At 47.7% G+C, this 207304-nt stretch overlaps 3 protein-coding genes across 3 annotated transcripts; 1 reads left to right on the forward strand and 2 right to left on the reverse strand.

Annotated features, from left to right (window-relative positions):
• Positions 1 to 38868: 38868 nt before the first annotated feature.
• On the reverse strand, positions 38869 to 63656 carry LOC144275199 (uncharacterized). The gene is made up of 5 exons (XM_077834360.1): positions 63588 to 63656; positions 61241 to 61353; positions 54770 to 54844; positions 54308 to 54541; positions 38869 to 44111 (listed from the first exon to the last, which is right to left on the reverse strand). Exons 2-5 carry the CDS (start codon positions 61272 to 61274, stop codon positions 41929 to 41931), a joined length of 2526 nt encoding a protein of 841 aa, XP_077690486.1. The 5' UTR covers positions 61275 to 61353; positions 63588 to 63656; the 3' UTR covers positions 38869 to 41928.
• Positions 63657 to 65118: 1462 nt separating this feature from the next.
• Positions 65119 to 173571, forward strand: LOC144273973 (uncharacterized). Its single transcript, XM_077832701.1, is given in 13 exon segments — positions 65119 to 65139; positions 72906 to 72924; positions 73168 to 73593; positions 73596 to 73964; positions 74163 to 74438; positions 74626 to 74900; positions 75125 to 75223; positions 76736 to 76742; positions 105188 to 105998; positions 112617 to 112702; positions 142975 to 143448; positions 171832 to 171970; positions 172121 to 173571. Coding segments are annotated over 13 exon segments (3642 nt in total). The 3' UTR covers positions 172761 to 173571.
• Positions 173572 to 183902: 10331 nt separating this feature from the next.
• On the reverse strand, positions 183903 to 185995 carry LOC144275200 (uncharacterized). The gene has a single exon (XM_077834361.1). It carries the CDS (start codon positions 185993 to 185995, stop codon positions 184076 to 184078), a length of 1920 nt encoding a protein of 639 aa, XP_077690487.1. The 3' UTR covers positions 183903 to 184075.
• Between the last annotated feature and the right edge of the window lie 21309 nt (positions 185996 to 207304).

Consider the following 207304-nt stretch of genomic DNA (forward strand, 5'->3'; position numbering starts at 1 on the left):
GGCTGCTCAAAATCGGACCCTAGGTGATTTGCCTCAACCTCCCACCCCACCATAAATGTCTCCCCCTTACTCTCACAGATATTATGGAGCACACAGCATGCAGCAATGACAATGGAAATGCTGGTTGCGCTGAGGTCTGACCTAGTCAACAAATAGCGCCAGCGAGCTTTTAAACATCCAAATGCACATTCTACCACCATTCTGCACTTGCTCAGCCTATAGTTGAACTGCTCCTTACTACTGTCCAGGCCGCCTGTGTACGACTTCATGAGCCATGGGACCAAGGGGTAGGCTGGGTCCCCAAGGATAACTATTGGCATTTCAACATTCCCAATGGTAATTTTCTGGTCTGGGAAGTAAGTCCGTTCCTGCAGCTGCTCGAACAGCCCAGAGTTCCTAAAGATGTGAGCGTCATGCACCTTTCCCGGCTATCCCACGTTGATGTCGGTGAAACGTCCCTTGTGATCCACCAGTGCTTGCAGCACGGTTAAGAAGTACCCCTTGCAGTTTACGTACTGGTTGGCATGGTGGTCTGGTGCCAAGATAGGGATATGCATTCCATCTATCACCTCACCACAGTTAGGGAAACCCATTGCAGCAAAGCCATCCACTATGACCTGCACATTTCCCAAAGTCATTACCCTTGATAACAGAATATCAATGATTGCATTGGCTACTTGGATCACAGCAGCCCCCACAGTAGATTTGCCCACTCCAAACGGATTCCCGACTGACCGGTAGCTGTCTGGCATTGCAAGCTTCCACAGGGCTATCGCCACTCGCTTCTCAGCTGTCAGGGCAGCTCTCATCTTGGTATTCCTGCACTTCAGGGTGGGGGAAAGCAACTCATAGAGTCCAGAAAAGTGGTCTTATGCATGCAAAAGTTTCGCAGCCACTGTGAATCATCCCATACCTGCAACACTATGCAGTCTCACCAGTCTGTGCTTGTTTGCTGGGCCCAGAATCAGTATTCCACTCCATCAATCAGCCCCATTGCCACCATGATGTCCCCATTGCCACAACCCAGGCTTTCAGGAACGTCTGTGTCCATGTCCTCATCAAAATCGTCCTTGTGCTGGCATCTCTTAGCCCGGTTCTGCATATACTCCAGGATAATGCGTGAGATGTTTACAATGCTCACAACAGCAGTGGTGAGCTGAGCAGGCTCCATGCTTGCCTTGGTATTATGGCATCAGCAGGAGAGCAGAGTTGCAGCGGAAGTGGTGGATGACGACAACATGGAGAAATTTGCTATTGAGACTGAGCTCATTTACAAGAGCAGGAGAGCAGAGTTGCAGCGGAAACGGTGGATGATGACGGTTAACAGTCGTACCGCACCATCTGCTGACAGCAGCACCCAGGACACAACAGCAGTGGTGATGGTGAGCTAAGCTCAGCGGGCTCCATGCTTGCTGTGGTATGGGGTCTGCATGGAAAAAAGGCGTGAAATGATTGTCTGCCATTGCTTTCACGGAGGGAGGGGCGACTGACGACATGTACCCAAAACCACCAGTGACAATGTTTTTGCCCCATCAGGCATTGGGAGCTTAACCCAGAATTCCAATAACTACCCACAGTGCACTGCTCCGTAAATCGATGCTAGCCATGGTAGTGAGGACGCACTCCACCGACTTAATGCGCTTAGTGTGGATGTACGCAATCGACTGTATAAAATCGATTTCTAAAAATTGACTTCTATAAAATTGACCTAATTTTGTAGTTTAGACATACCCTAGGTGTGTCCATTGCAAGTCCAGTCTGCTCCTGGCGTCTCTCCTTCCAGGGCTTCACTAGATGTCAGGGGAGAGCTCATCCTGACCCTGAGTGGGTTTGCTTTCAGATTTAGAATAATCCCCAGCACTAGATCTGAATGGGGAATGGTATGTTTCAAGAGAATCCCTTATGCCACAAAATCTAGTTCTTCATTTGATGAAGGAAGATGTTCCGAAGCTATGCGGGTTGGCATCGAAGTGCTGTCGAAGTTACCAGCAGAGGTTATAAACCTGGATTCTAAAGTGAATCCAGATTAAAGGCTCGTGCTCCTGTAATTCCTTTCTAGAATGGCTCTACGGGATATTTCACTCCAGTTTAGGGTGATCAGGTGTCCGGTTTTGGACCTGAACACCTGGTCAAAAAGGGATCCTGGCAACTCCAGTCAGCACTGTTAACTGTCCGGTTGGCGGCTCCGCCGCGCAGTGGGGCTGGCAGGCTCCCTGCTAGCTGCTTCGCTGCACGGCTGCCAGGTCGGGAAGCAGCTAGCATATCTGGCACAGCTCCCATTGGCTGAGCCAGGCCAGGGGAGGAACTAGTGCAAGCACGATTCGAGCGCTCAGCAGGCGGCTGTTGAGGGGTCACACTTCTCCCACTGCTGCCTGGCCCTATTCTCCTCGTGCGCCTCGTGTGGCTGAGCTCGAGCTGTGGCGCATGCCCTACAGCGAACCATGGTCTGTCTCTCGCCCCATTGCCAGCACCCAGGAGTTCGAGGTATGTGTATTCCCATCTCCGAGTGCTGGAAATGGGGCTGCACCCCGCACCCGCTCCCTGCATCCCTCCCCGTCCCACCCCTGCCCCATCATCCCCCTCACTGCATCCATCCCATCCTGTCCTGCCCCCCACATCTCCCCATCCCAGCCCTGTACCCCTTACAGTGCTCTCCCACCCATCCTCTCCACCTCCCAGAACTGCCACCCCCATGTCCCTCATCCCTCACAGCCCTGCACCCCATTCACCTCCATACACTGCTGAACTCCCATTATTGGCTGAATGGGGCTGATTGGCTGGTAGCCTGCAGGGGGCGGGCACTGGGGCTGTCTGTTTGTTTGTTTCAGGGGAGCCTGGCTGTTTAAAAATAGCCAGAGCTTCGCGAACCAGCTGAGCAGTGGGGGACAGCAGAGCAGCACACAGCAGGAGTTTGCCTGGGAGTTCGCCTGGAGCGAGCCCAGTGAGGCTTACATCTTGCCAACTTCTCTGAGGAAGCTCATAGTAAGAAGGTGGTATGGAAGGGAGGGGTTCAGCTATTGTGACCTGCACTGGATGTGCCATGTTTGTCTTTCTTCCACAGGACAGAAGCGACTTTGTGTGTACAAAGTGCAAGCTGGTCTCCATACTGGAAGAGAAGATTGAAGGTCTGGAGCAACAGATAACGACCCTGCGTTGCATACGAGAAACGGAGGATTTTCTGGACAAAAGTCAGGATATGCTTCTACGGGCACAAATCTCTAAAGATTTAGAGCAGGTTGCACAGCGGAGCCAAGAGGCTAGTGAAGAAGCTTGGCAACATGTGACCTCCAGAAGAAGAAGGGGGAATGTCTGGGTTCCAGCAACGCGGACACAGGTAACTAACCGCTTTCATGTTCTCTCCACAGGTACCGTTGCGGAGAGTGGACCAGATGATACGTCTTGGGGGAGAAAGCAGAAGGAGACTCCGCTGGTTGGAAGGCATGAGATGCGCTGTCCTGAGATGGGGGTTCCACGACCACCACTCCCAAGAGAAGGAGGCGGGTGGTGGTGGTTGGGGACTCTCTACTCCGGGGGACTGAGTCATCTATCTGCCGCCCTGACCGGGAAAACCGAGAAGTCTGCTGCTTGCCGGGGGCTAAGATTCACGATGTGACGGAGAGACTGCCGAGACTCATCAAGCCCTCGGATCGCTACCCCTTCCTGCTTCTCCACGTGGGCACCAATGATACTGCCAAGAATGACCTTGAGCGGATCACTGCGGACTACGTGGCTCTGGGAAGAAGGATAAAGGAGTTTGAGGCGCAGGTGGGGTTCTCATCCATCCTCCCCGTGGAAGGAAAAGGCCTGGGTAGGGACCGTCGAATAATGGAAGTCAACGAATGGCTACGCAGGTGGTGTCGGAGAGAAGGCTTTGGATTCTTTGACCATGGGATGGTGTTCCATGAAGGAGAAGTGCTGGGCAGAGACGGGCTCCACCTTACGAAGAGAGGGAAGAGCATCTTTGCGAGCAGGCTGGCTAACCTAGTGAGGAGGGCTTTAAACTAGGTTCACCGGGGGAAGGAGACCAAAGCCCTGAGGTAAGTGGGAAAGCAGGATACCGGGAGGAAGCAGAGGCAGGAATGTCTGTGAGGGGAGGGGTCCTGCCTCATACTGAGAATGAGGGGCGATCAGCAGGTTATCTCAAGTGCTTATATACGAATGCACAAAGCCTTGGAAACAAGTAGGGAGAACTGGAGGTCCTGGTGATGTCAAGGAATTATGACGTGATTGGAATAACAGAGACTTGGTGGGATAACTCACATGACTGGAGTACTGTCATGGATGGTTATAAACTGTTCAGGAAGGACAGGCAGGGCAGAAAAGGTGGGGGAGTAGCACTGTATGTAAGGGAGCAGTATGACTGCTCAGAGCTCCGGTACGATACTGCAGAAAAACCTGAGTGTCTCTGGATTAAGTTTAGAAGTGTGAGCAACAAGGGTGATGTCGTGGTGGGAGTCTGCTATAGACCACCGGACCAGGGGGATGAGGTGGATGAGGCTTTCTTCCGGCAGCTTGCGGAAGCTACTAGATCGCATGCCCTGGTTCTCATGTGTGACTTTAATTTTCCTGATATCTGCTGGGAGAGCAGTACAGCGGTGCATAGACAATCCAGGAAGTTTTTGGAAAGCGTAGGGGACAATTTCCTGGTGCAAATGCTAGACGAGCCAACTAGGGGGGGAGCTTTTCTTGACCTGCTGCTCACAAACCGGGAAGAATTAGTAGGGGAAGCAAAAGTGGATGGGAATCTGGGAGGCAGTGACCATGAGTTGGTTGAGTTCAGGATCCTGACACAGGGAAGAAAGGTAAGCAACAGGATTCGGACCCTGGACTTCAGGAAAGCAGACTTCGACTCCTTCAGGGAACGGATGGATAGGATCCCCTGGGGGACTAACATGAAGGGGAAAGGAGTCCAGGAGAGCTGGCTGTATTTCAAGGAATCCCTGTTGAGGTTGCAGGGACAGACCATCCCGATGTGTCGAAAGAATAGTAAGTATGGCAGGCAACCAGCTTGGCTTAACGGTGAAATCCTAGCAGATCTTAAGCATAAAAAAGAAACTTACAAGAAGTGGAAGGTTGGACATATGACCAGGGAAGAGTATAAAAATATTGCTCGGGCATGTAGGAAAGAAATTAGGAGGGCCAAATCGCACCTGGAGCTGCAGCTAGCGAGAGATGTTAAGAGTAACAAGAAGGGTTTCTTCAGGTATGTTGGCAACAAGAAGAAAGCCAAGGAAAGTGTGGGCCCCTTAATGAATGAGGGAGGCAACCTAGTGACGGAGGATGTGGAAAAAGCTAATGTACTCAATGCTTTTTTTGCCTCTGTCTTCACGAACAAGGTCAGCTCCCAGACTGCTGCGCTGGGCATCACAACATGGGGAATAGATGGCCAGCCCTCTGTGGAGAAAGAGGTGGTTAGGGACTATTTAGAAAAACTGGACGTGCACAAGTCCATGGGGCCAGACGAGTTGCATCCGAGAGTGCTAAAGGAACTGGCGGCTGTGATTGCAAAGCCATTGGCCATTATCTTTGAAAACTCGTGGCGAACGGGGGAAGTCCCGGATGACTGGAAAAAGGCTAATGTAGTGCCAATCTTTAAAAAAGGGAAGAAGAAGGATCCTGGGAACTACAGGCCAGTCAGCCTCACTTCAGTCCCCGGAAAAATCATGGAGCAGGTCCTCAAAGAATCAATCCTGAAGCACTTACATGAGAGGAAAGTGATCAGGAACAGTCAGCATGGATTCACCAAGGGAAGGTCATGCCTGACTAATCTAATTGCCTTCTATGATGAGATTACTGGTTCTGTGGATGAAGGGAAAGCAGTGGATGTATTGTATCTTGACTTTAGCAAAGCTTTTGACACGGTCTCCCACAGTATCCTTGTCAGCAAGTTAAGGAAGTATGGGCTGGATGAATGCACTGTAAGGTGGGTAGAAAGTTGGCTAGATTGTCGGGCTCAACGGGTAGTGATCAATGGCTCCATGTCTAGTTGGCAGCCGGTGTCAAGTGGAGTGCCCCAAGGGTCGGTCCTGGGGCCGGTTTTGTTCAATATCTTCATAAATGATCTGGAGGATGGTGTGGATTGCACTCTCAGCAAATTTGCGGATGATACTAAACTGGGAGGAGTGGTAGATACGCTGGAGGGCAGGGATAGGATACAGAGGGACCTAGACAAATTGGAGGATTGGGCCAAAAGAAATCTGATGAGGTTCAATAAGGATAAGTGCAGGGTCCTGCACTTAGGACGGAAGAACCCAATGCACAGCTACAGACTAGGGACCGAGTGGCTAGGCAGCAGTTCTGCGGAAAAGGACCTAGGGGTGACAGTGGACAAGAAGCTGGATATGAGCCAGCAGTGTGCCCTTGTTGCCAAGAAGGCCAATGGCATTTTGGGATGTATAAGTAGGGGCATAGCGAGCAGATCGAGGGACGTGATCGTCCCCCTCTATTCGACATTGGTGAGGCCTCATCTGGAGTACTGTGTCCAGTTTTGGGCCCCACACTACAAGAAGGATGTGGATAAATTGGAGAGAGTCCAGCGAAGGGCAACAAGAATGATTAGGGGTCTGGAACACATGAGTTATGAGGAGAGGCTGAGGGAACTGGGATTGTTTAGTCTGCAGAAGAGAAGAATGAGGGGGGATTTGATAGCTGCTTTCAACTACCTGAGAGGTAGTTCCAGAGAGGATGGTTCTAGACTATTCTCAGTGGTGGAAGAGGACAGGACAAGGAGTAATGTTCTCAAGTTGCAGTGGGGGAGATTTAGGTTGGATATTAGGAAAAACTTTTTCACTAGGAGGGTGGTGAAACACTGGAATGCTTTGCCTAGGGAGGTGGTGGAATCTCCTTCCTTAGAAGTTTTTAAGGTCAGGCTTGACAAAGCCGTGGCTGGGATGATTTAATTGGGTATGGGTCCTGCTTTTGAGCAGGGGGTTGGACTAGATGACCTCCTGAGGTCCCTTCCAACCCTGATATTCTATGATTCTATGATTCTATGTCCCTATACACCCCTGTGCCCCCCATATCCTCATGCACCTGTGACCTTCTGCCTCCCCCTACATCCCCATCCAACCCACATGCCCCCCACACCCCTCCTCTCTCCTTCACTGTCCCCTCTCACCCCATCCTGCTTTCATCCTTGGCCTGTTTCCCTCCTCATCCTCTCTCCTCCACCCCCAACCCCCAACTTTTCCCCTCCAGCCCACCCTCCTCCATTCCTGGCTGGGTGATTTAGGCAGCCCCTGGAAAAGTGTATGAAAAAGTGTCTGCATGCATGCATTGTATGTGTGTAAGAGACTGTTTGTCTTGGTGTAGGGAGGTGTGTGTATTGCCACATGTGTGTATACCTGTGTGAATAACATTTGCAGCCTAACTCTTTGACTTTTATTCCTTTTGCTGGCTTGTGCACAAAAAAGCTGATGACATAAAATATGTGTGTATTCATTTCATAACAAGTTTTTAAAAGAGAAGGGAACTCTAAGAGAAATGTATTATTTCTTAAAAAGTGAATGTTGGTGACTAGTAATTGCAGCAGAGCCAATGTATCATACATTCTCCCCATCTTTGTCTAGCTACATTATAAACTGTTGCCGACTCTCTCTTTTTATGTGTATGTTCAGCACCCTGAAGTCCTGATCTTAGTTGGGGTCTCTAGGCACTAAAGAACAATTGTAATAATAAATCATGTGGAAGTATATGTATTAGTGCATGCTAGATGTGAACACATGAATACATGTGTGTATCTGCATGTAGGTGTGGGAGTCAGTTTCTACAGATTTATTTATATAGGTATCTGGACAGGTGTGCATTTCAGTGGTTGTGCTCCATGAATTTGTATTTGGGCTTTGGGAGTGGGCCTTTAACAAACCCACTGCAGGTGTGATAATGTGTGGTCCTAATTCCACACATAAAATTACAATCACTTTAGTGAACAAAAAACATAGAGCTGGTTACAAAAAAATGCGAAGAGGGGAGGGAAAGAATCATGAAAACCTTTGTGAAATTTCATTTTTTAAAAAATTACTAGGGCTGTCGATTAATCACAGTTAACTCACACGATTAATTAAAAAAAATTAACTGCAATTGAAAAATATAAATGCAATTAATCGCACTGTTCAACAATAGAATACCAATTTAAATTTATTAAATATTTTTGGATGTTTTCTACATTTTAAAATATATTGATTTCTATTACAACACAGAATACAAAGTATACAGTGCTCACTTTATATTATAATTTTTATTACAAATATTTGCACTGTAAAAATGATAAACAAAAGAAATAATATTTTTCAGTTCACCTCATACAAGTACTGGAGTGCAGTATGGTACACTTTATGGTGAAAGTGTAACTTACAAATGTAGATTTTTTTTGCACTCAAAAACAAAACAATGTAAAACTTTAGAGCCTATAAGTCCACTCAGTCCTACTTCTTATTCAGCCAATTCCTAAGACAAACAAGTTTTTTTACATTTACAGGAGATACTGCTGACTGCTTCTTATTTACAATGTCACCTGAAAGTGAGAACAGGCATTTGCATGGCACTTTTGTAGCCGGCGTTACGAGGTATTTACATGCCATATATGCTAAACATTCATTTGCCCCTTCATGCTTCGGCCACCATTCCAGAGGACATGCTTCCATGCTGATGATACTCATTAAAAAAATAATGCAATTAAATTAAATTTGTGACTGAACTCCTTAGAAGAGAATTATATGTCTCCTGTTCTGTTTTACCCGCATTCTGCCATATATTTCGTGTCATAGCAGTCTCGGATGATGACCCAGCACATATTCGTTTTAAGAACACTTTCACAGCAGATTTGACAAAATGCAAAGAAGGTTGGTATGTGCGATTCCAAGGATAGATTCAGCTCTCGACCCAAGGTTTAAGAATCTGAAGTGCCTTCCAAAATCTGAGAGGGATGAGGTGTGGAGAATGCTTTCAGAAGTCTTAAAAGAGCAACACTCCAAGGCAGAAACTACGGAACTTGAACCACTAAAAAAGAAAATCAAACTTCTGCTGGTGGCATCTGACACAAATGATTAAAATGAACATGCGTCGGTCTGCTCTGCTTTGGATTGTTATCGAGAAGAACCCGTCATCAGCATGGACACATGTCCTATATAATGGTGGTTGAAGCACGAAGGGACATGAATCTTTAGCGCATCTGGCACGTAAATATCTTGAGATGCCGGCTATAACAGTGCCATGTTAACGCATTTTCTCACTTTCATATGACATTGTAAACAAGATGTGGGCAGCTTTATCTCCTGAAAATTGTAACCAAATGTGTTCGTCTGAGCGATTGGCTGAAGTAGGACTGAGTGGAGTTGTAGGTTCTAAAGTTTTACATTGTTTTATTTTTGAATGTAGTTTTTTTTTTGTACATAATTCTCCATTTTTAAGTTCAACTTTCATTATAAAGAGATTGCACGACAGTACTTGTATTAGGTGAATTGAAATATACTATTTCTTTTGTTTTTTGCAGTGCAAATATTTGTATTAAAAATAAATATAAAGTTAGCACAGTACACTTCGTATTCTGTGTTGTAATTGAAATCAATATATTTGAAAATGTAGAAAACATCCAAAATATATAAATAAATGGTATTCTATTATTGTTTTAACAGTGTGATTAATCGCATGATTAATCGCTATTAACTTTTGTAATCACTTAATAGCCCTAAAAATTACCCTTTTAAACTATTTTGCTGCCAGCTCAAGCATCTTGTAACAAATAAAACCTGAACTTAGAATAATACATCACTCAAAACAATAAATATGCATATTTGGGTCTTGCAGTGAAAATGAGCAGGTGAGAGAGGGTGAGGGATGGAGTGAGCGGGGGGCGGGGCCTTGGGAAAGGGTGGGGCCTCAGGGAAGGGGCGGGGCAGTGGGCAGAGCATGGGTGTTCAGTTTTCTGGAATTAGAAAGTTGGCAACCCTACTCCAGTTCCCCTTCCTCCTGGGGCTGAATTTGGAAGTATTTTACCCACACGCCTATTTTAATCCACTTTGAAATCACCCTGCAGAAAGAGGGAATAATTATTTATTTTTATACAGTTTCTCACCCCCTCATCCTCCCAGGATTTGTGGCCTTTTGATCTTCCTATTCAAGAGCCCAAAGAAAATCCCCTCAATTTCTCTTCCTGAATCACATTTAGAAATGTTGACAGGATGTTGCCGGGTCAAATTGGATCCCAGGCTTTTTTATTTATTTACTTCAAAACAAGCCTTCAGCCTGCTCCGTTATTTGAAACACTTCAACTGAAATTGAACGACAGCTGCTCTAGCTCAGCCAGATGTTACTGGTCTGGATGGAGAAACCGGTTTGGTGTAATTCTCCGGCCTGCGCTATACAAGAGGTCACACGGAGGGTCTTTCTAGCCTGGGAAGTTCTGAAAGGCTTTGCAGAGGAATGGAGGCTGCCTCAGAACTGAACTGTGGCAGAAAAATGGAGACGACCACCAGCTGCCTTCTGAAGACCCCCTCCCATGTCCTGGGCATGGTGGGGGGTGGGGCTGAGGGTTTGAGCGGCATATTGTGGGCATCCTGGCTGATATGAGCAGGGGGGAGCTGGCCTCCAGATCGAGCGGCCCATAGTCAGGAGGCACAAGGATGGCTTAAAGCCACCTTAGAGACTCCCCTCCCCATGACAGGTGTGGTGGAAGCTTCCTAACAGTGGGAGGGGGCCACCGACGCCCAAACCGTGGCCCCGCCCCCTGTACTGCCCCTTCCCCCTGAGCCTCTGCCCCTGCACTGCCCGTTCTCCTAAAGGCCCACCCTCATGCTACGCCTTCCCCCGAGGCCCCGCCCCTCACCGCCTCTTCCCCTGAGGCCCCACCCCTCACCCCACAGTGCGCCCCTTCTCCCCAAGTCCCTGCCCTTGTGCTGCCCCTTCCCCCTCAGGCCCTGCTCCCTCACCGCCTCTTCCCGCCAAAGCCACCCTCCCCCCATCTCTCACCCTTATGGCCGGCAAAAGGTGGGAGGACCATAGTGCCCCCCCCCCCGTTCTGGGACTCCTGGGTGCACCACAGAACTAGATTTGAAGGCCATAAGTGACCATAATGACCAGCACACACCCTCCCCCAGGGTTTTCTGCCCCCAGCCCAGAACATCTGGCTGAGCTAGAGCAGATCTCTTAGAAACAGATGGGCAACCTTGATTTAAAAGAATCCACATGACTGATGGAGAATTCACCATTTCTCTGGGACAGCTGTGCCATGGGCTAATTCCCCTAATCACTGTCAAAAATCTGCACCTTATCTCCAGTCTGAACTTATGTAGCTCCAGCTTCCAGCTGTTGGATCTCATCCTACCTTTGTCTGCTAGTTTAAAGAGCTCTCTGCTACCAGACATCTCTTCCTACTGACTGGGATCAAATCACACATCAATGTCAACGTTCTCCTGGATAATCTAAATCAACTGGGTTACTTTAGTATCTCACTGTCAGGCAGGTTTTCCAGATCTTGACTCATTCTTGTGGCTCTTTGAACTTTTCCCAATTAGTCCACACATTTCTGAAGTGCAGACATTCCAACTGGACAACAGCCCATCACAGCAGTGATGTTACAGGCCAAAAAAAATTCACCACCATGGTAAATAGAGAGTGGGAAAATGGTAATGGAAATATTTGTGATGGCTTTTTGTGGGAAATGATTTTTTTCTGCCCCACTGAAGGAAAGTGAAAAATATGTTTTTATAACAATTGAAAGGACAACAGATCTCAATCGGAATGATGTTTGTAGATGAAGAACAAAAACCTCCAACAACATTTCAAATGAACTTGGGCCTGGTGATATAGAAATTACAGCCCTGTCTCTGCATTCGGAGCCTGGCTCTTGCACCAATCAGGCTGCATGGTTGGTGCCTTAGAGCTGAGGACCTGGGGGGGCGGGATAGCTCAGTGGTTTGAGCATTGGCCCCCTAAATCCAGGGTTGTGAGTTCAATCCTTGAGGGGGCCATTTAGGGATCTGGGGGGAAAAATTGGGGATTGGTCCTGCTTTGAGCAGGGGGTTGGACTAGACGACCTCCTGAGGCCCTTTCCAAACCTGGTATTCTATGATCTGAAACTGACTACGAAATGAGACCTCCAAAGCAGCCTCTTTTAGGAATGTCAAGGATTTTTACTGGGCTATCTGCCCAGGGGCACAAACTGGACTCTATGCATAATGTCCCAGAATAATGTCCCAGACACAGCTGGCACCAGGGGACCACATTGCCCTTCACCTCCTCAATAGTCTGGGAGAAGATCAGTGTTACCAATAATTCCTCCCGCACCATCCCTTCATCTACACATGTCCAACAGAGAGATTTAGAAAAGCTGATGTCTTAGGGATCAGAGCCAAATCTTCAGGACATTTCGCCATCAGCTTCATTGGTACAAGGCCATTATTTTTTTCACTTATTTCCTCAGTTCCCAGAATTTTATCTTGTCACTTCCCTGGTTCTGATGGCAGATCTTCTAGAGAAAAGAAAGAGTGAAAGATGTGACATCCCATTGTATTTTTGTTATCAGTCCTAGGGTTTTGTTAATAAGAACATGAGAACGGCCCTACTGGGTCAGACCAATGCTCCATCTAGCCCAGTATCCTGTCTTCTGACAGTGGCCAAGGCCAGGTGCCCCAGAGGGACTGAGCAGAACAGGCGATCCTCCAGTGATCCAGCCCCTGTCGTCCACTGCCAGCTTCTGGCAAATAGAAGCTAGGGACACCCAGAGCATGGGGTTGCATCCCTGCCTATCCTGGCTAATAACCTTTGATGGACCTATCCTCCATGAACTGATCTAATTCTTTTTTAACCCTGTTATAGTCTTAGCCTTCACACCATCCCCTGGCAATGAATTCCACAGGTTGACAGTGTGTTGGGTGAAGAAATACTTACCACCAAACTAATACTGGTTACTGGGGAAGAGCTGTTTGGACGCGTCCTTCCCCCCAAAATACTTCCCAAAACCTTGCACCCCACTTCCTGGACAAGGTTTGGTAAAAAGCCTCACCAATTTGCCTAGGTGACTACAGACCCAGACCCTTGGATCTTAAGAACAATGAACAATCCTCCCAACACTTGCACCCCCCCTTTTCTGGGAAATGTTGGATAAAAAGCCTCACCAATTTGCATAGGTGACTACAGACCCAAACCCTTGGATCTGAGAACAATGAAAAAGCATTCAGTTTTTTACAAGAAGACTTTTAATAAAAAATAGAAGTAAATAGAAATAAAGAAATCCCCCCTGTAAAATCAGGATGGTAGATATCTTACAGGGTAATTAGATTCAAAAACATAGAGAACCCCTCTAGGCAAAACCTTAAGTTACAAAAAAGATACACAGACAGAAATAGTTATTCTATTCAGCACAATTCTTTTCTCAGCCATTTAAAGAAATCATAATCTAACACATACCTAGCTAGATTACTTACTAAAAGTTCTAAGACTCCATTTCTGGTCTCTCCCCGGCCAAGAAGACTACAGACAGACACAGACCCTTTGTTTCTCTCCCTCCTCCCAGCTTTTGAAAGTATCTTGTCTCCTCATTGGTCATTTTGGTCAGGTGCCAGCGAGGTTACCTTTAGCTTCTTAACCCTTTACAGGTGAGAGGAGCTTTCCCCTGGCCAGGAGGGATTTCAAAGGGGTTTACCCTTCCCTTTATATTTATGACACGCCCCCCAAATCTCAGCTAGGGTGAAACACTGGCTGGGATTTCTTCCTGGAGCTGTAGGAAAACAGAGTTAATAAGACACATGCATCTCTAAATATACTACCAAGTACATAAAGACTAACAATATTTTCCACATCTCAAGGACGATTTTAACCAGTTGATTCTGGGAAACTTTCACGGGAGAGTGCATCAGCCACTTTGTTAGAAGCTCCTGAGATGTGTTGGATGTCGAAATCAAAATCTTGGAGAGCTAAACTCCACCGAAGAAGTTTTTTGTTAGTTTCCTTGACGGTGTGAAGCCACTTCAGTGCAGCATGGTCGGTTTGCAGGTGGAAACGCCGTCCCCAAACATATGGGCGTAGCTTTTCCAGAGCATAGACAATGGCGTAACATTCTTTTTCAGTGACTGACCAGTTGCTTTCCCTCTCAGACAGTTTTTTGCTGAGAAACACTACAGGGTGGAATTCTTGATCAGGTCCTTTCTGCATTAAAACTGCTCCCACACCACACTCGGACGCATCTGTGGTTACTAGAAACGGTTTGTCAAAGTCTGGGGCCCTTAGTACAGGGTCAGACATGAGTGTCGCTTTAAGCTTGTTAAAGGCCTTCTGACACTTTCCGGTCCACTGAACAGCATTTGGCTGTTTCTTTTTGGTTAGGTCTGTCAGTGGGGCAGCGATTTGGCTGTAGTGCGGTACAAATCGTCTGTAATAACTGGCCAAGCCTAAGAAGGATTGAACCTGTTTCTTTGACTTTGGGACAGGCCACTTTTGGATAGCATCCACTTTGGCCTGTAGGGGGCTGATAGTTCCTTGACCCACCTGGTGTCCAAGGTAAGTCACTCTGTTTAGGCCTATTTGACACTTCTTAGCCTTAACAGTTAGTCCTGCCTCCCTTATGCGCTCAAGGACTTTTTGTAGATGTTCCAGGTGGTCTGCCCAGGAATCCGAAAATATGGCCACGTCGTCAAGGTAGGCGACTGCATATTCTCCTAATCCCGCTAGGAGACCATCTACAAGTCTTTGGAAAGTGGCGGGTGCATTTCGCAGCCCGAAAGGGAGTACATTAAATTCATACAGCCCGAGATGTGTGATGAAGGCTGACTTTTCCTTGGCAGATTCATCTAGCGGTACCTGCCAGTACCCCTTGGTTAAGTCCAAGGTAGAGATGAACTGGGCCCATCCCAGTTTCTCTAATAGTTCATCTGTGCGTGGCATTGGATAGTTGTCCGGGCGAGTTACAGCATTTAGCTTACGGTAGTCCACGCAAAAACGTATTTCCCCATCTGGTTTGGGAACTAGAACCACTGGAGATGCCCATGCACTTTCAGAGGGGCGGATTACACCCATCTGTAACATATCCTGGATCTCCCGTTCTATAGCAGTTTTAGCTTGAGGAGACACCCGGTAAGGTTGGACCCTAATTGGGTGAGCATTACCTGTGTCAATGGAGTGGTATGCCCGTTCAGTCAGTCCTGGGGTGGCTGAGAACGTTGGCGCGTAGCTAGTGCACAGCTCCTGGATCTGCTGTCGCTGCATACGCCCAAGGGTCATGGAGAGGTTCACCTCTTCCACACCACCAGCACTTTTCCCTTCGTAGTAGACACCTTCAGGCCACTCAGCGTCGTCTCCTCCCTGGGCTGTAAACTGACAAACCTTTAATTCTCTGGAATAAAAGGGCTTTAGAGAATTAATATGGTACACCTTAGGCTTTCGGTTGGAGGTGGGGAATGCTATGAGATAATTAACAGCTCCCAGGCGCTCCTGGACCGTGAATGGCCCTTCCCACGATGCTTCCATTTTATGGGCCTGGAGCGCCCTTAAAACCATGACCTGGTCTCCTACTTTGAAGGAACGCTCTCTGGCATGTTTATCATACCAGGCTTTTTGCTCTTTTGGAGCATCCTGTAAGTTTTCTCTAGCAAGGGCTAAAGAGGTTCGAAGGGTGTTTTGTAGGTTGGTTACAAAGTCCAGAATGTTAGTTCCTGGAGAAGGTGTAAATCCCTCCCATTGCTGCTTCACCAACTGCAATGGCCCCTTAACCTCACGGCCATATACAAGTTCAAATGGGGAAAACCCTAAACTGGGATGTGGTACAGCTCTGTAGGCAAAGAGCAACTGCTGCAACACTAGGTCCCAATCATTGGAGTGCTCATTTACGAATTTACGTCTCATGGCCCCCAAAGTTCCATTAAACTTCTCCACCATGCCATTTGTTTGATGGTGGTAAGGAGTGGCAACCAAGTGATTTACCCCATGAGCTTCCCAAAGGTTTTTCATAGTTCCTGCCAGGAAATTAGTCCCTGCATCGGTGAGGATGTCGGAGGGCCAACCTACCCTGGCAAAAATGTCTGCTAGTACCTGGCACACACTTTTAGCCCTGGTGTTGCTTAGAGCTACTGCTTCCGGCCATCGGGTGGCAAAATCCATGAAAGTCAGTATGTACTGCTTTCCTCTGGGTGTCTTTTTCGGAAAAGGACCCAGAATATCCACAGCTAGTTGCTGAAATGGAACTTCAATGATGGGGAGTGGCTGGAGAGGGGCTTTGACCTGGTCTTGGGGTTTTCCCACTCTTTGGCACACCTCACAAGACTGGACATAGGTAGAAACATCCTTGCCCATTCCCTCCCAGTGGAATGACCCCCCCAAACGGTCTTTGGTCCTGTTCACCCCAGCATGGCCACTAGGGTGATCGTGGGCTAAGCTCAAGAGCTTGGCCCGGTATTTAGTTGGAACTACCAACTGTCTCTGAGGATGCCAGTCTTCCTGGTGTCCACCAGAAAGAGTTTCCTTGTATAAAAGTCCTCTTTCTACAACAAACCTGGATCGATTAGAAGAGCTGAGAGGCGGTGGGTTGCTCCGTGCCGCCGTCCAAGCTCTCTGGAGGCTTTCGTCTGCTTCCTGTTCGGTCTGGAACTGTTCCCTTGATGCTGGAGACATCAGTCCCTCATTGGATTGTGGACCTAGGCTTGGTCCCTCTGGAAGCGATACAGGGGATGGAGCTGTTTCTGTTGACTGTGAACCGCTCTCCGCTGGTGCACTATGTTGGGATTCAGGCTCCGGCTGAGCCTCTTGTGTAGGGTTATCGGCTGCTGCCAGTTCAGGTTCGGTGGGGCCCTCTGGTGTTGAGGTTGCAAGTACTGGATTCAGTGCTGACACGGGGTCTGGTGTTGGTTGTTCGGCTGGTTCTGGTTCTGGGACTGGTTCCGTCTGGGTCTCTGGGACTGGATCCACTACTGCTGTTGCAGACATTGGCCTGAGGTCCGGGTCCATCACCTCTGACTGGGTCCTGATAGAAGTTTCCGGAACAGAACTAGGCCTCATGGCTTGTTTAGCCTGGCTGCGGGTGACCGTTCCCACCCTCTTGGCCTGCTTCACATGATTGGCCAAGTCTTCCCCCAACAGCATGGGGATGGGATAATCATCATAGACTGCAAAAGTCCATGTTCCTGACCAGCCCTTGTACTGGACAGGCAACTTGGCTGTAGGCAAATTGAAAGAGTTGGACTTGAAGGGTTGAATCGTCACTTGGACCTCTGGGTTGATTAAATTGGGGTCCACTAAGGAAGCATGGATAGCTGACATTTGTGCTCCGGTGTCCCTCCACGCGGTGACCTTCTTCCCGCCCACACTCACAGTTTCCCTCCGCTCCAAGGGTATCTGGGAGGTATCTGGGCCTGTGGACCTCTGGTGTGATTCCGGTGCAATGAACTGTAATCTGTTGGGGTTCTTGGGGCAGTTGGCCTTTACATGCCCCAGCTCGTTACATTTAAAACATCGTCCAGCTGACGGGTCACTGGGGCGAGGAGGGTTGCTGGAGAACGGGGTGGTAGGACGATAAGGGGTCTGGAGGGTTCTTTGGGAGGTAGGTGGGGCTTTGGGCGGCCCCCGGTAATAGGGTGTGGTCTGGGGTGGTCCCTTCTGGTCTCCGCTCCAACTGCGACCAGTTTTCTTCTTCTCTGCCACCTCCACCCATCTGGCTCCAATCTCTCCTGCCTCGATTACAGTTTTGGGTTTCCCATCTAGGATGTATCTTTCTATTTCCTCAGGAACACCCTCTAAGAATTGTTCCATTTGCATTAGGAAGGGCAAATTTACTGGAGATTCAACACTTGCTCCTGATATCCAGGCATCCCAATGTTTCACAATGTGGTAGGCATGTCGGGTAAATGACATGTCTGGTTTCCACCTTAGGGCTCTGAACCTCCGACGAGACTGCTCGGGTGTTATCCCCATTCTGACTCTCGCCTTGGATTTAAACAGTTCATACTTGTTCATGTGTTCTTTAGGCATTTCAGCTGCCACCTCAGCTAAGGGTCCACTGAGCTGCGGCCTCAGCTCTACCATGTATTGGTCAGTAGAGATGTTGTACCCAAGGCAGGCCCTTTCGAAGTTTTCTAAGAAGGCCTCAGTATCATCACCTGCCTTGTAGGTGGGGAACTTTCTGGGATGGGAAGTGGTACCTGGAGAAGGATTGCTAGGGTTTGTTGGTATATTCTGCTGGGCCTTTATCCTCTCCACCTCCTCCACATGCTTCCTCTCTTTTTCCTTCTCCTCCTCCACATGCTTCCTTGCCTCCATTTCCCTCTTGTGGGCAGCCTCCTGTGCCTCCTTCTCCAGCCGCATGAGTTCTATCTGTCTTTCATGTTCCCTTTGTTTTTCCTCAGCCTGAAATTTGGCTAATTCCAGCTGTAGTCGAGCTGAGGATTTGGTCATTCTAACCTCTCTGGTTTTAACTAACTTTACACCCGAGGTTTAGAAATAAACAAACAAAACTTGGCTGTAAAATTTTGCTGTGCTGGAATAGAATATCTATTCTCTGATAGTGATTGTCAGCCTACAGAAAAAGACAATTCCCTTGTCTCTGCTCTGGGCCCAAATTAAAGCAAAAAACCTCCAACTACTTGGAAACCTGCTTACCCAGCCCAAAGAAAAAGCAAATGGGTAGAACACACACCCCCTATTTACTTTTAGGAAGAAAAGAAAAAAAAACTCTGGGTTGGAAGACTGTGAATTTCCCTGCAGGAGTTAAGTACCCTGCCTCCAGGCAAAGAAAACCTGCAATTCACAAAGATAATCCCCTTTTGTCTCTGCTTGGCCACAGTTTCAGCTGCTTTCTGGACTTCCTTTCCAAAGCAAAAAAAAATTTCCTTTTTAAAATCTGTATTTTTAGTTCAAAAAATCTCAACTGGATCTCAAAATGATTTCAGGTTAATCCCACCACTATGCCACCATGTCAAGGTTCCTCCCCCACTCTGAACTCTAGGGTACAGATGTGGGGACCTGCATGAAAAACCTCATAAGCTTATCTTTACCAGCTTAGGTCAAAACTTCCCCAAGATACAAAATATTCCACCCGTTGTCCTTGGACTGGCCGCTACCACCACCAAACTAATACTGGTTACTGGGGAAGAGCTGTTTGGACGCGTCCTTCCCCCCCAAAATACTTCCCAAAACCTTGCACCCCACTTCCTGGACAAGGTTTGGTAAAAAGCCTCACCAATTTGCCTAGGTGACTACAGACCCAGACCCTTGGATCTTAAGAACAATGAACAATCCTCCCAACACTTGCACCGCCCCTTTCCTGGGAAATGTTGGATAAAAAGCCTCACCAATTTGCATAGGTGACCACAGACCCAAACCCTTGGATCTGAGAACAATGAAAAAGCATTCAGTTTTTTACAAGAAGACTTTTAATAAAAAATAGAAGTAAATAGAAATAAAGAAATCCCCCCTGTAAAATCAGGATGTTAGATATCTTACAGGGTAATTAGATTCAAAAACATAGAGAACCCCTCTAGGCAAAACCTTAAGTTACAAAAAAGATACACAGACAGAAATAGTTATTCTATTCAGCACAATTCTTTTCTCAGCCATTTAAAGAAATCATAATCTAACACATACCTAGCTAGATTACTTACTAAAAGTTCTAAGACTCCATTCCTGGTCTCTCCCCGGCCAAGAAGACTACAGACAGACACAGACCCTTTGTTTCTCTCCCTCCTCCCAGCTTCTGAAAGTATCTTGTCTCCTCATTGGTCATTTTGGTCAGGTGCCAGCGAGGTTACCTTTAGCTTCTTAACCCTTTACAGGTGAGAGGAGCTTTCCCCTGGCCAGGAGGGATTTCAAAGGGGTTTACCCTTCCCTTTATATTTATGACACCTGTCTTCTGACAGTGGCCAAGGCTAGGTGCCCCAGAGGGACTGAGCAGAACAGAAAGAAAAGGAGTACTTGTGGCACCTTAGAGACTAACGAATTTATTTGAGCATGAGCTTTCGTGAGCTACAGCTCACTTCATCAGATGCATACCGTGGAAACTGCAGCAGACTCTATATATACACAGAGAATATGAAACAATACCTCCTCCCACCCCACTGTCCTGCTGGTAATAGCTTATCTAAAAGCCATTTCCAGCACAAATCCAGGTTTTCTCACCCTCCACCCCCCCACACAAATTCACTCTCCTGCTGGTGATAGCCCATCCAAAGTGACAACTCTTTACACAATGTGCATGATAATGAAGTTAGGCCATTTCCTGCACAAATCCAGGTTCTCTCACTCCCTCACCCCCCTCCAAAAACCCACCCCCATACACACACAAACTCACTCTCCTGCTGGTAATAGCTCATCCAAACTGGCCACTCTCCAAGTTTAAATCCAAGTTAAACCAGAACATCGGGGGGGGGGTAGGAAAAAACAAGAGGAAATAGGCTACCTTGCATAATGACTTAGCCACTCCCAGTCTCTATTTAAGCCTAAATTAATAGTATCCAATTTGCAAATGAATTCCAATTCAGCAGTTTCTCGCTGGAGTCTGGATTTGAAGTTTTTTTGTTTTAAGATAGCGACCTTCATGTCTGTGATTGCGTGACCAGAGAGATTGAAGTGTTCTCCGACTGGTTTATGAATGTTATAATTCTTGACATCTGATTTGTGTCCATTTATTCTTTTACGTAGAGACTGTCCAGTTTGACCAATGTACATGGCAGAGGGGCATTGCTGGCACATGATGGCATAAATCACATTGGTGGATGTGCAGGTGAACGAGCCTCTGATAGTGTGGCTGATGTTATTAGGCCCTGTGATGGTGTCCCCTGAATAGATATGTGGGCACAATTGGCAACGGGCTTTGTTGCAAGGATAAGTTCCTGGGTTAGTGGTTCTGTTGTGTGGTATGTGGTTGTTGGTGAGTATTTGCTTCAGGTTGCGGGGCTGTCTGTAGGCAAGGACTGGCCTGTCTCCCAAGATTTGTGAGAGTGTTGGGTCATCCTTTAGGATAGGTTGTAGATCCTTAATAATGCGTTGGAGGGGTTTTAGTTGGGGGCTGAAGGTGACGGCTAGTGGCGTTCTGTTATTTTCTTTGTTAGGCCTGTCCTGTAGTAGGTAACTTCTGGGAACTCTTCTGGCTCTATCAATCTGTTTCTTTACTTCCGCAGGTGGGTATTGTAGTTGTAAGAAAGCTTGACAGAGATCTTGTAGGTGTTTGTCTCTGTCTGAGGGGTTGGAGCAAATGCGGTTGTATCGCAGAGCTTGGCTGTAGACGATGGATCGTGTGGTGTGGTCAGGGTGAAAGCTGGAGGCATGCAGGTAGGAATAGCGGTCAGTAGGTTTCCGGTATAGGGTGGTGTTTATGTGACCATTGTTTATTAGCACTGTAGTGTCCAGGAAGTGTATCTCTTGTGTGGACTGGACCAGGCTGAGGTTGGTGGTGGGATGGAAATTGTTGAAATCATGGTGGAATTCCTCAAGGGCTTCTTTTCCATGGGTCCAGATGATGAAGATGTCATCAATATAGCGCAAGTAGAGTAGGGGCTTTAGGGGACGAGAGCTGAGGAAGCGTTGTTCTAAATCAGCCATAAAAATGTTGGCATACTGTGGGGCCATGCGGGTACCCATAGCAGTGCCGCTGATCTGAAGGTATACATTGTCCCCAAATGTGAAATAGTTATGGGTAAGGACAAAGTCACAAAGTTCAGCCACCAGGTTAGCCGTGACATTATCGGGGATAGTGTTCCTGACGGCTTGTAGTCCATCTTTGTGTGGAATGTTGGTGTAGAGGGCTTCTACATCCATAGTGGCCAGGATGGTGTTATCAGGAAGATCACCGATGGATTGAAGTTTCCTCAGGAAGTCAGTGGTGTCTCGAAGGTAGCTGGGAGTGCTGGTAGCGTAGGGCCTGAGGAGGGAGTCTACATAGCCAGACAATCCTGCTGTCAGGGTGCCAATGCCTGAGATGATGGGGCGCCCAGGAGTTCCAGGTTTATGGATCTTGGGTAGTAGATAGAATATCCCAGGTCGGGGTTCCAGGGGTGTGTCTGTGCGGATTTGATCCTGTGCTTTTTCAGGAAGTTTCTTGAGCAAATGCTGTAGTTGCTTGTGGTAACTCTCAGTGGGATCAGAGGGTAATGGCTTGTAGAAACTCGTGTTGGAGAGCTGCCGAGCAGCCTCTTGTTCATATTCCGACCTATTCATGATGACAACAGCACCTCCTTTGTCAGCCTTTTTGATTATGATGTCAGAGTTGTTTCTGAGGCTGTAGATGGCATTGCGTTCCGCATGGCTGAGATTATGGGGCAAGTGATGCTGCTTTTCCACAATTTCAGCCCGTGCACGTCGGCGGAAGCACTCTATGTAGAAGTCCAGTCTGCTGTTTCGACCTTCAGGAGGAGTCCACCTAGAATCCTTCTTTCTGTAGTGTTGGTAGGGAGACCTCTGTGGATTAGTATGTTGTTCAGAGGTATTTTGGAAATATTCCTTGAGTCGGAGACGTCGAAAATAGGATTCTAGGTCACCACAGAACTGTATCATGTTCGTAGGGGTGGAGGGGCAGAAGGAGAGGCCCCGGGATAGAACAGCTGCTTCTGCTGGGCTGAGAGTATAGTTGGATAGGTTAACAATATTGCTAGGTGGGTTGAGGGAACCATTGCTGTGGCCCCTTGTAGCATGTAGTAGTTTAGAAAGTTTAGTGTCCTTTTTCTTTTGTAGAGAAGCAAAGTGTGCGTTGTAAATGGCTTGTCTAGTTTTAGTAAAATCCAGCCACGAGGAAGTTTGTGTGGAAGGTTGGTTTTTTATGAGAGTATCCATTTTTGAGAGCTCATTCTTAATCTGTCCCTGTTTGCTGTAGAGGATGTTGATCAGGTGATTCCGCAGTTTCTTTGAGAGCGTGTGGCACAAGCTGTCAGCATAGTCTGTGTGGTATGTAGATTGCAACGCACACTTTGCTTCTCTACAAAAGAAAAAGGACACTAAACTTTCTAAACTACTACATGCTACAAGGGGCCACAGCAATGGTTCCCTCAACCCACCTAGCAATATTGTTAACCTATCCAACTATACTCTCAGCCCAGCAGAAGCAGCTGTTCTATCCCGGGGCCTCTCCTTCTGCCCCTCCACCCCTACGAACATGATACAGTTCTGTGGTGACCTAGAATCCTATTTTCGACGTCTCCGACTCAAGGAATATTTCCAAAATACCTCTGAACAACATACTAATCCACAGAGGTCTCCCTACCAACACTACAGAAAGAAGGATTCTAGGTGGACTCCTCCTGAAGGTCGAAACAGCAGACTGGACTTCTACATAGAGTGCTTCCGCCGACGTGCACGGGCTGAAATTGTGGAAAAGCAGCATCACTTGCCCCATAATCTCAGCCATGCGGAACGCAATGCCATCCACAGCCTCAGAAACAACTCTGACATCATAATCAAAAAGGCTGACAAAGGAGGTGCTGTTGTCATCATGAATAGGTCGGAATATGAACAAGAGGCTGCTCGGCAGCTCTCCAACACGAGTTTCTACAAGCCATTACCCTCTGATCCCACTGAGAGTTACCACAAGCAACTACAGCATTTGCTCAAGAAACTTCCTGAAAAAGCACAGGATCAAATCCGCACAGACACACCCCTGGAACCCCGACCTGGGATATTCTATCTACTACCCAAGATCCATAAACCTGGAACTCCTGGGCGCCCCATCATCTCAGGCATTGGCACCCTGACAGCAGGATTGTCTGGCTATGTAGACTCCCTCCTCAGGCCCTACGCTACCAGCACTCCCAGCTACCTTCGAGACACCACTGACTTCCTGAGGAAACTTCAATCCATCGGTGATCTTCCTGATAACACCATCCTGGCCACTATGGATGTAGAAGCCCTCTACACCAACATTCCACACAAAGATGGACTACAAGCCGTCAGGAACACTATCCCCGATAATGTCACGGCTAACCTGGTGGCTGAACTTTGTGACTTTGTCCTTACCCATAACTATTTCACATTTGGGGACAATGTATACCTTCAGATCAGCGGCACTGCTATGGGTACCCGCATGGCCCCACAGTATGCCAACATTTTTATGGCTGATTTAGAACAACGCTTCCTCAGCTCTCGTCCCCTAAAGCCCCTACTCTACTTGCGCTATATTGATGACATCTTCATCATCTGGACCCATGGAAAAGAAGCCCTTGAGGAATTCCACCATGATTTCAACAATTTCCATCCCATCACCAACCTCAGCCTGGTCCAGTCCACACAAGAGATACACTTCCTGGACACTACAGTGCTAATAAACAATGGTCACATAAACACCACCCTATACCGGAAACCTACTGACCGCTATTCCTACCTGCATGCCTCCAGCTTTCACCCTGACCACACCACACGATCCATCGTCTACAGCCAAGCTCTGCGATACAACCGCATTTGCTCCAACCCCTCAGACAGAGACAAACACCTACAAGATCTCTGTCAAGCTTTCTTACAACTACAATACCCACCTGCGGAAGTAAAGAAACAGATTGATAGAGCCAGAAGAGTTCCCAGAAGTTACCTACTACAGGACAGGCCTAACAAAGAAAATAACAGAACGCCACTAGCCGTCACCTTCAGCCCCCAACTAAAACCCCTCCAACGCATTATTAAGGATCTACAACCTATCCTAAAGGATGACCCAACACTCTCACAAATCTTGGGAGACAGGCCAGTCCTTGCCTACAGACAGCCCCGCAACCTGAAGCAAATACTCACCAACAACCACATACCACACAACAGAACCACTAACCCAGGAACTTATCCTTGCAACAAAGCCCGTTGCCAATTGTGCCCACATATCTATTCAGGGGACACCATCACAGGGCCTAATAACATCAGCCACACTATCAGAGGCTCGTTCACCTGCACATCCACCAATGTGATTTATGCCATCATGTGCCAGCAATGCCCCTCTGCCATGTACATTGGTCAAACTGGACAGTCTCTACGTAAAAGAATAAATGGACACAAATCAGATGTCAAGAATTATAACATTCATAAACCAGTCGGAGAACACTTCAATCTCTCTGGTCACGCAATCACAGACATGAAGGTCGCTATCTTAAAACAAAAAAACTTCAAATCCAGACTCCAGCGAGAAACTGCTGAATTGGAATTCATTTGCAAATTGGATACTATTAATTTAGGCTTAAATAGAGACTGGGAGTGGCTAAGTCATTATGCAAGGTAGCCTATTTCCTCTTGTTTTTTCCTACCCCCCCCCCCGATGTTCTGGTTTAACTTGGATTTAAACTTGGAGAGTGGCCAGTTTGGATGAGCTATTACCAGCAGGAGAGTGAGTTTGTGTGTGTATGGGGGTGGGTTTTTGGAGGGGGGTGAGGGAGTGAGAGAACCTGGATTTGTGCAGGAAATGGCCTAACTTCATTATCATGCACATTGTGTAAAGAGTTGTCACTTTGGATGGGCTATCACCAGCAGGAGAGTGAATTTGTGTGGGGGGGTGGAGGGTGAGAAAACCTGGATTTGTGCTGGAAATGGCTTTTAGATAAGCTATTACCAGCAGGACAGTGGGGTGGGAGGAGGTATTGTTTCATATTCTCTGTGTATATATAGAGTCTGCTGCAGTTTCCACGGTATGCATCTGATGAAGTGAGCTGTAGCTCACGAAAGCTCATGCTCAAATAAATTCGTTAGTCTCTAAGGTGCCACAAGTACTCCTTTTCTTTCTGCGAATACAGACTAACACGGCTGTTACTCTGAAACCTGAGCAGAACAGGCGATCCTCCAGTGATCCAGCCCCTGTCGTCCACTGCCAGCTTCTGGCAAATAGAAGCTAGGGACACCCAGAGCATGGGGTTGCATCCCTGCCTATCCTGGCTAATAAGCTTTGATGGACCTATCCTCCATGAACTGATCTAATTCTTTTTTAACCCTGTTATAGTCTTGGCCTTCACACCATCCCCTGGCAATGAATTCCACAGGTTGACAGTGTGTTGGGTGAAGAAATACTTCCTTTTGTTAGTTTTAAATCTGCTGCCTAGTAATTCCATCAGGTGAGGCCCTGGTTCTTGTGTTATTGGAAGGAGTAAATAACACTTATTTACTTTCTCCACATCATTCATGATTTTATAGACCTCTATTATATCCCCCTTCATCGTCTCTTTTCCAAGCTGAAAAGTCCCAGTCTTTTTAATCTCGCCTCATACGGAAGCTGCTCCATACCCCGAATCATTTTTGTTGCCCTTCTCTGCACCTTTTCTATTCCAATATATCTTCTTTGGGATGGGGCGAACACAACTATGCACAGTAGTCAAGGTGTGGGCATGCCATTATGATATTTACTGTCTTATTATCTATCCCTTTCCTAAAGGTTCCTGACATCCTGTTAGCTTTTTTGACTGCCACTGCACATTGAGTGGATGTTTTCAGAGAACTATCCACAATGACTCCAAGATCTCTCTCTTGAGTGGTAGCAGATAATTTAGACCCCATCATTGTATATGTATAGTTGGGATTATGTTTTCCAATGTGCATTACTCTGCATTTATCAACACTGAATTTCATCTGCCATTTTGTTGCCCAGTCACCCAGTTTTGTTAGGTCCCTTTGCAGTTCTTTGCAGTCTGCTGTGGACTTAACTATCTTGAGTAGTTTTGTATTGTGTGCAAATTTTGCCACATCACTGTTTAATTCTTTTTCCAGATCATTTATGAATATGATGAACAGTACTGGTCCCAGTACAGACCCCTAGTACAGACTACTTACCTCTGAAAACTGACCATTTAGTCTTACCCATTGTTTCCTGTGTTTTAACCAGTTGCTGATCCAGGAGAGGATCTTCCCTCTTACCCCATGACAGTTTACTTTGCTTAAGAGCCTTTGGGGAGGGACCTTGTCAAAGGCTTTCTGAAAGTCTAAGTACGCTATATCTGCTGGATCACCCTTGTCCACATGCTTGTTGACCCACTCAAAGAATTCTAGTAGACTGATGAGGCAGGATTTCCCTTGACAAAAATCATGTGGTCTCTTCCCCAACAAATTGTGTTCATCTATGTATCTGATAATTCTGTTCTTCACTAGAGTTTTAACAAATGTGCCTGGTACTGAGGTTAGGCTTCCTGGCCTGTAATTGCCAGGATCGCCTCTGGAGCCTTTTTTTAAAAATTTGTGTTAATAAGCTATCCTTTATTCATCTGGTACAGAAGCAGATTTAAATGATAGGTTACATACCACAGTTAGCAGTTCTGCAATTTCACATTTGCGTTCCTTCAGAACTCTTGGGTGAATACCATCTGGTCCTGGTGACTTATCACTGTTTAATTTATCAATTAAATATAATAAATAATAATAAATAACAATAATAATAATAATAACAATATCTCTTTCCCCTTCATTGCTGAGAAAGAAACGACTGAGTTTTATAGACTGATAGAGTCCCAGGCCAAAAGGCACCATTGTGATCATTTAGTCTAATCTCCTGTATAACACGGTCATAGAAACTTAACAAGTGAGTCCTTACCTAGCCCATAGCTTGTGATTGAGCTAGAGCATATATTTTGGAAAGAGACCTCCAATGTCGATTCATGCTGGGATTTTAAAAATGTGCCCAGCTTCCTTTGAAATCCCAGGCTTCAAATGAATCCAAATTGGATGTCTTTGACAGTGGACGAGAAGCTGGATATGAGTCAACAGTGTGCCCTTGTTGCCAAGAAGGCCAATGGCATTTTGGGATGTATAAGTAGGGGCATTGCCAGCCGATCGAGGGACGTGATCGTTCCCCTCTATTCAACATTGGTGAGGTCTCATCTGGAGTACTGTGTCCAGTTTTGGGCCCCACACTACAAGAAGGATGCAGAAAAATTGGAAAACGTCCAGCGGAGGGCAACAAAAATGATTAGGGGACTGGAACACATGACTTATGAGGAGAGGCTGAGGGAACTGGGATTGTTTAGTCTGTGGAAGAGAAGAATGAGGGGGGATTTGATAGCTGCTTTCAACTACCTGAAAGGGGGTTCCAAAGAGGATGGATCTAGACTGTTCTCAGTGGTAGCTGATGACAGAACAAGGAGTAATGGTCTCAAGTTGCAGTGGGGGAGGTTTAGGTTGGATATTAGGAAAAACTTTTTCACTAGGAGAGTGGTGAAACACTGGAATGCGTTACCTAGGGAGGTGGTGGAATCTCCTTCCTTAGATATTTTTAAGGTCAGGCTTGACAAAGCCCTGGCTGAGATGATTTATTTGGGGATTGGTCCTGCTTTGAGCAGGGGGTTGGACTAGATGACCTCCTGAGGTCCCTTCCAACTCTGATATTCTATGATTCTATGACCTTGTCTACACACAAATATTGTACTACCTAAACTACACCCACATAGTGAAAGTGACACAACACTCCCCTACTGTGGAAACAGTTAAATCAATAGTTTATTCTTGTATTTGACAAGGATAAAGCAGTACTTATCTAACTGTGTCTACATTAGGGGTTGAGCTGATATAACTAGAAAAATCATACTCCTAACTAAAATAGTTAAACCCATACAAAAACTGTGTGACCAGACATAAAAAATACAATAAAGAGAGTCAGAGTCAGATCTTTCTAAAGTGTCAAGTTTGCAGCAGGTAAGTTTCCAGAGCTTGGCAAAGATTATTAGTTCGGTGTCACCTTTAACCATCAATTTTTTTCTGCTGACTGGGAAAAACCTGTATGGAGAGACTGCAGCTCTCCATTGGTTGCAGTTTGTTTGAGGTATTGTTTGACTCATTAAAAAGCATCATTCTGGGTGATTTAGGTTGGGTGGTTGGAGTAGATTGGAGAGCAAGAACACATGCCGTGTTGCTGGTGTGTTTCATTGTTCCTTATGTAGGAAAAAAGTAAATTTGTTAGAACAAGCAAAAATGTATTTATAAGTGGCAGGGGATGGATCACTTGATAATTACCTGTTCTGTTCATTCCCTCTGGGGCATCTGGCATTGGCTATTGTCGGAAGACAGGATACTGGGCTAGGTGGACCTTTGGGCTGACCCAGTATGGCCGTTCTTATGTTCTTAAGCATGAAAACTTTAAAAAATTTCAAACGTCTTCTGTTTCCAAAGCAGATTCATTTTTTCCCTGAAGTTTTCTGCAGATTTTGGTTTCGCTCAAGTGTTGTTCTTTTCCAACATTGGTCAGTCACAGAAACGGAAAATATTTCCATTTTGGGAATAACCTAACAAACCCTACCTTGTGACTGAGCTACCAATCAAAACTGGAAATCTGAAAACAAGAAATGGCTGTGGATAGCCAAAAAATAGCCAGAGTTATGACAGCTGGTGCTACCAGCTGTTTTTGGAAGGGATATTGAACCTCTTGCTCCAGAGTTTGGGCCAATCTTTAGCTATTAGAGACTAGGATGAGATCTAATCTGGGGGGAAATTATCCCACGTCTACCACTGTGGAGTTCTTAAACTTTCCTCTGAAACAGCTGCCGCTGGTCATTATCATAGGTGGGATATGGGGCTAAATGGGTTGCAGTTCTGATCCAGTCTGCTGACTGTTTCCTATGTTTCTATGCCAAACAAATCCTCCACCCACGCAGAAGGGCAGGAGGGGGAAGTCAAGGAAATCTTAGTGGGTTTTGCCAAAAAATAATTCCATTTGGAGGGGGGAAATGCAGCCTTTTTTCCCAAAATTTTTGAATATGAACTTTCAACCATCTTGGTCTTGCCAATTTTTCTCACAAGTCCCATGACACTTGGTGTTTTCTTAAGCCCCTTTCCCATTCACCTCCTCCCTAAACTCCAGGTGTCAGGTGAGAATCTTTAGGAAAGTAGTAAGTTTCATGCTGTGCAGGGGCAGAAAAAAGTTTCACAGCACATTATAGGCTCACAAACCGGAAGGTAAATAAACAGAACCCAACATTAATTATTTTGAAATTTTCTTGATCTCTAAGCCAATGTCATGATTTTTGGGGGAGCTGGCTCATGACTTTTGAATGTTTGGGCTTAGCAGTACTGCAGCTCTGATACTGATATGTACATAGGCTAGGCTCGCCCCTTCCAGTGGAAATCACAATAAGAGCAGGTGGACAACTCCTTGCGGCTCTCCTTGCAGAGTTGTCCTCTGAGCATTCTGTCGGAGGACACAGCCAAGAACTCTCCAATGGCACCAATCTTCAAGGAGGTTCCATGTGGACACAAGAGTAAGTTTTTCAGAGTGGTAGCCATGTTAGTCTGTATCAGCAAAAACAATGAGTCCTCCTTGTGGCACCTTAGAGACTAACACATTTATTTGGGCATAAGCTTTCATGGGCTAAAACCCACTTCATCAGATGGATGGAGTGGAAAATACAGTAGGGAGGTATAAATACACAGAATCTGAAAAGAGGGGAGTTGCCTTACCAAGTGGGGGGTCAGTGCTAACAAGCCAATTCAATTAAGATGGAAGTGGGCTATTCTCAACAGTTGACAAGAAGGGGGGGAAATCACTTTTGCAGTGCTAATGAGGCCAATTTAATCAAGGTGGCCCTTTTCAAACAGTTGACAAGAAGGTGTGAGTATCAGCAAGGGGAAATTAGTTTTTGTAGTGACCCATCCACTCCCAGTCTTTATTCAGGCCTTTTTTGATGGTGTCCAGTTTGCAAATTAATTCCAGTTCTGCAGTTTCTCATTGGAGTCTGTTTTTGAAGTTTTTTTGTTGAAGAATTGCTACTTTGAAGTCTGTTATTGAGTGTCCAAGGAGATTGAAGTGTTCTCCTACTGGTTTTTGAATGTTATAATTCTTGATGTCTGATTTGTGTCCATTTATTCTTTTGCATAGACTGTCCAGTTTAGCCAATGTACATGGCAATGGGGCATCGCTGGCACATGATGTCACATTGGTAGATGTGCAGGTGAACGAGCCCCTGATGGTGTGGCTGATTTGGTTAAGTCCTATCATCAGCCACACCATCAGGGGCTTGTTCACCTGCACATTTATCAATGTGATATATGCCATCATGTGCCTGCAATGCCCCATTGCCATGTACATTGGACAAACTGGACAGTCTCTACGCAAAAGAATAAATGGACACAAATGTTGATGCGCCCCCTAGAAGACCTCTGCATACTCCCAGAGGTACACATAACCCTGGCTGAGAACCAGGCCCCTGTTGCAGTGAGATACAGTCAGTCATGTCTCCTTGATGGGGCTCAGCAGCTCAGAAACAGGACTTCCCACCTCAGGGAGCGAAGGGCTTACCTCCCTGCTCCCAGCCCTGGAGATGGGAAAAGGAAATAAGGACGGTGTGTTTGAAAAGCAAAGGGTCCCCCCTTGTTCATCTGAGCACGGGGCAGGGGAGACAAGAGCTTCCCAGCACTGGGACACCCAAGGACGGATGTTTGGGTAGTTGCCTTAAGAACAGCAAACATGGGTGGGATGAGCACTGCTTGGGTAACTTGCTGTGTAGGGACGCAGTGTGGTTAAGAGACAACCATGCCCCCTTGGGAACCAGGGCTCTAGTCCCCAGTCTGGGAGGGGAGTGGGGTCTAGTGAATAAAGCAGGGGAGCCACGACTCCTGGGTTCTATCCCTTGCTTGGAGAGAGGAGTGGGTCTAGTGGGTTAGAGGTAGGGAGTTGGGAGCCAGGACTCCTGGCCTCTATCACTGGGATGGGGCGGTGGGGGGGGGGGGAGGAATGTGAGATAGTTAATGGGGGGGGGGGAATGAGATGAAGAAGCCTAGGTTTCTCTGTCACTGATTATCACTTAGACCCATATTTTCAAGAGACAGAGAGCAGTTCTCATTGCACCAGCGAGCTCCCCAGTGCATTGCTATAGTCACACCAGTGCAAATTCCCCTAGTGTAGCCAACCCCGAATAGACCAGGCACTGGCTTAGCTTCTCCAGGGCTCAAGGATGTCTCCTTTAGCTCTGCTCTCTTCTTCAGCACGTGGCAACAAGGAGTTCCAATAAAGCAGCCTCCACAAGGTTGGGGACAAACAGATAAAAAGGTTGAGTTTATTTATTTACAGGCTCTAACGCTACTGCCTGGGCTATTTACAGAGGGTACAAAAGCATAGCAAAATGAAAACAGGCTCAGAAAACAAACAGCAACACTCATAAAAACACTCCGAAGCGCCGACACACAAGTATATAATACAGGACTATCAAAATGAAACTTGTTTGCATCTATAACCATCAACCAGCTCCGCATCTAGGATCCTCGTCCCGGAGATTGGATGTTCCCATCATCCCCCACCCAGGCAAATACGCAGCCTGTCCTGCCTCCGCTGTCCAGGAGGGACATGTGAAAGCATTTAGGGCAGGTACTGAAGACTTGTCAACATGGGAGAGATTTCCTGACATGGCTATTCCACTCCAGTCTAGTTTAGCTATTCCATCCTAACTCCCCCAGGTGGACACTCTTGTCCAAAATAAAGGTGTTTTTATTTCGGAATAATTACATGGAGTGCTGACTCCAGAGTAAAGTCACTTTTTATTTCCTAATAGTGTGTCCATACTGGAGTGTTACTCTAGAAGAGCTATTGTACAATAGTTATTGTGCTAAAGCTACGCTAGTCATATCTCCTCCCCCTCAGACAAACTCTACGCTGGGCCAGTCCTTCGGCCTTCAGCAAAGATGCTGAACCACCAAGTGCAGTATTGCTCACAAGAGCAGCTTTTCAGGGAGCAAGGATGGCCCAGTGGTTAGATCACTGGCTTGGGACTCCCCAGCTCTTGGTTCAAGTACCTTCTCTACCACCGCCTTTCTGCATGACCTTGAGAAAATCACTTAGGCCAGGTCTATGCTACCAAGGGCTTGTCTACACGATGCAGCTTTTAGCAATAAGCCTGTGTCGACACAGCTTTATTGCTAAAAGTCAGCGTGTGTGAACACTCTGTATCGGTATTTTGCTAGCACTTTTGTCAACAAAACACTTTTGCGGGGGGGCTTTTTAAAGTACCCATGAAAGACAAAAGTTTTGTTGACAACGTCGCAGTGTAGACAAGCCCCATATTTTTCCAGCAAAGCTTTGTCAGATGGGAGTGAGACAAAATTGTGTCCTCAGAGCTGTGCCGGCAAAACCCCCACCTAGCCACAGCTTACCCTGGCCAGCGAGCCCTTTTGCTGGCATACTTTATGTCGTTCGAGGAGGTGGTTTAACTATACTGGGAAAACAGGGAGGTGGGGACTCAGCCGGGATCGCTAGAGTGATGTATGTAGTGTGGTCTGCCCCATAGCATCTCTGTGCCTCCATTCCCCATCTGTAACATGGGCATGTTAGTCTTTGCCTACCTCATAGTGGTGTGTGAGATGCTACAATGAGAAAAGGATTAGATAGAGTTTAAATTTGCCTCTTCTTCCTGCATCAACCTATTCCCCATGTATGTCTTTTCTGGAGCAAGTGAATAAGTTTTCCCTACTTTATACTCCGGATAACATGACTCAGAAGGGATATAGCGAATTACAGGCTCAAAGTGCAGGGCAGATGTTACACAATTCACCCTCACAGTGCCAATGCAAGGTGTGTGGGAAGCACTGTTATCCCCCTGCCCTCCCTATTTTACAGATGGAGAAACTGAGGCAGAAGGCAGCAACAATGACTAACCCCACCCCAGACAGAGATCTCTGGCAGAGTGAGGATTGGAACTCAGGGCTTCCCCAGCCCAGCCCTGTGCTCAGTCCCCTCCAGACCAGACCAGACCAGACCATCCCTCTCCCTGGCTTCGCATCTGGCTCGTGCATCATCTCCAGAGCTAAGTCCAGTTGCAGACTAAGTGTCAGTGTTGACGATACAGAAAGAGCTCAGCTCCCAGGCTGAGTTTGAGGGGCTTGCATTTAAAAGCAGGATCTTTCGACTTCTCCACTGAGGAGTCACTGAGAGATGATAAACCTGATACAATTTTGCAGTCACTTTCCCAAGTTAGAACTGCACTTCAGCTGCCTCTTTATTCCCAACAAGAGAACACGTAGAGTGCATTTCTTTGGCAGTGCATGTGGCTAAAAATCTCTGTCACCTGCCCATCCATTTGCATCCCTCCCTTTTTCTTTCCATGACCTGGCTTAGATTTCCTATGGCCCCAGGACACATTTACAGCACTGCCAATCCCAAGATGTTAAAAAATTCAAGAGTCAAGCTCCAAATATCATCAGTCTGATGTAAAAAATCAAGAGGTTCTTTTTAAAAAAAAAATCAATTTAGGGATTTTTATTCGCTTTCCTGTTTCGGAGGAACAGGTTCATACTCAGGGCCCATTTTCAAGTTTTTCTCTTCAACCACGAAGGCTAGAAAGTGTTTTAAATTAAAGGTCAGATTCACCCCTTGCCTCCAGGAGCTGGGGCTTAAAGGAAAACACCAAATGTCACGAGACTCATGCTAAAATTGTGAGAGTCGGCAACCCTATGTTTAGCATCATTCGGCCCCATTTTCAGGGCAACTCATTGGTGTGCAAAGTCATTGTATTATCTTGGAATAGCAATGCTACAAGGACCCTGACACTAGGTCTGCTGAAAAGGTTTAACTAGGGAACAGGAGTTTTTTGGTCTGGACATAGTATTCCAGTAATGCTGCCTACAGAGGTGTCACAATCTCTACCATTCACTTTAGTGAGTTAAAACCTGCTCCTGCCCTCGGAATGGAGGAATTGTTACACTGGATTAGGGCTCCACGTAGCCCCGTATCCTGTCTCTCACAGCCGCCAGCGTCAGCTGCTTTAGACAAAGGTGCATTTATACAATTCCCTGCCCCGGGGGAATTTTGTTCCTCACCTCCATCAGCCAGTGACTGGCTCATGCCCAGGAGCAGGAGCGTTTATATCATGCCCGCATTTTTCGCTTTGGTCATGGAATGGCAGAGCTCATTACCTGCAGCAGGCCTACTTTTTCTGAAGTGACTATTGATTTTGGTTGCCTCCATTTTTGGAAGCATGACTTGAGACCCTTTCCGGGGACTGCTTTTCAGAGAGTGGGGACTCAGCACCTTTCTGAAAACCAGGCCACTTTCAAAGGCGTCTTAAGCCACTTTGGAAAATGTAGCCCATTCATGACTAAAGTTTTTATGAAACACTTATTGCTGTGGCAATGGGCAGAGTAGTATCTAGCGGGAATGAGTTCCACAGGTTAATTACACATTGGGTATAACTACTTTTTTCTTTTATCATCTTTAAATAGGTGCTTTTTCAATTCCACCATGTGCCCCCTATGGTGGTTGTGTTATGGGAATTGCATGAAGGGGAGCACCCCGCTGAACCGTTCATTTCCTCCATCATTCTACCTCACCTCTACACTAAGTCCTGACCTTTATAAATCTATCCAAGACCCTGATATTTTTCTTTGCTCTTCCGCATCACGTCTCTATTTCTGCCATATCCTTTCTCCTATGTGTGGAAGACAGTTGGCCGCAGTATCCAAGCTGAGGGCGGGGGGGTGGGGGTTGACCCTTTAGGACGTGGCCTTAGGGCCTGGGATTTTCAAAGGCAAGTGGCGTTGGACCGAGCTGCCTAGTTTTGCCATTGATTTCAGCGAGAGCAGACTCAGGGAATCATTTCAGAAAACACCCTCATTACGTTTCCAGTGACATTCTCAATACAGCCTTCTGTCTCCTTCGGCTGGATGTGGTTCAGCACATGCTGTTCTGTGTATGGTGCTCCCAATGGTACTGCAGCAGTAACCCCCCTGCTCCCAAAAAACCTTCTTCATAGTGGGCCAGTCTTCATAGTGGGCCAGTCCCCACTCTAGCAGGCTCACCACTTTAGCACCCCAGCAACAGGTCTGCTGCTGTCGGTAGTGGCCTCGTAGACAGAGTTGGTCCATGGCTTGGGTACACCTCATACCTCTAGCTGCAGACAAATGTATTCCCATTCAGCCCTGGTGCCTCTTTGTTGGCCATCCTTTGAAACGCCGCTGGATCATTTAGCGTTCCAAAGGGAAGCACCAGCAGGCAAACTGGCTGGTGTTTCCAAGGACTGACAGTGCCATGGAGCCCTTGGCAGACACGGTACTGATCTACCAGTCCATCGGGCTTTCTGACTGGGTTCAGCTTTCAGATCCCTGTAACATGCCCTCAAACTGTCCACAAAGAGATACGTTTCAGTTTTTCTAGGGAGACACCTCTGACGGCCTCTCAAAGTCACTGGCACGGAAACCCTGCATACAATTTGTACCAGCCCCTTTACTGAGCAGGCAGAAGCATCTGCACTATGCTTCCATCACCAGCAGAACAGCTTTCATTTTTTAGCACAAGAGCTCGTTCTAGCATCAGCCTTATGTGCTTCCCCAGAAACAGCAGTGACAGGTGAAAAACTCCTGTTTCTTCTTTCAATTTGCACCATTCACAAACTTTCTTGAAGGCACATAACAAACCCACCCCAGATCAGGCATCCCTCAGCAGTGTGTTTACAGAATAACTGTTTAAAGCTGTGGAGGTTATTCTTCATCTGTCACCATCACCCTCAGGTGAAAGACCAACAGCTGCTGGAACAGTCTCTCTGCTCATGACTGTGACAGTCCTGTGGCTCTTCCTGACAATGCCATCCCTCGAGATCTCGCTCCTTGTCAATGTACTGTTCCTCCTGGCATTGATACTTCTGTGGTTGTCAAGGGTTCCACTCCATGTGTAACACTTCCAGTTCCAGCTGCAATACCACACACTGGTCTCCCACCAAAAAACACCCCATCCTTATTGATTAACAAGATCACGAGTCTGAATCTTTTGGTCTTCTAGGTCACACAGGAGGTTGAGTCTCAGGTTGCACAAAAGCCTCTGTTATGTAAGCTATACCTCTCCTGATGCAGTTCTTTCTTGATATCCCGTGTCTTTCCACCTGTCTTTCTATTTAATAGGCCTATCTAAGTGTCTGTCTTCAAAGCATCCTGTCATTGTGGCACCTAAGATGCTAGCACAAAATTAAAGGCTGTAAATAATTTAACATCTAAGTTTAATGTTTGTCACTTAATCAGGTCAATTGATTTTATGGTTCCTCACCATATACATGAAATCAAACTTCAAACCAAAAATGACAAAAGTTTTCTTCTGTCACTTCAGGTGTCTGTTTCTTTAAGAACAAGGAACTTCCTGGACCAAGTAGTTCTAAATATTCTAACAGAACTCTGGATCAGCTGGCACTTGCATTCTGGTTGGAAGTTTCCCATTCTGATGATGCAAAACCCATTCATAGACTCCGTGGGAGGACTGTTTTTTTCACTGGGCTGTGGGGTGTTTGTACACTGAAGCACCAAACCCCACTCTGTCAGAAACAGACGCTCAAGCCAAAACCCAAATTTGAAAGTGCTTGGGGATTCCAAATCTCATTTTCCTTCTCTTTCATGACCCACAAAAAAGCTAGGATCATCCCAAAACAACACAAGAGTCCAAATGAAGCCTGGTTCTTTAGTCAGCTGTACAATACAATTTTCTGGGTCTTTTTATGGGAGGTTTAAAAACATATTTAGGCCCAAATTCTTAGACCTCGGTGCCTAAACTGTTAGATATTAGACAGATGTTTCATGCACTACTGAAAGGCACTCAGATGCTATTGTGATGAACGTGATATAAAAACCACTAGAGTAGAATAGTAGCAGGGGGTAACCGCGTTAGTCTGTATCCACAAAAACAATGAGGAGTACAGTGGCACCTTAAAGATTAACAGATTTATTTGGGCATAAGCTTTCGTGGGTAAAAAAACACTTCTTTACTAGAATAGAATAGAATAGAATAGAATAGAATTCTCAGTTGGAGTTTTTCACTGCCTTCAGGTCAATGACAACACTAATGTACACCAGCTGAGGATCTGGCCCCTATAGCCATATGAAGGCATCTAAATGAAAGCTGCCTGGTTCTCAGGGGCACTGGGCAGCCATAAAGACTATCAATGTCAAGGAGAAGCAGCAGTATTTCATTTATTACTATCATGGGTGTAATGCTTGGGGCCCCAGTCATGGGCCAGGAGCACAGCACCTCTGAAAAATTAGGCCACTCATTTAGGCTGGAGTTTTCCAAAGATGTGATGATGTATGCAGTGTTGTTGTAGCCGCATTGGTCCCAGGATGTTAGAAAGACAAGGTGGGTGAGGTAATACCTTTTATTGGACAAACTTCTGCTGGGGAGAGAGACACGCTCTCGAGCCCCAGGGAGCTCTCCTTCAGATCTGGAAAAGGTACTCAGGGGAAGTCTACACTTAAAACTCTGCATCGGCGCAGCTGTAGTGCTTCAATGAAAACACTCTGTGCTGACAAGAGAGCTCTCCCCGTGGAATAGTTAACCAGTGACAGCTATCCTGCCAACATAGCACTGTCTACACTGGCATTTAGGCCAGGACAACACCACCCCTGAGTGATGCAGTTATGCCAAGGTAATTCTGCGGTGCAGACCAGGGCTCAGAGCGTCACAGCGAAGTACGAGCTCGAACAGCTAGTTCAGCATAAGTCGTTAGCCACTATTCTAAGGGACCATTCAAGGCAAAATGTGACTAACACCGTTGAGGTCACAGAACAAGAAGGGGGTTAGCGGGTTACATAAATAGAACAAGCCATGAATCCAGTGTCTTTATCAAGACCATGACTTTAGGTGTCTAGCACAGTGATGAATTTAAACGCCCAGGCTCATGTTTTGAAGGTGTTCAGCAGGCTCCTTTGAGGATGAGGCCTGAGAGGTCAGCTACGGGGGGATCACTTTGTGGCAAGTGTTCACTGGTGATAGAGGTTTTGTCCTTTATCATTTTTCTGTGTGAGCTCATTCGAGAGTGTAGTGATTGTCTGGCCAGTATAACTATGTCGCTGAGGGGTGTGGATCATTCACACCCCTGCGTGATGTAGTTATATCAAGTAATTCTGCAGCGTAGACCAGGGCTAAGTTTCCCAGATCTGAAGAAGAGCTCTCTGTAGCTTATAAGCGTGTCTCTCTCACCAATGGATGTTGGTCCAATAAAAGATATTACCTCACCCACCTTGGTTCTCTAATGATTTAATGAGTTAATCTGCATGCTTGCAACCACTCTGCACGTCATCATTAACTGCAGCTTCTGGCAAACAGAATGTTGGGAATCATTAAGACAGGGATTGATAATAAGACAGAAAATATCATATTGCCTCTTTATAAATCCATGATATGCCCACATCTTGAATACTGCATGCAGATGTGGTCGCCTCATCTCAAAAAAGATATACTGGAATTGGAAAAGGTTCAGAAAAGGGCAACAAAAATGAACAGGGGTATGGAACGGCTGTCATACAAGGAGAGATAAGACTGGGACTTTTCAGCTTGGAAAAAAGACAACTAAGAGGAGATATGATTGAGGTCTATAAAATCATGACTGGTGTGAAGAAAGTAAATAAGAAAGTGTTATTTACTCCTTCTCATAACACAAGAACTAGGGGTCACCAAATGAAATTAATAGGTAGCAGGTTTAAAACAAACAAAAGGAAGTATTTTTTCACACAATGCACAGTCAACCTGTGGAACTCTTTGCCAGAGGATGTTGTGAAGGCCAAGACTATAGCAGGGTTCAAAAAAGAACTAAACAAATTCATGGAGGATAGGTCCATCAATGGCTATTAGCCAGGATTGTGTCCCTAGCCTCTGTTTGCCAGGAGCTGGGAATGGGCAACAGGGGATGGATCACTTGATGATTGCCTGTTCATTCCCTCTGGGGCACCTGGCATTGGCCACTGTTGGAAGACAGGATACTGGGCTACATGGACCTTTGGTCTGACCCAATACGGCCGTTCTTATGTTATCTTCTAACACTGCGGTGCCCCCAGCAATGATGGGGCAGGACATGAGGCTGCACAAACCTTGGCAAGCTGCAGGGAGTAGGGTGGGTTGTTGAGTGCTGGAGAGAGTGTCTCGGTCCTGTCTGAAGGGTGCTGAAAATGCTGGGGGGGATGGATCCTGAAGTATCAGGGCTGCTGTCTGGGAGGCAGCCAGGGGATCATGTGGCTTGTACTGAATCCCCTCATATTCCATCCTTGCCAGCTGGGCCCTCTGCTGCTGCCTTCTGCTTTTCCCATGCGTTCCTTCCCTGCTGGGATCCAGCGCCAGGGGATAGCGAAAGGCAAGCCAGGGAGGCGCCTTGCCTGCTCACGTGTGGCAGAAAGAGGGAGCTGAAGGCAAACACTTGGGGGTGGGGGGGCGCATGAAATTCCAGCTGGGATGTGGGAATACGTGACAGCAGTTGCAAAATGCAAGGGTGATTTGGGATATGCTGGACACTTGGTGGTTGGATACACCAGCCTAAATATGGATTTAAGTAGTCTAAAGTATTTGATGCTACCACACTGACTCTTTAGTCTCTTAAATGGTCCAGGGCTGAAGGGGAATCTCTCTTTGGGTATCAAGTAGTGTGCTCGGAGGGTGGCTAAGTCCAGATCAGTCCTCCCTTCTTCATTACAGTACAGCAGGTGTTTAAAACACAGCATTCTCCTCTACGAGTAACAGGAAAATAGATTTTTAAAAAATATTTACACAGTCTAAAACTATCACTGGGCTATTTACAAGGTTACAAAAATTTTAAAAAAGGAAAATTGAAACAGACTTGGAAAACAGAGTCGCAAGAGCAGTCAGAGATAGTAATTGATCCAACATGGCAGCAGAAATATGGGACAAGCCAAATGAAATTAGTTTGAGTGATAACTGTTACCTAGCTTTTCAGTGATGATCCTAACTAGAGGCAGTCAAAAAACAGGGTGGAAGGGGAGGGGAAGCAAAAAAATAATAAAAATTAAAATTTCAGGTCCAGTTTTCAAAATTTCATTCTAAAATTTGCACAGAAGTTTTGAAATTCCAGACAATGTTGGCCATGCTCTAGAGATGTTCAAAAAGAAAAAAAAAAAGGAGGGGGGAGGAATTCACAATCAATGTTGGAAAATTAATTTCTTCTCTTTTCTTTTTAATCAAAATTCAAAAGGTCAACATAATTTTTCATCAAAATATGACAAATGTTGACCAGCTCTAACCTTAACCTTCCCCTGCCAACCTATGCTTAGTCTACAAGTATGGAGATGCCAGCACTCCAGTAGCCCATGCAGTCAACGGCTCGGCTTGCTAGGCTGTTGTGTCTCTGGACACTTGAACCTCTGCAGGGTAGGGATTGAATTGTTCATTCCACTCACCGGAGGAGCATGGGACTTTGCTGCTGCTCTCAGCACAGGATGCTTCCAGTCTCAGCCTATCTGCCTTTCCATTCTGGCCTGGGCCTCCTAAGAGTCCTTTTACGACAGCACCATGATCCCTGTGGGGATCTCACGGAGTGAAGATAGAGAGGATCAGAGATGGAGAGGGCTCAGCAACTGCCTTGTCCAGAGAGGGGCCAAAGCTGGTGATGAGCCAGGGAGGGGATCTGGTCCAGCGCTGCAGGGCTGAATGAGGATGTCGTCCAGCAGAATCGGAGGGGTCAGTGGTACAGGCATTGAGGACATGGGAAGGGAGAAGGGGAGAAGCCAGTCCAGGGGAAAGGTCAAAGGGATGGTAAGGGGAGAGGAGGTGGATGGCGTGAATGCTGAAGGAAGAGAAGGACTGGAGAAAGGAGAAAGACAAGACCAGCTTCATAGCCATGGCCCCATTGCAGTATCACCAGCCCCACATCTTCAAAAAGCAGGAGCCAGGCCCCAAAACAATCAGGAAGTTGGCTTAAAAATACTAAATTCAGCGTTGAGATTATTTGCCTTCTGGTGTCCGAGCCGCCAGGGATCATGTTTTCCTGCTTTTCTCTGCAACCAGGAGGACGAGAAATTTTCTAAGCTGAAATTCTCATGAAAATCCCCTGCTCTAGGAGCTGGGGCTTTAGGGAAAATGCCAAATATCACGAGACTCACCATGAAACTGCAAGAGAGTTGGCAGTGGTGGTGGGGATGGGGGAGGGAACAGGAGTGGGGACAATGGGGGAGTTGGAGAGAACGCGAGATTCATGGGGTACCAGGAGAGGGAGAGTTGAGATTACGGGGTGCCAGGTGGGAGATTGGAGGGGGAGAGGCAAGATTCATGGGGAGTAAGGAGGGAGGCAGGCAAGAATTAGGGGGAGCGAGGGGGAAGAGAGAGGCTGCGGGGAGCGGTTAGTTTATCAGTGACGAGGCTGGGGCCCCAGACGGAGCAGGCGAGGGGAAGGAAGGGTGGGGGAAGGCGCGGGATGGGAAGGACAGGGCCCAGGGCAGATCCAGCGGGTTGTTGGAGAGGGCAGGGATGGAGATAGGCGAGGGGGAGGAAGGGAAAGAGGGCAGGGAGGGGAGGGGGGTGGAGGAAGTGCCCAGTGGGGATGAGAAGGAGGCAGAGGAGAAGGCGGAGGAGGCCTGCAGGGGGTTGCTGGCAGCGGCAGAGTTCTTGGAGGCGAAGAGCAGTGAGGGCTTGTCGCCGGCATGGGTGCGCTGGTGCCGGTTGAGGTGGGAGCTGCGGCTGAAGCACTTCCCACACTCGGGGCACTTGTAGGGCTTCTCGCCGGTGTGCACGCGCTGGTGGATGGTGAGCTCTGAGCGCTGGATGAAGCTCTTGCCGCACTCGGAGCACTGGTAGGGCTTCTCGCCCAGGTGGGTGCGCTGGTGGGTGATGAGGTTGGAGCTGACGCTGAAGCACTTCCCGCACTCGGGGCAGCGGTAGGGCTTCTCCCCGGTGTGCATGCGCCGGTGAATGGTCAGGTCCGACTTCTGGATGAAGCCCTTCCCGCAGTCGGGGCAGGCATAGGGCTTCTCGCCCGTGTGGATCCGCTGGTGTTTCACCAGGGCCGAGCGCTGCCCAAAGCCCTTCCCGCAGTCCGTGCACTTGAATGGCTTCTCTGCCGGTGGTGGCGGGGGCTTCCCCGCCGCCAGGCTCTTCCCGCAGTCCATGCACTGCTGGGCGCGCAGCCTTGGGTGCAGCACGGGAGGCGAGATGCCACCCAAGCTTTTCCCGCAGTCAGTGCATTTGTGGGGCTTCCCTCCGGCCGCCACCTGGCCCTTGGGACTGGCACCGCTGGCCACATAGCTCTTCCCGCAGTCCATGCACTGGTGGGGCCTGTCGCCAGCATGCACCCGCTGGTGCTTGATCAGCGCCGCGCTCTGGCCAAAACAGCGCCCGCAGTCGGAGCACTTGAAGAGTTTGCCATGCTGGTGAGCAGCCAGGAAGCCCTTGAGGTGCTCGGGGCAACGGTAGGAGGCCTGCTCGGCAGCATGGATCTTCTGGTGCCGGTCCAGGTGGGAGCTGACGCTGAAACTCTTGCCGCAGTCGGGGCAGGTGTAGGGCCGCTCGCCGGTGTGGACGCGCTGGTGCCGCTCCAGGTCGGAGCGCTGGATGAAGCGCTTACCGCAGTCACCGCACTGGAAGGGGCGCTCGCCGGTGTGGATGCGCTGATGCTGAGTCAGGTTGGAGCTGCGGCTGAAGCGCTTGCCGCAGTCACCGCACTGGTAGGGCCGCTCGCCACTGTGGGTCTTGCGGTGCTTGGAGAGTGAGGCCCGCTGGGCAAAGCACTTCCCACACTCGGGACACTGGTGGGCAGCCACTGCCGCCTCCTCCTCCTCTTCCTCCTCGGCCTGGCAGGCCCGGTGACGGGCCGCTGGGCTGCCGCTGCAGCCCTTGCCTCCTCCGCAGGCATGGTGGCGGCGCTGTTCCCCCAGGTGGGTGCGCCGGTGCCGGTCCAGGTGGGAGCTGACACTGAAGCACTTGCCGCACTGGCCACACTGGTAAGGGCGCTCGCCGGTGTGGACACGCTGGTGCCGCTCCAGGTCCGACTTCTGGATGAAGCTCTTGCCACAGTCACCACAGTGGAAGGGGCGCTCACCGGTGTGGATACGCTGGTGCTGTGTCAGGTTGGAGCCGCGGCTAAAGCACTTGCCACAGTCATCGCAGCGGTAGGGCTTCTCTCCCGTGTGGATCTTCTGGTGCTTGGCCAGAATGGAGCGCTGGCGGAAGCAGCGCCCGCACTCCCCACACTGGTGCGGCTTCTCCGGCGTCTGCACCCGCTGTGCTGCCCGCCCGCAACCGTAGTCCTTCCCGCACTCAGTGCAGACGCCTGCCCCCCGCTGCTGCGACAGTGGGGGCTCTTTCCCCTTCTTGAGGCCAGCACGGCGAGTGGCTTTGCCCTCTTGCTTCCTCGGTGCAGGGCTCTTCTGCTGCGGTGGCTGCCCTTCTGACCGGCACTGGCTCCCGCTGGCTTTACCCTGATCGGGGCCCTCGGTTTTCCCTGGCAAGGCCTCGGGTGACTCTGCCTTCTCAGAGCCTTCCTGAGGGGGGGTCTCCTCCTCGTTGTCACTTGGCGCCCCGTCACCTGCTGGAGAACCCAGACACAAGTCAGTCCCTGCGCTGAGGGGGAAGGGAGATTGGCCACGGTAGGGATTAGCCCAGAGAGCTGCTGGGGAGATTGAAAAATCAGGAGCTGAATCCGCCCCACCCCTAGCCCTTCTGAGCTCTCAGTGGGAGGGGACTATTCCCGGGTGTTGTGGGAAACCATGAGTGATGGCTGCCAGGAGGATCCAACAGCTGCTGGGGACAATCCTGACCTGGGTGACATGTGGTAGGATGGGGAAGAGGAGGCAATGGGGGAACTACCATTCTGCTTTCATTTATTCTGCACCTCAATTGTCTACAGCAGCCTGCTCACTCTCACTTAAAGCCATCTCTCTTTGCCTTGAGCTGGGACGGTGCCCACCCACTTCTCTGTCCTGTATCCAATCCCTACTCACCTTCTCCTGGCCTGCAGGACTGCCCAACCCAGCCCCTGCCCTCATCTCGCTTCATACCACCCCAATCCCCTAGTCAGAGCTGCACGGAGCACCAAACCTTCCACTTTCCACAATGGTTTAAAGCAAAGGTGGAGATTCCAGGCTAAGTAGCCTTGAAGTCGTGGTGAGAAAAGGCGCTGTGATGCGACGATGGGGGGGGGGGGGGAGGGGGGACACACGACACAGTTAAGGATGGTTGCGACAAGGTTTTGATTTAAAACTAATCATCAAACCCTCTGAAATCCAGACTAACAGTGAGATCAGCTTGAAAACTGGCATACCAGCTATAGTTGCCACCTTTCTAATTGCTGGTAACCAGACCCCTGAGGCCCCTGCCCCGCCCCTTCCCCACAAGGCCCCACTCTTGCTCTACCTCTTCCTTCGTGGCCCCACTCCCTTCTCTGCCTCGTCCCCCAAGGCCCTGCCCCTATCTGTTCCTCCTCTCCCTTGTTGCTTGCTGGATTGTCGCCACCTCCCTCCCCCCCCACCCGAGCTGGGCTCCCTCTGTTTTGGGGCTGGGACAGCAGCTGCTGCAGCCTGACAGGGAGCTTGCCTGCAGGTAGGAGGCAGTCCCAGCTGAGCAGGAGTTGGCACAGGTTAATGACCCAGCGCCACCCCCCCGCCCCATGGTAACCAGACTGTTGGTGCCCGGTCAGTACATCTGACCAGACACTGCCAAGATTCCTTTTCTTGACTGGACTTTCCTGACAACCCTAATATGGGGTGAGGGTAGAAGTGTGACCAATTTGGAGTCATTTGGTCCAGTGGATCCTGAGAGAGAGAGCATCCCCGGAACTCCCTGTTTGTCAAACATCACCTTTCTCAGCACAGGCAAAACAGAAATGTGGCACAAAGAACAAGCCGCCAAAACCAGCTGCTACAAAGCTCTTAGCCATGCTTCCAGGAGGGGTGGAATGAACCACTGGAGATCTCACAGAGAGAGAAGATACTTTACAGAGGAGCCTAAGGGGCGGAGTCACAAGCTAAGAGCCGGAAGTCTAGGAGGTCAAGTCTCCATTGGTCTCATTACAGTGACAACACGCATTTTTTCATGTTCTCTGTGTATATATATCTTCGTACTGTATTTTCCACTGCATGCATCTGATGAAGTGGGTTTTAGCTCATGAAAGCTTATGACCAAATAAATTTGTTAGTCTCTAAGGTGCCACAAGTACTCCTTGGTTTTTGTTGCTGATACAGACTAACACGGCTACCACTCTGAAACTTGTTAATATTTCGGTGTGCTTCACAGCTCTTATTGACCAAGGGCTCACAACCTTAATCAGAGATGGCAGAAGCTTCCTAACAATGGAGGGAGTTGCCCCTTCCCCCGCACTACTTCTTCCCCCCAAAACCCCTCCCCCTCCCTGCATTCTTACGACCAGTAAAAAGTGGGAGGGCTATTAAAAGGGCTTTTAAAAGTGGTGGCGGGGGCACATAACCACCACCCCCATTCCGGTGCCCCTGAACTTAACCTGAGGGGAGATAATTGTTCCCCTCATTTTACAGCTATGATTGCTGAGTTTGCACAAGGTCACTTCTAGCAGAGATGGGAAAAGAACCTAGGTTTCTAATACAGCAGCTCCCCCGACTTGGGGCCTGTCTACACCGCGCTGCAGTGCAGACTATGGGGATGTGAACTGTAGAGCACATCCAAATTTTGCATTCTAACTGCCCCATGTAGACCCTGCTGGTGCAAACTAAGAAGTGCCCAGCATGCACTGATGTAATCCTGTTTCAGAATGGACAACGTTAACGTAGACTAGGCACCTTTTAGCTCACACCAGCATACGGCAGAGTGCAACATTTTGGTGACCTCTGCAATTTGCACCCCTGTAATCCAGACTGTGGCCCATGTAGACCGGCCCTCAGTCACACTGTCTTTTAGAATGGATTGGCCAAACCTATGTGCTGCATTATTCTCTCTGTAGCCACTTCTCTCCCCACTAGTTCACACTTCCCTCCCTGTGCCAGAGCTCCTGACTCCCAGCCCTGCAGCGCTGCCTGACACGCACCCAGTAAGCCTGTCAGGACATCTGGAGATGCCACGCACATTATATATTTAACTGATTTGAATATTTGATTAGTGTACTTGAATCTTATCACCATCAGCCCTATGCTTCTACTGCCTCTGAAATGTCCATTTCTTCCCAGCTCTAAATACATAAATTGTATCAATAAGATAATTCCTCCTCAGTTCAGAAAGCTCTCAGACACCCCTCCCTGGCCTCACTGACCCCCCCGTCACAACTCTCCTCAAATCCCCCCTTGCTCCCCTGCCCCTCCCATTATACCCCCTGAAATCTCCTCAAATCCCTCCTTGTTCCCCTTCCCCTCCCCTCATGCCTACCAAATCTGCTTAAATCCCCCCTTGTTCCCCTGCCGCTCCCCTCATATCCCCCAAATCTCCTCAAATCCCCATTCTCCTGCCCCACCTTCATACCCCCCAAATCTCCTCAAATCTTCCCTTGTTCCCCTGCCCCTCCCCTCGCATCCCCCAAATCTCCTCAAATCCCCCCTTGTTTGCCCCTCCCATCCCCCAAATCTCCTCAAATCCCCCCTTGTTCCCCTGCCCCTCCCATCCCCCAAATCTCCTCAAATCCCCCCTTGTTCCCCTGCCCCTCCCCTGATACCCCCCCACATCTCCTCAAATCCCCCCTTTCCCTGTGGCCCCTCCCACCCAAATCCTCAACCCCCCTTCTCCCTCTGGCTTCCTCCCCAAATTTCCTCAAATGCCCTCTCCCCCCCCAAATCCCCCCTTCACCTGTAGCCCCTCCCCCCAAACCCCCCTCTCCTTCTGGACCCTTCTCCCCCAAATCTCCTCAAACTCCCCACTCCCTCCAGCCCCTGCCCCCTCGAGTTTCTCATAATCGCCCTCCCGACTCCTTAAATTGCCCCACACCCAATTCATCTCTTATCCATAACTGGCGGGGCTCCTCCTGGCTGGGAAATCCAGATCACACCCATGCCCTGCTGCACCATCCACTCCTTCACTCCTGGTGGGAACAGTGGTGTCAGGTCAGATCCCTGTCTCTCACTCCCAGCCCTTCTGGCTCCTTCTCTGCCTAGATGACCCCTTGTCCTTCCTCCTTTTCCTCACACTTGCTGGTTTGCGGCACTCGACCCTTGTGATCTCAGTGTCCTACCTGATCCATCTACCCCACATGGCTGTAACAGATCCATGTTTAACACGCATACTGACAAGGTTCGGTGGCCAGCTGCAAACTAGGGGCGAGAAAGTTCCACTGATTTAACTTAAGGTGCAAATTTAAACCAATTTAGTTAAACCAGCGCAAACCTCTTGGTTGGACCAGTGGAGCTTTCATTGATTCAGAATCAGTTTAAATTAAACCAAAACGAGCCCCTCTCAATCCAAAATAAGGGCTTGTCTACCACTGAAAGTTAATTTGGATTAAGGTAAAATGTGGTGTACCAACATGGGGACCAACTATTTGACAATTGGCTCTTCAATCTAGCAGAGAAAGGCACAACATGATCCAATGGCTGGAAGATGAAGCTAGAGAAACTCAGACAGGGAATCAGGTGTAAATTTTTAACAGTGAGGGTAATTAACCATTGGAACTACTTGCCAAGGGGTCGTGGCGGATTCTCCATTACTGACTATTTTAAAATCAAGACTGGGTGTTTTTCTAAAAGCTCTGCTTGAAGAATTGTTTTGGGCCTGTGTTATCCAAGAAGTCACACTAGATGATCCTGTTACAATCTGCAGGGCTGGAACAAGGACCATGGGGGCTCTGGGACACTGATGTCTCCGCATTGCCATGGGAGGCTTAGGCTGGGCTCCCATGGGAGGAGCCTGTGAGGCTGGGCTCAGCAGGACTACTGCCCAGCACGATGGGAGTGGTGGCCTCTCACAGCTCCCTGACTGGCTGATACCAGTACTTAAACCAGGAAGCCATGCAGGGGAGCTGTCTGAGCTACAGCATAGATCACCCGATTGCCTCTGCTCCAGACCCAGCCTGCAATAGTCCAGAGACTGCAGCTTCTGACTCTGATGTGTCCTCAACTTCGCTATTGGATGGCTGATGCCTGACCCCGATCTCCTGGTAACCTGGCCCTGCCTGCCTCCTGACGCCTGACTCTCGGTTCGCTCTGTGGCCTGTCTCGGACTCTGACTTTCCAGTAGCTGATTTGGCCTGACTACTGCTCTGTCCAGTAGGCCTGACTGCCCTCGTCCCTGTCATGACAGTATGCTCAGACTATCTTTGCCTCTTCCCCCCATCCATCCAACCCCTCCACAGACAATGAAAGGGGCTGGCCACCCTCCAACCAGCCGCTCCCCCCAGTGGCCTGGGACCTGAGGATCAAGACACCCCTCTGCAGGCGGAGAACCTCGCACTACAGACCCACGCTGAGAGGCATGCACTCAATGCACAGACCCTAAGCGAGCAGCTAGCACACTCACGGGGAGAAGCAGTGACGCTCTGTGCCCGAACAAACCACCCATCACCTGAACCAGACCCCACAGTACCACTGCCCGAATGGTTCGATAGGGATCGTCAGAAATTCTGGGATTTTCTGGACCAATGCAGGCTGCTCTTCCTGTTCTGCCCCGAGCGTACCCACAGACCAGACTAAGGTGAGGCTAGTCATCAGCCTGCTCTTTGGCAAAGCGCTCCATTGGGCTTCCCCGCTGTTGGTGTGGAACAGCTCTGCACTCTTCGACTGGGACGCCTTCCTGCAAGCCTTCGTGACCCTCTTTGATGACCGGCACTGCATCTGCACAGCAGAGTCTGCCCTCCAGAAGTTTTGCCAGGGGCAAGAGCCGGCCACCTCCTACATCTCCCATTTCCGACGGGTCGTGGCTGATGTTGAATGGAAGAAGTTCAGTTCCACTGGGGACTCAATGACGGGGTCAAGACTAACTAGCCTGCGTTGAAAACTGATCCACCTAGGCACCTTTATTGACCCTTGCCCTGTGCATTGACTCTCAGCTGCATGAACGGAAGGAGGAAAGGAGGGCTGGCCCGACACCCCACACCTGCCCTCCATACCGAGGCCGGCAGAACTGAGCCTTGAACCTGTGTAGGTTGACCGAGGTCGCCGACATCTGATCCCAGAGGAGAGAGTGCATCGACAACAGCTGAACCTCTGTTTTTACGCAGGTGGAGGGGTGGAACCAGGACACACCTTTGCCTCCTGCCCAGATCGGAGTAACTTGGGAAATGCACCAGCCCAGGCCTGGCGGAGGTGTGTGTGAACTCCATGATCCAGAACGACCCCCATCCTCTAGTAGAGCCCCACCTGGGAACCATGGTGCCTCTCCGCATTTCCAGTTGCTACTGAGATTGCAGGTCTTGGGGCAGGCACAGTAGATCTCCCTATAGCTAGCGATGATAGACTCCGGGACTGCTGCCAACTTTATAGATGCTGAAGCAGCCAAAACCCTCTAGGTCTGGCCAAAACCCACACCGGATCATGTGGAGATGATTGATAGGTCACCTTGATTGTTGGGACCAATGATTCAAGAGACCATCCGTAGTGGAAGGGCACCGAGAAACAATGTGATCTTTGATGTGATCTGTTCCCCATTCTTCTTGATAATTCTTGGCATTCCTTGGTTGGAGTAGTATGACCCATGTACCTCCTGATGGTGGAGGAGCATTAGCTTCTCCTTCGAATATCGTCAGAAAGCATGTCTCCAATGACGCAACCAACCCCAAAATGACCTGCACCTAGGCCCCAGGATGGAAGGAGACTCTCAGAAGCAGAACACTGGATGGCAGGGTCTACCCAGATGTGAGTGGCAACAGGTCAGAACCTCAGCTTCCCTGACAAATACCGTGACTACCTGGATGTGTTCGAAAAGAAAAATGCAGACTCACTACCCCAACACAGAGACTTTTGCCTGATAGACCTACATGCCAAGCAAAGATGCCCTACCGGCAGATATACTCCACATCTGAACCACAGCTGGAGTCGCTATGTGTGTATATCCAGGAAAACTTCACCAACAGCTTCATTTGGCGATCCAGCTCTCCAGTGAGGGCACCAGTCCTCTTTGTGAAGAAGGATGGGTCACTAAACCTCTGCGTAGACTATTGCGCACTGAACCAAGTGACTATTCATAACCGGTACCCCTTGCCCCTTATTCTGGAATTGCTGGACTGCCTGAGGATAACCAGGATCTTCAAAAAACTAGACCTTGGAGGAGGGAGCATACAATCTAGAGCACATAAGACCTGGAGCCAAATGGAAGACCACTTTTTGTACCCAATATGGTCACTTTGAATACTTGGTGATGCTGTTTGGCTTAACCAGTGCTCCTAGAACATTTCAGCATTTTGTGAACAATGTGTTCAGGGATCTCCTAGACCAGTACGTGATTATCTACCTCGCCCATAAACTGGTATTTCCTGAGAACCTGGAGCAGAACTGTCACCAATGTCCTGGGGAGACTATAGAAGTATGGTTTTATGCCAAACGGGAAAAGTGCACCTTTAACCAAACCACCATTTGATTTTTGCAATGCTTCATCTTCCCAGAGGGAATTAGGATGGATCCACAGAAGGTGGAAGCCACTTGCAACTGGGCAGCACCCTGAACCCTTCAGGAACTTCAGTGGCTTTGCAAATTTTTATAGAAGATTCATCACTAACGTCTCTTCTCACTTAACTTCCCTCCACCGCAAAGCTGCGTGATTCGCTTGGTCACCCAAAGCCCAGCTCGCTTTTGACCAGCTAAAAGCTGCCTTCACCACGGCCCCAATCCCAGCACACCTTGACCCAATTTGTCCATCAGTAGTGGAAACAGGTGCATCCAACATGGTGCATGGAGTGGCACTCTCGCAGCAACTCAGACCCCCGTCAGTTCTGCACCGTTGTGCAATCTATTCCTGAAAATTTACCCCTGCCGAGACAAAGTATGGACAAACAGCTGCTCACCATAAAAACTTTATTTGAAGAATGGCATCACCACCTGGAGGAAGCTCAGCACCCAGTACAGATCTTCACCAACCATAAGAACCTCGAGCACCTTCCCAAGGCCTGAATGTTGAACCGGAGGCAGCTAAGTTGGGTCTTGTTCTTTTCTTGGTTTGAATTTACCATCACATACCACCGGGAAAGCAAAATGGGAAAGCTGATGCTCTGTCACAGAAGGGGGAATTCTACCGGGGAAATGAAGAACTGACTTCTGAGCCTCCCTACCTCCTCAAGCCCGGTAACTTTGCTAATGCCACAATTCAGCAAGACCTGCTCTCCCTCATTCAACCCTCCCCGAAAGAAGACCTGCTTGCCCAAGGGACACAGCCCATGCCACCGTGGCTAAGGTGCACCATGCGGGATGAGATAACATACTTCGACGAGCACATATATGTGCTTGTCAGAACACCCCTGACTGAAGCTGTAATGGCTGCGCCATGACATTCCAATGGCAGCTCACTTTGGCCACCGGAAGACCTCCGCATGGTTGCCCGTTTTTTCTGGTAGCCCCACACGTGGATTGAGGTCCAAGCAAATGTGGACTCCTGTGAGTGCTGTCCACGTACCAAGATACCCTGAACCAGAGCCCTTGGCGCCTTAGTACCCCTGGAGACTGCAGCTAGTCTTTGGTCCACCATCAGCCTAGATTTTATCATGGAGTTCCCCCTGTCAGATGGCACACCATAGTCTTAATGGTTGTGGACTGCCTGACCAAAATGGCCCACTTCATCTCCTGCAACCAGCTGCCCTCTGCTGAGGCTACGGCCCAACTCCTACTGCATGATGTGGTCCGGCTACAGGGACTCCAAGCCACATAGTTTCCAATAGACAGCCACAGCTCCGCTCTCACTTCTGGTGTGAAGCGTTCAGCCTATTGGACATCCGCACATCCACCGCCAATGCATACCACCCCCAAATAAAAGGGCAAACTGAACAGGTGAACCAAATACTGGAGCAGTACTTGAGATGCTTTGTAAATTATCATCAAGATAATTGGTCCATACTCCTGCCTTATGCAGAGCGTTCTTACAACAATGCTGACAATGCCTCCACAGGTTGGAACCCCTTCTTCGCTAATTACAGATTCCATCCCGGCATTACCAGCAGCCTCCCCGACCCCAGCCACCACCAAGTGGATCCAACAGATCCATCTCATTTAGGAAGAACTCAAGAACCACCTAGAAGTGGCGAAGGCGGCCTACAAGAGGCATGCAGACCATCAGTGACAAGAAGCTCCAGTATTTACAGCAGGCCAGAAGGTATGGCTTGCCACCATACACCTCCAGACCAGGCAACCCACTTGCAAATTGGACCACCAGCTCCTTGGACCCTTCCCAACATGCCAGCAGATTAACCCCAGTTATCTTCAAACTCCAGCTTCCCCAGTCTCTCAAAATACACCCAGTTTTCCATGTCTCCCTTCTGAAGCCCTACACTGAGCTTGAACCACACCACTGCCTTCACCAGTTGATATCCAGAGTCATGAGGAATGTGAAGTGAATGCCGTCCTCAATTCCCGATGGACACCCGTATTATCTGGAATGGCTATCGCCCTGAAGAATGCATTTGGGAGCCTGCCTTCCACGTCTACTGCCCCCATGTGGTAGAAGAAATCCACAATGCTCACCCAGACAAGCCTGGGCCGGCACCACCCCAAAGGGCTGGAATCTGGGCCCAGGGGGTTCTGGGCCACTGACACCTCTGTCACCACAGGAGACTTGGGCAGGTTTCCCATGGGAGGACCGTGTGAGGCTGCGTTCGGCAGGACAGGAGTGGGGGCCCCTCACAACTCCCTCACTGGCTGATAACCAGTACTTAGAGCAGGAAGCCATGAGCGGGAGCTATCTGAGCAACAACACAGACTGCCTGTCTGTCTCTGCTTCAGACCATGCCTGCGACAGACCCTAGACTCTGGTTTCTGACCCTGGCTTGTCCTTGACTTCGCTACTCAATGGCTGTCTGTAACCAGGTGCCTGACCCCAAACTCCTGGTAACCTGACCAGGCCTGCCTCCTGACACCTGATTCTCGGTTCACAATCTATCCCGTCTCAGACTCTGACCGCCTGACTCTTGCTCTGACCACTAGGTCTGACTGCCCTCTTTCAAGTCATGACAAGTCCCTTCTGGCCTTGCACTCTATGAATTTAAAGCTATTCCAGAATAACTCCATTTACACACAAGCCCAGAGTGTGTCTGCATAATGGTTCACATTGGTTTAATTAAACCCATTTAAAAACCAATTTAGTGCAACTTTGCTGTTTAGACATGGCTTAATTTTTGCCACGTGGGCTAATTTTAGAGCACTGGATCTCAGAAATCCCTTGATCAATTGCCTTCAAATTTTCCCCACTCACCCAACAATTTTCAAGCTCATCTAACTTTATTTGTATGGAGATTTTACAGAGACACACAAAACTCTGGCCAGATCCTCAGCGGGTATAAATCAGAGTAGGCCCATTTCAGTCAAGAGAGGTATGCCAGCTGGGGATCTGTTCTTAAAACAGGGACTTAGCTACAGGTTAAATATTTAATAACCACACACACCTCAATGCTGGAGGAACAGGGTCATGAACCCAGATCATTCTGCTCCACAAACACAGGCCTTGCCCATGTGAGCTAAAGGAGAACTCCCACAAGCTGTAGCAGTAGTAGGTCTCTTATTTTCTCTGTCGGCCCAGTCACTAGAATATAACACCACTCAGGTACAAATGCACATACACAGCACCTTGCTGCTCTCCATGCCCCAGGCACCTCCTCCCTCCTCTCCATTAATGCCCCCTGCCCTCCCATCTACCACTGACCGTCCTTGGCACTCCTTGTGGCTTTCTTGCGGGCCTTGCGTTTGCCTTCCTGGCTCTGCTCCCTCACCAGCTCCCGCAGCATCTTCTCCACCTGGCTCCGGCCGGCCGTCTGCAAGATGAGACCCAGCTGCCGACGCAAGTCAGGGGTCATCCCTCCTTCGCTGGGGCCAGCTGCGGCTGAGTTCTGCACCTGGGCTGGCTCCAGCTGGCCCTGCTCTGACTCCATGTCTATACCTGAAAGGGAGCCGGGCTGTCAGCAAGCTGCTCTGAGGTGAGGGAAAGTGAAGGTAGCCTAGAGGGGTCTGTGTATAAATTAGGAGTAATGCACTTGGATTGCTGAGGCTGATTCCCTGTGTGAATGAGGAGTGTTCTCCATGGACCACCCCTTGATTTACCCTGAGGAGCACTTCTGTAGCGTGAAGAATGCACAGGTGTGTTTCAACCCCACCCAGAACAACTTACCTGACACCAATCCTCTCCTCCTGTGGGACTCGGCGAAAGCGGTTATCCGGGGCCAGCTGATCGCAATCTCCTCCGCTAAGGGAAACACGGATTGGACTGGCATTAGAGGGACAGCACAGACATTAGAAGTGCTTAGATACAAGGGTGAAAACCCAAACCCAGATCAATAAATGACACAGGTAAAGGAGACAGAGACAGGTGATTAGATGAGATTTTCATGATTTTAAGGCCAGATCACACCTCTATGACCATCTAGTCTGACCTCCTATATCACACCGGACAGAGAACCTCTCCCAGCCCATATCTTGTGGTTGAGCTAGCACAACTTTAGAAAGAGATCTAAGGTACTTACACAGCCCCCATTATCAGAACATCTGAGCACCCCATAGCCTTCGCTGCTCTCATCCTCACAACACCCCTGTGAGGTAACACAGTGCTATTATCCCCATGTTACAAATGGGAAACTAAGGCACAGAGAGACTAAGTCCCTAGGAAAAAAATCTGTAGGAGAGCAGAGAACTGAATATGGGTCTTCAGAGTCCCAGGCTAACACCCTGACTGCTGGACTATCAACAGACAGCCACAGTTCATTCACCGAGCCCAAGTAAAGACTTCACCACAGGCCTATGTCAGTGTTCCAATGGTTAATTCCCTTCTCTGTTGAAAGCATGCCCCTTATTTTCCATTCGGACTTATCTAGCCTCAGTTTCCAGCTGCTGGATCTCCGCCTGCCTTTGTCTGCTAGATCAAGGAGCCCATCTGCTATCAGAAATCTCCTTCTCAGATCGGTACTGGTAAACCATGATCAAGTGACCCTCTTTACTTTGGTTATCAGCTACACAGAGGGAGCTCTAGACAGCTAAGTAGGGAGCTCAGCATGGCAGGATCTCAGCTTGATCCTGTGCTCTTTGAATTCGATGGAAAAATCTCCACTGATGCAGGAACAGACCTCTAGAAAATACGAGTCTGAAGAACTTAGCCCAGCTACGTGGATTCCAACATGGCTTCCTACCAGCCATGCTAATGGAGGAAGCTGACGTAGCGCCCTTTTTCCAGAAGCAGAAAAATCAAGAGGCTCCCTTTTGGCCCAGGAATCTGTGAATCTAGGATGAATGGGCTGGTTACAGGCTGATCACATCCCTTAGCCTTGGTTTTATCATGTAGGCCAGGACAGATGCTCCTAGTGACTAATAAGCAGTGTGGCTGCCTCATGGATGGTCCACTGGACTGGGACTCAGAAGACCTGGGTTCTATGCACAACTCCAGCCGACTGGGTGACCTTGAGCAAGTCACTGCCTTCTTCCATGCCTCAGTTTCCCCAGTTGTAAAATGGGGATAAAAATAGTGACCTCCTTTGGCAAGTGCTTTGAGAACTCCCGTTGAAAAGCGTGCAGTATTGAGAGACACTGATACTCCCTGCTCTCTCTGGTCACTTGGTGGCTCTTGCACAACATCCTCTGCAATGCTGAACAGTCATTGGATCAGGTGGAGTAGCCATGCCCAGAGCTATGCAGCACAGGCACCTTGGACGCAGCAATCCCCTTTTTCTTATTTAATTTGGCTCCTGAGCAGTTAACCCAAATGGTCCATTCCGCCTCCCGCCACCACGGCTGTCAAAATAGCCAACAACCCCCACGCAGTGTGTGATGTCAGTGGGCCATCCCAGACTTGAGAGCTATCGGGGCAGCTGAAGAAACCGGCTCTAGCTTTTAGGACCCAGGTCAGCAAGGCACTTAAGTAGGTGCCAAACTTTAAGCGCATGAGTAGGACTCCAATGGGAATACTCATGTTCTGAGAACCATGCACATGCTTAAACACCTGGCTTTACTTAGGTGCTTGAACAAGGATTTAGGGGCTGAATTTTAACCCGGTGATTTTAAAGAGGTGGCGGGTGTTATCTCCTATCTTCAGATACTAAAATGTAATGGGAGGCTAACATCATTCCCAAAATACACAGCCTCAGATCTGGACCCACGGCTCAGTATGTTAAACGGTTTGCTAGGACATATGACCACCTCTGAGTCAGGCTTCATTCCCTAGCTGCCTTTACTTATCCCTCCTTCTGTAGGGTACAGAATTTGGGTGATATCCCTTTAAATTGCTTGTGAGCACTCACAAACACGAAACTGGATTAATCACACACATGTGGCTATTTCATGGTGTTGCTAAAGGGCAGAGTTAAGGTTGTTTGAGTGACTTAGCTGTGCATTTCTGTACCTCAATGTGTGTGCTGGATTTCTTTTTAAGTTTAACCTTAACTGAACCTCCTAGAATTATAATGCTTGGTTTTTCAGATAACATCCTTGTAATGTATCTTATCCTCAATTACTGATATGTACTATTATCAACCGTAACTTCATCTGGATGTAGTTTTTAATCACACCTTGCCACAGAATTGTGGTTCAGAATCTCAGTGTTCATTTAGATAAAAATAAGTGTTGAAATAAGTTCCTAATGGTTGCAGAGAGCCCGAAGCAAATGAGCTCTCAGCTACTTCACTTATTTGGATGAGGGACAGGTGGACTCCTTCCTTCCGTGGCTGTGAATATGGTACTTTCTCCAAGACAGCACAGAGTTCAGCATCTGGCTGCAGCTGGATACTGTTTTTTGTTTCCTTCCCCTGCCGGGACCTGTCTGCAGCTGCCTCTTGCTCTCTAGTTTTCACCGCAAAGGACAGTGAATTGGGTTACAGCACAAGGGACTAGGAACCGGAGCTGGAGTCCTTCTTGCAGCCATGAAGAGGAGGAGGAGTAAAAATTGCAGGCTGGTAAGTGAGGCAGCTGGGAGAGATATGCTTCTGAAGCTGTTGGCTTCTTCCCTGGCACAGGTGGGGAAGAAGGGTCTTTTAATTGCATTATCTAGATAACATCATGGGAGCGGAGCTGGGCTGCTTGGAGAGCACAGCAAAGAAATCCATCCTTGGAAATTACTGTCAAAAATAACCACTGGTCTCACTGACTTTAGTCTCCCCTCAGTTGCTGGGTTGAGTGTACGGGTGCCGGAGGATGCTGGCAGCCTGTGATATACAGGAGCTCAAACTATGATCTGATAGTCCCATTTGGCCTTAAACTCTGTGACTCTAAAGGGATATCACCCAATTCCTAGCCACTTCCCCTTCTGACTGAATAGCCCCATGATTTTTTGTTACGGTTGAAGGAAAGTGAATGATTTTATAAGGCAGACAAGGAGAGGCAGGCTAGCCTTATGTTTAAAGGCGTTTGCCTGCAATTCAGGAGAGCAGGGTTTCATTCCCAGCTCTGCCTCTGACCCCTTCTATAAACTGCCTTACCGCTTGGTGCCTCAATTTCCCCACTTGATCATCTTTCTTGTCTATTTAGCTCTTCAGGGAGGGGCTACCTCTTACTGTGTGTCTGTGCAGCGCCCAGCGCGACGGGGCCCTGACCTCGGTCACCGTGTGTGTGTGCAGCACCCAGCACGACAGGGCGCTGATTATTTCAAATCCTACCTAAGGCTTTTTATACCCACATCATTATTTTTTATACTGCAGAGGCTCATAAACACCTCTGCTGGCTCACACCCGCATAAAACTACAGCTGCCAAACATGGAGAGGTTAAAATCTGCAGCTTGAGAAAGGGCTGTTGATATGCAGGGTAAGGTCACGGAAAGCCACAGTCTTCCTGGAGGCCCCTAGCTCTCAGCCCCTGTTGAGAACTAAGGTTTAATGAAAAGCAGCTGAGCCTGGAATCTGGCTAGAAGGCTGAGCTGCCCTTTTGTCTTGATCTACATTTCGGCCTCTTCAGAAGTGTCATGCTGCTCCTATGCAGGTTGGAGAGCTCCAGGCTGCTCTCCGGGGCTACACAGATGGAACTTCAAGAAGCCAGATCCCCAGCTGGTGTGACTTAAAACAGCTCCACTGAAGTCAAAGGCCTGATGCTGATTTATACCTGAGGAGTATCCGGCTTCAGTGGCTTACTCCTAATTTACCCCAGGGTGAGCAAGAGGGGAATGAAGCCCAGTGGGAATTTTCTGTAATATTTTTATGAAGCCTCAGTATGCTTCAGTGTCCCTCTGTACATTGCATCTCTCCCCAATGGGTCCCAAAGGGTTAATGCTGCTCCTGGAGCACCGCAGGAGGCATGTGCATGTCACCACCTGGTCTGGGGGGGAAATGGTCATTAAAGAACAGGCTGAAACTGACCCAAATCAGAGGATCCAGCAAGACCAAGAGATGCCCCAACCACTGAACAATGAACAGCAGGAAAACCCAGCCCAACGGAGCTGGAGAACATGGTGTCAGGTGACTGAAAGCAGGCGGCTTTTTGGGGGGACTCAGGAGCCTGGACTGGGGGACAGGAGAAGGATGGGTCCACCACAGCTTGGCTGGCCCATCATGGACACAGCTCTTTGGGCTGCCCTAAGGACTTCCACATTCTGTAGCCAGGGGACTAATAAATGGTACCTTGCTTTCCAAAGGCTGCCTGTGTCACTACCAATATTCACTAAGCATTGCATCCTGAAGGGGCACTGCACAGGCCTCCTCCAGGCGTTTGTCTGGGCTGGATTCACTGCAGGGAGCCCTGGAGAGAGAAAGGGAGCACTGGTGCCAGTGCCCCAGGCTGGGAGTCTTGGAGGACCCAGTGGAGCCGTGCAGGACCTTGGGGCCCAGCCCACTAATGGGGTCATTCCCAGGGGACTGGTGAGAGGCTGGGGCATAGACCAGACCGTGTGCTGCTGTGACATGATAGTGGGGCACATGATGGTGGGAGGGATAGCTCAGTGGTTTGAGCATTGGCCTGCTCAACCCAGGGTTGTGAGTTCAATCCTTGAGGGGGCCATTTAGGGGTCTGGGTCCTGCTTTGAGCAGGGGGTTGGACTAGATGACCTCCTGAGGTCCCTTCCAACCCTGATATTCTATGATTCTATGGTGGTCATTGACATGGGGGGAAGTGATAGCGGACTTCAAATACTTGAAAGGTTGCCCTAAAAAGATGGAGGAAAAGATGTTCTCTCTTGCCACAGAGGACAGGACAAGAGGCAATGGGTTCAAACTGCAGCATAGCAGATTTACATTAAATCTCCTGACAAACTTCCTCACTGTAAGAACAGGAGGACAATGGAACAGATGCCTGGGGAGGTCGTGGAAGCTCCTTCACTGGAGGTTCAAAAGGAGGCTGGATAGCCCTCTGTCTTGAATGGTTTAGATGCAACAAATCCTACATCTTGGCAAGGGGTTAGACAGGATGCCCCTTGTGGTCCCTTGTAACCCTATAGCTCTATGATTCTATGACACCAAGTGACTCCAATGCAGGTACCCCAGGGTGTGGGAGAGGCTCACGAGATGATCAGACATTCTTTTCTGCCGTCATCTGCACAGAACGCACCGTTCTTTGGTTGTCACCGTACAGACTGGCTGCACTGTGTTTGGCGAAGGGCCTGAATCTGTTGACACTCTTCACACTGGCTGCCTGTTTGCAGCTACGGACGTTCGTCTGCTTTAGTACATGCAATGACATGCTTTTTCCAACTTGGGAGCCTAACACCAGGCTCCTAAATCCCTATTTCGGGTCCTAAATGGGCAGCCTGATTGTCACTCACTTCTCTTTCTCTTGCACTTGCACTTCAGTCGCAGGAGCTGAGCCCATCCCCAAATCCAGCGAGGTGCATTTAGAGTCCACCTGGATTTAGAAGCCTCGCTTTATGTCTCCGGGTTTCAACATTAAGGCTAAAGTGCTAGTTCTTTGCTGCTCTTACTCCGTGTGGGCCAGCTCCCCAGCTGGGGTCAATGGGCCGGAGCTCCACTCGAGTCAATGGGGCCAGATCCCCAACTGGTGTAAATCAGTAATGCCCCATTGACTTGAATGGATTATGCTGATTTACACAAGCCGTGTGTATTGGGCATCTGCGGTACTGTGTCCCCTATAGGAGAATAAGGGATTTACACCCCAGAGACAAGACAATAGCTAAGGCAGAGAACAAATAATAAGCCACTAGCCTATTGATTGTTAGTGTGTTCTAGTACATCGTTGATTCCCCAGGGCCACATCGTGCAGAGTACTGCCTAGACAGAGACACACAGTGAGACACAGTCCCTGCCCTGAAGAGTGGATCCTTTAATTAGGGGAGATGAAGGATGGGAGAGGAAACAGAATCACGGAGAAGGAATGGGATGTGCCCAGGGTCCCACACACAGCAGGGCCCAGAAAAGAACCCAGGTGTCCTGAATCCCAGCCTGTCTCCTCTGGGCCCAGGTCCTCTCTGAAGAGGCAGCTTGTTCTGGGAAGATTTGTATAAAAACGAACCTGGAAATGCAGCTCTGCTGCCCCATTGAAGGCCCTGGGCACGTAGAGCTCAGCATCGCTGCTGTGGAAGGACATGCAGAGCGTACCACCTCCCCTACACAGGTTCTGGAGACGACTGGGCTGACCAAGGGACCAGGGAAGGGCCCTGAGCAGAAGCCGAGCCGGGCGCTTCCCATGCCTCCTGGAAAGCAGCATGAGTGGGATCCTTACCCAACGAGATCACGTTCTCGTAGTTCTCCTGCATGGCGTCCCTGCAGGGGGCTCTGCGGTGAGACGTGCTCCTTGGTGAAATACACAGCCGCCTCCTCAAAGCTCACCAGCTCCTGAAACAGTCAGAGACACCCTGAGTCAGAACCTGCTGCCCCAGCCACGACCCCGCCCCCCCCAGGTCTGTCACAGCTCCCCGCGACGATCCTCACTGCACAGTGATGTGGCGGCACGACCACATCCATTCCTCTGCTAAGCCACTGCCTCATCCGTGTCCCCTGGTCTGCTCCTTTGCGTTGTGTTTCCCCAACCCGGGGGCGAACCGGCCCCAGCCGCTACACTGGGATGCAGCGAAAGAGAAAGGCATACACAGACTGACAGCGAAGAAGTGGGAACGTTTTGCAAGATTTTCATGACTCAGTTTCCCTCAGTACTTTGCATTGCTTCCCAGTGGTGGGCAAGGGATGACATTTGCTCTCAGAGCAGGACTAAGACTTGGGTGTTCATATGAGTCATTGTGGACTGCATGGGTTATTAAAAGGCCGACCCAGTGCAATGGAAAACACAAGAAGACAATGGAAAACCTCAGTGGGCCGCACATCAATACCTTGGAACAAGCCACCCAGAGAAAGGAACTGGACTGAGCCTCGCAGCAGGACTGGAAGGTGACCAGCAGGGCATGGAACGGGGTGTTGTGGGAGAAGCTATTTTTGCTTCTCCATGCTAACTTCAGGACTTCCAGGGCTGTGTTCAGGGGACTAACCAACCCTGCTCCGGTTTGAAAATACTGCTTGGGTGTCACTGCAAATCCTGGCTGAGGTGCATTGGGCTCTGCAGAGTGGACAGAGACAAAGCCCTGGCTGGGATGATTTAGCTGGGGATTGGTCCTGCTTTGAATCATAGAATCATAGAATATCAGGGCTGAAAGGGACCTCAGGAGGTCATCTAGTCCAACCCCCTGCTCAAAGCAGGACCAATCCCCAATTTTTGCCCCAGATCCCCTAAATGGCCCCCTCAAGGACTGAACTCACAACCCTGGGTTTAGCAGGCCAATGCTCAAACCACTGAGCTATCCCTCCTCCCAAAGCAGGGGGTTGGACTAGATGCCCTCCTGAGGTCCCTTCCAACCCTTATATTCTATGATTCTATGACAGGTCTCTGCCCAGGAGCCTGGCTCAGCTGGACTCGGGCATGCAGCAGGGAGGCTGGAGCCCAGAGGCTCAGCCTGGGAGGAAGTGAGGCCCTGAAGAATGAGTGGGATCCCGAGGGGTCTGGCCACTGAAGTGGATCCTACAAGGGACTGTTAAAAAGCTCAGGCGTAGCACCGGTCCCATGGATCTGTGACACTGAGTACAGCAGCTAAGGCACTGGGGCGTATGGCAGGGCCGAGGGGTGGCGCTCAGGATGCAGCAAAGGGAAGCTTTGGAGGCAGCCAGCTGCAATTGTAGGTGAAAGAGGAGGCTCATAAGAGGCAAGGGCTGCCCTACAGAGCTGCCCCCGGCGAGGCAGACAGCTGGCTCCCAATAGCAGCTACAAATGTGAATTCCCCCACTGGCTGCAGTTCAGCTCTGTTCAGTTAAGCTGGATGCAAATTCAGATCTGGCGCACCTCCAGGAAGCATGGGGAAGAAGGGGGATGGAGCAGGTTCCAGGAAGGACTTTGGTCCATTTCGCAGCCCTGTTCCCCCAGGTCCTTTCCCCACAGACAAACGCTAGACTCTGTAATGCTGGGAAAACCCCAGGTTACTTTATTCCTGGGCAGACCCGGCCCCTCCCACCAGGACCAAACCCACCTAGACATTGGTTACCCCCCCCCCCAGAGCACAGAGTCTCTGAACCAAACCCCAGAAAGAAGCAGAATCAAAGGAGCCGCTCTGGGGGATCCCACTGACAGGGTCCCCAGGGCAGCGCATCCCCCCAGCAGCGCGGGGACCAGGCAGAGGCAGGAACTGGCTTTTCCTCTCCCTGCGCCTCCCCTTGTCCCAGGGAAGTCAATCTGCCCGGGGTGCTGCAGGGAACGGGGCTGGGCAGGGCTGGGAGCCGGGAACCTCCCTCCCCACTGATTGCTCCTGCTGCCCCTGCCAGTCTCTGCCCCTGTCTCCCTCCTGCCCCCTCTCCCCTCGGGCTGGGAGACTCGGTCCCTGGCCCGGCCGGGCCGTTCGCTCTCCCGGCGCTGGCTCGGCTCCTGCAGGCGCTCGGGGGGCAGAGCCGGGGGGGGTCAGGGGGGGCAGCAGCTCCGGGACTCGCAGACCCCCGCCCCCCCGGGAGCAGAGCTGGGGCGAGGAGGGGCCGTTGGTGCAGAGTCACTTTCCTGCCCGGCCCCGGCCCTTTCCCCGGGTCTCTCCCCTCACCTGCAGGCTCCGGCTCAGGGGCTGGTGTCGGCAGAGCCCGGGGCTGCCTCAGGGGCTGGTTCCAGCCCCCGCGGAAAGCCCCCACCCCCCGCTGGGCACAGAGGGGCGCTAGGGAAGGGCTCTCCCCGCACAGACCTTGCTGGGGAGCAGCAGCGGCGGCTCAGCCCGGGCTCCCGGCTCACTATGGATGCAGCAGCCACCGTGCGCCCTGGGAAGTGCAACCCCGGATACAATGAGCAGAAAGAGAGGCAGAGAACAGCTTCCCCTCCCTGCGCCACATCCAGAGCCCTCTAGTGGCAACAGCTGTTGAAATCCAGCCCCCCTCCTGCCTTTCCCGAGGAAGAAATTGGGCACAAGAAGAAAGACACTTTTAAAAAGTGTAGCAGCGCGGGGTTGTGGGGGGAGCTAGGCAGAACTCTTACAAGGAGGCAGTGAGAGTCGCTGTGGGGCTAATGCTGCTCCTCTTACTATACCAAAGCCCCTGGTTCAGTGTTAGACGAAAGCCTTTCCTAGCACTCTCTGGCCTGGTCGCAGGACAGGACAAGAATCTGTGACATCCTAATACAGCTAGTCTGACCCAGTAGCAAGTGTGAAAAATCAGGACCCTTTTTTTTTTTTGCAGGAGTTGGGGTGGATATAGTTGCATATATAAGACAAAGCCCCTAATATCGAGTAGATCCCGGTAATTACAGCCCTGCACGGTTACACAATCTGTATCCATATCCGATCTGCAAACACCGTCCAGGATATAAAGCGGATAGCCCCAGAATTGCAGGGCTCTACTGATACTATCAGGATTATCAGCCTGTGGCTAAAGGAGAGTTTGACTATTCCTGGAGGTTCCATGGCATGACACAATCTTTCATTCAAGATGAATCTTTAATTCCTGGAGATGCCAGGACAATCCTGGAGGCTGGCAACGCCTAAAACCTCTGCAGATGGTGTCAGCGAGACTGTTACTGGAGACTGAGCCCAGCTCTGGTGTCCTCACTTCAAAGAGGATGTTGGAAAATTGGGCAGGGCTCAGAAAAGAGTTACCAGAATGACTGGAAGCCTGGAAAACCCACCTTACTGCCAGAGACTTGAGCAGTTCTATCTATTTAGCTCAGTGGTTTTCAACCTTTTTTCTTTGCAGACCCCTACAAAATTTCAAATGGAGATGTGGACCCCTTTGGAAATTTTAGACACAGTCTGTGGGTCCCCAGGAGTCCCCAGACCACAGGTTGAAAACCACTGATTTAGCTTATTGAAGAGAAGGTTAAGAGATGACTCGATCACAGGCTGTAGGTGCCTGTGTGGGGAAAAGATTTCTGGTACCAGTGGGGAGAGGGGTCAGGGCACGGTCCAGTGATTGGGAGCTGAAGCTAGAGAAATTCGGACTAAGGTACAAATTTTTCACAGTGAGGAGAATTCCCTGTATTACATTGCTAACATTTGGACTTTTCTAAACACCTCTGGAGCCTTGGAGCTGCTGGATGGTTGTGCCCATACTCGGGGGCATTGTTGGGAAGGGCTCTATCTGAATTCGTTAATGATCCTGGCCACAGCCAAGGTACACTGCCCAGGCTTTCCACATGGCCTGTTCTCTTACCATCTAGCAATCTTCATGCCATGCTGCCAATCCCAGTTCTTTTCCCTGGGCTTTTGGGGAGGGAAGGTTGTACTGGTGGCATGGCTCTTCTGGGAGCACTGGCAGGGCATGTGGAGCACTGATCTCCCTGTGTCTGGTTTGGGGACGCTGCTGTCGTTGTCAGCTGATATTTTAATAATAGTTAATAATAATTAATAATACCCACCTCTTCAATAGCACTTTGCACTAGCAGATCTCAAAGCCCTTTACCAAGGAGGTCAGGATCATTAACTCCATTTTACAGATGGGGAAACTGAGGCACGGGGCAGGGATGTGAGCCGGGAATAGAATCCAGGTCTCCGAGGTCCTGCCCTCAATTCATTAGGCCACACTGCCTCCCCTTTGCCTTACTTAATGTAAATCAAAGGCATTGGCCAGGTAGATGCCTTTTTATGCTTCACCTAAATCTAAATAAAGAAAGGGAAGTAAAAGCAAATATATCAACGGGCCAGACTGGGGTATCATTTCAGATTTTGGTGGGGGGAGGGGCAACTTTAACTGTCATTCCAGGGGCTACTTAGGCACTTGAAAACTCTAGTATTTGGCAGATAACTTAGCAATTAGCTGACAGGAGCACTATATCTAATTCCTATATAAACAAAAGAAAATTAAATAAGTATTAGACCCACTCAGCTCCTACACTAACATGTTCTGACATCTTGTGTCAAGTCACTTAAGGGACACTGGTTAGGTTTAGAATTTTAATGTATATTCTTACTTTGTTACTAACTCTATGAAGAGAGAGACTCCGTCAGGACTCCTGGTTTCTATCTCAGCTCTTGGAGGGGAGTGGGGTTTAGTGGGTTACAGCAGGAGGACAGATACATCTGGGTTATATATAAGAACATCACAATGGCCATACTGGACCAGTATCATGTCTTCCAACAGTGGCTAATGCCAGGTGCTTCAGAGGGAATGAACAGAACAGGTAATCATCAGGTGATCTATCCTTTGTCTCCCACTCCCAGCTTCTGGCAAACAGAGGCTGCTAGGGATACACAGAACATGGTGTTGCATCCCTGCCCATTCTGGCTAATAGCCATAGATAGACCTATCCTCCATGAACTTATCTAGTTCTTTTTTTAACCCTGTTATAGTTTTGGCCTTCACAACATCCCCTGCCAAAGAGTTCTACAGGTTAACTATGAAGAAATACTTTCTTTTGTTTGTTTTAAATCTGCTGCCTATCAATTTCATTGGGTGACCCATCGTTCTTGTGTTATGAGAAGGAGTAAATAACATTTCCTTATTCAATTTTTCCACACAATTTGTGATTTTGTAGACCTCTATCATATCCCTCTTTAGTCGTCTCTTTTCCAAGTTGAAAAGGCCCATTTTTTTTAATCTCTCCTCATACAGAAGCTATTCCATACCCCTCATCATTTCTGTTGCCCTTCTCTGTACCTTTTCCAATTCCATTATATCTTTTTTGTGATGGGGCGACCACATCTGCATGCAGTATTCAAAATGTGAGCGTACCATGGATTTATATAGAGGCAATATGATATTTTCTGTCGTATTAACTATCCCTTTCTTAATGATTCTCAACATTTTGTTTGCTTTTTTGACGGCTGCTGCACATTAAGAGGATGTTTTCAGGGAACTACCATGATGACTCCAAGATCTCTTTCTTGGTGGGTAACAGCTAATTTAGACCCCATCATTTTGTATGTATAGTTGGGATTATATTTTACCATGTGCATTAATTTGCATTTATCAACATTGAATTTCATCTGCCATTTTGTTGCCCAGACACCCACTTTTGTGAGATCCATTTGTAACTCTTTGCAGTCAGCTTTAGACTTAACTGTCTTGAGTAATTTTAGCGTAAGCTTTTGTGGGTAAAAAACCCCACTTCAGATGCATGGAGTGAAAATTACACATACAGGCATAAATATACTGACACATGAAGAGAAAGGAGTTACCTTACAAGTGGAGAACCAGTGTTGACAAGGCCAATTCACTCAGGGTGGATGTGGTCCACTCCCAATAATTGAGGAGGAGGTGTCAATACCAAGAGAGGGAAAATTGCTTTTGTAGCGAGCCAGCCACTCCCAGTCCCTATTCAAGCCCAAATTAATGGTGTTAAGTTTGCAAATGAATTGTAGCTCTGCAAAAACAATGAGGAGTCCGGTGGCACCTTAAAGATTAACAGATTTATTTGGACATAAGCTTCTGTGGGTAAAAAACCCCACTTCTTCAGATGCAACTGTTTTCATTGTTTTTGTGGATACAGACTAACATGGCTACCCCTCTGATACTGTAGCTCTGTAGTTTCTCTTTGAAGTCTGTTTTTGAAGTTTTTTTGTTGAACGATGGCTACTTTTAAACCTGTTATTGAATGTCCAGGGAGATTGAAGTGTTCTATTACTGGCTTTTGTATGTTATGTTGTATGTTGACTTTGTCCTCACCCACAACCATTTCAGATTTGGGGACAACTTATACCTTCAAGTCAGCAGCACTGTTATGGGTACCTGCATGGCCCCACAGTATGCCAACATTTTTATGGCTGACTTAGAACAACGCTTCCTCAGCTCTCATCCCCTAACGCCCCTACTCTACTTGCGCTACATTGATGACATCTTCATCATATGGACCCACGTGAAGGAGGCCCTGGAAGAATTCCACCATGATTTCAACAATTTCCACCCCACCATCAACCTCAGCCTGGACCAGTCCACACAAGAGATCCACTTCCTGGACACTACAGTGCAAATAAGTGATGGTCACATAAACACCACCCTATACCGGAAACCTACTGACTGCTATACTTACCTACATGCCTCTAACTTCCATCCAGGACACATCACACGATCCATTGTCTAAAGCCAAGCCCTAAGATACAACCGCATTTGCTCCAATCCCTCAGACAGAGAAAAACGCCTTCAAGATCTTTATCAAGCATTCTTACAACTACAATACTCACCTGGGGAAGTGAGGAAACAGATTGACAGAATGAGATGGGTACCCAGAAGTCATCTACTACAGGACAGGCCCAACAAGGAAAATAACAGAACACCACTGGCCATCACGTACAGCCCTCAGCTAAAACCTCTCCAGCACATCATCAACGGTCTACAGCCTGTCATGGAAAATGAGCCCCCACTTTCACAGACTTTGGGAGGCAGGCCAGTCCTCACTTACAGACAGCCCTCCAGCCTGAAGCAAATACTCACCAGCAACTACACACCACACCACAGAAACACTAACCCAGGAACCAATCTCTATAACAAACCCTGTTGCCTTCTCTGTCCCCCATATCTACTCTAGCGACACCATCAGAGGACCCAACCACATGAGCCACTCCATCAGGGGCTCATTCACCTGCACATCTACTAATGTGATATATGCCATGATGTGCCAGCAATGCCCCTCTGCCATGGACATTGGCCAGACCAGACAGTCTCTACATAAAAGAATAAATGGACACAAATCAGACATCAGGAATGGTAACATACAAAAGCCAGTAGGAGAACACTTCAATGTCCCTGGACATTCAATAACAGATTTAAAAGTAGCCATTCTTCAATAAAAAACTTTGAAAACAGACTTCAAAAAGAAACTGGAGAGCTACAATTTATTTGCAAACTTAACAACATTAATTTGGGCTTGAATAGGGACTGGGAGTTGCTGGCTCACTACAAAAGCAATTTTTCCTCTCTTGGTATTGACACCTCCTCCTCAGTAATTGGGAGTGAACCACATCCACCCTGAGTGAATTGGCCTTGTCAGCACTGGTTCTCCACTTGTAAGGTAACTTCCTTCTCTTCATGTGCCAGTATATTTATGCCTGTATCTGTAATTTTCACTCCATGCATCTGAAGAAGTGGGGGGTTTTACCCACGAAAGCTTATGCTAACATTACTCAAGACAGTTAAGTCTAAAGCTGACTGCAAAGAGTTACAAATGGATCTAAGGTCAGATACTAAGGTCAGAAGGGACCATTATGATCACCTAATCTAACCTCCTGCACAACACAGGCCACAGAATCTCACCCACCCACTCCTGAAAAACCTCCCCTATGTCTGAGCTATTGAAGTCCTCAAATCATGGTTTAAAGACTTCAAGGAGCAGAGAATCCTCCAGCAAGTGACCTGTGCCCCATGCTACAGAGGAAGGTGAAAAACCTCCAGGGCCTCTTCTAGTCTGCCCTGGAGGAAAATTCCTTACCGACCCCAAATAAGGCGATCAGCTAAACCCTGAGCATATGGGCAAGATTCACCAGCCAGATACTACAGAAAATTCTTTCCTGGGTAACTCAGATCCCACCCCATCTAACATCCCATCACAGGCCATTAGGCCTATTTACCATGAATATTTAAAGATCAATTAATTACCAAAATCATGTTATCCCATCATACCATCTCCTCCATAAACTTATCGAGTTTAATCTTAAAGCCAGATAGATCTTTTGCCCCCACTGCTTCCCTTGGAAGGCTATTCCAAAACTTCTCTCCTCTGATGGTTAGAAACCTTTGTCTAATTTCAAGTCTAAACTTCCTGGTGGCCAGTTTATATCCATTTGTTCTTGTGTCCACATTGGTACTGAGCTTAAATAATTCCTCTCTCTCTTCCGTATTTATCCCTCTGATATATTTATAGAGAGCAATCATATCTCCCCTCAACCTTCTTTTAGTTAGGCTAAACAAGCCAAGTTCCTTGAGTGTCCTTTCATAAGACAAGTTTTCCATTCCTCGGATCATCCTAGTAGCCCTTCTCTGTACCTGTTCCAGTTTGAATTCATCTTTCTTAAACATGGGAGACCAGAACTGCACACAGTATTCCAGGTGAGGACTCACCAGTGCCTTGTATAACGGTACTAAAATCTCCTTATCCCTACTGGAAATAACTTTCCTGATGCATCCCAAGACTGCATTAACTTTTTTCACAGCCATATCACATTGGCGGCTCATAGTCGTCCTATGATCAACCAATACTCCAAGGTCCTTCTCCTCCTCCGTTACTTCTAATTGATGCGTCCCCAGCTTATAACTAAAATTCTTGTTATTAATCCCTAAATGCATAACCTTACACTTCTCACTATTAAATTTCATCCTATAACTGGAGTAATAGTAATAGGATGAAATGTAATAGTAAGAAGTGTAAGGTTATGCATTTAGATCAAAGAGAGAGATCTGGATCCCAGGTTAAGCAGGTCCCTTTTCCCTAGGTAAGGTAACAGGGAAGGGTTTTTGGTTTTTTTTTATGTTTTTGTATATTTATTTCTACAACCATGATGGCTAAAAAAACAGTATTTCATTTCAAACAAAATTGTACAATTAGGAACCACTGAATGTTCCCCACAACACACAGTTTTTTAACAGTTGTAACTTCTCTTCTTCCCCCTCACCTACTATTAAGGATAGATTGCACAAAGAAGAACTTCTCCGGTAGATAGCAGTACATGAAGCTGTAACAATCTGCTCATCGAAGGCAGATATATTAGCCCCAGGTTAAGTAGGTCCCTTTTCCCTGGGTAAGGTAACAGGGAAGGTTCCAGAACAATCAGGCACTTTCTGGAAACAATTAAGGCAAACAGGCTGATTACAACACCTGCAGCCAATCAAGAAGCTGCTAGAATCAATTAAGGCAGGCTAATCAGGGCACCTGGGTTTAAAAAGGAGCTCACTTCAGTTTGTGGCATGCGTGCGAGGAGCTGGGAGCAAGAGGCGCAAGGAGCTGAGAGTCAGAAGGCGTACTACTGGAGGACTGAGGAGTACAAGCATTAGCAGACATCAAGAGGAAGGTCCTGTGGTGAGAATAAAGAAGGTGTTCGGAGGAGGCCATGGGGAAGTAGCCCAGGGAGTTGTAGCTGTCACACAGCTGTTACAGGAGCCACTGTAGACCGCTACAATCCACAGGGCCCTGGGCTGGAACCCGGAGTAGAGGGCGAGCCTGGGTTCCCTCCATCCCCCCAACTCCCTACTTGATACTGGAGGAGTTGAACTGGACTGTAGGTTCCACCAGAGGGGAAGGTCTCTGGCCTGTTCCCCAATCTACTAGGTGGATCAGCATAGTCTGCAGGGATTGTTCTTCTTCCTTTCCCCATGCTGGCCAGTGATGAGGCTAACTGAGTGAACGGCAGATTTGAGCCATAAAAGTGGCCAAAGTGAGGGCTGCTGTGAACCTCTGAGGTGAGAAAATCCGCCAATAAATGCAGGACCCACCAAGGTAGAGGAGGAACTTTGTCACAGTATGCTCAATGCAGGAATAGCTGGTTAATTTTCTCTGGCCTGTGTTTTATGCAGGCAGTCAGGCTAATTGAACGTAATTGTCCTTTGGGCCTTCACATGTCTGATTCTGAGTCTTCAGGACTGTAGATTACCCGGATACCCAATTAGTCTTTTCTCTGGACTCAGGTCCCAGTTACAACAAGCATCCCTCTTCAGCAAAGAACTGGTGTGGGCTTAACTCCCAGTAAAGTCAGTGGGGCTCAAGCCGTGAGCTGGAGGCCACAGAGGGGGCACCTTGGAGATAATTCAGATGGGATTGGTGAGATTTGTCGGGCGGAGGAGTCTCCCATGTTTGAGCCCACAGGATCAGAGGTTGGAGAATAATTGCTCCTCCTGCCGAGCTTTCCTCTCTAGGTGTGTGAAGCAGGCTGAGGGAGCAAGGAGACCCAGCACCAGGCCTATGGTGTCTGCCCCTCTGTGGGGGCAGAGTGGGTCTCCTGAGTGATGGAGAAGGGCTCATTGACCCTTCACCACCTAGCTGTAGTCCATTGTGACCCCATGGAAGGAGGATCTTCCCTCCCTGTGCTGAACTGGGAAGAGGTGTTTAATTATCTTATTTCCAGGCCCTGGTTGGCATTTCTTCTGTTTATTTCTTCACCACTTGTACTGAGGAAGCACCTAAAGGCCCCAATAAAGGCTCACAGCCCCAGTGAACCAGGTGCTGCATAGATAAATAGGGACAGTCCCCAAACCAAATTGTTCACACTCTGAGTAATAGTTTGTTTTTCTGGCTTGTGTTTTAGAGGGATATGGGGGCGGGGGAAGAAGAGGGGTTTAATTGGCAATGAGGAGGCTTAGTTGCAAACTAGATACCTAGAGCGTGTAGCAGCTCTGCTCAACTCCCCAGGGGAGTAAGTCAGGTTCATTCCCCTAGGCAGAGTGGATGAAGCCTTGCTCAAGACAAGTGCATCATGGGATCTTGTACCATTTATGGCCTAGTCCCTGTAGGCTGGGGTTAGGGAGAGGAAGGCGCCTCCCTGGGTGGGCTGCTCATATCCTGGGTCTGGAATACTACTAACAGCCCTTACCCTAATGAACAAGATCAACTCTTGTTTCCTTCCCCTCCCCCACCCCCCCCTCCCCGCAATCCCCCAAGCAGGATTTCCAATTTCCAAACCAGATGTGATCTCCCGGTTGGAACAAGGGGAGGAGCTGTGGGTCCTCTGGCTCCAGGATTAGGAGGAAAGGGGAATCCCAGGAGACATCCACACAGGTGAGGAATCAACTAAAGTGACTTCATTTTCATATTTGCATGGCAGGCATCCTTAATGGGTTTTCACCAAACATGTCTGACTGAAAAAACCCCTCTCCTCCTCCACATCCGGATGAGATGGGGAGGCAGAATTGGTCCACCTCCTCTGGGGAAGGTTTGCAGGGGATTTATCCCTGATTGATTTATACATTTATTTATCTCCCCAGGGTTATTTTGGTTTCTTCTGCCTTGTCTCACCTAGGTCCGGATTGCCCTGGCAGGTGAGACATCCTCACAGGAGACATCACTCATGGTTTCCCACTCACCTGGCCGTAGCTCGCTTTTTCTCTGAGTGTCTTGATGGGATGTGGAGGCAGAATCAATCCCCTCCTTCCTTTCCAGTGAGGAAGGGTTTTGAGGGGGAATCATTATTAGAGTTTGTTCCTTGCTTACCCTTTCCCCACCCCCCACCCCACCCCCGGCATAGGGACTGACTCCTGTCTGGATTCTCTCTGTCCCAGCAGGTGATGGGACAGTGAGTGAGAACCAGGAGGAGAATGCTCAGCAGGAAGGTTCTGAGCAAGTGGAACCACAGGGGACGGTATCAGGAAGAGCTGAAAGGGATGTTTCCCAGAGTCCAGAGCTGGGAGAAGCTCATGAGAGGTGGCACAGGCCAGAGAGGCAGCAAAGAATCCTGCCAGCAGAGAGATTGAGTAAATCCACTCACAGGAGCAGAGGAGTCAAGAAAATCAAAGAAACTGTTCAGGCAAGGATGCCTCCTGAAGAGAGACCCTACAAGTGCAGTGCCTGTGGGAAAAGCTTCCACTGGAGATCAGTCCTTATTACTCACCAAAGAATCCACACTGGAGAGAAGCCCTATAAAGGCAATAACTGCGGGAAAAGCTTCAGTGACAGCTCAGCCCTCACTAAACACCAGAGAATCCACATAGGGAGAGACCCTACAAATGCAATGAGTGTGGGATAAGCTTCAGTCACCACTCGGCCCTTGTTACTCACCAGAGAATGCACACAGGAGAGAGACCCTACATGTGTGATGACTGTGGGGAAAGCTTCCACTGGTGATCAGCCCATATTACTCACCGGAAAATCCACATGGGAGAAAAACCTTACAATTGCCCTGACTGTGAGAAAAGCTTCAGACAGCAGTCAAACCTTTTTAAACTTTACAGAATCCACATGGGAGAGAAGCCCTGTAAATGCCCCAACTGTGGTAAAGTCTTCACTTGGAGCTCCCGCCTTATTGAACATCAGAGAATGCACACAGGAGAGAGACCCTATAGGTGTCCCAATGGTGGGAAACGCCTATAGGGTTGGGATAGGGCAGGGGGTAGGGATAGCTCAGTGGTTTGAGCATTGGCCTGCTAAACCCAGGGTTGTGAGTTCAATCCCTGAGGGGGCCATTTAGGGATCTGGGGCAAAAATTGGGGATTAGTCCTGCTTTAAAGAGGGGGTTGGACTAGATGACCTCCTAAGGTCCCTTCCAACCCTGATATTCTATGATTCTTTGTCAGCTCAATCCTCATTCACCATCAGAGAATCCACACTGGAGAGCGACCCGATAAATGTCCCAAGTGTGGGCAAAGCTTTGTTCGACAATCACAACTGGTTATACATCAGAGAATCCACACAGGAGAGAAGTCTTATAAATGCAATGAGTGCGGGAAAAACTTCAGTGACAGATCAGACCTCACTAAGCACCAGAGAGAAAACACCGGAGAGAAGCCCTACAAGTGCCCCAAGTGCAGGAAAAGCTTCTATTTCCAATCAGACCTCACTAAAGTCTGGGGGGAGGGGTAGCTCAGTGGTTTGAGCATTGGCCTGCTAAACCCAGGGTTGTGAGTTCAATCCTTGAGGGAGCCATTTGGGATCTGGGGCAAAAATTGGGGATTGGTCCTGCTTTGAGCAGGGGGTTGGACTAGATGACCTCCTGAGGTCCCTTCCAACCCTGATATTCTATGATTCTAAACATCAGAGAATCCACGCAGGAGAGAAGCCCTTCAGTTGCTCCAAATGTGGGAAAAGCTTCGGTCGGAGATCCGACCTTATTATACACCAGAGAATCCACACAGGAGAGAGATCTTATATATGCCCTGAGTGTGAAAAAAGCTTCAGTGACAGATCAGACCTCATTAAACATCAGAAAAAACACACAGAAGAAAAGCCCTACAAATGCCTTGAGTGTGAGAAAAGCTCGGATCGGCACTCAAACCTTATTATGCATCAGAGAATCCACACAGTTTCCACGGTATGCATCCGATGAAGTGATGCATAGCTCACGAAAGCTCATGCTCAAATAAATTGGAAAGCTCATGCTCTCTAAGGTGCCACAAGTACTCCTTTTCTTTTTGTGAATACAGACTAACACGGCTGTTACTCTGAAACCACACAGGAGAGAAACCCTACAATTGCCTGGACTGTGGGAAAAGCTTCAGTCACAGCTCAACCCTCACTACGCACCAGAGGATCCACACGGGTGAGAAGCCATACAAATGCCCTGAGTGTGGAAAAAGCTACAGGGACAACTCAGCCTTCATTAGGCATCAGAGAATCCACACAAAAGTGAAATGCTGGAAGTGTCCGTGTCTTGTGAATAACACCTGTGCCGATTCCCATGAATCTCAGAGGTCAGGCCAGGCTGAAGCAGCCACATGATGAGGACATGCAATAGTTATTAAAACAGAGAATGAAACTGCCCTCCTGGAATAGCGCTGTGCAGAGCAAGAGGCTGAAATAGGATTCCCACATCATGACTGGATTTGATTATTATGTCTCAAGAAGCTCCGAACATCCTCTGTTCAGTTCCTACATTTAAGTTTAATTACCCACAACTGGTCAGTTCACTCTCTAATTTAGGGATGTTCTTGTATTCCTTGCTGACACTAAACTCTCACATAGCAACAATCCACAAGTAACAGTTTCTATCATCTCTGGTTGGCTAGAAGACGTCATCCCATCCTAGTGGATGAGGACCTCGCTCCCTCAGCCACATTTTTGTCACTGCTTGGCTGGACTACAGCAATGTGATATACCTGGGCATGAACCCATCAGCATGTAGGAAATTCCAACTACTACAGAACACTGCAGCTTGTCTGCTCAGCAACACAGGCTACCGCAGATACATCAGGCCATAGAACATCAAATCAAGTTCAAGATCTCAGTCCTTATCTCCATGTCCAGGGCCTAGGATATCTAAAACGCCATCTAAAGCTCCAGGATGAAAACCACAATCTAGTGGCCAGCCAGATTGGTCACAGAGGGGAGCTGGGCTCTGTCGGTTGTGATCCGAGGCTCCTAGGATTGTTGGCAAGACTAACCCAAAGTCCCATGGCAAAGCACCCTGATCGTATAATCCTTTCTCTTCGTTGAAGTCTATGGATTTTGCTGTGTCATTTTATGACTGGTTACTCCTCAGTCGGTGTTATGTTTTGATGGTTAACATTCCAAAACACCTCCGGGAGGGTCATCCTGTCCTGGTTTCGATTCAATCAATTATCTTGTGTTTAGGGATGCTAGCCTCCAACTCAGGGTCGTCAGTCTGCCCTTCCTCAATCATGGATGCGCGTTGATGGTTTTCTGGTGTTCTTAAGCATCTTCACTCCTCCTCCCTTGACCATCCGACTCTAACAATGGCCTTCACACCTTATCCTTTCCTGATGCATACATTCTTCATTCACACAAACAGTTCTTTACAGGGACCTTCAAAGGTATACGAATAACAGTGTTTTATGTTGAACAAGAAAGGCATAGTAAATTAAATTTTACTAAATCTTTTAACTATCTTGCCTTCCATTGGGGCCTGGACCTTCAAAATTCCTCTAATCTAACTAACATAGGTCCTGTCTTTTTACTTACAAGGCATGAATAAAAAGAAAATGGCTAATACTAATATCAACTATTCTATTCATTAATTCTAATACCTTACCCCTTACTACAAAACATGTAATGTGTATAACAAAACATAATCAATTATATAGCACAGTACCTATGGTACAACAGTATGGCCTGGCAATGTGCATGCCAAATAAGAGCACTCTTCTCTGTGTCTTAAATGCTCTTTCCTTATCCCTACAGATCAGCAGTAAGAGCAACGCATAATGAATGGACTTTTGCAGCAATTGGTCTGAGCCCAAGAGGTTAACAATGTAGCCACAAATGCCTTATTATCTGTACGCAATATGAAATGGCTCTGTAGCCTCATTTGGGCAATTATCATCTCTGACAGTTAGAGGTGCTGGAACTGCGGGTGCTGCTGCACCCCCTGGCTTGAAGTAGTAATAAAAAACACCAAATCAATTGTCTCCCTCAGCAGCACCCTCACTATAGAAATTGTTCTAGCACCCCTGCTGACAGCGAGCATTTAGAAATGTAAAGGAAGCTAAAAGCTCAGGGCCCTGATCACACTGTGAACCAAAGGACTTTCTCTGTTGCTTTTCCTCTTGTAACTGCCAGTGCAATAAACAGACCTGCCCTCCAACCTGCTGGACTTTAACCTCAGTGTCTCCATCTTAACTGGGAGCAAGAGGGGCTGCAGGCAAGGGGGACGGGGAAGGGAATATCATGTGACACATAAGAGGGCATGTTTGGCTGATGGTTGTGAGACTTGATACTTAGGGGAAATAAACCCTTTGGACCTTAAAGTCTCTGGTGCAGATGCCATTTTGAGCATACTGGGGGTGGGAAAAGTTGCGCAAGTGCAGAGGGGTTCAGAGTAGGGCTGTCAAGCGATTAAAAAATAATTGTGATTAATCACAGTGTTAAACAATAATAGAACACCATTTATTTAAATATTTTTGAATGTTTCCTACATTTTCAAATATATTGATTTCAGTTACAACACAGAATACAAAGTGTACAGTGCTCACTTTATATTTATTTTTGATTACAAGTATTTGCTCTCTAAAAATACAAAAGAAATAGTATTTTTCAATTCACCTAATACAAGTACTGTAGTGCAATCTCTTTATCAAGAAAGTTGACTTACAAATTTAGAATTATGTACCAAAAAACCTGCATTCAAAATTAAAACAATGTAAAATTTTAGAGCCTGTAAGTCCTCTCAGTCCTACTTTTTGTTCAGCCAATCACTCAGACAAACAAGTTTGTTTACATTTGCAGGAGATAATGCTGCCAGCTTCTTATTTACAATGTCACCTGAAAGTGAGAATAGGCATTCTCATAGCACTGTTGTAGCTGGCATCACAAGATATTTATGTACACTGTAAATATTTGCACTGTAAAAAAATAGTATTTTTCAATTCACTTCATACAAGTACTGCAGTGCAATCCCTTTATCATAAACGTTGAAATTACAAATGTAGAATTATGTAAAAAAAAAACTGCATTCAAAAATAAAACAATGTAAAACTTTAGAGCCTACATAGAATCATAGAGCATAGAATCTCAGGGTTGGAAGGGACCTCAGGAGGCCATCTAGTCCAACCCCCTCCTCAAAGCAGGACCAATCCCCAACTAAAGTCCACTCAGTCCTACTTCCTGTTCAGCCAATTGCTCAGACAAACAAGTTTGTTTACATTTGCATGAAATAATGCTGCCCGATTCTTATTTACGTCTCCTGAAAGAGAGAACAGGTGTTTGCGCGACATTGTTGTGGCCGAAGTTGCAAGTTATTTACGTGCCAGATGTGCTAAAGATTCATATGTCCCTTCATGCTTCAACCACCATTCCAAAGGACATGGGACCATGCTGGTGATGGATTCTGCTTGATAATGATCCAAAGCAGTGCGGACCAACGCATGTTCATTTTCATCATCTGAGTCAGATGCCACCAGGAGAAGGTGGATTTGTTTTTCTTTGATGGTTTGGGTTCTGTAGTTTCCGCATTAGAGTGTTGCTCTTTATGACTTCTGAAAGCATGCTCCACACCTCGTCCCTCTCAGATTTTGGAAGGCACTTCAGATTCTTAAACCTTGGGTGGAGGGCTGTATCTATCCTTACAAATTTCACATGGGTACCTTCTTTGCATTTTGTCAAATCTACAGTGAAATGGTTCTTAAAACGAACAACATGTGCTGGGTTATCATCCGAGGCTGCTATACAGTAAAACATATGGCAGAATGAGGGTAAAACAGAACAGGAAACATACAATTCTCCCCCAAGAAGTTCAGTCACAAATTTAATTAACGTGTTATTTTTTTAACAAGCATCATCAGCATGCCCTCTGGAATGGTGGCTGAAGAATGAAGGGGCATATGAATGTTTAGCAGATCTGGCACATAAATACCTTGCAATGCCAGCTACAAAAGTGCCAGGCAAATGCCTGTTCTCACTTTCAGGTGACATGGTAAATAAGAAACAGGCAGCATTATCTCCCACAAATGTAAACAAACTTGTTTCTTTTAGTGATTGGCTGAACAAGTAGGACTCAGTGGACTTGTTGGCTCTAAAGTTTTACATTTTTTTTTCTTTTGAGGACAGTTAAGTAACAAAAAAAAATCTACATTTGTAAGTTGCACTTTCACAATAGAGGCAAAGAGTCCTGTGGCACCTTATAGACTAACAGACGTGTTGGAGCATAAGCTTTCGTGGGTGAATACCCACTTCATCGGATGCATGTACTGGAAATTTCAAGAGGCAGGTATAAATATGCAAGCAAGAATCAGGCTAGGGATAACGAGGTTAGTTCAATCAGGGAGGATGAGGCGCTCTTCTAGCAGCTGAGGTGTGAACACCAAGGGAGGCCAATGGGGGCTGCGGGAAGGGCGGCCAGCACGTCCCTTGGCCTGCACCACTTCCCGCAGCCCCCATTGGCCTGGAGCGGCGAACCACAGCCAGTGGGAGCAGCGATCGGCCAAACCTGTGGACACGGCAGGTAAACAAACCGGTCTGGCCCACCAGGGGCTTTCCCTGAACAAGCGGTGGACTGGCTTTGAGAACCACTGGTGTAGACACTGACATAATAGGTCGATGTAAGCCACCTTGCATCAACCTAACTCTGTAGTGTAGACCAGGCCTTTGATTTTGGCAGTAAAGAACAATAAGCTTGTGAGAATGAAGAACATCGCTGAAATGTGTCATAATGTACGTATCCTACATAGAAAGCTATGAAATTACAGTATTTAGGTGAGAGGTTTATCGCAGGAGTGGGTGTGTGAGATTCTGTGTCTTGCATTGTGCAGGAGGTCAGACTAGATGATCATAGTGGTCCCTTCTGACCTTGATATCAATGAAAGTATAAAATAAGAAATATAAATAATTTAGTAGAAAATCAACATTTATCTATGCAACAAATGAAGTAATAGAAGAATAGAGTGTGCACCCCAGCATTTGAAAGATGGTGGATTACTTACAGAAATTAGAATGAATACATTTCCAATTACAAAACCGGAGGGTTAGGGGAAATGACATGTTACTGGAAGTCCAAAACAGTATTAAATGTTATAGGAATGTACAATCGTTTTTAAGTATATGGATTCTTTGGAAGAGGTAACAGCAAAAATATGAAGTTAGTGGATGCTAAAGGCTCAGAAACAAAAAAGCAAATAAAAAAAACCCCAAAATATATTTTATTTAATTTAATGACTGTCACAGAGTGTGGGGGAGTCCAGGCCCTGCACCCCTCTTCCTGGGATTCACTGAGACTCTCAGCCAGCCAGTAAAACAGGTTTATTGGACAACAGGAACATAGTCCAAAACAGAGCTTGTGGGTGCACCCAGGACCCCTCAGTCAAGTCCTTCTGGGGGAGCAGGGAGCTTAGACCCCAGCCCTGGGGTTCCCTGCGTTCCTCCACCCAGCCCCAAACTGAAAAAACTAAACCCACGCAGCAGGTTCCCTGCTGCAGCCTCCGTCCACATTCCTGGGCAGAGGTGTCACCTCCCCCACCCCCTCCCGGCTCAGGTTACAGGCTCTCAGGTCTTCCATCCCCAGGGCACATTCCCAGGTCAACACTCCCCCCTCCCTGCTGCAGCACATCCTCACATCTCTCCCCACTTCAAGACTGAACTGAGCCGGGTCACGCTGACCAGTGACCTGGGGAAGTTCAGGGCCCCCTCTCCGGGACAGCGCATCCGCTATCAGGTTGGCACTTCCCTTCACATGGACCATGTCCATGTAGTAATCCTGCAGGAGCAGGCTCCATCTCAGGAACTTGGCGTTGGCTCCTTTCATCTGGTGTAGCCAGGTCAGGGGAGAGTGGTCAGTGTACACGGTGAAGTGTCGCCCGAAGAGATAGGGCTCTAGTTTCTTGAGGGCCCACATCATAGCCAGGCACTTCTTCTCAATGGCCACGTAGTGTTGCTCCCGGGGTAGCAACTTCTTGCTCAGGTACACGATGGGGTGTCTTTCCCCCTTTTCATCCTCCTGCATTAACACCGCCCCCAGTCCCGTGTCTGAGGCATCGGTGAACACCACAAAGGGCTGTCAAAGTCTGCGTTTGCCAGAACTGGGTCACTGACCAGAGCCTCCTTCAGCTCCCGGAAAGCCTCCTGGCACTGCTCGGTCCAGAACACGTTGTCTGGCTTCCCCTTCTTGCATAGCTCAGTGATGGGGGTGGCTATGGCGCTAAAGTGGGGCACAAATCTTCGGTAGTATCCTGCCATCCCAATAAAGGCTTGGACCTGCTTTTGGTGTGGGGAGTGGGCCAGTCTCTGATCACCTCCACCTTGTCTGGTTCTGGCTTTAGGCGGCCGCTCCCCACCCGATGGCCCAGGTAAGATACTTCAGCCATCCCCACCTTGCACTTCTCCGCTTTTATAGTCAGCCCAGCCCCCTGGAGTCGGTCCAGCACTAGTCTAACCTGGGACACGTGGTCCTCCCAGGTCTGGCTAAAGACACAGATGTCATCAATATACGCCACGGCAAAACTCTCCATCCCCCTCAGTAGCTGGTCCACCAGGCGTTGGAAGGTGGCCGGCGCTCCCTTGAGGCCGAAAGGCAGGGTCAGGAACTCATAGAGCCCCAGAGGGGTGATAAAGGCCGATTTCAGCCGGGCATCTGCATCCAGCGGCACTTGCCAGTAGCCCTTTGTAAGGTCCATGGTGGTAAGGTACCGAGCTCCTCCCAGCTTGTCTAGGAGCTCGTCAGGCCTGGGCATGGGGTAGGCATCAGATACTGTGATGGCATTGAGCTTCTGATAGTCCACACAGAACCGGACCGACCCATCCTTTTTGGGGACCAGCACCACCGGCGAGGCCCAAGGGCTGGCAGATGGCTGGATCACCCCCAAAACCAGCATGTCCCGGACCTCTCTTTCCAGGTCCTGAGCAGTTTTCCCTGTGACTCAGAAGGGGGAGCATCTTATCGGTGGGTGCGACCCTGTCTGCACCCGGTGGACAGTCAGATTAGTGCATCCAGGCTGGCTGAAAAACAGCTGTCGGTACAGATGCAGCACCCCCTGATCTCAGCTTGCTGGGCAGAGGTTAGCTGATCCGAGAGGGGAATTGTTTCCAGGGGGGAACCAGGTCTGGTCCCAGGGAATAGATCTACTAAAAGGTCATCTCCCTGCTCCTCCCACTGTCCACACACGGCCAACACCAGATTCCCCGTGGCATAATATGGCTTCATCATATTCACATGGTACACCCGGCGGTGGTGCGCCCGGTTCGACAGCTCCACCACATAGTTTACCTCATTGAGCTGCTTGACAACCTTGAAAGGGCTCTCCCAGGCGGCCTGTAGTTTGTTCTCTCTCACGGGGATGAGAACCATCACCTGATCCCCGGTGGCGTAGGCACGGGCCCACGCCGTGCGGTCATACCAGACCTTCTGCTTCTTCTGGGCTCTGGCCAGATTCTCCCTGGCCAGGCCCATGAGTTCAGCAAGTCTCTCTCGGAAGATCAGGACATACTCCACCACTGACTCTCCATCGGGAGTGGCCTTCCCCTCCCACTCGTCTCTCATCAGGTCCAGGGGGCCCCTTACCCTCCTTCCATATAACAGTTCAAAAGGCGAAAATCCGGTAGACTCCTGGGGCACCTCCCTGTACGCGAACAGCAGGTGAGGTAAGTACTTGTCCCAATCCTGCGGGTGCTGGTTCATAAAGGTTTTCAGCATCATCTTTAGCGTCCCATTGAACCTCTCCACCAGCCCATTGGACTGGGGGTGATAAGCTGAGGCCCAGATGTGCTGGACCCCACATTTCTCCCACAAGCACCGGAGCAGGGCTGACATGAAGTTGGACCCTTGGTCTGTCAAGACTTCCTTGGGGAACCCCACAAGGCTGAAAATGGTCAGGAGCGCATCTGCCATGGAGTCTGCTTCAATGGAAGCTAAGGGCACTGCCTCGGGGTAGCGGGTGGCAAAATCTACCACCACCAGAATGTATTTCTTCCCCGACCAGGTCGTCTTGCTGAGAGGTCCCACTATGTCCATGGCCACCTTCTGAAAAGGCTCCTCTATGATGGGCAAAGGTCTCAAAGCCGCTTTCCCCTTGTCCCGGGCCTTCCCCACCCTCTGACAAGGGTCACAGGATCGGCAATACTGCCGGACGGTGGTAAAGACCCCGGGCCAGTAAAAGTTCTGTAGCAACCTCTGCCGGGTGCACCGGATTCCCTGGTGCCCTGAGAGGGGGATGTAATGGGCCAGGTACAGTAGCTTGCGGCGATACTTCTGGGGGACCACCAGCTGCCTCCTGATCCCAAAGAACTCTACTTCTCTTGTGGGAGCCCATTCTCGGTACAGAAACCCCTTCTCCCACAGGAATCTCTCCTGGCAACCTCTCCTCATGGTCCGTCCCACACTGAGGTCGGCCAGGTCCCTGAGCTTCCGCAAGGAGGGATCTTTCCTCAACTCGGCCTGGCACTCAGCGGCTGGGGAAGGGATGGGGCCCGGTTCCCCCTCATTGGCTGGGTCTGAGGCCTCAGCCTCTCTGAGCCGTGCCCCTCGGCACTCCCTCCCCACCAGGGTAGGGTCCTGTGCCTCCGGTGTGGTACCCTCCCCAAGGTAAGGGTGCAGTGCCCCTCGCCGGCTCTGGCTACGGGTCACAACCAGGGCGGTCTGGGACTTGCTTGGCCAGTCCTCTAGGTCTCTCCCCATCAAAACCTCAGTGGGCAAATGGTGGTGTACCCCCACATCCTTGGGGCCCTCCTTGGCCCCCCATTTCAGGTGTACCCTTGCCACGGGCACCTTAAATGGGGTTTCGCCCACCCCTGTCAGGGTCAGATAGGTGTTGGGCACCACCCGATCTGGGGCCACCACCTTGGGCCGGGCCAGCGTCACCTCCGCACCCGTATCCCAGTATCCACTGACCTTCCTCCCATCCACCTCCAGGGGAACAAGGCACTCTCTCCGGAGGGACAACCCCGCACCCACCCTGTAAATCGAGCACCCTGAGTCCAGAGCATCCAGCCCTCTGGCGGGGCTGGCCTGGGGTACTCTTCCCTCCTGAGCAGGTGGTAAACTGGCAGCCCCCCTTGCCTGAGCCGTCTGCCTCTCGTCCAGCTGGGTCCCTACCCAGTTAACCCTGGGTAGGTTGGGTCTGCTCAGTCTGTCCCTGAGCCTGGGGCACTGGGTCCGTATGTGGCCTCTCTGGCCACAGTGATAGCAGCTCAGTTTCACATTGGTCCCCTCGAGCGGGTCAGAGGGGCCCGACGCCAGGCGTTCCCCTTTGGAGGGGGTTCTCCCTATTTCCCCACTGGGAGGCCCCATGGTAACTCTCTCTCTGCGTCGGGGGGGGCCTGTTCTTTTGGGACTCCTCCCTGCTACCACCTGACCGACTGTTCACAAACTAGTCGGCCAGCTGCCAAGCGTGCTGGGGGTTCTCTAGCTTTTTGTCCACCAGCCACAGCCTCAAGTCGGAAGGGCACTGTTCATACAGTTGCTCCAGTACGATTAGGTCAAGCAGGTCCTCTTTAGCTTGGGCCCCAGCTGTCCACTTGCGGGCATATCCCTGCATCCGATTGACCAGTTGTAGGTAGGTGACCTCAGGCGTTTTACGTTGACTCCGGAACCTTCTCCGGTACATTTCGGGGGTCAGCCCAAACTCACGGAGCAGGGCCTGTTTGAACAGTTCGTAGTCCCCTGCCTCCACCCCTGTCATTCGGCTGTACACCTCCACGGCTTTGGGGTCCAGTAAGGGGGTGAGAAACTGGAGCCTGTCTGCAGGGTCAACCCTGTGCATCTCACAGGCATTCTCAAAGGCCGTCAGGAAGCTATGTATGTCCTCCCACTCCTTTTGCTGGGCCAGGAAGCACTTATGAAAGCTTCTTGCAGTCTTGGGTCCCCCCCCACTCACCGCAGCCAGGGCCCCACTGCTCCTCAGCCTGGCCAGCTCCAGTTCATGCTGTCTTTGTTTCTCCTTCTCCTGACGTTCCCTCTCCTTCTCCTCCTGCTCATGCTTACGTTGTTTCTCATGATCCTCCAGCTCCCTCATTTTCATCTCCCTCTCCCATTCCAGCCGCATCCGCTCCAGGGATGGGGAGCTCCGCCGGGAGGATCCCCTGCTGGCTGCCGGGGTCAGGCTGCCCTCGGTATTCACCAGGCTTCCCCCAACCCCTCCCCCAGGCATAGGTAGGAGGGGTCTTGGGATGTCCTCGGCAGCAGTCTGACCCCTCCCAGCCCGGTCAGGCCCCAGGGCCCAAGCTGTGTCTGCCAGGCGGCTTCCCTCAGGGACAGGGATCGGGTCATCCAAGTGATCCCTCTCCTCCAACTGGGCAATCAGCTGTTCCTTGGTGGACCTCCTGATGCGCAGCCCCCTCTGCCTGCACAGCTCCACCAGGTCGCTCTTAAGGCGTTTAGCGTACATCTCCCTGCTGGCCACTCACAGGCCTGGGCAGCTGTCCACGGTTTCCAGGAAAAACCCCTAGTGTGCCAGTCCTTCTTGAGGTCACCACCTCTTTGCCAGGGTCAAGCTGCAGTCTCGTCTGCCCCTGGGACCGCACGCTGCAATCCCCCGGGGGACCCTGTTACTGAAAAAGTCCTTCTCTCTGGTCACACACTCCCAGGGGTTAACCGCCCCCTGAAACTGTCTCTCTCTGAATCTTCAGCACGCCTGGTCCCCGTCAATCCCCCTTCCTTTTACTGCTCCCCAGTCACTTACCACAGGAAGCGCCGTTCACAGGGTGCAGTACATCCCACCTCTGCCACCAGTTGTCACAGAGTGTGGGGGAGTCCAGGCCCTGCACCCCTCTTCCTGGGATTCACTGAGACTCTCAGCCAGCCAGTAAAACAGAAGGTTTATTGGACAACAGGAACACAGTCCAAAACAGAGCTTGTGGGTGCACCCAGGACCCCTCAGTCAAGTCCTTCTGGGGGAGCAGGGAGCTTAGACCCCAGCCCTGGGGTTCCCTGCGTTCCTCCACCCAGCCCCAAACTGAAAAAACTAAACCCACGCAGCAGGTTCCCTGCTGCAGCCTCCGTCCACATTCCTGGGCAGAGGTGTCACCTCCCCCACCCCCTCCTGGCTCAGGTTACAGGCTCTCAGGTCTCCCATCCCCAGGGCACATTCCCAGGTCAACACTCCCCCCTCCCTGCTGCGTCACATCGTCACAATGACTTTTGGGTGCATAACATGATTTTTTGAATTCTTGACAATTTTTTGTCAGTCTATCTTGGGGTTGTAGATCTATATCAACTAAAAATTATAGCAGAAATTTACCTTTGAGAAGGTTTCCATACAAGATAGTTTAATGCCCTTAGGGCCAGATTTTTAAAGGGATGTAGGTGACTAGTGGGATTTTCAAAAGCAACCTTTAAAAATCTGGTCTGTGGCAAATATTTGGGAGCCACGTTCTACACAGAAGTGGTGCCACTTTCTTTAAGCACTAGAATGTTGGATAGAGAGACAAGATAGCAGTTGACAAAGGCAATCCCCATTAGCAGATCAAAGGAAACTGAAGAAGTTTTGACAACAACCCAGAAAATCAGTCAGCCTTAGCATGATATGAACCCCTAGAACAAACTTGTGTATGAAAACAAAACAAAAATTTTGAATTAAAAAATCCCAATCCAAACAGGAAGTGCTCTCCTAGAAGCACAGTGAGAAGTGAGCGCTTAAGCGGCTAGCAGCTATTAATATTTTCAATGATTATTTGCTATTAAAATATAAATTCAAAGGCACTGGGGCCTCCATCTACACAATGTTAATGAAGGTAAAGGATGAAGTGCTAAGAGTAATAAAAATAATTAACAAAATAATTTAATGCCACAAAACTACAGTTACAGTGGATTACAAGACAAAGGCAGTCCAGTTATTTTTGCAACCACTGCAGATGGCTCAGCCCATCTGAGGTACCTGTTGCCCGCTCTGCCCCTCCAATCATGGGGTTTTCCCCTCTCCCCCTAGCCTGCAGAGCCTCTACCCCAGGGGTCGGCAACCTTTCAGAAGTGACAGGTTTCAGAGTAACAGCCGTGTTAGTCTGTATTCACAAAAAGAAAAGGAGTACTTGTGGCACCTTAGAGACTAACCAATTTATTTGAGCATGAGCTTTCGTGAGCTACAGCTCACTTCATCGGATGCATACCGTGGAAACTGCAGAAGACATTATATACACACAGAGACCATGAAACAATACCTCCTCCCACCCCACTGTCCTGCTGGTAATAGCTTATCTAAAGTGATCATCAAGTTGGGCCATTTCCAGCACAAATCCAGGTTTTCTCACCCTCCGCCCCCCCCCCCCCCCCCACACACACACAAACTCACTCTCCTGCTGGTGATAGCCCATCCAAAGTGAACACTCTCTTTAAAATGTGTATGATAATCAAGGTGGGCCATTTCCAGCACAAATCCAGGTTTTCTCACCCCCCCACCCCCCTCCAAAAACCACACACACAAACTCACTCTCCTGCTGGTAATAGCTCATCCAAAGCGACCACTCTCCCTACAACGTGCATGATAATCAAGGTGGGCCATTTCCAGCACAAATACAGGTTTTCTCACCCCCCCCACCCCCATACACACACAAACTCATTCTCCTGCTGGTAATAGCTCATCCAAAGTGACCACTCTCCCTACAATGTGCATGATAATCAAGGTGGGCCATTTCCAGCACAAATCCAGGTTTTCTCACACACCCCCGCCCCACACACACACAAAACTCACTCTCCTGCTGGCAATAGCTCATCCAAACTGACCACTCTCCTTACAATGTGCATGATAATCAAGGTGGGCCATTTCCAGCATAAATCCAAGTTTAACCAGAACGTCGGGGGGGGGGGGGGGGAGGGGGTAGAAAAAAACAAGGGGAAATAGGCTACCTTGCATAATGACTTAGCCACTCCCAGTCTCTATTTAAGCCTAAATTAATAGTATCCAATTTGCAAATGAATTCCAATTCAGCAGTTTCTCGCTGGAGTCTGGATTTGAAGTTTTTTTGTTGTAAGATAGCGACCTTCATGTCTGTGATTGCGTGACCAGAGAGATTGAAGTGTTCTCCGACTGGTTTATGAATGTTACAATTCTTGACATCTGATTTGTGTCCATTTATTCTTTTACGTAGAGATTGTCCAGTTTGACCAATGTACATGGCAGAGGGGCATTGCTGGCACATGATGGCATATATCACATTGGTGGATGTGCAGGTGAACGAGCCTCTGATAGTGTGGCTGATGTTATTAGGCCCTTTGATGGTTTCCCCTGAATAGATATGTGGGCACAGTTGGCAACAGTACAGACAGCCCCCCCAACCTGAAGCAAATACTCACCAACAACCACATACCACACAACAGAACCACTAACCCAGGAACTTATCCTTGCAACAAAGCCCGTTGCCAACTGTGCCCAGCAGCGGCTTCAATACAGGTTACTGAGCATGCTTCGTTTTCAGAGTAACAGCCGTGTTAGTCTGTATTCGCAAAAAGAAAAGGAGTACTTATGGCACCTTAGAGACTAACCAATTTATTTGAGCATAAGCTTTCGTGAGTTACAGCTCACTTTAGTTCCCATAATGCGCATGCTCAGACAGAGCAAAGTATCAAATGGGTTTCGTATTACACTGGAGAAAGACCTGCATTAACTCGACTCTGTGCCCAGCCGAGGGGATTTTCGCCGGGGCTGCAACCAGCCCCGGGCTCTGCCGACACCAGCCCCTGAGCCGGAGCCTGCAGGTGAGGGGAGAGACCCGGGGAAAGGGCTGGGGCCGGGCAGGAAAGTGACTCTGCACCAACGGCCCCTCCTCGCCCCAGCTCTGCTCCCGGGGGGGCGGGGGTCTGCGAGTCCCGGAGCTGCCGCCCTCCCTCAACCCCCCCAGGCTCTGCCCCCCTGAGCGCCTGCAGGAGCCGAGCCAGCGCCGGGAGAGCGAACGGCCCGCCCCGGGCCGGGCCAGGGACCGAGTCTCCCAGCCCGAGGGGAGGGGAGAGGGGGCAGGAGGGAGACAGGGGCAGAGACTGGCAGAGGCAGCAGGAGCAATCAGTGGGGAGGGAGGTTCCCGGCTCCCAGCCCTGCCCAGCCCCGTTCCCTGCAGCACCCCGGGCAGATTGACTTCCCTGGGACAAGGGGAGGCGCAGGGAGAGGAAAAGCCAGTTCCTGCCTCTGCCTGGTCCCCGCGCTGCAGGGGGGATGCGCTGCCCTGGGGACAGTGTAGGGGGAGCCCCCAAAGCGGCTCCTTTGGTTCTGCTCTTTCCGTATAGCTGGAGCGTACAGTGACACTGACAGTGTTGGTTGCACAATTTCATTCTAAAAGGACCTTTTTGGTTGCTTATAAAATGTTCAAAGTTACTAGATGGACTACGTGTCCAATCCATTTTGGCAATTCTTATTTTCATCTTTAGGGCTGAAATTCTCTTTCCACGGCTGAATTTATTTTATGAACTTTCAGAAGAACCACTTAGCCCGTTTTTGTTAGAAGGGGATGAAGAGCTCTAGCACCTTAACCAGTTTTTCTAGACGTTTTACAGTTGATGGAAAGAATTTCAAATGTCAGACACTGTCATCTCTGTCATCTGGTAAAAATGTGTTAGGTGTGTTAGGAGGGCTGAATAACGCTCTGTTGTGCATACTCACTGGTTTTGTTTTCATTCAATATGATTTTTTTTACTCAGGGATAGCTCGGTGGTTTGAGCATTGGCCTGCTAAACCCAGGGTTGTGAGTTCAATCCTTGAGGGAGCCATTTGGGATCTGGGGCAAAAATTGGGGATTGGTCCTGCTTTGAGCAGGGGGTTGGACTAGATGACCTCCTGAGGTCCCTTCCAACCCTGATATTCTATGATTCTATGATTCTACCAGCATTCACACACCTGCTTGCCTTTGAACATGTGAGTGGTCTTGCTGACTTCGTTTCTTTCTGTTACTGGGAGGGCTTAACAGTGTCTCAGTAGACTTAATCCTTGTGGGAAGGGCTGTCTGGCTCTGCCCTGCAATAGAACCATAGGACTGGAAGGGACCTCGAGAGGTCATCTAGTCCAGTCCTGTGCACTCATGGCAGGACTAAATATGATCTAGAGACCATTCCTGACAGATGTTTTTCTAACCTGCTCTTAAAAATCTCCAATGATGGAGATTCCACAATAAAGAGACAAAGGCCAAGATCTTTAAATAGAGGAGTCTAAAATTAAGTTTTTTATATTCAGGCACCTGTTTGCAAAATTGCTGGGCACTCAGAATTGAACCCCAATGTTACATGCTCACATTCTTAAAAATCAAGCAACTTACTGAGATGAATGAATATGGATTTAAGAGCTTAATTTTTAGGTTGCTCTTTTTTAATATCTTGGCTCCAGTATTTGTCCTGGCAGAGTCTAGAACTTGTCTTTAGAGAAAGAACCTATTGGGAATCAGAGTGTGAAATAGATTAAAGCCCCTTCTGAAACTTCCCTAGTCACCCTGCTCTCGTGGATTAATGTGAATGTTATTTTGCAGCCTGACTCTAGATTGTCCCATGATTCTGGGGGATGGAGAAGGGAAATGGCTGAAGTGGAGCTGGTGACCTTTGAAGAGGTGGCTGAGTATTTCACCTAGAGAGTGAGTGAGCTTCACCAGACCCCAGTCAGAGAGTCTGCTACAGGATCGTTATGCAAGAGAATTATGAGATTGCAACCTCGCTGGGTAAGGATTCCTGTCCCCCCGGGCATTACAAGCTGGGAGGTCTCTGAAGCATCTGGGTTAGCTTCTGTGCAGAGTTCTTCACTCATCCCTCGTATGTCAGGGGGATCAGCCCCTATATCCCTCAGATTCTGTGTGCAAGAGACTGTCCCCATGAGACAGTCGATTCAGGGGCATCATGATAGTGCTACTTTTCCTGATGACAAAGGCTTTGACATGGGACAAACTCATCATCTTCCCGACCACCACTTCCCTGAGCAGGTTCCATCCTCTGGGGCCTATGACGCTTCTTCTGTCTCGTAGATGGACAACTGGCTCATGACTCAGCTCTGCTTAAGTCCCCAGTGGCCAGATTGTCAGATGTTCTTCACCTTCATCTTATCTGTGATCTGCCACAGCCAGCTGCGTTAGCGGAAGGCCCCAGATGTTCGATTCTCTTTCACCACCCAGGAAGGACATAGATCAAAGTCACAGGGCTGGAACTGGTTGCTGTTAGCTCTTCCAGGGCTACCTCTTCTGCCCATATGCTTAGGGTGACCATATGTCCCATTTTGGCCGGGACAGTCCCTTTTTTTAAGCCCTGTTCTGGCCGTCACGACTTTTTTGGGAAAAGTGGGTATTTGTCCCATTTGCTCTTGCCAACTTGATCAGTTGATAAGAGCAAATTGGGCAAATGCCCACTTTTGTCAAAAAAGTGGGGTGCGGATGAACCTGCAGACAGGCAGTGCTCGGGAAAGCAGCAACGCCAGCCCCAGCCTCACACAGGGGGCAGACAGGACTCGGGCGAGCAACAACGCAAACCCCACACGGGGAGTGGGAGTGGGCAGGGTTCAGGTGAGTAGCTCAGGCCAGCCCCATGCAGGGGGGTGGAGGGGAGGGCTTGGGCCAGCCCCACAGAGTGTCCCATTTTCCCTTTGGGAAATATGGTCACACTATGCTGAACTCTTGGAAGGAGGTATGCTTTCCTGGCCGTGGTTTATCTTTGTGAAATAGTTCCTCACAGTGAAAGGGGCTGGGTTCTGGGGGAGAGTTTATGAAGTAATTTATGGACTGGAGGAATTCTGTGGGATGTACTAATACAGTAGGAAAACAAGTGAGAAAGGCTGGTCTTGTGATTCAGGCACTGCACTGGGCCCTGTGGGAGACTTGTGCTCAAACTTCTGCTTCTATCTAGAACTCCCAGTCTGAGCTCTTATAAGTCACTGAAGGCTTATGTTCCCGAAGGGTCCCAAATGAGTGAGGTGTCCATCTTCCAGTGACTTGGGTGTCAGGACTTCTTCAAAAGTCCCTGTTGTAAGCCATCTAGGCCTCAGTTCTCTCTCTCTGAAGTGGAGAGAACAATCCACCCTTTGGCTGTCTTGACTGCTTAGTTTAAAAGCTCTTTTGAGAAGGGTCTCTCTCTCACTAGGAGTATCTGGTACCTTGTAGAAGAGAAAAGATGATCCAGTGGGTAGGGATTTCAACTGAAACTTGGGAGATGTGGGTTCAATTTCCTGCTATAGAATCATAGAAATGTAAGGCTAGAAGGATCTTGAGAGGTCATAAAGTCCAGTCTCCTGCACTGAGGCAGGACCAAGTAAACTTAGACCATCCCTGACAGGTGTTTGTCCAACGTGTTCTTAAAAACCTCCAATGATGGGGATTCCACAGCCTCCTGTGGAAGCTTGTTCCAGAGCTTAATTACCCTGACAGTTAGTTTTTTCCTGTCAAGGTTCCTTCCCCACGCTGAACTCTAGGGTACAGATGTGGGGACCTGCATGAAAGACTCCCTAAGCTTATTCTTAGCAGCTTAGGTTAAAAACTTCCCCAAGGTAGAAACTTTGCCTTATCCTTGAACAGTATGCTGCCACCACCAAGCGTTTTAAACAAAGAACAGGGAAAGAGCCCACTTGGAGATGTCTTTCCCCAAAATATCCCCCCAAGCCCTACACCCCCTTTCCTGGGCAAGGCTTGATGATAATCCTCACCAATTTGTACAGGTGAACACAGACCCAAACTCTTGGATCTTAAAAACAATGAAAAATCAATCAGGTTCTTAAAAGAAGAATTTCAATTAAAGAAAAGGTAAAAGAATCACCTCTGTAAAATCAGGATGGTAAATACCTTACAGGGTAATCAGATTCAAAACATAGAGAATCCCTCTAGGCAAAACCTTAAGTTATAAAAAGACACAAAAACAGGAATATACATTCCCTCCAGCACAGCTTATTTTACAAGCCATTAAACAAAAGAAAATCTAACACATTTTCTAGCTAGATTACTTACTAACTTTACAGGAGTTGTAAGGCTGCATTCCTGATCTGTTCCTGGCAAAAGCATCACACAGACAGACCAAACCCTTTGTTCCCGCCCCCTCCCGATTTGAAATTATCTTGTCCCCTCATTGGTCATTTTGGGTCAGGTGCCAGTGAGGTTATCTTAACTTCTTAACCCTTTACAGGTGAAAGTGTTTTGCTTCTGGCCAGGAGGGATTTTATAGCACTGTATACAGAAAGGTGGTTACCCTTCCCTTTATATTTGACACATACAAAGAAGGTGGAAGTTGCCATACAAACTGTAAGAGGCTAATTAATTAAGATGAGCTATTATCAGCAGGAGAAAAAACTTCTGTAGTGATAATCAAGATGGTCCATTTAGACAGTTGACAAGAAGGTGTGAGGATACTTAACACAGGGAAATATTCAATATGTGTAATGACCCACCCACTCCCGGTCTCTATTCAAACCCAAGTTAATGGTATCTAGCTTGCATATTAATTCAAGCTCAGCAGCTTCTCACTGGAGTCTGTTTTTGAAGCTTTTCTGTTGCAATATTGCCACCCTTAAATCTTTTACTGAGTGGCCAGAGAGGTTGAAGTGTTCTCCTACCGGTTTTTGGTAGATGTGCAGGTGAACGAGCCCCTGATGGAGTGGCTAATGTTGTTAGGTCCTGTGATGGTGTCACTTGAATAAATATGTGGACAGAGTTGGCATAGGGCTTTGCTGCAAGGATAGGTTCCTGGGTTAGTGTTTTTGTTGTGTGGTGTGTGTTTGCTAGAGAGTATTTGCTTCAGGTTGGGGAGCTGTCTGTAAGCGAGGACCTAATTACATTAGCCATTCCATCAGGGGCTCGTTCACCTGCACATCTACCAATGTGATATATGCCATCATGTGCCAGCAATGCCCCTCTGCCATGTACATTGGCCAAACTGGACAGTCTCTAAGCAAAAGAATAAATGGACACAAATCTGACATCAGGAATCATAACATTCAAAAACCGGTAGGAGAACACTTCAACCTCTCTGGCCACTCAGTAAAAGATTTAAGGGTGGCAATTTTGCAACAGAAAAGCTTCAAAAACAGACTCCAGTGAGAAACTGCTGAGCTTGAATTAATATGCAAGCTAGATACCATTAACTTGGGTTTGAATAGAGACTGGGAATGGGTCGGTCATTACACATATTGAATCTATTTCCCTATGTTAAGTATCCTCACACCTTCTTCTCAACTGTCTAAATGGGCCATCTTGATTATCACTACAGAAGTTTTTTTTCTCCTGCTGATAATAGCTCATCTTAATTAGCTTCTTACAGTTTGTATGGTAACTTCCACCTTCTCTGTGTGTGTGTGTGTGTGTGTGTGTGTGTGTGTGTATACTATATACTATACTATATGTTCCATTCTAAGCATCTGATGATGTGAGCTGTAGCCCATGAAAGCTTATGCTCTAATAAATTTGTTAGTCTCTAAAGTGCCACAAGTACTCCCGTTCTTTTTGCGGATAGAGACTAACAAGGCTGCTACTCTGAAATCAGTTCATGGTATGGCCATCCGCAAATGTGGAAATGGACATTGTCTATGAGAAATCAGAGGAGAGGTTTTGTGCTGTTGTGTCTGAGGAATTCTCTGTGGTCAAAGACTGCCAACAAAGTCAGCCTTATGTATCACCACTGGGGACAACTTCTTGTTTTAGAAGGTGGGGGAAGTAAGCATGGGTCAGCCATTTGAGAGATGATTCTAACAGGGAGGAACTTGGTTGTGAATCTGATCATGAAATGATCTAAGAAAAGGAAGGAGTGAGCAGCAGAGTAAGGACAATGGACTTAAAAATAAAGCAGACTTTAACAAACTCAGAACTGGAAGGAAGAGTCCCCTGGGAAGAAAATCAAAGGGAAAAAAGTAGTTCAGGAGAGCTGGCAGTTTCTCAAGGAGACAATATTAAAGGCACAACAAACTATCCCAACATGAAAGATAGGAAGACAGTAGGAGGCCAATATGGCTGTATCAGGAGCTCTTTAATGATCTGAAGAATTCTACAAAAAGTGGAAACAAGAAGAAGGTCAGGGAAAGTGTGGGACCCTTGCTGAATTGGGGAGGCAACCTAGTGACAGGTGATGTGGAAAAAGCTGAAGTACTCAATAAATTTTTTGCCTCAATCTTCACAGACAAGGTCAGCTCCCAGGCTGCTGCACTGGGCAACACAGCATGGGGAGGAGGTGAGCAGCCCTCAGTAGTGAAATAACAGGTTAAGGACGATTTAGAAAACCTGAACGCGTCGTGCACAAGTCCATGGGTCCGGATCTAATGCATCCAAGGGTGCTGAGGGAGTTGATTGCTGTGATTGCAGAGCCATTGGCCATTATCTTTGAAAATTAGTGGTGATCAGGGGAGGTCCCGGACGATTGGAAAAAGGGAAATATAGTGCACATATTTTAAAAAGGGAAAAAAGAGAACCCGGGGAACTACAGACCAGTCAACCTCACTTCAGTCCCCGGCAAAATCATGGAGCAGGTCCTCAAGGAATCCATTCTGAAGCACTTTGAGGAGAGGAAGATGATCAGGAACAGTCAACATGAATTCACCAAGGGCAAGTCATGCCTGACCAGCCTGATTGCCTTCTATGATGAGATAACTGGTTCTGTGGATATGGGAAAAGCGGTGGATGGGATATATCTTGACTTTGGCAAAGCTTTTGATATGCTCTCCTACAGTATTCTTGCCAGCAAATTAAAAAAGTATGGATTGGATGAATGGACTATAAGATGGATAAAAAGCTCGCTAGATTGTCGGGCTCAATGGGTAGTGATCAATGGCTTGATGTCTAGTTTGCAGCCGGTATCAGGCAGAGTGCCCCAGGGGTTGCTTCTGGGGCTTGTTTTGTTCAATATCTTTATTAATGATCTGGATGATGGGATTAATTGCACCCTCAGGAAGTTTGTAGATGACACTAAGCTGGGGGGGAGAGGTAGATACGCTGGAGGGTAAGGATAGGGTCCAGAGTGACCTAGACGAATTGGAGGATTGGGCCAAAAGAAATCTGATGAGGTTCAACAAGGACAAGTGCAGAGTCCTGCACTTAGGAAGGAAGAATCCCAAGCACCACTACAGGCAGGGGACCGACCGGCTAAGCAGCAGTTCTACAGAAAAGGACCTGGGGATTACAGTGGATGAGAAGCTGGATAGGAGTCAGTACTGTGCCCTCGTTGCCAAGAAGGCCAATGGCATATTGGGCTGTGTTAGTAGGCGCATTGGCAGCAGATCGAGGGAAGTGATTATTCCCCTCTATTCGGCACTGGTGAGGCCACATTTGGTGTATTGCTTCCAGTTTTGGTCCCCCCACTACAGAAGAGATGTGGACAAATTGAAGAGAGTCCAGTGGAGGGCAGCAAAAATTATTAGGGGGCTGGGGCACATGACTTACGAGGAGAGGCTGAGGGAACTGGGGTTATTTAGTCTGCAGAAGAGAAGAGTGAGGAGGTATTTGATAGCAGCCTTCAATTACCTGAAGGAGGGTTCCAAAGAAGATGGAGCTAGGCTGTTCTCAGTGGTGGCAGATGACAGAACAAGAAGCAGTGGTCTCAAGTTGCAGTGGGGGAGGTCTAGGTTGGATATTAGGAAACACTATTTCACTAGGAGGGTGGTGAAGCACTGGAATGGGTTACCTAGGGAGGTGGTGGAATCTCCATCTTTAGAGGTTTTTAAGGCCTGACTTGACAAAACCTTGGCTGGGATGACTTAGGTGGTGTTGGTCCTGCTTTGAGCAGGGGATTGGAATTGATAACCTCCTGAGGTCTCTTCCAACCCTAATATTTTATGATTCTATAAATTGCTAACAATGAATGTAAAAGAATAGCACAAGCATGTAGGGACAAAATCAGAAAGTCTAAGGCACAATGAGTTACATCTAGCAGGAAATGTAAAAGACAATACGAAGAGTTTCTATAAATACATTAGGAGCAAAATTAAAATAAAGGGAAGCGTAGGACCAGACTACAGGAAAAAGGCAAATGTTGTACCTATCTTTAAAACACGTAACAAGGAGCACCCAGGAAAAATATAGCCAGTCAGACTAACTTTGATACCTGCAAAGATAGTGGAACACATTATTAAACAATCATGTGGTAATCATTGAGAGGATAACAGAATGATAAATAATAGCCTAACTCCTTATGTGTGTCCAGGCCTTTGTGGACAATTTGGAGAGAGTCCAGAAGAGAGCAGCAAAAATTTATAATTGTTTTAAAAAACCTGAATTATGAGTAAAGGTTAAAAAAACTGGGTATTTTTAATCTTAAACAAAGGAGATTGAGTGAGAGCCTGATAATGGTCTTCAAATATTTTAAGGGTTGTTTTAAAGAGGACAGCAATCATAGAATCATAGAATATCAGGGTTGGAAGGGACCTCAGGAGGTCATCTAGTCCAACCGCCTGCTCAAAGCAGGACAAATCCCCAACTAAATCATCCCAGCCAGGACTTTGTCAAGCCTGACCTTAAAAACTCCTAAGGAAGGAGATTCCACCACCTCCCTAGGTAACGCATTCCAGTGTTTCACCACCCTCCTAGTGAAAAAGTTTTTCCTAATATCCAATCTAAACCTCCCCCACTGCAACTTGAGACCACTACTTCTCGTTCTCATAGAATCATAGAATATCAGGGTTGGAAGGGACCCCTGAAGGTCATCTAGTCCAACCCCCTGCTCGAAGCAGGACCAATTCCCAGTTAAATCATCCCAGCCAGGGCTTTGTCAAGCCTGACCTTAAAAACTTCCAAGGAAGGAGATTCCACCACCTCCCTAGGCAACGCATTCCAGTGTTTCACCACCCTCTTAGTGAAAAAGTTTTTCCTAATATCCAATCTAAACCTCCCCCACTGCAACTTGAAGCCATTACTCCTCGTTCTGTCATCTGCTACCATTGAGAACAGTCTAGAGCCATCCTCTTTGGAACCCACTTTCAGGTAGTTGAAAGCAGCTATCAAATGCCCCCTCATTCTTCTCTTCTGCAGACTAAATAATCCCAGCTCCCTCAGGCTCTCCTCATAAATCATGTGTTCCAGTCCCCTAATCATTTTTGTTGCCCTCCGCTGGACGTTTTCCAATTTTTCCACATTCTTCTTATAGTGTAGGGCCCAAAACTGGACACAGTACTCCAGATGAGGTCTCACCAATGTCGAATAGAGGGGAACGATCACGTCCCTTGATCCTCTGGCAATGCCCCTACATATACATCCCAAAATGCCATTGGCCTTCTTGGCAACAAGGGCACACTGTTGACTCATATCCAGCTTCTCATCCACTGTAACCCCTAGGTCCTTTTTCTGCAGAACTGCTGCCTAGGCATTCGGTCCCTAGTCTGTAGTGGTACATGGGATTCTTCCGTCCTAAGTGCAGGACCCTGCACTTATCCTTATTGAACCTCATCAGATTTCTTTTGGCCCAATCCTCCAATTTGTCTAGGTCCTTCTGTATCCTATCCCTCCCCTCCAGCGTATCTACCACTCCTCCCAGTTTAGTATCGTCCGCAAATTTGCTGAGAGTGCAATCCACACCATCCTCCAGATCATTTATGAAGATATTGAACAAAACCGGCCCCAGGACCAACCCTTGGGGCACTCCACTTGATACCGGCTGCCAACTAGACATGGAGCCATTGATCACTACCTGTTGAGCCCAACAATCTAGCCAGCTTTCTGTCCACCTTATCGTCCATTCTTCCAGCCCATACTTCTTTAACTTACTGGCAAGAATACTGTGGGAGACCATGTCAAAAGCTTTGCTAAAATCAAGGAATAACACGTCCAATGCTTTCCCCTCATCCACAGAGCCAGTTATCTCGTCATAGAAGGCAATTAGATTAGTCAGGCATGACTTGCCCTTGATGAATCCATGCTGACTGTTCCTGATCACTTTCCTCTCCTTGAAATGCTTCAGAATTGATTCCTTGAGGACCTGCTCCATGATTTTTCCAGGGACTGAGGTGAGGCTGACTGGCCTGTAGTTCCCAGGATCCTTCTTCTTCCCCTTTTTAAAGATGGGCACTACATTAGCCTTTTTCCAGTCGTCAGGGACCTTCCCCCACTCGCCATGAGTTTTCAAAGATAATGGCCAATGGCTCTGCAATCACATCTGCCAACTCCTTTAGATCAGCTGTTCTTCCTGTCCACCTAAGGTAAGACAAATAGAAACAGGCTTAATCTGCAACAGTGGACGTTTAAGGTAGATATTAGGAGAAACTTTATAACTAAAAGGATAGTAAAATATTGAAATAGGTTTCCACAGTAGGTTTGATTAACCATTTCTATGTTATACACTGGTATGGCTTCTAACCCAATACTAGCTGTAGTAAGGAAGTCCTCTCTGGCTGGCTGGTTTGGTTTGCCTTGGTGTGCATAGAAACCGCAGCCTTGGGCTGTAACTACCCTGCTTGAAGCAATTTGCCCTGAATTGGCACTCTCATTTGGGTCCCACCAGAACCAGCATCGTTACAGGGGGTCATGATGGAAACTAACAATATTAGCTTCCAGTAGGATGCTGTAGGTATGACAGCAACTTGCCAGCTTCTCTGAGGAAGCTCATAGTAGGAAGGTGATATGGAAGGGGGGCGGGGTTCAGCTGTTGTGACCTGCACTGGATGTGCCATGTTTGTCTTTCTTCCACAGGACAGAAGCGACTTTGTCTGTACAAAGTGCAAGCTGGTCTCCATATTGGAAGAGAAGATTGAAGGTCTGGAGCAACAGATAACCCTGCATTGCATAAGAGAAACTGAGGATTTTCTGGACAAAAGTCAGGATATGCTTCTACGGGCACAAAGCTCTAAAGATTTAGAGCAGGTTGCACAGCGGAGCCAAGAAGCCAGTGAAGAAGCTTGGCAACATGTGACCTCCAGAAGAAGAAGGGGGAATGTCCGGGTTCCAGCAACGTGGACACAAGTAACTAACCGCTTTCATGTTCTCTCCACAGGTACCTTTGCGGAGAGTGGACCAGATGATATGTCTCGGGGGAGAAAGCAGAAGGAGACTCCGCTGGTTGCAAGGCGTGAAATGCACTGTCCTGAGATGGGGGGTTCCACAACCACCACTCCCAAGAGAAGGAGGCGGGTGGTGGTGGTCAGGGACTCTCTCCTACGGGGGACTGAGTCATCTATCTGCCGCCCTGACTGGGAAAACCGAGAAGTCTGCTGCTTGCCAGGGGCTAAGATTCGCGATGTGACGGAGAGACTGCCGAGACTCATCAAGCCCTCGGATCGCTACCCCTTTCTGCTTCTCCACGTGGGCACCAATGATACTGCCAAGAATGACCTTGAGCGGATCACTGCGGACTACGTGGCTTTGGGAAGAAGGATAAAGGAGTTTGAGGCGCAAGTGGTGTTCTCGTCCATCCTCCCCGTGGAAGGAAAAGGCTGGGGCAGGGACCGTCGAATCGTGGAAGTCAACGAATGGCTATGCAGGTGGTGTCGGAGAGAAGGCTTTGGATTCTTTGACCATGGGATGGTGTTCCATGAAGGAGGAGTGCTGGGCAGAGACGGGCTCCATCTTACAAAGAGAGGGAAGAGCATCTTTGCGAGCAGGCTGGCTAACCTAGTGAGGAGGGCTTTAAACTAGGTTCACCGGGGGAAGGAGCCCAAAGCCCTGAGGTAAGTGGGAAAGCGGGATACCGGGAGGAAGCACAGGCAGGAACGTCTGTGAGGGGAGGGCTCCTGCCTCATACTGAGAATGAGAGGCGATCAGCAGGTTATCTCAAGTGCTTATATACGAATGCACAAAGCCTTGGAAACAAGCAGGGAGAACTGGAGGTCCTGGTGATGTCAAGGAATTATGACGTGATTAGAATAACAGAGACTTGGTGGGATAACTCACATGACTGGAGTACTGTCATGGATGGTTATAAACTGTTCAGGAAGGACAGGCAGGGCAGAAAAGGTGGGGGAGTAGCACTGTATGTAAGGGAGCAGTATGACTGCTCAGAGCTCCGGTACGAAACTGCAGAAAAAGCTGAGTGTCTCTGGATTATGTTTAGAAGTGTGAGCAACAAGAGTGATGTAGTGGTGGGAGTCTGCTATAGACCACCAGACCAGGTGGATGAGGCTTTCTTCCGGCAACTCGCAGAAGCTACTAGAACGCATGCCCTGGTTCTCATGGGTGACTTTAATTTTCCTGATATCTGCTGGGAGAGCAATACAGCAATGCACAGACAATCCAGGAAGTTTTTGGAAAGCGTAGGGGACAATTTCCTGGTGCAAGTGCTAGACGAGCCAACTAGGGGGAAGCTTTTCTTGACCTGCTGCTCACAAACAGGGAAGAATTAGTGGGGGAAACAAAAGTGGACGGGAATCTGGGAGTCAGTGACCATGAGTTGGTTGAGTTCAGCATCCTGACACAGGGAAGAAAGGTAAGCAGCAGGATACAGACCCTGGACTTCAGGAAAGCAGACTTCGACTCCCTCAGGGAACGGATGGGTAGGATCCCCTGGGGGACTAACATGAAGGGGAAAGGAGTCCAGGAGAGCTGGCTGTATTTCAAGGAATCCCTGTTGAGGTTACAGGGACAAACCATCCCGATGAGTCGAAAGAATAGTAAATATGGCAGGCGACCAGCTTGGCTTAACGGTGAAATCCTAGCAGATCTTAAACATAAAAAAGAAGCTTACAAGAAGTGGAAGGTTGGACATATGACCAGGGAAGAGTATAAAAATATTGCTCGGGCATCTAGGAATGAAATCAGGAGGGCCAAATCGCACCTGGAGCTGCAGCTAGCAAGAGATGTCAAGAGTCACAAGAAGGGTTTCTTCAGGTATGTTGGCAACAAGAAGAAAGCCAAGGAAAGTGTGGGCCCCTTACTGAATGAGGGAGGCAACCTAGTGACAGAGGATGTGGAAAAAGCTAATGTGCTCAATGCTTTTTTTGCCTCTGTCTTCACTAACAAGGTCAGCTCCCAGACTGCTGTGCTGGGCATCACAACATGGGGAGTAGATGGCCAGCCCTCTGTGGAGAAAGAGGTGGCTAGGGACTATTTAGAAAAGCTGGACGTGCACAAGTCCATGGGGCCGGACGAGTTGCATCCGAGAGTGCTAAAGGAATTGGCGGCTGTGATTGCAGAGCCATTGGCCATTATCTTTGAAAACTCGTGGAGAATGGGGGAAGTCGCAGATGACTGGAAAAAGGCTAATGTAGTGCCCATCTTTAAAAAAAGGGAAGAAGGAGGATCCTGGGAACTACAGGCCAGTCAGCCTCACCTCAGTCCCCGGAAAAATCATGGAGCAGGTCCTCAAAGAATCAATCCTGAAGCACTTACATGAGAGGAAAGTGATCAGGAACAGTCAGCATGGATTCACCAAGGGAAAGTCATGCCTGACTAATCTAATTGCCTTTTATGATGAGATTACTGGTTCTGTGGATGAAGGGAAAGCAGTGGATGTATTGTATCTTGACTTTAGCAAAGCTTTTGACACGGTCTCCCACAGTATTCTTGTCAGCAAGTTAAAGAAGTATGGGCTGGATGAATGCACTATAAGGTGGATAGAAAGTTGGCTAGATTGTCGGGCTCAACGGGTAGTGATCAATGGCTCCATGTCTAGTTGGCAGCCGGTGTCAAGTGGAGTGCCCCAGGGGTCGGTCCTGGGGCCGGTTTTGTTCAATATCTTCATAAATGATCTGGAGGATGGTGTGGATTGCACTCTCAGCAAATTTGCGGATGATACTAAACTGGGAGGAGTGGTAGATATGCTGGAGGGCAGGGATAGGATACAGAGGGACCTAGACAAATTGGAGGATTGGGCCAAAAGAAATCTGATGAGGTACAATAAGGATAAGTGCAGGGTCCTGCACTTAGGACGGAAGAACCCAATGCACAGCTACAGACTAGGGACTGAATGGCTAGGCAGCAGTTCTGCGGAAAAGGACCTAGGGGTGACAGTGGATGAGTGTGCCCTTGTTGCCCTTGTTGCCAAGAAGGCCAATGGCATTTTGGGATGTATAAGTAGGGGCATAGCGAGCAGATCGAGGGACGTGATCGTTCTCCTCTATTCGACATTGGTGAGGCCTCATCTGGAATACTGTGTCCAGTTTTGGGTCCCACGCTACAAGAAGGATGTGGATAAATTGGAGAGAGTCCAGCGAAGGGCAACAAAAATGATTAGGGGTCTGGAACACATGCCTTATGAGGAGAGGCTGAGGGAACTAGGATTGTTTAATCTGCAGAAGAGAAGAATGAGGGGGGATTTGATAGCTGCTTTCAACTACCTGAGAGGTGGTTCCAGAGAGGATGGTTCTAGACTATTCTCAGTGGTAGAAGAGGACAGAACAAGGAGTAATGGTCTCAAGTTGCAGTGGGGGAGGTTTAGGTTGGATATTAGGAAAAACTTTTTCACTAGGAGGGTGGTGAAACACTGGAATGCGTTACCTAGGGAGGTGGTGGAATCTCCTTCCTTAGAAGTTTTTAAGGTCAGACTTGACAAAGCCCTGGCTGGGATGATTTAATTGGGGATTGGTCCTGCTTTGAGCAGGGGGTTGGACTAGATGACCTCCTGAGGTCTCGTCCAACCCTGATATTCTATGATTCTATGATTCAGCTAACATGAGCCATGGAAGTATAAGCAGAGGAATATCAAGTAGGAATAGGGAGGTGGTAGTACTTCACTATACAGCATTAAGGAGACCATTACTGGACATTGTGTCAAAAAAGAGATGCTGATAAATTCAATGTGGTTTGGTTAAGAGAATGATGGGAGGCTGAGAAATCCTGCTTTGTAACGAGAGACTTAAGAAGCTCAATCTATTTATCTTATCAAAGAGGAGGTTAAGAAGTGACTGGATCATAGTGAGGAGATTTCTGAGAGCAGAAGGTTGTTTAAGCTAGTAAACAAAAGAAGGAAGATGCCCAGTGGCTGGAAAGTTTGTCTAGATATATTCAGGTTGTAAATATGTTTAACAGTCATTGTGGTAATTAATCACTGCAGTAAATTTCGCAGGGATATGGTGGACTCTCCATCATTTGAGGTCTTCAAATCAACACTGGATGCCTTTTTCAAAAAAATCCACACAGTCTAACTCAGCCACAAGACACAGGTTGATACAGGAATTATTGGGTGAGGTTCTCTTATGAAGGAGATCAGACTAGATGATATTGGTCCCTTTTGGCCTTTAAATCTATTAATCTTTGCGGGTGTCTACATTAGCCAGATACCCAGTTAATTGTGTCTCTGGACTCGGGACCAAGTTCAGCAAACCATGCCTATTCAGCAAAACACTGAAACAGAAGTGGGGGTTAATTGGCAGTGATGGAGACTTAGTTGTACCTCAGATACCTAGAGAGGGTAGCAACTCTGCTCTGCTTCCCAGGGGAGTAAGTCAGGGCCATTCCCTAGACAGAGTGGATGAACCCTTGCTCCAGATCAGTGCATCAAGTGAACTTGTATAATTTATAGCTCAGTCCCTGTAGTCTGGGGTTGGGAAGAGTAAGGATCCTTTCGGGGTAGGCTACTCAGACCCTCGCTCTGGAAGCAGTAACAGCACTGAGCTTAATGAACAAGATCAAACACTTGTTCCCTTCAACCCCGTGCAGGATTTCCATTTTTCAAACCTGACCTGATCTCCCAGCTGGAATGAGGGCAGAAGTCATGGGTCCTCAACACAGGTGCCAATTCCATGGGTGCTCCAGGGCTGGAGCATCCACGGAGAAAAATCATCAGGTGCTCAATACCCACCAGCAGCCAAGCTCCCCGCTCCCGCCCACGGGCAGCCCTGCCAATCAACTCCTCTCCCTCCCTTCCAGTGCCTCCTGGACACTGCGTAACAGCTGTTCCACGGCATGCAGGAGGCACTGGGAGGGAGGGGGGAGGCATGGGGAGGGGGTAGAAAGAGGGCGGGGTGGGGGTGAAGCCTTGAGGGAAGGGGTGGAGTAGGGTGGGACAGGAAGAGGCGGGTCAGGAATTGGACCGTGGGGGAAAGGGCTAGGGCTAAGTGGGAGTTGAGCACCCCCAGGGAAAATCAGAAGCCAGTGCCTGTGGTTCCCAATCTCCAGGGCTACAAGGAAAAGGATCTCAAAAGGCACCCAAACGGGAGAGGAATTGGTGAAACTGACTCAAAAAGAATTTAGTTATATCCCCTTGGCAGACATCACTGAGTTTTCACCAATCTTCAGCTATATTCAGATAGGATAGGAGGTTGAATTGGTCCCTTCCTCTTCCTCCTTTGAAATAAAGTTGGGGTGGGGGGGATTTTTCCTCCTGATGTCTTTTAAGTCCCCAGTAATTAGTTTTTTACCCTCCTTTTGCTATTCCCTTTCCCCTCAGCACAGTGAATGATTCCTGTCTGGATTCTTTTTCTATCCCAGCAGGTGATGGGACGGTGAGTGAGAAAAAGAAGGAAGATTCTGAGCAGGTAGGACCACAGGTGACGTTATCAGGTACAGCCATAGCGAAAGTTTTCCAGAGCACTGAACAGGGAGAAGCCCATCAGAGTCAGTGTAGGCCAGAGAGGCAGCTGCGAAACCAAGCAGGGGAGATCCAGCATGAATCCACTCACAGGAGCAGAGCGTTCAAAGAAACCAAAGAGCCTGTACTACAGAGAATCGCCTCTGGAGAGGAACTGAACTTATGCAGTGACTGTGGGAGAAGCTTCCTTTGGAAATCAGCCCTTATTACTCACCAGCGAATCCACAAAGGAGAGAAACTCTATAAGTGTCTAGACTGTGAGAAAAGCTTCAACTGCAGCTCACACCTTATTTCACATCAGAGAACCCACACAGAGGAGAAACCATATAGATGCTCTGAGTGTGGAAAAAGCTTCAATCAGCAGTCCAATCTTCTTATACACCAGAGAATCCACACAGGAGAGTGGCCCTATAAATGCCCCGACTGTGGGAAAAGCTTCAGTTACAACTCAGTCCTTATGACACATCAGAAAATGCACACTGGAGAGAAGCCCTATAAGTGTCTTGACTGTGAGAAAATCTCTAGCCAGAGCTCAGACCTCACTAAACACCAGAGAACCCACACTGGGGAGAGACCCTACAAATGCAACGAGTGTGGAAAAAGCTTTAGTCTGAGCTCCCACCTTATTTCACATAAAAAAACCCATAAGTGGGAGAGACCCTATATATGCCCCAACTGTGGGAAAAGCTTCAGTGACAGCTCAAATCTTATTACGTGAAACCCTTCTGCCCATCAGAGTTGGCAGCAACAAGGGCCGGGTTCAATATCTAGGGGATCCATTCCAATAACAGAATGCAAACTGGCTCGAGCCCCCACCCAGTGACCTGGGACAAATATATACCACCCCCGCTGGGCGCCTCCAAGAGGCAATACTTCCCCTCTCGCAAGCACCTAGTCTGAGTGTAGCAAAAAGCCTTTTAATAACAGAGAGAAACAATGTGGCATTATGTTGGGGAAACACCACCAAGAAGATTCATAACACACCCATGAGCAAAAAAACCCACCCAAAGCAAATTGGGGCATGCCCTTTCCCTTTGGTTCTTGAGTCCAGCAACCCCAAATCACCCATAGACCCAGAAGTCCAAGACCTAAAAGTCTCTGTCACTGGTCAGGGCAGCCCCAGAGTTCAAAAGTTTATCTACAGAGCTTTACCTCCCAACCTGGGTGGAGATGGGGGCGGGGGTAAAAGGCATCTTACATGATCTGAAGTTGACCGCCCCACAACTCCATAGGCCTTCACTCCGCTCCACCAGCCACCCCACAAACTGCTTTGCTCAGATCTGCAGCCCACCAGCAGCTCCCACCAGCCCACGAACTGCTCCACGTCCCACCAGCAGCTCCTGCCATCCTATGAACTGCTCTACCAGCCTGTCCACAAGGCACTCCAGCTGTCCCACAAACTGCTCCACAATATATCTTCAGGCTCCCCCGCTACTTAACACAACACTCAGTGACGTCAGCTCTTAGTCAGTTCAGCTCTTTGATGAATTCAGCTTGTAGTATGGGAGCCTCAGTGCTAGTGCATCATTAGCCCAAAGTGAGCTCAGCAGCCTGTAACTAGACTCCTAATGAAATCAAAATTAGCTCTGACATTCCACAGTGGAGAGAGGAGGAAGTGCAATTAGCATGTAAGGCCCTCACCAAGGGGCCCTTACCACCAAGTATTAATACTTATCCCCATCCTCTCTCAATTCACAAAGTTTTGGAACCCATGACCCTTGCCTAGTGAGTGCTACTTAGATGATGGTGAGTCCCTCCATCATAACAAAAGGCCAAGTACAGTTCCAAGCACAGTTCCCATAATCAGGGTAATAACAATTTATTCTTCCTGCCCCAATAACAGAGACACTGGGGATCCCACAGCAGCCAAAGTGACCATTTGGGCAGCTATGGCTTCATTCTAGGCGGGGTGGGTGTGCCTATGCAAATGAGATCGGCCCCTGAAGTTCTTTTCCACAACTTGCCACACCTCACCACCAGATGTCAGGGTGGAGCTCATCCTGACACTGCTTACATCCTCCCCGCAGCCAAGAATTTGTCGTCCCAACAAATCACACTCCCTTTATACCAACTCATTGGTTTCCTCCAAAGGGCCTCAGGAAGCCCACTTTAGCTTCCACAAGCCTGTGTGCTAAATGTATTGGCTCCTCACTAGTCACCCCAGGTGCATCATAAGTTAACCGTTTTAGTGGTCTTATCACCCTGTCTCATCTATTGAGAATCTCTGTTGCCGAGGTAGGGGGAACATCCTCTTGAGTGACGGATGGAGAGGCTTCCTTTGAGAGTCCCTTGACTACTGGCATAGGCCCCTGCACTCCTAGTTCTAACGCTGGAGGGTCCAAGGTGCCCAGGACATCCTCTACCTGTGTGTCTCCACTGTCCAATAACCTGTGTGTGTCATCACAGGGGGGTCTCATCAGCGGCACAGGGGTGTCAGAAATGGGCCTAAATAATTCCGCCATGGGGTTTAGGGCGGAAGAGGGAAAACTCTTGTTTGGTTCAGCTGATCGAGACTGAAATCTTGTCTCCATCCCAGGATACACCAGGGTTGTGTCTTCCTCCTCAGACTTACTCTCAGATGTGCAGAATAGGGGTAAGTTAGCAGCACAGGGCCTGCTGTCTGCGTTGGATGCTGGCTTTGGTCTAGCACCTCTGTTCTGCCCGGCTGCCCTGTCGTGGCCCATCTCATAAGGGGTGCTTACCAATTCCCCCACAGGGAGCAAAAGGTTTCTATGCACCGTCTTTATTTGCCCTGGACCGTCTTCAGGTTTGATCTTGTAGACCGGCAGATCTCCCAGCTTTTCCATCGCCAGGTAAGGTATTGCCTTCCATCTGTCAGCTATCTTGTGTTTGCCAGCAATACCCAAATTTTGCAGCAGGACTCTGTCCCCCAGCTGGAGCTCCTGCGAACGCACTCTGGCATCATATCGATGTTTGTTGCGGTCTGCGTTCTTCCAAGCCACAGCGGTAGCTAAGTGATAAGCATCCCGCAACTTTTCTCTTAGTCGGGATACTTATTGCTGATGAGTTTCATAGCTATCTCCATTCTCTGATACACCAAAGCACAAGTCTATGGGTAATCTTGGTTCTCGCCCAAACATCAAGAGATATGGGGTGACTCCCGTAGCATCGTTCTTTGTGGCATTGTAGGCATGCACCAGAAATGCGACATGCTGGCTCCAGGTTGCCTTCTGCTCTGGTCGCAAAGTTCCCAACATATCTAATAAGGTTCGGTTGAACCTCTCTGGCTGAGGATCACCTTGGGGGTGATAAGGCGTTGTCCTAGACTTTTTAATTCCTGCTATCTTCAGCACCTCCTTCAGAAGGTGACTCTCAAAATCCTACCCCTGATCAGAGTGTATCCGAGCCGGGAATCCATAGACTGAGAAATATTTGTCCCACAATATTCGAGCGACGGTGGTGGCCCTCTGATCACGTGTGGGATATGCCTGTGCATACCGTGTAAAATGGTCAGTCACTACTAGAATGTTCCCAACATTCCTCTTATCTACCTCTACAGACAAAAAATCAATGCATACCAATTCCAAAGGTTTGTTGCTGGTGATGTTCTTGAGATATGCAGCCCCCGTGGGCAGAGTTTTCCTTTGAACACATCGAGCGCAAGTCTCACATTTCCTGCGAACATCTTCAGCTATTCGGGGCCAATAGAACCTACTACGAATAAGTTCCAGGGTCCTCTCCATCCCTAAATGCCCAAAGTCATCATGCAGGGCCCTCGTGGCCAGGGCTTTGTACTTTTTTGGCAGTACTAGTTGTGCTCGTTGTTTTTGTAAAGGATCGGTGGTCATTCGGTGTAGCACTCCCTGAATCAGTTTTAGTTTGGTCCATTCTCTCAATAGTAGTTTACCCTCCGGGTTAGGTGGGACAACCACAGCTGGGCTTCGCCCCTTCCTTTTGGCAAGTAGTGTATCATGAATGTCAATATCTTGCCGCTGGGCTTCTTGCCAGTCAGCCGCATTGAGCATGGGCAAAGGAGATTGGTCCAATGCAATATAGTTCACTGAAGCAGAAGGCATGCATTCAGGGGGCCCAAAGCTTCTGCAACACATCCCTGAAGGCTCTCACGGGCCTCTGGCTCTCGGCGACTCACACTGCAAATAGCTCTCACTCTATTTGTGGGTATCACAGCAACTTCTGGAGCCTGCGGACGCCTGGACAATGCATCTGCATCTACATTGCTTCTCCCTGATTGGTACTGAATGCTGAACTCATAGATAGCCAAGGCGGCCACCCATCTCTGCCCTGTAGCATCCAGCTTAGCACTTGTTAACACATAAGTCAGTGGATTGTTGTCTGTCCACACCTGGAACTGAGCACCATACAAGTAGTCTCGAAATTTCTCAGTGATGGCCCATTTCAAGGCCAAGAATTCCAGCTTGTGGGTGGGATAGCGAGTTTCACTATCAGACAATTCTTGGCTGGCAAAGGCTACAGGTTTACGTTTGCCTTCCACTTCCTGGTACAGGACTGCTCCCAGACCCTCCAAATTGGTATCAGTATGCAGGATAAATGGTTTGCTTGGGTCAGCAAAAACTAGGACTGGAGCATGAGTTAGGCAAGTCATGATTTCTTGAAAAGCCCTTTCACATCTCTCATCCCACTGTGGCCCAAATGGTTCAAAGGGGCCATAGTGTCTCTACACAGGAGGCTTTGGGGAGCTCCCCTTATTCTTGGTCTTAGATTTGTTCTTGCTGGACTGATGTCCCCTGGTACGATCGTTCAGAGGCTTTACAATCGTAGCATAGTTTTTCGCAAATCTGCAGTAGTAGCCACCAAATCCAAGAAAGGTCTTGCGTTCTCTGTAGTTACTTGGACGCGGCCATGTAGTGAGTGCTTCTATTTTATCAGGATCAGTACTCACACCCTCTTGGGACACGATGTGACCCACATACTTCACTGAGGTTCTGCAGAACTGGCATTTGTCAATTGAAAGCTTCAGACCATAATCCTTCAACCTATCAAGCACTTTAAGAAGTCTTTATTCATGCTCCTCTAAGGTTCTTACAAACACAATCAGGTCATCCAAATAAACTAACACTTGCAGTAAATTCATGTCTCCCACAACTTTCTCCATGAGACGTTGAAAGTTGGCAGGTGCTCCAGAAATCCCTTGGGACATGTGTTCAAACTGATAAAACCCTAATGGGCAGATGAAGGCTGTCTTCTCCTTATCTTCTCCTCTCAGAGGGATCTGGTAGTATCCACTTTGAAGATCCAACACAGAGAACCACTGGCTTCCCAGCAAACAGTCTAAGGCATCTTGCACTCGAGGCATAGTGTACTGGTCGACCACAGTACGGCTGTTTAGGGTGCGGTAGTCAATACACATCCAGATTTTCCCATTCTTTTTATGGACTACCACAATGGGTGAGGCGTATGGGCTGCGGGACTCTGTAATGATGCCATTCGCAGCCAGCTCCTGAAGATGATGTCACACATCTTCCATCTCAGAGAGAGCAATCTTCCTAGATCTCTCCCTGAAAGGTCGAGAGTCATGTAGTCTGATATTGTGCTCTACTCCTTTTGCACATCCCACATCCCACTCATGCAGTGAGAACACCTTGGATCTTTCACAAAGTTTCTTCCTCAGGCGAGCTTTCCAGTCCTCGGACACTGGTGAATCTCCAAAGTCAAACTTTGCTGAGTCTATTGTCAGAACTTGAGTTTCACACTGGGGTTTTACAATCGACTCAGGCTCAAAGAGGTCTGCTATCTTTTGTCCTTGCTTCACAACAACATCACTACTCGTTTCATTAGCAATCAGTATAGTCACCCTTTTCTGGGCTTCAGCAGGTAGGGTTATGACTCCACTGGGGACCAGCACTCCTTCAGGGAGCTCTCCTCCCATTGGCTGCTTTATCATTGCTAATGTCCGTTTACTGCCTTTCAGCCAGGTACTCATGACAAGCACTTCTTGCTCCGTCCTTGGAGGCACTACTAAGGGGGTCGTGCCCGCGTACTTCACTGCCCCAAGCAGTAGCTCAGATGTGTCCCTTTTAGCGCTCTCAATTTTCCTATAGGCTTCAGCACAAAGCATATGGATCATCAGGGTATTTAGGTACTGGTCCCCAGCCCGCCTTCTGTAGTAATCTGCAAGTACCTTGAAGAGACTGGAGTTGGTCCCTATCAGCACAGACACATCAGAAGTCCCTTTAGGGTCAGGGCATATTAAGACAGCTGTGTCTACCTCTTCTCTTACCCCAGCAACCTCCTCTGTGAATTCCAGGTGCACTATGACATACCCTTTGTAGGGGTATTCATCCATGCTGAGGCCACACAGGCCAACACCAGTCAGTGGCTGTATAGGCAGGTGCCTAAGCATCTGTTGGTAGAATGACTGAAATATAATAGTCATTTGAGATCCAGTGTCAAGCAGTGCTTTACTTTCCACCCCTTTAATCCTCACCGTGACTTCTGCTTGAGGCCCTATCAGTCCTGTGGGAATCTTCAAATTCTGCAGACCTGGGGGGTCCCCGTCCCCAGACCCTCTGGCAGCTACCGGATCTCTCCCACAAACTGCTCTGCGTCCCACCAGCAGCTCCCACAGTCCCATGAACTGCTCCACCAGCTTGTCCACAAGGCACTCCAGCTGTCCCACAAACTGCTCCACAATATAACTTCAGGCTCCCCCACTACTTAACACAACACTCAGTGATTTCAGCTCTTAGTCAGTTCAGCTCTCTGGTGAATTCAGCTTGTAGTAAGGGGAGCCTCAGTGCTGGTGCACTGTTAACCCAAAGTGAGCTCAGCAGCCTGTAACTAGACTCCTAATGAAATCAAAATTAGCTCTGATATTCCACAGTGGAGAGAGGAGGAAGTGCAATTAGCATGTAAGGCCCTCACCAAGGGACCCATGCCACCAGGTATTAATACTTGTCCACAGCCTCTCTCTCTCCAAAATTGACAGAATTTTGGAACCCATGACCCTTGCCTAGCAAGTGCTACTTAGTTGATGGTGAGTCCCTCCATCATAACAAAAGACCAAGTACAGTTCCAAGCATAGTTCCCATAATCAGGGTAATAACCATTTATTCTTTCTGCCCCAATAACAGAGACACTGGGGATCCCACAGCAGCCAAAGTGACCATTTGGGCAACTATGGCTTCATTCTAGGCGGGGTGGGTGTGCCTATGCAAATGAGATCGGCCCCTGAAGTTCTTTTCCACAACTTGCCACACCTCACCACCAGATGTCAGGGTGGAGCTCATCCTGACACTGCTTACATACGCATCAAAGCATCCACACAGGAGAGAAGCCCTACAAATGCCCTGAGTGCAGGAAAAGCTTCGGTCGTCTCTCACACCTTAATAGACACCAAACAATCCACACAGGAGAGAGACCCTTTAAATGCTTGGACTGTGGGAACAGCTTTCGTGACAGCTCATCCCTCATCAGGCATCAGAGAATCCACACAGAAGAGAAACTCTAGAAGATGGGTGAAGTGAACAACAATATAGCTGATTCCAATGAATATCAGAGGGTCGGGTAAGACAGTACTGGCCATCTAATGAGGACATGTTATTAAAGTAGATAATGAAATCACGTTCCTAGAACAGAGGCATGCAGAGCAAGAGGCAGAGATAAGATTCCCATGTTGTGAAGAGATTTAATTATTATGTCTCAAGAAGCTCTGAACGTCCTCTGATTAGCTCCTGCTCTGAAGTTTGTTGATACAGACCTAGAACCATCTTTATCTTATGTGGTGTGACTTTGATTTATTCTTGATACTGTTTTAGTTAATTGATACATTCAGGAGCAGAGATGGACTCAGGTCAGAAATGCAGTGATACTTCGGCTCTGGGCACTAAGTTGGGATGATGGTTTATTTGTGACTTTCTTGCTTTGAATGAAGAGGAGTAAAGTGGGTCCCAGTTTCTCAAACTCTGAGACCTTTATCTGGAGATTTCAAGAATGTGAAGATGGGTCACTGTGTAATGAAATGGGGTCTCTGGGAAAGTCTCTTTAAAGGTTTATTTTATATTGTATAATCTAGCCAGTATAATTACACTGGAGTTCTGCTTTTTACTCCCTGTACTTATCATGAATTCATAGATATAAAATGTCTAACTAGATGACTGAATTATTGATTATTACCAGTGGAGTTACATGCTTTCATTGCTATGGGTCTGCAGTTGTCCTTTCTGATATATGTATCCACTACAAAAGTCCTATATTAAAGCGGTAAAATCCCTGACCCAATTACTTGTGCTTAATCCTTCTACATTTAGAATCTAGGTTTATTAAATACACTGTATTTATGAAATTAGTTTCATATTTCATTTTTAGACAACAGGCACTTAGCACAAAACTATCAAAAAGTTTACTTCAGAATCATGAGTGTAAATACACTGAAGCTAACACCCTGGAATCTGGGGTACACATGTGGGGACCCACATGAAAGACCCCCAAGCTTATTTCTATCAGCTTAGGTTAAAAACTTCTCCAAGACACAAATCCTTTCCTTGCCCTTGGACGGTATTGCTGCCACCACCAAGTGTTTTAGACAAAGATTCAGGAAAAAGACCACGTGGAGTCCCTATTTCCCCAAAATATCTCCCAAAGCCCCTTCACCCCCTTTCCTGGGGAGGCTTGAGAATGATATACTAACCAGTAGGTTAACAAAGTGAGCACAGACCAAACCCTTTGGTTTTTAGGACACTAAAAATCAATCAGGTTCTTAAAAGAAGAACTTCATTATAAAGAAAAAAGTAAAAGAATCACACCTGCAAAATCAGGATGGAAGGTAACTTCACAGGGTAATAAAAGATTTAAAACACAGAGGACTCCCCTCTGCACTCAACTTCATAGTTACAAAAAACAGGAATAAACCTCCCTCTTAGCACAGGGAAAATTCACAAACTAAAACAAAAGATAATCTAACGCATTTCCTTGACTTTACTTACAATTTCTGTAATTTTAGATGAATTTCAGGTATCTTTTTAGGAGCTGGTTTACCTGCTTGGTCTCTCTCTCTCTGCCCTGAGAGGGAACAAACAAAGAGAGCACAAACAAAACCTTTCCCCCGCAGATTTGAGAGTATCTTCTTTCCCTGTTGGTCCTTTTGGTCAGGTGTCAACTAGGTTAATTGAACTGGTTAACCTCTTACAGGTAAGTGATTCTGTACCGCTGGCCAGGAGGGATTTTATGTTACTGCATACATAAAGGTTGTTACCCGTCCCTTTATATTTATGACGGGGGTTATAGTGGATCAAAAATTGAATATGAGCCAACTGTGTGATGCTATTGCAAAAAAAAGGCTAATGCCATTCTGGGGTGTATTAAACAGGAGTGTCATATGTAAGACATAGGAGTCAATGTTCCCACTCCATTTGGTACTGGCGAGGCCTCAGCTGGAGTACTGTGTCCAGTGCTGGGCACTACACTTTAAGAAATATGTGAACAAATTGGACAGAGTTCAGAAGATAGAAAAAACTAAGGTTTAGAAAATCTGACCTATAAGGAAAGGTTAAAAAAACCCCTCAAAGCGTTTAGTATTGAGAACAGAAGATTGAGGGGGGACCTGATAACAATATTCAAATATGCTAAGGGTGTTATAAAGAGGATGGTGAACAATTGTTCTCCATATCCATTGAAGGCAGGACAAGAAGCCATTGGCTTAATCTGCAACCCAGGAGATTTAGATATTATGAAAAATTTTCTAACTAAAAGGGTAGTTAAGCTCTGGAAGAGGCTTCTAAGGGAGGTTGTGAAATCCCCATCATTGGAGGTTTTCAAGAACATTTGTCAGGGATGGACTAGGTTTGCTTGGTCCTGCCTCAGCATGGGGGGATGGACCAGAAGACCTGTCAGGGTCCCATCCAGCTTTACATTTCTATGGTTTTCAAAAGCACGTAAGTGGGTTATTTGCCTAATTCTGATTGTACCATTTTAGGTGTATTTGAAAATCCCAGGTCCGCCCCAAAGAATGCAGGCCCTACCTACAGAATGGGTGGGGGTGGGGGTGGGGGGCTGTACACTGGAGACAGGTGCCCCTGAAAAGGTTTTAGGGGTCATGGTCAAGCAACTCACCATGAGATCCCTGTATGAAATGTGGCTGTGGCCAAAAGCTCTAATGTGATCCTGGAATGTATAAAGAAGGGAATGGTGAATAGGAACAAGGAGGAGGTGTGTATGGCATTGGTGAGACTAATACAGGAACATTGTATCCAATTCTGTTCACACTTTGAAAAGATATTGTTCAGAACAGTTCAGACAAGAGCTACAACAATTATTCAAGGTCTGGAAAATCTGCTTTATAGTGTATTTCAAACAAGATCATATAGGACCCTTGGTGAATATTTGGGAAGTAAGTTCTACACACAAGTGATGATATGAAAAAGCTGTTAAGGGCTAGTCTATAAAGGAAATTTATATTGGAATAAGATAAGGCAAGTGGCTCTCAACCTTTCTAGAATACTGTACCCCTTTCAGGAGTCTGATTTGTCTTACGTACCCCCAAGTTTCACCTCACTTAAAGACTACTTGCTTATAAAATTAGACATAAAAATACAAAAGTGTCACAGCACACTTATACTGAAAAATTGCTTGCTTACTTATTTTTACCATATAATTATAAAATAAATCAATTGGAATATAAATATTTTACTTATATTTCAATGTATAGTATATAGAGCAGTATAAACAAGTCATTGTCTTTATGAAATTTTAGTTTGTACTCACTTCGCTAGTGCTTTTCACTTAACCTGCTGTAAAATTAGGCAAATATCTAGATGAATTGATGTACCCCCCCCGGAAGATCTCTGTGTACCCGTGGTTGAGAACCACTGACCTAAGGTGAGGGTTAAAACCAGCATTCTTTATTCCAGTATAGTTTGCTTTGTGTTATTCTGGTATCAGAGTTCCTTTCTTTGATTTGCTTTGTGTCACTTTGAAAGGGGATTAAACTAGGGCTGTCAAGCAATTAAAAAAATTAATTGTGCGATTAATCGCTATGTTAAACAATAATAGAACACCATTTATTTAAATATTTTTGGATGTTTTCTACATTTTCAAATATATTGAATTCAATTACAACACAGAACACAAAGTGTACAGTGCTTACTTTATATTTATTTTTATTACTATTTCTTTTTTACAGTGCAAATATTTGTATTTTTTAATTCACCTAAGTACTGTAGTGCAATCTCTATCATGAAAGTTGAACTTACAAATGAAGAATTATGTACCAAAAAACCCTCAAAAACAATGTAAAACTTTAGAGCCTACAAGTCCACTCAGTCCTACTTGTTGTTCAGCCAATCACTCAGCCCTGGTCTACACTAGGACTTTAGGTCGAATTTAGCAGCGTTAAATCGATGTAAACCTGCACCCGTCCACATGATGAAGCTCTTTATTTCGACTTGAAGGGCTCTTAAAATTGATTTCCTTACTCCACCCCTGACAAGTGGATTAGCGCTTAAATCGACCTTGCCAGCTCGAATTTGGGGTACTGTGGACACAATTCAACGGTATTGGCCTCCGGGAGCTATCCCAGAGTGCTCCATTGTGACCGCTCTGGACAGCACTCTCAACTCAGATGCTCTGGCCAGGTAGACAGGAAAAGAACTGCGAACTTTTGAATCTCATTTTCCGTTTGGCCAGCGTGGCAAGCTGCAGGTGACCATGCAGAGCTCATCAGCACAGGTGACCATGATGGAGTCCCAGAATCGCAAAAGAGCTCCAGCATGGACCGAACGGGAGGTACGGGATCTGATCGCTGTATGGGGAGAGGAATCCATGCTATCAGAACTCCGTTCCAGTTTTCGAAATGCCAAAACCTTTGTCAAAATCTCCCAGGGCATGAAGGACAGAGGCCATAACAGGGACCAGAAGCAGTGCAGCGTGAAACTTAAGGAGCTGAGGCAAGCCTACCAGAAAACCAGAGAGGCGAACGGCCACTCCGGGTCAGAGCCCCAAACATGCCGCTTCTATGATGAGCTGCATGCCATTTTAGGGGGTTCAGCCACCACTACCCCAGCCATGTTGTTTGACTCCTTCAATGGAGATGGAGGCAATATGGAAGCAGGTTTTGGGGACGAAGAAGATGATGATGATGATGAGGTTGTAGATAGCTCACAGCAAGCAAGCGGAGAAATCGGTTTTCCCGACAGCCAGGAACTGTTTCTCACCCTGGACCTAGAGCCAGTACCCCCCGAACCCACCCAAGGCTGCCTCCTGGACCCAGCAGGCGGAGAAGGGACCTCCAGTGAGTGTACCTTTTAAAATACTATACATGGTTTAAAAGCAAGCATGTGAAAGGATTACTTTGCCCTGGCATTCGCGGTTCTCCTGGATGTACTCCCAAAGCCTTTGCAAAAGGTTTCTGGGGAGGGCAGCCTTATTGCGTCCTTCATGGTAGGACACTTTACAACTCCAGGCCAGTAACACGTACTCGGGAATCATTGTACAACAAAGCATTGCAGTGTATGTTTGCTGGCATTCAAACAACATCCGTTCTTTATCTCTCTGTGTTATCCTCAGGAGAGTGAGATATAATTCATGGTCACCTGGTTGAAATAGAGTGCTTTTCTTCAGGGGACACTCAGAGGAGCCCATTCCTGCTGGGCTGTTTGCCTGTGGCTGAACAGAAATGTTCCCCGCTGTTAGCCACAGGGAGGGGGGAAGGTTGAGGGGGTAGCCACGCGGTGGGGGGAGGCAAAATGCGACCTTGTAACGAAAGCACATGTGCTATGTATGTAATGTTAACAGCAAGGATTACTCTGAAAGAGTGTAGCCACTGTTTTATAAAATGTGTCTTTTTAAATACCGCTGTCCCTTTTTTTTTCTCCACCAGCTGCATGTGTTTCAATGATCACAGGATCTTCTCCTTCCCAGAGGCTAGTGAAGATTAGAAAGAAAAAAAAACGCACTTGCGATGAAATGTTCTCCGAGCTCATGCTGTTCTCCCACACTGACAGAGCACAGACGAATGCGTGGAGGCAAATAATGTCAGAGTGCAGGAAAGCACAAAATGTCCGGGAGGAGAGGTGGGGGGCTGAAGAGAGTAAGTGGCGGGCTGAAGAGAGGGCTGAAGCTCAAATGTGGCGGCAGCGTGATGAGAGGAGGCAGGATTCAATGCTGAGGCTGCTGGAGGACCAAACCAGTATGCTCCAGTGTATGGTTGAGCTGCAGCAAAGGCAGCTGGAGCACAGACTGCCACTGCTGTCCCTGTGTAACCAACTGCCCTCCTCCCCAGGTTCCATAGCCTCCACACCTAGACGCCCAAGAACTCAGTGGGGGGGCCTCTGGCCAACCAGCCACTCCACCACAGAGGATTGCCCCCCCCCAAAAAAAGGCTGTCATTCAATAAATTTTAAAGTTGTAAACTTTTAAAGTGCTGTGTGGCATTTTCCTTCCCTCCTCCACCACCCCTCCTGGGCTACCTTGGTAGTCATCCCCCTATTTGTCTGATGAATGAATAAAGAATGCATGAATGTGAAGCAACAATGACTTTATTGCCTCTGCAAGCGGTGATTGAAGGGAGGAGGGGAGGGTGGTTAGCTTACAGGGAAGTAGAGTGAACCAAGGGGCGGGGGGTTTCATCAAGGAGAAACAAGCAGAACTTTCACACCGTAGCCTGGCCAGTCATGAAACTGGTTTTCAAAGCTTCTCTGATGCGTACCGCGCCCTCCTGTGCTCTTCTAACCGCCCTCGTGTCTGGCTGCGCGTAACCAGCAGCCAGGCGATTTGCCTCAACCTCCCACCCCGCCATAAACGTCTCCCCCTTACTCTCACAGATATTGTGGAGCACACAGCAAGCAGTAATAACAGTGGGAATATTGGTTTTGCTGAGGTCTAAGCGAGTCAGTAAACTGCGCAAGCGCGCCTTTAAACGTCAAAATGCACATTCTATCACCATTCTGCACTTGCTCAGCCTGTAGTTGAACAGCTCCTGACTACTGTCCAGGCTGCCTGTGTACGGCTTCATGAGCCATGGCATTAAGGGGTAGGCTGGGTCCCCAGGGATACATATAGGCATTTCAACATCCCCAACAGTTATTTTCTGGTCTGGGAATAAAGTCCCTTCCTGCAGCTTTTGAAACAGACCAGAGTTCCTGAAGATGCGAGTGTCATGTACCTTTCCTGGCCATCCCACGTTGATGTTGGTGAAACGTCCCTTGTGATCCACCAGAGCTTGCAGCACTATCGAAAAGTACCCCTTGCGGTTTATGTACTCGCCGGCTTGGTGCTCCGGTGCCAAAATAGGGATAAGGATTCCGTCTATGGCCCCACCACAGTTAGGGAATCCCATTGCAGCAAAGCCATCCACTATGACCTGCATATTTCCCAGGGTCACTACACTTGATATCAGCAGATCTTTGATTGCGTGGGCTACTTGCATCACAGCAGCCCCAACAGTAGATTTGCCCACTCCAAATTGATTCCCAACTGACCGGTAGCTGTCTGGCGTTGCAAGCTTCCACAGAGCTATTGCCACTCGCTTCTCAACTGTGAGGGCTGCTCTCATCTTGGTATTCATGCGCCTCAAGGCAGGGGAAAGCAAGTCACAAAGTTCCATGAAAGTGCCCTTACGCATGCGAAAGTTTCGCAGCCACTGGGAATCGTCCCAGACCTGCAACACTATGCGGTCCCACCAGTCTGTGCTTGTTTCAGGCAGGACTTCTCGGAGGGTTCCAATAAGAAATGGTGCACCTAAGTTATCGTTCTTATTGGAACAAGGAGGTTAGCCTGGCCTCTGATTGATACATGGCTAGATTTACCTCACTGCACCTTCTCTGTGAGTGACTGCAGTGTGACCTAGAGAAATGAGTCCCCTAGACAGGGGAGGAGGCAAATGAGTACAAAACAAATCTGGTCTATTTCTTGTTTTGATCCACTCCATTTATCTTTTACATCTTTGGCTGGCAGCAGACGGTGCAGAAGGACTGCATGCCATCCACATCTCATGGCTGCTCGGCAGAAGATGGTACAGTACGACTGCTAGCCATCCTCATCTCTTGCCTGCCTGGCAGAAGATGGTACAGTACGACTGCTAGCAATCCGTATCGACTGCCTGCTCACCATAAGACGGTTCAATAGGACTGCTGCAGGACTAAAGAGAATGACCTGGTCAAGTCACTCCAAATTTAGTCCCTGCGCCCATGTCTGCCCAGGCGCTCCCAGCCGACGTGGCCAGGAGCACTTCGGACACGACGAGGACAGCTACCAGTCGTATTGCACCGTCTGCTGCCACAAGGCAATGGGTTGCTGCTACTGTGTAGCAATGCCATACCGCATCTGCCAGCACCCAGGAGACATAGCGTGACAGTTACCTGAGCGGGCTCCATGCTTGCCGTGGTATGGCGTCTGCACAGGTAACTCAGGAAAAAAGGCGTGAAACGATTGTCTGCCCTTGCTTTCATGAAGGGAGGGAGGGAACGGGGGCCTGACGATATGTACCCAGAACCACCCGCGACAATGTTTTAGCCCCATCAGGCATTGGGATCTCAACCCAGAATTCCAATGGGCAGCGGAGACTGCGGGAACTGTGGGATAGCTATCCACAGTGCAATGCTCCAGAAGTCGACTCTAGCCTCGGTACTGTGGAAGCACTCCGCCGAGTTAATGCACTTAATGCACTTAGAGCATTTTCTGTGGGGACACACACACTGGAATATATAAAACCGATTTCTAAAAAAACGACTTCTATAAATTCGACCTTATTCCGTAGTGTAGATATACCCACAGACAAACAAGTTTGTTTATATTTGCAGGAGATAATGCTGCCTACTTCTTGTTTACAGTCTCACCTGAAAATGAGAACAGGCATTCGCATGCCACTGTTGTAGCCAGAGTCACAAGCTATTTACGTGCCAGATATGGTAAAGATTCATATGTCCCTTCATGCTTCGCCCACCATTCCATGCTGATGAAGGGTTCTGCTCAATAACAATCCAAAGCAGTGTGGACTGATGCACGTTCATTTTCATCATCTGAGTCAGATGCCACCAACAAAAGATAGATTTTCTTTTTTGGTGGTTCGGGTTCTGTAGTTTCTGCATCGGAGTGTTGCTCTTTTATGACTTCTGCATACATGCTCCACACCTCGTCCCTCTCAGATTTTGGAAGGCACTTCAGATTCTTAAAACTTGGGTCAAGTGGTGTAGCTATCTTTAGAAATCTCACAATGGTACCTTCTTTGCATTTTGTCAGATCTGCAGTGAAAGTGTTCTTAAATCGAACAACATGTGCTGGGTCGTCATCCAAGACTGCCATAACATAAAATATATGGCAGAATGCAGATAAAACAGAGCAGGAGACATACAATTCTCCCCCAAGGAGTTCAGTCACAAATTTAATTAATGCATTTTTTTTTTACGAGCATCATTGGCATGGAAGCATGGCCTCTGGAATGGTAGCCAAAGCATGAAGGTGCATACAAATGTTTAGCATATCTGGCACATAAATACCTAGCAATGTCTGCTACAACGGTGCCATGCGAACACCTGTTCTCACTTTCAGGTGACAATGTAAATAAGACGCGGGCAACATTATCTTCTGCAAATGTAAACAAACTTGTTTGTCTTAATGATTAGCTGAACAAGAAGTAGGACTGAGTGGACTTGTAGACACTAACGTTTTACATTGTTTTGTTGTTTTGTTTTTGAGTGCAGTTATGTAACAAAAAAAATCTACATTTGTAAGTTGCACTTTCACGATAGAGATTACAGTACATACTTGTATGAGGTGAATTGAAAAATACTATTTCTTCTGTTTATCATTTTTACAGTGCAAATATTTGTAATAAAAATATAAAGTGAGCCCTATACACTTTGTATTCTGTATTGTAAATTGAAATCAAATATTTGAAAATGTAGAAAAACATCCCAAATATTTAATACATTTCAATTGGTTTTCTATTGTTTAACAGTGTGATTAAAACTGTGATTAATCACGATTAATTTTTTTGAGTTAATCGTGTGAGTTAACTTCAGTTAATCGACAGTCCTAGATTAAACTAATCCAAAGAAAGGCACTCTTACATTGTAATAAGAGTGTCCATATGGGGAATTTTTTTGGTATAGATTTTTTTGGTATAGATACACTTGTATAACTGGTCAAACTTTCTAGCAGAGACAAGCCCTAAGGTGCTGGAGAGAGAGAGAGGCAAAATAATAGCTGAGAAAGGCAGTCCTCCTTGGTGGGTCAAAAGAAATGGAAGAAGTTTTTGGTGGCAGCCTTGAAGTCATAAGATAGCAAAGAAAAAAAAACTTGCTACTGGAAGAACAAACATTTTGAAATCAAAATTGTACATTAAAAAAAATCACAATAAGAGCATAGGCAATGTTGTACTAGAAACCATTATGTGATGTGATGGCTTAGCTACTAGCATCAGTTATTGTTTTCTGTGATTATTTACTATAAAACTATACATATACTGTAGCGTGGTTAGCACAATGGTAACCAAGGTAAATGATGGCATGACAAGAAAAATAAGAGTAATGAAAATACCATTCTAAAAATAAATAAATGGAGGAGTGAAACTACATTTACTGTAGATTACAGGAGGTGGCGTGCCATTTAGGCAATCAAAATAGCAGAATAAGACCCACTTGTGAGCTGCAATGAGGCCTTGTGCAGACATACACCTTTCTAAACTGGCAAGGAATTTTAAACTCCAGTAGCATATGAACAAATTTAGGAGGCTGAGTCAAATATTTCACTGAATCAAATCTCCTTTGACAGCTCAAGACATTGTTACAGATCAAGAAGCACTGTCTTGTCTAGGCATTGGGGTACTCTGCACCTTTAACACCACAGCCCTGCCGGAGAGGGGAGGCTGAGATGAACAATCCAGTGAGGAACATAAGCCCCTCTGCCACCTACAACCTATCTCGGCAACCACTGCAGACAGATCACCAAATCTGTGGCAGTATTGCCAACCCCAAATGTGCAAAACGCAAATATTGTGAGGCAGCTTCATCAAAAAATCATTAGATTGGCTTTTGTAACTTTCATCTCCTCTGCTTCTCCTTATCCTGAGGTTTCACTCTCTGGCGCTGTCTAGCAGTGCATCTCCCTCCCCCTGGCTTTCTGAACTCCACCTCCTGCACTCTGTCCCCAATTTAACTTGTCTGACCCTCTCCTCCGCTCCTGCCACCTGTTTCACCCTCCTCCCAATACATTTTGCCCCCTGCATAAATTCCGCTGATCCTACCCCTCCAAGTGGTAGCGTGACCAATTTTGGCTGGACATATAGTAGAATGTCAGAGTTATGAACTGACTGGTCAACCCCACACCGCATTTGGAACTGAAATTACATGATCAGGCAGCAGCAGAATCCTCCCCAAAAGCAAATACAGTACAATACCCTGTTAAACATAAACTACTAGCCAGGATGGGCAGGGATGGTGTCCCTAGACTCTGTTTGCCAGAAGCTGGGAATGGGCACCTGTTCCCTTCATTCCTTCTGGGACACCTGGGATTGGCCACTGTCGGAAGACTGGATACTGGGCTAGGTGGACCTTTGGCCGTTCTTATGTACTAAAAAAATTAAGGGAAAGTTTTTTTAAAAATTGACACGGTAAAGAACCTTTCTGTGCTTGTTTCATTTAAATTAAGATGGTAAAAAGAATTTGTCTTCTGCAGAGTAAAGTTTGAAAACTGTATTAAGTCCATGTTCAGTTATAAACTTTGGAAAGAGCAACCATAATGTTTCATTCAGAGTTATGAACGTTTCAGAGTTATGAACAGACGGTTCCTGAGGGGTTCGTAACTCTGAGTTTCTACTGTATTCCTGGAGGTTTCATCACATGACCTACTCTTAAAGAGTAATCTTTAATTCCTGGAGAGTCCCGGACAATCCTGGAGGGTTGGCAACATTTCCAGCTTGCCCCCTCTTCTCCATTTAGCCCTTGTTTATAGCAGGAAGCAGAGTTCGATGATAATAAGGGCAGAGTGAGGGCAGAGGCTTCAGCAGCTGTTACTGAGCATCCTCAGCTCACCGGAGCCTGCTCACTAACAGCAAAGTAGAGAATGCAGACGGGAAGCAGGTTTTGAAGGTAATTCTGGGCTCTGCCGGAGCATTGACCCCTCAACTGGGGACTTCTGGTAATAGAGAAAGTGCTGGGAACGGGTAGGAAAGTGACTCTGCACAAAGGGCCCCCCAGGAACCTCAGCTCCCTTTAGAAATCTGCTCCCTTGTGGATGTATCTAGGGTCGGAGCTGAGCTGCAAGGAAGCAAGTGCTTCCTGTTGGGAACTGCTTAGGGGTAAAACCGTGGTAGGCTGTACGGGTTAGCGGGAAAGGGGACTACAAGGGGGCTATGATCAGGTCCCAGGGCGGGTCCCCTTTTTCTCTGCGGGCGGGGAGGGAGCATCAGGAAGGGGAAGAAGAGGAAAAATAAAAAACGGAGAAGAATGGGGGGGAGAGGAGAGGCAGCATGAGATGTAGCATATTTATCCATTTGCGCAGTTAGGGGAGAGGAAACAGTGGGTGGGGGGAGGCTAATTCATTTAATAATCTGACCCCATTACCGCTCCCTCCCACACCCACAGAGACAAGCCCTGGGGCCCCCTCAGATTCCAGAGTGAGAAGTAGATCTCAATATTAAAGTGAGAACAGAGATGTGTTTGTTTCATCAGGCACATCAAGTCTAAGAGGTCTTAGTCTTAGATCCTGAGTCTTTATAGGCGCACTTCCACACTGCCAGGTAAATAGGCTTGGCAGACTTCGATTTTTATTTTATTATAGTTTTTTGCAGATAGTATCTATGTTTATTTTAAAGCTTTTTATTTTTATTGATTTAAATTGTCCTAGCTGCGGGAAATTATTGGAGGAGGGGCGGGCAATCGTGGAATCAGGCAATTATTTGGTGACAGTAGGTGCTGAAATTCAAAATGTTAAAGCTTCATAACTGTTCAAACTAAAAATTGTCAGCAGCACATGTCAAAATCTAGACAAAGTAAATATCTATAAATCAAACTCTAATAAGTTCTCAGGCAGCATTTTTCTTAGTTTGCCTATTTGTTAATTTGGATTATCGATGGAAATATTTTTTGTGGGTTTGCCTGTACGGTGAAATTGACGTTTACAGATGTTAACTGATAAAAATCTAATCTTTCTAAACCTACTTGTAGATAACCTAACAGCACCCTCTCCCTCTTTTTAGGGAACAGTGGGTTAAGACTCAAGACAAATGGGTTCTATTCCTGGCTCTGCCGCTGGGTGCCCTCGGGCATGTCACTGCCCCACTCTGTGCCTCAGTTTCCCCCCTCAAAATGGGGCTAATGATACTGACTCCTTTTGTAAAGTACTTTGAGAGCCACTGATGAACAGGACGATGAAAGCTAGGTATATAATTAATGACCCACTCTGACCCTTTTGCAAGATTGTGGCCACTGTTATTTATTTAGCTAATTTTAGTAATTTGATGATTTGTTATTGATGGCTCTAGCCACATCCAGCTAACATTCAGCTTCTTTTCATACATTTTGCACTTCCAAAAAAGTCTCTTTTTAAAAAATAAATGTTAGTTTAACATGATTTCATAACATCTTTGAAAAGAGTTGTTTTCCAGAAATGCCTGTCAAATTTAATCCAAATATTGGATTACATGTTGGATTGGATTAAGTATCCCTGTGATGGGGGCTGCTGTACTCACCACTGGAGGGCACCGCCTCCTGGCAGTTCTGGGGATTTGCTTGGTCAGACTGGTGTCCCTTTCAGTGGTTGCACGCCATCCCTCAGTGGCTCTCTCAGGTCTGCAGCCCTTCTCTCATTCCAGGAAGCGCAGCCTCTTCTTCGTGATTCAACTCTCCGGGCTAGGTCACTCAGCATTTCCCCCCTTCCTGGGTATAGTCCCCTTCAATTCTCTGTCACTACTACAGTGACCCAGGCAGTCCCCCCATTCACTGACCCACACTTGGTCTATGCCATGCCTATGGTGACTGGTGGGGGAACCCGGGCCCATCCTCTACTCCAGGTTCCAGTCCAGGGACCCTACACCCAGCAGTTCTGGGCTTTCCCCTCCCGGCCCTCACTGCTCCTTTCCTGCTCCTAGATAGGAAGCCCAAAACTGTAATCAAGGCCGGGAAGATTGGAGCCAAATGGATGGAGGTGGTGGAGAAGAAGAAAGCTAGTAGCAGTTGGTGCAGATACCAGAAGGGGCAACCCAAGACAACACCCCATCATTGGGGTCAGCCCAAAGCCCCACCTCACAAGGAGGAGCCCTCCACACAGCCAGGGAGACCCAAGATGCCCTCTCCTCCCACCACCCCACTCTCCAACCACCCACCTCGCCCCAGCCCACAGTCAGCTGCATGATGCTTTAAATGTAATGAGCTGAGGCATGTGAAGGCCAACTATCCCAAGAGCACCAGCCAACTGCAACTCATCACCATGGAGTCCCACTGACAGCCTTTAGGCCGAGATGCCTCGCACATACCCCCAGAGCAAAGGGAAACTATGAGTGTGGGAGGGAGGAAGATTACTGCGTGGAGAGACACTGGAGCACAGGTGTCAGCTATCCACCAATCCCTGGTGGACCCCAAATTGATCGACCCAGAGGCCCAGGTGACGGTGGAACCCTTTAAGGCCAACTCTTTTAACTTGCGTACAGCCAGGTTGCCTGTCCAGTAAAAGGGCTTGTCAGGAATATGGACTATGATGATTATCCCATTCCCATGCTGCTGGGAGAAGACTTAGCAAATCATGTGAGGCGAACAAAACAGGTGGGGATGGTAACCTGCAGCCAGGCTAAACAGGCCTCCACACCTAACTCCATTCCTGAGCCTCCTACAGGGACCCAGCCAGAGGTGGGAAAACCAGACCCCAGAGCAGAGTCTCTGGGTATGTCTACACTACAGAATAAGGTTGAATTTATAGAAGTTGGTTTTTTAGAAATCGGTTTTATATATTCGAGTGTGTGTGTCCCCACAGAAAATGCTCTAAGTGCATTAACGCGGCGGAGCGCTTCCACAGTACCGAGGCTAGAGTCGACTTCTGGAGCATTGCCCTGTGGGTAGCTATCCCACAGTTCCCGCAGTCTCCGCTGCCCATTGGAATTCTGGGTTGAGATCCCAATGCCTGATGGGGCTAAAACATTGTCGCGGGTGGTTCTGGGTACATATCGTCAGGCCCCCGTTCCCTCCCTCCCTCCGTGAAAGCAAGGGCAGACAATCGTTTCACGCCTTTTTTCCTGAGTTACCTGTGCAGACGCCATACCACGGCAAGCATGGAGCCCGCTCAGGTAACCATCACCCTATGTCTCCTGGGTGCTGGCAGACGCGGTACGGCTTTGCTACACAGTAGCAGCAACCCCTTGCCTTGTGGCAGCAGACGGTACAGTACGACTGGTAGCCGTCATCGTCATGTCCGAGGTGCTCCTGGCCACGTCGGCTGGGAGCGCCTGGACAGACATGGGCGCAGGGACTTAATTTAGAGTGACTTGACCAGGTCATTCTCTTTAGTCCTGCAGTCAGTCCTATTGAACTGTCATATGGTGAGCAGGCAGGCGATACGGATTGCTAGCAGTCGTACTATACCATCTTCTGCCAGGCAGGCAAGAGATGAGGATTGCTAGCAGTCGTATTGTACCATGTTCTGCTGGGCAGGCAAGAGATGAGGATGGCTAGCAGTCGTACTGTACCATCTTCTGCCGAGCAGCCATGAGATGTGGATGGCATGCAGTCCTTCTGCACCGTCTGCTGCCAGCCAAAGATGTAAAAGATAGATGGAGTGGATCAAAACAAGAAATAGACCAGATTTGTTTTGTACTCATTTGCTTCCCCCCCTCCCCTGTCTAGGGGACTCATTCCTCTAGGTCACACTGCAGTCACTCACAGAGAAGGTGCAGCGAGGTAAATCTAGCCATGTATCAATCAGAGGCCAGGCTAACCTCCTTGTTCCAATAAGAACGATAACTTAGGTGCACCATTTCTTATTGGAACCCTCCGTGAAGTCCTGCCTGAAATACTCCTTGATGTAAAGACACCCCCTTTGTTGATTTTAGCTCCCTGAAGCCAACCCTGTAAGCCGTGTCGTCAGTCGCCCCTCCCTCCGTCAGAGCAACGGCAGACAATCGTTCCACGCCTTTTTTCTGTGCGGACGCCATACCAAGGCAAGCATGGAGGCCGCTCAGCTCACTTTGGCAATTAGGAGCACATTAAACACCACACGCATTATCCAGCAGTATATGCAGCACCGGAACCTGGCAAAGCGATACCGGGCGAGGAGGCGACGTCAGCGCGGTCACGTGAGTGATCAGACATGGACACAGATTTCTCTGAAAGCATGGGCCCTGCCAATGCATGCATCATGGTGCTAATGGGGCAGGTTCATGCTGTGGAATGCCGATTCTGGGCTCGGGAAACAAGCACAGACTGGTGGGACTGCATAGTGTTGCAGGTCTGGGACGATTCCCAGTGGCTGCAAAACTTTCGCATGCGTAAAGGCACTTTCATGGAACTTTGTGACTTGCTTTCCCCTGCCCTGAGGCGCATGAATACCAAGATGAGAGCAGCCCTCACAGTTGAGAAGCGAGTGGCAATAGCCCTGTGGAAGCTTGCAACGCCAGACAGCTACCGGTCAGTTGGGAATCAATTTGGAGTGGGCAAATCTACTGTTGGGGCTGCTGTGATGCAAGTAGCCCACGCAATCAAAGATCTGCTGATATCAAGGGTAGTGACCCTGGGAAATGTGCCGGTCATAGTGGATGGCTTTGCTGCAATGGGATTCCCTAACTGTGGTGGGGCCATAGACGGAACCCATATCCCTATCTTGGCACCGGAGCACCAAGCCGGCGAGTACATAAACCGCAAGGGGTACTTTTCGATAGTGCTGCAAGCTCTGGTGGATCACAAGGGACGTTTCACCAACATCAACGTGGGATGGCCGGGAAAGGTGCATGACGCTCGCATCTTCAGGAACTCTGGTCTGTTTCAAAAGCTGCAGGAAGGGACTTTATTCCCAGACCAGAAAATAACTGTTGGGGATGTTGAAATGCCTATATGTATTCTTGGGGACCCAGCCTACCCCTTAATGCCATGGCTCATGAAGCCGTACACAGGCAGCCTGGACAGTAGTCAGGAGCTGTTCAACTACAGGCTGAGCAAGTGCAGAATGGTAGTAGAATGTGCATTTTGACGTTTAAAGGCGCGCTTGCGCAGTTTACTGACTCGCTTAGACCTCAGCGAAACCAATATTCCCACTGTTATTACTGCTTGCTGTGTGCTCCACAATATCTGTGAGAGTAAGGGGGACACGTTTATGGCGGGGTGGGAGGTTGAGGCAAATCGCCTGGCTGCTGGTTACGCGCAGCCAGACACCAGGGCGGTTAGAAGAGCACAGGAGGGCGTGGTACGCATCAGAGAAGCTTTGAAAACCAGTTTCATGACTGGCCAGGCTACGGTGTGAAAGTTCTCTTTGTTTCTCCTTGATGAAACCCCCCGCCCCTTGGTTCACTCTACTTCCCTGTAAGCTAACCACCCTCCCCTCCTCCCTTCAATCACCACTTGCAGAGGCAATAAAGTCATTGTTGCTTCACATTCATGCATTCTTTATTCATTCATCAGACAAATAGGGGGATGACTACCAAGGTAGCCCAGGAGGGGTGGTGGAGGAGGGAAGGAAAATGACACACAGCACTTTAAAAGTTTACAACTTTAAAATTTATTGAATGACAGCCTTCTTTTTTTGGGGCAATCCTCTGTGGTGGAGTGGCTGGTTGGCCGGAGGCCCCCACACCGCGTTCTTGGGCGTCTGGGTGTGGAGACTATGGAACTTGGGGAGGAGGGCGGTTGGTTACAGAGGGGCTGCAGTGGCAGTCTGTGCTCCAGCTGCCTTTGCTGCAGCTCAACCATACACTGGAGCATACTGGTTTGGTCCTCCAGCAGCCTCAGCATTGAATCCTGCCTCCTCTCATCACGCTGCCGCCACATTTGAGCTTCAGCCCTCTCTTCAGCCCGCCACTTACTCTCTTCAGCCCCCCACCTCTCCTCCCGGTCATTTTGTGCTTTCCTACACTCTGACATTATTTGCCTCCACGCATTCGTCTGTGCTCTGTCAGTGTGGGAGGACAGCATGAGCTCGGAGAACATTTCATCGCGAGTGCGTTTTTTTTTCTTTCTAAGCTTCACTAGCCTCTGGGAAGGAGAAGATCCTGTGATCATTGAAACACATGCAGCTGGTGGAGAAAAAAAAAAGGGACAGCGGTGTTTAAAAAGACACATTTTATAAAACAGTGGCTACAGTCTTTCAGGGTAATCCTTGCTGTTAACATTACATACATAGCACATGTGCTTTCGTTACAAGGTCGCATTTTGCCTCCCCCCACCGCGTGGCTACCCCCTCAGCCCTCTCCCCTCCCCGTGGCTAACAGCGGGGAACATTTCTGTTTAGCCACAGGCAAACAGCCCAGCAGGAATGGGCTTCTCTGAGTGTCCCCTGAAGAAAAGCACTCTATTTCAACCAGGTGACCATGAATTATATCTCACTCTCCTGACGATAACACAGAGAGATAAAGAACGGATGTTGTTTGAATGCCAGCAAACATACACTGCAATGCTTTGTTCTACAATGATTCCCGAGTACGTGTTACTGGCCCGGAGTGGTAAAGTGTCCTACCATGAAGGACACAATAAGGCTGCCCACCCCAGAAACCTTTTGCAAAGGCTTTAGGAGTACATCTAGGAGAACCGCGAATGCCAGGGCAAAGTAATCCTTTCACATGCTTGCTTTTATACCATGTATAGTATTTTAAAAGGTACACTCACCAGAGGTCCCTTCTCCGCCTGCTGGGTCCAGGAGGCAGCCTTGGGTGGGTTCGGGGGGCACTGGCTCTAGGTCCAGGGTGAGAAACAGTTCCTGGCTGTCGGGAAAACTGGTTTCTCCACTTGCTTGCTGTGAGCTATCTACAACCTCATCATCATCATCATCTTCTTCGTCCCCAAAACCTGCTTCCATATTGCCTCCATCTCCATTGAAGGAGTCAAACAACATGGCTGGGGTAGTGGTGGCTAAACCCCCTAAAATGGCATGCAGCTCATCATAGAAGCGGCATGTTTGGGGCTCTGACCCGGAGTGGCCGTTCGCCTCTCTGGTTTTCTGGTAGGCTTGCCTCAGCTCCTTAAGTTTCACGCGGCACTGCTTCTGGTCCCTCTTATGGCCTCTGTCCTTCATGCCCTGGGAGATTTTGACAAAGGTTTTGGCATTTCGAAAACTGGAACGGAGTTCTGATATCACGGATTCCTCTCCCCAAACAGCGATCAGATCCCGTACCTCCCGTTCGGTCCATGCTGGAGCTCTTTTGCGATTCTGGGACTCCATCATGGTCACCTGTGCTGATGAGCTCTGCATGGTCACCTGCAGCTTGTCACGCTGGCCAAACAGGAAATGAGATTCAAAAGTTCGCGGTTCTTTTCCTGTCTACCTGGCCAGTGCATCTGAGTTGAGGGTGCTGTCCAGAGCGGTCACAATGGAGCACTCTGGGATAGCTCCCAGAGGCCAATACCATCGAACTGTGTCCACAGTACCCCAAATTCGAGCCGGCAAGGTCGATTTAAGCGCTAATCCACTTGTCAGGGGTGGAGTAAGGAAATCGATTTTAAGAGCCCTTTAAGTCGAAATAAAGGGCTTCATTGTGTGGACGGGTGCAGGTTTACATCGATTTAACGCTGCTAAATTCGACCTAAAGTCCTAGTGTAGACCAGGGCTATGACAACAGTTGTAGATCCAGTTCCTGGGACCCAGTCAGAACCAGCCTAAAGATCGGAACTGGCGGAGCAGTCAGCACCAGAGCCTGTACTTGCAACCCCACCAAAGTCAGAGGAGTCAGCACCAAAGGGCGCCACAGAGCCTACACCTGCAGCAGCAGCTACATTGGCGCAAGAAGCTCAACTGGAGCCTGAAGTACAACCCAGTGCACTAGTGGAGAGCGGTTCACAGTCAGTGGAGACACCCCCGTCACCTGCATCGCTTCTAGTGGGACCAAGCCCAAGTCCACAACCCAGCAAGGAACTAATGTCTCCAGCATCAATGGAGCAGTTCCAGGCAAAGCAGAAAGCAGATGAAAGCCTCAAGGGAGCTTGGACAGTGGCACGGAGTGACCCACCGCCTCTCAGCTCTTCCAGTAGGTCCAGGTTTATTGTAAAAGGAGGACTCTTGTACAAGGAAACCCTTTCTGGTGGGAACAAGGAGAACTGGCATCCTCAGAGACAGTAGTAGTAGTTCCAACTAAGTTTAGGAAAAAGCTCTTGAGCTTAGCCCATGATCACCCTAGTGCCCATCCTGGGGTGAACAAGACCAAAGACCATTTGGGGAAGTCATTTCACTGGGAGGGAATGGGCAAGGATGTTTCTACCTATGTCCGGTCTTGTGAGCTGTACCAGAGGGTGGGAAAGCCCCAAGACCAGGTCAAGGCCTCTCTTCAGCCTCTCCCCATAATTCAGGAGAAATATATAATCATAATTCATAATTCCCCATCCATTTCAGCATGTATGTAGCTGTAGATATTCTGGGTCCTTTCCCTAAGAAGACATCCAGAGGAAAGCTATACATTCTGACCTTCATGGATTTTGCGACCCGATGGCTGGAAGCAGTAGCTCTAAGCAACACCAGGGCTAAAAGCATAAGGCAGGCATTGGAAAATTTTTTTGCCAGGGTAGGTCGGCTCTCAGACATCCTTATGGATTTGGGAACTAACTTTCTGGCAGGGATCATGAAACATCTTTGGGAAACTCATGGGGTAAACCACTTGGTTGCCACCCCTTACCACCATCAAACAAATGGCCTAGTGGAGAAGTTTAATGGGACTTTGGGGGCCATGATATGTAAATTCATGAATGAGCACTCCAATGATTGGGACCTAGTGTTGCAGCAGTTACTCTTTGCCTACAGGGCTGTACCACATCCCAGTTTGGGGTTTTCACCCTTTGAACTCGTTTATGGCCATGAAGTTAAGGGGCCATTACACTTGGTGAAACAGCAATGGGAGGGGGTTACATCTTCTCCAGGAACTAACATTTTGGACTTTGCAACCAACCTGCAAAACACACTCAAAGACACTCTAGCCCTTGCTCGAGAAAACTTACGGGATGCTCAACAAGAGCAAAAGGCCTGGTATGATAAACATGCCAGAGAGTGTTCCTTCAAAGTAGGTGACCAAGTCATGGTCCTGAAACCGCTCCAGGCCAATAAGATGGAAGTGTTGTGGGAGGGGGCATTTACGGTCCAAGAGTGCCTGGGAGCTGTTAATTACCTCATCGTGTTCCCAGCCCCTATCCTAAAACCTAAAGCAGGGGTCCCAAACTCAATTTACCTCAGGGCCAGTGCCAGTCCTCAAATTCTCCTAGCGGGCCAATAATGTCACTGAAGATGGTGTTCAGAAAAGAAAACGTTTATATTGTATTTTTATTTCGAATTTCTTAGAAATAATAAAACTGTCATACAACTTTGTACAATTCTTCGCCTGCCAGAGAGTTTTAAGTATTTGCCAGACACCTGGCAATGTTTCAGTTCTGTGAGTTTGTTGGTGTGATAACTGGTTCTGTTGATGAAGGGAAAGCAGTGGACGTGTTATTCCTCGACTTTAGCAAAGCTTTTGACACAGGTCTCCCACAGTATTCCTGTCAGCAAATTAAAGAAGTATGGGCTGGATGGATGCACTACAAGGTGGGTAGAAAGTTGGCTAGATTGTCGGGCTCAACGGGTAGTGATCAATGGCTCCATGTCTAGCTGGCAGCCGGTATCTAGCAGAGTGCCCCAAGGGTCAGTCCTGGGGCCGGTTTTGTTCAATATCTTCATTAATGATCTGGAGGATGGTGTGGATTGCACCCTCAGCAAGTTTGCAGATGACACTAAACTGGGAGGAGTGGTAGATACGCTGGACCTAGACAAATTGGAGGATTGGGCCAAAAGAAATCTGATGAGGTTCAACAAGGACAAGTGCAGAGTCCTGCACTTAGGGCGGAAGAATCCAATGCACCGCTACAGACTAGGGACGGAATGGCTAGGCAGCAGTTCTGCAGAGAAGGACCTAGGGGTGACAGTGGACGAGAAGCTGGATATGAGTCAACAGTGTGCCCTTGTTGCCAAGAAGGCCAATGGCATTTTGGGATGTATAAGTAGGGGCATTGCCAGCAGATCGAGGGACGTGATCATTCCCCTCTATTCGACATTGGTGAGGCCTCATCTGGAGTACTGTGTCCAGTTTTCTCCACACTACAAAAAGGATGTGGAGAAATTGGAGAGACGTTCTCAGGGCGCAGATGGCTCGCGGGCTGGGACTTTGAGACCCCTGACCTAAAGTATACCTTGTTAATTCTCTAAAGCCCTTTTATTCCCGAGAAATCAAGGTTCTCCAGTTTACAGCCCAGGAGAGAGATGACACTGAGTGGCCTGAAGGAGTCTACTATGAAGGGAAAAGCAACGGTGGTTTTGAAGAGATGAGCCTTTCCATCACCCTTGGGCATAAGCAGCAACAGCAAATCCAGGAGCTGTGCACCAGCTTCACGCCAATATTTTCAGCCATCCCAGGACGGACAGAACGGGCGTACCACTCCATTGACACAGGTGATGCTCGCCCAATTAGAGCCCAACCCTACCGAATGGCTCCTCAAGCCAAAACAGCAATAGAACGGGAGATCAAGGACATGTTACAGATGGGTGTAATCCGCCCCTCTGAGAGTCCATGGGCCTCTCCAGTGGTTCTGGTTCCCAAACCAGATGGGGAAATCCAGTTTTGTGTGGACTACCATAAGCTAAATGCTGTAACTCACCCAGACAACTATCCAATGCCACGCACAGATGAGCTGTTGGAAAAACTGGGACGTGCCCAGTTCATCTCCACCTTAGACTTAACCAAGGGTGTAGGGAGCCAGGGTGGCTTCCCTCCAAACCAGACGGTAAACAACCACTCTCTCAGCCTGAGTGGGCGGGGTCAGACCAAGCCCTTAGCCCAGTCAGGGCAGCACCAGGGAGGGAGACAGACACAGGCTGCTGGCTGTTCCCTCCAAACCCTGCTGCCGAGCCAGGGAAGGCCCTGGGCCAGGAGAAACCTGATCTGGAGGAAGGACTGGGGCTACCAGGACTGCCAGCCGCCGAGTACCCAGAGGAACTGGAGGAACCAGGCAGTAACCCGGGCCAGCGTGAGCCACAGACTCTTGCCAGCGCTTCCCCTGCCTGAGGGGCGTGCTACAGACTCTTGCCGGCGCTCCCCCTGCCTGAGGGGCACGCCACTGACTCTGGCTGGCACACCTCCCTCTGCTAATTCCCTAGTGACAGAAAGGTGTGACCAAGGCCTGTCAGTGAGGCAGTAGCTCCCCACCGCCCTCCAGCAGCTCGGTGGACCAACTGAAACCTGTCACAAAGGGGTACTGGCATGTACTGCTAGATGAATCCACCAAGGAAAGGTCAGCCTTCATTACCCATGTAGGGTTGTATGAATTTAATGTGCTCCCTTTTGGACTGCAAAATGCACCTGCCACCTTCCAGAGACTGGTAAATAATCTTCTGGCTGGATTTGGGGAATTTGCAGTAGCCTACCTTGACGATGTGGCCATATTCTTAGATTCATCGGCAGAACACCTCCAAACTGTCTTCCAGCGCATAAGGGAGGCAGGATTAACCATTAAGGCCAAGAAGTGTCAATAGGCCTAAACAGAGTAATGTTCCTTGGACACCAGGTGGGTCAAGGAACTATAAACCCTCTACAGGCTAAAGTAAATGCTATCCAATATTGGCCTGTCCCTAAGTCAAAGAAGCAGGTCCAATTCTTCTTGAGCTTGGACGGGTATTACAGACGATTTGTACCACAATACAGCCAAATTGCCACTCCACTGACAGACCTAACCAGGAAAAAACAATCAAATGCAGTTCAGTGGTGTGAGCAGTGTCAGAAAGCCTTTAACCAGCCATTACGACTAACCCTGTACTAAAGGCCCCGAACTATGACCAACCGTTCGTCATAACCACAGATGTGTCTGAGTGTCTGTGTAGGAGCAGTTTTAACACAGGAAGGACAAGATCAACAATTCCATCCTGTTGTGTTTCTCAGCAAAAAACTTTCTGAGAGGGAAAGCCACTGGTCAGTCTCAGAAAAAGAATGTTACGCCATTGTGTACGCTCTGGAGAAGCTACTCCCATACATTTGGGGATGGCGGTTCCACCTATGGGCTGACCATGCTGCACTGAAGTGGCTTCACACAGTCAAAGAAACTAACAAAAAACTTCTTCAGTGGAGTTTAGCTCTTCAAAACTTTGATTTTGAAATACAACTCATTTCAGGAGCCTCTAACAAAGTGGCTGATGCACTCTCCTGGGAAGGTTTCCCAGAATCAGCCAGGTAAAAATGTCCCTGCATTCTAAGTCATTGTAGTCCTTGAAATGTAAAAAAAAATACTGTTTAGTTCTTCATATAATTATTAGTGAAATTAGAGGTGCATGTAACTTATTAACTCTGTTTCCTAACCCTCCAGGAAAAATCACAGCCCGTGTGGACCTGACCTAAACCAGGCTGGCCAACACCATCTGTGGTTTGGGGGGCGTGTAATAAATGAATTGGCGGAGTAGCTTCCTTTTATGGACACCCACCTAGCCACTTAGCTATAAAATCCCTCTTGGAGCTGTTCTCTACTTACTTTACCTGTAAAGGGTTAACAAGCCCACAGGTAAAAGGAAAGGAGTGGGCACCTAACCAAAAGAGCCAATGGGAGGGCTAGAACTTTTTAAAATGGGGGGAAAAACTTTCCTTTGTCTGTGTGTTGTTCTCCGGGAAAGGGGGGAACAGGGAGCAGTTATGCTGTGAGAAGCTGAAGGCCAGGTATGAAAATCATCAGCTCATGTCTAGAACAACTTATTTAAGAAGCCAGATATGTAAGGAAATCAGGAATGTTTAGAAAGACGCGATTAGGTTTATTTCTGTTTATTTCTTACTGGCTTGTGGACTCCTCTGTGCTAACCCCAAATGTTTTTTGTTTTGCTTGTAACCTTTAAGCTGGACCTCAAGAAGGTTATTCTTGAAGTTTAATTTTTGTAAGTGGGTTTTTTAAATCTAGCAAAAGCCTACGTTCCAGGTGTATTTCCTTTCTTTTTGTTTTTTTAATAAAATTTACCTTTTTTAAGAACAGGATTGGATTTTTGGTGTCCTAAGAGGTTTGTGCATATGTTGTTTAATTAGCTGGGGGAAACAGCTAATTTCCTTTGTTTTCTTTCTCAGCTCTTCCCCGGAGTGGGGGTGAAACGGCTTGAGGTTACCGCACAGAAAGGAATTCCCAAGTGCGTCTTCCTGGGTTCCAAGAGGTTTGCATTTGGGTGGTGGCAGCATCTCCCATCCAAGGTCAGGGAAAAGCTGTAACCTTGGGAGGTTAATACAAGCCTGGAGTGGCCACTATTAATTTTTAGAATAATTGCGGACCCCCACCATCTGCACTTGAAGTGCCAGAGTGGGAAATCAGCCTTGACACAAGGTGAGACAGCTGAAACAGAAGAGACCTACCCCAGACTATCCCATAGCCCACTGGCTAGGGTTCCCAGCCAATGGGAGCTGCGAAGCCAGTGCTCTGGGTAGAGGCAACGTTCAGAACTGCCTGGCCACACCTCTGCCTAGCAGCTGAGCGAGGGGGATGTCGCTGCTTCTGGGGAGCCCCCAGGTAAGCGCCGCTCAGAGCCCACTTCACCCCATCCCGTACCCCAACCCCCTGCCCCCCTCCCTCACCCAAACTCTGCCGCTGCTGTGAGGGAGGCGCAGTCAGGTAGGGAGCCTACTGGCCCTGCCAATCCCCGCCCCGCAGCACTAGTGCGGGTCCCGGGCCACACAGTGCCACCCATGCCCCCCTAGCACCAGCAGTGGTCCCAGGCCATGCGCCACTGCCCGTGCTGCCCTGCAGCACCTGGGCCACCCTCCCCCAGCACCCATAGTGCCCCCCCTTCCCTCCCCAAGTTTTAGTCACTGGTATTTTTAGTAAAAGTCATGGACAGATCATGGGCCATGAATTTTTGTTTACTGCCTGTGACCTGTCTGTGACTTTTACTAAAAATACCTGTGACTAAAATGAAGCCTTAATTATCTGTCCTGCACTGCCTCTACCTGTCCCCTGGTATGTGTCCACTTTAAAAGACCCATTTGTTTTTGGTCAAAATAGCGGCATACTTATTTTGTTCATTCTCCAAACATAACAGTTCATTATAAAATTGTCTTGATTGGGGAGGTTTCATGGCTATTTTTCTTCTTTCTTATGAATAAAAAAGGACCAAATAGTTACTTAATTCATTTATATTTTTTTCTCCTCTTTTCATATGGTAGAAATTTTGGACTTATAGTCCACAATAATTTTTGTAAAAGATTCTGTGGAGAACTGGACAAACTAGTAGGTTTATAACATTCCCCAGAGGGATAGCAGATGAAATCAAATGAGACCAGCCTCTCCCCTCCTTCAGGGATACAGAAACAAGAAGAGATTGCCAAACCCACCAAAGACATTGCAGAACTTAGAAGTGCTACCAGTCACTTAGATCAGCCAAAACAAGTAGGCTGTCCCCTCCTCCAGGACTAAGAAGAAGTGCTGAGAGTTCATTTCAGAGACTAAATTTCTCTCTGTGTTCTTAATATAAACAGCTGAAAGTTACTTAGGGCATGGCTACACTTGCAGATGTAGAGCGCTTTGAGTTAAACCAGCCTTCGGAGAGCGCAGTAGGGAAAGAGCTGCAGTCTGTCCACACTGACAGTTTCAAGCGCACTGACATGGCCACATTTGTGGCCCTTGCAGTGGAATTGGGAGCGGTGCATTGTGGGCAGCTATCCCAGCATGCAAGTGATCGCAACGTGCTTTTCAAATGGGGGGTGGGGTGGGGTGTGACAGGGAGTGTGTTGTGTGTATGTGGGGGGAGAGAGCATGTCAGCATGCTGTCTTGTAAGTTCAGACAACAGCAGACCCCCTTTCTCCCCCTTCCCCCCCCCCACCTCTCTATCTCACACACAGCATTCCACACTAATGGCTTGCTTTGTCTCAGAGCAGATAAGCAGCCAGCTGTCAGAAACGGAGCTTTCAAAGGGCATATCCACATTCCTGCAGCGATTCAAAAACAATGACAAGAGTGGCAGTAATGCAACACCTCGTCCACACTGGCGCCGCGGTGCTCCAGCGGGGGCGCAGCAAACGTTATTCCACTCGCCGAGGTGGAGTACCAGCAGCGCTGTAGCTGCGGAGTCAGAGCGCTCTACATGCCTTGCCAGTGTGGACAGGGAGTGAGCTAGTGTGCCCGGGGCTCCTTTATTGCGCTGTAACTCGCAAGTGTAGTCAAGCCCTAAATTGAGTCTCCAGCCTTTTTGGTGAGACCTCAAGGAACCATATTTTAGATTTTAACTAAATAATGCTATATGCGTGTTTCTTCTTTGTGAGTCCAAGTAAATTGGCCTCAGAGAGCCTCAAACAATAACTTTAAGTAACTGCTTTTGATATTTTCACAGAGTCATAGAAATGCAGGGCTAGAAAGGATCTCATTAGGTCAACTAGTCCAGCCCACCTAGGCTGAGGCAGGATTAGGTATACCCTAGACCATCCCTGACAGGTGTTTGTCTAACCTGTTCTTAAAACCCTCCAATGATGGAGATTCCACAGGCTCCCTAGGTAGCCTGTTCCAGTGCTTAACTCTCCTCATAGTTAGAAAGGTTTTTATAATATCTAACCTCAATCTCCATCACTGCAGACTAAGCCGATTCTTTCTTATCCTACCCTTGCTGGATATTGATCATTATCCTCTTTATAACAGCCTTTTAAATATTTGAAAGCTGTTATCATGTCCCCTCCTCAGCCTTCTCTTCTCTAGACGAAACATGCCCGGTTCTTTCAATCTTCATTCAGAGATCAGGTTTTCTAAACTCTTATCATTTGTGTTCCTCTCCAGTTTGTTCACGTTGTTCTTACAGCGTGGTGCTCAAAACTGGACACAGTACTCCTTCTGAGGCTTTTCCAGTGTTGAGTAGAGTGGAACAGTTACCTCCTGTGTCTTATATACAACACTCCTGTTTCTTCATAATGTATGTGCAAAGTGCCTCAGGTGGCACATGACCAGGATTCATCACTGAATTTGCTCTGCTGGATGGATCATTAGCTTCCCTGACCTATCCCAGAATTACATTTGCCTTTTTTTTTAACAGTGCCTCACTTTTAAACTAGTCCCTTTCAAGCCAAACACTATAAATAGCAGGGATCACATCCTTAAAAGTGCCTTAAGAAAAAAGGCATCCTTACTCCATGGAGAATTACAGTGTGATAAACGTATTAGAAATTCTGAAGAATAGATAAGTGATATGAGATAATGTAATCAGAGATCTTGGAGATTTGTATTGTTCTATGGTATAAGTGCTTGGCCTCCATGCATCTGGAGGGGCTTCCAAAGTAGCGCACAGCAGTATGGCATGCACACAAACAATAGCCTGCACTAATTCAATTCACATCCAACTTAGTACACTTTGAAAGAGGATTCCAGAATTTGCACCAAATAGGCAGTTAGAATGTTTTATGGGTTTGCACCATAGGTGCACAGGCCTTTTCCATCTGCACTAAATCGAGGTAGCGCAGACTATCACCCCCAACACTCCAAGAAGACAGCCCCTGCCTGCGGATAGTGTGGGGGCAGAGTGAGGGCAGCTGACTTCAGCACTGTTACTGAGCATGCTCAGTCCATGTGAGCATGTTCAGTAGAAGCCAAACAGCAAATCTAGAGGGCACGTGACCCCACGTGCAGTATTTTGCATTCAGGACATGCCTGGAATATCTGATATCCAAGCTTAATGTATAAAACAGTTGGCTACATTCCTATGAGAGTCTTGGTGAATTAATAAACTTGTTGATTAATAACTATCCTGATTTGAGAAGTACTGTCCAAGGTAAAAGTAAACCTGAGAAAAACCTAGCATTGAAATTAGTGAACTAATGCTCTTGGGTTCTGCTCTGACCTCTGCCACTTGCCTGCCAGGTAACCTTGGACAAGTCACTTCACCGCTCTGTGCCTCAGTTTCCCCATCTGTAAAATCGGGATAATGACCCTGCCTTCCTTTTAAAAAGTACTTTGACATCTACTGATGAAAAGTGCTAGACAAAAGCTAGGCATTATTATTATGATGAATAATGATTTCCCTTTCTTAGGGTTTTGAAAATCTCACTCGGCACCTACATATCTTAAAAAATGTGGCCCTATGTTCTTGTCCAAGAGGGGAGGTAATTTTTATTCACACACTTCAAACCTATTTGTATTGGTTTGTTGCTCTAATATCCATTTAAATCCAAACACTTGACGGAAAAGATCAATTTAAGTGAAGTGAAACTTGGGGGTATACAAGACAAATCAGACTCCTGAAAGGGGTACAGTACTCTGGAAAGGTAGAGAATCATTGGTCTAGCAGACCAGCATTCCTACGTTGGTAAAGCACTCCTAGTGTAGACTTTAGCTGTAGGTGCTTCTGAAAATGTTAAACTTGGTGCAAGTTATCTGGATCGACTGAATTTAAAATATCTCACTTTAGTATAATAGTGTGTTGCTGTGTATAATTCTTCAGTGATGAATGTTTGGCTGTATTATTTTCCCAACAGAGCTGTTAATAGTTCAGTTTCCACAGTAGGAGAGTGTCCAGAAACTGTGATTTAGAAATGGTCTGGGTTTAAAAACATGAAATATTTTTGTAGCAAGTATTCCCTAATAGTGAGACTTATTTCCACCATTTTCCCCCCAGCACAGGATTTTCCATTCCCAAACCTGATGTGATCTTCCTGATGGAGCAAGCGTGGGTCCCAGTTCTCCAAGGCTCTGAGGAAAGGGGCAGCCTGAGCGGCACTGACACAGGTGAGGATTTGGTGAAACGGACTCCAATACTATCTTTGAGTGAAAGGAACAGCTGGGATTCCCACAAAGGGCTTGTGAGCTCCCCAGCTTCTAGCTCATCTTGCCCGAGACAGGATGGCCCCCAGCAGGTGTCATATCCTCTTGGCAGATGTCACTTATTGCTGCTCACCCACCCTGATGGACACCTGCCTGTAGCTCTTTCCCCCTGAGTGTTTGGATGGGATGTGGAGGCAGAACTCGCCTCCTTTTCTCTTTCCTCTGGGGAAGGGTTTGGGGATTCAGCTCCTGATATTTCTACCAGGGTTGGAAGGGAGGTTAGGAGGTCATCTAGTCCAACCCCCTGCTCAAAGCAGGACCAATCCCCAATTTTTGCCCCAGATCCCTAAATGGCCCCCTCAAGGATTGAACTCACAATCCTGGGTTTAGCAGGCCAATGCTCAAACCACTGAGCTATCCCTCCCCCCAGGTAACTTTGGTTTCCCACTTTCCTGTTCCCCTTTCTGAGGTTCCCTGTCCCCCGGCACAGGGACTGACTCCTGTCTGGATTCTCTCTCTGTCCCAGCAGGTGGTGGGACAGTGAGTGAGAACGAGGAGGAGAATCCTCAGCAGGAAGGTCCTGAGCAGGTAGAACCACATGGGACGGTATCAGGACTATCGAACAGGAACATTTCCCAGAGATCTGGGAGGAGAGACACCTGTGAGAGTCAGAGCAGGCCAGAGAGACAGCAGAGAAACCAGCCAAGGAAAATGAAAGGTAAATCCACTCCTGTTGGGGGAGATTTCATGGAATCCATTGATACCACAATTCAGCAGAGAATCAATATGGGAGCAAAACCTCACACGTGCCACATCTGTGGAAAAATATACAGGTCGAACTCATCCTTTACTAAACATTGGAGACTCCACACAGGAGAGAAACGTTATAAATGTACCGACTGTGGGAAAAGCTTCATTCAGAGCTCGCACCTTATGCAACATCAGAGAATCCACACCAGCGAGAAACCCTACAATTGCAATGACTGTGGGAAAGGCTTCAGTGACAGCTCGCATCTTATTAAACATCAGAGAACCCACACGGGACAGAAGCCCTATAAATGCCCCGAATGCGGGAAAAGCTTCTGTGACAGCTCAACGCTCACTAAACACCGGAGAATCCACACAGGAGAGAAGCCCTACAAATGCCCCGATTGCAGGAAAAGCTTTGGTCGGAGCTCAGACCTCATTATCCACCAAAGAATCCACACGGGAGAGCGGCCCTATAAATGCAATGACTGTGGGAAAAGCTTCACTGATCGATCAACCTTTATTAAACATCAGCGAATCCACACGGGAGAGAAACCGTATAAGTGCCCCGAGTGTGGGAAAAGCTTCAGTGACAACTCAGCCTTTATTCGGCATCAGAGAATCCACACGTGAGAGAGCCTTGTGCCAATGAGGGCTAGGAAAAAGGAATAAAACCACTGCCATTTGCCACAGATCTCAGAAAGCCTGGCAAGGCTGGAGTGGCCCTCTCATGAGGCACACAACAGCCTTATTAAAGCAGACAATGAAATTATTTCCTGGAACAGAGCACAGCAAGAGGCTAAGATAAGTTTCCCATGCTGCAATGGGATTTGATTATTATTTCTCAAAAAGAACATTACATAAGAATGGCCATACTCATAGAATCATAGGATATCAAGGTTGGAAGGGACCTCAGGAGGTTATCTAGTCCAACCCCCTGCTCAAAGCAGGACCAATCCCCAACTAAATCATCCCAACCAGGACTTTGTCAAGCATGACCTTGAAAACCTCAAAGGAAGGAGATTCCACCACCTCCCTAGGTAACCCATTCCAGTGCTTCACCACCCTCCTAGTGAAAAAGTTTTTCCTAATGTCCAACTTAAACCTCCCCCACTGCAACTTGATACCATTACTCCTTGTTCTGCCAAAGGTCCATTCAGCCCAGTATCCTGTCTATCGATGCCAATGCCAGGTGCCCCAGAGGGAGTGAACCTAACAGGTAATGATCAAGTGATCTCTCTCCTGCCATCCATTTCCACCCTCTGACAAATAGAGGCTAGGGACACCATTCCTTACCCATCCTGGCTAATAGCCATTGATGGACTTAAACTCCATGAATTTATCTAGTTCTCTTTTAAACCCTGTTATAGTCCTAGCCTTCACAACTTCCTCAGGCAAGGAGTTCCACAGGTTGATTGTGCGCTGTGTGAAGAAGAACTTACTTTTATTTGTTTTAAACCTGCTGCCCATTAATTTCATTTGGTGGCCCCTAGTTCTTATATTATGGGAACAAGGATATAACTTTTCCTTATTCACTTTCTTCACACCACTCATGGTTTTATATACCTCTATCATATCCCCCCTTAGTCTCCTCTTTTCCAAGCTGAAAAGTCCTAGCCTCTTTAATCTCTCCTCATATGGGACCCATTCCAAACCCCTAATCATTTTAGTTGCCTTTTTCTGAACCTTTTCTAATGCCAGTATATCTTTTTTGAGATAAGGGGACTACATCTGTACCCAGTATTCAAGATGTGGGCATACCATAGATTTATATAAGGGCAATAAGATATTCTCCGTCTTATTCTCTATCCCTTTTTTAATGATTCCTAAGATCCCATTTGCTTTTTTGACTGCCGCTGCACAGTGCGTGGACGTCTTCAGAGAACTCTCCACGATGACTCCAAGATCTTTCTCCTGATTAGTTGTAGCTACATTAGCCCCCATCATATTGTATGTATAGTTGGGGTTATTTTTTCCAATGTGCATTACTTTACATTTATCCGCATTAAATTTCATTTGACATTTTGTTGCCCAATCACTTAGTTTTATGAGATCTTTTTGAAGTTCTTCACAGTCTGCTTTGGTCTTAACTATCTTGAGCCGTTTAGTATCATCTGCAAACTTTGCCACCTCACTGTTTACCCCTTTCTCCAGATCATTTATGAATAAGTTGAATAGGATTGATTCTAGGACTGACTCTTGGGGAACACCACTAGTTACCCCTCTCCATTCTGAAAATTTACCATTTATTCCTACCCTTTGTTCCCTGTCTTTTAACCAGTTCTCAATCCATGAAAGGATCTTCCCTCTTATCCCATGACAACTTAATTTACATAAGAGCCTTTGGAGAGGGACCTTGTCAAAGGCTTTCTGGAAATCTAAGTACACTATGTCCACTGGATCCCCCTTGTCCACATGTTTGTTGACCCCTTCAAAGAACTCTAATAGATTAGTAAGACATGATTTCCCTTTACAGAAACCATGTTGACTTTTGCCCAACAATTTATGTTCTTCTATGTGTCTGACAATTTTATTCTTTACTACTGTTTCAACTAATTTGCCCGGTACTGACGTTAGACTTACCGGTCTGTAATTGCCGGGATCACCTCTAGAGCACTTTTTAAATATTGGCATTACATTAGCTATCTTCCAGTCATACTAGAACATCTTCTCTTCCAGGCATATGCTCTGCTGCTGCTGTCCACCAACCTTCTTCATCTTAATTAGTTTTGATGTCTGATTTATTCCTGATAGTGTTTTCATTAATGAAATTAATTCGAGTGCTTAGAGGAGGTTGGGGGAGAGGAGGAGGAACGCTGTTTCTCACCCAATTTGTATTTCATAGAATCATAGAATATCAGGGTTGGAAGGGACCTCAGGAGGTCATCTAGTCCAACCCCCTGCTCAAAGCAGGACCAGCTTGTTACCGGCTGCCAACTAGATATGGAGCCATTGATCACTACCCGTTGAGCCCGACAATCTAGGCAGCTTTCTATCCACCTTATAGTCCATTCATCCAGCCCATACTTCTTTAACTTGCTGGCAAGAATACTGTGGGAGACCATGTCAAAAGCTTTGCTAAAGTCAAGGATCAACACGTTCACTGCTTTCCCCTCATCCACAGAGACAGTTATCTCATCATAGAAGGAAATTAGATTAGTCAGGCATGACTTTCCCTTGGTGAATCCATGCTGACTGTTCCTGATCACTTTCCTTTCCTCGAAGTGCTTCAGAATTGATTCCTTGAGGACATGCTCCATGATTTTTCCAGGGACTGAGGTGAGGCTGATTGGCCTGTAGTTCCCAGGATCCTCCTTCTTCCCTTTTTTAAAAATGGGCACTACATTAGCCTTTTTCCAGTCATCCGGGACCTCCCCCGATCGCCATGAGTTTTCAAAGATAATGGCCAATGGCTCTGCAATCACATCCACCAACTCCTTTAGCACTCTCAGATGCAGCGCATCTGGCCCCATGGACTTGTGCTCGTCCAGCTTTTCTAAATAGAGATTGGGCAAGCAGGGGGCCCACTACTCATGGATTCAGCATACTCTGATCCGGTTCCAACAGTGGACACGAAGGAAGCATGGCCTCCTTCGTTAAGTGGGCTTTCCATTGGTAGTCCCTGTGCTTTTTTGTTCTAAGGGGAAGGAAGTGCAAATCCCTCACATGCCCTTCCCCTAGGTAGATCAAACAGCTTGTTTGCCTGTTCGTGACAGGGAACAGAGTCCTGCATGTGTTTAAAACCCAAGAAACGTTTCATAATAAATCCACAGGACTTACGCTAAAGTCTATAGCTAAACTATACTAATGCTGAGAACTAATTAAACTAACACCACTATAGAACTATTTACAGAATTAAGACTGTAAGCCTGGCTAACCATTAGCAAAGCTATAGGGAGCTCCGATTCTCTCCAAGAACGGTGAGAAGGAACTGAGAGGGAGGTGGTGGACATGCGCCTTTTATGCCCCAGCTGGGCACGAGGGATGAGGGGCAGATATCACCCAGTGTTACTGCTGGCAAAAGTCTCAGATTCAAGTGCATTGGGTGCACGTGCACCTAAAGTGGAGTGTGTGCATGCATGGTTACTCGAAGGAGAAGGGATATTTCTCTAGCTCTCTCTTTCTTACCTTGCTTTTTTCCTCTGATCAGGAGTCAAGGATTGAGTATCCCAGATCATTTCTCTGGCTCCCTCCATGGTGATCTGGAGCCAGGACTGAGCAGCTGCTGCTCCCCAGTGGGGTCTGTGTTGGGTAGAGACCTTCATTAAACCTCCTATGTGCTCAGCCCAGGGAGGACTTTCTGCAGTGGCTGGAACCGGCTCCTGGGGAAGGCATGGGCTCTGCTGACACCAGCTCCTGAGTCAGTTGTTTGAGAGAGAACTCAGTGAAAATGCTGGAGTAGGGAAGGAAAGTGATTCCCCTGCACAAGTGGCCCCTCCTCACTCCCACGTGTGTGTGAGTTCCAGAGCTGCTGCTTTTACTGTACACTCACCCTGTATAGCCTCAGATCTCACAGCCCTGCAGAATTTGCTCACTTGATAACATAGTTCTCGTTCCTCTCACCAGCATATTAACAACCAAGAAGGCACAACACCTTGCTCAGATCCAGCAGGCATCTGGTAGGGGAGCAAACCCCCGGCGGGGGTGGCTCAGATACAGGGAAGAAGTGGGGAAGAAGGGGCAGAGATGATTCAGAGGGTTTTCTCTCAGAGCGTGTGTGTGTGTTGGGGGTTTTATGAAAGGAAGGGTGAAAATTAACATGGAGATGGAGGAAAAGGAGGGAGGTGATGGGAGAGACAGCCTGAAGTGTGTGAGATTTAACCATTCCTGCACAGTCAGAGAAATCACTGAGTGCAGGTTTTATTCTTTGTTTAAAAGTCTAACCAATCTTCCCTATATCCAGGTAAGCCATGGAACACTCTCCAATTCTGCAATGACTGTTAAATCTATGCTAGGGTAATATTAATAATAATGATGAATAATTAATAATCAACAGCAGCATTTAAGTACTGTCATGGATGCATTTGCCCCATACAGAACATCAGGCCTTACAGGACTTGAATTCCCCAGGCAAAATGGGTGAGGTAATATTTTTTATTGGACCAACTTCTCTTAGTGAGAAAGATGAGCTTTTGAACCACATGGAGAAAGCTTGCCTCTCTCTCACTGACAGAAGTTGGTCCAATAAAAGATATCACCTCCCTGACCTTGTCTCTCTAGTATCCTGGGACCGACATGGCTACTACTACACTACATCCCACAACGGTATTCCACAAACATTTCCACACACACTGTTTTGTTGTAACACCCGTTTCTCCTTGCACTGTTGGGGCCCACAGTGTTTTGGCTAATTTTAATCAAGGGTCCAGCTACACGCAGAGGGGGATCCTCAACATTCAACGCCACTCGGGGAAGTGATGTTACTAAAGTGGGCCTAGAGAGGCACTTATGTCAGTACTTGTGGCACCTTAGAGACTAACCAATTTATTTGAGCATGAGCTTTCATGAGCTACAGCTCACTTCATCAGATGCATACCATGGAAACTGCAGCAGACTTTATATACACACAGAGATCATGAATATATAAAGTATATAAAGATCATATACAGAGATCATGTATATATAAAGTATATAAAGTCTGCTGCAGTTTCCACGGTATGCATCCAATGAAGTGAGCTGTAGCTCACGAAAGCTCATGCTCAAATAAATTGGTTAGTCTCTAAGGTGCCACAAGTACTCCATTTCTTTTTGCGAATACAGACTAACACGGCTGGTACTCTGAAACCTGTCACTTATGTCAGTGGGAGCCAGATTTAAGTGAAGACACTTTCGCACCTAGGTCAACGCCAGGCAGCTTACTTCGACCTCACCCTGTAGCGTAGGCCAGGTCTTATATTGGACTTGGAGATTTTGGGGGAAACGGAGGGTAGGAAGTGACCCAGGAGGGCAACACCTGCGGGGCACTCCAGAATGCTTGACTTTGTGGTCTCTCGTAAGGCCCTGGGTCAAAGCCTGGTGGAGCAGGAGGGCTCCGGCTCAGCTACTAACTATCCTCGTTGCAGAAGGGGCATAACCCTCTAGAAAGGAGAGTAAGGACATTGAAAACCCTTATGTGAGGATAAGCCACAAATAAGGGTTAGAAAGTAGATGGAAGGCACTTCCTGCTGGGATGCAAGAGGCTGGAATCAGGGTATGCTAACTACTAAGCCATCTGAGGACTGTACTCCACAATCTAAAATCCCTTTTGGAAAAGATGCACAAAACTATTCACACATGAACAACACACACTGATCAGCCTGGTGTATGAGTCCATATTCACTTTAAATCCAAACAAATATATTGTAAGTTACTTAAAGTATATCTTCTGCAGGAGGCACAAGTAAATTCATTCCTGTTCTAAAGATGTTAGCACTTCGTGCCGCATTCCCCATTTTACATATGGTTATGGCCATATCTCTAAAATCAGAGTGAACTAGGTAAGTATATGCTCTGTAACAAAAAAAACAAGGAAATGTACAGCTAAGCCACAGAACTGAATGAATAATGGATTTTTTGGTGAGGGTGATGAACTGAAAACTAAGAAAGAAAAAGATAGGTCAAATAAAGAACTCAGAAATGTTTCATTTTGAATCAACCAAAATATTTCAAATCAACTTAAAAAAAATTTTGGTTTTTTTTTTAAACAACTTTTTTCTTAAGTTTTCCATTTTGATTCAGCTGTTTCAGGTGTCTTTCCGATTTGTATGTGTTTGGGTTTGTTTGTTTGTTTTTAATTGACCAAATTTTGTATCAAAACATCATTTTGAATAAAAAAATCAAAATGAAACATTCTGATTCTTTCAAAAACTTATTTTTCAACTGGAACCATTAGCCAACTTGAATTTGACAAATGGTGTCATGTTCCGCAAAATGCAATTTTTCAACAAAAATAAAATGAATTGAAAAAAGTTTGCCCAACTCTACTAAAACATTGGCAAACAGCCTCCCAAAAGAAATATCAAATATTATGTTTACATTGCACAGAGTACATACATGCCCAGTGCCACAGCTCCATAATGTGACTACACAGAAATTACAGCCTTACTGCTCAACTTTCGTATCACTTTTCAAATGTACACTTCATTGCACTGAAAATTATCAAGCCAACACCCCAAATTCAAACACTTGCCATTTATTTTCTTTTTTAATAACCTTCATTTCGCTGATGGAGAATGACAGAAAGAAGGAAATATGTGATCCCTTGAACAGACCAAGAATGGGAGGAGAGGACCCCGCATACACAGTGTAGGAGGAGGGGACATGTGCATCTTGCAACACAACACAATGCAAGTCATAATCTGTTTTCCAAAGGACCGCATAGTCCACAGTTAAGCTTGGGAGAGGAGAATTCACTTAGTGGAAGTCTAAGGAGGAGAATTCACCTGAATGGAAGTCTGCCTTCCCATCCCTAATCCCCCATCCATAGAGACTGAGAGAAAGATGCTTGGACCAGATTCCATGCTCCCTCCAGTGACGTGTTCCCACTTTTCCTCAGCACCTGAATTAATCTTCCCTACTTACTTAGAGCTGTTCACTGTTGGGAGGGCTGCCCAAAGGTTACAGAAAGTGGAGAAAGCTAGGCCCTGGGCCAACCACCTCTGGAGCCCCTGCTGGTAATATGGAAAGGGACTGGAGTTTCACTAATAAGATCTATGATAGCTGCAAGGAAAAATTTGGAATGCTAGTGATGGTTCGGAGTTCAGAGACCTTGCAAATTCTCTTCCACAGATGAGCAGAGCTCAGGGCTTCTGTGACAAAGTAGGAGTTTTCTGTGATATTTTTATGATGTCTGTGCATGCCTCAGTTTCCCTCTATGCTTTGCATTGCTATCCATTGGGTGCAAAAGGGCAGCTCAGAGGACAGGAGGTGAGCGTGTCACCTAGCTGTTGGGTGGAATGAATAGATTGTTGAAGAACAGGTTGAAACTGACCCATATCACTGGAGGATCTAGAGAGACAATGAGAACTCCAAGGACTAGACAATTGATACCAATAGCATAGGAAAACTCCAGCAGGCATGAGTTCCAAAATCATCCACTGACTGTCCATACTAAAACCCAAATCACTTCCCAATCTTTCCCCTGGGGAGGCTGTCCCGCAGCTCCACAGATCTTACTGACAGAACATTTCCCCTACCCTCATTGGATTAAAATCTGCTAGGCACCAATGTGATGGTGGAGGCCGAGCTTACCCTTTATTTTTTTTTAATAGTTTACATTTAACACAGTACTGTCCTGTATTTAGAATCATAGGCCTGGTTAGGTTACACTACGGGGTTAGGTCGAATTTAGCCACGTTAGGTCAATTTTAAAATGAATGCGTCCACACAACCAACCCCGTTCCATCCACTTAAAGGGCTCTTAAAATCAACTTCTGTACTCCTCCCCGGCAAGGGGAGTAGCACTAAAATCGACCTTGCTGGGTCGAATTTGGGGTAATGTGGACGCAAATCGATGGTATTGGCCTCCGGGAGCTATCCCAGAGTGCTCCATTGTGACAGCTCTGGACAGCGCTTTGAACTCCAATGCACTAGTCAGGAGAGAGCGAGAGGGGAGGGCCCCTGCCCCATACTAAGAAAGCAGGACAAACAGCAAGTTATCTCAAGTGCCTATACACAAATGCAAGAAGCCTGGGAAACAAGCAGGGAGAACTGGAAGTCCTGGCACAGTCAAGGAATTATGATGTGATTGGAATAACAGAGACTTGGTGGGATAACTCACATGACTGGAGTACTGTCATGGATGGATATAAACTGTTCAGGAAGGACAGGCAGGGCAGAAAAGGTGGGGGAGTTGCATTGTATGTAAGAGAGCAGGATGACTGCTCAGAGCTCCGGTATGAACCTGCAGAAAAACCTGAGAGTCTCTGGATTAAGTTTAGAAGTGTGAGCACCAAGGGTGATGTCGTGGTGGGAGTCTGCTATAGACCACTGGACCAGGGGGATGAGGTGGACGAAGCTTTCTTCTGGCAACTAACAGAAGTTACTAGATCGCAGGCCCTGGTTCTCATGGGAGACTTCAATCACCCTGATATCTGCTGGGAGAGCAATACAGCGATGCACAGACAATACAGGAAGTTTTTGGAAAATGTAGGGGATAATTTCCTGGTGCAAGTGCTGGAGGAACCAACTAGGGGCAGAGCTCTTCTTGACCTGCTGCTCACAAACAGGGAAGAATTAGTAGGGGAAGCAAGAGTGATGGGAACCTGGGAGGCAGTGACCATGAGATGGTCGAGTTCAGGATCCTGACACAAGGAAGAAAGCAAAGCAGCAGAATACAGACCCTGGACTTCAGAAAAGCAGACTTTGACAACCTCAGGGAACTGATGGGAAGGATTCCCTGGGAGAATAACATGACGGGGAAAGGAGTCCAGGAGAGCTGGCTGTATTTTAAAGAATCCTTATTGAGGTTGCAGGGACAAACCATCCCGATGTGTAGAAAGAATAGTAAATATGGCAGGCGACCAGCTTGGCTTAACAGTGAAATCCTTGCTGATCTTAAACACAAAAAAGAAGCTTACAAGAAGTGGAAGATTGGACAAATGACCAGGGAAGAGTATAAAAATATTGCTCGGGCATGCAGGAGTGAAATCATGAAGGCAAAATCACACCTGGAGTTGCAGCTAGCAAGAGATGTTCAGAGTAAAAAGAAGGGTTTCTTCAGGTATGTTGGCAACAAGAAGAAAGTCAAGGAAAGTGTGGGCCCCTTAATGAATGAGGGAGGCAACCTAGTGATAGAGGATATGGAAAAAGCTAATGTACTCAATGCTTTTTTTGCCTCTGTTTTCACGAACAAGGTCAGCTCCCAGACTACTGCACTGGGCAGCACAGCATGGGGAGGAGGTGACCAGCCCTCTGTGGAGAAAGAAGTGATTCAGGATTATTTAGAAAAGCTGGACGAGCACAAGTCCATGGGGCCGGATGCGCTGCATCTGAGAGTGCTAAAGGAATTGGCGGATGTGATTGCAGAGCCATTGGCCATTATCTTTGAAAACTCATGGCGATCGGGGGAGGTCCCGGATGACTGGAAAAAGGCTAATGTAGTGCCCATCTTTAAAAAAGGGAAGAAGGAGGATCCGGGTAGCTACAGGCCAGTCAGCCTCACTTCAGTCCCTGGAAAAATCATGGAGCAAGTCCTCAAGAAATCAATTCTGAAGCACTTCGAGGAGAGGAAAGTGATCAGGAACAGTCAGCATGGATTCACCAAGGGAAAGTCATGCCTGACTAATCTAATTGCCTTCTATGATGAGATAACTGTCTCTGTGGATGAGGGGAAAGCAGTGGATGTGTTGATCCTTGACTTTAGCAAAGCTTTTGACACGGTCTTCCACAGTATTCTTGCCAGCAAGTTAAAGAAGTATGGGCTGGATGAATGGACTATAAGGTGGACAGAAAGCTGGCTAGATTGTCAGGCTCAACGGGTGGCAATCAATGGCTCCATGTCTAGTTGGCAGCCAGTATCAAGTGGAGTGCCCCAAGGGTCGGTCCTGGGGCCAGTTTTATTCAATATCTTCATTAATGATCTGGAGGATGGTGTGGATTGCACCCTCAGCAAGTTTGCAGATGACACTAAACTGGGAGGACAGGTAGATACGCTGGAGGGTAGGGATAGGATACAGAGGGACCTAGACAAATTAGAGGATTGGGCCAAAAGAAATCTGATGAGGTTCAACAAGGACAAGTGCAGAGTCCTGCACTTAGGACAAAAGAATCCCATTCACCACTACAGACTAGGAACCGAATGGCTAGGTAGCACTTCTGCAGAAAAGGACCTAGGGGTTACCGTGGACGAGAAGCTGGAAATGAGTCAACAATGTGCTGTTGTTGCCAAGAAGGCCAATGGCATTTTGGGATGTATAAGTAGGGGCATTGCCAGCAGATCAAGGGACGTGATCGTTCCCCTCTATTTGACATTGGTGAGGCCTCATCTGGAGCACTGTGTCCAGTTTTGGGCACCACACTGCAAGAAGGATGAGGAAAAACTGAAAAGAGTCCAGCGGAGGGCAACAAAAATGATTAGGGGACTGGAACACATGACTTATGAGGAGAGGCTGAGGGAACTGAGATTGTTTAGTCTGCGGAAGAGAAGAATGAGGGGGGATTTGATAGCTGCTTTCAACTCCCGGAAAGGGGGTTCCAAAGAGGATGGCTCTAGACTGTTCTCAGTGGTAGCAGATGACAGAACAAGGAGTAATGGTCTCAAGTTGCAGTGGGGGAGGTTTAGGTTGGATATTAGGAAAAACTTTTTCACTAGGAGGGTGGTGAAACACTGGAATGCGTTACCTCGGGAGGTGGTGGAATCTCCTTCCTTAGAAGTTTTTAAGGTCAGGCTTGACAAAGCCCGGGCTGGGATGATTTAGTTGGGGATTGGTCCTGCTTTGAGCAGGAGGTTGGACTAGATGACCTCCTGAGGTCCCTTCCAACCCTGATATTCTATGATTCTATGATGTCCCAATTGCCACAGCCCATGCTTTCAGGAGCGTCTGTGTCCATGTCCTCATTAAAATTGTCCTCGTGCTGGCGTCTCTTAGCCTAGTTTTGCATATACTGCAGGATAATGCACGAGGTGTTTACAATGCTCACAACAGCAGTGGTGAGCTGAGCGGGCTCCATGCTTGCCGTGGTATGGCGTCTGCAGGAGAGCAGAAGAGCAGAGTTGCAGCGGAAGCGGTGGATGACAACGGATACCACGAGAATAGATATTTATAAAGAATGACGAGAGGACCTGCGAGGTGGCTTCATGGCACCAGGAGAACAGAGTTCCAGCGGAAACGGTGGATGATGACGGATGCCACGAGAATAGATATTTATAAAGAACGACGAGAGGACCTGCGAGGTGGATTCATGGCACCAGGAGAGCAGGAGAGCAGAGTTGCAGCAGAAGCAGTGGATGATGAGGGTTAGTAGTCGTACTGCACTGTCTGTTGACAGCAGCACCCAGGACACAACAGCAGCGGTCACAGTGAGCTGAGCTGAGCGGGCTCCATGCTTGCCATGGTATGGCGTCTGCACGGAAAAAAGGTGCGAAACAATTGTCTGCCATTGCTTTCACGGAGGGAGGGGTGACCGACGACATGTACCCAAAACCACCAGTGACAATGTTTTTGCCCCATCAGGCATTGGGAGCTTAACCCAGAATTCCAATGGGTGGCGGAGACTGCGGGAACTGTGAGATAGCTACCCACAGTGCACTGCTCCGTAAGTTGATGCTAGCCATGGTAGTGAGGACGCACTCCGCCGACTTAATGCGCTTAGTGTGGACATATGCAATTGACTGTATAAATCGATTTTCTAAAAATCAACTTCTATAAAATCGACTTAATTTCGTAGTGTAGACATACCCATAATAGAATCATAGAATATCAGGGTTGGAAGGGACCTCAGAAGGTCATCTAGTCCAACCCCTTGCTCAAAGCAGGACCAATCCCAACTGAATCATCCCAGCCAGGGCTTTGTCAAGCCTGACCTTAAAAACCTAAGGAAGAAGATTCCATCACCTCTCTAAGTAACCCATTCCAGTGCTTCACCACCCTCCTGTGAAAAAGTTTTTCCTAATATCCAACCTAAACCTCCTCCACTGCCATTTGAGACCATTACTTCTTGTTCTGTCATCTGCTACCACTGAGAACAGTCTAGATCCATTCTCTTTGGAACCCCCTTTCAGGTAGTTGAAAGCAGCTTTCAAATCACCCCTTATTCTTCTCTTCTGCATACTAAATAATCCCAGTTCCCTCAGCCTCTTCTCATAAGTCATGTGCTTCAGCCCTCTAATCATTTTTGTTGCCCTCCCCTGGGCTCTTTCCAATTTTTCCACATCCAAAACTGGACGCAGTACTGCAGATGAGGCCTCACCAATGCTGAATAGAGGGGAATGATCACGTCCCTCGATCTGCTGGCAATGCTCCTACTTATACAGCCCAAAATGCCGTTCTTTGCAACAAGCAGTACCGGATTTACCATGGCGCCGGGCCCACGGTCCAAAGGGGCCCTAGTCTGCTCTTCTCCCCCCCTCCCGCCCCCACTGCTCTCTCTTGCGGAGGCAGAAGCTTGGTGCTGCCGGCTCCTGGAGCTCCTGCTGCAGCAGGACAGGCTCTACTGGCAGCCAAGTTTCTCCCCCACCTCTTCCCCGGAGGGTGCTACGTTCCCTCCCCTCCCCCCTCCCTGCTGCCGATCAGCTGTTTGCCGGCAGGAGGGAGGGGGAAGAGCGGAGCTCCGGGGGCGGGGGAGGAGGAGAAGAGGCAGAGGTGGGGCTTTGGGGAAAGGGCTGGAATCGGGGCATACTCCCTCCAGCCCCCTGCCGTGAGCACCCCCACAACCCTAGCCCTCTACCCACCCTGAACCCTGCATCGCCCTCTCAACTCCCCAGCCCTGACTCCTGCACCCCCCTCACACACCACCAGTCCCCTGTCCTGCCCCTGCACCCCCTCATACGTCCCCAGCCCCCTGCCCTGACTCTTTCACCCCACACACATACCCAGCCCCCCCACACCCCATGTCCTGACTCCTGCACCCCCCCCACATCCTCACCCCCACCCTGAGCACCTGCTTTGAGCAGGGGGTTGGACTAGATGACCTCCTGAGGTCCCTTCCAACTTTGATATTCTATGATTCTAAATGGGAGCTCCTGCACCCCCCGCCCACCATTCCCACCTGCACCCCTCACACCAAACAGGAGCTGCCCCAGGTAAGCGCTCCACACCCCAACCTCGTGCCCCAACCCTGAGCCCCCTCCCTCAGCCTAGCTCCTGGCCAGCCCCCGCACTCCAACTTTTTTTACAATATTTGGAAAGATCATTAAGTGTCCATTGAGATCCTCCGTGATTTTCAAGTGGTCTGTGGAAAAATAAGTTAGACTACAAGAACAATCAAGAACAATCAAGGTACGTCACTTTATTGTCATTTACTTGCTATTACTTATAGGAGGAGGATGAAGAAAAAAAGAATGGAAAACTGGGGCGGGGGGAGATCAGAGAGAATGTTTTTTTTCTTGGTTGGGTCCCAAGGAGGGGCCCCAAAAATGAAGCTGAGCACAGGGCCGCACTGACTCTAAATCCACCACTGGCTGTCATGTTACCTGTGCTGGGGATACTGTGTCAGCTGATCCCCACAGTCTCCAACCTACCTGGGCAGTACAGCAGACATGGCCCTGCCCACTAGCTCCTCTCCACTCCCTAGCCCACCCACCGCTTGCTTTCCCCACCCCCCATTAAGGCTTAGCCCTCCCACTTTTAGCCCTGGTCTACACTAGGACTTTAGGTCAAATTTAGCAGCGTTAAATCGATGTAAACCTGCACCCGTCCACATGATGAAGCCCTTTTTTTCGCCTTAAAGGGCTCTTAAAATCGATTTCCTTACTCCACCCCTGACAAGTGGATTAGCGCTTAAATCAGCCTTGCCGGCTCGAATTTGGGCTACTGTGGACACAATTCGATGGTATTGGCCTCCGGGAGCTATCCCAGAGTGCTCCATTGTGACCGCTCTGGACAGCACTCTCAACTCAGATGCTCTGGCCAGGTAGACAGGAAAAGAACTGCGAACTTTTGAATCTCATTTCCTGTTTGGCCAGCGTGGCAAGCTGTAGGTGACCATGCAGAGCTCATCAGCACAGGTGACCATGATGGAGTCCCAGAATCGCAAAAGAGCTCCAGCATGGACTGAACAGGAGGTACGGGATCTGATCGCTGTATGGGGAGAGGAATCCATGCTATCAGAACTCTGTTCCAGTTTTCGAAATGCCAAAACCTTTGTCAAAATCTCCCAGGGCATGAAGGACAGAGGCCATAACAGAAACCAGAAGCAGTGCCGTGTGAAACTTAAGGAGCTGAGGCAAGCCTACCAGAAAACCAGAGAGGCGAATGGCCGCTCCGGGTCAGAGCCCCAAACATGCCGCTTCTGTGATGAGCTGCATGCCATTTTAGGGGGTTCAGCCACCACTACCCCAGTCATGTTGTTTGACTCCTTCAATGGAGATGGAGGCAAAACGGAAGCAGGTTTTGGGGACGAAGAAGATGATGATGATGATGAGGTTGTAGATAGCTCACAGCAAGCAAGCGGAGAAACCGGTTTTCCCAACAGCCAGGAACTGTTTCTCACCCTGAACCTGGAGCCAGTACCCCCCGAACCCACCCAAGGCTGCCTCCTGGACCCGGCAGGCGGAGAAGGGACCTCCAGTGAGTGTACTTTTTAAAATACTATACATGTGAAAGGATTACTTTGCCCTGGCATTCGCAGCTCTCCTGGATGTACTCCTAAAGCCTTCGCAAAAGGTTTCTGGGGAGGGCAGCCTTATTGCATCCTTCATGGTAGGACACTTTACCACTCCAGGCCAGTAATACGTACTCGGGAATCATTGTACAACAAAGCATTGCAGTGTATGTTTGCTGGCATTCAAACAACATCCGTTCTTTATCTCTCTGTGTTATCCTCAGGAGAGTGAGATATCATTCATGGTCAACTGGTTGAAATAGGATGCTTTTCTTCAGGGGACACTCACAGGAGCCCGTTCCTGCTGGGCTGTTTGCCTGTGGCTGAACAGAAATGTTCCCCGCTGTTAGCCACGGGGAGGGGGGAGGGTTGAGGGGGTAGCCACGTGGTGGGGGGAGGCAAAATGCGACCTTGTAACGAAAGCACATGTGCTATGTATGTAATGTTAACAGCAAGGATTACCCTGAAAGAGTGTAGCCACTGTTTTATAAAATGTGTCTTTTTAAATACCGCTGTCTTTTTTTTTTCTCCACCAGCTGCATGTGTTTCAATGATCACAGGATCTTCTCCTTCCCAGAGGCTAGTGAAGATTAGAAAGAAAAAAAAACGCACTCGTGATGAAATGTTCTCTGAGCTCATGCAGTCCTCCCACACTGACAGAGCACAGACGAATGCGTGGAGGCAAATAATGTCAGAATGCAGGAAAGCACAAAATGACCGGGAGGAGAGGTGGCGAGCCGAAGACAGTAAGTGGCGGGCTGAAGACAGGGCTGAAGCTCAAATGTGGCGGCAGCGTGATGAGAGGAGGCAGGATTCAATGCTGAGGCTGCTGGAGGACCAAACCAGTATGCTCCAGTGTATGGTTGAGCTGCAGCAAAGGCAACTGGAGCCTACAGACTGCCACTACAGCCCCTGTGTAACCAACCGCCCTCCTCCCCAAGTTCCATAGCCTCCACACCCAGACGCCCAAGAACGCGGTGGGGGGCCACCGGCCAACCAGCCACTCCGCCACAGAGGATTGCCCAAAAATCAGAAGGCTGGCATTCAATAAATTTTAAAGTTGTAAACTTTTAAAGTGCTGTGTGGCATTTTCCTTCCCTCCTTCACCACCCCTCCTGGGCTACCTTGGTAGTCATCCCCCTATTTGTCTGATGAATGAATAAAGAATGCATGAATGTGAAGCAACAATGACTTTATTGCCTCTGCAAGCAATGATTGAAGGGAGGAGGGGAAGGTGGTTAGCTTACAGGGAAGTAGGGTGAACCAAGGGGCAGGGGGTTTCATCAAGGAGAAACAAAGAGAACTTTCACACCGTAGCCTGGCCAGTCATGAAACTGGTTTTCAAAGCTTCTCTGATGTGTACCGCGCCCTCCTGTGCTCTTCTAACCGCCCTCGTGTCTGGCTGCGCGTAACCAGCAGCCAGGCGATTTGCCTCAACCTCCCACCCCGCCATAAACGTCTCCCCCTTACTCTCACAGATATTGTGGAGCACACAGCAAGCAGTAATAACAGTGGAAATATTGGTTTTGCTGAGGTCTAAGCGAGTCAGTAAACTGCGCCAGCGCGCCTTTAAACATTCAAATGCACATTCTACCACCGTTCTGCACTTGCTCAGCCTGTAGTTGAACAGCTTCTGACTACTGTCCAGGCTGACTGTGTACGGCTTCATGAGCCATGGCATTAAGGGGTAGGCTGGGTCCCCAGGGATACATATAGGCATTTCAACATCCCCAACAGTTATTTTCTGGTCTGGGAATAAAGTCCCTTCCTGCAGCTTTTGAAACAGACCAGAGTTCCTGAAGATGCGAGTGTCATGTACCTTTCCCGGCCATCCCACGATAATGTTGGTGAAACGTCCCTTGTGATCCACCAGAGCTTGCAGCACTATCGAAAAGTACCCCTTGCGGTTTATGTACTTGCCGGCTTGGTGCTCCGGTGCCAAGATAGGGATATGGGTTCCGTCTATGGCCCCACCACAGTTAGGGAATCCCATTGCAGCAAAGCCATCCACTATGACCTGCACATTTCCCAGGGTCACTACCCTTGATATCAGCAGATCTTTGATTGCGTGGGCTACTTGCATCACAGCAGCCCCCACAGCAGATTTGCCCACTCCAAATTGATTCCCAACTGACCGATAGCTGTCTGGCATTGCAAGCTTCCACAGGGCTATCGCCACTCGCTTCTCAACTGTGAGGGCTGCTCTCATCTTGGTATTCATGCACTTCAGGGCAGGGGAAAGCAAGTCACAAAGTTCCATGAAAGTGCCCTTATGCATGCGAAAGTTTTCGCAGCCACTGGGAATCGTCCCAGACATGCAACACTATGCGGTCCCACCATCTTTGGCTGGCAGCAGACGGTGCAGAAGGACTGCATGCCATCCACATCTCATGGCTGCTTGGCAGAAGATGGTACAATATGACTGCTAGCCATCCTCATCTCTTGCCTGCCCGGCAGAAGATGGTACAGTACAACTGCTAGCAATCCGTATCGCCTGCCTGCTCACCATAAGACGGTTCAGTAGGACTGACTGCAGGACTAAAGAGAATGACCTGGTCATGACCTGCGTGTCCTGTTACCAGTGCTGACTGGAAACTAAAAGTCTGGTTATAGGAGTAACCACATTAGCCTCTGCTCCTCCCACTCCCAGCACCCACCCCAGAGGGCTGGAAGAGAACCGGTCCTGCTGCTGCGGGAGGAGGGGCAGCTCAGTGCAGAGAGAGACGAAGAGAATGGGCTAGAACCAGGTAAGTACCCGCTCTATGTGGGCAGGAGTGGGGGGCAGGGACCTTGTTTACCCCCACCCCAGCCCTGCTGCGCTTGCAGTTTACCCCTGGCCCCTCCCTTGCTCCAGGAATCAACCCTAGCTTCTGCCCCACTGTGCTTTTACCCCCAGCCCCTTTTACAATCATTCCCCGGGGGACCCACAAATATGTTTGGCCCACAAAAAGTTCATCCGGCCCTGGCAACAAGGGCACACTATTGACTCATATCCAGCTTCTCGTCCACTGTAACCCCTAGGTCTTTTTCCGCAGAACTGCTGCCTCACCACTCGGTCCCTAGTCTGTAGTGGTGCATGGGATTCTTCCGTCCTAAGTGCAGGACTCTACACTTGTCCTTGTTGAACCTCATCAGATTTCTTTTGGCCCAATCCACTAATTTGTCTAGGTCCCTCTGTATCCTATCCCTGCCTTCCAGCGTATCTACCACTCCTCCCGGTTTAGTGTCATCTGCAAACTTGCAGAGGGTGCAATGTTTGTTTGTTGCTGTTTGATTGCCTACTTCCAGTTCCAAATGAGGTGTGTGGTTACCAGTCAGTTCCTAGCTCTGGTGTTGGTAACTGTGAGGTTCTACTGTACAGTAGGGGAAACGAGGGGCTATCTCCTGCCACCAGAGGGCTCTGATTATTGCTAACAGAGGACGGGATGGTGCTCGCTTGCTCTCTCTCTCTCTGCTCAGCATGTAAATGGCTGAGCTTCCTGGGTCATTCGCTGTGCACCGGCAGTACTGCTGCTCCCTATCCGGGTCTGTGTAGGGGAGAGACCTGCATTAACACCACTCTGCGCCCAGCGCGGGGGAGGGGGGGGGACTTTCTGCGGTGGCTGGACCCAGCCCCGGGCTCTGCCGACACCAGCCCCTGAGCCGGAGCCTGCAGGTGACGGGGAGACCCGGGCAAAAGGGTTGGGGCCAGGCAGGGAAGTGACTCTGCAGTAAAGGGAGGCTCAGATCTCTTGTGGCTGAATCTGCAGTGCAGATCTGAGCGAACGGTAATGAAGCCCCTGCCTTTGCTTGGCCATCAGCTGCTGCCAGAGCTTTGCTCCAAGAGCTAAACGCAGAGAATGCGGGGGAGGAGGAGGAAGTTTCAGGGTGGCAGTGGGAGGGTCCCCCCTTTTGTCTCTTTGGGGCAGGGCATGTGTAGTGTGAAAAACTGCTCTCTGTCTTAATGTGCTACTTAGGGTGCATCTGCCTTCACCCTGCCCTTACTTGGCCTCAGAGTCTGCGGACTACTTTTGACAGGGGTTGAAAATGGGCAAATCGGAGGAGGAGGGTAGTCAGGGTCTGAGGAGGGGCCCGAAATTGACTGGTCAGGAGGGTCAAGTTGCTGGAGGCAGGGTTAGGATAGGTGCTGAAGGGCAAAAGCAGAGATGGGGGGGGGGGGAGACGGAGTTATGCCCAGGGGTGAGGCGCTGCCAGAGGGTGACAGTGGATAAAACCCCGGCAGAGGCACAGGGGGTAACAGTTACCCCGGTGGACTGAGACACCAGTGCTTGCAAAAGATGGGGGGGGAGGGACTTTATTTCCCCTCCCACAGGACAGCACCTCTCCACATGGGCTTCCCAGGGCTGGGTTTGTAAAGGCGCAGGCATCCCAATGCCCAGTCACTGCAGCTCCTGATGTAACCTGCTGAGGTGCTGCAGGAGACTTGAGTCAGTGAAATATTTTACGTACACCCCTTCAGAAACAAAGAATCCCTTATCAGTGTATCTGACTGTATGGAGTCTCATAGCAGTTCACCAGTTTGTCTTATCTGCTGCTGGGAGGCATGTCATTATGCTATTTATATTATATTTTAATAACAAATAATGAAAGTATGCATGTTAGTATTTGCTAGTAGTTTTAGCAATGACATCTGGGTTTCTAGTATTGCACTTGCTATGTTTTTTTACTGTGATTTCTAATTTGGAATTTTTAATTCTAACTTTTTCTTCTGTACTAGAAGGAGAAAGGTGAGAGGTAGCAAATTAGGACAAGTTAGCAAATAAGAACAACCTTAAGTATCAGTAACTGCTACTGGTTACAATTCACTACCCATATTCCAGTAGCAGATTAGGGCAGATAGCAGTTTAATATCAGTAACTGCTAGTGATAGCAAATTGCATCAGTTGGCAGTTTTTTTTACAATACCTTATGTATCAGTAACTGCTGCTGGTAGCAAATTAAGACAGATAGCCATTTTTAACACTACAAAGAGAAGTGTGTGTGTTATTTCTTCATTTAAAAATCTACCCTCGTTACTGCTCTCCCTTCCCCTGGAGATAATCCACAGAGATGATTTTATGTCCCCAAGGACATGTTGGTTCTATCAGACATGGTGGGTTTAAAAGGATTTAGCACAGGTCTACACTACTGCATAAAGAAAAGGAGTACTTGTGGCACCTTAGAGACTAACCAGTTTATTTGAGCATAAGCTTTCGTGAGCTACAGCTCACTTCATCGGATGCATACTGTGGAAAGTGTAGAAGATCTTTTATACACACAAAGCATGAAAAAATACCTCCCCCAACCCCACTCTCCTGCTGGCAATAGCTTATCTAAAGTGATCACTCTCCTTACAATGTATATGATGATCAAGGTGGGCCAGCTCACGAAAGCTTATGCTCAAATAAATTGGTTAGTCTCTAAGGTGCCACAAGTACTCCTTTTCTTTTTGCGAATACAGACTAACACAGCTGTTACTCTGGAACTACTGTATAAGTCAATCTCACTTAACGTCACTCAGCGATGTGAAAAAGACACCCCCTGGCCGACGCAAGTTACAGCAACCTAAGCACTGTCTGAACCAGTGCTACGTCCGCAGATTGCTCACAGAGATGGAGTATGGGAGAGACTTTATAAAGCAGGTCAATGTTTTGGCCATTTATATATTGTCTTTTGCTTCTAATTTATTAATTGTCTTCCCTCCAGGACACTCCTTCTCCCCCTCTCCCCCCATGGTAGCTTTGTAAAATCTCTCCCCTTAGCCCCCTTGACTGTGTAGATGGACAAGTCCTTCCTCCTCCTCCTCAACATATCCCACAATGCCTGACTTTGAATTCAAACTCATCCCCCTTCTGGGTGGGCTGGGAAACCATGTTGGTGGTGAATGTGTGGCAGAATTTGTCGCCAGCAGAGATGTGGATAGTTAAATTCTCCCATTAGCAGAGTGGCCTGCAGCTCTGATTCAATGGAGAGCTGGCCCAGAGATTTGCATGTGTTAAAATGGCCTGCGTTAATAATCATGGAACACTTCTCGTAATGAATACTCCACAAATATCGATGTCCCGTTTTCTTTTCTTAGTGTGTCCAATTCCCAAACCTAACGTGATCTCGCAGATGGAACGAAGAGAAGAGTTGGAGGAGCTGGATCTCCGAGGCTCTGAGGAGAGGGAGATCCTGAAACACAGCTGCCCAGGTGTGGAACCAGATAAACTGAGTCAGAAAAGATTGGTGGGTAAAGTAAAATGCTGGGATTCCCACAAAGCCCCAGTTCTGCCTCCTCCCATCCCATTCAGGATCCTTATGGCAGTTGTCACTCATGGCTTTCCAGCACACCTGGTGGTACCTCCCACTCCCCTGAGTGTGTGGATGGGTTGTGGAGCTAGAATTGATCCCCAGTTCTCTGTCCTCTGGGGAAGGTTTGGGGAGTGATTGGAAGGAGGAATTGTCTCATTATTTATTTTTATCTGCTCTGCAGTTAATTGGATTAGTTACTCCCTTTGCCTTTCCCCTTTCTGCATTCCCTTTCCCCGAGCACATGGAACGACTCCTGTCTGGATTCTCTCTGTCCCAGCAGGAGATTGGACAGTGAGCAAGAAGGAGAATTCACAGAAATGCAAGGCTGGAAGGGACCTCAAGAAATCCTCCAGTCCAGCCCCTCACGTTGAGGCAGGACAAGTACACCTACACCATCTCTTAAAGGTGTTTGTCTAACCTGTGCTTAAAAACCTCCAGTGATGGGGATTCCACTACCTCCCTTGGAAGCCTGTTCTTTATCATTGAAAACTTTCACCTAAAACCTAACCTTAATCTCCAGTGCTGCAGATTAAGCCAATGACTTATCCTGCCCTCACTGGACATGGAGAACAATCATAGAATATTAGGGTTGGAAGAGACCTCAGGAGGTCATCCAGTCCAATCCCCTGCTCAAAGCAGGACCAACGCCCACTAAATCATCCCAGCCAGGGCTTTGTCAAGCCGAGCCTTAAAAACCTCTAAGGATGGAGATTCCACCACCTCCCTAGATAACCCATTCCAGTGCTTCACCACCCTCGTAGTGAAATAGTGTTTCCTGATATCCAACCTAGACCTCCCCCACTGAAACTTGAGACCATTGCTTCTTGTTCTGTCATCTGCCACCACTGAGAACAGCCTAGTTCCATCCTCTTTGGAACCCCCCTTCAGATAATTGAAGGCTGCTATCAAATCTCCCCTCACTCTTCTCTTTTGTAGACTAAATAACCTCAGCTCCCTCTGCCTCTCCTCGTAAGCCATGTGCCCCAGCCCCCTAATCATTTTTGTTGCCCTCCGCTGGACTCTCTCTAATTTGTCCATATCCCTTCTGTAGTGGGGGGACCAAAACTGGACGCAATACTCCAGGTGTGACCTCACCAGTGCCGAATAGAGGGAAATAATCACTTCCTTGATCTGCTGGCAATGCTCCTACTAACACAGCCCAATATGCCATTGGCCTTCTTGGCAACGAGGGCACACTGTTGACTCCTATCTAGCTTCTCATCCACTGTAATTCCCCAGGTCCTTTTCTGCAGAACTACTGCCTAGGCACTTGGTCTCCAGCCTGTAGCGGTGCTTGGGATTCTTCCTTCCTAAGTGCAGGACTCTGCACTTGTCCTTGTTGAACCTCATCAGATTTCTTTTGGCCCAATCCTCCAATTTGTCTAGGTCACTCTGGACCCTATCCCTACCCCTACCCTCCAGCATATCTACCTCTCCCCCCAGCTTAGTGACATCTGCAAAATTCCTGAGGGTGCAATGAATCCCATCATCCAGATCATTGATAATGATGTTGAACAAAACCGTCCCCAGGACCGACTCCTAGGGCATTCCACTTGATACCGGCTGCCAACTAGATATCGGAGCTGTTGATCACCGGCCGTTGAGCCCGACAATCTAGCGAGCTTTCTATCCACCTTATAGTCCATCCAATCCATACTTTTTTAACTTGCTGGCAAGAATACTGTGGGAGACCATATTAAAAGCTTTGCCAAAGTCAAGATATATCACATCCACAGCTTTCCCCATATCCACAGTGCCAGTTATCTTATCACAGAAGGCAATCAGGTTGGTCAGGCATGACTTGCCCTTGATGAATCCATGTTGACTGTTCCTGATCACCTTCCTCTCCTCCAAGTGCTTCAAAATGGATTCCTTGAGGACTTGCTCCATGATTTTGCCGGGGACTGAAGCGAGTCTGTAATTCACTGGGTTCTCTTTCTTCCCTTTTTTAAATATGGGCACTATATTTGCCTTTTTCCAATCGTCTGGGACCTCCCCAGATCGCCACGAGTTTTCAAAGATAATGGCCAATGGCTCTGCAATCACATCAGCCAACTCCCTCAGCACCCTTGGATGCATTAGATCCGGACCCATGGACTTGTGCATGTCCAGCTTTTCTAAATAGTCCTGAATCTGTTCTTTCACCACTGAGGGCTGCTCACCTCCTCCCCATACTGTATTGCCCAGTGCAGCAGTCTGGGACCTGACCTTGTCGGTTAAGACAGAGGCAAAAAAAGTATTGAGTACTTCAGCTTTTTCCACATCATCTGTCACTATGTTGCCTCCCCCATTCAGAAAGGGTCCCACACTTTCCCTGACCACCTTCTTGTTGCTAACATACCTGTAGAAACCCTTCTTGTTACCCTTCACATCCCTTGCTAGCTGCAACTCCAATTGTGCCTTGGTCTTCCTGATTACACCCCTGCATTCTCGAGCAATATTTTTATACTCCTCCCTAATCATCTGTCCAAATATCCACTTCTTGTAAGCTTCCTTTTTGAGTTTAAGCTCCCCGAAGATTTCACTGTTAAGCCAAGCTGGTCGCCTGCCATATTTGCTATTCTTTCTGCACTTTGGGATGGTTTGTTCCTGCGTCCTCAATAAGGTTTCTTTAAAATACAGCCAACTCTCCTGGACTCCTTTCCCCCTCATATTAGCCTCCCAGGGGATCCTGCCCATCAGTTCCCTAAGGTAGTCTAAGTCTGCTTTTCTGAAGTCCAGGGTATGTATTTTGCTACTCTCCTTTCTTCCTTTTTGTCAGGATCCTGAACTCAGCCATCTCATGGTCACTGCTGCCTAGGTTGCCACCCACTTCTACTTCCCCTACCAATTCTTCCCTGTTTGTAAGCAGCAGGTCAAGAGGAGCACATTCCCTAGTCTGTTCCTCCAGCACTTGTACCAGGAAGTTGTCCCCAACACTCTCCAAAAACTTTCTGGATTGTCTGTGCATTGCTATATTGCTCTCCCGGCAGATGTCGGGGTGATTGAAGTCCCTCATTAGAACCAGGGCCTGTGATCTGGAAACTTTAGTTAGTTGTCCAAAGAAAGCCTCATCTATGTCATCTTTCTGATCCGCTTGTCTATAGCACACACCCACCACAACATCACCCTTGTTGCTCTCGCCTCTAAACTTAACCCAGAGACTCTCAACAGGCTTTTCTCCAGTTTCAAACTGGAGCTCTGAGCAATCATACCGCTGTCTTACATACAATCATAGAATATCAGAGTTGGAAGGGACCTCAGGAGGTCATCTAGTCCAACCTCCTGCTCAAAGCAGGACTGATCCCCAATTAAATCATCCCAGCCAGGGCTTTGTCAAGCCTGACCTTAAAAACTTCTAAGGAAGGAGATTCCACCACCTACCTAGGTAACTCATTCCAGTGTTTCACCACCCTCATAGTGAAAAAGTTTTTCCTAATATCCAACCTAAACTTCCCCCACTGCAACTTGAGACCATTACTCCTTGTTCTGTCATCCGCTACCACTGAGAACAGTCTAGAACCATCCTCTTTGGAACCCCCTTTCAGGTAGTTGAAAGCAGCTATCAAATCCCCCCTCATTCTTCTCTTCCGTAGACTAAACATCCCCAGTTCCCTCAGCCTCTCCACATAACTCATGTGTTCCAGTCCCCTAATCATTTTTGTTGCCCTCCGCTGGACGTTTTCCAATTTTTCCACATCCTTCTTGTAGTGTGGGGCCCAAAACTGGACACAGTACTCCAGATGAGGCCTCACCAATGTCGAATAGAGGGGAACGATCACGTCCCTCGATCTGCTGGCAATGCCCCTACTTATACATCCCAAAATGCCATTGGCCTTCTTGGCAACAAGGGCACACTGTTGACTCAGTGCAACTCCTCCACCTTTCCTCCCCTACCTGTCCTTCCTGAACAGTTTATACCCATCCATGACAGTGCTCCAGGCATGTGAACTGCCCCACCAAGTTTCTGTTATTCCAAACACATCATAGTTCCTTGATTGTGCCAGGACTTCCAGTTCTTCCTGCTTGTTTCCCAGGCTTCTTGCGTTCGTGTACATGCACCTAAGATAACTAGCCAATCACCCTACTTTCTCAGTATGAATCAGGAGGCTTCCCATCTTGTACCCTCCTCCCTTGTGTTTCCTCCCAGTATCCCACTCTTCCAGTTACCTCTGGGCTTAGGTCACCATCCCCCGGCAAACCTAGTTTAAAGCCCTCCTCACTAGGTTAGCAAATCTCTTCCTAGCAATCCTTCCTGAAACAGCATCCCATGGTTGAAGAATCCAAAGCCCTCTTTCTGACACCACCTGTGTAACCATGCATTCACCTCCACAATTCGACTGTCCCTACCTGGGCCTTTTCCTTCAACAGGGAGGATGGCTGAGAGCACGACTTGCACCTCAAACTCCTTTATCCTTCTTCCCAGAGCCACGTAGTCTGCAGTGATCCACTCAAGGTCATTCTTGGCAGTATCATTGGTGCCCACGTGGAGAAGTAGGAAGGGGTAGCGGTCCGAGGTCTTGTTCAGTCTCGACAAACGCTCCGTCACATCCTGGATTCTAGCTCCAGGCAAGCAGCATACTTCTCGAGTCTCCTGGTCTCGTCGGCAGATGGATGACTCCGTTCCTCCTTAGGAGGGAGTCCTTGACCACCACTACTCATCTCCTCCTCTTGGGAGTGGTGATCATGGAACCCCCCCATCCCTAGGACAATGCATCCCATGCCTTCCGGCCGATGGGGTCTCCTTCTGATTCCTTCCCCCAGAGGGCTCTTCCAAATCCTTCTCCACAGTAGTACCTGTGCAGAGAGCCTGAAAACGGTTTCATATCTCTATCTGTGTATTGGGGGTTCACAGCTTCTCCTCTTTCTTCTTCTGGAGGTCACACGCTGCCAATATTCTTCCCCGTTCTGCACTGCCCTCTCTGATTATTCATCATGGTGTACTTCCAGAACTAAACACTGACTTCTATCCAGAAAACCTTCATTTTTTTCTGATGCAACACAGGGTTGATACTTGGTTCTCTAGTCCTTTAACCTTCTCTTCCAGTATGCAGACCAGCTTGCACTTCATACAGGCGAAATCACTTCTGTCCTCTGGGAGAAAGACAAACATGGCACATTCTGAGCAGGTCACATCAGCTGACCGTTCACTTTCCATGTCTTCCTTCGGAGTGGCTCCTCAGATGTTGCTCACAGGAGCCTGAAAGGCAAAAAACACTGAACGAACTCCCCGCAGGCAAACTCCCTCTGTTTTGCCTGTCCTCTGTTCGCTGCTCACTCAGTTCGCAACTGGCTGCCTTTTTATAAGGCTGCTGGCTCGAAGCAGGTGGCCCGCTTTATAACAGCCCTTAACGTATTTAACGACTGTTAACAGGGCCCATCTCCAAGTTTTTCCTCTTTCTCTTCAACCTTTCCTCGCAGGGCAAGTTTTTTTTTTAAAACCTTTGATCATTTTTGTGTTTCCCCTCTTGACTCTCCAATTTGCCCATGTCTGCCTGGATACCCCAAAAGAGTTTAGGCACCTAAATTCTTATATTACGCTCCACTGCGATGCACCAAACTCCCGCGCACTCACTCAGTGCCTACGTTTGGCAGGCAAAGTTCCTTACGCACCTACGTTTCTTCCTCTGGGTGTGCACACTACTGCCTCCCTCTAAGAATCTGGATACTTATTTCCCATCTAAGCCCCAGAGTGACTTACAAACCAGGGAAAGACAGGCATGGAGCTGCCTCAGTTGTGTGCAGGTGTTGAGCCAGTCATCGTGCTCAGAGGCCGCCTACCGGATCAGGCCCCTCAGGCAACTTTACACAAAACAGTCAGTGGTGGGGGAGAGGAGAACCTCACTAAAAACCTTAGCCCAGTGTACTTAGCCTTAGGGTATTCACTTGGGACATAGGAAAGACCCGGTTCAAGGCCCCTTCCATCTGAAGCAGAGAAGGGATTTGCAAGGAGATCTCAGGTGAGTGCTCTAACCACTGAGCTATGGGATAGTCCCTCACTCTTGTGGAAGCTGTTGCACCGTGGATAAATAATTAAAAAGTCACTTGGAGCAGGGGGACTGGATCCTGGGCTAAAAGTTATGAGGAGCTCCTCCCACCCCTCCACCTGCCTCTTGCAAAAATGACATAGGAACCCAACTGCAAAGATGGTTCCCGGCACTGCTCTGCAACCTGGACTTAGGTGCCTATCTCTGTGAGAGGGGTGAGGCTTCACACTTTGGGTAGCATAGCTAGCTCCCTACCTACCATGCTGGGTTTTGTCAACTGCAGTCTAAGGCACCTGTCTCTCCCCATGAATTGTTTCGGAGCTTAGGCACGTAAGTCAGGCATTATGATGTTCAGCGTCTCGGCATTTAATTTTTAGGTGCCCAAACAGTTACTGCGATTCCAAGCCTATTTGCATTTTTATGTCCATGCCATCTTTCTTAAAGTGAGGCACCTAATAACTGGACATAACACTCCAACTGAGGCCTTACCAGTGCTCAATTACTTGCTGTCTGTCTTAGGACACTCCTCTTAATATACCCCAAAATGATTTTAGCCTTTTTTTTTTTTTTTTTTTTTTTTTTTTTTGCAACTGCATGACATTGCTGGGTCGTACTGAATTTGTGATTCCCTTATAACACCCAGATCCTCTAGGCAGCAGTACCGCTGAAGTCAGTTATTCCCCATTTTTGTATCTGTGCATTTGATTATTTCCCTCTGCTCCCGTCTTTACTGAATTTCATCTAGCTGATTTGAGACCAATTCATTAAGGTAATTTTGAATTCTAAACCTGTCCTGCAAAGTACATGCCCCCACTCCCACCCAGCTTGGTGTCATCCCTAAATTTTATAAGCATACTCTCCATTCCATTATCCAAGTCATTAATGAAAATGTTGAATAGTACTGCACCCAGGACAGATCCATGCAGGACTCCACTAGATACATCCCCCAGTTTGACAGTGAGCCATTGATAACTACTCTTTGAATATGATCTTTCAATCAATTATGCACCCACCTTATAGTAATTTCATCTAGACCACATTTCCCTAGTTTGCTTATGAAAATATCATGTGGAACTGTGTCAAAAGCCTTACTAAAATCAAGATATATCACATCTACTGCTTTCCCCCTATTCACAAGGCCAGTAACCCTGTCCAAAAAAAAAATTAGGTTGTTTTGGCATGATTTGTTCTTGACAAATCCCAAGTTGGCTACTACTTATTGCCCTATTATCTTACAGGTGCTCCTCCGGAAGATCCTGAGCAAGTGGACCAAAATGGGACATTTTCAGAAAGAGCCAAAGGAAATGTTTCCCAGAGTCCTGAGCAGAGTCAGCACATATCAGAGAGGGAGGAGGGAAACCACAAAGGGGAGAGAGAGGAAAAATCTAGTGCCTACCAGGGAGGTTTCAATGTTCTTAATGAAACCACGAGCCACCTCAGAGCCCACATGGGGGAGAGATCCTACGGGTGTGCTGAATGTGGGAAAGCCTTTAGTTGGAGATCACACCTTACTGCCCATGAGAGAATCCATACAGGAGAAAAACCCTATAAATGTCTGGACTGTGGGAAAAGTTTTAGTCAGAGATCCCACCTTACTACACATGAGAGAATCCACACTGGTGAGAAGCCCTATAAATGCCCCAACTGCAAGAAAAACTTCTGTCGCAACTCACAGCTTATTAATCATCTGAAATCGCACACGGGCCAGAAGCCATATAAGTGTCCCGACTCTGGGAAAAGCCTCCGGGGGGTTTCACACCTTACTGTGAACAGTAGAGAGATGCCTTACAAATGCCCGGACTGTGAGAAAAGCTTCAGTCAAATGTCTCACCTTGTTAGACATCAAAGGTTCCACACAGGAGAGAAGCCTTATAAGTGTCTGGACTGTGGGAAAAGCTTCTGTCAGAGCTCAGACCTTATTACACACCAGAGAACCCATACAGGGGAGAAATCCTACACATGCTCTGAGTGTGGGAAAAGCCTCAATAGAATCTCACACCTTGTTGCACATCATCGATCCCACACTGGAGAGGCACCTTACCAATGCCCCGACTGCGAGAAAAGCTTCAGTCAGATGTCGCACCTCATTAGACATCAGAGGTTCCACAAGGGAGAGAAACCCTACAAGTGCCTGGACTGTGGGAAAAGCTTCTGTCAGAGCTCAGACCTTATTACACATCAGAGAATCCACACAGGAGAGAAGCCCTATAAATGCCCCGAGTGCGGGAAAGGATTCAGTCGGAGCTCAAACCTTATTGCCCACCAGAGAACCCACACAGGAGAGAAACTCTATCAGTGCTCCCACTGTGGGAAGAGCATGACCCGGAGTTCAAACCTCGTTCGACATCAGAGAACTCACACCAGAGGCAAACTCTGTATAAAAAAAGCCTGGCTCCAACCTAGCCATGGTGAATAATACCCTGGCCTTTTCCCGTTAACGATGGCTGTGTTTGGACCCGGTTAATCAAAGGTAGTGAGGCTCCTAATTTCTGTTGAAATCAATAGACGTCAGGAGCATAAATAGCTTTTGAGAATCTGGGCTTTGGCTCCAATGTATGCCTGGGGTCAAGAGATAGCAGCAGGGAGGATGGGAACCAGAGAGGATGGTTCTGGAGGGCACAGTTGCTTGGGAGTTGTGACACAGGTGATGAACATAGGCATATCTTCAAAGACCATTATACTGAGAGAGATCATGCACATGAATCTGCGGAATGTTCATAGTACTTTGTATCGATGCAGGCATGTGTTTTCATGCGTTCTTCAAGCCTGTAGGGAGTGATTTAATGCAAAACTCCCAAACCTGGCTATATAGATGTCAAATCTTTGAAGTCTGACCTCCTGGACCATTGGGGGAGTTATTAAAACTGGTAACTAACTCAGCTTCCCTGAACAGAAGATTCACTCATAGCGATCAGGTTGATTATTGTATTGAATTAACTGGATTTGACTATTACTTTCAGCAAACTGAATATTCTCTGTTAAGCTCTTACATTTACCTTTCTTATTTTGCTTTTCTTTTTTATCTAGAACCATCTTTCTTTTGTTTGCTGCAGTTTCTGATTTATTCTTAACTGTATTCTAGTTAAGAAAACTGATACATTCAGGAGCACTGGTGGAGTGGTTTGGGTTTGCAATGTCCTGAACTGGACATGTGAGACAGAATTGGGATGATGTGGTTTTTTCTTACTTGAAATGCAGAGGAATAAAGTGTAACTGAGTTTCCTAAACTCTGAGTCTTACAACACAAGTGAAAATGGGGTGAGATTGGGGCCTGTGGGAAAGTCTGTTGATAACACTGTCCTAGCACTGCAAATCTGCGTATATCTGCATCCATGAATATCGACCATGCTTGCGGATGGATACGGATCCAAATTTTATACCCAGAGCCCTGAAAATCTGCAGATATCCACTTGGTATCTGCTTGATATCTGCAGATCATGTTTGCAGACCACAGATCGGATACAGATACAAATTTTGTATCTGCCCAAGGCTCTAGTGACTGTAATTACATCAGAGGTCTGCTTTTTGATATAGTCACCCTCACAGAACCATCAATACGTTACTATTGCCCATTTAGTTTCATTCTTAATGCATTACACTATAATAACTCTGACATATACATATGCCAGGGTAGCCAAACTTACTGACCCTCTGAGCTGTATACGACAATCTTCAGTAGTTCGAGAGATGCAGCGCACCTGTGCTTCTGCTGAAGCTCCGAGCCCTGGCCAGCGTGCACTGTGAGGCCGAAACCCCTAGCCCTACCACCTGGCTGAAGGGCAGAAGCCCTCTCCCCACCACAGCGCAGAAGCCCTAAGCTCTCCCTGCCTCCAATCTGGTAGGCAGAGAATAGGAGGGTGTCGGGGGCTCCATGGGCTGCACTTTAATTGTAGAAGAGCTGCATGTGGCTCACGAGCTGTGGTTTGGCTACCCCTGACATATACCCATTAAAAAATCCTATGACTAAGATAGCTCCCTGGCTGAATTCCTTATACCTGCCCCAGTTAGAATCTGAGTTATCACATGTGCTGTATTTCTCCTGTCACGACTCGCTTTATTTTCAATGTCATTTATTCTTCTAGGAGCAAGTATCAAAGAGTTAATCCCAGCATAAGGCAGGTGTAAATAATTATTAATTTAGGTGGAGTGTAAAATACCTGGGTTCAGTATAAAACTACATAACAAGAGAATCAATTGAGGAATTAATCTGCTCCTTGTATGAGTTAGCAGTACTGACAGGGTATCTACATTGAAATTACAGTTCCTGGATTATAAATTCCCAGTTTACTTAATTTGAAATGGAGTATAATAAAATAAGCAAAGTTAGAAGTGGAAAATGTCCATTTGCTCCCATCCTTTCTGTTTCCCTCAGCAAAGCGGGCGTGTTCTGCAGGTTGTCTGCAATTTTGTGGCTGTGGCATTAACAGCCGAATCCACCCCACTCCCACCCCTTGCTGCAGAATTGTTCCAGAACCTAAATATAGAGCTGCTCCTATGCACTGTGGTGATACAAATAAATAATCAGGTTTTTAAAGAAAAAAATGTCCAGCCCTTATGACTGCAAATAAAACATTTAAAATGTGCTTATCAACGCTTGTGGATATTGTGCATGAGGATGGGGCACCTGGCTTGTAGTAGTGTTGCTGGGTTGGAAAACTGCGACTTGAAACACCACCCATCCCTCACCCTCTCCAAAAATCAGGTCGCTTGTGACTACACATTAGTTCCAAAACCTTCAACTGACTGTCCGTGCTAAAACCCGGGCTTCCCACTCTTTCCACTGGGGAGACTGTTCCCCAGATCTCATTGCCAGAGCATGTCCCCTGCCCTGATATGCAATTTAAAAATGATTAGGCATGGAGAAGAGGGGATACCACTCAAGATTGAAGTGGCCTATTGAGATGTAAATTTTGAGTTCCCTTCTCAGCAAAATGACAGGTTTCAGAGTAACAGCCATGTTAGTCTGTATTCGCAAAAAGAAAAGGAGTACTTGTGGCACCTTAGAGACTAACCAATTTATTTGAGCATGAGCTTTCGTGAGCTACAGTTGAAGTGAGCTGTAGCTCATGAAAGCTCATGCTCAAATAAATTGGTTAGTCTCTAAGGTGCCACAAGTAATCCTTTTCTTCTCAGCAAAGGTCCCTTGATCTCAGGATTTGGTCTTTAGCGATTCCAAGCTGAAGTCTCTCTTTCTTCTGCTGCCCCACAGAAATTTCATCTGGAAGTTGGTCATACCTCAACTTTAGGAGATGCTTGTATCTGTTTATGTCTGATGCACAAGTTTTCAAAAGTGGATTGCTTTGCTTTAGGGTAGCTGGGTTGGAGCTGAGTGAATTTTTTATTTTTTGCAGTGAATAGTAGATTGACCGAAAATGTGTTTTGGGGGGTATTGAAACTACTTAAGAATTCAAGTTGATTTTGGAAACAGTTTGGCTGAAAACAAAACAAAAACTTCAGCAATGTCAATATTTTGAATCCACATTTTATTTCAACCTGTTTTTGTTTGTTTTTTGTGAGGGAAAAGTCACTTTCAGTCTGAAACTAACCAAATTTTTTTCAATTTGGCCATCACACAACTCTGTATCTGAATACAGTGAGGTTTGGAGGGGGCTTAATTAGCTCCAAGCACTAGTGGCTCTGGTAATTGCTATGGAGGGGGCGTGTCTTGTTCCCTCCACTCCAGTATCAGCTGAGCTTCTGGGTCACATGCAGAGAGTAGCAGCAATAGCAACAACATCCAGAAGTTGGACCTGCAGCTTCCCAAGTGGGATCTGGGCCATGGACAGACCTTCATTAAATCTGCCTCTGTGCCTACCAGAGTGGGGCACTTTCTCCAGTGGCTGGAACTAGCCCACAAAGGCAGCTCTGGGCTCAGCTGACATCAGCTCCTGAGGCAGAGCCTCCATGTGCGTGAGAGAGAAAATGCTGGGGAAGAGCAGGAAAGTGATGCTCAATCCTGGGTGTCAGAAGTCTCACAGCCCTTTGGAATCTGCTCACCTATTTTTAATGCCCAGGAAAGAGCAGTTTCAGGGAACCATGAAATGGTCACAGTTTTAGGTTCCCCTTTGTCTCTCTGGAGGTGACATTGCAATGAAGGGAAAGGGTGAATCATAATGAAATGGAGGGAGGGAGATGGAGTTATGTCAACCTAACTTTGTAGTATAGACCAGGCCATGGTCTTCTATGTGCAGGTAAGGACATCACAGGGAGAGGTGAAAAGTGGGGGTGGGTAGGAATAGCCCATCAAATCTTCATTTTAAAATCTAACCTCATTACTGCTCCCCCTTGGGCTCCCCTCAAATTCCACAGTGATTATTAGATCTGCCCAAGGACTGAGACATGTTTGCTCCATCAGATATGGCAGGTTTTTAAAAAAACTTGGACTGTGTACATTTCTAAGAACTTTTCTACAGAACCCTCTTCCTTTTAAGTTATGTGAAACCTCCTGAAATTATCCCTGTAGGTCTTGTAGGGATTGGCACCTTCAAAATCTTTGCTAATCTTAGTGAATTCCCCACAGGCTGTGGGGAATCCTTCTTCCAGGTATTTGTGCTTCAAAAATTGTTATTTCATTGAAATAATAATCTCTCTCAACATTCCCATGACTTCATGGTAGTCTATAAAAGTACGTTCAGCTGGTGAGAAAAGCTCTGTCAGATTTTATCCAAAAAGGTATAAACTTCAGATCCTCCTCTTAGCACTTTTCCCTTCCTATCACTATTTCATTTATTAGTAGAATAAAACAGTAGCAGAGAACAGAGGTGAGCGCATAATGGATTTTTTGGTTTTAATGAAACTGAGAAACTCAAACACATTTTGTTTCAAATCTTCCAAAACATTTTGATCGACTAGAAATCTTTGGTCTGGTTTTTCATTTAGTTTTGAGTCAACCACAATGTTTCTGTCAAGTTGAAATAATTTTGTTTTCAAGTTCTTTGTTTTCATCTGGCTATTTTCAAGTACCACTATACTTGCCACCAGCCTGTCTCCTACTTCCTGTCATGTGATCAACACATGGCTTGGGTGGCAGGATGCTGTAGGTAGGAGTATGTGCACAGAATGGGTGAATAAATGATTCCTTAACCCTTTATTTTTAATTTTTAACTTTAATTTTAGCCAAATTGGCTCAATTTACTTTATCCTGGGACTTTGTAGGGAGTCAAGGGGAGCCCCTTATGACAAGAACGAGCTGTCATTTGCTAAAAATCCCCACAGAAGACAAAACGCCCCTGTTAGAGACCTAGCCTTGGATAAAAAGAAAAGGAGTGCAACTGATGAAGTGAGCTGTAGCTCACGAAAGCTAATGCTCAAATAAATTGGTTAGTCTCTAAGGTGCCACTTGTACTCCTTTTCTTTTTGCGAATACAGACTAACACGGCTGCTACTCTGAAACCAGCCTTGGATAAGGGATTCCTGTGCTCTGGTTTTAAAGGGTAGGTGGAGGAGGAAAGAGGAGAGGAAGGCAGTAGAAAGTTGCAAAATAAGTTAAATAAAGCTTTAAAAAGTAATGCCAGCCTGGAAGAGTGAACACAATGTCAGAGGGGGAAAAGCAGTTAGGCATGCAAATAAAATAAGGGGTGAAATTAAGGACTGTATCAAGGCACACACCTCAACTAGGCTGCATAGAGCCAGGTGATACAAGCCTCTGGGCTGGAAAATAAAGTTCCTCCCAAAATCTATTCAGCAAAAGGGTAAAAAGCAAACCGACTCTTAAGTTTAAGCACGGAGTGGCTTTACAAACGATGAGTCTTAAGTCTGAAAATGTTTGCCTTTCGCTTTTTATGCAACTTCTCTGCTCCCTTTGGGGTGTAGTTCACTCATTTTAATAGAATCCATCCATTATATATTTTCCTTTCACCCAACTGTGCAGCCTTCCTTAGGGGTAATTCAAAATACCCTTAGGGGTAATTCAGGTACAGGACAGCTAACTATGAAGCTCAGTGAGGTGTGAATTTTGGCGGTCTATATAGGCCAGCAATTTTTACTCTTACTCTGTACTCTTACATGCCATCTGTCGTACACTGTCTAAGTAGGGTTTACTGTGGTGTTAGGGAAAGGGCATGCTCTTCTGTACATAACTTCCATAATATGATGAATGTGGGGGCTTTGGTAATATTTTTATGATTCCTGTGTGTGCCTCAGTTTCCCTCTGGGCTTTGCATTGCCGTGGTATAACTACATTACTAAGGGGTGTGTGAAAATCTACACCTGTGAACGACGCAGAATTCTCCCATCCACCTAGCTACTGCCTCTCAGGGAGGAAGCATACCTACGCTGATGGGAGAAGCCCTCCTGTCAGCAGAGGTAGTGTCTTCAATGAAGCACTACAGTGGTGCAAGCCACACAGCAGCGTTTTAAGTGTAGACAAGCCTTGAGTGTAAAGCAAAGGGAATGAGCTGTTAACTCAGCAGGAAACCAGAATCATTAACAAACTAAATAAAGTCTACACATGTGAATGTAAACCCCGGTGGTCGGGACAGTAACACCTAGCAACTAACAGCCAAGAGGAAGGAGATTTCCCACACTGCTCGGCTTCCCTGCAGAGAGAAGGTCTCCCAGCTGGAGAAGAAAGAGGAGAGGTAGTAGAGAGACCAGCTTCTGTTGGTGAGAGAGACAAGCTTTGGAGGGGAAAAGTGTCAGGTGTTAAGAGCTAGAACACAGCGCACCCGCGCACACACACATTTAAAAAGAAAAGGAGGACTTGTGGCACCTTAGAGACTAACAAATGTATTTGAGCGTAAGCTTTCATGAGCTACAGCTCACTTCATCGGATGCATTCAGTGGAAAATACAGTGGGGAGATTTTGTATACACAGAGAACATGAAACAATGGGTGTTACCATACACACTGTAACAAGAGCGATCAGGTAAGGTGAGCTATTACCAGCAGGAGAGCCGGGGGGGGGGGGAGGAGGGGGAATAACGCACCACAGTGGTTCCCTTAACCCACCTAGCAATATTGTTAATCTATCCAACTATACTCTTAGCCCAGCAGAAGAATCTGTCCTATCTCGGGGCCTCTCCTTCTGCCCCTCCACCCCCACGAACATGATACAGTTCTGTGGTGACCTAGAATCCTCTTTTCGATGTCTCCGACTCAAGGAATATTTCCAACACACCTCTGAATAATATACTAACCCACAGAGACCTTCCTACCAACACTACAAAAAGAAGGATTCTGGGTGGACTCCTGAAGGTTGAAACAACAGACTGGACTTCTACAGAGAGTGCTTCCGCCGACGTGCACAGGCTGAAATTGTGGAAAAGCAGCATCACTTGCCCCATAACCTCAGCTGTGCAGAACACAATGCCATCCACAGCCTCAGAAACAACTCTGACATCATAATCAAAAAGGCTGACAAAGGAGGTGCTGTCGTCATCATGAATAGGTCGGAATATGAACAAGAGGCTGCTCAGCAGCTCTCCAACACCACTTTCTGCAAGCCATTACCCTCTGATCCCACTGAGGATTACCAAAAGAAACTACACCATCTGCTCAGGAAACTCCCTGAAAAAGCACAAGAACAAATCTGCACAGACACACCCCTAGAATACCCCTGGTTGAGGTTCTATCTGCTACCCAAGATCCATAAACCTGGAAATCCTGGACGCCCCATCATCTCAGGCATTGGCACCGTGACAGCAGGATTGTCTGGCTATGTAGACTCCCTCCTCAGGCCCTACACTACCAGCACCCCCAGCTATCTTAGAGACACCACTGACTTCCTGAGGAAACTACAATCCATCGGTGATCTTCCTAAAAACACCATCCTGGCCACTATGGATGTAGAAGCCCTCTACACCAACATTCCACACAAAGATGGACTACAAGCCATCAGAAACTGAATCCCCGATAATGTCACGGCAAACCTGGTGGCTGAACTTTGTGACTTTGTCCTCACCCATAACTATTTCACGTTTGGGGACAATGTATACCTTCAAATCAACGGCACTGCTATCGGTATCCGCATGGCTCTACAGTATGCCAACATTTTTATGGCTGACTTAGAACAACGCTTCCTCAGCTCTTGTCCCCTAATTCCCCTACTCTACTTGCGCTACATTGATGACATCTTCTCATCTGGACCCATGGAAAAGAAGCCCTTGAGGAATTCCACCATGATTTCAACAATTTCCATCCCACCATCAAGCTCAGCCTGGACCAGTCCACCCAAGAGATCCACTTCCTGGACACTACGGTGCTAATAAGCGATGGTCATATAAACACCACCCTATACCAGAAACCTACTGACTGGTATTCCTACCTACATGCCTCCAGCTTTCATCCAGACCACACCACACGATCCATTGTCTACAGCCAAGCTCTACGATACAACCGCATTTGCTCCAACCTCTCAGAGACAAACACCTACAAGATCTCTATCAAGCGTTCTTACAACTACAATCCCCACCTGCTGAAGTGAAGAAACAGATTGACAGAGCCAGAAGAGTACCCAGAAGTTACCTACTACAGGACAGGCCCAACAAAGAAAATAACAGAACGCCACTAGCCATCACCTTCAGCTCCCAACTAAAACCTCTCCAGCACATCATCAAGAATCTACAACCAGATGAGCTTGGTATCCTGAAGGACGACCCATCACTCTCACAGATCTTGGGAGACAGACCAGTCCTTGGTTCCAGTCAGCCCCCCAACCTGAAGCAAATACTCACCAGCAACCACACACCACACAACAGAACCACTAACCCAGGAACCTATCCTTGCAACAAAGCCCGTTGCCAACTGTGTCCACATATCTATTCAGGGGACACCATCATAGGGCCTAATCACATCAGCCACACTATCAGAGGCTCGTTCACCTGCACATCTGCCAATGATATATGCCATCATGTGCCAGCAATGCCCCTCTGCCATGTACATTAGCCAAACTGGACAGTCTCTAAGTAAAAGAACAATGGACACAAATCAGACATCAAGAATTATAACATTGAAAAGCCAGTTGGAGAACACTTCAATCTCTTTTTGGTCACTCGATTACAGACCTAAAAGTGGCAATTCTTCAACAAAAAAACTTCAAAAACAGACTCCAATGAGAGACTGCTGAATTGGAATTAATTTGCAAACTGGATACAATTAACTTAGGCCTGAATAGAGACTAGGAGTGGATGGGTCATTACACAAAGTAAAACTATTTCCCCATGTTTATTCCCCCCCCACCCCCACCCTCACTGTTCCTCAGACTTTCTTGTCAACTGCTGGAAATGGCCCACCTTGATTATCACTACAAAAGGTACCCCCCCCCCCCCCCCGGCTCTCCTGCTGGTAATAGCTCACCTTACCTGATCACTCTTGTTACAGTGTGTATGGTAACACCTATTGTTTCATGTTCTCTGTGTATATAAAATCTCCCCACTGTATTTTCCACTGAATGCATCCGATGAAGTGGGCTGTAGCTCACGAAAGCTCATGCTCAAATAAATTGGTTAGTCTCTAAGGTGCCACAAGTCCTCCTTTTCTTTTTGCGGATACAGACTAACACGGCTGCTACTCTGAAACACATATACTTGGAACCACAGACACAGGCACTGAGACAGAGCCCAAATGGATTTTACAGCAGCTTGTGGGTAGAGCCCTGACATGGGCCAGACCAAATTCTGTCTTCACCTCTTTTTCCTTCTATGCAACCTAAGGACTTTCAGATTCTGTGAGCCAGCTGACTAATAAATTGTTACCTTGTTTTGAAAAGGCTTCCTGGTGTCACTGCAAATACTTTACAGCGAACATTGCACTTTGGAGGAGTACAGGACAAGTCTCTCACAGGAGACTGGCTCCGCTGGACTTGCTGCAGGGAGCCATGGAGAGAGACCAGGATCGCCAAAATTCTTGGGACCTGGCAGTCTATTGGAGTCACTCCTCAGGATTACAGCTGGACCTAAACCAGACCCTGTGGATGCATGACACACAGAGGACATCTCTTGCATGGATGTCTTATAAATATACAGCAGAGAACAATGCTGCAATGGTACCTTGGATGTGACCTCATAGAACTTGTTTATATGCTTTTAAGCTTCTTTAAAACATCCCAGATGTACTCTCTTTGGGCCAGAACCTCAGCTGGAATAAATCAGCATCGCTCTATGTTGCTATGTAGCAGCTGAGGACCAGGCCTCCATGAACAGCGAGCAAAACCAATATTCACACAAGGACTGACAAATGCACTCAAAGAAAAAGGATATTTAACAAAATGACAAGTATCAAAGCAGCACTGAGATGATATAACTGATATCAGGGATTATGGCAAATGCATCTCCAGCTTCTCCAGTGGCTGTGCTGATGTCCCCCAGACTGCCAGCCTGATTTGGGGGAAGACATTCTGCACAGAAATATATTTTAATTTCCACTGAAAAAAATCATTCCTCTGGTAAAATGCTGCTGTATTTCCTGCCTCGCTGAATCTGCCAAGAAAGCAACACCATTAACACAGGACGCCTTATAGGAACCAGTGGGGAAACACATACCTGTGGCGTACATACCCTCCCACTGTAACAACAGAGTTCGTAGCAGAGAGTAAGAGGAGATAATAAACCGTTAAATGCCATGGGTACGTCTACACAGCAAAAATATCTCAGTGAGGCTCAGAGCCTGTGTCTACAGTCTGGGGCTTGCGGGGCTCATGCTACCATGTAGACTTTCCAGCTCAGGCTGGGTTTCAGAGCTCGAGCTCCAGCCCAAGCCACAACATGGACACAGCTATTTTTAGCTTCCTAGTGTGAGCCCTGCAAGCCTGAGTCTGTAGACCCGGGCTCATAAACTCACCGCCATGGGTTTTACTTTTCCCGTTTTGTAGACATACCCCATCTGGCCACATTCCACTCTATCCTACACCAGGATTGATCCAGAGTGACTCCACTGAGTCTGCTGGGGCCACTCAGTATTCAACCTAGCATCACTGAGAGTAGAATCTAGATCCTTTTCCAGTGTTTGTTGTGGGTATTTTATCTGAACAGCCCCTTTCAGCTCACTTTCTATCAACATCCCCACCCCCAACAAACATGGACCATTGAACTGTCCCTAGCGCTGTTTCCACCACTGAGAGCGGCTGATGCTGCTGTACAGTGACGGACTCAGCTAAGTCTGAGTCATTGTCACCACTGGCTAGCTAACGCTGACCTTTGGGAAAGCAGCAAGGAAGGGGTTAAGATTTGAACCGACCTGAAGAAGCCTGTGAGATCACTGAGAAGACATCCATGCATTTCCACTGTTGGAACACAAGGGGAGGGGGGGAACTTACTCCACAAAGTTCCAGAAACCAGAGAGCCCCAGGACTTCTCTGTGTGGGGAAAGTTTTGCCAGTGATACCAGCATAAGAGTGCCGTATTCAGTTTGCTTAATTCCTGTGGCTAAACTATATAAACTAAACTGGAAAAAGACCACTCTTATACTGGAATAAAAGCTTCCACATGGGGCTGGGGGTTAAACAGGGATAACTAGATCAGTTTAAATTCACACCTTAACTTTCCTGTGTAGACAAGGCCTCAGCCGCCATGAGGGAACTCAGGCCTCCAGGAAAAGACCCAAGGAAGTACTGAGGGGAGGAAAGTGTACTAGGATTCAGGAAAAGGCTAGACATTTATATGGATAATAAAATCATCATTCGCAGTCACACCAGCCCAGGGTCACAGCTGTCTCTTGCCGTGAGGAGTGTATGGCCAGGCAACGAGTGCCAAAAACCCTCAGGCCAGCTGGCCAAGGTATCATTGGCTTAGTCCATCACTTTGATGCAGCAGGCAGGAAAGGCCGCTCTCCCATGTGGACTCTCCGGTGTCTATTCAGGATTGAGCTCTGAGTGAAGCTTTTCCCACAGTCCCAGCACCGGTAAGGTCTCTCCCCGGTGTGGATCCGCTGGTGCCTGACCAGGTTGGAGCTGCGGCCAAAGCCTTTCCCACAATCGGAGCACTTGAAGGGCTTCTCTCCACTGTGGATCCTCTGGTGCGTAGACAGGGTGGATCTCACGCTGAAGCTTTGCCCGCACTCAGGGCACTCGTAGGGCTTCACTGTGACGTGGATTCTCTGGTGCAAGGCAAGGCTTGAGCTCACGCTAAAGTTTTTCCCACAGTCCGGGCATTTGTAGGGCTTCTCTCCATTGTGGATCCTCTGATGTTTGACCAGGTCTGAGCTCTGCCTGAAGCTTTTCCCACAGTCAGTGCATTTGTAGGGCCGGTCACCCATGTGCGTGCGCTGGTGTTTGATGAGGTCAGAGCTCTGGCCAAAGCTCTTCCCACAGTTGGAGCACATGTAGGGCCGGTCACCCATGTGGGCCCTCTGGTGCCTGTGCAGGTTGGAGCTCTCGCTGAAACTCTTTCCGCACTCAGTGCATGTGAACGGCTTGTGCCCAGCATGGATTCTCTGGTGTTTAATGAGATCCGAGCTGCGCACAAAGCCTTTTCTGCACTCGGGGCATTTGTAGGGCTTCTCTCCCACATGGGCTCTCTGGTGTTTCACAAAGTTGGAGCCGTCAATAAAGCTCTCCCCACAGTCCCCACAGCTGTAGGGTCTGTCCCCAAGGTGGATCCTCTGGTGCAGGATGAGGAGTGACCTACGTCCAAAGCCTTTACTGCAGTCGGGGCATTTGTAGGGCTTTTCCTGGCTGTGGATTCTCTGGTGTAGGACCAGGGTGGAGCTCCGGCCGAAGCTCTCCCCGCAGCTGGAGCAGGTGAAGGGCCTCTCGCCAGTGTGAGTTCTCTGGTGGGAGAGGAGTTCTGAGCTCACGCTGAAGCTTTTCCCACACTCAGTGCATCTGAAGGGCCTCTCGCCCATGTGGGTTCTCTGGTGTCTAACGAGGTGCGAGCTCTGGCGGAAGCTTTTCCCGCAGTCAGGGCATCCGTAGGGTCTCTGCCCCATGTGGGTCCTCTGGTGGGCAGTGAGGTCTGAGCTCTGGCTGAAGCTCTTCCCGCACTCCGAGCAAGGATAGGGCCTCTCTCCTGTGTGAGTCCGTCGATGCTTAGTGAGATGGGAGCTCACGCGGAAGCTTTTCCCACACTTAGGGCATTTATAAGGTTTCACTCCCGTGTGGACTCTCTGGTGCGTCAGGAGCCGAGAGCGCCGACTGAAGCTTTTCCCGCATGCATCGCATCCGTAGGGTCTCTCCCCTGTGTGGATTCGCTGGTGTTTAGTGAGGTCTGAGCTCTGGCTGAACTTTTTATCACAGTGAGGGCACTTATAGGGTTTCTCTCCTGTGTGAATTCTCTGATGGGTCGTGAGGTTTGATCTCACGCTGAAGCATTTCCCACAGTCGGGGCAGTGATAGGGTTTTTCTCCCGTATGGATTCTCTGATGCGTAATCAGGTTCGAGCTCCCACAAAAGCGTTTCCCACACTCAGCACATTTATGGGGTTTGTCTCCCCACTGGGCTGTCTGACGTTGTCCCAGGCCTGAGTGCAGACCAGAGGCTTCCCCACACTCTGTATCCAGGTGTATATTCTCTCCAGTGGGGTAGTTCTGGGGGACATTCTTGCCCTTGAATCCTTTGTCACTCGGAAGGGATTGAACCTCTCTCTTTCCTGAGCAGTTTCTCTGCTGCCTTTCTGAGCTGCTGTCAGTCCCACAAGCTTCTCCATGGTCAAGCCCCTGCAGCCCCAGCTTGTTAGGGACGTTCTGCTGGGGATTGTCCTCCACATCCTCATTTACCATCCCCTCTGCAACTGCAATAAATGGAGAGAATCCGGACACAAGTCCTTGCCTCTGCCAGGGAGAACAAGAGTCTCAGGAACGGGAACTGCAAAGAGAGTGAAATAATCATGAGGGATGAAAAACAGGAATCATATCCTCCACAAACCCTCCAACTCACCCAGAGGAGAGAGAAGAGGAGCCAATCCTGCCAATTCAGACTATCTGAACCCCCAGAGAAAGGAAGGGGGAAGGGAGGGAGCTTATGACAAAGGTGAGTAGGAAGCCATGAACAGCATCTGCCAGGAGGATACAATACCTGTTGGAGACCTGGGGTGAGATCAGGCAGAACTGGGGGAACTCCGGGGCTTTGGCGGGAATCCTAGCTTTTTAATTCATGCACCTGAGGGCTTCTGAGTTGCTTGAATGAGTTCCCCACTGGCGCACGTGCCTCCTGGGATCTCCTGTCCCTCAAATCCTTGGAGATCTGGGACCCACAGCTCCTCCCCTTGTTCCATCCAGGAGATCACAGACGGTGAATCAGAAATCCTGCAGAGGGAAGGAAAACGTGTAAGATCAGGGTCTGTTACACATTCTTTGTGTCTTTCCAACAAAGAACGTTCCAGGATTTTACACCCAGTTTATTACTTTGAGAATGGGGCATCTCACATTAGCTGCACAACTGAGTTACAAAAGGAGTATAGCTGCGTTTCACAAACTTAGAGTCCCAACCCAAAAGGGGGTCACAAAGCTATTGTAGGGGAGTCGTGAGATCACAAAAAATATTGTGATAACCTTTATATCCTTTGCTAGGGTTACCATATTTAAAATTCCCAGATGGAGGAAAGGAGAACTGGAGTGGGAGGGGGGAATATAGCAGCCGCCGCTCTCCGGCTACCCAGCTCTGAAGTGCAGAAGTAAGGGTGGCACTACCATACTGTTGCTTTACACTATTTGAAAGGCTTCAGTGCTTTTGACTGCAGAGATGATGATTACATGCTTTGCTTAGTGCTCCTATGAGTATCTACAGTAATTTGCCATCACTTTTTTCTGGGAGTGGGGGGGTGTTGTCACAGCCTGAAATATTTTCAAAGGGGGGCCCAGCAAAAAAAACCCTGGAGTATAGGGTACATGCAGTTGTAAGAGTCACAATCTGAATGACCTGCCGGCCAAGAATAAAGAAGGAAATCTGTAATCCTCCTGAATACAGCTGAGAATGCTGCTATCTGTTTGCAGGCATGTCACAAAGAGGAAAAACAACTGCAAAGAGTAGACAATCTGATATTAATCGCTATTTTCTAGATATTTCAATCACTTATCTGACCACCATCACCCTAGTGTCTCAGCACCTCATAATTCATCATCTATTTATCCTCAAAGCACCCATGTGAGATAGGGAAGACCTATTATTATTACTTAGACTGAAAACTCCTTGGGACAGAAACTGTCTTTTTGTTCAGTTTGTACAGTGCCTAGCACAGCAGGGTCCTGCTCCACAACAGCAGCTCCTAGGCAAATTAAAAAAAATTCTAATTTTACAGGTGGCGAATTAGGGCCCAGGAAACACTTTGTACAGCATCACAGATAGAATCTGGAGCAGAGTAGGAAATTCACGTTTAATCTCAAGAGTACCAGGCTAGTTCCCTGGCTCACATTTCCTCTCCAGAGAAAATTCACCTCTGTCAGATTGGAACTTGCAGGCACCGGCACACAAAGCACACTATTCACAGCATCACTAAGCTACTGCATCATTACCCCTCAGCAATTATAGAGGCCCTTTGGGGAAGCTTCCTAGTGAGAGACACGTTGCACCCCCTATAGGGGATTCTGGCATCTCTGGACAATGCAGGACATGACTCAATCACTGCCCAGACCTACAGCAAGGGAAATGATATCACCAAATATCCAGAAGATAACAGTCCCCTCAGCAGTAAGCAGCAATTTGGGGATTTGGGAAGAACAGACTTTGCAGACAAATTTTTTGCATTCCATAAATAGAAACATTCCTTCTCTTATGCCAGTGACAGAAAAAGATGCACTGGGAACCCTCCATCTCAGAATCCATCCTTTGGACACGTCCTTCCATACCACAGAGCATGGCAGCTGGTTCTCCCTCATACTTTGGAATCTACTCCTCATCCCACCTGGGTCCAAAATAACCCACATCTGTTCAGAGGATTCAGCAGGGTTGAGGTATTGACCTGGTTTTGAGGAGGGAGGGCTAGCATCTATGGGGGATGGGGCACTCGTTGGGTTCTGCTGGCGCTGGCTTTAAGTGGCATTAATTTAATTTGTCTCAAAGGCAAATTTTCGGTGCCCATTAACCAAAACAATAATACACAAATTGCTGTCAGCAGAAAAGTTGAGTCAAGAGACTGTGCCTGTGCCATATGCTCTTTACAATGACAAATGAATCCAGCTTCATCCTCAGGTCTTGGTACTTCTGTTTCTCTGGCCTGGTCTATTTTGGGAGCTGGGGGGCCGCGTCTGGGCTTGGGCTTGGGCAGGGCTGGGAGTTTGTGAGAACTTCCCTGGAGTTACTCGGACAGTTGTCCTATCTAGCTATTTCTGATACACTCATTTCTGTATTTTTAGGCTCTGGATTTTCACCCCACTGGGACCAGAAACTATTTCCAGAAGCCCCTGCCCAATCCATCTATGAGCACTTCAGGGCTTTGGTTTCTGAATGCAGAGATCAGGGAATTCCCACCCCATCCCAAACAGTTTGTTCCTAAAAAGAAAAGGCCTCATTTTAAGCAATTCACAAGTCTTTATTACTATCCTGCCCCCACCCCCCCATGAACCCTTCTTCCTCCTCTGCCGCCACCCACCCCCCAAACAGCTACCTGACAATCCCGTACCTGAGCTGGCTCCCCTGAAGACATTTCCCTTCCCCGTCCCCTAGGATGATGGGACCATCTGGGGTGAAACTAGGATGTTATTCTGTAGCCTGTCGGGGTGAGAAGAGTGACCGAGGAGGTTTCTGAAGGGGCTTTAGGCCCTTTCATACCCCGATTCCCCCCAGGCTCTTTTCCTGCAGACAGATGCTCTAGACTTTGCCACACTGGGAAAATGCTTGTTCACTTTATTATGGAGCAGATCCGGCTGATCCCACCAATATGAAATGCACAAAAACATTTTTAAGCACTCTCCAGTAACAAAGTCTCTGAATCAAATGCCAGAGAAGAGTGGACTCTAAGGAGCTGCTTTGGGTATAGCTACGTGGCATTATAAACCCAGATTCAGACTCAGGTTTGAGCCCAAACCCCTTCTACGTCCTCACACAAATCTTTCTGATTTGGGTCAGTAAATCCTCAGGACCCAAGTCCTAGGACCCACCAGGGATGTTGGGTCTGAGTCCAAGTCCCACTGGGATTCAGGTCCAAGTGCTATCATTTTGCAGTCTGGACATAGATCAAGCCCGAGTCACCAAACTCAAGTCTGGAAAGTCTGCCGACGCTTTCCTGAAATCTCATGGGCCAATATTTCTCAGCCCTGCTATCCCAACACTACCCACTTGACTCCCAAGCACCAGAAGCAACCCCCCTTGGTTCCCATACAGCTGCTCAGCATTTAACCCTTCCCTTTTATTCTGACTGCTGAACTATAAGCACAGTTTACCATCTTCTACATTAGTTATGGCCAGTAAGAAGATATCCTAGGCCATGTTTCCACCAAGCGCATTGCTAGCTGGTCACAGGAACAAAGCCAGATTCTGGTTACGCTCTGATGTGAGGCAACCAAGATGCTTGACTTCAGCAAGAGTACCAGATAAGAGCTTGTGTACCAGGACATATCGGAGAAGCTGGCAGTGTCGGAGATTGACCGGACCATTGCTCAATGCAGAGAAAGAATCTGGTGGCTTGAGACCAACTACTTGGAGTCAGGGATGACAACCACATTTCTGTCTACCTGCCTCTTAGACAAGGAATTCAGCCTAGTACTGGGAACTGCAGCAAGCTCTGAGTCCACAGCAGCACATGACAATTTCCTGAGTCACAGGCAGCACCCCAGGAGAGCCAGGAGCCTTTGGATCAAGCTCAGGAAGTGACTCTGACACTCATGCAGGTCCCTGGGGAGGCTTTGCTGCTGGAAAAGCTGCAACACATCCTGGGTCCATACTCAGAGGAGCTGTTTGAGCATGCCCTGAGGAGTAGCCTGCAGCCGAATGGGCAGAAGAGCTAGAAGTAGCACCAGAACCCGTTAAGCTTCTGCCTCCACGTTTGTTGTTATTAAAACACAGCTGGGATGGATTTCCAGCTTACGGCCGAATTAAATTATTATTACAAGCTGGCAGAACACACACCAGTACCTTGGCATCACCCCTCCCACCACCCCTACCACTGTGTGAAATTCAAAAAGGATACTGAGAAGGGAAAAGAAAAGTTAAACACGCAGCTATGGTGAAATTTGTACTAGACACGCACACGTTGTTTTGTTGGGATGCTAAAATTAAGAATCTTACATTGCCCTCCCCGACAGTATGCCGCACCATGCGACTTGGTCATACCAGACCATCCTGAGCTACCTGACCAATTACTCAGGACTGTTATGGTCTGGGGGAAGGGGAGTATGTAATCCATGGATGCCATATGAACTGTCTGAAATAAACCAGGAGGTTGTATGTGATCCACAGGTCCTGTACTATGAGTCCATAAATGTTCCAGGGATGGAGTGCTTTGTAATCCTTTGTTACAGAAGTATGATCAGGGCCAGTGTTGTGAGCCCAAGCTGTCCTTAGGTCACTGCATTATTTCAGGGAGCATTCAGGGAGGCTGCAATACATCTGCAGGCAAACACAGCATCCTACTGATTTCCCCATGAATTTTCAACCAATCCTGATGATTGCCAACTTTTCTCAGTACAGGAACTGCAGATGGGTGGTCACATTTTGCAGCAGGGCATACTTTCTAGGGCCTCCTTTGAAAGTCACTAGCCCCCTCCAATCATATATGTGCTGGTCAGTCACTATAAGCCTGAAAAGCTCTTTAGCAAGCATTTGGATGACTTGCTCCAGGCATCTTGGAACAGAAGATCCCTTTGCCATTCAGGAATCTCCAGAACTGTTATGTCCTCCAGAAAGTGGACTACCTAAAAGGATTGTAAACCCATAGGTAGTAAACTGAAGGTGTAATTAAATCTTTTATCAGGCCTTCTGAGATCAGAGCACATTTTCATAAGCCATGGCAACAGAGGGTATGTGGGGTCCCCTAGAACAGTGGTTCTCAACCAGGAGTTTGGGGTCCCTGCAGAGCTGCAAGCAGGTTTCACGGGGTCTGCCAAAATAAACCAGAGAGCAGGGCCAGCATTAGATTCACTGGGGTCCAGGGCAGAAAGCTGATGCCCGTTATCAGTGGATGAAGATGAAGCCTGAGCCCTGCCACCCGGAGCTGAAACCAAAGCCTGAGTAATTTAGCTTTGTGGGGACCCCTGTGGCATGGGGGCCCAGGCACTTGCCCTGCTTGCTACCCCCTAATGCCGGCCCTGTCTTTTAATTTACTCTACTGGATAAGCAGAAAAACAGTTGTTGTGGCACAGGTGAGCTGTGGAGTTGGGGGAGGAAGGGAGGGCTCAGAAAGAAAAAGTTTGAGAACCCCTGGGGACAGTTACTCCATTAACAACAATGTTATTTGGTGGGAATACTGTCCCAGACTGTCTGAAGGTAAAGTCCTGATCTGCGGAAAACCCAGCATCACACCCTTTGCCAGGGAAGCCAACATTAGCATCCGTCAATAGGCATGTGATCGACGAGGGCCTGCACAATCATGGAGTAGTACCCTTAGTGGTCTATGTATTCACGTGCTTCTTTAAGAGGGCAAACTACAGGCAGGGGAGTCCCACTGATGGCCCCAGCACAATTTGGAAAGCCTGTTCTCTCAAAACCAGCAATTATTTCAGAGACAATGTTTATGCCCACCACCTTTGGGTAAATCACAGTCCTGATGGCCTCACACACCTCCACTCCCACAGTACCCACACCAAACTGGTTAGCAATGGACCTGTAGCAGCCAGGAGTATCATAGAATCATAGAATATCAGGGTTGGAAGGGACCTCAGGAGGTCATCTAGTCCAACCCCCTGCTCAAAGCAGGACCAATCCCCAACTAAATCATCCCAGCCAGGGCTTTGTCAAGCCTGACCTTAAAAACCTCAAAGGAAGGAGATTCTACCACCTCCCTAGGTAACACATTCCAGTGCTTCCAGTCTACTGCCATCAGGATGGCTATAGCCACCTGCTTCTGGACCGGCATGACCTCCCTCATGGGTGAGTCCTGACCCGGGAGGGTTGGGGCAAGCTGATCACACAGCTCCAGGAACCTCTGCTTCTCCATGAGAAAGTTCTGGATCAACTCCTGGTCCTCCCAGGTCCACAAAACAACGTGGTCCCACCAGTCCATACGTATGGCCCTGCTCCAGAAGCGCGGGTCTACATATGGAGAATCTGCGGCAACAGCAAGTCATGAGCAGCTTCTGCCAGTTGGAGTCTGGAATATCTGTACCTCCTTCTGAGAGGTGTCTTCAGAAAGTCAGAAAACACCACTGCAACATGCACAGTATCTCAGGGATGCTCCACCTCTTTCCTGAAACAGGAGTAAAAGTGCAAGCTGGACCAGTTCAATAGATACCTACATCCCAAGGCTGGAAAGGACCATTGTGATCATCTAGCCTGACCTTCTGTGTAATACAGACCACAGACAAACCCGGTCATCAGCGAGCAGGAGCAAACCTGGGACCTCTGGAGCTAAATGCACGAGTCTCTACTGCATGAGCTAAAAGTCATGTGGCCCTTAACTAAGGCTATTGGAGTCTCATTAAACTCGAAGTGGTCTCAGTGCCACCAGAGGGGACAGAACACCACACCCAGATGGTGTGTGGATTACACTAGCACTGGTTGCAGGGAGTGTGACTACAGCTCAGCAGGAGGCTGGAAGTGTTGGCAGGCTAAGGCAACTTCTGGTCAAGTGCCGCAAAATGGACAGTCAAGTTTTCCCACAGTGCGCCGAGATCTAGAGCAGCAACAGCTAGGGAGGGTGCTAGGAATCCTGGCATAGGCTGGATTATGCCCCCAGAATCAGAAGTTTTGACTTGGGTCAGCAAGGTTGTGAGGCTCAGATCCAGAAATCGTAAACCCAGGTATACCATACAGTGTGCACGCAAAAACGTGGACTTAGGAACACCAAGTCTGCAGACTCGGGTCCCACAGACCTGGGTTTACAATGCAGGATAGATATACCTATGGGGGTCCCCCTGACACTGTCCCCACGGCAGCGCATCCCCCCAGCAGGGTGGGGACCAGGCAGAGGTAGGAACTGGCTTTTCCTCTCCCTGCTCCTCCCCGTCTCCCCAGGGAAGTCAATCTGCCCGGGGTGCTGCAGGGAACGGGGCTGGGCAGGGCTGGGAGCCGGGAACCTCCCTCCCCACTGATTGCTCCTGCTGCCCCTGCCAGTCTCTGCCCCTGTCTCCCTCCTGCCCCCGCCCCCCCCTCGGGCTGGGAGACTCGGTCCCTGGCCCGGCCGGGCCGTTCGCTCTCCCGGCGCTGGCTCGGCTCCTGCAGGCGCTCAGGGGGGCAGAGCCTGGGGGGGTCAGGGGGGGCAGCAGCTCCGGGACTCGCAGACCCCCGCCCCCGGGAGCAGAACTGGGGCGAGGAGGGGCCGTTGGTGCAGAGTCACTTTCCCCCCCGGCCCCGGCCCTTCCCCCGGGTCTCTCCCCTCACCTGCAGGCTCCGGCTCAGGGGCTGGTGTCGGCAGAGCCCGGGGCTGCCCAGGGGCTGGTTCCAGCTATCGCAGAAAGTGCCCCCCGGTCTGCGCAGAGAGTGGGGTTAATTACGAAGGGATGCAGCAGCGTCCTGTGACCCAGGAAGTTCAGCCTCTTATCATCAGGCTCTGGGCTGAAAAAGCCATGGAGGTAGCAGCCTCCCTCCCTTAACAATAACCAGAGCCCTCTGGTGGCCACAGCTCCCTAATCAAAATTTCCTTCTCTCCCCTCCCCACCGGAGACAGAAAGGCAGCACAGGAACGAATCAGGTCGACAGATGTATATTCTGGAGCAATGCTGGTCTCTCCATAGCTATATAGCTGAAACTATAACCTTCCATTGTAAGCCAGGTATAGAACCCTGCACTCAGTAAAAGTAAAGCAACCCACCTGAAATCTCACAAGCCAGATATCTTTCTGGCAGGTCTGTGGGAAATCAGAGTAGGTATATGGGAGACTTGAGGGCTCAAACAGCTCAAGTAGCAATTACTTAATAAAGGAGGGATCTCTTATCCAAATTCTGTTTGGGACCATTACTCTAGTTACAAGTAATCCACTCCTTGGAATTGTGTTTCCATCCTGCCTTGTGGCTGCCCCCCAGAGATATTCAATTCCTTTAAAAAGACAAAGGAATACATTATAAAATAGTTTAACCAGTTAAAGTGAATAGGCAGCAGGTTTAAAACAATCAAAAACAAGTATTTTTTCACACAACACACAGACAACCTGTGGAACCGGTTGCCAGAGGATGTTGTGAAGGCCAAGTCTATAACAGGGTTCAAAAAAGAACTAGATAAATTCATGGAGGATAGGTCTATCAATGGCTGTTAACCAGGATGGGCAGGGATGTTTCTATCGGCTCTGTTTGCCAGAAGCTGGGAATGGGCCACAGGGGATGGATCACTTGATGATCAGGAGGGCCAAATCTAGCTGCAGCTAGCGAGAGATGTCAAGAGTAACAAGAAGGGTTTCTTCAGGTATGTTGGCAACAAGAAGAAAGCCAAGGAAAGTGTGGGCCCCTTAATGAATGAGGGAGGCAACCTAGTGACAGAGGAAGTGGAAAAAGCTAATGTACTCAATGCTTTTTTTGCCTCTGTCTTCACGAACAAGGTCAGCTCCCAGACTGCTGCGCTGGGCATCACAACATGGGGAATAGATGGCCAGCCCTCTGTGGAGAAAGAGGTGGTTAGGGACTATTTAGAAAAGCTGGACGTGCACAAGTCCATGGGGCTGGACGAGTTGCATCCGAGAGTGCTAAAGGAATTGGTGGCTGTGATTGCAGAGCCATTGGCCATTATCTTTGAAAACTCGTGGCGAACGGGGGAAGTCCCGGATGACTGGAAAAAGGCTAATGTAGTGCCAATCTTTAAAAAAGGGAAGAAGGAGGATCCTGGGAACTACAGGCCAGTCAGCCTCACCTCAGTCCCCGGAAAAATCATGGAGCAGGTCCTCAAAGAATCAATCCTGAAGCACTTGCATGAGAGGAAAGTGATCAGGAACAGTCAGCATGGATTCACCAAGGGAAAGTCATGCCTGACTAATCTAATCGCCTTCTATGATGAGATTACTGGTTCTGTGGATGAAGGGAAAGCAGTGGATGTATTGTTTCTTGACTTTAGCAAAGCTTTTGACATGGTCTCCCACAGTATTCTTGTCAGCAAGTTAAAAAAGTATGGGCTGGATGAATGCACTATAAGGTGGGTAGAAAATTGGCTAGATTGTCGGGCTCAACGGGTAGTGATCAATGGCTCCATGTCTAGTTGGCAGCCGGTGTCAAGTGGAGTGCCCCAGGGGTCGGTCCTGGGGCCGGTTGTGTTCAATATCTTCATAAATGATCTGGAGGATGGTGTGGATTGCACTCTCAGCAAATTTGCGGATGATACTAAACTGGGAGGAGTGGTAGATACGCTGGAGGGCAGGAATAGGATACAGAGGGACCTAGACAAATTGGAGGATTGGGCCAAAAGAAATCTGATGAGGTTCAATAAGGATAAGTGTAGGGTCCTGCACTTAGGACGGAAGAACCCAATGCACAGCTACAGACTAGGGACCGAATGGCTAGGCAGCAGTTCTGCGGAAAAGGACCTAGAGGTGACAGTGGACGAGAAGCTGGATATGAGTCAGCAGTGTGCCCTTGTTGCCAAGAAGGCCAATGGCATTTTGGGATGTATAAGTAGGGGCATAGCGAGCAGATCGAGGGACGTGATCGTCCCCCTCTATTCGACATTGGTGAGGCCTCATCTGGAGTACTGTGTCCAGTTTTGGGCCCCACACTACAAGAAGGATGTGGATAAATTGGAGAGAGTCCAGCGAAGGGCAACAAAAATGATTAGGGGACTGGAACACATGACTTATGAGGAGAGGCTGAGGGAACTGGGATTGTTTAGTCTGCAGAAGAGAAGAATGAGGGGGGATTTGATAGCTGCTTTCAACTACCTGAGAGGTGGTTCCAGAGAGGATGGTTCTAGACTATTCTCAGGGGTAGAAGAGGACAGGACAAGGAGTAATGGTCTCAAGTTGCAGTGGGGGAGGTTTAGGTTAGATATTAGGAAAAACTTTTTCACTAGGAGGGTGGTGAAACACTGGAATGCGTTACCTAGGGAGGTGGTAGAATCTCCTTCCCTAGAAGTTTTTAAGGTCAGGCTTGACAAAGCCCTGGCTGGGATGATTTAACTGGGAATTGGTCCTGCTTTGAGCAGGGGGTTGGACTAGATGACCTCCTGAGGTCCCTTCCAACCCTGATATTCTATGATTCTATGATTACCTGTTTTGTTCATTCCCTCTGGGGCACCTGGTATTGGTCACTGTCGGAAGACAGGATACTGGGCTAGATGGACCTTTGGTCTGACCCAGTATGGCCGTTCTTATGTTCTTAAAGTTGCCAAGTCACATTTTCCTGGTCTATCCCACCATTTACAAACTCCCAACAAAGCCATGAAAATCAAGAATATCCTGCATCCTACACTGCCTACTTAGGGAAGCTTCGTTAGTGAACAACTAATATCTGATTTTATTGACATAAGGGAAGAAAGCATTGATTTCCATATGTGAGGGGAAAGTTGATCAGAGAGGATGGGCTTTCACCCCATCTGGTCCCGCTACCACCACCATACACATATACACAGCTCCAGAGAATATTTTCCCTCCAAAACCAGAAGTTTCCAAAATTAAGAGGGGGATCAAATCTCAGGGGATATTTTTATCAATAAGAAAAATTAATAAAATGGCCCTGCCATTGACACAGGCACCAGGGAGCCCTGGGTGATGCCACGTTAGCATGAGTGGGAGATGGAGTCAAAAGGTCCTGGGACAGTCGGGAGGGGGGAAGGGCAGGTGATTGTCCCCTCATAGCTGGGGAAAGCTGGGTTGGGTTGTGGGGGTAAGGTAAATATCAGTCAGTCTGCTGCCCCATTAGCTGCTGGGAGACACCGTTCCCTCAGTTGGGGGATGCTCCTGGTTTTGATGTTTATTAAATGAGGCAAGTCACATTCATCAGCAAACATATAAATTTTCACTGACATAACAGGGGAAACAACTCGGTTCCCAAAACATGCAGTGGAAAGCTTATCACTGGAAGTTTAAACCCACTCTGCGCCTGCCCTGGATGGAAATTTCCCTCCAAAACAAGGGGAAGCTGGTGCAGCCCGAAAGGAGAGGAAAACACCACATCAGAGAAGCAGATTCAGGGCCAATCCCTCCCCTCAGCCAACATGGTGATTTTAATGACCATAAAGAGCAAAATGTACACCTTATTTCCAAACTGAATCTCTCTAGCTTCAACTTCCAGCCTCTTGATCTTGTTATACCTTTGTCTGCTACACCGAACAGCCCATTATTAAATATTTGTTCCCCACAAAGGCACATATAGAGAGTTATCAAATCACCCCTAGCCTTCTCTTTGTTCAGCTAAATGGATGGAGCTCCTGGAGTCTATCACTATAAGGCATATTTTCTAATCCTTTAATCATTCTCATGGCTCCACTCTGAGTCCTGTCCTGTTTATCAACTTCCTTCTTGAATTATGGACACCAGAACGGGACACAGTATTCCAGCAGCAGTTGCACCAGTGCGAAATAGTATAAAATAACCTCTCACTTCCTACTCGAGATTCCCCTTGTGACGGTGCACTCCATATGATGTTATGAAAATATGCTAATGAGTGTGAATATAATGTAACTGGAATATGCTTCATGCAAAAGGTCTCTTGTAAGGTATCATTACAAAGCTTATAATCTACTGAGTGTGTTCATCCTATTTGTATAAATGTATCACTCTTGTATCTGAAACTAGAAATAAGAAATATACCTCTGAGGTCCTATTGTAATTATGTAAAGTGTGGACTATTAATGATGGCTTGGAATCTTGATGGCTCCCATTAACCAGGACAATTGGTTGTAAATGGCTCTGTTTACTTGTAAGTCTTCCTGTATACCTGTGTGCTGGCAAGTCGGTAATGAAGTCTTACAGTGACATGTGATCATGTCACCTGAACTGGAATCCATCTTTAACCTGGTGCTTTTCCATTTAGAAGGAGGGGTGGGAACCCAGAGAGGGACAAAGGATTCCCACCTTGTGCAAAAGATATATAAAGGGGAGGAACAGAACAAAGGGGGCGACAGTCATGAGAAATCCCCCAGCTATTACCTGAGCTGGAACAAGGACTGTACCAGGGGAAAGGATTGGGCCCAGATTAGGAAGGCGACCAGTCTGTGAAAGAAGCTTATTGAAACATCTCTGAGGGTGAGATTTTATCTGTATTCAGTTTTCTACCGTATTAGGCTTAGACTTGCTTGTTTTATTTTATTTTGCTTGGTAATTTACTTTGTTCTGTCTGTTATTACTTGGAACCACTTAAATCTGACTTTTTATATTTAATAAAATCACTTTTTACTTATTGATTAACCCAGAGCAAGTATTAATTCCTGGGGGAGCAAACAGCTGTGCATATCTCTCTATCAGTATTATAGAGGGCAAACAATTTATGAGTTTACCCTGTATAAGCTTTGTACAGGGTAAAACAGATTTATTGGGGATTTGGACCCCATTGGGAGCTGGGTATCTGAGTGCTGGAGACAGGAGCACTTCTTAAGCTGTTTTCATGGAATATCATAATGGGAAGGGATCTCAAGAGATCATCTAGTCCAACCCCCTGCTCAAAGCAGGACCAATCCCCAATTTTTTTTGCCCCAGATCCCTAAATGGCCCCCTTAAGGATTGAACTCACAACCCTGGGTTTAGCAGGCCAGTGCAACCCTCCCCCCTTCCCCTGTCCCCGTTCAGGCAGCTGGGGTGGGGTGTGGGGAAGAAATCAATTTCTAGTTATTTATTGAATATTGGTATAAAACCACCTGGGATTTTACCCTATTTCCCTCTAATTATCAAATATTGATAGGAACCTTAATTTCTTCTTCAGATTTTACCATTTCTGTCTAGTTCATGACTATTAACAGAAAATCCCCTAGGCTATCATCCTTTTCTCCCCCTAATTATCATACACTGATCAAATCCCTTGGATTTCCCCCTCTCTTTCTCGTTATTGAATTTTGATCTAAAATCCCCTCAGATTTCACCCCTTCATGCTATTTATCAAATATTAATATTAGGTCTCCTCAGGCTTTGCCCTATTCTGTTTCATTGTCAAATGCTGTTATTGACCTCAAAACACCCTCAGATTTGGGGGGGGGGGTCCCACCTTCTTTAACTGCAGCAATTTGTCTTTGTTTGGGAGGGAAATAATCCATTGCCCTGAGTCATTACCTCAGCTCCCCCCAGCCAACATGAATCATGTGCCTGCCACTCAGCTGCTGCCTCCCGATTTCCACTAGAGCTTCTGGCTAAATTTCCCCTCAGATTTTGCCCCCTTTCTCTCATATTATCAAATATTGAGATAAAATCCCCTCACATTTCAGATTTTCAACCCTCTCCTCCCCCATCCTTTTGAACTGTAGCAGCTTCTCCAGGTTTTGGAGGGACACTGTTGCCTAGAGTCATGGGTGTGTGTTAGTGGAGGGTTAAACTCCCAAATGAGATGAACTTGCTCCTTCCCATTTGAGAGTCAAATTTTTAACAGTGAGAGTAATTAACCACTGGAACAATTTACCAAGAGGTCATAGAATCATAGAATATCAGGGTTGGAAGGGACCCCTGAAGGTCATCTAGTCCAACCCCCTGCTCGAAGCAGGACCAATTCCCAGTTAAATCATCCCAGCCAGGGCTTTGTCAAGCCTGACCTTAAAAACCTCTAAGGAAGGAGATTCTACCACCTCCCTAGGTAACGCATTCCAGTGTTTCACCACCCTCCTAGTGAAAAAGTTTTTCCTAATATCCAATCTAAACCTCCCCCACTGCAACTTGAGACCATTACTCCTCGTTCTGTCATCTGCTATCATTGAGAACAGTCTAGAGCCATCCTCTTTGGAACCCCCTTTCAGGTAGTTGAAAGCAGCTATCAAATCCCCCCTCATTCTTCTCTTCTGCAGACTAAACAATCCCAGCTCCCTCAGCCTCTCCTCATAAGTCATGTGTTCTAGACCCCTAATCATTTTTGTTGCCCTTCGCTGGACTCTCTCCAATTTATCCACACCCTTCTCGTAGTGTGGGGCCCAAAACTGGACACAGTACTCCAGATGAGGCCTCACCAATGTCGAATAGAGGGGAACGATCACGTCCCTTTATCTGCTCGCTATGCCCCTACTTATACATCCCAAAATGCCATTGGCCTTCTTGGCAACAAGGGCACACTGCTGACTCATATCCAGCTTCTCATCCACTGTCACCCCTAGGTCCTTTTCCGGAGAACTGCTGCCTAGCCATTCGGTCCCTAGTCTGTAGCGATGCATTGGATTCTTCCATCCTAAGTGCAGGACCCTGCACTTATCCTTATTGAACCTCATCAGATTTCTTTTGGCCCAATCCTCCAATTTGTCTAGGTCCTTCTGTATCCTATCCCTCCCCTCCAGCGTATCTACCACTCCTCCCAGTTTAGTATCATCCGCAAATTTGCTGAGAGTGCAATCCACACCATCCTCCAGATCATTTATGAAGATATTGAACAAAACCGGCCCCAGGACCGACCCTTGGGGCACTCCACTTGACACCGGCTGCCAACTAGACATGGAGCCATTGATCACTACCCGTTGAGCCCGACAATCTAGCCAGCTTTCTACCCACCTTATAGTGCATTCATCCAGCCCATACTTCCTTAACTTGCTGACAAGAATACTGTGGGAGACCGTGTCAAAAGCTTTGCTAAAGTCAAGAAACAATACATCCACTGCTTTCCCTTCATCCACAGAACCAGTAATCTCATCATAAAAGGCAATTAGATTAGTCAGGCATGACCTTCCCTTGGTGAATCCATGCTGGCTGTTCCTGATCACTTTCCTCTCATGCAAGTGCTTCAGGATTGATTCTTTGAGGACCTGCTCCATGATTTTTCCAGGGACTGAGGTGAGGCTGACTGGCCTGTAGTTCCCAGGATCCTCCTTCTTCCCTTTTTTAAAGATTGGCACTACATTAGCCTTTTTCCAGTCATCCGGGACTTCCCCGGTTTGCCATGAGTTTTCAAAGATAATGGCCAATGGCTCTGCAATCACAGCCGCCAATTCCTTCAGCACTCTCGGATGCAACTTGTCCGGCCCCATGGACTTGTGCACGTCCAGCTTTTCTAAATAGTCCCTAACCACCTCTATCTCCACAGAGGGCTGGCCATCTCTTCCCCATTTTGTGATGCCCAGCGCAGCAGTCTGGGAGCTGACCTTGTTAGTGAAGACAGAGGCAAAAAAAGCATTGAGTACATTAGCTTTTTCCACATCCTCTGTCACTAGGTTGCCTCCCTCATTCAGTAAGGGGCCCACACTTTCCTTGGCTTTCTTCTTGTTGCCAACATACCTGAAAAAACCCTTCTTGTTACTCTTGACATCTCTTGCTAGCTGCAGCTCCCGGTGCGATTTGGCCCTCCTGATTTCATTCCTACATGCCCGAGCAATATTTTTATACTCTTCCCTGGTCATATGTCCAACCTTCCACTTCTTGTAAGCTTCTTTTTTATGTTTAAGATCCGCTAGGATTTCACCATTAAGCCAAGCTGGTCGCCTGCCATATTTACTATTCTTTCGACTCATTGGGATGGTTTGTCCCTGTAACCTCAACAGGGATTCCTTGAAATACAGCCAGCTCTCCTGGACTCCTTTCCCCTTCAAGTTAGTCCCCCAGGGGATCCTTGCCATCCGTTCCCTGAGGGAGTCGAAGTCTGCTTTCCTGAAGTCCAGGGTCCGTATCCTGCTGCTTACCTTTCTTCCCTGCGTCAGGATCCTGAACTCAACCAACTCATGGTCACTGCCTCCCAGATTCCCATCCACTTTTGCTTCCCCCACTAATTCATGATGAATTCTCCATCACTGACAACTTTTAAATCAAGAGTGGGTGTTTTTCTAAAAGATCTGTTCTAGGAATTGTTTTGGGGAAGTTGTATGGCCTGTGTTATACAGGAGTGTAGTGGGGCAGCTGCCCCACTCCATGAGAAAAAGGGCTGGAACAGGCCAGAGAGGCTGTGCAGACCTGCAGCCAGTCACAAAGACCTGTGGAGAGCCAATCAGAGCAAAGAAAGAGGCAGTTAATCAGGAACAGGCTGGACCCTATGTAAAGGCTGCCTAGCAAAGGAGAGGGCAGTCTCTCCCTGACTAGCAAGGGAGAAGGACTGGCTCCTGAGGTAACACCTGGGACAGAGCAGTGCTGGGCAGGCTAAGGGGAGCAGAGAGAGGGCGCCTGCCGGTGACCTACCAGGCTGTGGTCCTTCACTAGAAGGGCTGAGAAGGTACAAGGGGCCAAAGGGGAAGTGGCCCAGGGAAGATAGTTGGACAAGGGGAGAGGAGGGCAGAGAGAGGCTGCTGCTGGAGGGTTCCTGGGCCAGGACCCAGAGTAGCAGATGGGCCTGGGTCCCCGCCCTTTCACTGCACCTGGCTGTAGAGGAGTGTGGCCGATACAGACTGCAACTTGCCCTGAAGTGAGGGGCTAGACTTTGGGTTGTGGTTGGCCACTGAGGCAGGTGCAAGCCAAAGGACTGCTGTTACCCCTGGAATGGGAGAGAACTGAGTGGGGCACAGCTGGAGGGCTGTGTCCAGAAGAGGATGCTGCAAGCCAGGGAGCAATGTGGGTCCTGGACAGCACAGCAGAGCAGGCAATGGGTGGGACACCACCTGCTGAGGGTGCTCCACAGCTAGGACAGAGCTAATTTCCAGAGCAACCAGCAGGAGGTGCTGTGGTGGTGAGTCTGCACCCCATCACAAGGAGGTCAGACTAGATTATCACAATGGTCCCTTCCGCCCTTGGAATCTATGGGGGAAATAATCAGAAGGAATATAGGCAGCCCCATGTGAGAATATCCCATAGGTCAGTGACTGGAGCACTCTCCTAGCAGGAGGGACACCCCTATTCAAGTCCTTGCTGGCAGAAAGGGGGGAATTGAACTTGAGCCTCCCATATTTCTAACCACTGGGCTAAAAGTTATAAGGTACACAGTAACAGAAGCACGATTCTCACCTCTTCTTTCTTCCCCCATATTGTATGGGGCAAGGCAAGCACCTGCTTCATTCCTGCAAGAAATAGATTAGGCAACTAAGCCGCCTGACTCTAGAAGAGGGGTTCCCTTTCATGAATTGAAGAGAGATAGGCACATCCCTTGTGCCTGGACTTAAGCGCCCATCTCTGAGAAAGGGATGGGATTTAGCCAACACCCTCTTTGTCGGCATCTCTGGCTAGTTTAGGTGGCTCCTCACCTACCATGCTGGCTTTTGTTAGACTCCTATGTCTCCCTATTCATTGTATAGGAGCCTGGATACCTAATTGAGGATTTGTGGATTCTTGTTCCTGAGATTTTCTAGGCGCCTAAAAGTTAAGTGCTTACTGTTACAATGCTGTTGCAATGCTGTTGCAATGCTGACGTCCCTTCATGGATTCCACCCAAAGTCTCTAATATTAAAAAGAAAGGAAATAAAATACTTTACAGACCTTTCTTGTAATTTAAAAAAAAAGCAAAAATGCTCACAAAACCAATGACCTATATATTTCTTTTATAGGTCATCTTTAAAAATTCTGAATCACTGGCTTGTCTAAAGCTTTGCAGCTGTCAGGATTAGGCTGAAAGCAGAAGGATTTGGGCAAAGGTAAGTGTTTGAGAAAGTTCTAATCACAATTCTCTGCCACTTTAATTTAATAAATAAAATATTGCTGGGAAGGGGAAAGTGCTAATACCAGGACCTGAAATGTGCCCTGGAAACCTGACCGGGCTTTTCTCACGAATTGAACCTGCTGTTTTTTTTTTTAAAACTGCCACAAAGTGAGGAGAGATGTTTATTTCTTTAAAATAATCATCTCTCCTCAGTTTTTGAGGCACAAAAGTTTGAAACACAGATTTCCTTCTGCTGTGCCCAGAGCCTTTGAGAAAGATTAGCAAAAAATTTGAGGGTGCTAAGTGCCAGTGGACCCACATGGATCATTTCAGGAATTTTCACATGATTTACAAGGAAGGGGTGGAGTGTCAAAAAGTTTTAAAACCTATACAGTCCAAGCCTTGTTAAACCTTCAATGTCTGACAGAGAAAACATGCCCCTGTCCTTGGAGAGATCTCTAACCATCACTGTGGAATTGGAGAGAACCCCATGGCTTATTTTAAAGGGCAAGTGGTCATGAGATTAGACTTTGAAATGAAGAATTAACCCCCCCCCATATCTTCTCCCCCCACTGATAGTTCCCTAACTGCACAGACATAGTTAAATCTACCAGCTTTCACACTGCCTATCCCATCTCTCGATCTCCTTATATTTTTACCCATTTCCTTCATGGTAACTCCATCCCCTGAGAGACAAAGGGGGATCCCCACTGCAACCATTTCATAGTCCCCCAGAACTCCTCTTTCCCTTGCACAGTTCCCTTCCACTTCCTGAATCCTGTTGCTTGGTTCCTGGAGAAGATCCTGGCAGGAGCTGAGGGCAGAATAAGGGCAGTGGTTTCACTGAAGGTAGGGCAGATATTCCTCCTACAGATTCTCACCACACCAACTAACTAAGGAGGAAGGGGATCTCCACACCCTATTTCTTCCACTGTCCTCTGCATATTCACAAACTTATAGGATGCACCAGCCAGTGAAGTTCACATTGTGGAACCTTTGCAGCAGTGCCTGTCCTAATGCTCACACACCATTCCAGATTGTCGTTATGTGACATAGAATATCAGGGTTGGAAGGGACCTCAGGAGGTCATCTAGTCCAACCCCCTGCTCAAAGCAGGACCAATCCCCAACTAAATCATCCCAGCCAGGGCTTTGTCAAGCCTGACCTTAGAATATTTTTAAGGAAGGAGATTCCACCGCCTCCCTAGGTAACGCATTCCAGTGTTTCACCACCCTCCTAGTGAAAAAGTTTTTCCTAATATCCAACCTAAACCTCCACCACTGCAACTTGAGACCATTACTCCTTGTTCTGTCATCAGCTACCACTGAGAACAGTCTAGATCCATCCTCTTTGGAACCCCCTTTCAGGTAGTTGAAAGCAGCTATCAAATCCCCCCCTCATTCTTCTCTTCCACAGACTAAACAATCCCAGTTCCCTCAGTCTCTCCTCATAAGCCATGTGTTTCAGTCCCCTAATCATTTTTGTTGCCCTCCGCTGGACTCTTTCCAATTTTTCCACTTCCTTCTTGTAGTGTGGGGCCCTGGACACAGTAGTCCAGATGAGGCCTCACCAATGTCGAATAGAAGGGAATGATCACGTCCCTTGATCTGCTGGCAATGCCCCTACTTATACACCCCAAAATGCCATTGGCCTTCTTGGCAACAACAGCACACTGTTGACTCATATCTAGCTTCTCGTCCACTGTAACCCCTAGGTCCTTTTCTGCTGAACTGCTGCCGAGCCATTTGGTCCCTAGTCTGCATGAGATTGTTCCGTCCTAAATGCAGGACTCTGCACTTGTCCTTGTTTAACCTCATCAGATTTCTTTTGGCCCAATCCTCTAATTTGTCTAGGGCCCTCTGTATCCAATCCCTACCCTCCAGCGTATCTACCTCTCCTCCCAGTTTAGTGTCATCTGCAAACTTGCTGAGGGTACAATCCACACCATCCTCCAGATCATTTATGAAGATATTGAACAAAACTGTCCCAAGGACCGACCCTTGGGGCACTCCACTTGCTACCGGCTGCCAACTAGACATGGAGCCATTGATCACTACCCGTTGAGCCCAACAATCTAGCCAACTTTCTATCCACCTTATAGTCCATTCATCCAGCCCATACTTCTTTAACTTGCTGGCAAGAATACTGTGGGAGACCGTGTCAAAAGCTTTGCCTGCTTCTTGTTTATAATGCCACCTGAAAGTGAGAATAGGCGTTCTCATGGCACTGTTGTAGCCAGCATCACAAGATATTTACAGGCCAGATGTGCTAAAGATTCATACATCCCTTCATGCTTCAGCCACCATCCAGGGGACATGCATTCAGTCACAAGGACAAGGAGTTCAGTCACAAATTTAATTAACACATTAGTTTCTTAACAAGCATAATCATCATGCAAGCATGGCCTCTGGAATGGTGGCCGAAGCATGAAGGGGCATACAAATGTTTAGCATATATCTGGCATGTAAGTATCTTGCAATGCCAGATACAAAAGTGCCATGCAAATACCTAGTCTCACTTTCTGATGACCTTGTAAATAAGAGAGCAGCATTATCTCCTGTAAATGTAAACAAGCTTGTTTATCTTAGCAATTGGCTGAACAAGAAGTAGGACTAAGTGGACTTGTAGGCTCTGAAGTTTTATATTTTTGTTTTTTAGTGCAGTTATGTAAGAGGGGGAAAAAAAGCTACATTTGTAAGTTGTATTTTCGTGAAAGATTGCACTGCAGTAATTGTATGAGGAATTGAGAAATACTATTTCTTTTTTACAGTGCAAATATTTGTCATAAAAATATACTTTGATTTCAGTTACAACACAATACAATATATATGAAAATATAGAAAAACATCAAATTTTTCAATTCTATTTAACAGTGTGATTAAAACTGCAATTAACTTTTTTTAAATTAATTGCATTAGTTAACTGAGGGTAATCAGATTCAAAACATAGAGAATCCATCTAGGCAAAACCTTAAGTTACAAAAAGACCACAAAAACAGGAATACACATTTCCCTCCAGCACAGCGAATTTACAAGCCAAAACAAAGAAAAACCAAACGCATTTTCTAGCTAGATTACTTACTAACTTTACAGGAGTTGAAGGGCTTGCATCCGTGATCTGTTACCAGCAAAGGTATCACACAGACAGACACAACCCTTTTTGGTGCACCCCCTTCCAGATTTGAAAGTATCTTGTCCCCTCATTGGTCGTTTTGGGTCAGGTGCCAGCGAGGTTACCTTAGCGTCTTAACCCTTTCACCTTTGCCTCTGGCCAGGAGGGATTCTCTGTTTTGAATCTGATTACCCTGTAAAGTATTTACCATCCTGATTTTACAGAGGTGATTCTTTTACCTTTTCTTTAAATAAAATTCTTCTTTTAAGAACCTGATTGATATTTTTTTTTCATTGCCCT

The sequence above is a fragment of the Eretmochelys imbricata genome, chromosome 14 (genome assembly GCF_965152235.1).
Source record: "Eretmochelys imbricata isolate rEreImb1 chromosome 14, rEreImb1.hap1, whole genome shotgun sequence".
Classification (NCBI taxonomy): Eukaryota; Metazoa; Chordata; order Testudines; family Cheloniidae; genus Eretmochelys; species Eretmochelys imbricata.

Coding starts and splice junctions, on each gene's coding strand:
- LOC144275200 (XM_077834361.1), bottom strand. CDS start 185,995: ATGGTAAATGAGGATGTGGAGGACAATCCCCAGCAGAACGTCCCTAAC.
- LOC144275199 (XM_077834360.1), bottom strand. CDS start 61,274: ATGCAGGAGAACTACGAGAACGTGATCTCGTTGG. Junction 54,845..61,240: donor CGAGAACGTGATCTCGTTGG/GTAAGGATCCCA, acceptor TGTTTCCCTTAG/CGGAGGAGATTGCGATCAGC. Junction 44,112..54,307: donor CACAAGGAGTGCCAAGGACG/GTCAGTGGTAGA, acceptor TGGGTTCTCCAG/CAGGTGACGGGGCGCCAAGT.